General features: G+C 44.1%; 16 protein-coding genes and 1 long non-coding RNA gene across 23 annotated transcripts in view; 10 read left to right on the forward strand and 7 right to left on the reverse strand.

The window, feature by feature from the left end:
- The first annotated feature begins 3,447 nt into the window (after window positions 1–3,447).
- On the forward strand, window positions 3,448–14,791 carry LOC136767756 (uncharacterized). Its single transcript, XM_066721739.1, has 9 exons — window positions 3,448–3,674; window positions 5,488–5,539; window positions 5,850–5,917; window positions 8,766–8,841; window positions 8,993–9,275; window positions 9,398–9,560; window positions 9,830–10,036; window positions 10,160–10,307; window positions 11,902–14,791. The coding sequence occupies exons 1-9, from the start codon at window positions 3,546–3,548 to the stop codon at window positions 13,002–13,004; spliced, it is 2,229 nt and encodes a 742-aa protein (XP_066577836.1). The 5' UTR covers window positions 3,448–3,545; the 3' UTR covers window positions 13,005–14,791.
- A 2,067-nt stretch (window positions 14,792–16,858) lies between these two features.
- Window positions 16,859–23,745, reverse strand: LOC136767861 (uncharacterized). Its single transcript, XM_066721907.1, has 8 exons — window positions 22,353–23,745; window positions 21,778–22,138; window positions 21,359–21,497; window positions 19,352–19,491; window positions 19,029–19,081; window positions 18,581–18,705; window positions 17,912–18,229; window positions 16,859–17,808 (listed from the first exon to the last, which is right to left on the reverse strand). Exons 2-8 carry the CDS (start codon window positions 21,990–21,992, stop codon window positions 17,497–17,499), a joined length of 1,302 nt encoding a protein of 433 aa, XP_066578004.1. The 5' UTR covers window positions 21,993–22,138; window positions 22,353–23,745; the 3' UTR covers window positions 16,859–17,496.
- Window positions 23,746–24,056: 311 nt separating this feature from the next.
- Window positions 24,057–38,794, forward strand: LOC136767757 (uncharacterized). 2 transcript variants are annotated; one of them, XM_066721740.1, is made up of 9 exons: window positions 24,057–24,508; window positions 28,376–28,443; window positions 28,597–28,662; window positions 30,610–30,688; window positions 30,894–31,248; window positions 31,379–31,541; window positions 31,875–32,081; window positions 32,205–32,352; window positions 36,015–38,794. In XM_066721740.1, exons 1-9 carry the CDS (start codon window positions 24,208–24,210, stop codon window positions 36,731–36,733), a joined length of 2,106 nt encoding a protein of 701 aa, XP_066577837.1. In that variant the 5' UTR covers window positions 24,057–24,207; the 3' UTR covers window positions 36,734–38,794. The 2 variants fall into 2 exon arrangements, with proteins under 2 accessions (XP_066577837.1, XP_066577838.1); XM_066721741.1 differs by lacking the exon at window positions 28,597–28,662.
- A 6,729-nt stretch (window positions 38,795–45,523) lies between these two features.
- Window positions 45,524–107,976, forward strand: LOC136767749 (zinc finger protein 271). Of its 3 annotated transcripts, XM_066721718.1 has the most exons (9): window positions 45,524–45,963; window positions 46,993–47,060; window positions 48,066–48,144; window positions 48,282–48,600; window positions 48,711–48,867; window positions 49,183–49,389; window positions 49,536–49,683; window positions 92,041–94,372; window positions 106,655–107,976. In XM_066721718.1, the coding sequence occupies exons 1-9, from the start codon at window positions 45,657–45,659 to the stop codon at window positions 107,649–107,651; spliced, it is 4,614 nt and encodes a 1,537-aa protein (XP_066577815.1). In that variant the 5' UTR covers window positions 45,524–45,656; the 3' UTR covers window positions 107,652–107,976. The 3 variants fall into 3 exon arrangements, with proteins under 3 accessions (XP_066577815.1, XP_066577812.1, XP_066577814.1); XM_066721715.1 differs by lacking the exons at window positions 45,524–45,963; window positions 46,993–47,060; window positions 48,066–48,144; ... (3 more) ...; window positions 49,536–49,683; window positions 106,655–107,976 and adding an exon at window positions 81,287–81,760 and having other exon boundaries at window positions 92,041–97,198; XM_066721717.1 differs by lacking the exons at window positions 45,524–45,963; window positions 46,993–47,060; window positions 48,066–48,144; ... (3 more) ...; window positions 49,536–49,683; window positions 106,655–107,976 and adding an exon at window positions 90,772–91,213 and having other exon boundaries at window positions 92,041–97,198.
- On the forward strand, window positions 60,657–74,645 carry LOC136767798 (zinc finger protein 782). Its single transcript, XM_066721806.1, has 2 exons — window positions 60,657–61,077; window positions 73,215–74,645. The coding sequence occupies exons 1-2, from the start codon at window positions 60,771–60,773 to the stop codon at window positions 74,477–74,479; spliced, it is 1,572 nt and encodes a 523-aa protein (XP_066577903.1). The 5' UTR covers window positions 60,657–60,770; the 3' UTR covers window positions 74,480–74,645.
- Window positions 107,977–108,207: 231 nt separating the features above from the next.
- LOC136767768 (tectonic-3) lies at window positions 108,208–115,616 on the forward strand. Of its 3 annotated transcripts, none has more exons than XM_066721759.1 (16): window positions 108,208–108,310; window positions 108,724–108,921; window positions 109,214–109,610; window positions 110,407–110,527; window positions 111,246–111,346; window positions 111,438–111,547; window positions 111,843–111,951; window positions 112,144–112,256; window positions 112,375–112,413; window positions 112,518–112,592; window positions 112,885–113,004; window positions 113,484–113,579; window positions 113,801–113,898; window positions 113,988–114,147; window positions 114,974–115,111; window positions 115,239–115,616. In XM_066721759.1, the coding sequence occupies exons 3-16, from the start codon at window positions 109,214–109,216 to the stop codon at window positions 115,377–115,379; spliced, it is 1,818 nt and encodes a 605-aa protein (XP_066577856.1). In that variant the 5' UTR covers window positions 108,208–108,310; window positions 108,724–108,921; the 3' UTR covers window positions 115,380–115,616. The 3 variants fall into 3 exon arrangements, with proteins under 3 accessions (XP_066577856.1, XP_066577857.1, XP_066577855.1); XM_066721760.1 differs by having other exon boundaries at window positions 108,209–108,310; window positions 109,211–109,610; window positions 113,487–113,579; XM_066721758.1 differs by having other exon boundaries at window positions 108,210–108,310; window positions 109,211–109,610.
- On the reverse strand, window positions 115,551–122,678 carry mto1 (mitochondrial tRNA translation optimization 1). The gene is made up of 13 exons (XM_066721745.1): window positions 122,566–122,678; window positions 120,653–120,860; window positions 120,359–120,558; window positions 119,656–119,773; window positions 119,207–119,496; window positions 118,691–118,803; window positions 118,394–118,584; window positions 117,764–117,894; window positions 117,465–117,669; window positions 117,129–117,300; window positions 116,936–117,045; window positions 116,676–116,833; window positions 115,551–116,111 (listed from the first exon to the last, which is right to left on the reverse strand). Exons 2-13 carry the CDS (start codon window positions 120,849–120,851, stop codon window positions 115,995–115,997), a joined length of 2,004 nt encoding a protein of 667 aa, XP_066577842.1. The 5' UTR covers window positions 120,852–120,860; window positions 122,566–122,678; the 3' UTR covers window positions 115,551–115,994.
- A 1,932-nt stretch (window positions 122,679–124,610) lies between these two features.
- Window positions 124,611–134,362, forward strand: sh2b1 (SH2B adaptor protein 1). Its single transcript, XM_066721714.1, has 10 exons — window positions 124,611–125,849; window positions 127,235–129,389; window positions 129,548–129,649; window positions 129,836–129,927; window positions 130,088–130,194; window positions 130,302–130,457; window positions 131,836–132,038; window positions 132,183–132,354; window positions 133,422–133,512; window positions 134,232–134,362. Exons 2-10 carry the CDS (start codon window positions 127,638–127,640, stop codon window positions 134,251–134,253), a joined length of 2,697 nt encoding a protein of 898 aa, XP_066577811.1. The 5' UTR covers window positions 124,611–125,849; window positions 127,235–127,637; the 3' UTR covers window positions 134,254–134,362.
- A 2,279-nt stretch (window positions 134,363–136,641) lies between these two features.
- Window positions 136,642–149,719, forward strand: atxn2l (ataxin 2-like). Of its 2 annotated transcripts, none has more exons than XM_066721680.1 (23): window positions 136,642–137,235; window positions 138,904–138,943; window positions 139,081–139,137; window positions 139,494–139,565; window positions 139,692–139,842; window positions 139,975–140,096; window positions 140,999–141,090; window positions 141,289–141,522; window positions 141,648–142,294; window positions 142,485–142,568; window positions 142,847–142,969; window positions 143,056–143,139; window positions 143,293–143,339; window positions 143,464–143,759; window positions 143,985–144,054; window positions 144,165–144,314; window positions 144,466–144,529; window positions 144,626–144,807; window positions 145,960–146,086; window positions 146,527–146,636; window positions 146,870–147,046; window positions 147,537–147,720; window positions 148,862–149,719. In XM_066721680.1, exons 1-23 carry the CDS (start codon window positions 137,114–137,116, stop codon window positions 148,915–148,917), a joined length of 3,291 nt encoding a protein of 1,096 aa, XP_066577777.1. In that variant the 5' UTR covers window positions 136,642–137,113; the 3' UTR covers window positions 148,918–149,719. The 2 variants fall into 2 exon arrangements, with proteins under 2 accessions (XP_066577777.1, XP_066577778.1); XM_066721681.1 differs by having other exon boundaries at window positions 144,475–144,529.
- Window positions 149,720–153,312: 3,593 nt separating this feature from the next.
- On the reverse strand, window positions 153,313–166,295 carry LOC136767946 (linker for activation of T-cells family member 1). Its single transcript, XM_066722038.1, has 13 exons — window positions 166,231–166,295; window positions 156,601–156,724; window positions 156,377–156,413; window positions 156,224–156,255; window positions 156,036–156,108; window positions 155,851–155,906; window positions 155,397–155,432; window positions 155,037–155,088; window positions 154,860–154,936; window positions 154,646–154,690; window positions 154,380–154,445; window positions 154,137–154,208; window positions 153,313–153,707 (listed from the first exon to the last, which is right to left on the reverse strand). Exons 2-13 carry the CDS (start codon window positions 156,704–156,706, stop codon window positions 153,700–153,702), a joined length of 660 nt encoding a protein of 219 aa, XP_066578135.1. The 5' UTR covers window positions 156,707–156,724; window positions 166,231–166,295; the 3' UTR covers window positions 153,313–153,699.
- Window positions 166,296–168,170: 1,875 nt separating this feature from the next.
- On the reverse strand, window positions 168,171–174,955 carry spns1 (SPNS lysolipid transporter 1, lysophospholipid). Its single transcript, XM_066721817.1, has 13 exons — window positions 174,611–174,955; window positions 173,537–173,745; window positions 173,094–173,159; window positions 172,795–172,931; window positions 172,521–172,672; window positions 172,337–172,403; window positions 172,090–172,232; window positions 171,800–171,952; window positions 171,327–171,516; window positions 170,869–170,934; window positions 170,586–170,684; window positions 170,309–170,483; window positions 168,171–169,676 (listed from the first exon to the last, which is right to left on the reverse strand). Exons 2-13 carry the CDS (start codon window positions 173,736–173,738, stop codon window positions 169,606–169,608), a joined length of 1,521 nt encoding a protein of 506 aa, XP_066577914.1. The 5' UTR covers window positions 173,739–173,745; window positions 174,611–174,955; the 3' UTR covers window positions 168,171–169,605.
- Window positions 174,956–176,715: 1,760 nt separating this feature from the next.
- On the reverse strand, window positions 176,716–182,263 carry nfatc2ip (nuclear factor of activated T cells 2 interacting protein). The gene is made up of 9 exons (XM_066721952.1): window positions 182,195–182,263; window positions 180,805–180,921; window positions 180,074–180,128; window positions 179,478–179,604; window positions 179,180–179,260; window positions 178,089–178,290; window positions 177,827–177,971; window positions 177,394–177,515; window positions 176,716–177,313 (listed from the first exon to the last, which is right to left on the reverse strand). Exons 1-9 carry the CDS (start codon window positions 182,237–182,239, stop codon window positions 177,152–177,154), a joined length of 1,056 nt encoding a protein of 351 aa, XP_066578049.1. The 5' UTR covers window positions 182,240–182,263; the 3' UTR covers window positions 176,716–177,151.
- A 16,706-nt stretch (window positions 182,264–198,969) lies between these two features.
- Window positions 198,970–202,315, forward strand: LOC136767319 (uncharacterized). The gene is made up of 3 exons (XM_066721089.1): window positions 198,970–199,063; window positions 200,175–200,245; window positions 201,024–202,315. Exons 2-3 carry the CDS (start codon window positions 200,236–200,238, stop codon window positions 202,313–202,315), a joined length of 1,302 nt encoding a protein of 433 aa, XP_066577186.1. The 5' UTR covers window positions 198,970–199,063; window positions 200,175–200,235.
- A 35,187-nt stretch (window positions 202,316–237,502) lies between these two features.
- Window positions 237,503–250,247, forward strand: LOC136767777 (perforin-1). The gene is made up of 3 exons (XM_066721772.1): window positions 237,503–237,598; window positions 246,611–247,168; window positions 248,613–250,247. Exons 2-3 carry the CDS (start codon window positions 246,639–246,641, stop codon window positions 249,805–249,807), a joined length of 1,725 nt encoding a protein of 574 aa, XP_066577869.1. The 5' UTR covers window positions 237,503–237,598; window positions 246,611–246,638; the 3' UTR covers window positions 249,808–250,247.
- Window positions 250,248–250,850: 603 nt separating this feature from the next.
- Window positions 250,851–255,677, reverse strand: LOC136767958 (uncharacterized). Its single transcript, XR_010821905.1, has 3 exons — window positions 255,385–255,677; window positions 252,175–255,151; window positions 250,851–251,589 (listed from the first exon to the last, which is right to left on the reverse strand). It is a non-coding gene; the product is annotated as an uncharacterized LOC136767958 (long non-coding RNA).
- A 2,973-nt stretch (window positions 255,678–258,650) lies between these two features.
- On the forward strand, window positions 258,651–269,591 carry LOC136767780 (perforin-1-like). Its single transcript, XM_066721778.1, has 3 exons — window positions 258,651–258,736; window positions 264,378–264,935; window positions 266,929–269,591. The coding sequence occupies exons 2-3, from the start codon at window positions 264,406–264,408 to the stop codon at window positions 268,115–268,117; spliced, it is 1,719 nt and encodes a 572-aa protein (XP_066577875.1). The 5' UTR covers window positions 258,651–258,736; window positions 264,378–264,405; the 3' UTR covers window positions 268,118–269,591.
- An 11,969-nt stretch (window positions 269,592–281,560) lies between these two features.
- Window positions 281,561–286,435, reverse strand: part of LOC136767870 (scavenger receptor cysteine-rich domain-containing group B protein) — a 6,153-nt gene continuing 1,278 nt past the window's right edge. The window contains exons 3-6 of the mRNA XM_066721921.1: window positions 284,724–285,038; window positions 283,951–284,265; window positions 283,637–283,760; window positions 281,561–282,647 (exon numbers count right to left, since the gene is read on the reverse strand). Coding sequence (XP_066578018.1) covers window positions 282,260–282,647; window positions 283,637–283,760; window positions 283,951–284,265; window positions 284,724–285,038 — 1,142 coding nt within the window. The 3' untranslated portion in view covers window positions 281,561–282,259. The remainder of the gene's footprint in view (window positions 282,648–283,636; window positions 283,761–283,950; window positions 284,266–284,723; window positions 285,039–286,435) is intronic.

The following is a 286,435-nucleotide window of genomic DNA, read 5'->3' on the forward strand; positions in this document are numbered from 1 at the left end:
AGGGGGACCGGGTATCGTGGATCGGGTACCGGCAGGACAGGGCAATCAAGGCAAGGTAAGGATGTGGTCATGGTCACAGTTAAGGGTCAGGTGATCAGGCAAATAGAGTAACGAGGGAAGTCCAAAGTCGTGGTCGGGAGGTCAGGCAAGGAATCTAGGCAACAAGACACGGGGAGAAATGCTCAGAGATGTAGTGATTAAACTGACAAAACCTTGACGAACCTTGTGTTCGTGAAGGGTTTATATCAGGAGCAGGAAACCGGGTTGGGAGGTGCAGAACGAAGGAGAGCAGGGGCTTATAACAGGAATGCTGATTGACAGAAGGGAGCCATCTTTTTGGCTCTGTATGCCACCACAATGGATTTGAAAGGAAACAATCAAGATGTGCTTTGAGACTTTCATCTTTAATTTGAGGGTAGTTACATCCAAATTGGGTGAACGGTGTAGGAATTACACCCCTTCTTATATGTGGACCCCCCAATTTTAGGGGCTTAAAAGTATTTGGACAAACTAACATAATCTTGAATCATGAAGTTGTGAGTTTCAATACTTGGTTGCAAATCCTTTGCAATCATTGACTGCCTGAAGTCTGGAGCCCATAGACATCACCAGATGCTGGGTTTCTTCCCTGGTGCTGCTCTGCCAGGCCTGCACTGCAGCTGTCTTTAGTTCCTGCTTGTTCTTGGGGCGTTTTGCCTTCAATTTTGCCTTAGAAATTAAAACAAACCAATCAGAGAGATAGCGAAAACATCAGGTGTGGCCAAATCAACTAATTGGTACATTCCTAAAAAGAAACAATGCACTGGTGAGCTCAGGAATCCCAAAAGGCCCAGAAGACCATGGAAAACAACTGACAGAAGAATTCTTTCCCTGGTGAAGAAAAACCCCTTCACAACAGTTGGCCAGATCAAGAACACCCTCCAGGAGGTAGACGTATCTGTGTCACAGTCAATAATCAAGAGAAGACTTCACCATAGTAAATACAGAGGGTTTACCACAAGATGTAAATCATTGGTAAGCCCCAACAACAGGAAGACCAGATTAGAGTTTGCCAAAAAACATCTAAAGAACCCTGTACAGGGCATGTATGGCTGCCAAGGGAACTGGTTCCCTTGTATTTATTGCTGACAAAAGCAGCAGGATGAATTCTGAAGTGTTTAGGGCTATATTATCTGCTCAGATTCAGCCAAATGGTTCTGAACTCATTGGACGGTTCTTCACAGTGCAGATGAACAATGACCCGAAGCACACTGCGAAAGCAACCCAAGACTTTTTTAAGGTGAAGAAGTGGAATGTTCTGCAATGGCCAAGTCAATCACCTGACCTGAATCCAATTGAGCAGCATTTCACTTACTGAAGGCAAATCCATTGTGGTGGTGTACAGAGCCAAAATGATGACAATTGTGTCACTGTCCAAATGTTTATGGACCTAAATGTATGTCCCTTCCCCTGAGCTTTTAACTATGCCTTCACATCTTATCTGCAATTAGTAGCACACTAATCTATGATGTAGGACATGTATTAACTGTATATTTTATTATGCACTTATGTAATTTTGAACTTGAAATTTGTACTCATAAATGTACCTTTATCTTTTAATTTATCTTTTAATTTTTAACACAAACTTCTTACAGCACCAGACAGGATGCACTTGAGGTTAACACTTGAAATGTAGGCTACATACAGTAATTCCCAACCTCTACCTTGATTCTTTCCCCATTTATAGGTTTTTGTTTAGAAACAACAGCATGTTGACATTTGTCCCCTTCAGTCTGTTTCTTCTTTGGCTCACTAACTCTCCTGCGTTTGAAAAAAAAATATTTCTGAGGGTACAGATGAAGCCATGAATCTCAGGTATTTTGCTGCAAGTCTGCTTAGGGATGGGAATGTTTGCTCATGCTCTTGCCAGCAATGTAATGGGTCCTGGTCCCGGGGAAATTAACTTTTCCTCTAAGTAACAGCGCATTTCAATGAGTGCATCAGTGCTTGTTGAGCAGTGTTGTTGGGCAAACAGAACTTGAATGGACAGGAGGTACTCCAGGACTGTTTTGAAAACCACTGCTCTAAACTAATGTTGTCAGATGTATGTTGTCCATAGAAACTACAGGTTTCTTAAACAAACTCCTGCATTTGCCAGTTATCAATGAAATAATAGGACACAGTCAAATATGCATCTGTGGACCTTGAAGTCCAGATGTCTGTTGTGAGAACCTTACTTTGTCTTGACAGTCTTTATACATGTCGGCAATTGTACCTTCCATCAAGTGTTTGAGGCTTGGGATTTTAAGGGTCTTGACAAATGCATTAAAACCCTCTATCCTTAACAATTGAGATTGGCTGGAGGTCCCTCACAATCATCTCTCACAGGCTTCTTGTAACCTCTGCAGCATTCTGGGAGTCATCTATGAAAAATAAAAATACTTATGCCCTACAAGCTACACTACATGCAGTTAAACAGTATGGGCAGTAAATGGGAGTAACTCTCATTCACTCTAAAATAGTTAGACTAAGTAGCTACAGGCAATTACTTAACATTTAAAATGTGTAATTTAATTAATGTATGAAGAGTTTCATTCCAAAATGCATTATCCACCATTTGATAAGTGACACCTTTGAGTTATTATTTGAGATATTCACCAGATAATTCCTGAAGGTATTAGCAACCTGAGATCTTTACAGAGATTTTAAAAGATATAATCTGTTTTGAAATACATATACATTTTTTTCTACAAAATATTTTGGAATAGTGTAAGGAAACTGCTATAATATATATTAAACGAATGCTTACAGAGTGAAATAGAACACCGTTTGTTTCCTTTCAATGTTTCTTTTCAATGTTCAATGTTACAGCGGCTCACGGATGATGTGTTTAATTAATAAGTAATTTATATTAAGATGAATAAAGAGAATACTCTGTCCAAATACTGTAAAACGCTGTACTATTCCATGCAGTGTGGAATTTCTATAAAATACAGCCATTACAAAAATCGATCATATATTTATTTGGACATTATTGTTTTTTAAAAAAAGGTTGCATAATCCATCCATCCATCCATCCATCTTCGGAACCGCTTATCCTGGTGAGGGTCATGGGAGCCGATCCCGGGAGGCATAGGGCGCAAGGCAGGAATACACCCAGGACAGGACACCAGTCCATCACTGGCTGTTGCATAATATACATAACTAATACCCTGCAGAATCAGAATGTATAGAAATGAGGCCCAATGTAAAACAACTTTTAATCTATTAAATTAACATTATAGTGATACATTTAATTTAATTTGGATTATTTTAATTAAATGTATTCAAACCATTAGTTACAACATACAATAATGTGTTCGATGTCATTGCATGTATTACTGTACTTCATTAATCAAAAAGGGAGTTTAAAAATACGCATGCTCAGCATTGCGTAGAAATCTAAGAGACGTAACCGGAGAGGCAGCCGGGAACTGTTGTATCCTACAGCGGTGTCGGAGTCCCGGGTGGAAATAACCCGCAGACAGAGAGAAAACGAGGCGCTGAGGCGGAGGCTGCAGGAGCTCATGGTGGCGGGGGAGGCGGCTGTGTGTCACTGGAGCTCCGGAGCGGACGGGCCGCCTGTGCAGAGCCGAGGAGCCGGGAGGAGAGAGTGGAGCTGCGGCCGGACGGAGGGGGAGGCCCGGGGAGCTTTCGTTGGTCATTTTTCGTTTATTTATGAATGTATTGTTTTGTTTCTGATGTAATTATAAGTTGTCCTAATGCGACGTATTGGTTTCGATGCTACTGCCCCCAGCACCGCGTTTTAAACACAGCCACTGCGCCACAATTGAGGTCGCGTTCTTGCTGTAGCGCAGTTTTGCACAGATCTGCGCAGATCTGCGCGACAACAATGCGGGCTAGTTAGTACATTTCGAGAATTCAAACTTCATTCAGCATTTCATTAATTTGCAGTTTGTCCACTTAGAAGTAAACTCATCGCTCAGGATATGCAGTAGGGCAATTGGGGGCATTAGTGACCAGCTACTGTCCTAACACTTGAAACATATATTTCCTGGTCAGCCATGTGCAACAAGCCAGTCACAGTGGAGCTTGTTGCACTGCCGGGGAATGATTAGCCAATAGACAGCCACGTTGTTGGCGAGGCTGGGGACATTGGCTGTATTTGAAGCCGCATACTACCCTACTACATACTGAGTAAGTACACACTGCATGCTACATAGTGATTCTCGGACTAGTAAGTAGTACAGTACGCAGTATGAAGATTAATGATTCGGTGTACTTTATATGTCATGTGACAGACATGTTGTTCGGTAAAATCTAAAATTAAACCTTTGGTAAAGTTAAAAATAACCTGGTTTAAATGAAATGTTGATGTCAGCATTTGTTGAATTTGTTGCAAAGACGTGGTTGAGTGCGGACATGATTTGGTTTCAGCTGACACCGAACAGCAAAACGTAATTTAAGGTCAGTTGTATCCTATTATGTTTGCTTTATGAACAGTATAAAATGGCCATTAAAACAATTATATGGCAATAAGTCTAAATATATGTAGTCATACCGTCAAAAATGTGTAATGTCGCCCAGCCCTACTGTGTATGTCTTTATTTATTAGCAGACGCCCTTGTCCAGCGAGACAAAATATAAGTGCATTACAAAATGTAATAATACAGTGCAATTCAAGGCATAATGCATTTTACAAATTCACAATTTACACAAGTCTATATGAGAGATACAGTAAGCAATATATAAGGTCTTACATCCTAGATTGTAAAAGCTGATGAGTGCAGACAAGATGTTAAGTCTAAGTTAAGAGCTAAGGGAAAGGGAGCGTAGGGGACATCAAAATAAACCATACAAGTGCAAGTGATGCAAAGGCAAGAGTATGACAAAACATTGTATAAGTGACCTCACATGACAGACACATGAAGCATGATGGGATGCAGCATTCCTTGTAGTGAGCTTGGGTTGTATACTGCATATTTTGGAAAGGAAAGTTTATATGATGTTCAAACGATGAATTCATGAAATGCACTGACTTCAAATATAAAGGACCTCTTATCACACACATTAACAGGGTTTTTGAACAAGGGATGGTGGCTTGAGACTGTTCATCACATCTGGAAGCACAGAGCACAGAAAAGTAGAGAACCCACATCACTAAGATGTTGCACGTATGTTAAATGGTGCAGGCTCATGTGAAAGATAGAGGTAAACATAGTGCACATCCTCACCAGGTCTAGTTCCCTGGCAAACCAGGGCTGGCGTGGGCATTGTGGGTAGAAGCTCAAAATATTTACAAAAAGGCACTCACGCACAGCAGGTGAGGATTGAAGAAACCCAACACACATTTAACACACAGACACCCGGGCCTGAGCTGTGGCTTTCCTACCAGTACCCGGACCCAGACCAGAGCTAGAGACGGATGGAGCTGTGCACCAGATCCAGTTGTGCTGTTGTAACGACCCCCCATTCTTCTGCTATTCTCTTTCCCTCCTGCACAGACAGGCGAACACACAACTTGACAGCATGAACACACGGAGCAGGACTGTGAGCACAGGTGAGTTGGGGATCAGTGAGTGTGTTGTGTGTATGTGTGGGGGGTCATTGTGTAGCGTGTGACTGCCTGCCCCTCTGTCTGCAGTGTCAGTCAGTCCCCCAGAGCAGGTGGAGAAGAAGATACCGCTGTACTGTACTGTACTGCGTCATAGGAGGCTGAAACGGGGGTGACCGCAATAAAGCTAGACTAATCTCAGAGAGAGCTGTGAAGTCTGAGCACAGCCAACCCTGCTGTGAAGTGTTTGGTAAATTAAATTAAATTAATTAATTCTCTCTTTCTGTGTCCCTCTCTCCCTGTCCATCTGTCTCAGTGTCCAACAGGGAGAAACTGCAAAAGAGGAAGCCTGTGGTGACCAGGCGGCCAGACAGCCATTACAGGGTGAGTAACACTGCTGCGAGGACGGGGAGGTGGTCTCCCTGTGTCTGGACCCCAGTGGCGCGTCCAGAATTTCATACATGGGGGGCAAGAGCAAAATAAGGGGTGGCATGACCAGCCGGTTGTGTATAGGATTAAATAATTTGAATAATGTGATTTAGGCAACATCTCAGTGTATGTATGAACTCAAATTACTCTGGAACAATACATCTAAACAATATGATTCAGCTAGATACAGCCTTGCTTACAGCCCTCTTATTTGAGATTGAGAGAAATGCATGAAATTGTATTTATCCAAGACACAAATTTTATTGAAAATTTATTGAAACATGAATTTATATTAAAAAGGTTCAAATGGCATAGCCTGCTCTAAAATCAGATCACTTGAGAATGACAAACCAATGGAAAAATGTTAAAGAAACATGTCGGACAGGTAACAGGTAGCAAGCTAGCAAACTAAAGCCTACAATTAGGCTAAACCAACTAAAATACAATTAGGCCTATGCTGATGAAGTTGTAGTGTTTGTCATAGTTAATTCATTTTGCAACTTTGTTTCTGTTGTTTGAAGGAAAACAAACTTTTTTCATAATGAAACTTAATGTATACTCTTCATCTTGTGATACTGTCACATTTATTTAGCATGTAAAGCCAAATAAATTGATCTTAAATGTATTGAAATATTATATACAATAAAACAACACCACCACATAGTGGAAACTGATCTGTGATTATTACAGCATTTCGGACTCATCACAAACAGAAGTCCTCGTTTCCACTGGCTTAAGTGTCTGTACCGTCTCGGACGCGTTCCAGAGCTTTTTGTGAATCCAGGCCATTGTAGCAAGTCACTCCCCTGTTGTGGGAGGAGCAGAGCGATTTGTGGGACAGTGTTGTGTTTCGGTTTAAAAACAAAGACAGAAAACAACGCTACGAGAGAGAGAGCCTGACGTGGAAAGGACTGTTGTCTGATTTATTCTTTCTGCTTTACATGATTGGAGACAGTGTAATAAATACACATTTCTGTTAAGAGATATTAGCAAGAGCTAAACATGTAGAGACATTATGTTCAGAAATAAAATGTTATTTATCCATGTGCAACAATAACAATACATATTCACTATTTAGTAGCCTTTTATTATTATTGTTATCATCATCAATGTATGTGATGACTTTTAAACGGCACAACTTGACTCCCTTTACTTATTACTCTTACTACAGATTTGTAACTGCAAACAACACTTTTTGACATTTTATTTTTAATTTACTTAGCAGGCGTCTTTAGCAGGGCAAGTTACAGTTGAAACAAAGTATACACGTTTTGCGATGAATCGTACAGTAACAGCAGCTACAATATAGCAGGTTATTATTTAACTAAACTGCACGTTTCAGTCATGACGTTTACCCAGTGAACACACAACATTGCCACAACATAAATTACGTTGCTACAATGTTGGGGCGTTTATTTATTCATTAATTTAACGTGCAGATTGGCACACATTAACTCATGTTAACCGTAGTACTAATGGTATCTGTGCGGCTGCTATACAACCGGCCTTGCACACCTTTCTCAACACCATCCAGTTGTTAATAAAATCAGCTGCTATCGCTCCGATTTATCATCCTTCAGTTTATTTTTAACTAGTCATGGCAATGGTTCTGTGAAATCCGTGTTCGGCAAGTTTTGAATACACTCGGATATTGATTGTAAGCAGTAAATGTTTCTGTAGATGGACTTCACTCCATGCTGCTAATAAAACTAATTTCTTTGTAATCCCACATGGCACTTCATAATGTAGCTGATGTAGATTCTGATGCGTTTCTCTTCACTGTCTGTCTACAAGTCAATCGCACATCGGACACGTCCGCCAGTGGGAACAGGGCATTACATGAGCAATAGCATCCTTATTGTCATTTTTATGTCATGTTAATGATGTTGCTTTTGCATCATACCGATTATAGCCTTATTTAGTTAAATGAGTGAATACAGCAATTACTAAATGTTAACCTCAATCAGTAGGCTGACGAAAGGGCCGTTCAAATGTTCTCAATAAAGCTGGCTAGTTGAATATCCTGCAAGTTAACTGTCTGGCTTAGGAAATTTTAAGTTGTGAATGCAGTAAAATTAACCGTTTCCAGATGGCTCATTCTAATTTCTTTAGAATTCGTACGAGGACAAAATTTGCTGATTGCACTGTGACAAGTATGCTTATTTATTTCAAATTGCCATAAAATCCTTAGTCAGACTTCAGACAAAGAAAAATCTGATGTAAACTTCTGAATCTACAGTGATTCTCATTTAGAGCTGCGCCACTGATACACTATTGACTGCACTGAGCGCTGTGGTGAAAAATAAATGCCATTGACAAACGAGGCTTATAAATCAATGCAAATGTTTTATTAAAACCCTCCGATAGGAAATCCTTTTGCAAGCTGTGCTGCATTTGAGTATCCATGGTTTTGGTTAGTGTTTATGCTCGTCATGAAGATCACCATATATGCCATGGCATTGAAGCGCATTTTTACTGAAAAGTAAATAAAATTGCTTTAAAAAAAATCACAATAGTAACTAAAATAGATAAATGTTGATGTTGATTGAGCAAGTGTGTGAGCGGATCGTGATTTCAGAATCAAATTGCTTGCCAGGATGTTTTGCGTGGATTTAAGATTAACCTGAAAACACAGAGGTCTGTCTGTCTTTCTCTCTCTATCTCATGCTGTCCATTGTCGGGGGTGTTGATCTTGCTGGTGTTCTCAGGTGGTTAGTGATTGTCATTATTGTGTGAAAAGCATTTGCTGTTATGTGGGTGTTATTGTGTAACGATGGTTTGACATTTTGTTGTCGTCGTGCAGGAGTTCAGTGAGCAGCACAAGACTGGAAAAGAGCTGAAGATCAGCGCTGTGTTCTCTGTGGGAGGTCACACAGCTGGTGAGAAGGGGTGTATGTGGAAGGACGGGGGGGGGTGTATGTGGAAGGACAAGGACATTGTCTCTACCTCCCCATTCTCTTCTCTCTCTACCTCTCATCTGTCTCTCTCACTCTCTTTTATTCCTTTCTTTTGTGTCCGGAACGGCACCAGGGGGGAACAGGACATTGGGGGTGACTGTCCGGCCCAGGCTTCTGACGGTGCCTGCCGACCCCCAGGCCACTCCGCCCTCCTCGCTGCCCCCCCGCCCCGCTACCTCGGCCCCCCCAGCCAGCCGGCTGATGTGCTCCGCCTGTAAGGTGCTGCTGCAGAAAGGCCAGATGGCCTACCAGCGCAAGGACTCCACACAGCTGTTCTGCTCCACGCGGTGTCTGACTGGCAACACGGTGCCCGCCGTGCCCACCGTGCTGAGGAAGACCTGCCACTTCTGCCTCAAGTGAGCTGGGGGGCTGGCAGAGTTGGGGGGGAGTGCATCTTGTCTGTCTGTGCATCCTGTGTATCTGACGACACTCTCCTCCCTCTCTGCTATACTCTCTCGTTTGCCTCTTTTTCTCTCAGGGAGATTGGTATCCCCAAGGATGTGATCTCGGCCCCTGTGGACACTGTGGGGACGGTGAAGGATTTCTGCAGCACGCCCTGTCTGTCTGCATTCAACAGTGAGCGCAAGACCACGGCGTCCACTGAGGGCGAAAAGTGCAGCATGTGCCGGAGGACAGCCATAGTGAGACATGCACCCTCACACACACATACCCCCCCCCCGGTTCCTGACAGTCGGCCTGCTTCCCCCCGCTCTTGCTCAACAGTCTGCATCGGGGCCCCAAATATTGTAGCACCTGTACTGTGTGCGCAAACCCCCCCCCCCTCGTGGTTGCACACTCGCACATGCATACACTGATGTCACGTGTACAGACACTCGCACTCTGAATAAAATGTATTAATGCATATTTATCTCATTTTAATTAAAGTGTGTTTCTTTCACCCCCGACACAGATAAGTCATGAGGTGACCCGCCAGGGTGCGCTTTACAAGCTGTGCAGCGACTCCTGCTTCTCCCACTTCCGCTCTGTCAAAAACCTCGCTATGAACTGCTGTGAGAACTGCAGGCGCCACAGCGGGGGGCGGCAGTGCCACGTGCTGCAGATCGAGGGCACCACAAAGAAGTTCTGCAGTCCCGCCTGCATCACCGCGTACAAGCTGGTAAACTCCTCGCTGGGTCTGTCTGTAGGCTGTAGTCTGTCTCTCTTCTCCATGCCGACCCCAATCTCTATAACTGCAGTGCGTATGCGTGTGTGTTGCATAACATACGTGTGTGTGTTTCAGAGTGGGAAGGTGATGCCCTGCACAGTGTGTCAGTCGCTGCGCTCCTCTGCCAAGATGTTGGAGAACACCAGTCCCGAGGGCGTCACCGAGCTCTTCTGCTCCATCAGCTGCCAGTCTGCCTACAGGTTGCAGGACTTCACTACATCAGGTACCACATGTGCTCTCTGTACTACGCACTCTGTACTGCACACGCATAGTACTACACATTAGCTACAATTTAAAAAAAGGGATGGTGGCTCAAGTCTGTTCATCACATCTGGAAGCACAGGACACAGTAAGAACATAAGAAAGTGTACAAACGAGAGGAGGCCATTCACCCCATCATGCTCATTTGTGTCCATTAATATCTAAGTGATCCAAGGATCCTATCCTTTTTGAATTTTCACAAATTGTTGCTTCAACCACATCGCTGGGTAGTTTATTCCAGATTGTGACGCCTCTCTGTGTAAAGAAGTGTCTCCTGTTTTCCGTTTTGAATGCCTTGAAGCCGAATTTCCATTTGTGTCCCGGGTGCGTGTGTCCCTGCTGATCTGGAAAGGCTCCTCTGGTTTTATGTGGTCGATGCCTTTCATGATTTTGAAGACTTGAATCAAGTCCCCACGTAGTCTCCTCTGTTCCAGGGTGAAAAGGTTCAGTTCCTCAGTCTCTCAGTAGGACATTCCCTTCAGACCTGGAATAAGTCTGGTTGCTCTCCTCTGAACTGCCTCTAGAGCAGCGATATCTTTCTTGAAGTGTGGAGCCCAGAACTCCACGCAGTATCCAGATGAGCTCTAACTAGTGCATTGTGCAGTCTGAACATCACTGCCCTTGTTCTCAATTCTACACTTTTGACAATATACCCTAGCTTTCTGTTTGCCTTTTTTATTGCTTCCCCACGTTGTTTGGATGGAGAAAGTGAGGAGTCCACATAGACTCCTAGGTCTTTCTCATGCGTTACTTCATCTAGTTCTATTCCTCCCATAGTGTAATTATAGTGGACATTTTTGTTACCTGCATGTATTACCTTGCACTTGTTATCTGCCAGGTGTCGGCCCACAACTGAATATTCTCTAAGTCCCTTTGAACAGCCTGTGCTGCCGAGATTGTATCTGCTGAGCCACCTATTTTAGTATCATCTGCATCAAGTTTGCCAATTTGAGGATCAGTCTTTGATGTGGAACTTTATCAATAGCTTTCTGAAAATCTAAGTATATCATATCATATGATTTCACATGATCTGCAGTTGCATGTTCAAGAAACTCCAATAAATTAGTAAGACATGATCTGCCTCGTCTAAACCCATGTTGACTATCTCCAAGAATATGGTTTTCATTAAGATGCTCCTATATTTTCTGTCTAATAATTTTTTCCCAACATTTTACAGGTGATGCAGGTGAGACTGATTGGTCTGTAATTTCCTGGCTCAGTTTTGTCCCCTTTCTTGTGGATTGGTCTGACATTTGCCGTCTTCCAGTCAGTTGGCACATCCCCTGTTCCAAGTGTCATTTGGCTTATAAATCATTTCCCTCTTTTCTTTAAGTACTGTTGGAAATATACCATCTGGCCCAGGTGATTTGTTTGTTTTTAATTCTGCTAGTCCCTTTAGTACCTCCTCCTCATTTATCCTGATCTCTCTTAGGGTTTGACTGGACTGATGTTAACCTGTGGCATGTTATTAATTTTTCTTTTGTAAAAACCTCAAATTTTTTAATTAACTGTGTGAGGTTTCAGAGCTGCTGTTCTCCTGTGTCGTCTCTCTTCAGGAGCTGTAGAGGCCAACGCTGTCCCTGACTCTGGGGAAAGTGCTCCCATTGAGCAGCAGCACTGGGAGCAGGAGTGGAGCTCCAGTCTGAGGCAGGACACAGAGCCCACAGCTACTGAAGACAACCAGGGCCTGACTGAGCAGCACAGGAGCAGACTGAGTGAGGAGGAGCTCAAGGGACTGGAGCCACACACTGAGGGGTCAACACAGGGACTCGGGGCACTGGGGTCTGACACAGCAGAGTCAAAGTTCACACCAAAGTTAATAAAGAGCGACCCTGACCTGGATTCCACCCACACTGCTGATCTCTCCAGGATCCAGCCTCTGGGGTCTGAGTGTGGACCCAGTGCAGCTGGTGCTGAGCCGGGCTCTCCCAGAACACAGAGTGGGCCCAGTCTGGTGTCTGATCACATCAAAACGGAGGACGATACACTGGAGTCTGTTTACACAGTAGAGCAGAGAACGCTGACCCTCTTCAGCGATGCACTCAGTAATATCAAAATTGAGAATATTACAGACAGTGCCTGGGACCTGTGGCCTGAGCTCCCTGTAGGGGGACAGTGTGACTCGGGGCCTGAGCTCCCTGTAGGGGGACAGTGTGACTCGGGGCCTGAGCTCCCTGTAGGGGGACAGTGTGACTCGGGGCCTGAGCTCCCTGTAGGGGGACAGTGTGACTCGGGGCCTGAGCTCCCTGTAGGGGGACAGTGTGACCCAGAGTCTGCTGCCCTGAGGATGGGGCTCAGTTGGCGGAGTAAAAGTACAGTGAGAAGGGAGAGCCCATCTTTACAATGCAGACAGCTGCGTCCGAGACCACCAAGACCACATAGCTCATCCAAACCCCCCTCCTCACCACCCCCACTGCTGCATAGAAAACTGCGTCGCCAATGCCAGCCCAAGGGCAGGAAGAGCTATACTGTCACTGGAGTCTTAAGTAGACATCCACGCACTCGCACAAAAGGGAGACAATATCAGTGCACCGAGTGTTGGAAGAGATTCCTTTGGATACAACATCTCAAACTCCACCAGCTCACACACACAGGAGAGAGACCATTCTGCACCCAGTGTGGGAAGAAATTTCATTATGAATACCAAGAACTGTTTTGAGTTTGGTTCTTTCATGTTTCATTTTCAATAGAAGTTATTTTGAAACTGCGTTTTCAAATGTTTAAACCTGGTGAATGTTTTAAGATGCTGATTCTGGTTTGCCTTTGAGTTTTCAGTTTACTTTTTATGTAAAGATGGGTGACACATTAAAGGAGAAACAAACATAAAGTGTCTCAGTGAGGTGTTGGGGCACCATGAGCCCCCAGAACAGCTTCAATGCTCTTGGCACAGATTCTACGAGTCTCTGGACTCTACTGGAGGGATGAACACCATTCTTCCAAAAGATATTCCCTCATTTGGTGTTTTGATGATGGTGGTAGAGAGCGCTGTCTAACACATTGGTCCACAATCTCCCATAGGTGTGCAATTGGGTTGACACCATTCAGTGAGCCCTCGTGCCCTGTGGATGGGGCATTGTCATCCTGGAAGGGACCACTCCCATCAGGATGGAAATGTTTCAATATTGGATAAAGGTGATCACTCAGAGTTACTTTGTAATAATTTGCAGTGACCCTTCCCTTTAAGGGGACAAGTGGACCCAAACCATCCCAGCACAATGCCCCCTCCGGACCCCCTCTCTGTAGGGGTCAAGCAGTCAGGCCTGTACCGTTCTCTAGGTTTACGCCACACATGCACTTGCCCGCCCACACAAGAATATGGTGAAGGATGATATCTGACCATATCACTTATTTTCTACATTTCTGTAGACCAGAAATTATTGGTGCCCCATAATGACCTCTCTTTCAAAGTCACTTAGATCCTTTTCTCTTGCCATCTTGAGCCACAGAGCATGATAGGATGTTAATTGCTTAATTGTATCATGCAGTACACCTGTTTGGAGGCATCTGAATTCATTATGTTTCTCCACTCATTTATTCAGGTTTTTCCTTTGTCACCTGTCTGTTGCTATCGTCATTGCTAGGAATGGCAGTCCACTGATGTAATATAACTCGTGTTCGTATAATAGGGCAGATTTCCGCAGTTCGGCACCGATCTGTGCCGCTCCAATGGGATCGGAACTGCAAAAATCTGTGCTAAGGAATGCATCCATACTCTGCGCATCTGCTCCGACTTCTGCAAATACCTGGCTAAACAGCCAACAACTCGTAATTGCCGTTGAGAGTATGATTTAATTGTCAACATAAGTGAAGGTCTCTTTGACATAGAAAATTATAAGTTATATTGGTTTTCACTCCAGCAATAACTGCTGCTACAGTAGTGTGAAGTGACAGGAGAGGCAGCAATGCAGCGATTTGAATCACAGATTTCAAAGGGCCTACTATATCGTACTTTGTATGCTATACCATTTCACATACTGAACATTTATATGGTAAATTACTACATTATCATATTTACTGCACTACGCAAGGTAGTAAAACCTGTTAAAGTACTTTTACCATCTCCAATGACAACGCAGTACCTTTGTAAACTTGCTTTATTGTAGTATTCGCAATATTCACAATATTTGCTTAGCAAGTCCCGATACTACAGTACCACGTGGACTATAATCTAAGTCCATGCGTGCACACGCCCTTCATAATGCAGTACAATCATACATTTTCAATCCTGCCTGAATCACTTCATTGAATATTGATTGTTGCCTAGACTGTCCAGTAGATGGTAGTAGTGCAACTGTTGAGCTGGGATTCTGCCTTTTCATCACAAACATTTTATCACCAGTGACGTTCATCACCAATTCTCATGTGTCTCTTTTTTTAATTTAGATTTAATATTCCTTAATGTCCTACGATTCCAAAACAGACTTATTAAATCTCTAATTTCACCCACCTCTTAGTTGTAATGTTTTTCAATGCTTTAATTTCACCCCTTTTATTGATGTAATGCATCACTGTTTTTACACAGGGTGCATTCACGTCTCACAGACTTTCTGCAGTAAGTGAGAAGGAAACTGTTTACATGATCTAATAATCCAGTAATACATATTGGGAAGAATACTTACGTATGAACCAGCATGTATACATAATATGCAGTACACCAGGTAAATGTTTGTTGTGGGCGGTCACTCAATGTAAGTATTTGCTAGGTCTCCCACTCACTCATAGCCAGTCTGCCTCCAGAGGTCCCTGTCTCCCAAATTCTAGTCTTTTCTCCTGGCATTGGTTAATTACTGCTCAATTAGTTAAATAATCCTCATTTCCCCTTTTTTGTGCATACCTGTTCCTTAGTTCTCATTGTAGAGTATTTATATCCCTTTGTTCCTGAGGGGTGTACTGCAAAGTGAGGTAACTGGCTTATCCAGGTAACTTCAGGAGTAACTTTGTGATGTCAGGTGCAACTTCCCGATGAACCCGTACTACGAAAGGTGGATACGTTTTACCCGAGGTCTGCTGTCAAGGCAATTTACGCTGCATCTCTACACTGCTCCAGCAGGGTATCTTCATGCTTAACTTCATGTTACCCTATATAAGCACCGCCCCCCCGCCCACAATCTTGTCTGGAAAAATACTGGCACATTTGGAAGACCCAATCGACATTGGCGCACGGGTTGTGAGAGGCTCTCTGCGCAGGGCAAGGGTGTGTAGAGACCAGGCAGCTCCTCTATCTCACCCCGATGATGCTCTCTATAAAAGATAGCGATTCTCATCTGAGGGAATTCAGTGTCTTTGCCGCTTCTAGGGCCAGACGTCTCAATGGCACTCGCCGCAGTGATGCCCTCACTGCTGAACAGACAGGGTGTCTTGCTGTGCGGTATTTTGCCAGCGGACACTTCATGTGTCCCATCGGTGATGCTGCACCTCTGAGCAGGAATAGTCTGCCGTGCAGCTCGCAATGTGGCACTTGCTCTCACTAAACTAAAAACATTTGTTGTGTCCCTGGGCATTTAAGCCTTCTAAAGATCAAAGAGGCTTTTTATGAGATCGCAGGTAATTCGCAATATAAAAATACTTGGTCTATTTTTAATATGCATAGGCTGGGCCTATATACGGAACACCTTTTTCCATAGGAATCCCGAGGGTGATTGGTATGATTGACTGTACGCGTATCCCCATTAGGGGGATTATGTGAATAGGAAGTCATTTCACAGCGTCAATGTTCAGGTATTTGATCATATCATATTTGATCTGACATGTAGGCTAGCCTACATTATTTTGTCCTTTAAACTTCTACTTATATTCAAGACAATTAAAGACACATTAGGTGGTGAGCCACGACCAAGAGTGGATTCCCGAAATATGCGTGAATCATGCCCTTCTCCAGTTTTTACTCTCTGCCTTTTTCTGTTTGCTGTGAACACATGAATAGGCTATTATAAATGTAGGCTACACACCACATCTGTGCTGTGTATTAATGATGAGCATTATTAATACACACCACCTGATAGAATATTTGTATATTTAATCCGGACTTGTTGCAGGTGCTCTTTCCACTGGGGCTGCAGCTCAAATGATTGTTAGAATGAAGTTATTCTGAACACAATAGCATTCAGTTCATACAGGCAGCCCTACAGCCTGGGTGCTTTAGTAGATCTTAATTCATTAACAGTGAATAACGGGTCAATTTCAGAGATGTAGCCCATGTGTAGGCTATAATTGAATTATCCTAATTGTTGTCACATATTTAGATAGACTATTTTACGTGTCCTCAGTCATATTACAAATAAAAAAAAGTGTAAGACAAAATAGAGAACATATGACAAGAACAGTGTTCTTACGCACTACGGGCTCTAGTGTACTGTATTACACTGCACTGCACTATGGGCACTAGGACAGTATACTGAGTCACACGTTCAGCTACAGCAACATTATACTGAACTGCTGTAGGGGGAAATAAGATTAGACAACAGTCAGCAAAACCAGAAATTCAGTAAAACCAAAAATGTTCTCATCTGGGCCTTTGGGATTATCCACAGCTTTTTATAGATCCAAAAAATGACATATATCAAGAACAACAATAAGGAGTACAGATGACTGCAAAGAATACAGTGTTTTGTGCCTCGTGAGACCAATTATATGATAATGTTGCACTCCTTATCCAGTACATGCCATACCTTCACTCCTGTGAGGAGCTCTCACCTGGCAGTTTGGTTAACCCGTCATGAATTCCTCCTGCGAGAAAATGCATAAACATTTCCTGTAGGAGCTAAATAGCAAAAACTCTTTTTTCAAACTCATGCAAACCTGACAAGTGTTCATTTGAAATAAAAGTCAATATCATCCCTTCACCCCGACCGTGTCACAATTTTCACCCTGCCCTCTGAGTAGGTACCTGGAAAATGTATGATTTTACGGATGTCATGAATTCGACTGATTCCTCGGAATTGAGAATTTTTATTTTGGTTGTAATATTTTGCTTCATTAACTAACTGACATCAAAATGTGTTATCAGTCTTATTTAGATTTAAATTAAATGTTACCGTGACACAGTGCGAAATTATTTAGTTTTTCTCCGTGACCATCTGCGAATTTCAATGGAAAATGCTGTGAATTTCCCAGGATCTAGACTACGGTCCCCAGTACAATATAACAGGCCGTCATTCCACGAGCTCCCACTGGGTGTCACTGACGAGGCGGTACTGTCTCTCCCTGTAGCGCCGGGGGTCCTGACGCCGCTGCTGCCCCACCTCCTCGTACAGGCTCTGTGTGACAGGGGGCAGGGCGGGGAAGCCCCCCTTCTGGGCCAACTCTCGGGCGTAGTCCCACTGCGCACTGCTCAGCCGGAACAGGTGTCTCTCCGCCACCCCTGCCGCCAGCTGCCCGTCCCGCTCCTGTGCCACCTCCTCCTCCATCTGGGCACGGGAGAGCAGCGTCACGGTGCCCTCTAGCACCGCCAGGGCAAACTGCACCTGAGAGAGAGTGAGAAACTCTGATCTGACTGACTGTCTCCAGTACAGTACAGTGATAAACACAATGGCAGTAAGAGTGACAGACGGTTATCCCGGCTCTGACCTGGCAGTGGAAGTGGGGGAAGGGGCAGATGACGCGGCACATCCCGATGAAGAAGAGGGAGGGGAAGGCAGGGGGCAGCAGGTACTTGTACAGGGGGGAGATCAGGTGGTCCTGCACCCTGAGCCCCAGCTCCGGCTCCCCCAGGAAAGGGAAGGTGAACCTGTAGCCGGTGCACAGCATGAACACCTCGGGCCGGACCTGCTCCCCGCCCTGGAACTGCAGCGCCCCGTCCTCCAGCACTCTCTCCACCGGGGGCACCTGGGACACCCCGGCAGGCAGAGGGCAGCACAGGGGGGTCTGCCCGTGGCTCAGGGTCACCTGGGTGTGGTTGAAGGAGACACAGGGCACTTGTATTCATTATCCATTTGAATAGGTCATCCTCCGTTTGGCATTAATCACACAGTTGTCTAAGAAGTCGCCTGCCTGTTGCGCTCTCATTGGCTGAAGAGGATGACGATCATCAGCTAATCACACGCTTGCTTTATGTGGAAACCCAGACGCAATGAGTGGTGAAACATATTGATGGATTTTCTGCACCGATTCAAGTACATTAACACCAGTGGAAGTGGACCCCAGCTTACAAACTGCTTTTGTTTATACTTGGTTTGCTTATTTATCTGTTCAAGTGTTCAGCTGTATTTTGACTTAGTTGACCTTAGCTGGAAATACCTGGGCATTGACAGTGGACAGCTCCATTGCGATGTCCACCCCGGAGGCCCCGGCTCCCAGTATCACCACTGACTGACCAGTGTAGGGCTCTGGGCTGCGGTATGAGTGACTATGCAGCACTGTGCCTGAGAGAGAGGAGGAGCAGGGGAAGGGGAAGGGGAGGAGAAGAGAGAGGGAGAGAGAGAGAAGGAAGGGAGAGCGAGAAGGGGAAGGGAGAGAAATGGAGCCAAAGGAAGAAATGCCAATTGTGATGTACTTATCCACCAAACTGAATAGAAAGTTAAGAGACAGAGAGAGACACACTGTATCTTTGAAAAAGAGAGAGCACTAAAAGACTGCAACATTTTACAAGAGAGAGAAATTAACCTTTAAATGATCTTCCCAATGGAACAGACAGACGGACAGACACATACAGATGGTGGGCGGGACAGACAGGCCGACAGCTCACCTTTGAAGTTCTCCAGCCCGGGGACGGGGGGTATAAAGGGCTCTGAGTAATGTCTACAGGAGAGGGCGCAGACAGGGGGTTAGTGTCACCTAAGCATCAGTACACTCCCTCCTCCTCTCTCTCTCTCGCTCCTGTCCATCTCACTACCTCCATCTCTCCCACCCCACCCCCTTTCTCACTCTCTCTCCCCCATCCCTTACTCCCTGCTTACTCTTGCTCTCTCCTTCTCCCCTCCCCCTTTTGTACCCAGTTCTCACGCTCACCTCTCTCCCTCCCTTCACCCTTTCCTTTTTCTCTATCCCCTCCATTTTCCTCCCTCTCACCCATTGCAGACGAACACAGAGTCAAATGTCTCGGTGTGGCGTCCTCTCTCTGCGTCACAGGAAGTGAGCTCCCAGATGACGCCCCCCCACCCTTCTGTATCGGAGGCAATGGGCTTCACTTCCACCACCTGGGTGCGGAACTGTCAGTTGACCAGGAGAGAGCTCGTTAGCAGGAATTAGCGAACACATTGTTTTGTTATTGCATTCATTTTAGTCGTCACATCGTTACAGCGAAAGAATGAATGCTAAAAGGTTAAAAGGTTTTATCCTTTTACCTTTAACCTTTGAATTTATACGGCTGTATTTTCTAGTCCGGTTCCTGGGGAGTCCCTGGTTTAATTTCTCCTCTCTTCTCTTTCCCCTCCTCTCCTCATCTTACCTCCTGCCCGTTCCTCTCCTCTCCTCTCCTCAAGGTCAACTATGAATAAATACTCAATTTCTTCATTTAAATTCAGCAGAGTGCATATACAATATCGCTGTTAATATACACTGTGTATTAGTGTGTCTACAGTGTGTGTACTGTCATATCAGGAGGGTTACAGTGTGTATATACACTCAGCTAAAGGATTATTAGGAACACCATACTAATACTGTGTTTGACCCCCTTTCGCCTTCAGAACTGCCTTAATTCTACGTGGCATTGATTCAACAAGGTGCTGAAAGCATTCTTTAGAAATGTTGGCCCATATTGATAGGATAGCATCTTGCAGTTGATGGAGATTTGTGGGATGCACATCCAGGGCACGAAGCTCCCGTTCCACCACATCCCAAAGATGCTCTATTGGGTTGAGATCTGGTGACTGTGGGGGCCAGTTTAGTACAGTGAACTCATTGTCATGTTCAAGAAACCAATTTGAAATGATTCGACCTTTGTGACATGGTGCATTATCCTGCTGGAAGTAGCCATCGGAGGATGGGTACATGGTGGTCATAAAGGGATGGACATGGTCAGAAACAATGCTCAGGTCGGCCGTGGCATTTAAACGATGCCCAATTGGCACTAAGGGGCCTAAAGTGTGCCAAGAAAACATCCCCCACACCATTACACCACCACCACCAGCCTGCACAGTGGTAACAAGGCATGATGGATCCATGTTCTCATTCTGTTTACGACAAATTCTGACTCTACCATCTGAATGTCTCAACAGAAATCGAGACTCATCAGACCAGGCAACATTTTTCCAGTCTTCAACTGTCCAATTTTGGTGAGCTTGTGCATATTGTAGCCTCTTTTTCCTATTTGTAGTGGAGATGAGTGGTACCCGGTGGGGTCTTCTGCTGTTGTAGCCCATCCGCCTCAAGGTTGTACGTGTTGTGGCTTCACAAATGCTTTGCTGCATACCTCGGTTGTAACGAGTGCTTATTTCAGTCAAAGTTGCTCTTCTATCAGCTTGAATCAGTCGGCCCATTCTCCTCTGACCTCTAGCATCAACAAGGCATTTTCGCCCACAGGACTGCCGCATACTGGATGTTTTTCCCTTTTCACACCATTCTTTGTAAACCCTAGAAATGGTTGTGCGTGAAAATCCCAGTAACTGAGCAGATTGTGAAATACTCAGACCGGCCCGTCTGGCACCAACAACCATGCCACGCTCAAAATTGCTTAAATCACCTTTCTTTCCCATTCAGACATTCAGTTTGGAGTTCAGGAGATTGTCTTGACCAGGACCACACCCCTAAATGCATTGAAGCAACTGCCATGTGATTGGTTGATTAGATAATTGCATTAATGAGAAATTGAACAGGTGTTCCTAATAATCCTTTAGGTGAGTGTATATACAGACGGGTGACAAATTAAAAGAAAAACAAACATAAAGTGTCTCAGTGAGGTGATGGGCACCACGAGCTGCCGGCACAGCTTCAATAAAACAGACTATATATATATATATATATATAGTGTCTGTTTTATTATGTACACTAATACAGTGTCTATATACCGTGCCAGTTGCCAGTGCTATAATATCAGTATGGTGACAGTGTGACAGCGTGTGTATAAAGTGGCAGTACCCTGATATGTGGGTTGATGCAGTAGTTGATGCAGTATCTCTCCAGGTAGCTCAGCACCTCCTCATGGGGCAGGAAGGAGGGCAGCTCGGGGTCAAAGGGGAAGTCCGGGAACATCATCACCTCCTTCGGTAAGTTGGTCCTGCGGAGACAGAGGACAGGTGAGTGAGTACCTGCATACAGTCAGGGTTAATCCATCAGGTCAGTGTTATCGGATCATAAAGATCTCTGTACAGGTGAGTGGGATATATTGGTGTACATGGCATCTCTGTACAGGTCAGTGTACCTGTGCACAGGTGAGAGTTGTAACAGTGTGCCTGGATATGGTCTTACCTGAGGTGTCTGCACAGGTGAGTGTAGCACCTGTATACAGTGTTACCTGAGGTGTCTGCACAGGTGAGTGTAGCTGTCTGTAGGGTTACCTGAGGTCTCTGTACATGCTGCCGAGCACTGGCCTGCCGTCATCGTAGCTGCCCACACGATCCTCGTACACCCAGGTGCCGCCCACGCGCTCCGTCAGCTCAAACACGGCAGGGGGGGCGAAGGTATCGGCGCGCGCCAGCAGGTGTCGGGCAGCACACAGCCCCGCTGCCCCCGCACCAATCACTGCCACCCTGAGCCTGCCCGCACTGGCCATCACGCTCACAGGAGAGGCCAGGAGAGGAGAGGGGGAGCAGTACTGTCAAACCTGAATTGCACGTGACCTCGGCATGGACTGTGATAACACTCACAATTGCCATGTACTGCCGCCGGGGGACGACTGACGAATTGCAGTCAAAAGATCTTGGAGAAAGAGAAAGAGAAAGTGAGAGGCGGGCAAAATGGGAGAGAGACCATGTGAGAGAGGGATGAGAAACAGGAGGAAGGCAGAAAGAGAGCAACAATCAGATGAGAGTAAGGGAGAGAGGCAGAAAGCAAGAGAGAGACAGTGAGAGAGATTGGGAAGGAGAGAGGGAGCGAGTCAAGGAGAGAGAAATGTTTTGGAGAGACAGCCAACCTCTCGTTCTCTCCCCTTCGCTGCGTCCGTCCGTCTATCCAAACATCCGTTTCTGTCCAGCACAGGCCACAACAACCCGGTCTACTGCGACACAACAGTTCTGCAGTCTGTTTGTGTGTTTGGCCTGGCTGTGAACTTTGCCCAGTTACAAATCAGATATCACCACCAAAGAGCTGGGAGGAGACTTTTTAATGTGTATATCAACTTTGTCAAACATGAAATCCCGTTCCTGTATTGCAATGAACAGGTCAGTTTTCTCTGGTAATAATAAATTAAAAATAAATGCCTGCCATTTTAGGTATATTTTGTGTTTAGCATCTTTATTTAACAATAGTTATTTGGCAACATGGGTAGCTGTCCTTCAAAAGCATGTTAAAGTGAGATAAAAACATTGTAGCTAGTTAAGAGTCTAACTGCTTCTGCCAGGCCGACTACAAGCATTCAGTTTTTCTTTTCTAAAATTAAAAAGGCAGTCTGTTATCTAAGTTAGTGGCAAAGTCGGACATATTTTGCCGAGATTCTCTGGTCGAGTTAGAGCCCGCCGGGTGAAGTCGGCACTTGATGAAAGCAGCTCGCTGGCGCATCACGGTATTAAGAGACAAACTGGAAGCCCGACACTGTGCCAGTCCGGCACGGCGACGCGTTCACGACACGCAGACTGTGCCGAGTCTGCGCAGACTCTGCGACGAAACTGTCCAGGTTGCCCGTCTGCATGACCTCAGCCGGAAAACACGTCACAATGCGACGCATCCACCGGCTGCAAAGTCCGCACAGCCGCGCAGCTGCTCAAGAGGGACTGCGCAGGTGCAGCCGCGGCTTCAAAACAACAAAGACGAGTTTCAATCGGAGACAGAGACACTGATAACACCGAGTCATGGCATGAAGGATCTTATTAATTTCATGCTAGATATGCAAAGTACAACAGAAATAATATATTGTATAAAGATTGACAGTTCAACAATAAAAGAATATGCATGTGTAGTGGTGTACGTATACATTATAACCCCATTTCCACGTATTATGTGAATTTGTAAGTTGCACACCCGGCAAGGAAATCCATAATAATACATATTGTACATGTGTACTTATCTGAATGCACAGGTTTAATGTAGATTGGAAACCAGTGTATATATAATATTGTACACACACAAACGAAATCTGTTGTAATTAATTTGATCAGTATGTGAGTATTTAACCCTTAAATGTCACAACAATGAGTAGGAATAAAGATTTCTACTAATTACAGATTATTAAAGGAGTCCTGACACAGGCTGCGTTCACGACACGAGCGTCTGCGTGTGACGTCACGGTCTGCGCAGACGCAGTGTGGACAGCTCTGGCTCTGGAGCTGCAGACTCAGCAGAACAAACACGGAGTCGCTGCTGAGAGAAATCAGTCCTATTCACAGAAGTTCATGCAATCAAAGTTCCCTTCGTGCTGCACCAGCTTCATGCTTTACAGCGTAATCAGAAAATGGGCCATTTAATCCGTTCCTTTCAGATTAAGTATCTTTTTCGATCCGTTAATAATCTTTAATTAATAGAAATTGAGAAACTGTGCAGACTTTGCAGCCGGTGGATGCGTCGCATTGTGACGTGTTTCCGGCTGAGTTCATGCAGACGGGTAACCGGGACAGTTTCGTCGCAGAGTCTGCGTGTCGTGAACGCGGCCTCTCACCCCACTAAGATGGCGCTTCTGTGACTGCGCTGCGCTGCGCTGTAGAAAGCGCTCTATTTCTGCGCTGAGCTGCGCGGGGGGAAGGGGCGGGGTTTGTGCTGCAGTCAAACCCAGGAAAACCGAGCGCAGAGCCAGCGAGAGCAGCGCCTTACACGGCACAGCCAGCTCTCTATCCGCGATGTCCGCGGCTCTGAGCGGCCGCCTGTCCTCGGCGCTGGCCGAGCTGATGAGAGCCGCCCTGTGTGAGATCTGGAAGGCGGTGGAAGAGACGGTGTCGGAGTCCCGGGTGGAAATAACCCGCAGACAGAGAGAAAACGAGGCGCTGAGGCGGAGGCTGCAGGAGCTCATGGTGGCGGGGGAGGCGGCTGTGTGTCACTGGAGCTCCGGAGCGGACGGGCCGCCTGTGCAGAGCCGAGGAGCCGGGAGGAGAGAGTGGAGCTGCGGCCGGACGGAGGGGGAGGCCCGGGCCGCCGGCGCTGGTAACGTGTCGTGTGTTTGTTCCGTCTGTTCCGTCTCTGCTGTCGGTGTCGAGGTTTGCGTGTCGACGCGCTGGTTTCCCGGCTGTTTCTCCGGCGCCGCAGTTTAAACTCGTATAAAGTCCGTTACCGTAACACTGACCCGCCAATAGACGCGCACGACGTTGGATCATCACACGGAACCCGCCGCACCGGAGACACGCAGGTCAGCTCGTCTGCGCGCTGGGAGGTCATCGCGTACCCCAGGTTGAGAACCAATATGTGTACACAGTGCTGTGCAAACGTTTTATGCAGGTGTGAAACATTTTTGTAAAGTAACAATGCTTTCAAAAATAGACGTTAATATATTATTTACTAAATGCAAAGTGAGTGAACAGAAGAAAAAATCAAATCCATATCTGGTGTGACCACCCTTTGCCTTCAAAACGGCATCAGTTCTTCTAGCTACACTTGTACAAAGTCGGGGATTTTGTAGGCATATAGTCAGTATGATTGAACAATTATATGAAACGGATGCTAATGATCATCAATTTCATATGTAGGTTGAAACAATCATGAACTGAAACAGAAACAGCTGTGTAGGAGGAATAAAACTGGGTGAGGAACAGCCAGACTCAGCTAACAAGGTGAGGCTGCTGAAGACAGTTTACTGTCAGACACCAGGGCAAGACTGAGCACAGCAACAAGACACAAGGCAGTTATACTGCATCAGCAAGGTCTCTCCCAGGCCGACATTTCAAGGCAGACAGGGGTTTCCAGATGTGCTGTCCAAACTCTTTTGAAGAAGCACAAAGAAACGGGCAACGTTGAGGACCGTAGACGCAGTGGTCGGCCAAGGAAACTTACTGCAGCAGATGAAAGACTCATCATGCTTACTTCCCTTCACAATCAGAAGATGTCCAGCAGTGCCATCAGCTCAGAACTGGCAGAAAACAGTGGGACCCTGGTACACCCATCTACTGTCCGGAGAAGTCTGGTCAGAAGTGGCCTTCATGGAAGACTTGTGGCCAAAAAGCCATACCTCTGACATTGCAACAAGGCCAAGCGACTCAACTATGCACGAAAACACAGGAATTGGGGTGAAGAAAAATGGAAGCAGGTGCTCTGGACTGATGAGTCAAAATGTGAAATATTTAGCAGTAGCAGAAGGCAGTTTGTTGGCCGAAGGGCTGGAGAGTGGTACACGAATTAGTGTCTGCAGGCAACAGTGAAGCATGGTGGGGGTTCCTTGCAAGTTTGGGGCTGCATTTCTGCAAATGGAGTTGGGGATTTGGTCAGACTGAATGGTCTCCTCAATGCTGAGAAGTACAGGCAGATACTTATCCATCATGCAATACTATCAGGGAAGCATCTGATTGGCCCCAAATTCATTCTGCAGCATGACAACGACCCCAAACATACAGTGACAATCATTAAGAACTATCTTCAGCGTAAAGAAGAACAAAGGGTCCTGTTGTGAGCATTTCTTTACATATCGAAGAAAGTATTTATTCTCAAGATTTTTGCAGACAATGTCAATTTCTCACAGAAGGCATGATTATCCAACTGACAATGATTGCATTTAATGGGAAAATGGAACGCACAGGACATTTTCTTTCATGAAACAGTAAGTGACGATCAATGTGCTGCCTTATCATTAATATATATGTCATAAACCCCATTCACATTGAAACCATTGCCGGCAAGGTCTGTGTGAATGGGTCATAGCCGGCAACGATCTTCCTGCAAGGGTCCTAGTGCACTATTTCCGGCAATTAGACTATTTCGGGTGTCGGCCATTTTGTAGTGTGTCCGAATTCATTCCCTACATCTCGTTCCCTACATTTGTTCACTCATTCTTACCCACAATGCAATCTGATTTCGAGGGTACATAAGATGTATACTCTCCGACCCCTATTTCCCATAATCCAACACGGAGACGGCGGCAGAGTGCAAAAATAAATTGCAAATGGCAGATACAAACACTGGAAACAAACGGTTCTATTATCTTTTTATGAAAAATATAAAAACATGACAAGTTGAAATACTTTCTCTATGATTTATGTAATAATCATAGCAAATGAACAGTTCTGAAAAAAATAATTGTATTATGATTCATTTTTTTATTAATGCAAAAATAAAATTTTCATGCAAGTATGTATAGCTACAGACCTGGACACCATGGAATGTGGGAGGAGTAACTAAAAAATTTTCTGCAACCAATCACGTTGCAGGAAATGCTTGTCAATCTTTGTGGCCAATCACTGGCAGAAGACACTTCGCAAGTCATTTTTTATTCGGCCTTCTTCATTTATAACAGTAAGCAGGAGAAGGAATGAAGAGGAGGGAGCAAATGTGTCTCTGTGGTGTGTTACTATCGAATAAAATGAGTAGTTTGTGGAATGTTAATCAGAAGATGCAACTGCTTATAAAATTGCATATTTATTTTACAAACATACAGTTTCATGGAATTATGATCTTGAATGTTACACTCGGTATATTACGATTTTTTTTAAGCAATGGAAGCGAATGAACGATATAATAGTTATCTAGTTTTAATGAAGTGTTTGAATTACACACTGAAACGATTTATAGCCTATATATGTAGGGTTTCAAGCTAAGCGGCCAACCTGGCCAAACGTGTGAGGTGGAAAAACGATAATAACTAAAACTGTCCAGCTCTCGTTCACCCTGAACAAACACGATCTGCAGCACCCCGACAACAGCGATCGCACCCCCAAACCCCCGCTAATTTACATATAATTTGTATACAATTTATAAACAAATAATAGTTTGTTTGCGTTTTATGAAAGAAAAAGCAATGTAAAATAATGCTTAATGTTTTTTTTTTTTTATTAAGATGCAGTGGTACAACACAGTTTTTGTATTATAATAACAATATTTTGTATTATCACATTGTGCCAGAATTATACAATGCTTTACCTGTAAGCAGAATCTCAAATCGAAACTCAAACGTGATAGCAAAGAAATGTAGAAAGAACAGATTTGAAATGCAACAGTATAAACCCGGATGTGGTAAATCTACTTGAATCTATACTATTAATGGTGGTGGTGTTATGTGATCGTAAATCATACTGTGTTTGTGTATCATGTAACAACAACACCAGTAGTAATAATCATTCCGAGGGCTTCATGAAGTCTATTCTGCAGGCTTGAGTGTATTCCGTGCTTTTTCGTCAAAATTTAGTTTATTTTGCACATTGATTTTAAAAGAATACTAGAGGCATTTTTCTATTTTTTATGTATTAATATACTCGGGTTTTTAGTTTATGATAATATATATATGCCTATATATGGTATTTTTTTAGTTTTGCGTATTTCATGATTAAAGAGAGGCTGGTTGTTCCAATCTCTTTGGTCTCATTTTGTAGCTTGTTTTTAGAAAAACATGAAATATCAAGATATATCATGTATTGCTCAAACTTCAAAACATTTTGAGATATAATTGTTGGGTCATATCGCCCAGCCCTAGCATTAGTATTACATTTAATTGTGGCATTAAAATATTTTGATGCTATAAAGCAATTCACCGGGGATAAAACCCAAAAATAAGCTTGTATTGTTTAACAATGTATGCATTGTATTTAATTATGGCACAACAAACTCTCAACATCCTGTAAAGCCATACGCCGATCATTTTTCTATTTAAACATATGTATTGTTTTGTATTTTGGCACTAGAAAGCTTCCATACAGGACAGACCTAGTTGTTCAAATGAATTAGCTGGATAGCAAACCTACCAAAGTATATTAGCTGCATGACACACTGTACTACCCAACATGTACTACACCACTACATGCAAATCATGTCTCTATAGAGATTGTTGATTGTCTCTCTCTGTGTCCCTCTCTCCCTGTCCATCTGTCTCAGGGTCGGACAGTGAGAAGCTGCAGGAGAGGGATCCTGTGATGACCAGGCGGCCAGACAGTCCGTACAGGGTGAGTAACACTGCGCTACTGCTGCGAGGAGGGGGAGGCAGTCTCCCGGCGTCCTGACCCGTCTCCCGGTGCGCTGTGTAGCGTCTGAGTGTATCTGTCTCTCTGTTTGTCCAGGAGCCCCTGTGTTTCAGTGGCTCTTTTTGTGTTTTGCAGGAGCCGGTGTTCATGCCACTAAACAGTATACCGCCTCACCACAATGAAGATAATTTATCATCAAAGGTTAGTGATGCGGTAAGGTCTCTGCACTGTGGCATGGGAGATGCGGGTTTGAATCCCCGCTGTGGCAGCTCCGTGAGCAAGTGCTGAGAGCATAAAGTTTCATTCTTTATGACAAGTTAGATTCCTCATAGCCTTTAACACCAGAAAATACATTGGGGCATTTTTTTCTATTATAGTCATCTATTTTTTATCATTGTGGCCTATTTTTGTTTAAGTTATGCTAGAAGTTTGTGTTTGCATACATGGCTCTGAAGTCACACGAATATCACGCATTTCGAACAAACTATGCTACGCATGCCCAACACTCAACAAATATGCGTACCGCCCCAACCCGGGTCAGGCAGACTGTTGACAAATCTCACGCAGTGACATTTTGAAAACTTGAGAGCAATGTGGCTTTAGTCATTGTGCACAGAATCAGTGGAAAGTCTGAGCATGCATTGATTAAATGGTCAGTTTGCAGAATGATGAAAGTCCGCGAGACTTGAAGGCACCCCATGGAAACAAGCCGACAGAGTGATGCCGGTAGTTCTATAGTTTCTATAGGAAGTGTGGTGGAAGAATGATTTGGAGTCTGGACTTCTAGTCAGAATGTATTTCGTGCACGGGAGGAACAGCGCAACACAGAACTCAAAGGATTTTAGGCCAGCATGACACTGTTCCCCAAGAGTTTTAAGACAGAACAAAGCTTTTATACCCCCTCTGGGACATACGGCCAAGGGGCCTTAACATTTTACAAACAGTGTCTGAATGGTCATTTCTAATAACTAGCAGTGATTTCATTGGCATTCTAAACTACGCCTTCCCATCTCATTAATATTATAATCAATACTCATGAATAATAATCATTACCTCTACATTGCCAGTTGCATTGGAAGGTACTTTGCAGATAATATGTTGCAAGAAAGGAATGTGAGCTGCTGATAACCAGCATAGGAGTAACAGCACACCAAGGACAAAGACAGAATAGGATTTCTATATTTTTCCCCTCACAGAAGCCTGCTTAGTAACAACCATGTAGCCGGAGTTATTGATAAAAACTAGTGAGATTAATTAAATCCAACAGTCACCCACTCTTTAAAGGCCGTTTTACAATCATTTTAGGTCATTAAGTATTCAATCTAAATTAAAGTGATCAGGTTTTATTTATGTAGCTACTGAATTTAGTACTTACTGTATCTGTTTATTAATGGATATTTTGGGGGTTTAATTATGTAATTTGTATATGAATACGTACTGAATCTGTTATTTATGATTATAGCGGTTTGTTTTTAGCACAGCTCAAGTAGTGATTTCCAACAGAAAACTTTGACAGTCTTTTGTCGGTCACCTTATTGTTTGTCATGAAAATTGCTTAACAAATTGACGGTACCTCAGGCTCCATTTATAAATTGTTTTTAAAAGAAATAGTGAAACATTGCAACTCTGAGGTGATCATCATTAAAGCCATTCAGTCATGTTGGTATTTTTTGGCACAGAACCTCCACACACAACATCACTGAAAGCATACGTTTGTAACACTTAAAACACTGAAAACTACCCCCCCCCCCCCAAACGGTAATACCGATAACCCGGTGAATCCTTCAATGGTATATTGATCCCAAAAATCTGTCAACGGCCATAATGCCACTCAAGGTGTAAACTGGGGACAGCGGGGCCTCCTTCCCGCCCGAACTCTGCATCAAGGATGAGCCGCTATACGATGATTACGATCGAGCATTTGCCACGCCCATGTACTGGCCACGCCCTCACACACAAAGGTCTGTCTGTGTCTGTATCTGTCTGTCTTTCTCTGTGCCTCATGCTGTCCGGTGTCGGGGCTGTTGATGTTGCTGGTGTTTTCAGGTGGTTAGTGGTTGTTGTCATTATTGTGTGAAACGCATTCGCTGCTGTTATTGTGGTTGTTGTTGAGTAACGATGGTTTGACGTTTTGTCGTTGTTGTGCAGGAGTTCAATGCTGCAGAGGAGCTGAAGATCAGCGCAGTGTTCTCTTTGGTAGGACACACAGCTGAAGAGATGGAGGGAGGTATGTAAGGACAGTGAGGGAGGGAGGGAAGTGTGCCCAGTGAAAGCTGGTCTGTCTGACTGTACTCTATGCAGTGGAGAAGCACTACAGTCACATCTAACCCTGTCTCCCCCCACATTTTTTCTACCTCCCCATTCTCCTCTCTCTCCCTCCTCCTCTCTCACTCTTTATTCCTCTCTTTCTCTGCCCCCCCTCTTCTGTACAGCCCCTGCAGCTCCCCCACATTACCCCACCGTGTCCGGGTTGGGCTCCGTCTCTGTGTCCGAACCGGCGCCTGGGGTGGGGGAGACATTGGGGGTCACTGTCCAGCCCAGGCTTCTGACGGTGCCTGCCGACCCCCAGGCCCCTCCGCCCTCCTCGCTGCCTCCCAGCCATGCTCCCTCGGCCCCCCCAGCCAGCCGGCTGATGTGCTCCACTTGTAAGGTGCTGCTGCAGAAAGGCCAGATGGCCTACCAGCGCAAGGACTCCACACAGCTGTTCTGCTCCACACAGTGTCTGACCAGCTACAAGGCTCCCGCCGTGCGCACCGTGCTGAGGAAGACCTGCCACTTCTGCCTCAAGTGAGCTGGGGGGCTGGCAGAGTGGGGGGGAGTGCATCTTGTCTGTCTATGCATTTGTGTGCGTCCTCTGTATCTGACTACTCTCCTCTTGTTTGTTTCTTCCTCTATCTCCCCTCTTCCTCTCTCTCAGGGAGATTGGTATCCCCAAGTTTGTGATCTCAGCCCCTGTGGACACTTTGGGGACGGTGAAGGATTTCTGCAGCACGCCCTGTCTGTCTGCATTCAACTGTGAGCGCAAGACCACGGCGTCCACTCAGGCCGTCAAGTGCAGCATGTGCCGGAGGACAGCCATAGTGAGACATTATTATTATTATTATTTTTAATTTCTTGAGACACCCTTATCTAGGGCGACTTGCAAAATAAGCACACAGACCGACGCTCACAGACACGCACCCTCACACACGCATACCCCCCCACCCCCTCGCCCTTGCTTGACAGTCTGCATCGGGACCCCAAATATGGTAGCACCTGTACCGTGTGCGCAAACCCCCCCCCCTCGTAGTTGCACACTCGCACATGCATACACTGATGTCACGTGTACAGACACTCGCACTCTAAATAAAATGTATTAATGCATATTTATCTCATTTTAATTAAAGTGTGTGTCTCTTTCACCCCTGACACAGATAAGTCATGAGGTGACCCGCCAGGGTGCGCTTTACAAGCTGTGCAGTGACTCCTGCTTCTCCCGCTTCCGCTCCGTCAACAACCTCGCCATGAACTGCTGTGAGAACTGCGGGGGCCACAGCGGGGGGCGGCAGAGCCACGTGCTGCAGATCGAGGGCACCACAAAGAAGTTCTGCAGTCCCGCCTGCATCACCGCGTACAAGCTGGTAAACTCCTCGCTGGGTCTGTCTGTAGGCTGTAGTCTGTCTCTCTTCTCCATGCCGACCCCAATCTCTGTAACTGCAGTGCGTATGCGTGTGTGTTGCATAACATACGTGTGTGTGTTTCAGAGTGGGAAAGCGATGCCCTGCACAGTGTGTCAGTCGCTGCGCTCCTCTGCCAAGATGTTGGAGAACACCAGCCCTGAGGGCGTCACCGAGCTCTTCTGCTCCATCAGCTGCCAGTCTGCCTACAGGTTGCAGGACTTCACTACATCAGGTACCACATGTGCCCTCTGTACTACGCACTCTGTACTACGCATTCTGTACTGGACACACACAGTACTAGACACATTCGTTTTTAAACAAGGGATGGCGGCTCAAGTCCGTTCATCACATCTGGAAGCACAGAACACAGTAAGATAGAGAGGACCTGTGTCACTAAGATGTCGTGTAAAACGCCTGAACAGGTCACTGTACTGTGAGTCTGTAAGCGTGGAGTGTGAAGGGGCATCTGGAGTACAAATGTCAAGATATCACAGAAGGTAGTTTATGCCACCAAGACTCACTGTGCAGGTACACAGGAACAAAACAAGAAATTGCAAAATACAACTGAATGGAAATAACTCTCAATATATAGAGAGCTGAAACCCAAGCTAAACAAGTTTTTATTCAGTTTAGATTAAGGTTTTTAGCAGACCCTCCCACTCGCCTCCATTGCTCCTGGAAAACTAAATCCTTTTAAATAATGGGGATGCACCTCCCACCAGCTCATACCATTTGCTACCATGGATAAAAGATACAATATGTTCTTCACAGTTAAACTGTCAATAATAACAGTACTATGTACATGTCAGTCTATACCAAACTCATTATTGGCAAGGAGTAAAAGGGTAGATATGTTTCACATTTAAGGTTTACGTTTACATTATTACCGACTTCCCCTTTCCAGACGCAACGTTTCTCTTTCCAAGCCTTGAATGTAAATGACCATAATGCGTGTGTGTGCACGCTACTTTAATGTTCCCCTTTACTACGAGAGTTGCAAACCGTAATAGGATCAACACTCAGAGGTTTTAACTTCCACGCAATCTGTTGTCATTTTACAACTTTAAAATATGCCCCATCTCAGTGTGCACAGAAATATAACAAACTTGTAACAGTCTTTGCAGTATGTGGTTACTGGGGAAAAAAGTTTGTATAGTGCAAAAGTCATTTAATGGATCGGTTTTTGGTTGTTTAAAGTGAAGGAGGGGTGCCGTTTAATGGCAAGAGAAAACATTGCTGTCAGGCGATTTCAGCTCCTTCACAGAGTCTCGGGCGTGCTTCCACTAAATCCCCCTATAGGCTGAGGCTCTGAGTCTATCCCAACCTGTTGACCAATGAGGTGGGTTTATTAGGCTAGAACATGCCTCTAGCAGATACAAACTGCATAACTGCGGTAGAAGGAAAAAAAAGAAAGATGTGTATGGGTAGGAAGTCACAAGATTATGTCAGGAGTTTAATTAAACTAAAAGGTAAAGTGAATGGACAGCTCTGAAAATAATATTATATATTTGAATGGTCTAACCATTTGTCAAATATATTTTTATTTTAAGTTTTAAATACTATAGGTAACTGTTTAGTACAGGAACTTGGAACAAAACCAAGTTTGAAACCTTTTCTAACATTCAAAGTCTCTCTTTTCAGTTAGCAAAAACATCCCTTTTGTCACTTATTTTGACAGTATTTTTAAAAATTGTAATATGCAGCATGTACAAAATACAGTAATAGCTGTGCATTAGCCTTACCTATTAATCAAATTAATCTTCTCATAATTAAAATCATTACTTTGTAATTTTCCATGTGGTTAAGGTTACCACGATGTCAACATTTGTTTTTGATTGGATAATTTTTTTCCCTAAGATTACGATTGCTAAGATATCTATGATACAATATTTACATTAGTTCACAATGGCACAAACATTTAATACTATTGGAAAATGAAGCGTATTTGTTGTATAAATGTCCAGGTCTATAATGGGGCATAACGTGCATATAGTTAGTATAAAGTAATATTAAAATAGCTTTAATAAACACTGTGATGTATTCAATTACAAATATCATAGCCATCAAGTCAATGATGGACACAACATCGCATAGAAAAGCATTTATCTTTATTATATTTTAAGATGTATTTGCATCCAGACAGTTACAAATGGCAATTTTCAGTCCAGGTCTTTGTTAGTTGTGAGGATTGTGCCATAATCCAGAACATTCTTCCAGTTTTTATTGAAATGTATGCAGTGTAATGTCTCAATGTATTCTTCCTACAATGGAAATCAAATATTATTTAGAAAGTTCTTCCCAGCACTGTTGCAAAAGTTCCCACAAATGTGTTGCACTTGTAGGTTGCTTTTTCTTTCACCCTTCTGTCCAGTTCATCCCAAGTTTTGGGTCATTATCTTGCTGTATGATGAACCCCGACCAACTAGGCGTATACCAGAGGGTATTGCATGGCGCTGCAAAATGCTGTGGTAGCTGTTTTGGTTCAGGGTGCCACTCACTCTGTGCAAGTTGCCGACTCGGGATCCAGCAATAGAGCCCCAGATCATCACCTCCTCCATGTTTGACAGTTGGGTGTTATACACTGAGGAACCATCCTTTTGCCTATTTGACGGCGTACAAAAACCCTGCGTGATGAACCGAAGATTTGAAATGGTGATTAGTCTGTAAGACCTTCCAGTCAATAGTCCACTGGCGGTGCTTCATGGCCCAGGCAAGCCTCTTATTCTTATTTTGCCATCTCAGCAATGGCTTTCTTACTGCCACTCGACCTGTCAAACCTGCAGCTCGAAGTCTTCTTTTCACAGTTGAAACTGAGACTTGCTCACTTCGACCAGTGTTGAGCTGTGTTTGAAGCTGCTGTCCTGTGAGCCGCCTATCACGCAAGCTGTTGACTCTCAGAAACTTGTCCTCTGATTGTGTTGTGGCTTTGGTTCTGCCAGACCTCTTCCTGTCAGTTCCCTCCAGTTTCCAAGTGCCTTTTGATGGTGTAGTGTACCTAAAACCTGTGCTTGAATTTCAAAAATGGGGGTGTTCTAAAACTTTTGACCGGTAGTGTATATGTACACTTTCACCGTATAATGCTATTCGGTAGTATTGACGTCCTCAATGTATTGACGAAAGAGTGAAAATCAAACTGCTGGATCTTCAGCACATTATATTTTGATTTTTAGTCCTGGACCACAGAAAACTAAAAAATGAATTCCCAACAGTTAATTTAAATATATAAAAAGGCACATTTAAGTGCCTGAACTTCATCATTATTACAAATACATACTTTACACCAATGGGATCAGTGGAATTCAGCAGATCTGTGCAAAACTGCATAAATTAAGAAATTGTGCTTTTACTAATTAGAAAATATTTTCCCTTGAAATAGATGAAAAGACTAATGGTCGCTACAATAATGGCCACCATACTGACCACTGGATGTGCTGACAATCTCTTCAGCTTTGCTACAGACGAGCAGATGAGATGCAGCAGAGTGAGCTGAATGCAGGGCCAGCGACAGAGCTGTGGGCTGCTGTTGATCGACACTTCAGTGTCTGCAGATCTCTTGACAATGGCCTGATTTAGATGCATTCGAATGATATGTACTCATCTGCAATTGAAACCAAGGCAGCTGTACAGTATTTAGTGATGAAATATTTCAAGATATCTTGAAATCCATTTGAATATATATATATATATATATATATATATATATATATATACACGAGAGAGAGAGAGCAGCCAGACTGAGTTCATGCATGCTCCCAGTTTAGATGCTGACTGGACACTTTACTTTACACTTCTGAATACTGTTCTGATATAATTTCTCCTGTAGTAATTGCATGAACTGTGTGTTTTCAGAGCTGCTGTTCTCAGTGCTGTTCTCCTGTGTCGTCTCTCCCCCAGGAGCTGTAGAGGCCAGCGCTCTCCCTGACTCTGGGGAAAGGGCTCCCATTGAGCAGCAGCACTGGGAGCAGGAGTGGAGCTCCAGTCTGATGCAGGACATAGAGCCCACAGATACTGAAGACAACCAGGGCCTGACTGAGCAGCACAGGAGCAGACAGAGTGAGGAGGAGCTCTGGGGATTGGAGTCTGATCACATGGAAGAGCCGCAGACTGAGGGGTCAACACAGGGACTCAGGGCACTGGGGTCTGATACAGCAGAGACGAAGCTCATAAATAGCAACCCTGACCTTGACTCCATCCACACTGATCTCTCCTGGATCCGGCCTCTGGGGTATGAGTGGGAACCCAGTGCAGCTGGTGCTGAGCCGGGCTCTCCCAGAACACAGAGTGGACCCAGTCTGGTGTCTGATCACCTCAATACAGAGGACGATACACTGGAGTCTGTTTACACAATGGAGGCAACAACACAGACTCTTATAGGAGAGACACTTGGTAATCTCAAAACTGACGAAATTACAGACAGCGGCTGTGACCTGGGGTCTGCAGTGAGAGGGGAGAGTCACAATCACAGAATCCCTACACCACCTGTCTCCACCAGCTCCCCCTCCTCACCTCCCCCACTGTGGCGTAGAAGACGGTATCATGCCTGCAGCCAGTGTGGGAAGAAATTCACTCAGGTCGGACGTCTTAAACTCCACCAGCGCATTCACATAGTATAGACATACTGCTGCACCTAATGTGGGAGGAGAATCACTGTGTATCAACAGACCTTTATAAAATGCCAGTGGATTCACACAGGAAAGAGGCTGTGCTGCCGTGCCCAGTATCAGAAGATATTCTGGGATGTTGGAGTCTTGAGAAGACATGAGAGCAGTCACGAGTGGAGCAGATGCGAGGGTGTGGAAGTTGGGTTTTCTGCTTCCAAAATTATTATTAATTCCAAGAATGTTTTGAGTTGTTTTTTCCCATATTTATGGTTATTGAAATTAGATGCTATTTGAGAACTGCTTGTTCAAATGATTACATCTGTTGAAATGTTTTAACTGTTTCCAGTTTACTTCTAAACTTTGTTTGATCCTTTTAATGTATGTCCCTGGTTGTTACATGAACGCCATACGTGTCATGAGGATCATTGTGATGGTTGCAACAGATGCTGATTAGCCAGCACTGATGGTCATGGACCTTTGGGTTGCATTGAAAGTGCTGTGCAACTGTATTCCAATCTGGTACATTAAAAACAAACACACTGACTGTTGTGTTCATGGTTGTTAAACATGACTGAGGTTCTATGCCTTTGTCCAAAATGTAGAATAGGCCCATAACATGGATTCCAATAAAGTTTTGTTACCACTGGAATGCAGGGTTTCCCACATTGTATTGTAATGTGTTTTTGTGCCAGATTCAGTTTTCCCCCCCTTACATTTCATGATTCTGTCAGTGATCTCCGCAACGTGGATTTCATAGGGCTCCACTATGCTTTACCATAGTACTTCATAAGCTATCATTGCACATGCGGTGTATATTTGTGATACATTTATGTTGCATTACTACAGTACCATATTCACAGGGTTCGTACGTGTGCTTGAAATCCTTGAAAATGCTTGAATTTTAAGGTGGTATTTTCAAGGTTGTGAAAGTGCTGGAATTTTGTGAATATATATATTTTTTAAATGTGCTAATCAGTGTCATAATAAATCGGCAATCTGATTAAATGAATTGACTTCGGGATGTAACTCCAGTGGTTGCAGAGCCAGTTGATTGCTTTATGCCGCGGCCAATACGACTCCTGTTTGATCTGTCAGTGTGTTTCATGCGCTGCGAGTGTGAGCCGCTGAGACAGCGCACATCAGCGCCCAGTGAGGGAAATGTGCTGCAATGCTGCCATTTCAGAGAGAGGGGGCTCGATACATTGAATATACACTGTGGTTAAAGCAAGGTCCACATTGTGGACAGCATTGTAAGGTTTGCAAGAAAAATATTCAAGTTTTTACTATGGGAGTCTGCGCTGTCGAGTTATGCCAAAGGTAAAGGGCAGGGAATTTTCCATAATTTCTAGATGTGAATGGCCACTGTAGGCACGTGTTTGATGGTTTGCTGACCTTTCCTCTTTCTGTGCGAGTTCCCCTCCGCTGTCCAGAGTGAGTTTTGAATTTTTCTTAAGTTGCTTAACTTTTCTTTGTGTATTATTAAGACTTAAGACTTAAAAAATAGTGTATAGGTTTTCTACAAATATATACATTTTGTAATTATGTAAATTAGACAAACATATAAAAGTACTAGAATACGACAGAATAAGCCTTTATTTTTCAGTCGTGCACAGCAATAAGCACAACCGCAACCAGGACAGAATAATAAGAATAACTGTTGCATATGTGTATTCGGTTGATCACTGTACATGAAATAGTCAAACTGATTTAATTAGAATTAAATTAATAGAAAGATAGATGGATAGAATATGCTTTTTCAGACTAGCAAAGCAATAAGCAGAACAATGCAACAAAACGAGAAAGACGCTGATACCTTCGCAGGGGAGGAGCGTCATTCAGCACGGGCACTAGCAAAAACAAACTGTTTCTAAAATTAGGTAATCGCTTAATCCTAGCAAAAACAAAATAATTTGTCCAGTACTTGGTTGTTTTGAAGAGAATAAACGTGATGCTGTTTTGACAGTGAGCACACTGAATATACATGGATTGACTCGTAGAACTTTGTTATGCTCTATTTTACATTTGCTTGTTGAATGTACATTGAAGTTCAATAAAGAAAAGTGTTGAGATGTAGCTTTTTATGTTTTGCATGTTTAAAACAATTGTCACTAAAGCTTTAATTCAAACTGAAGTTACTGTGTACTGGCGTTCACTAAGTTTGACTGATTGCAAGATGGATTTATATTGATTTAATATCAACCTGATTTAAGCCAGGAAAAACACAATGCCAAGTGTACATGAAGGCTCTCATGAAACATTTTTGGTGTTACAGCATAATCACATCTAATAGTGTGGTGAAATGATAATTTCATGTGCTTAGTTCAGTGCAGAAAAGTGCATTTTAGATGAGAAGGTTTCGTTTACCAAGGCTGTGAGGTGCTGGAAAAGCTTTGACCGTGCACCTTGAAAGTACTTGAAAAGTGCTTGAATTTGACTTTTGAAAAGCTGTACGAACCCTGTATTTACTACACTAGACGAGGCAGTAAAACCTGTTAAATGACTTTTACCATCTCTACTGTCGACACTACCTTGCTAAGCGAATACCGTGTGTACTACAGTAAAGCAAGTCCTGATCAGGGCTGGACTGGCAATGGGGAAGTGCAGGAGAATCCCCGGTGGGCTGGTTTGGACCTGCGTGGGCTGCTAGTCTATGTTTGATTGATATATATATGTGTGTGTACATGCATATATATAGCTGTGGAAAAAATATTTCAGAAATCAATGTTAAGTGGTTTCAATTTTTTCCAGAGCTGTGTGTGTGTGTGTGTGTGTGTGTGTATATATATATATATATATATATATATATATATATACACACACACACACACACACCGATCAGCCATAACATTATGTCCACTGACAGGTGAAGTGAAAAACACTGATAATCTCGTTATCATGGCACCTGTCAGTGGGTGGGATATATTAGGCAGCAAGTGAACATTTTGTCCTCAAAGTTGATGTGTTAGAAGCAGGAAAAATGGGCAGCGTAAGGATCTGAGCGACTTTGACAAGGGCCAAATTGTGATGGCTAGACGACTGGGTCAGAGCATCTCCAAAACTGTAGCTCTTGTGGGGTGTTCCCGGTCTGCAGTGGTCAGTACCTATCAAAAGTGGTCCAAGGAAGGAAAAGCGGTGAACCGGCGACAGGGTCATGGGCGGCCAAGGCTCATTGATGCACGTGGGGAGCGAAGGCTGGCCCGTGTGGTCCGAGCCAACAGACGAGCTACTGTAGCTCAAATTGCTGAGAAAGTGATTGCTGGTTCTGATAGAAAGGTGTCAGAACACACAGTGCGTCGCAGTTTGCTGCCGAAAGCACCTACAATGGGCACGTGAGCATCAGAACTGGACCACGGAGCAATGGAAGAAGGTGGCCTGGTCTGATGAATCACGAGTTCAAGGTGTTGACTTGGCCTCCAAATTCCCCAGATCTCAATCCAATCGAGCATCTGTGGGATGTGCTGGCCAAACAACTGCGATCCATGGAGGCCCCACCTCGCAACTTACAGGACTTAAAGGATCTGCTGCTGCTGACGTCTTGGTGCCAGATACCACAGCACACCTTCAGAGGTCTAGTGGAGTCCATGCCTCGACGGGTCAGGGCTGTTTTGGGACCTACACAATATTAGGCAGGTGGTCATAATGTTAAAACCTGGTAGTAGCTATAGCCTACAATTTAGAAATAGTTTTACATCGTTAGGCAAAACATATTTATTTTTACCAATACTTCATCATGATGGTGTGATTAATCGGGTCTGTTAATCAACTAATGGATAACTTCAGGAGTAACTTTGCGAGGTCAGGTGTAACTTCCCGGTTAACCTGCACTACGAAAGGTGGATAAGTTTTACTTGAGGCCAAACAGGGAACAGTTATAAATAACATGGGTACACTACAGCTTGCCAAAGACATGTCCTCACATCTGAAACAGTGGACTCGTATGTCCGGCTGCTCCTTGTGGGCCACTGCTCCGGCCCTGCGCTGGCCTTGTTATCTGGAGGTTGATGATGATGTCAGCTGCTTCTGGACTGATTTCCTCAGTCAGTGATGATCCCATTGGCTGGGCACCAAAGATGTCCTTTTCCCAGGCTGTTATGGTGCAGACAATGGTCCTGCAGGCAGCGAGGAAGAGGATCTAGGAGAAAAGGAGAGCATCCCTCTGGTCTCCACCAGTGTCGTTTCAACACTTCACAGCGGTGTGGGCAGTCAGGAGCACCTGGTAGGGCCCTGTCCGCTTGGGCTTTTTGTACACTTAGTCACCTGGCTAAATTGGGTGACAGTCCTGCTGGGCTGGTTCAGTCTGGGCAGCTTTTACCTGTGAATGGACAGCTTCGATTGCATGTTAGTCCCAATCAAAAATAAACAACATAGGATCTTCCTTACAGACAACGGAGGAGTGACAGAGAGTCTCATAAGTCATCCCATAATAATCTCATGCAGAGAAAGAGCTTCTTTTCTTTCTTTTCTTTTTTGATTTGCTGACAGTCTCATTGTCATTAGGGCAGGACATTTGAGCCCTGTTTGCACATTTTAGCCAGTTTATTCTTTAACACCCCTTAACAGTATGTTTGCTATTGTACTGCATCAGCCTTCATACAGAGATAGGCTTCAACCCAAATTAGAAAACATTTCCATTATTACAAGTATATATTCATAACCACAACATTTAGACATTTGAACACAATCTGTTTGCATATGAACAAAAACACACCAAGGGGGAAATTTGCAGTTAGTGTGAACTGTTACTATGAAACCTGGGACATACCAATTTAAAAAGACTGCTTCACACATCCCCCAACACATCCCCCCCTTGACCGTGTGGCCAACATGCGCCAGACGGGCAAGCCAGGGAAGGAGTGTCCGTGCGGCAACCTTGCCTTATTTGATATTTGAGCTCTCTTATGGAAGGTGCAGTGGCCAGTTGCAATTTCCTGGAGCTTTTCACAGCGCATCGCAGATTGTTTTTATCCTGTCCGAGTCATAAGGGTCAGATATCAGTTTCATCTGGATATGATTCGCAATGTGCATATCAGATATATTCATAAGATCTTATTAATATCAGTAGTCATTATAGAAACTCCTTAGACAATATAGTTAATAATTATTAGGTCAGTATTTTCAGTTATTAATCAATTATTATTGTTTCAGTTTGTTTTAAAACACTCCCATAAACATACATTTGTAATTATTTTCATAGTATTAGGAACAATTCCCAATATAATTTTGAATACATTCTTTTTCCATCTAGTTTTTTCGTATTCGTCTGTATCAACATCAATGTTATTATTAATAATGCAACCATTACTCTCTCTCTCTCTCTCTCTCTCTCTCTCTCTCTCTCTCTCTCTCTCTCTCTCTCTCTCTCTCTCTCTCTCTCTCTCTCTCTCTCTCTCTCTCTCTCTCTCTCTCTCTAGCTGCTTGGCAGGCGAGCGGGGGGAGCTGAGAACCACAGACACTGTCACTGCCCCCGCCCCCCTCTCCTCGTATTCGGGGGGGTTTCTTATTTCTTTTGTCTGCTTGATACTTTCTGAACCTGATAACTGCCAAATTTTACTATGACTGTTTCATTGAATTATTTATAGAACATTGCATTAATTTACACCAAGTAAATTCCTTATTTTCTTCGTATTCTTTTTCAATTACCTTCAGAACATCTTATGCTGAAAACAGAAACGACTGCTTTTCCAGCTTCTCAAGCCTCATCAACTCTCAAAGCCTCTTAAACTTTGGTTAACATCACTCTGCATCCTATTATATTGATCAATTTGTATTATAACCATTTATACATATATTAATTTATTTATTTGTAAGACCTGTTTTTTTTAATAGCATTCTGTATAAACACTATAATTCTATTATTATTCATTATTTAAGACTCTCTTTATCTTATTCTGTATCATGCAATACAAACGTTCAAATAAACACATACTAATTTATATCCAAATTAAATTCGGATACTGGTATTGTTGGGCATGTTTTGTTGGCCTGCAGTATCTCAAACTACCCTTATTTATAATTATTTATCTATTAATTTCCCACAGTATCTTGAGGACTTTCACTAATACGGAAGACTTATTTTTAAATATGTCTTCAGGCCATGAAGTGCTAGCAACCTCTCTTCCCAATGAAATCCTAAAAATACAGACCCTGATCCCGTTCACCTTTTTGCCTGCAGTCATATGTGTCCATGTCTGGCTCCCAGCCAGTACTATAGTGAACACATCTCAATGCCCATGGAAGGACAGCTTTTCAATCTTCTGCCACTTCCACCGCCTCAGGCACAGTGGACGTGATCAGGCCCAACTACTACTTCAGGAACCACCGCTCATCAGAGAAGTGCTCTATAATTAATGTAATAATTTTGCCGCCAAAACAGCCCTGACCCGTCGAGGCATGGACTCCACTAGACCTCTGAAGGTGTGCTGTGGTATCTGGCACCAAGACGTTAGCAGCAGATCCTTAAGTCCTGTAAGTTGCTAGGTGGGGCCTCCATGGATCGGACTTGTTTGTCCAGCACATCCCACAGATGCTCGATTGGATTGAGATCTGGGGAATTTGGAGGCCAAGTCAACACCTTGAGCTCGTGATTCATCAGACCAGGCCACCTTCTTCCATTGCTCCGTGGTCCAGTTCTGATGCTCACGTGCCCATTGTAGGCGCTTTCGGCAGTGGACAGGGGTCAGCATGGGCACCCTGACTGGTCTGCGGCTACGCAGCCCCATACGCAACAAACTGCGACGCACTGTGTGTTCTGACACCTTTCTATCAGAACCAGCATTAACTTTTTCAGCAATTAGAGCTACAGTAGCTCGTCTGTTGGATCGGACCACACGGGCCAGCCTTCGCTCCCCAGTCGTCTAGCCATCACAATTTGGCCCTTGTCAAAGTCGCTCAGATCCTTACGCTGCCCATTTTTCTTGCTTCTAACACATCAACTTTGAGGACAAAATCTTCACTTGCTGTCTAATATATCCCACCCACTGACGGGTGCCATGATAACGAGATTATCAGTGTTATTCACTTCACCTGTCAGTGGTCATAATGTTATGGCTGTATTTCACTACATGAGACATGCTGACCACAAGCCTGTTGAGACTTGGCTTGAGAACTGCTTGTTAGTTCTGCACTTGAGAGATTGTGCCTCTCCACACTACATAAGGGTCAATCCTATTATGCAGCATTATATTATTCACCATTCTAGAATGATACACTAAAACTCAACATCGTTTTCCCTCTTCCCTTCAATCACAATCACATTTCACTCACTGAGGTCCAGTTTAGTGCCGTGCCCTACTGGAAGCAGCTCAGTCCAGTTGAGAACTCCAGGTTGCACGTCTGGTTAGACGGGGATCACACTTATGCCCACTGCTGATTTGCTGCCATGAGTCTCCCTCATGATGAGAGGGTAGGGCTGTAGTAGTTGTGAGGTCTACGGAGGTCTACATTGCCTTTCCTTTCGCTGTACCGACAAGGGGGATTGATGAACTGCATTTCTCTCCCTGTGTGTTTGTGTGAACAAGGTGACTGTCTTGCGGGCTTGCTGTGTTACGGTACTGTGCTATAGTGCAACCCTGATACCTAGAGGAACAAAGTCTGATAAGAACCAGTTTTCTCCAGCAATTTGGGCTTGATACATCATACGAACCCCCATTATATTTAACATTATGTATGCTTTAATTTTCCCCAGTTTAACCATATATGGGTTTTCCTAACGAGTTGTCAGGCAGAAACCAAACTTGCACTCATCACGGGACAGACATGTGGGTCCTGTTATCTCTCTCTCCTGTGTGGTCGGCATACAATTGCCTGTAGTTTGTATCTTCTCTAAGACTGTTCTTGAGATCGCCTCTTGAACCTCTTCCTTGCAGCTGCATGTATTAAAAACCTTTGATTGGAAACATATATTTCTCGCCGGATTTCTTTGACTCTTCACATGCTCTTAATGAATGCGATGACCCTCCAAAGTGCTCTGCAGGTTAAAGGAATATGAACATGATATTAAACATGTTACTGTGCACGTAGCAGGTGAATCCTGTGTTTTGTTTCAGTGCTGTATGTATGGACTCAAATGGCGGTGGGATCCAGTCATTTTCCAGCTTTTGACTGCAGGGCAGTGCAGGGCACACACAGGATGTTTCTAAGGAGTGGACCAATGGAGAGCCATGACCTACGCCTCCCTCTAAGCCCCACTCTCACGACAAAACAGTGCCAAAACTCTTAAACGGGAAACAAAACGAAAGCAAAGAAACTGGAGGCTCGCAGCATCGCAACCAAGGACAGTGACTCCAGTCCAGTGCTCTCACTTTAACATTATTTCCTTTCAATTATTTATTTTTTGCTTTTGATATAATTATTTTGGTTTAAATTCTATACATTTTGCTTTCGATTGTTTTATTTTTGATCGCAACATCAATTTTGTCTCAACTTTATTTTTGTTTGTTTACAATATTTTTTATTTTGAATGTGTTACTTATGGCGCTAATTTGAGCCCATATAGCAGCTCCACTCATTAATTTCACATTGATTCACATGTGGTTTAACCATCCGATTTGTGCAATAGCAGGTGGGAATGTACTGTTCATGATTATAGTTTCCAGTACTACCTGAAAATATACTTACAAGCTGCTGCAGCGCGTTTGTTGCAGAGGCAGGTAGCCTCGACGTGCTACTCTGACGTATGTATGTATGCATTGTGTATGTACTGTACTCAGTGCTCCTGTCTCCCTCACCCCACCAAGATGGCGTTTCTGTGGATGCGCTATGATGACGTCAGGCTGTAGAAACCGCTCTACTTCTGTGCTGAGCAGATAAGGGGCGGAGTTTGTGCTCCAGTTCAAACCGAGGGAAACAAGTAGAAGCAGCGGCTTCACTTTCTACTCAACACGGACTCACACAGTACTGACCCGCACTGAGTAACTACTCACCTCTTACACACAGCATGTCGGTGTCCGCGGCTCTGAGCGGCCGCCTGTCCTCGGCGCTGGCCGAGCTGATGAGAGCCGCCCTGTGTGAGATCTGGAAGGCGGTGGAAGAGACGGTGTCGGAGTCCCGGGTGGAAATAACCCGCAGACAGAGAGAAAACGAGGCGCTGAGGCGGAGGCTGCAGGAGCTCATGGTGGCGGGGGAGGCGGCTGTGTGTCACTGGAGCTCCGGAGCGGACGGGCCGCCTGTGCAGAGCCGAGGAGCCGGGAGGAGAGAGTGGAGCTGCGGCCGGACGGAGGGGGAGGCCCGGGCCGCCGGCGCTGGTAACGTGTCGTGTGTTTGTTCCGTCTGTTCCGTCTCTGCTGTCGGTGTCGAGGTTTGCGTGTCGACGCGCTGGTTTCCCGGCTGTTTCTCCGGCGCCGCAGTTTAAACTCGTATAAAGTCCGTTACCGTAACACTGACCCGCCAATAGACGCGCACGACGTTGGATCATCACACGGAACCCGCCATGTCCCACACGTTCATATTTATATTAACATGTATTTTGTTTGAAACCCTAACAAGATGAATGGTGCTGGGCTGTGAGCACAGGTCCCACTAGAGGACATCGGGATCTCATGTTACCCTCATGGAGTCTGTCTGACAGTTTGGTCAGAAACATGCACACCAGTAGCCGCTGGAGGTCATTTTGTAGGGCTCTGGCTTTGCTCCTCCTGTTCCTCCTCACACAAAGGAGCAGATACCGGTCCTGCTGCTGGGTTGATGCACTTCTATGGCCCTGTCCATCTCTCCTCGTGTAACGGCCCGTCTCTTGGTATCTCCTCCATGCTCTTGAGACCGTACTGGGAGACACAGCAAACCTTCTTGCAAGGGCACGTATGGATGTGCTATCCTGGAGGAGCTGGACTACCTGTGCAACCTGAATGGGCTGCAGGTACCGCCTCATGTTACTAGTAGTGACAAGGACATGCGCAAAATGCAAAATTAGAGAAGAATTAGTCAGGAAGTGTAAGGAGAGAGCAATTGTCTGTGGCCACCGCCTGCAAAACCATTCCCTTTCTTGCTGTTGCCTCTCCAGTGCACCTGTTGTCACTTTCATTTGCACCAAAACAGGTGACATTGAGTCACAATCGCTTAGGCTTCCTAGCTGGACAGATGGATATCCCTGAAGTTTATCCCTTTGTGTTATACTGTGATTACGTGTTCCCTTAATTTTTTTGAGCAGTGTATATTAGCTGCATGACACACTGTACTACCCAACATGTACTACACCACTACATGCAAATCATGTCTCTATAGAGATTGTTGATTGTCTCTCTCTGTGTCCCTCTCTCCCTGTCCATCTGTCTCAGGGTCGGACAGTGAGAAGCTGCAGGAGAGGGATCCTGTGATGACCAGGCGGCCAGACAGTCCGTACAGGGTGAGTAACACTGCGCTACTGCTGCGAGGAGGGGGAGGCAGTCTCCCGGCGTCCTGACCCGTCTCCCGGTAGCGTCTGAGTGTGTCTGTCTCTCTGTCTGAGACTTGAAGGCACCCCATGGAAACAAGCCGACGGAGTGATGCCGGTATTTCCATAGTTTCTATAGGAAGCCTGCTTAGGTACAACCATTTGCCGGAGTTATTGATAAAAAATAGTGAGATTAATTAAATCCAGCAGTCACCCACTCTTTAAAGGCTGTTTTACAATCATTGTAGGTCATTAAGTATTCAATCTAAATTTAAAATGATCAGGTTTTATTTATGTAGCTGCTGAGTTGAATACTTACTGTATCTGTTATTTATGATTATAGCGCGGTTTGTTTTTAGCACAGCTCAAGTAGTGATTTCCAAACAAAAACCTTATTGTTTGTGATTAAAAACTTGTGATGAAAATTGCATAATAAATTGACAGGTACCTCAGGCTCCATTTATAAATAGTTTTTAAAACGAATAGTGAAACATTGCAACTCTGATTATCATTAAAGCCAGACAGTCATGTTGGTATTTTTTGGCACAGAACCTCCACATACACATCACTGAAAGCACACGTTTGTAACACTTAAAACACTGAAGACTCCCTCCCCAATACGGTTATACCGATCACCCGGTGAATCCTTCAATGGTATATTGATACCAAAAATCTGTCACTGGTCATAATGCCACTCAAGGCGGATACAGGACAGCGGGGCCTCCTTCCCGCCCGAACTCCGCATCAAGGATGAGCCGCTATACACTGGCCCCACCTCACACACAAAGGTCTGTCTCTGTCTGTGTCTGTATCTGTCTGTCTTTCTCTGTGCCTCATGCTGTCCGGTGTCGGGGCTGTTGATGTTGCTGGTGTTTTCAGGTGGTTAGTGGTTGTCATTATTGTGTGAAACGCATTCGCTGCTGTTATTGTGGTTGTTGTTGAGTAACGATGGTTTGACGTTTTGTCGTTGTTGTGCAGGAGTTCAATGCTGCAGAGGAGCTGAAGATCAGCGCAGTGTTCTCTTTGGTAGGACACACAGCCGAAGAGATGGAGGGAGGTATGTAAGGACAGGGAGGGAAGTGTGCCCAGTGAAAGCTGGTCTGTCGGACTGGACTCTATGCAGTGGAGCAGTACTGCAGTCACATCTAACCCTGTCTCCCCCCCACATTTTCTCTGCCCCCACCACCTCTCCAGCCCCTGCAGTCCCCCCTCATTACCCCACCGTGTCCGGACCGGCACCAGGGGTGGGGGAGGCATTGGGGGTGCCTATCCAGCCCAGGCTTCTGACGGTGCCTGCCGACCACCAGGCCCCACTGTCCCCCGGCCCCGCTGCCTCGGCACCCCCAGCCAACCGGCTGACGTGCTCTGCCTGTAAGGTGCTGCTGAAGAAAGGCCAGATGGCTTACCAGCACAAGGACTCCATGCAGCTGTTCTGCTCCACACAGTGTCTGACCAGCTACAAGGCTCCCGCCGTGCGCACCGTGCTGAGGAAGACCTGCCACTTCTGCCTCAAGTGAGCTGGGGGGCTGGCAGAGTGGGGGGGAGTGCATCTTGTCTGTCTGTGCATTTGTGTGCGTCCTCTGTATCTGACCTCTCTCTCTCTTTCTTTTGCCTGTCTCTCAGGGAGATCGATAAGAATGTGATCTCGGCCCCTGTGGACACTGTGGGGACAGTGAAGGATTTCTGCAGCACGCCCTGTCTGTCTGCATTCAACTGTGAGCACAAGACCACGGTGTCCACTCAGGCCGTCGAGTGCAGCATGTGCCGCAGGAGAGCAATAGTGAGACATGCACACTCGCACAGACCGACGCTCACAGACACGCACCCTCACATACGCATACCCCCCCACCCCCCGCGCCTGACAATGGCCTGCACCCCTGGCCCTTGCTCAAGTCTGCATCGGGACCCCAAGTATGGTAGCACCTATACTGTGTGCACAAACCCCCCTCGTGGTTGCACACTCGCACATGCATACACTGATGTCACGTGTACAGACACTCACACTCTGAATAAAATGTATTAATACATATTTATCTGATTTTAATTCAAATATTTGTGTACATGTTGTCATCTGTCTGTCTCACCCCCAACACAGATAAGTCATGAGGTGAACTACCAGGGTGTGGTGCACAAGCTGTGCAGCGACTCCTGCTTCTCCTGCTTCCGCTCCGTCAACAACCTCGCCATTGACTGCTGTGAGAACTGCGGGGGCCACAGTGGGGGGGGGCAGTGCCACGTGCTGCAGATCGAGGGCACCACAAAGAAGTTCTGCAGTCCCGCCTGCATCACCGCGTACAAGCTGGTAAACTCGCTGGGTCTGTCTGTAGGCTGTAGTCTGTCTCTTCTCCATGCCGACCCCAATCTCTGTAACTGCAGTGCGTGTGGGTACTGTGGTCTTTTCGCATACATGTGCTTGTGTATTGTGTAACATACGTGTGTGTGTTTCAGAGTGGGAAGGTGATGCCCTGCACAGTGTGTCAGTCGCTGCGCTCCTCTGCCAAGATGTTGGAGAACACCAGTCCCGAGGGCGTCACCGAGCTCTTCTGCTCCATCAGCTGCCAGTCTGCCTACAGGTTGCAGGACTTCACTACATCAGGTACCACATGTGCCCTCTGTTCTACGCACTCTGTACTGCACACGCAGTACTACACATATTAGCGACGTTTTTAAACAAGGGATGGCAGCACAAGTACGTTCATCACATCTGGTTAGTGGTTTTGGCATAACTGCGGTAGAAGAAGAATAAAAGACATGTATGGGGAGGAAGTCACAAGATTACATCAAGAGTTTAATTAAAGTAAATGGACAGCTCTGCAAAAAATATTATATTATATATTTGAATGGTCTGTAACCATTTGTCTAATATATTTTTATTTAGTTTTAAATACATTAGGTAATTGTTTATTACAGGAACTTGGAACAAACCAAGTTTGGAACCTTTTCTAACATTTTAAAGCCTTTCTTCAGTTAGCAACAAAGGATCCCTTTTGTCACTTATTTTGACAGTATTTTTAAAAAGTTATACGCAGCATTTACAAAATACAGTAATAGTGATTAAATGTATTTTACTCTATGCAAAGCTGTGGATTAGCCTTACCTGTTAATCAAATTAATCTTCATATAAATTGCATCAAAGTCATGATTTTAATTTTTAATTCAATTTTTTCCATGTGGGTAAGGTTACCAGGATATCAGCATTTGTTTTTGATTACTGGATAAGATTATGATTCCAAAGATATCTACACTACAATATTTACATTAGTTCACAATGGCACAAACATTTAATACTATTGGAAAATGAAGCGTATTTGTTGTATAAATGTCCAGGTCTATAATGGGGCATAACGTGCATATAGTTAGTATAAAGTAATATTAAAATAGCTTTAATAAACACTGTGATGTATTCAATTACAAATATCATAGCCATCAAGTCAATGATGGACACAACATCGCATAGAAAAGCATTTATCTTTATTATATTTTAAGATGTATTTGCATCCAGACAGTTACAAATGGCAATTTTCAGTCCAGGTCTTTGTTAGTTGTGAGGATTGTGCCATAATCCAGAACATTCTTCCAGTTTTTATTGAAATGTATGCAGTGTAATGTCTCAATGTATTCTTCCTACAATGGAAATCAAATATTATTTAGAAAGTTCTTCCCAACACTGTTGCAAAAGTTCCCACAAATGTGTTGCACTTGTAGGTTGCTTTTTCTTTCACCCTTCTGTCCAGTTCATCCCAAGTTTTGGGTCATTATCTTGCTGTATGATGAACCCCGACCAACTAGGCGTATACCAGAGGGTATTGCATGGCGCTGCAAAATGCTGTGGTAGCTGTTTTGGTTCAGGGTGCCACTCACTCTGTGCAAGTTGCCGACTCGGGATCCAGCAATAGAGCCCCAGATCATCACCTCCTCCATGTTTGACAGTTGGGTGTTATACACTGAGGAACCATCCTTTTGCCTATTTGACGGCGTACAAAAACCCTGCGTGATGAACCGAAGATTTGAAATGGTGATTAGTCTGTAAGACCTTCCAGTCAATAGTCCACTGGCGGTGCTTCATGGCCCAGGCAAGCCTCTTATTCTTATTTTGCCATCTCAGCAATGGCTTTCTTACTGCCACTCGACCTGTCAAACCTGCAGCTCGAAGTCTTCTTTTCACAGTTGAAACTGAGACTTGCTCACTTCGACCAGTGTTGAGCTGTGTTTGAAGCTGCTGTCCTGTGAGCCGCCTATCACGCAAGCTGTTGACTCTCAGAAACTTGTCCTCTGATTGTGTTGTGGCTTTGGTTCTGCCAGACCTCTTCCTGTCAGTTCCCTCCAGTTTCCAAGTGCCTTTTGATGGTGTAGTGTACCTAAAACCTGTGCTTGAATTTCAAAAATGGGGGTGTTCTAAAACTTTTGACCGGTAGTGTATATGTACACTTTCACCGTATAATGCTATTCGGTAGTATTGACGTCCTCAATGTATTGACGAAAGAGTGAAAATCAAACTGCTGGATCTTCAGCACATTATATTTTGATTTTTAGTCCTGGACCACAGAAAACTAAAAAATGAATTCCCAACAGTTAATTTAAATATATAAAAAGGCACATTTAAGTGCCTGAACTTCATCATTATTACAAATACATACTTTACACCAATGGGATCAGTGGAATTCAGCAGATCTGTGCAAAACTGCATAAATTAAGAAATTGTGCTTTTACTAATTAGAAAATATTTTCCCTTGAAATAGATGAAAAGACTAATGGTCGCTACAATAATGGCCACCATACTGACCACTGGATGTGCTGACAATCTCTTCAGCTTTGCTACAGACGAGCAGATGAGATGCAGCAGAGTGAGCTGAATGCAGGGCCAGCGACAGAGCTGTGGGCTGCTGTTGATCGACACTTCAGTGTCTGCAGATCTCTTGACAATGGCCTGATTTAGATGCATTCGAATGATATGTACTCATCTGCAATTGAAACCAAGGCAGCTGTACAGTATTTAGTGATGAAATATTTCAAGATATCTTGAAATCCATTTGAATTATATATATATACACTCACCTAAAGGATTATTAGGAACGCCATACTAATACTGTGTTTGACCCCCTTTTGCCTTCAGAACTGCCTTAATTCTACGTGGCATTGATTCAACAAGGTGCTGAAAGCATTCTTTAGAAATGTTGGCCCATATTGATAGGATAGCATCTTGCAGTTGATGGAGATTTGTGGGATGCACATCCAGGGCACGAAGCTCCCGTTCCACCACATCCCAAAGATGCTCTATTGGGTTGAGATCTGGTGACTGTGGGGGCCAGTTTAGTACAGTGAACTCATTGTCATGTTCAAGAAACCAATTTGAAATGATTCGACCTTTGTGACATGGTGCATTATCCTGCTGGAAGTAGCCATCAGAGGATGGGTACATGGTGGTCATAAAGGGATGGACATGGTCAGAAACAATGCTCAGGTAGGCCGTGGCATTTAAACGATGCCCAACTGGCACTAAGGGGCCTAAAGTGTGCCAAGAAAACATCCCCCACACCATTACACCACCACCACCAGCCTGCACAGTGGTAACAAGGCATGATGGATCCATGTTCTCATTCTGTTTACGCCAAATTCTGACTCTACCATCTGAATGTCTCAACAGAAATCGAGACTCATCAGACCAGGCAACATTTTTCCAGTCTTCAACTGTCCAATTTTGGTGAGCTTGTGCAAATTGTAGCCTCTTTTTCCTATTTGTAGTGGAGATGAGTGGTACCCGGTGGGGTCTTCTGCTGTTGTAGCCCATCCGCCTCAAGGTTGTACGTGTTGTGGCTTCACAAATGCTTTGCTGCATACCTCGGTTGTAACGAGTGGTTATTTCAGTCAAAGTTGCTCTTCTATCAGCTTGAATCAGTCGGCCCATTCTCCTCTGACCTCTAGCATCAACAAGGCATTTTCGCCCACAGGACTGACGCATACTGGATGTTTTTCCCTTTTCACACCATTCTTTGTAAACCCTAGAAATGGTTGTGCATGAAAATCCCAGTAACTGAGCAGATTGTGAAATACTCAGACCGGCCCGTCTGGCACCAACAACCATGCCACGCTCAAAATTGCTTAAATCACCTTTCTTTCCCATTCAGACATTCAGTTTGGAGTTCAGGAGATTGTCTTGGCCAGGACCACACCCCTAAATGCATTGAAGCAACTGCCATGTGATTGGTTGATTAGATAATTGCATTAATGAGAAATTGAACAGGTGTTCCTAATAATCCTTTAGGTGAGTGTGTATGTGTGTATGTATATATATATATATATATATATATAAATATATAGCGGCCAGTTCATACATGCTCCCAGTTTAGATGCTGACTTGACACTTTACTAGGACTTCTGAATACTGTTCTGAATAATGTTCTCATATAATTACTCATGTTGTAATTGCATTAACTGTGTGAGTTTTCAGAGCTGCTGTTCTCAGTGCTGTTCTCCTGTGTCGTCTCTCCCCCAGGAGCTGTAGAGGCCAGCGCTCTCCCTGATTCTGTGGAAAGGGCTCCCATTGAGCAGCAGCACTGTGATCAGGAGTGGGGTGCCAGTCTAAGGCAGGACACAGAGCTCACAGCTACTGAAGACAACCAGGGCCTGACTGAGCAGCACAGGAGCAGACTGAGTGAGGAGGAGCTTAGGGGACTGGAGTCTGGACACAAGACACACACTGAGGGGTCAACACAGGGACTCGGGGCACTGGGGTCTGACACAGCAGAGTCAAAGTCCACACCAAAGTTAATAAAGAGTGACCCTGACCTGGATTCCACCCACACTGCTGATCTCTCCAGGATCCAGCCTCTGGGGTCTGAGTGTGGACCCAGTGCAGCTGGTGCTGAGCCGGGCTCTCCCAGAACACAGAGTGGACCCAGTCTGGTGTCTGATCACATCAAAACAGAGGACGATACACTGGAGTCTGTTTACACAGTGGAGCCAAAAACACAGACTCTTACAGGAGAGACACTTGGTAATCTCAAAATTGACAATATTACAGACCGTAGCTGTGACCTGGGGTCTGCAGTGAGAGGGGAGAGTCACAATCCCAGAATCCCTACACCACCTGTCTCCTCCAGCTCCCCCTCCTCACCTCCCCCACTGTGGTATGGAAAACGGCATCACCCCAGCAGCCAGTGTGGGAAGAGATTCACTCAGGCACAAAATATTAAGGTCCACCAGCGCATTCACACCGGAGAGAGACCATACTGCTGCACCCAGTGTGGGAAGAGATTCACTCAGGCACAAAATCTTAAGGTCCACCAGCGCATTCACACCGGAGAGAGACCATACTGCTGCACCCAGTGTGGGAAGAGATTCACTCTAGCACAAAATCTTAAGGTCCACCAGCGCATTCACACAGGATAGACCATATTGCTGCACCTAATGTGGGAGGAGAATCACTGTGTATCAACAGACCTTTATAAAATGCCAGTGGATTCACACAGGAAAGAGGCTGTGCTGCCGTGCCCAGTATCAGAAGATATTCTGGGATGTTGGAGTCTTGAGAAGACATGAGAGCAGTCACGAGTGGAGCAGATGCGAGGGTGTGGAAGTTGGGTTTTCTGCTTCCAAAATTATTATTAATTCCAAGAATGTTTTGAGTTGTTTTTTCCCATATTTATGGTTATTGAAATTAGATGCTATTTGAGAACTGCTTGTTCAAATGATTACATCTGTTGAAATGTTTTAACTGTTTCCAGTTTACTTCTAAACTTTGTTTGATCCTTTTAATGTATGTCCCTGGTTGTTACATGAACGCCATACGTGTCATGAGGATCATTGTGATGGTTGCAACAGATGCTGATTAGCCAGCACTGATGGTCATGGACCTTTGGGTTGCATTGAAAGTGCTGTGCAACTGTATTCCAATCTGGTACATTAAAAACAAACACACTGACTGTTGTGTTCATGGTTGTTAAACATGACTGAGGTTCTATGCCTTTGTCCTAAATGTAGAATAGGCCCATAACATGGATTCCAATAAAGTTTTGTTACTACTGGAATGCAGGGTTTCCCACATTGTATTGTAATGTGTTTTTGTGCCAGATTCAGTTTTTCCCCCCCTTACATTTCATGATTCTGTCAGTGATCTCTGCAACGTGGATTTCATAGGGCTCCACTATGCTTTACCATAGTACTTCATAAGCTATCATTGCATATGCGGTATATATTTGTGATACATTTATGTTGCATTACTACAGTACCATATTTACTACACTACACAAGGTAGTAAAACCTGTTAAATTACTTTTACCATCTCTTAACTACTGTCGACAGTACCTTGCTTTACTTTAGAACACACGGTATCGGGGGTGGACTGGCAATGGGGAAGTGAGGGAGAATCCCCGGTGGGCTGGTATGGACCAGTGTGGGCTGCTAGTCTATGTTTGATATATACACCGATCAGCCATAACATTATGACCACTGACCGGTGAAGTGAATAACACTGATAATCTCGTTATCATGGCACCTGTCAGTGGGTGGGATATATTAGGCAGCAAGTGAACATTTTGTCCTCAAAGTTGATGTGTTAGAAGCAGGAAAAATGGGCAGCGTAAGGATCTGAGCGACTTTGACAAGGGCCAAATTGTGATGGCTAGATGACTGGGTCAGAGCATCTCCAAAACTGCAGCTCTTGTGGGGTGTTCCCAGTGGTCAGTCCCTATCAAAAGTGCTCCAAGGAAGGAAAAGCGGTGAACCGGCGACAGGGTCATGGGCGGCCAAGGCTCATAAATGCACGTGGGGAGCGAAGGCTGGCCCGTGTGGTCCGATCCAACAGACGAGCTACTGTAGCTCAAATTGCTGAAAAAGTGAATGCTGGTTCTGATAGAAAGGTGTCAGAACACACAGTGCGTTGCAGTTTGTTGCGTATGGGGCTGCGTAGCCGCAGACCAGTCAGGGTGCCCATGCTGACCCCTGTCCACTGCCGAAAGCGCCTACAATGGGCACGTGAGCATCAGAGCTGGACCACGGAGCAATGGAAGAAGGTGGCCTGGTCTGATGAATCACGAGTTCAAGGTGTTGACTTGGCCTCCAAATTCCCCAGATCTCAATCCAATCGAGCATCTGTGGGATGTGCTGGACAAACAAGTCCGATCCATGGAGGCCCCACCTCGCAACTTACAGGACTTAAAGGATCTGCTGCTAACGTCTTGGTGCCAGATAGCACAGCACACCTTCAGAGGTCTAGTGGAGTCCATGCCTCGACGGGTCAGGGCTGTTTTGGCGGCAAATGTGGGACCAACACAATATTAGGCAGGTGGTCATAATGTTATGGCTGATCGGTGTATCTCTCTCTGGATTTCTTCTACTCTTCAGTTGGCGTAGTCGGCAGGATGGTGGCTTCGGTGTCCCGGACTTTGGTGCCAGTATGGAGCAGGATAAGGAGTTTCAATACCACCCTGTAAATTAGTGCTCTGCATGGGTATCAATAGTCACTAGGGGGCACCGTCCCCCGTCTATCTAGAATAGAAGGACTGGAGTAGGTCTGGAGAGATTCTTGTGTTTCCGAGTGCAGAAGGTCCCGGGTTTATAGGGCTTCATGCCCTGGCCACCAATATCCTGTGGGAATTGGTGAGGTTGTGTCTCGGCCATTTCTCCGCGGCAGTGTGTGGTTCGGGCACTGCAGTCGGGATACAGAGACTGCAGTGTGGTTGCGGGTGCCCAAGTCTGCGATCTGGAGGTATAATAATTGCGTGTTATACTGACCCGGCATATGCCACTGACATGCAAGTATTTTTTTTGTTTTCCTTGCAGTATGACTACTACAGTTGTAGCATAGTGATATGTAATATGCGTATTATTTTAACAAAGTGTTACTTGGGTAATTACGGGTCTGCGAGTTGGGTGTTATGATGGTTACAGCTGTCATTGTTAAATCATTGAGGTGTTACTCATGTAACACGGGTCTGAGGTGGATTGCAAATTTTGCAGTCGGGTGATAGAATAGTAGCAGCTGGGACACAAATACGGGAAAGATTGGGAAAAAATGTTGTAACTAGGTGTTACACATAAATAGATAGATTATAACAAGTGTTGGGAAAATGTATTAGAGCAAAAGGAAATAGTAATAATACATTTTGCGATATTAGCAGAGAGAGACAGTTACAGAAAGAGACAAAGAGGGAGAGAGAGCAAGAAGGAGAGATACAGAAAGAGGGAGAGGAAGAGAGAGAGAGACAGCTACAGGGAGAGAGCAAGAGGGAGAGAGAGACAGAAAGAGAGAGAACCAGACAGACAGACAGAGAGAGAGACAGCGACAGGGAAAGCCAGAAAGAGAGAGAAACATGACAGAAAGAGAGAAACAGGAATCTGAGGAAACAAGATAGCAACTACTCAGACCCCACCCCGTTCACACTTGAGATTTAGGCCGGCCTAAATCTTTCAACCCGGCCGAAAGGTGGCCTAAAAGTGAGTGTGCATTTTAATATAAGACCAGCTATTTACTATGCAATCTGAAATGCAGTTATATTGAGCTGAGCAGTACAATCACAAATGCCGGCGTTGGAGGAAACAACTGGGACGATGCAGAAATTAAAGCGCTGTTGGAAGCTGATGGAAGATAAAGTTAAAACAGAAACCGCAGGAAGTGTCCAGCGCTGCTGTCTGATATCACTATAGACGCGTCACAGAGGCTGCTTTCTTTGATTTCTTGTGATTTAATGCTGATGTCCTAATAAAGGTGCTTCGCTTTCGGGTGAATTGCATAACAGCACTTAGACTTGCAGAACTGAAGATAGACATTTGAAAAGGGAAATATATAAATTCCCGATTCCCCATTGAACCAGCACATTTTAAATTATTTTAGAAAGCTTTGGCTGCAAAGGGTTAAGATTACTTTCAAATACAATATAGAACCGAACAATAGCCAATCGATATTAATAAGTTGTGATTATAAATACATCGCATACACCTGTAAGCAGACGTAATGTCCTGCGTCACTGGTTTGTTTGAGCAGATTTGTTTACTTCCCGGCATGCATTTCGTTTAGGCCGCCTTTTCGCCCGCATGTGTGAACGCACTTAGGCCTCCTAAACCCGCAAATGTGAATGTGGTGTCTGAAAAAAGCCGGACTAAATTTGAGGCCTCTGTTGGGAGAGTGTGTTACAAGGACTCCCCAATCACAATCTCATAGGTGTGTGAGGCCTCTTGATTATGGCTAATATGACATATTGAATATTTGTATGGGAACTTCTCCCTTCCTTTTCTCTGCTGATGCTTCATTGTGTTTTCATTCCACTGATTATCACTTATGATTTCTCCCCAGACCTATCCAATGCTTTAGATTTACGCCCACAGGAGCAGTACACAACGGCTGCGTATTGCTTTGGAACTCCTAGCTATATGTTGTCATTTCCAGACAGCCTTTATGACGACAACAACTGACTGTTTCATGGCTTGTTCGTGTTCCACTCTCCGAGGGCAACACACCCTTTCCCGTCATCACTGCGCTTTATCCACAGGATGCCAAGGAGGCTAAACAGGTGTTTACTACACATATGGTGCTTCTGGACTTCATTGCCCGCATACAGGTTCGGCCCACTGATGTGGCCTACAAAACAAACGGTGTGTCTTCCGGTGAATGACACCCTGCTCATTGGAGACCCGGGTGCATCCTGCATGGTCTGGTGACCACACCTCAGTGGAATGGGCCATTAGCGACGAACATTGCACCTATTGCCCTGGCACATAGACTGCATGTTGACGCATTACAGACTCCTGATTCCTTGCTCAAAACTTGGGTGGAAATATAGCATGGACAATACTAGGTGCAGCTGGGATCTGCACAGGTCAAAGACCTCCAATTATTTGGAGCACTGTTTCATGTTCTTCTGCTCTTTGTCTGTTCTAGAGTTTCTGCTTTCTGTCAATGTTGTTATTTCCAATGTCTTGTTTCCTCTGCACCAAGAATCCGGACAGTTATACCAGACTTTCAAAAATACAGATATGACCACAACCTATTATAACCCTTAAACACACATTTTCCATAATTATATGATGGCTTTTAATCACCACCAATCAAGCACCTGCTTACACTTTGCCGACGATATCAGGTAACTGCGTACACATAGTCTTACTGATATACACCCTATGACTACAGGGATAGAGATGGACGATACACAGAATTGGGGGGACTATTCAGGTTTTTGCTCATTCCTTTCGCTGTACCGACAGGGGGGATTGATGAACTGCATTTCTCTCCCTGTGTGTTTGTGTGAACAAGGTGACTGTCTTGCGGGCTTGCTGTGTTACGGTACTGTGCTATAGTGCAACCCTGATACCTAGAGGAACAAAGTCTGATAAGAACCAGTTTTCTCCAGCAATTTGGGCTTGATACATCATACGAACCCCCATTATATTTAACATTATGTATGCTTTAATTTTCCCCAGTTTAACCATATATGGGTTTTCCTAACGAGTTGTCAGGCAGAAACCAAACTTGCACTCATCACGGGACAGACATGTGGGTCCTGTTATCTCTCTCTGCTGTGTGGTCGGCATACAATTGCCTGTAGTTTGTATCTTCTCTAAGACTGTTCTTGAGATCGCCTCTTGAACCTCTTCCTTGCAGCTGCATGTATTAAAAACCTTTGATTGGAAACATATATTTCTCGCCGGATTTCTTTGACTCTTCACATGCTCTTAATGAATGCGATGACCCTCCAAAGTGCTCTGCAGGTTAAAGGAATATGAACATGATATTAAACATGTTACTGTGCACGTAGCAGGTGAATCCTGTGTTTTGTTTCAGTGCTGTATGTATGGACTCAAATGGCGGTGGGATCCAGTCATTTTCCAGCTTTTGACTGCAGGGCAGTGCACACACACAGGATGTTTCTAAGGAGTGGACCAATGGAGAGCCATGACCTACGCCTCCCTCTAAGCCCCACTCTCACGACAAAACAGTGCCAAAACTCTTAAACGGGAAAAAAAACGAAAGCAAAGAAACTGGAGGCTCGCAGCATCACAACCAAGGACAGTGACTCCAGTCCAGTGCTCTCACTTTAACATTATTTCCTTTCAATTATTTATTTTTTGCTTTTGATATAATTATTTTGGTTTAAATTCTATACATTTTGCTTTCGATTGTTTTATTTTTGATCGCAACATCAATTTTGTCTCAACTTTATTTTTGTTTGTTTACAATATTTTTTATTTTGAATGTGTTACTTATGGCGCTAATTTGAGCCCATATAGCAGCTCCACTCATTAATTTCACATTGATTCACATGTGGTTTAACCATCCGATTTGTGCAATAGCAGGTGGGAATGTACTGTTCATGATTATAGTTTCCAGTACTACCTGAAAATATACTTACAAGCTGCTGCAGCGCGTTTGTTGCAGAGGCAGGTAGCCTCGACGTGCTACTCTGACGTATGTATGTATGCATTGTGTATGTACTGTACTCAGTGCTCCTGTCTCCCTCACCCCACCAAGATGGCGTTTCTGTGGATGCGCTATGATGACGTCAGGCTGTAGAAACCGCTCTACTTCTGTGCTGAGCAGATAAGGGGCGGAGTTTGTGCTCCAGTTCAAACCGAGGGAAACAAGTAGAAGCAGCAGCTGCGAGCAGCGGAGTAGCGGTTTCACTTTCTACTCAACACGGACTCACACAGTACTGACCCGCACTGAGTAACTACTCACCTCTTACACACAGCATGTCGGTGTCCGCGGCTCTGAGCGGCCGCCTGTCCTCGGCGCTGGCCGAGCTGATGAGAGCCGCCCTGTGTGAGATCTGGAAGGCGGTGGAAGAGACGGTGTCGGAGTCCCGGGTGGAAATAACCCGCAGACAGAGAGAAAACGAGGCGCTGAGGCGGAGGCTGCAGGAGCTCATGGTGGCGGGGGAGGCGGCTGTGTGTCACTGGAGCTCCGGAGCGGACGGGCCGCCTGTGCAGAGCCGAGGAGCCGGGAGGAGAGAGTGGAGCTGCGGCCGGACGGAGGGGGAGGCCCGGGCCGCCGGCGCTGGTAACGTGTCGTGTGTTTGTTCCGTCTGTTCCGTCTCTGCTGTCGGTGTCGAGGTTTGCGTGTCGACGCGCTGGTTTCCCGGCTGTTTTACACTCTGTTTCATCAGGAGTCGCGGCGCGTTGTTGTTGCCCAGGTTGGCGCGGATCTGCGCGCATCCAGCGATGGGACCGCAGGGATTTTGTCAGTTTGTCCATTGAGTAGTCAATGCATCCTCCAGAAAGCAATTGACGAAACGAAAGACTGATATTTACAGCTGTACGATCTGTAAACCACTTCCTCCAGTAAAAACAGTAGATAAACCGTCGAGATGTCGAGGCACGTGTTGGTGCTCGTATTCCCCTGTGGATACAAGTGATCCCAAACTATGTCCATTTCTGAATAAACATGCAATAAATACAGCTCGTCACCTGAAAAAGGCATATCTACCCCCAAATTGCTGATTTCTGCAAGATGCACATTGTACAGCTGCTAAATACATGTGACAGTACCTGTACTTACTGACAAGTCACAAAAAATCTATGGTTTTCCCGTTTTATTTGTTCTTCAAAGACTATCCAAAGCCCAGAACAGAAAGTAATATTAGTCGATATTTAATGTGCACTCTGAATTCTGAAACTCATTTGCAATAAATAGTTTCTAATAATGTGACTAGATTGCTCTACGATATTGCCAGTTACATGATCCAGGCATAGAGTGACATTCTTCAAGGTTTACTGCATCATTATTTCACAATTGTACACGAAAGTCTGAAATGTGTTGGTTGTGACCAATTCTTTAGATATGGAAGGTGGATAATGTGTCATGCAGGTATGCAGCTCTGCTACAGACTGAGGAGACGAGAGACGAGTGGCTGCAGAGGAGTGAGCTGAACGCAGGGCCAGTGACTGGAGCCAGAGCTGTGGTCGGCTGGGCTGCTGTTGATCGACACACTTTGGTTCATCTGCAGATCTCTTCACATCAGTGTCTTTTAAACTAGGAGCTAGGGGTGCAGGGGGCTCTGACAATTGGACAGTGTGAGTGTGGTGTGGAGAGGAAAAGTCAATCGTTTAGCCAAGTAGATTGTACATATTAGCTAGCTAGATTGCTCTTGAAAACACAAGGACGCTAATGTTCCACAACCACAGACCGTGACTCTATGAATATCTAGCCAATCCAATTAAATCCTTTTAATGGGGTGCAGAAATCCAGAGAAGGGAGTAGCAGTGAAGAGGAAGAGCAGTATGAAGAGCAATATTGTGTCACCATATAACACCCCTTCTCATGTGTAGTTTAGTGTGTTTATACAGATCCCCATTAACTGCCATATTATTGCATATGTGATTGATTAATTTGAAAACGATGCTCCCGCCTCTACAGCAAGTGTTTTAATTCAATAGAATGCAATGTTTTGATCAAAGACCTTCTGTTTTTGGTATCCAGATCCTTTTCCCTCATACACACCTGTCTAGTCTATACAGGTGTGCAATTAGCTTTTCTTATAGTGATTGATTAATTACCTGAATAATTGCCGTGTTTTAACACCTTCACCACACATTTATGCACCCTCAGTCAGTTATAGGCCTAATATAGGTATTCAAGAAGGGGGACTCAAAGATTTTTATTTTACTAATTTATTTATTTAAAGTTTGTGTGTTGTTGGTGTGCTGGAAATATTTGGAGTTCTAATCAGATTTTATTACGTGCACGGGGGAAAAAACAGCAGAACACAGCAACAGGAAGTATTAAACATAATAATAAACAAGTATAATGCTGTTTTTCCAAAGAGTTCAAGGAAGTACGCATTATTCTTTATTCTTTTATTCTCATTTTCGGACATCCTTTCAAGGGGTTTGATATTTTGCAAGCAGTGTCTGATTGGTCATCTAAATAACTATGATAGTAATTTCATTGGCATTCTAAAATAAGCCTATCCATCTCATCAATATTATTACAGTTATTACTCATGAATAATAATTATTATCCTCTGAATTGCCAGCTACATCTGGAAGGTCATTAGCCGATAACAAAGATAGGTTTGAAACAATTAAACTTTAATAAGAAACAAGTAGAGAATGTAAGTTGCTGATAAACTAAAAAGGGAGTAAATGAGAAGTGAAAAGGGAACAGGTTCTCATAATTCATGTGAGAAGAATGCAGGCAAATTAATAGTTACTTAAAAGAAACTTCCAGGGTCACAGCACACAAAGCACAGAAGCACAAAATTATTTATATTTTCCTCCACATTCCCTCCTTTTGTCACAACATGAGAACTATCCCCTATTTCCCATATTCCCACATGTATACAGGGGTCCTGTCAAGCCCTGGATCCCTGCAACCATCGATATCTGGAAATAGGTTGAGAGGAAAATCAATTACTGATAATCAACATCAGGAGCATGCAAAAGTTCCTTTAAAAAACACATCTTCATCAGGGTCAATGGGAGCATGCTTAAAAATGGCAACAGTTGTGGTACTACATAGACGCTTCAAACAATGCACAGAGTGTATAATGACACAGATAATAACCAAGCCATAAAAAAGAAAATGCACAATCCAAGCACCTTATGAACCAAAAAAAAAAGATTTCAGCCATGAGAACGGGTTCCATCCTGCTCAGTTGCCAGATGCATGTTGTTCATTTATTCTATCCTGTAAATCACGTAGGTGGCTAATGACACTAGTTATGTTGGAGTCAGCATCTGGAATGAAAGTGCAACAATGTTCACCAATAAGGGTGCAAACACCACCCTCTTTAGCTAATAGATAATCGAAAGCTGCTGGAGGGTGACTAACCTATTAGGCTTACTTGTGGGTCTGAGAGCTTCAAAACCCTTGAGAGTTGAATTTATCAATGTTTCTAATTCAAAAGCAACTTCATCAGTTAGGTGCAAGGCCTGCAACTGCACTGTACCAAGGGAAAATGCCTGCCCCAAATTTCATACCTACAGTGGATCGGTGGAATTCAATAGGAACCTCTTGGGGTTCCTGCTCCCTTTTTGTCCAAAGGACAGAATGGGTCTGGGCTGCTCGAGGGGAGTGAGGAGACTGGGTTAAAATAGTCATAGATGCATTTAAAGTCACCAGAACACAACAACCATGCCAGTTTCAGGGCAAGTATAAGCTTGGTCTCTGCACAACCAGTAATGGTCATAAAGAGTCGAAGCACCAAGGGGGCGCGGGGCCTGTGTAGTTGGTTCAGAGGTTATTTTGCAGTATCCAACAGTAATAATATAATTCATGTCAATATAGATAACATAGTGGTGATTCAACAGGCAGTGAGTAAATCCTAAATATGGACCAGTAGAGTTGGAGCAGAAACAATCATTGGGTGTATCTGTGAGTGAGGCCACAGCCACAGTGACAGGAAGCCGTCTAGAGGGAGCTGAAAATATACGGTGACACCAGGGACCACAGTCCTTAGCGTGATTGTGAATACTAAATGCTCCAGTGGACAATAAGTCGGGAAGCCAGTTTCAGGCCTGTTCCCTCTCGTTAAGAACAGCTGCTGCTATGGCGAGGACTGTGGTACATTGACAAACCCACAGGATGCTGCTGAAGCGCTAGCAAAGCACATACAAGCGAGGTCCCCTGCACGGGCTTGGGAATTGCTGCTCCGGCCCTGCACTGGCCTCGTTATCTGGAGGTTGATGATGATGTCAGCTGCTTCTGGACTGATTTTCAAAGTCAGTGATGATCCCATTGGCTGGGCAACGAAGACATCCTTTTCCCAGGCCGTTATGGGGCAGACAATGGTCCTGCAGGCAGCGAGGAAGAGGATCCGGGAGAAATGGAGAGCATCCCTCTGGTCTTCACCAGTGTCATTTCCTTTGGCACTTCACAGCTGTGCGGAGGTTGCATGGAATGGGGGGGCCGCAGTAGAAAAAATAACCACAGATGAAAACTAAAAATGTGCCCAATCATAAGAACATAAAGTTTACAAACGAGAGGAGGCCATTCGACCCATCGTGCTCGTTTGGTGTCCATTAATAACTGAGTGATGCAAGGATCCTATCCAGTCTATTTAAATATGTTCCCAAATTGTCACATCGCTGGGGAGTTTGTTCAGATTGTGACGCCTCTCTGTGTGAAGAAGTGTCTCCTGTTTTCTGTCTTGAATGCCTTGAAGCCCAATTTTCATTTGTGTCCCCGGGTGCGTGTGTCCCTGCTGATCTGGAAAAGCTCCTCTGGTTTGATGCCTTTCATGATTTTGAAGACTTGGATCAAGTCCCCACAGTCTCCTCTGTTCCAGGGTGAAAAGGTTCAGTTCCTCAGTCTCTCAGTAGGACATTCCCTTCAGACCTGGAATAAGTCTGGTTGCTCTCCTCTGAACTGCCTCTAGAGCAGCGATATCTTTCTTGAAGTGTGGAGCCCAGAACTGTCCACAGTATCCAGATGAGCTCTAACTAGCGCATTGTACAGTCTGAACATCACTGCCCTTGTTCTCAATTCTACACTTTTGACAATATACCCTAGCATTCTGTTTGCCTTTTTTATTGCTTCCCCACATTGTTTGGCTGGAGAAAGTGAGGAGTCCACATAGACTCCTAGGTCTTTCTCATGCGATACTTCATCTAGTTCTATTCCTCCCATAGTGTAATTATAGTGGACATTTTTGTTACCTGCATGTATTACCTTGCACTTGTCCACATTGAATTTCATCTGCCAGGTGTCGGCCCACAACTGAATATTATCTAAGTCCCTCTGAATAGCCTGTGCTGCCGAGATTGTATCTGCTGAGCCACCTATTTTAGTATCAAATCATTCCCATTTGAGAACATTTATTTATTTAGGAAACATTTATGAACTTTGATTTATTTCCCCTAAAATTACATGTGCAATTTGTAACAGAACATTTTCAGAAAGTGTAAAAATATAGTAAAGGTTCAGAAAAGGGATGGTTGAAGGCTGACTTTGGGGGGGGCGCACCAAACATCGTCGAGGGCCTCATTTGTCCCTCGGGCCACACTTTGGCAACCCTTGTGTTAAACATTTCTAAGGTTGCATACCTTTGTCCTAAATTTAGAATAGGCTTATACAATGGATTCAAGTAAAGATTTGTTACCACTGGAATGCAGTTTCCCACACTCGTATTCAGGCCAGACAGTAGAAACATTCTAAAATCATAAAGAAAATTACATTTATGCACGTTTGTTGGCCCCATCACCCTATTTTTCCAAAAGAACCATCAGTTTGTAGTCATAAATGTACTTTATCACCCAGAACTGTCACTCTTATTTTGCATGATTATTTTATTTGAGGGATTGCCATGTAGGGAACACCAGAGTGTGAATTGTACAAATGTTCTTCAAAGGTAGAATCCTAAAAACAGGGTGATGGGGCCATCAAACGTGCATAAAATGTAATGTGTTGTATTAATGATTTTTGTGAATTTTTAGATTTTCCCCATTCACTTCCAGCTCCAGAGTTAGCATCCCTGTGACATTATAGCCTATTTCTCGGTCTGAATACAGGTACATAGAATGAGCTGGTCAGTATTCTGTGGATTGAGTTTGTTTATTCTTATACAATAACCTTAGAAATTATGTATTTTTGGTGGAGTTCCACTTTAAACTTAGGCAGAAGGGTCTCGTTTCATGAGGTACTGTACCAACCCGGCAAAAGAACTAGTCCGAGAGGCTCATGTCAACACATGATCTCATCACATTTTGAGCTTATGGAACAGATGTGTTTGAATATGATTTGGAAGGATTAAAACTTCTAAACTTTATTATATGCATTTATTAAATTAGTCCTTTATGACACGGTTTTATCAAAAACTGTCATTGTGTCTCTAAAAATTATTCTAACATTATTCTAATTATTCTAAAGCATTTTAAATACATATACAAACTTTTTTTGCAAAAATAAAAAGTTACTGTAGTGGAAGAAAGAATCAGAATTTATTACATGCACAGGAGGACCAGCACAACACAGAACTCAACAGATTTTAGGCCAGCATGACACTGTTACCCAAAAGTTAGAACAAAGCTTTTACAGTGAGGGAAAAAAGTATTTGATCCCCTGCTGATTTTGTACGTTTGCCCACTGACAAATAAATGATCAGTCTGTTAAAATACACCTACCATTAAAATTACAGTGAGAGACAGAATAACAACAACAAAATCCAGAAAAACACATTTCCAAAAAAGTTATAAATTGATTTGCATGTTAATGAGGGAAAGTGGGAGTGGGACAAAATCCCTCCTGAGATGTGTGCAAACCTGGTGGCCAACTACAAGAAACGTCTGACCTCTGTAATTGCCAACAAGGGTTTTGCCACCAAGTACTAAGTCGAAGGGGTCAAATACTTATTTCCCTCATTAACATGCAAATCAATTTATAACTTTTTTGAAATGCGTTTTTCTGGATTTTTTTGTTGTTATTCTGTCTCTCACTGTTAAAATACTCCTACCATTAAAATGATAGACTGATCATTTCTTTGTCAGTGGGCAAACGTACAAAATCAGCAGGGGATCAAATACTTTTTTCCCTCACTGTACACCCTCAAGGGGCTTTAACATTTCATAATCAGTGTCTGAATGGTCATTTGTAATAACTATAGCAGTGCTTTCATTGGCATTCTTAATTGCCAGTCGCATTGGAAGGTAATTTGTAGATAATACGTTGCAAGAAATTAATGTGAACTGCTGATAACCAAGATAGGAGTAACAGCGCAGAAAGTACAAACGCAGTATAGGATTTCTATATGTTTCCCCCATGTTACTTTTCAGAACCGAAGCATTTTAAATTAAAATACAATTCTATATTTTTTGCAAAGATAAAGTAACAAGCCATTTAATGTTAGTTTTAACAGTATTGTATTTACAATACGGGTAATACGGCTGCTCCACTGATCTGAAGGCTGTTTTTCTGCCTCTCTGTCTCTAAAACACACGCCGACGCAGTGCATGCCGGAACTTGAGCCGGTCGCGCGTTTACACTGCCAGGATCAAATGCTACCAATGCATTTGATCCGGATCTGTACCAACTCCCTGAGAGTAACATTTGATCCGATCGCCAGGCATTTACACTGCCATTTCTGATCCTGATCAAATGCTACCGATGCATTTGATCCAGATCAGAAATGGCAGTGTAAATGTGCCTGTTATGAGCTTACCACTTCCATGTGGTATGTGGGGTTTCTGATGCGTTTTTTTTGTTTCTGTGATTCGACATCAAAGAACATTCAAAGCAGACATCCTTCCTATAGTGCCAATAGAAAACATGTATCTGTATACATAAGCAAATATACTGTAAGGTTATTTGATTGTTACTGCCTCTCGGTTCTCTATCACAAAAGTAACAAACAGAAAATAATGGTAATGTAATAGTGGCATGTTTTTATCACAAGGGTCTTGACAACAAACAGGTGTGCAAAAAGTATGTAAACAAATATTATCTTGTGTGCTTGGTTGTCTGATATGTTTTAATATATCAACAATGTCTGTGTGCATCTGTGGGTGTTCATGACAGTCTGAAGGAGTGGATATCACATTTTTAAATAGGTGAATTCTTTGGCCATGTTTAGGTATGCGTTTCATTCTCTGGCACACCCAACATACTTTGGGTTATTTTTCATTCCTTTCTGATGTTTTGCTTATGTAGACTTGCACAAAAACCGTGAACAGTGAATTTGTTAACTAAATACGGTGTTTGAGGTCTGTTAAAACATTCATGTAGCACAGATTTCCTCCACCAATGGGATCTGTGGAATTGTGCAGATCTGTGTAAAACTGCAGAAATCTGCAGTACACGAATGTGACCTCTATTGTAACAGTTTGTTTATGCAACAAAAATGAAATAAGCACACAAACAAACCAAATTCGATTTTATTCAATATGACAAGACTCATGGCCACTGAAAACCACCTTAAATTACCATTGGACGCCCTTCTAAATTTCACAACTGTCATTTTTCCACCAACAGTAAGTTATTTATGAACATGATATCAATGCTCTTATTGGATGCCGAGTGCTAGAAAATTCAGGTACCAATCAAATATGATTTTTGGGGCACTGTGCTTGCAGTAACAAATTATTTATAATTATTTCATTTTATACAATAGTAAACAATAGGTGAATAATGTCCAATCAGCAGAGGCCAGTGTCCCGGATGTGCATGTGGATTGGCTCAGCCCTCGCTTCTCTAGTTCCTCTTCCTCCTTTGGAGTGTAGGGTTACCAAGCACCGGGGGTGATGTCACAGTTTCCTACGCAAAGCTTTCTGGGATGCGCAAAGGACTGTAGGGGAGAGAGTGGTTCGACGTGTTTTGCACGTGAAAGAGAAAAGCAGCTGCAGGGGGAGAGAGACAGACAGACAGAACTATACAACAACATTTTATATATTCCATTCAAATAAATATATATACATATTCATATATATTTGAATATTTATGCAGAGCTGATATGTCATTTATTGTATTTAAGTTTGACAAGACCTCAGGTCTTTCAGTAAGGCAGAGAATAATCAAGTTATTTTAGTGATAAACAATACTCATGCATCTTTTTGTAATTATTTATTTCTTAGCAGACGCCCTTGTCCAGATAATCAAATTAACGCAAATGGTTAGGATTTCACAATTGAAACTATCCAATTTATTAATTAGTTTTGCATGGATGCTAACAAATGTATGTTATGATATGTATTCATATATTATTTTTTTGTTGGTGATCACCCTCAGTGGTAGATGTTTTGGGTAGAATTAACCAAATGTACAGCTGTTTTGAGCTAATTAATCAGGTGATGCAACTGCTTTGAAAGTAGCATGTTATTTATTTATTTATTTTAAACGTGTACTCTGTTGTTGTATTACACTGTAGTCAAGTATTTCCCAGATATCTCCAGCTCATAGAGAGTTTCTCTGTAGCACCAGTATTAATGAGCTCACAGGCTGTATTTAGATCAATTGATTCACGTTATTAAGGTTATTTGATTGGCAAATGTTTTTTTTTTCAAGATAATATTCCAAAAGGTTAACATTAATTCAAAAGTATCCAATGTTGTCAATAAACCCTGAGCCTCAGTAACTACTACTGGTGCGATCCCTTTGAGCTTTCCATTCACAGTTCTTCAGTAATTGAAGGCATACTTTGCAGCACTGTCTCAGTAGCCCATTATCTTGATTCCCACCTTGTATCCGACAGCTTCTTTAGAGTAAGAACACGACCATTCAACATCTCATTCTTCTTCCAAAATTCTACTTCTTTGAAGATTTGATGTCAGAAAGGAGTAAAGTGTTTCTAGAGCCCCGAAATAAAGCTTCGTGCAGGTGGAAGCTGAGGCTGCATCAATTCAAGTTGTGTGCTCAGCAGTGACTGTATGTCGTCTTTGCAACCTTCCTTTACTCTTGTTTGGAGGCCTGAAATGTGGGCAGACATTATGCTTATGCTCCATCATAAGCTTGCCCATGCATGAAGATAACATTTAGGCCATGTTTGTGAGTGATTGTGTTTTCAATTAAGCCATACAGTTTATCAGTAAGTTTTCACATGAGACATACACCCGAGGTCCTGACTCGGTTTATAAAAAATCCCAGGGCATTTCTCAAAAAGAGTAGGGGCATTACTCCAGTGTCCTGGACAATTTCTTACTATGGCCTGAATCTTTTAAGGCATCCTGGCAGAGCATCATCAGGGAAGAAACCCAGCATCTGGTGATGTCTATAGGTTCCAGACTTCAGGCAAACATTTACTGCAAAGGATTTGCAAGCAAGTATTGAAGCTCACAATTTAATTCATGATTGTTAGTTTTTCCAATTACTTTTGAGCCTCTAAAATGGGGGGGGCCACATATAAAAATGGGTGTAATTCCTACACCGTTCACCCAATTTGGATGTAACTACCCTCAAATTAAAGATGAAAGTCTACACTTAATGCAACATATGTCAAACACGAGGCCCACAGGCCAAACTAGGCCCACCGCACATTTCTATCTGGCCCGTGCAATGATATGAGTTTTAAATTGATTTTGGCCCGCTTCCATAGCGCCTGCGCAGCACTCGCTACAAGTCCCAGCCGCGTCATTTGTGTTTCTAATGCAGTTCTGCCAAAACCACGCCCTGTTTCTGCTAGGGGCGGGTTCTAGCCTTATGGGTCCACGTCATTGGTCAACAGTTTGAGAGCCAGCCTGAGACTCACAATCCAGTCGCTGGTTCTGGTGTTTTATACGAGTGCAATATCTTAGTGTTGCAGTTTCTCTCTATCACTGCGCTCTGTGCTTGTCACATGTGATGAATGCACTTCAGCCGCCATCCCTTGTTTAAAACGCTGTTAATATGTGTGTGTTTTGAGGACCTTCATATAAACAGTTAGTACGCTTTATCAATTTTACATCTCGTACACTTATTGCTGATGGATCTTCAGTATGTGAACATCATATAACCTGTCCTGTCCTTATGAGCTCCAGACACACACAGCCATATGTAAACATTAGACACTGTCTGATTAAAACGCAGGTGTTTGCGGCGGGCATCCGATCTGGGAGTGTTTATGTTTACAAAATGTAAATCATGTTCAGTCCTTATGGGTCAACAATGGCAACGAGCTGAAAGCAGCACTGATTGATCGCGACGCAATGGACCTGCCCAGCAAAACTCATTCAATGACTCACTGACTCAAGTCGGGGTGATTCGTTTGTCTTAAAGAAAGCAAGCTGCCTCTCAACTCGTTGTGTTATAAAACTGACTGTATGTCCCATGTTGGTTTTACATTCCTTGCTTAGTGCATAATGAGAAATAACTTTGTATATATCATATATATATGTGTGTGTGTGAGAGAGAGAGATTACATGTATTTTGTGTTTTAAAAATTACAAAATTCTAAATCTGAATTCCTATTGCAAAGCAATATTATCGGTGGCATTGTGCTTTGGCAAGATTTAACTTGTGTTGTGCGTTGTGTTGATCTGTCAATCCAATATCAAATTTGGCATACAGTGTTTTGCTGCGTGCTGAATAAAGACCACAGAATCCACAAATGGCACTCGTTCGAAACTGTATTTTGTTGTTGTAAAAAACAATGAGTTACTTAAATGCAACTAATATATATATATAAATTACATTTAGATGTGTTGGATAAATAATGTTAATGCTTCAAACTGTTATCTCTAAATACAGCTATGGAAAACATTAAGAGACCACTTAACATTGATTTCTGAACTTGGAGTGGTCTTTTAATTATTTTCCAGAGCTGTATACATTTGTCACAACTATTTAATTTAACCCAGTGAACCAAATACAGATTTTTCCTCGCTTTTGTGAGGTGCAGTTTGTGAATGCCTCGTTCTTTCCGGTTTAAATTAATCTATCTAACTATCATTGAATCAGTGAATGGAATGAACTAATTTAATCAATTAACTAAACTGAATTGAATGAAATTAATGGAGTCTAAGTGCCCGTCACTGCTGTACTGTGAGTCTAAGATACGCTCTTACTGTCTGCTCAATCTGTCCAATCAGCGGTCTCAAGCTGTTGACCAATGACGCGGAACTATTAGGAGAGAACACGCCCCCGATATAAATGGGCGTGGTTTTGGCATAAATGCATTAGAAGGAAAAAAAAAAAAGATGTGTCCCAGCAAGCATTGCCAACATGCTGCGCGCTAAACATCATGTTACCGCCACCCTCCTCTCTCCCACATGCACAAGACAGTTGTGATCCAGCACTGTCTGGCTGTCAACATCAGTAACGGTTTTAGCAGCAGCCTTGTTTCCTATCAACAAAAAGGTATTAGCTAGCTAGCAGCCAATCAGCCAGAAAATGGCAAAAAGAAGCATCACTTTTTTGTAAAAAAAAATATATATATATAAAGCCATATCTGGCCCGCGGATTGGTCTATTTTTTTTTTAATATGGCCCCTAAGTTGATTTGATTTTGACACCCCTGCTTAACGCACATCATTTCAAATCCATTGCGGTGACATACAGAGCCAAAATCATGACAATTGTGTCACTGTCCATATACAGTTAGGTCCATAAATATTTGATCATAGTCTCTGACTGTCTGAGTTCATATATGCTCCCAGTTTATATGCTGATTGGACACTTTGTTAGGACCTTGGAATAATGACCTAATATAATTACTCATGTAGGAATTGCATTAGCTGTTTGAGGTTTCAGAGCTGCTGTTCTCAGTGCTGTTCTCCTGTGTTGTTTCTCCTCCAGGAGCTGTAGAGGCCGGCGCTGTCCCTGACTCTGGGGAAAGGGCTCCCATTGAGCAGCAGCACTGGGAGCAGGAGTGGGACTCCAGTCTGAGGCAGGACACAGAGCCCACAGATACTGAAGACAACCAGGGTCTGACTGAGCAGCACAGGAGCAGACTGAGTGAGGAGGAGCTCAAGGGACTGGAGCCACACACTGAGGGGTCAACACAGGGACTCGGGGCACTGGGGTCTGACACAGCAGAGTCAAAGTTCACACCAAAGATAATAAAAACTGACCCTGACCTGGACTCCACCCACACTGCGGATCTCTCCAGGATCCAGTCTCTGGGATCTGAGTGTGGACCCAGTGCAGCTGGTGCTGAGCCGGGCTCTCCCAGAACACAGAGTGGGCCCAGTCTGGTGTCTGATCACATCAAAACGGAGGACGATACACTGGAGTCTGTTTACACAATGGAGCCAAAAACACAGACTCTTGTCAGAGACGCACTCGGTAATATTAAAGACAGTGCCTGTGACCTGTGGCCTGAGCTTCCTGTAGGTGGACAGTGTGATCTGGGGCCTGAGCTCCCTGAAGGTGGGCAGTGTGACCCAGAGTCTGCTGCCCTGAGGACGGGGCTCAGTGGTGGGAGTGACAGAGCAGTGAGAGGGGAGAGCCCATCGTCACAGCGCAGACAGCTGCGTCCGAGACCACCTAGACCACATACTTCCTCCAGCTCCCCCTCCTCACCTCCTCCACTACAGCGTAGAAAACTGCATCGCAATCGCCAGCCCCAGGATGGGAAGAGCTTAACTCACACTGGAGTCTTAAGTAGACATCCACCCACTCACACAGAGGAGAGACCATATCCCTGCACCCAGTGTGGGAAGAGATTCATTCAGGCACAACATCTTAAAGTCCACCAGCGCACTCATACAGGAGAGAGACCGTACCCCTGCACACAGTGTGGGAAGAGATTCATTCAGGCAGAACATCTTAAAGTCCATCAGCGCACTCATACAGGAGAGAAACCGTACTGCTGCACCCTGTGTGGGAAGAGATTCATTAGCTTAACAGAGCATATTAGACACCAGCGCACTCACACTGGAGAGAGACCGTACTGCTGCACCCAGTGTGGGAAGAGCTTCTCTCAGAGATATTTCCTTAAATCTCACCAGTGCACTCACACTGGAGAGAGACCATGCAGCTGTGCCCAGTGTGGGAAGAGTTTCAGGGATGTAGCAGACTTGAGAAGACACGAGAGCACTCACAGAATGGAGCAGAAATGAGGGAGTGGAATTTGGGTTTTTTCTGCTATGGAAGTTTCATTATAAATTCCAAGAATTTTTTTGAGTTTGATTCTCTCACAATTAATTTTTGATAGAAGCTATTTGGAAAAAGCATTTGCAAATGTTTAAACCTATTGAAATGTTTTAATAAACTGTTTCCAGTTCACTTCTAAATTTCTAGTTTTGTCTTTTCATGTACAGTACTGTGCAAAAGTTTATGCATGTGTTGCAAAAAGTGCTGTAAAGTAAGAAAGCTTTCAAAAATAGACATGTTAATAGATTATATTTATCAGAACAGAAGAAAAATCTACATCAAAATCAATATTTGGTGTGACTGCCCTTTGCCTTTAAAACAGCATAAATTCTTCTAGGTACAGCATTATTTCACAACTGCCTAAAACTTTTGCACAGTACTGTATAGGTCCCTGATTATCAGCATTGTACAAGGACTCCATGAACAAGCTACATATGTGTCATGGGAATAATAATGAGGGTTACAATGTATGTCAATTACCCAGTACTGATTGTGATGGAAGTAGCACTGGAATGCAGGGTTTCCCACTGGTCTGACACGTCACCACTTTCACTTTACCACTGACTGTACCCACATGGCTGAGTGGGGTGTATTTACGTGGCCTTGGAATTTAAATAAAACAAAGCAAATCGCTTTCTACATATTACATATTTGTTTATTTTATACAGCGTTTTTTCTCATCTTTATCAATGGTACCAGTAATTCTGGAGGTGTATATACACTACCAGTCAAACAGAGTGAGTGAGGTGTTTTAAAACACCCCCATTTTTCCAGGTTTTATTGAAATTTAAGCAGTTCCAAGTCCAGTGAATAACCTGAAATGGTACAAAGGTAAGCGGTAAACTGCCAGATGTTAAAAAAATAAGTTTAGGTTACCAAAAACTGAAAAATAATGTACATTTCAGAGTTATATACTGTGTTACTACAACCTCTTAAGCATTGTTTGGCTCCTGTGCATAGTAGTTACACTGTACAATGCGCACATCGTTTGAAAGCTTATTCTCTTGGCTACCAGGGCATTTCATTCTCAAACACATCCGATTTACAGTTTCCTTGTCGCCTGCTGTCATTAAGAGCCCAGCGGGTAAACGCGCAGTCTGCTCCGTGGGGGGTCTCATTCAGATGGTCACAGATCACTCCGTTTTGATCGGATTTCTTTGCAAATAGGCTTGTTTTGTTCAGAACAACCTAACAATTAATCCAGTATTAATTATTAGATGTTCTAAGAAACACAGAGAAGTTCTGATCCAATTATCTAAAATCATTGTGTATTAGTACACTTTAAACTGGATGTCCTTTTGATCAGTAGACTGTCTGGTTCCAGAATGTCATAATTGTCAATATTTTGAGATTTTGTATTCCTACTCAGACCAAGTATCCCATACCCCCAATTTCAGAATGCGGAGGGGAGGGGGGGGCGTAAATGTGAAGGGGGTATAAAAAATGTATTTTTCACATCGGAGAATGCTTCACATCATTAGAAATGTCACATGGTTTCATGGGATACCAAACACTTGGCAAAGAACACAACAGTGAAGAGTACACATGGGATTAAAGAGAAGCACGCGGATTTGGTGCTACAAGAAGGGTATGAGAGGGGTTTGTCAGCTTAAGGGTTTCAATTTTGTTAAACAAAACAATTCCATTATTATTTTTTTATCTCCAATTGTTTATTGGTTCTATGCTTTCATTTCAGAGTACATTGAGACATTAAACTGCATAAATTTCAATAAAAACTGGAAAAATTGAGGTGTTCTAAAACTTTTAACCAGTAGTGTATGTGTATGTATTTTATATACACCGATCATCCATAACACTGACCACTGACCATTATCATGGCACCTGTCAGTGGGTGGGATATATTAGGCAGCAAGTGAACATTTTGTCCTCAAAGTTGATGTGTTAGAAGCAGGAAAAATGGGCAGCGTAAGGATCTGAGCGACTTTGACAAGGGCCAAATTGTGATGGCTAGACGACTGGGTCAGAGCATCTCCAAAACTGCAGCTCTTGTGGGGTGTTCCCGGTCTGCAGTGGTCAGTCCCTATCAAAAGTGGTCCAAGGAAGGAAAAGTGGTGAACCGGCGACAGGGTCATGGGCGGCCAAGGCTCATTGATGCACGTGGGGAGCGAAGGCTGGCCCGTGTGGTCTGATCCAACAGACGAGCTACTGTAGCTCAAATTGCTGAAAAAGTTAACGCTGGTTCTGATAGAAAGGTGTCAGAACACACAGTGCATCGCAGTTTGTTGCGTATGGGGCTGCGTAGCCGCAGACCAGTCAGGGTGCCCATGCTGACCCCTGTCCACTGCCGAAAGCGCCTACAATGGGCACGTGAGCATCAGAACTGGACCACGGAGCAATGGAAGAAGGTGGCCTGGTCTGATGAATCATGAGTTCAAGGTGTTGACTTGGCCTCCAAATTCCCCAGATCTCAATCCAATCGAGCATCTGTGGGATGTGCTGGACAAACAAGTCCGATCCATGGAGGCCCCACCTCGCAACTTACAGGACTTAAAGGATCTGCTGCTAACGTCTTGGTGCCAGATACCACAGCACACCTTCAGAGGTCTAGTGGAGTCCATGCCTCGACGGGTCAGGGCTGTTTTGGGACCTACACAATATTAGGCAGGTGGTCATAATGTTATGGCTGATCGGTGTATATATATACACCGCTGTAAGGGTACCAACAAACAATATATACACTCACCTAAAGGATTATTAGGAACACCATACTAATACTGTGTTTGACCCCCTTTCGCCTTCAGAACTGCCTTAATTCTACGTGGCATTGATTCAACAAGGTGCTGAAAGCATTCTTTAGAAATGTTGGCCCATATTGATAGGATTGCATCTTGCAGTTGATGGAGATTTGTGGGATGCACATCCAGGGCACGAAGCTCCCGTTCCACCACATCCCAAAGATGCTCTATTGGGTTGAGATCTGGTGACTGTGGGGGCCAGTTTAGTACAGTGAACTCATTGTCATGTTCAAGAAACCAATTTGAAATGATTCGACCTTTGTGACATGGTGCATTATCCTGCTGGAAGTAGCCATCAGAGGATGGGTACATGGTGGTCATAAAGGGATGGACATGGTCAGAAACAATGCTCAGGTAGGCCGTGGCATTTAAACGATGCCCAATTGGCACTAAGGGGCCTAAAGTGTGCCAAGAAAACATCCCCCACACCATTACACCACCACCACCAGCCTGCACAGTGGTAACAAGGCATGATGGATCCATGTTCTCATTCTGTTTACGCCAAATTCTGACTCTACCATCTGAATGTCTCAACAGAAATCGAGACTCATCAGACCAGGCAACATTTTTCCAGTCTTCAACTGTCCAATTTTGGTGAGCTTGTGCAAATTGTAGCCTCTTTTTCCTATTTGTAGTGGAGATGAGTGGTACCCGGTGGGGTCTTCTGCTGTTGTAGCCCATCCGCCTCAAGGTTGTACGTGTTGTGGCTTCACAAATGCTTTGCTGCATACCTCGGTTGTAACGAGTGGTTATTTCAGTCAAAGTTGCTCTTCTATCAGCTTGAATCAGTGGGCCCATTCTCCTTTGACCTCTAGCATCAACAAGGCATTTCCGCCCACAGGACTGCCGCATACTGGATGTTTTTCCCTTTTCACACCATTCTTTGTAAACCCTAGAAATGGTTGTGCGTGAAAATCCCAGTAACTGAGCAGATTGTGAAATACTCAGACCGGCCCGTCTGGCACCAACAACCATGCCACGCTCAAAATTGCTTAAATCACCTTTCTTTCCCATTCAGACATTCAGTTTGGAGTTCAGCAGATTGTCTTGACCAGGACCACACCCCTAAATGCATTGAAGCAACTGCCATGTGATTGGTTGGTTAGATAATTGCATTAATGAGAAATTGAACAGGTGTTCCTAATAATCCTTTAGGTGAGTGTATATACAGACGTGCTCAGATTTGTTGGTACCCTTACAGCTCATTGAAATAATGCTTCATTCCTCCTGAAAAGTGATTAAATTAAAAGCTATTGCATCATGTATACTTGCAGGAGGACTCCACTTTTGAAAGAAAAACATAAAAAAGCCAGACTGGAATTTGTTAAAATGCATATTGACAAGCCACAATACTTCTGGGAGAATGTCCTTTGGACAGATGAGCCAAAACTGGAGCTTTTTGGTAAGTCACATCAGCTCTATGTTCACAGATGAAAAAATGAAGTATTCAAAGAAAATAACACATTACCTACAGTGAAACATGGAAGATGCTTGGTTATGTTTTGGGGCTGCTTCGCTGCGCCTGGCACAGGGTGCCTTGAATCTGTGCAGGGCACAAAGAAATCTCAAGACTGTTAAGGCATTCTGGAGTGAAACGTACAGCCCAGTGTCAGAACGCTCGGTCTCAGTCGCAGGCCATGGGTCCTCCAACAGGATAATGACCCGAAACACACAGCTAAAAGCACCCAAGAATGGATAAGAACAAAACATCGGACTGTTCTGAAGTGGCCTTCTATGAGTCCTGATCTGAATCCTATTGAATATCTATGGAAAGAGCTGAAACTTGCAGTCTACAGAAGCACACATCAAACCTGAGACAGCTGGAGCAGTTTGCTCAGGAAGAGTGGGCCAAACTACCTGTTAACAGGTGCAGAAATTTCATTGAGAGCTACAGAAAACATTTGATTGCAGTGAAGGTTGTGCAACAAAATATTAGGTTGAGGGTCCCATCATTTTTGTCCATGCCATTTTCATTTGTTTTATTATTTACAATATTATGTTGAAAAACCAAATCAAAAGCAAATTTTGATTCCTATTAAATATGCAATAAACAATGTTAGATGCCAATTACTTTTGTCAGTTTCAAGTTATTTCAGAGGAAATTGTGCATTCTTCATTGTTTTGGGGAGGGGTACCAACAAAACCATATAAAACCATACAATTAAATAAAAAATATAACAAAACAAATGGTTTTTGTTCTTACCTTTATGTTTGGGGTCGATTTCTCAATTGCGCAATCTAGATTATATATTATGTAATGTGTGTGTGTGTGTGTATATATATATATATATATATATATATATATATATATATATATATATACACATACATACATACATAAAGGTATTTTTTATATACCAGAATGGAACCAATGACTAACTTTCCAATTGTGTGAGATAATTGGTTTAAAAATCAAAATACAAAGTGGGGAATGCTGGTTGACTGGTATTAAGGTGAATCAATGAAGGTCAATCGTAATGTAGCCTGAATCCAACCCCGAATCCAATCAGAATAATGCATTTTAATTAAAATATTTGTACACCATTCAAGTTCAAGTAATATGGCCATGGTTTGTGACACCTTTGCTCATTTTCACCAAGCAACCACGGCTTAAAACGAGCACAAAATATACCAACAAGCTGCAAAGCTAAATCATAAGCGACTGCATGGTTGGACAACCACAATTCACTTTGTATTGCGCTTATATTTTGTAAGTCAAGGGCGTCTGCTAATAAATAAATAATAATAATAATAATAATAATAATAATAATAATAATAATAATAATAATAATAATAATAATAATTCCGCGGTTTATAATCGGAACTGGCAACCCCGCCTGTAAGTATGTTGGCAGACACCTATGCGTACATCTGTGTACGGCGCATGCGCATGTTCGCAGAGACGCAGTAGTATAAATCAGACTTCAATACACGGCACTGTATGCTATTATATAAGTCTATTATTCACCAGAAGATGAGCCCCGATGTGAATCAGGGCGTCCAAAAAATTAATTGAAACTCATCAATGCTCCTCTCCACGGAAGTCTTTAGTAAAATACTGTTTTATTAGAATAAGTATTTTACATTACAAATAAAAACATCCAAAACATGTAATACTCATGATTAAAATGTTGTTAAAATCCAATTCTAAAATATTTTCTAAAACTTCATTTAGAAACCAAAATAGGCCTACAACGTGAATTCAAAACAAAATACATTAAGCAATAAAAACAATTAAAATTGTTAAAGTGGCAAACTGCCAAAAGAACAACAATCAAACAAAACAGTCTAATACATTGAAATTAACGGGAAATGCATCAGATAAAACAAAGAAACCAAACATCAAATAAACGTCTGAACAAGTGGAAACATCTTTGTGATGACCAATGTTTCTGAAAGCGATCTTATTCCATATGTGTGTGTATGGATTCTGCACATTACAGTATATTAGATGTTACTGCATGGCATGCTATTGCTGCACCGATTCATCTTCCCCGAATCCTAAAAACTCGTCTGATTAATAATGTTATGTTTGCAGGTGGTAAGTGGCAGCATACACAACACACAACTCCTAAAATAAGAGGAGTTGCAGACCGCAAAATAAAATCAAAGCCTTCATCAGATAGAAATGATAAATTAATTATCAAAATTGTTATTATATTTATCAGACCTGGCTTTGAACCATTTCTCAAAAAAACATTAATTACAACTTATCTGAAAGCAACTGGTTGAGGATAGTTCAAGACCATCTGACATCAACCTATAAGGGGCTTGATAGTGGTTTGGGCAAGGGGGGCTGCTGTGGCTAAATTGCCGCCCCTGTACACAAGAGTGTTGGTTCATTTGATTGTGTACATAGACCGAAACTGTTTAACTCGGGAAATATATAATAGAGCGGTTATACTTCGAAGTGTCCCGTCTCTCAACCCCACCAACATGGCGTTTCTGTGAACGTGTTATGATGACGTCAGTCTGTAGAAATCCCTCTATTCTGTGCTGAGCAGATAAGGGGCGGGTTTGTGCTTCAGTTCAAAAGCTATTGCATCATGTATACTTGCAGGAGGACTCCACGTTTGAAAGAAAAACAACGACAAACAATCCGGAGCTGAGAGGAGCAGCGGGCGTTTATACTGCGCAGTGTCCGTGAAGCGCAACCAGGCCACGCTGTGTATATTATTCATTTCATTCGTCTGCACTGAAGGCCGATGTCGGTGTCCGCGGCTCTGAGCGGCCGCCTGTCCTCGGCGCTGGCCGAGCTGATGAGAGCCGCCCTGTGTGAGATCTGGAAGGCGGTGGAAGAGACGGTGTCGGAGTCCCGGGTGGAAATAACCCGCAGACAGAGAGAAAACGAGGCGCTGAGGCGGAGGCTGCAGGAGCTCATGGTGGCGGGGGAGGCGGCTGTGTGTCACTGGAGCTCCGGAGCGGACGGGCCGCCTGTGCAGAGCCGAGGAGCCGGGAGGAGAGAGGGGGAGGCCCGGGCCGCCGGCGCTGGTAACTGTACTTGTTTATTTCTATACGAGGTGGAGAGACTGGGCTCTTAACAAAGTCTTAAACTCGGTAGTGAAGTGACACGATACTTTCGCCAACGGGAAGCTGCGTCCGACGTCACGGTGTGTGCAGACGCGTGGCTCGTCGGGCGGAGTTGCATTGTAATGGCTGATCAGAAGCGCTTGGCAAACAGTCGTGCACACACGGCGGCTCTATGCATCGTCATGTATTGCGGTGTTTAGTGTACCGGTGTCGGCGCTGCTGCTGTTCACACCTCGGACGAGCAACACGTGGGCAGAGGACGCGCCAAATATGGAGTATTAGCATGCACTGAGATACACTCATCAACATGCAACATGAAAAGAAGATTGAGTGACACAGTATTTAGCCAATAATATGTATAAATCTAAGTTTCTGGTGCCAATGTGAGAACTGTGCAGCCCTGCGTTACTGACTGAATCAAGAGCTTCACAGCCTTATTACTGTCACCTTCAGGACTGGGAAGTTAGGGTAAATGCGATTGCGTTTTTCACATTTTAATTTGAGTCCCATGAAACGTAACGTGTACTTTTCATAGTCATGTTTTTATAGGTTAGCACTGTTCAAGAGCAGCGACTTATAAAAGTGAACCTTCTGCACGCTATTAATAATATTAAGCACACATTAAATTACTAGTTTTGTTTTAACAGCACCATAATTTAACTTGTTCGGGTAAAATGTGGTCTAGGCTTACACGTTTAGCGCTTGTTACAATGGCACTAAATGCACATACATTCATAGATGCATAAAAAACAGCATTATCCTCCAGTCCCTCTATTATTATTAATAATAATAATAATAATTATTATTATTATTTCTTGGCAGACGCCCTTATCCAGGGAGACTTACAACATAAGGACAGGGATGGTGAAGCTTTTTTGAATGGCGTGCCCAAAGTCTGGTTTGTATACTTTGCTAAGTGCCAAAGGGTGCCAATGATCAATTGGGGATATGAAAGTTTACACAGGGGTTAAACAGCAATTTGTTTAATCAATACGTATTGTTTTTTGTTGTAATTAACTTATTAAGCAAACATGCCAACAAAACAAACCACAATACAGAAAAATGTAAGAACTATGGACAGATAGAACCATCCCACCCAACCACCACCTGCATCCACTGCCAACCTCCCCCACCTTGAACCCACCCCCTCATCCCTCTGTAGTCTGGAGAGCAAGTGCAGCTGCAGTCTGCTAATGGGAGTCTGCTGAAGAGTACATATTCTTCCCATAGAAATATATAAATATGCAGGTTCCATTTTTGCTCACAGATTATTGTCAATTTACAAATAAAAAAAAGCAATAGTAATATCACTTCACTAGCTCGATTATTTTTTGAATATGTCCCTTTTTATTTTGGACAATGAGAACCTATAATCCTCATTGAAATTAAATCAATCTTAATTGTACATAGTGGAACAGCATGCCACCATGTATGTCACAACATTAAAGCATGAAGAATAAGTGCATCATACAATGAATAGATCATTTAAATGTTGCAGTATTGCTGCAGTGCAGTAAAATGCATGAATCGCATATCATCACACATTAAGTCTGAGGATTATAATGCTAAAGTACATTTAAAACTGTAGCGGTGGCACGGTACATTATTCATACATTGACAATTTCTATCAACGAGAGAGTAAAATCAATATGATTGTCACGTCAAAACCTCTGAATGTCTGGAGACAGCCCTAATTGAATATATAATTTGTTTGGTCTACGCACTGTATTATACTATATATTATTTTTTATCTAAGCGTGGGGTCTCTTCTTTCTCGCTGGTAACATCGTCAAATAAAATTGATAAAATTGTTATTTATTTTTAATTCTGTATCTCCTTCAGTGCTTATGTGGCAGGAGAACAGCGCTCAGTCCTCAGCATGGCACTCATCAGGGGGTCAGTTGAGCAGTTAGCTGGGGGTGGTCTGGAGATAGTACTGCACTAGGTAGCACAGAGATGGATAGGCAGCTCTGTAGGAACTCTGCAAGTTTTTTTTTTTTCCAATTAACTCTTCAGTACTTGTATTATTAAATTAAACGCTGCTGCATTCACAGCAGGCGGGCCGCTGTATTCTAACTGCAATGTCTCTGTGCTGGAGTCTGTGGCCGCTGGACAATTCCCTGTACACTGGGACAGTGCTGCAGAGTGGGCCCTCCTTTAGTGTGTCTGTGCCATACTGGGGTCAGATGCTTCATGAGTTTTCAGAGCTGCTGTCCTCAGAGCTGATCTCCTGTTTTTTCTCTCCTCCAGGAGCTGTAGAGGCCAGCGCTCTCCCTGACTCTGGGGAAAGGGCTCCCATTGAGCAGCAGCACTGGGAGCAGGAGTGGAGCTCCAGTCTGAGGCAGGACACACAGCCCACAGATACTGAAGACAACCAGGGTCTGACTGAGCAGCACAGGAGCAGACAGAGTGAGGAGGAGCTCAGGGGATTGGAGTCTGGACACATGGCAGAGCCACACACTGAGGGGTCAACACAGGGACTCGAGGCAGCTGGTGCTGAGCTGGGCTCTACCCAAACACAGTGTGAACCCAATGTTCTGTCAGTTTATATTAAAACGGAGGATGATACACTGGACTCCGTTTATACATTGGATCCGAGAACAGAGACTCTCTTCAGTGACACACTCTGTAGTCTGAAAACAGACAGTATTACAGACAGCACAGGGCCTGAGCTCCCTGTAGGTGGACAGTGTGATGCAGAGTCTTCTGCCTTGAGGGTGGGGCACAATGAGGGGAGTGACAGTGCAATGAGGAGGGAGAGCCCATCATCACAGCGCAGACAGCTGCGTCCCAGACTCCCCAGCTCCGCCAGCCCCCCCTCCTCACTCTCCCCACCGCAACCTGGGAAACAGCAACGTGGCCATCTCTGTCCCCAGTGTGGGAAGAGTTTTGCTCAATTGGGAGCTCTTAAAATCCATCAACGGGTTCACACAGGAGAGAAACTATACAGCTGTCCGCAGTGTGGGAAGAGTTTCACTCAGACGGGAGCTCTTAAAATCCACCAGCGTTTTCACACAGATGAGCGACCACACTGCTGCACCCAGTGTGGGAAGAGATTCCATCAGATAGGAAATTTGAAAACCCACCAGCGCATTCACACAGGAGAGAAACCGTTCAGCTGCACCCAATGTGGGAAGAGTTTCAATCAGGTGGGAAATCTGAAAATCCATCAGCGCATTCACACAGGAGAGAAACCGTTCTGCTGCCCTCAGTGTGGGAAGAGATTCGCTCTGGCAGGTGACCTTAGAAGGCACCAGCTCATTCACACGGGAGAGAAACCGTTCTCCTGCACTGAGTGTGGCAAGAGCTTCACTCAGATATCAAATCTAAAAACCCACCAGCGTACTCACACAGGAGATACATAAGCTGTTTCTCTCTAGGGAGAGAAAGAGCTTCAGCCAGCTGGGCACACTAAGAGAGACCCCAGCAGACCCACTTGTGAGAGAGGGGACTGGCAGAGCTACAGTAGGGAAAAGTGGGCAAATTAGAGTGTATTGGCTTTGACTGAATGTTCTTCTCTGTGACCATATCAGGGCTGTTCTCTGTCTGCTCGAGGCTTGTACCTCGAACACGTCTGGTTTGTCTCAGGGCTCGGACCCTTCACTGAATCCAGGGATCGTCTGTATCTCTGTCCCCTGTCTGTGTGTATTCTTTCACTACTTAATAAACATCTTGGTTCAACACCATGTCCTGTGGATTCCTTCCACCGATTGTTTCCAGCCTTTATGTGTTTTCTTTATTGCAGAGCTATGAGACTCGGTTTAGTAACAGGGAAGTTAATGTCTTTCCCTTTGAAGGAAGCTAAAAATCCTGTCATGTCTCAGTGGCCTGGGGACCACAACCTCATATGCTCACTCTAGACTTCACCCCCCACTGTGTCCTGTGTTCCTGTTTGTCATGTCAGCAGCTGAATCGAGGAGGCCTGGAGCGGCAGTGAAGGGATTCATTACAAATTGCATTATAGAACACTCGTTTATGATGTATTTTATCACATACGTGTACTGTACAGTATTTTACGTGCGCTATACACGTATAGTCAGGGGTGGACAAATCACTGCTATGTGTGGTAGTCCGATGGGCTACCAAAAAGGTAAACTGTATCAGACGTTAATGAACATTTCCAATAATGCAGAATTAGACAGATACAATTGTAAAGTGGTACAACGTATTTGAAGAGAGATGTATTTGGTATGTTTGCCCATTGTTTTTTTTGTTTCACAATTCAATACTCAATTATTTGTAAATTAAACGTGACAAGGGAAACATTTGGCCCCATGGCTAGAATAACGTAAACACATAAAACCATACTGAATTAATGTAGAACAACTTGCAGCTACATTAAGTGAAAACATTATACATGGATAGAAAGCCTGGATATAGCTTTATTGGTATAAAATCTGTGCTCTATACATACTTTTGAAAATGTATTATAGAGGTTTTATTTTTATTCTTTTATAAACATTTAAATCGATGAAAGTCCAAAAGAAAAGTTGAGAGCATTGCTATATCTGATTCAGTTGTTACATGAAGTACACAATAAATCTAATTTCTGACAACTCTAGCTCCTTATTTTTTCTAATGGGGAAAAAGTTTATTTTGTGAAATACAATTGCATGTTAACAATTCACTCACCGAGCTTGACTTAAATTACCATCACAACCTAAAACCATTGCCTATATACACACTCACCTAAAGGATTATTAGGAACACCATACTAATACTGTGTTTGACCCCCTTTCGCCTTCAGAACTGCCTTAATTCTACGTGGCATTGATTCAACAAGGTGCTGAAAGCATTCTTTAGAAATGTTGGCCCATATTGATAGGATAGCATCTTGCAGTTGATGGAGATTTGTGGGATGCACATCCAGGGCACGAAGCTCCCGTTCCACCACATCCCAAAGATGCTCTATTGGGTTGAGATCTGGTGACTGTGGGGGCAAGTTTAGTACAGTGAACTCATTGTCATGTTCAAGAAACCAATTTGAAATGATTCCACCTTTGTGACATGGTGCATTATCCTGCTGGAAGTAGCCATCAGAGGATGGGTACATGGTGGTCATAAAGGGATGGACATGGTCAGAAACAATGCTCAGGTAGGCCGTGGCATTTAAACGATGCCCAATTGGCACTAAGGGGCCTAAAGTGTGCCAAGAAAACATCCCCCACACCATTACACCACCACCACCAGCCTGCACAGTGGTAACAAGGCATGATGGATCCATGTTCTCATTCTGTTTACGCCAAATTCGGACTCTACCATCTGAATGTCTCAACAGAAATCGAGACTCATCAGACCAGGCAACATTTTTCCAGTCTTCAACTGTCCAATTTTGGTGAGCTTGTGCAAATTGTAGCCTCTTTTTCCTATTTGTAGTGGAGATGAGTGGTACCCGGTGGGGTCTTCTGCTGTTGTAGCCCATCCGCCTCAAGGTTGTACGTGTTGTGGCTTCACAAATGCTTTGCTGCATACCTCGGTTGTAACGAGTGGTTATTTCAGTCAAAGTTGCTCTTCTATCAGCTTGAATCAGTCGGCCCATTCTCCTCTGACCTCTAGCATCAACAAGGCATTTTCGCCCACAGGACTGCCGCATACTGGATGTTTTTCCCTTTTCACACCATTCTTTGTAAACCCTAGAAATGGTTGTGCGTGAAAATCCCAGTAACTGAGCAGATTGTGAAATACTCAGACCGGCCCGTCTGGCACCAACAACCATGCCACGCTCAAAATTGCTTAAATCACCTTTCTTTCCCATTCAGACATTCAGTTTGGAGTTCAGGAGATTGTCTTGACCAGGACCACACCCCTAAATGCATTGAAGCAACTGCCATGTGATTGGTTGATTAGATAATTGCATTAATGAGAAATTGAACAGGTGTTCCTATTAATCCTTTAAGTGAGTGTATATGTCTCTATTTGGTAGGCGCCAATTAATTAATTCATTGAGTTATTTCTATTGGTAAAGACTGGAGCCCCTGCTATGCTATACTGTGTTTCGTCAGGACCAGGGCTGGTGCCCCCAGCTTTACTCTAAGACACACACATCCCAGCACTGAGCCATCTTATAGTCACACAAACTATAATGAAAACTCCATCTATACTGTCAGGGGTGAACAAAACCACTATGTCCCAAAGCCCGCTGGACTACCAGCAATTCAGATATTTTTTTGGTTTGTTGTTTTCATGGCAGTTTCTAGTGCAGATTGTATACATTGTTGTAATGTGTGGGCGACATTGACACTGAACACCAAGTTCTGATTGGCAGCTTATTATCGTTGTTCTCTAAGCGGAAAGCCAAACTGTGATGTCTGAGCTGGCCAAAAACTGGAAAATTACAGATAAAATTAAATCATCAAATATAGGCAAGATTATTCACCTAAAGGATTATTAGGAACACCTGTTCAATTTCTCATTAATGCAATTATCTAATCAACCAATCACATGGCAGTTGCTTCAATGCATTTAGGGGTGTGGTCCTGGTCAAGACAATCTCCTGAACTCCAAACTGAATGTCTGAATGGGAAAGAAAGGTGATTTAAGCAATTTTGAGCGTGGCATGGTTGTTGGTGCCAGACGGGCCGGTCTGAGTATTTCACAATCTGCTCAGTTACTGGGATTTTCACGCACAACCATTTCTAGGGTTTACAAAGAATGGTGTGAAAAGGGAAAAACATCCAGTATGCGGCAGTCCTGTGGGCGAAAATGCCTTGTTGATGCTAGAGGTCAGAGGAGAATGGGCCGACTGATTCAAGCTGATAGGAGAGCAACTTTGACTGAAATAACCACTCGTTACAACCGAGGTATGCAGCAAAGCATTTGTGAAGCCACAACACGTACAACCTTGAGGCGGATGGGCTACAACAGCAGAAGACCCCACCGGGTACCACTCATCTCCACTACAAATAGGAAAAAGAGGCTACAATTTGCACAAGCTCACCAAAATTGGACAGTTGAAGACTGGAAAAATGTTGCCTGGTCTGATGAGTCTCGATTTCTGTTGAGACATTCAGATGGTAGAGTCCGAATTTGGCGTAAACAGAATGAGAACATGGATCCATCATGCCTTGTTACCACTGTGCAGGCTGGTGGTGGTGGTGTAATGGTGTGGGAGATGTTTTCTTGGCACACTTTAGGCCCCTTAGTGCCAATTGGGCATCGTTTAAATGCCACGGCCTACCTGAGCATTGTTTCTGACCATGTCCATCCCTTTATGACCACCATGTACCCATCCTCTGATGGCTACTTCCAGCAGGATAATGCACCATGTCACAAAGGTGGAATCATTTCAAATTGGTTTCTTGAACATGACAATGAGTTCACTGTACTAAACTGGCCCCCACAGTCACCAGATCTCAACCCAATAGAGCATCTTTGGGATGTGGTGGAACGGGAGCTTCGTGCCCTGGATGTGCATCCCACAAATCTCCATCAACTGCAAGATGCTATCCTATCAATATGGGCCAACATTTCTAAAGAATGCTTTCAGCACCTTGTTGAATCAATGCCACGTAGAATTAAGGCAGTTCTGAAGGCGAAAGGGGGTCAAACACAGTATTAGTATGGTGTTCCTAATAATCCTTTAGGTGAGTGTACAATAGCCTATATGTATGTATTTGAAACCTCCCCAAGAGGTTTCCCCTCATCACAATCCACAGTGTCTCTTATCCAGGTCCTGCCAGCACAGCTTCAGACCTCATCTCCCCTTCTCCTCTGTGCTCTTTTTGTTTTTTCCATCTCTTTGGAGCCATCCTGTAGCTTCTTTAATTCTCCTCTGACCTGTGCTTCTTGCAGTGTGCTTCTTCTGGCCCGTCGACATTTTCACAACATCTTATGTCACATACTTTTGTTTGTTCTCTGATCCATTATTTGTTTTCTGACCCTTCTTGTTATTCCAAATATATATCTTTCCACACTTTGAATATATATGTATATGTGTACATACAGATGGGTGACAAATTAAAGGAAAAACCTGAATAAGTGAGTGGAGGAACATAAAGAATGCAGATGCCTCCAAAGAGGTGTACTGCATGATACAATTAAGAAATTAACATCTTATGTTCAGGCCTGACTGCTTGACCCCATACAGTGAGGGGGTTCGGAGGCTCTGTTATGCTGTGGGGGCATTTTCCTGCCATATTTTGGGTCCATTTGTACCCTTTAGAGGGAAGGGTCTCTGCAAATAATTACAAAGATATTCTGAGTGATCACCTTTATGCTATGGTGACACATTTCTCTCCTGATGGGAGTGGTCTCTTCCAGGATGACAATGCCCCATCCACAGGGCACGAGGGCTCACTGAATGGTGTGATGAGTATGAAAATGATGTGAATCGGATGCTATGGCCTTCGCAGTCACCAGATCTCAACCCAATTGAACACCTATGGGAGATTGTGGACCGATGTGTTAGACAGCGCTCTCCACCACCATCATCAAAACCCCAAATGAGGGAATATCTTTTGGAAGAATGGTGTCCATCCCTCCAGTAGAGTCCAGAGACTCGTACAATCTGTGCCAAGAGCATTGAAGCTGTGCTGGCAGCTCGTGGTGCCCAACACCTCACTGAGACACTTTATGTTGGTTTTTCCTTTAATTTGTCACCCGTCTGTATATGTATGTAATGAATACAATGAAATATAAATACATTATAAACAAAATATTTGATTGCTGCAAAAAATTGTCTAATAGTGAGTATAGCATTGTTCCCCTTGCACTTACAATACACACTAGCTGTTGAACACCTTCATAGAATGATTTTGAGTGGACAAAGCTCAATACATAACCAATGCTGTACATTCAATTGTAATCTCTATCTGTAATTGTGAGATTTGCTAAACACTTTTAAAAGTACAACTTTAGCACTACTTCTACTACTACTACTACTACTACTACTACTACTACTACTACTACTACTACTACGAAGAAGAAGAAGAAGAAGAAGAAGAAGAAGATGTGTTTGTGTGTTTTGTTTTTTGGATAATACCTATGTACAAAGTCACTTGCATTCAACAAACACATGGAAAAAGAGTAAAGCAGTTACATTACGTGGAGCAGCAATATGTCCTGTTTCTGTCCCCCTACAAAGATAGCGCTTCTCTCTACGATGACGACACTTCCAAGGAAACCCTCTATCTCTGTGTTGAGCAGTGCCCGGATTAGGGGCGGGGATTGTGCTTCACTTCATACAGAAGGGAAGAAAAACAAGTACTCCACCAGCTGAAAGGGGTGTCAAGCTTATTTTTTCCTCCCTTGGTAGACATGTATATGTAATGGTCTCTTATTAAAAGACGAACCGAGACTGTTTCGGAAAACCCAGTGGAAATAAGCCGAAGAGAGAGCGACGCGGAGCCGGTGAGACGCAGGCTGTGGGAGCGGCTGGGAAGCAGACAGAGAGGGAGACCGGGCGAGAAGCTGCCGGTTAGTGAACCAGCTTTAATTCATTGTTTGGTAATGTCGGGGGAGTTGTGGCTTAGGGTTAAATCGTGCCCTGTCCATCAAGGTGGAAACACTGTAGATAAAAACTACCTGGCGCCTACCAAGATACAAATAATAAGGTGTAGGTATTCTGTGTGAAGTAACTGGATTTTATTCGCCGTTTTGCAGGACGACCTACGCGGTTTGACAGTCGCTGCGCTTTCGTTTGTCTGTTTCCCCTTTGCCTGCTACATTGTAGATCACAGACACAATACAAGCATTCGATTGCCTATGACGTCAGGACTGCGACAGCTCAGGCCGCCATGTTGGGTGATAATGACTGTGCGTCTGAAAGCCTGTCTCCGGCGCCACGCCCGCTTTTGCGTTTTAGTTCATTTTAGCTGTAATATACTTATTAAGATTCGCCAATTTACTAATATGCTACTCTTTATCCACCGGCGTCTAGCTATTTGATGTGTAGCTGCAAATCTAATTTCTCATGTACGCTTTTTGTTTGTTTGTGTTTCAATTAGTCATTTAATTGCTACAACTTCAGTATTACCACGTTCAATAGCCTAACCGTGTGTGTGGGCATGTATTTTGAATGATAATATTTTTGTATTCAAATCGCTGTGGGGAAATGTTAACCTGTATAAATCCACTACAGTGTATGGAAGACTATCCATGCCAAAATTAAAAATAAATACAAATAGAAAAGAATAAATAAATCAATAAATAAATGGTGAAGTAAATCAATGAATGAATGAATAAATGTTTAAATAAATAAGCTGCTGTTCTCAGTGCTGTTCTCCTGTGTCGTCTCTCTTCAGGAGCTGTAGAGGCCAGCGCTGTCCCTGACTCTGGGGAAAGGGCTCCCATTGAGCAGCAGCACTGGGAGCAGGAGTGGAGCTCCAGTCTGATTCAGGACACAGAGCCCACAGCTACTGAAGACAAACAGGGGAGTGAGGAGGAGCTCAGGGGAATGGAGTCTGGCCACATGGCAGAGCCACAGACTGAGGGGTCAACACAGGGACTCGGGGCACTGGGGTCTGACACGGCAGAGTCCAAGTTCACACCAAAGTTCATAAAGAGTGATCCTGACCTGGACTACACCCACACTGCGGATCTCTCCAAGATCCAGCCCCTGGGATCTGAGTATGGACCCAGTGCAGCTGGTGCTGAGCCGGGCTCTACCAGAACACAGAGTGGGCCCAGTCTGGTGTCTGATCAAATTAAAACAGAGGACGATACACTGGAGTTTGTTTACACAGGGGAGCCAAAAACACAGACTCTCTTCAATGACACACTCAGTAACCTCAAAACTGATGATGTTACAGACCTGGGGCCTGAGCTGTCTGTAGATGGACATTGTGACCCAGAGTCTGCTGCTCTGAGGATGGGGCTCAGTGGGAGGAGTGACAGTGAAGTGAGAGTGGAGAGCCCATCATCACAGCGCAGACAGCTGCGTCCCAGACCACCTAACTCTGGCAGCCCCCCTTGCTCAACCCCCTCAGCACGGTCTGGAAAACCTCAGCGCCGCCATCATTGCACCCATTGTGGAAAGAGTTTCGCCCAGGCAGCAAACCTCCATAGTCACCTACGCACTCACACAGGAGAGGGACCCTACAGTTGCCCCCAGTGTGGGAAGAGCTTCATTCGTGTTGAACACCTTGAAAACCACCAACGTACCCACTCAGGAGAGAGACCATACTGCTGCACCCAGTGTGGAAGGAGCTTCGCTGTGGCTGGAAGCCTTAAAGTCCATCAGCGCATTCACACAGGTGAGAAGCCGTACTGTTGCAACAAGTGTGGCAAGTGCTTCACTCAGGCTGCAAGCCTAAATAATCACCAGCGCACTCACACAGGAGAGAAACCACACAGCTGTACCCAGTGTGGAAAGACCTTTGGTACATCAGGAGAACTTAAAATCCATCAGCGCACTCACACAGGAGAGAGACCGTACTCCTGCAACGAGTGTGGGAAGAGTTTCAGTCAGTCGGCAAACCTTCGGAGTCACCAGCGCACTCACACAGGTGAGAGACCACACTGCTGCTCCCAGTGCTGGAAAAGCTTTGGTACATCAAGAGAACTTAAAATCCATCATTGCACTCACACAGGAGAGAAACCATACTGCTGCACACAGTGTGGGAAGAGCTTCAGTCAGTCGGGAGAACTTACTAATCATCAGCAAGTTCACACAGGAGAGAGACCGTACAGTTGCCCCCAGTGTGGGAAGAGCTTCATTCGTGTTGAACACCTTGAAAACCACCAACGTACCCACTCAGGAGAGAGACCATACTGCTGCACCCAGTGTGGAAGGAGCTTCGCTGTGGCTGGAAGCCTTAAAGTCCATCAGCGCATTCACACAGGTGAGAAGCCGTACTGTTGCAACAAGTGTGGCAAGTGCTTCACTCAGGCTGCAAGCCTAAATAATCACCAGCGCACTCACACAGGAGAGAAACCACACAGCTGTACCCAGTGTGGAAAGACCTTTGGTACATCAGGAGAACTTAAAATCCATCAGCGCACTCACACAGGAGAGAGACCGTACTCCTGCCCCGAGTGTGGGAAGAGTTTCAGTCAGTCGGCAAACCTTCGGAGTCACCAGCGCACTCACACGGGTGAGAGACCACACTGCTGCTCCCAGTGCTGGAAAAGCTTTGGTACATCAGGAGAACTTAAAATCCATCAGCGCACTCACACAGGAGAGAAACCATACTGCTGCACACAGTGTGGGAAGAGCTTTAGTCAATCGGGAGAACTTACTAATCATCAGCGAGTTCACACAGGAGAGAGACCCTACTCCTGCGACCAGTGTGGGAAGAGCTTCACTCAGGGCGGAGCCCTTAAAATCCACCAACGCACTCACACAGGAGAGAGACCATATGGCTGCCCCCAGTGTGAGATGACGTTCGTTCTGGCAGGACACCTGAGGAGCCACCTGCGAGTTCACACGGGAGAGAAACCGTACCTCTGTGCTCAGTGCGGTAAGAGCTTTGCTCAGGCTGGAGAACTTAAAGTCCACCAGCGCTTTCATGCAGGAGAGAAACCGTACAGCTGTGCCCAGTGTGGGAAGAGCTACACATTGGGAGGAGACCTCAAGAGACACCAGCGCACTCACACAGGAGAGAGACCTTACTGCTGTGAGAAGTGTGGGAGGACGTTCACAGATTTAAGGATATTGAGAAGACACGAATGGACTCACTCAAGTTGCAAAACTGAATAAGAATGATAATGAAAGCTGGACATGACAATCGCAATTCCACGCCTCCATGCCCATGCCCAAGAAATTATGAACATCCTGGTAGCAAGAGTGTGCACACCTCCCTAGCACCCTCCTCCTCCTCCTCCTCCATGGAGGCAACAATGCATGACTTCACTGTGTGATGGTCTGGAAGCACAAGGGTTATTTCCTGGTTGTTCACTACTCATGCTGGTGCTGTAGGGACGATTTAAAAAGCCACAACCTGAATCCAGCAGAAGAAAGCTTTTTATTACCAAGGTCCCGGGATGAAGAACCAGATTATGAGAGCAGTTATCACAATACCAATATCTTCTCTTAAGTTTACATTGACACTCACACACTATATATGTAGTGGGTACCCCTGACTCAGCAAACTGCTAAATATAACCATTTATTTACAAAGGAAGTAATAAAGATAATCAGGTCTCAAATTGTTTTATCCTGCCCCAGGTGAGAAGGGTCAACCTCCAGTTACTATCTACACAAGACATACTTTTGTGTTGTTTACCACAGAATACAAGAGTCAGCCTTTAGCTATGACTTTCCTGTTGTTTCCTATAGAATACAAGAGTCTGCTTTAGGTAGCATCCTCCTGCTCAGTAATACATTCAGTTCACATATTATATATAATATATACTATATAATAGTTCTACTTTGCCAAGGGGTGGCAAGATTAAGCGGGAATGGACCCTTCAGTTCAGGTCCGTGCCTCAGAGATATACTGTGTGTGGGAGGAGGAGAGGGTCACTTATCATGTATTAATTGAATATATTTTTTAACTGGCCTAATCCATCTGGGAAAAGGAGGATTGAGCAGAATGTGGTGTTTCAGGATGAGCATGACTGCCCACACATTGAGCTGGGCTGGGCTGCTTAGTTAAAACCACTGCACAACCCTTCACAGAGATTGTCTTCACAGCAGGGTGGTAATGACTCAAGTCACATTTTTCAGTGACTCGACTGGTCACTGTTATCAACATCTTCGACTCTACCGCGGTCCTTGTAGGAAAATACATGACTCGGCTCCCCTGCACAAACATTTTCTCCTGACTCGTGGTCTTTATAATAAAATGAATTGCAAGTGTTTAATTTTCATCACACCCACCCTCTCTGTCACTGATGTGGACGTGAGGTTTGTCTTTGGGTAAATGGGGCATGTTGGTGAGCAAAGCAGCCGCTACATCACAGACTGTTTTCCTCATAATCTTCCTCCTTCCGATTTCTGCATCTTTTGGAAATGAAGATAAGGAGTTGCAGTAAGAGACCATGTGGGCAACAACTCGGCTACTACAGAGCGCACGGGAAGAGAAATGAGCTACTGCCCCCTGCCAGCACTGTAATTCTATACCCAGGCAACATCTCTGAGCGTTGTCCATCTACTGCCCTTTGATGAATAATAACGGTTGTAATGTTGACATCAATTGCTGGGTAAAGTAACACGAACAATCTGTATGAAATATGTGTCGTCTATTTTCCAAATTGGAAGAAGTCTCACTGCATCAAGCGATAGTCTCCTTTCCTGACGAGAGGAGTAAGTCTATTGGGTTTAGCTCTGAACTGTGGTTATGCTCGTCTTGTGTACAGACGAGTTGTTTGACAGAAAACTGCATAATTAACTAAATACATATACTTAAATAAATAAATGGCACATTTAATAGCACATGGTGTTGAAGGTGAGATTCAAATATTCCCCACGAAGCCCCAAGGAGGAGTGGTCAGTCACCTGTCAATTGAGCCAAGATGCAGCAAACTATATAGTTTTATTGACTGCACAGGCAGAGCAGTACAGAAAAAAAAAACCACACCAATTTCAGTGGTTATAGCAACACTTTATATACTCTCTTTTCCTGTATCTTAACTGTCCTCTCATTCTAGGCAGGATGCCAAGTTTCTACTCTGTGGCACGATTGACCAGAGAAAGTTCTACATAACAAAATATCCTAACTCATCTTTTTAACCCATCCACCTACACGGCTTTACTTAATAAAAAAGCACATCTGTAAATCTCGCAAAGAACAAGGGTTAGACTTATCAAGAAAACAAACATAGTTCTAAATATTTTGCAAAGTAGACAAAAACAGACATTCTTTCTTATGGCACTTATTATTGCAAAGGTCTAATAATACAGCTGTTGCTGTGCGGAACAAGTATTGCTTCTTCTGCAGTAACTTTCCACTCCCTTCAGTGTTGATATAGAATTAATCTTCAGCTCACAAAGTGTGTTCGCTCCTGCTCTTGAATGACCTCCTGAGCCTGTCTGTTATTTTCTGATAGTTGATGTCCAAAAGAGACTGTGAGAGCAACTCGTTATTATTGGGATGATTTTAACACAACTGAAAACCAGGCACTGGCTGGTGTTGTATTTGTATTTGTGGAAAATAAAGGCAAAGTGTGTATCTGACAGACTTGAACCAGATTACAATCCTATACATTCATATATAAAAATGTATGTATCATAACTGCAGTATGTTAATGGATATTTATACTGTATGCAAATTATCAAAATAATCTAATAAATGTTTATACACTTAACCCAGTGGGCTTATAAGCAGAAGTAATTCTCTAAATACTGTGTAATATGTTTAATTTACTTTGCACCATTTGACTCCTGGATTTTTAAAACTGACTAGCCTGGTATTTCTATTATACATTAAGTACAATCAGCATCAGAAATGAGACTGAAACTTAAAGAAGCTATAGCTGGCTGTAACCTGTGAATACAATACATTTCTCATTTTGCCCACATGACTTGGACTGTTATTTATTTGTTAAGAACTATAAGCAATATCTCCATATCAAGTAACATAGAATAGTCAGAGGCATAAACCACAAGTGTAATAACACTATGTAACACAATTTTTGTTCCTGGGTAGTAAGTGTTATTTCCTAATTGTAATACAAAAATACTACAAAATGTACAGTATAATCATAAATCTCGAAAAACGACTCGCTTCTAAATCTTTTGTAGTCATGTGTGTATTACTTTAGTATAAATACATTCATTTGGATTCATATGTTGTTTTTTTTCTGACTTCATGTGGATGAAAAGACAAAAAATCGACCGTTTCCTCATTGGAAATAGGTACATTTCAAAATATCACTGTCCTGGTCACAAAAGCAAAGTTTGTGGGGAGTAATAGCCATTTTCTATACTTTTGAGGCATAAGCAATTAGGAAATAACACTTACTACCCAGGAACAATACTATATAGCAATGCACTGAACTCTACTGCACTAGGCTGTACTGTATTGTACTATCCACTATTGTTTGGTAGTGAACAATACAGTATTGTGCTGGACTGCAATGTACTCATCGCATTGCTCTCCTCACAAGCCAGCCACCGGAAAGAACCGAAATTGTCCGGAATCTGCCGAACAACCGTCAGGTGGCGGCGTTGGTCTGCGAGAAGCTGAGACAGAGACCGAGAGAAGCGCAGCGGCTCTTGCTACACGATTTGAGACACCGACTGTGTCCTTTTCTCGCCCTTATTTTTTTCTTGCATGCTTTGGCATTTCGGTCACACGAACGGCCGGTTAAGTTCATGCACAATCGCCGGCGGCCGAGAGAGGCTCCGGAGCGGACGGGCCGCCTGTGAAGAGCCGAGGAGCCGGGAGGAGAGAGCGGAGCTGCGGCCGGACAGAGGGGCAGAGACCGGAAGAGCGGGTCCCGGTAAAATAAGCAGCCGCTCATGCGGTTTTGTTTAATTCATGCTTTATTTGCAGACGCACCGACACGCCACCAGGCTGACTTACAGCCCCAGAGCCTCTCAGGCTGCAGGGCATCCGCACACACCGCAGTGCTGCCCGCTGCCCGCTGCCCCGGTGCCAGACACAAACAGGGCACAGCAAGACCCGTGTCCGCCAACGTGGGCGCAGGATTGCTTTTTGCGTGGCTTTTCATATTAGATGCGGGGCTGCGGTGTGTAACTCGGGACTAGTGCTAATTTGCGCCTTTGACAACAGCCCATAAAGTCAGTTGCTGCTCTATAGTGTGTTATAGGATTGATTTAATAGCAAATAAACCAGGGCTGCTTAATACTTTTATAAGTGTTCTGTTGCACTGTGCTGTGCTGTAGTGTTACACTGTGCTGAGCTCTACTGTGCTGTTACACTGTGCTGTAGTGTTACACTGTGCTGTTACACTGTGCTATAGTGTTACACTGTGCTGTTACACTGTGCTTAGCTTTACTGTGCTGTTACACTGTGCTGTTACACTGTGCTGAGCTCTACTGTGCTGTTACACTGTGCTGTAGTGTTACACTGTGCTGTTACACTGTGCTATAGTGTTACACTGTGCTGTTACACTGTGCTGTAGTGTTACACTGTGCTGTTACACTGTGCTATAGTGTTACACTGTGCTGTTACACTGTGCTATAGTGTTACACTGTGCTGTTACACTGTGCTTAGCTTTACTGTGCTGTTACACTGTGCTGTTACACTGTGCTGAGCTCTACTGTGCTGTTACACTGTGCTGTTACACTGTGCTGTGCTCTACTGTGCTGTTACACTGTGCTGTTACACTGTGCTGTGCTGTTACACTGTGCTGTTACACTTTGCTGTTACACTGTGCTGAGCTCTACTGTGCTGTTACACTGTGCTGTTACACTGTGCTGTTACACTGTGCTGAGCTCTACTGTGCTGTTACACTGTGCTGTTACACTGTGCTGTTACACTGTGCTGTGCTCTACTGTGCTGTTACACTGTGCTGTTACACTGTGCTTAGCTTTACTGTGCTGTTACACTGTGCTGTTACACTGTGCTGAGCTCTACTGTGCTGTTACACTGTGCTGTTACACTGTGCTGTGCTCTACTGTGCTGTTACACTGTGCTGTTACACTGTGCTGTGCTGTTACACTGTGCTGTTACACTTTGCTGTTACACTGTGCTGAGCTCTACTGTGCTGTTACACTGTGCTGTTACACTGTGCTGTTACACTGTGCTGAGCTCTACTGTGCTGTTACACTGTGCTGTTACACTGTGCTGTTACACTGTGCTGTGCTCTACTGTGCTGTTACACTGTGCTGTTACACTGTGCTGTTACACTGTGCTGAGCTCTACTGTGCTGTTACACTGTGCTGAGCTTTACTGTGCTGTGCTGTTACACTGTGCTGTTACACTGTGCTGTGCTCTACTGTGCTGTTACACTGTGCTGTTACACTGTGCTGTGCTCTACTGTGCTGTTACACTGTGCTGTTACACTGTGCTGTTACATTGTGCTGTTACATTGTGCTGAGCTCTACTGTGCTGTTACACTGTGCTGTTACACTGTGCTGAGCTCTACTGTGCTGTTACACTGTGCTGTTACACTGTGCTGTTACACTGTGCTGTTACATTGTGCTGAGCTCTACTGTGCTGTTACACTGTGCTGTTACACTGTGCTGTTACACTGTGCTGAGCTCTACTGTGCTGTTACACTGTGCTGTTACACTGTGCTGAGCTCTACTGTGCTGTTACACTGTGCTGAGCTTTACTGTGCTGTTACACTGTGCTGTTACACTGTGCTGTGCTCTACTGTGCTGTTACACTGTGCTGTTACACTGTGCTGAGCTCTACTGTGCTGTTACACTGTGCTGTTACACTGTGCTGTTACACTGTGCTGTGCTCTACTGTGCTGTTACACTGTGCTGTTACACTGTGCTGTTACACTGTGCTGAGCTCTACTGTGCTGTTACACTGTGCTGAGCTTTACTGTGCTGTGCTGTTACACTGTGCTGTTACACTGTGCTGTGCTCTACTGTGCTGTTACACTGTGCTGTTACACTGTGCTGTTACACTGTGCTGTTACACTGTGCTGAGCTCTACTGTGCTGTTACACTGTGCTGAGCTCTACTGTGCTGTTACACTGTGCTGAGCTTTACTGTGCTGTTACACTGTGCTGTTACACTGTGCTGAGCTCTACTGTGCTGTTACACTGTGCTGTTACACTGTGCTGTTACACTGTGCTGAGCTCTACTGTGCTGTTACACTGTGCTGTTACACTGTGCTGTTACACTGTGCTGAGCTCTACTGTGCTGTTACACTGTGCTGTGCTGTTACACTGTGCTGTGCTCTACTGTGCTGTTACACTGTGCTGTTACACTGTGCTGTTACACTGTGCTGAGCTCTACTGTGCTGTTACACTGTGCTGTTACACTGTGCTGTTACACTGTGCTGAGCTCTACTGTGCTGTTACACTGTGCTGAGCTCTACTGTGCTGTTACACTGTGCTGTTACACTGTGCTGTTACACTGTGCTGTTACACTGTGCTGTTACACTGTGCTGAGCTCTACTGTGCTGTTACACTGTGCTGTTACACTGTGCTGTTACACTGTGCTGAGCTTTACTGTGCTGTTACACTGTGCTGTTACACTGTGCTGAGCTTTACTGTGCTGTTACACTGTGCTGTTACACTGTGCTGAGCTCTACTGTGCTGTTACACTGTGCTGTTACACTGTGCTGTTACACTGTGCTGTTACACTGTGCTGAGCTCTACTGTGCTGTTACACTGTGCTGTTACACTGTGCTGAGCTCTACTGTGCTGTTACACTGTGCTGTTACACTGTGCTGAGCTCTACTGTGCTGTTACACTGTGCTGTTACACTGTGCTGTTACACTGTGCTGAGCTCTACTGTGCTGTTACACTGTGCTGTTACACTGTGCTGTTACACTGTGCTGAGCTCTACTGTGCTGTTACACTGTGCTGTGCTGTTACACTGTGCTGTGCTCTACTGTGCTGTTACACTGTGCTGTTACACTGTGCTGTTACACTGTGCTGTTACACTGTGCTGAGCTCTACTGTGCTGTTACACTGTGCTGAGCTCTACTGTGCTGTTACACTGTGCTGTTACACTGTGCTGTTACACTGTGCTGAGCTCTACTGTGCTGTTACACTGTGCTGTTACACTGTGCTGTTACACTGTGCTGAGCTTTACTGTGCTGTTACACTGTGCTGTTACACTGTGCTTAGCTTTACTGTGCTGTTACACTGTGCTGTTACACTGTGCTGAGCTCTACTGTGCTGTTACACTGTGCTGTTACACTGTGCTGTTACACTGTGCTGTGCTGTTACACTGTGCTGTGCTCTACTGTGCTGTTACACTGTGCTGTTACACTGTGCTGTTACACTGTGCTGAGCTCTACTGTGCTGTTACACTGTGCTGAGCTCTACTGTGCTGTTACACTGTGCTGTTACACTGTGCTGAGCTCCACTGTGCTGTTACACTGTGCTGTTACACTGTGCTGTTACACTGTGCTGAGCTTTACTGTGCTGTTACACTGTGCTGAGCTCTACTGTGCTGTTACACTGTGCTGTTACACTTTGCTGTTACACTGTGCTGAGCTCTACTGTGCTGTTACACTGTGCTGTTACACTGTGCTGAGCTCTACTGTGCTGTTACACTGTGCTGTTACACTGTGCTGAGCTCTACTGTGCTGTTACACTGTGCTGAGCTTTACTGTGCTGTGCTGTTACACTGTGCTGTTACACTGTGCTGTGCTCTACTGTGCTGTTACACTGTGCTGTTACACTGTGCTGAGCTCTACTGTGCTGTTACACTGTGCTGAGCTTTACTGTGCTGTTACACTGTGCTGTTACACTGTGCTGAGCTCTACTGTGCTGTTACACTGTGCTGAGCTTTACTGTGCTGTTACACTGTGCTGTTACACTGTGCTGAGCTCTACTGTGCTGTTACACTGTGCTGTTACACTGTGCTGTTACACTGTGCTGAGCTCTACTGTGCTGTTACACTGTGCTGTTACACTGTGCTGTTACACTGTGCTGAGCTCTACTGTGCTGTTACACTGTGCTGTTACACTGTGCTGTTACACTGTGCTGAGCTCTACTGTGCTGTTACACTGTGCTGTGCTGTTACACTGTGCTGTGCTCTACTGTGCTGTTACACTGTGCTGTTACACTGTGCTGAGCTCTACTGTGCTGTTACACTGTGCTGTTACACTGTGCTGAGCTCTACTGTGCTGTTACACTGTGCTGAGCTCTACTGTGCTGTTACACTGTGCTGTTACACTGTGCTGTTACACTGTGCTGTGCTCTACTGTGCTGTTACACTGTGCTGTTACACTGTGCTGTTACACTGTGCTGAGCTCTACTGTGCTGTTACACTGTGCTGTTACACTGTGCTGTTACACTGTGCTGAGCTTTACTGTGCTGTTACACTGTGCTGTTACACTGTGCTTAGCTTTACTGTGCTGTTACACTGTGCTGTTACACTGTGCTGAGCTCTACTGTGCTGTTACACTGTGCTGTTACACTGTGCTGTTACACTGTGCTGTGCTGTTACACTGTGCTGTGCTCTACTGTGCTGTTACACTGTGCTGTTACACTGTGCTGTTACACTGTGCTGAGCTCTACTGTGCTGTTACACTGTGCTGTTACACTGTGCTGAGCTCCACTGTGCTGTTACACTGTGCTGTTACACTGTGCTGTTACACTGTGCTGAGCTTTACTGTGCTGTTACACTGTGCTGAGCTCTACTGTGCTGTTACACTGTGCTGTTACACTTTGCTGTTACACTGTGCTGAGCTCTACTGTGCTGTTACACTGTGCTGTTACACTGTGCTGAGCTCTACTGTGCTGTTACACTGTGCTGAGCTTTACTGTGCTGTTACACTGTGCTGTTACACTGTGCTGAGCTCTACTGTGCTGTTACACTGTGCTGTTACACTGTGCTGTTACACTGTGCTGTTACACTGTGCTGAGCTCTACTGTGCTGTTACACTGTGCTGTTACACTGTGCTGTTACACTGTGCTGTTACACTGTGCTGAGCTTTACTGTGCTGTTACACTGTGCTGTTACACTGTGCTGAGCTCTACTGTGCTGTTACACTGTGCTGTTACACTGTGCTGTTACACTGTGCTGAGCTCTACTGTGCTGTTACACTGTGCTGTTACACTGTGCTGAGCTCTACTGTGCTGTTACACTGTGCTGTTACACTGTGCTGTTACACTGTGCTGTGCTGTTACACTGTGCTGTTACACTGTGCTGAGCTCTACTGTGCTGTTACACTGTGCTGTTACACTGTGCTGTTACACTGTGCTGAGCTCTACTGTGCTGTTACACTGTGCTGTTACACTGTGCTGAGCTCTACTGTGCTGTTACACTGTGCTGTTACACTGTGCTGAGCTCCACTGTGCTGTTACACTGTGCTGTTACACTGTGCTGTTACACTGTGCTGAGCTCCACTGTGCTGTTACACTGTGCTGTTACACTGTGCTGAGCTCCACTGTGCTGTTACACTGTGCTGTTACACTGTGCTGAGCTCTACTGTGCTGTTACACTGTGCTGTTACACTGTGCTGAGCTCTACTGTGCTGTTACACTGTGCTGTTACACTGTGCTGTTACACTGTGCTGAGCTCCACTGTGCTGTTACACTGTGCTGTTACACTGTGCTGTTACACTGTGCTGAGCTTTACTGTGCTGTTACACTGTGCTGTTACACTGTGCTGAGCTCTACTGTGCTGTTACACTGTGCTGTTACACTGTGCTGTTACACTGTGCTGTGCTCTACTGTGCTGTTACACTGTGCTGTTACACTGTGCTGTTACATTGTGCTGAGCTCTACTGTGCTGTTACACTGTGCTGTTACACTGTGCTGTTACACTGTGCTGAGCTCTACTGTGCTGTTACACTGTGCTGTTACACTGTGCTGTTACACTGTGCTGTTACATTGTGCTGAGCTCTACTGTGCTGTTACACTGTGCTGTTACACTGTGCTGAGCTCTACTGTGCTGTTACACTGTGCTGTGCTGTTACACTGTGCTGTTACACTGTGCTGTTACACTGTGCTGAGCTCTACTGTGCTGTTACACTGTGCTGTTACACTGTGCTGAGCTTTACTGTGCTGTTACACTGTGCTGAGCTTTACTGTGCTGTGCTGTTACACTGTGCTGAGCTCTACTGTGCTGTTACACTGTGCTGTTACACTGTGCTGTTACACTGTGCTGTTACACCGTGCTGAGCTCTACTGTGCTGTTACACTGTGCTGTTACACTGTGCTGTTACACTGTGCTGAGCTCTACTGTGCTGTTACACTGTGCTGTTACACTTTGCTGTTACACTGTGCTGAGCTCTACTGTGCTGTTACACTGTGCTGTTACACTGTGCTGAGCTCTACTGTGCTGTTACACTGTGCTGTTACACTGTGCTGTTACACTGTGCTGAGCTCCACTGTGCTGTTACACTGTGCTGTTACACTGTGCTGAGCTTTACTGTGCTGTTACACTGTGCTGTTACACTGTGCTGTTACACTGTGCTGAGCTTTACTGTGCTGTTACACTGTGCTGTTACACTGTGCTGAGCTCTACTGTGCTGTTACACTGTGCTGTTACACTGTGCTGAGCTCTACTGTGCTGTTACACTGTGCTGTTACACTGTGCTGTTACACTGTGCTGTTACACTGTGCTGAGCTCTACTGTACTGTTACACTGTGCTGTTACACTGTGCTGTTACACTGTGCTGAGCTCTACTGTGCTGTTACACTGTGCTGTTACACTGTGCTGAGCTCCACTGTGCTGTTACACTGTGCTGTTACACTGTGCTGAGCTCTACTGTGCTGTTACACTGTGCTGTTACACTGTGCTGAGCTCTACTGTGCTGTTACACTGTGCTGTTACACTGTGCTGAGCTCTACTGTGCTGTTACACTGTGCTGTTACACTGTGCTGTTACACTGTGCTGAGCTCTACTGTACTGTTACACTGTGCTGTTACACTGTGCTGTTACACTGTGCTGAGCTCTACTGTGCTGTTACACTGTGCTGTTACACTGTGCTGTTACACTGTGCTGAGCTCTACTGTGCTGTTACACTGTGCTGTTACACTGTGCTGTTACACTGTGCTGTTACACTGTGCTGAGCTCTACTGTGCTGTTACACTGTGCTGTTACACTGTGCTGAGCTCTACTGTGCTGTTACACTGTGCTGAGCTCTACTGTGCCGTTACACTGTGCTGTTACACTGTGCTGTTACACTGTGCTGTTACACTGTGCTGTTACACTGTGCTGAGCTCTACTGTGCTGTTACACTGTGCTGTTACACTGTGCTGAGCTTTACTGTGCTGTTACACTGTGCTGTTACACTGTGCTGAGCTTTACTGTGCTATGCTGTGATCTACTGTGCTTGGCTATGCTGTGCAGCAGTGTGACACTAGAGCGATTGTCCTGAGCCTCTTCCTCAGTCATGTTTCAATGCGCTGGTAATGGAAAGTCTTCACACTCTTCACCTGAGTCCTCAGAGCTCACTGTGGGAAACACCCCTGGCTGTGCACTGGGGTGCTGTTGTGATGATGTCCTTAAGAACATTGTCTTTCAGCTATGCTCAATTTACAGCACATTAGCAAATATTATTTTGTGTGCGTGTGGGTCGGGGGGAGAAATACAAAGTGATTGTGAATTTGGTGTCATGTTTGACAGCACATTTAAATACTAACTAAACCAAACTTCACATCTGCTCTATCACTGGGACGTCTCTGTCTCCCTGTAGATCCAATTTTAAACTGTGTTTTAAAGTCTTGTGGCCTGTATTTCTGTTTAACGTAATAAACAAACAAATACAGATTTTGGATATACTTTTCCCCACAGCTACTGAAGACAACCAGGAGCAGACTGAGTGAGGAGGAGCTCTGGGGACTGGAGTCTGGCCACATGGCAGAGCCACACACTGAGGGGTCATCACCAGGACTCAGGGCACTGGGGTCTGATGCAAAGCTTCTGCCTCCCTATGAGAAAAAGAGCGACCCAGAGCTGGACTCCCCTCACACGGCGGATCTCTCCAGGGTACAGTCTCTCCGCTCTGCAGAGCTGGCCCTCGCCCCCAGTGTGGGCTCCGATCGAACTCAAGCAGTGAGCAGCGGACAGGGCCGCCTGGAGCCAGAACAGCATGTCCAGCCACTGCTCCTCTGTACCGCAGAGCCGGGTGATGGTGAACCGCACCCCACAGTCACGGGGGTTCTCGAATGCATCAAACAGGAGGAGGAGGAGCCGGAGTTCGCTGAATGGGAGCAGCAGACTGACCTCCCCTGGCCCCACAGCAACGCCCCGCCCGGGTCTGCCCTGGGGCCTGAGCTCATCAAAGAGGAAACAGATGGACTTCACATAGTGCAGGTTGACGCCGACTGGTTTGACCCTGAGGCCTCTGGCTGCCCTGTACCCCCCGCAACACCTCCTGCCACCTTACAGGGTGGTCACCTGTGTGCCCAGTGCGGCCAGAGCTTCAGCACGCCCTACAACCTGAGGCGGCACCAGCGCGTCCACACTGGGGAGCGGCCCTACAGCTGCGCCCAGTGTGGCAAGAGCTACGGCACTGTGGGCAACCTCCGGGCCCATCAGCGCGGGCACACAGGCGAGCGGCCGTACCACTGCGCTCAGTGTGGCAGGAGCTTCGCCCGGCCCGAGAAGCTGAAGGCCCATCAGCTGGTCCACACGGGGGAGCGACCCTACTGCTGCGCCCAGTGCGGCAAACGCTTCAGCCAGTCGGGCAATCTGCGCAAGCACCAGCAGACGCATGCCGTGGAGCGGCCCTACCGTTGCGCCCAGTGCGGAAAGAGCTTCAGCCAGTCAGAGAAGCTGGGGGCGCACCGGCTCGCCCACCTGGGAGGGAAGCCATACCCCTGCGCCCAGTGTGGTAAGAGCTTCACCACAGCTGAGAGCCTGAAGACGCACGTGCGCACCCACACCGGGGAGCGGCCCTACTGCTGCGCCCAGTGCGGCAAGAGCTTCACGCAGTCTGGGGACCTCAAAACGCACCGGCGCGTACACACCGGGGAGCGGCCCTACCCCTGCGTCCAGTGCGGGAAGAACTTCAGCCAGTCCGCCAGCCTCAAGATCCACCAGCGCACCCACACCGGGGAGCGGCCGTACCGCTGCGCCCAGTGCGGCAAGAGCTTCGGCCGGGAGCACGTCTTCCGCAGCCACCAGCGTGTGCACACGGGCGAGCGGCCGTACCGCTGCGCCCAGTGCGGCAAGAGCTTCTGCCGGGAGTACGTCCTGCGCACCCACCAGCGCACCCACACCGGCGAGAGACCCTACAGCTGCACCCAGTGCGGCAAGAGCTTCGCCCGGGTGTACGTGCTCCGCAAACACCAGCGCACGCACACAGGCGAGCGGCCCTACTCCTGCGCCCAGTGCGGCAAGGGCTTCTGCCAGTCGGGGGACCTGCGGAGGCACCAGCGCACCCACACGGGAGGCAGAGTGGAGGGAGCAGCCTAGGACTGGGGTGGCCAGTGGCACAGACAGGAGGCAAGGACAGGATTGAGGGGGGAGTGAACGACAGTGTCAGAGAGAGAGAGAGAGATTCTCTTGTGTCACTTTACCAGTTAATGTGAGCCCAGCTCCCCAGTCTGAGCACAGTAAGCCAGTGGGGGACTGCACAGTGCGGCGACTGACAGGCTCAGAAAGTGCAGTGTGACGGCTGTAATGCCACTGACTTACTAGAGTTGACAAGTACTATAATGATATTTAGTGCTTATCAGTCATCTTTGTGTGAAATCAGTATTATTGTCATATTGTCTTGTGTTATAATTAAATGTATATATATATAATCTCTTTCTATATATCTGTCAGTTGTCTGTTTTGTTTTTGCCTATTGCACATGCTCGCATTTCCAAAGCAGTTACTTACGGCAACCCTGTCCATTCAGTGAGTTATTAGTCTCTCACCACAAGGGGGCGACGATGTTATCATCACTGTTTTGGAAACCTGAACGGTTGTTCTCCTGTTAATCCTTATCCAGGGCGACTTACAATATAAGTGCAATACAAAGTGCAAGAATACAGTTAAGTACAAGGCATCAAACTTTGCAAATTCAAATTTATATTAAACAGAGCATTTCAAAATATAATACATTTTACAACTTCCAATTTACACAGGTAAGTACAGTAAGTGAGGTCATACATAAGAAATAAGAATAATAGCTCGTTTCACAGACCTGGACTGGCATTTATTTTGGACTACTTTTACCTATAATTGTATTGGATACTAATAAAACTAGAATTTAGTGTGAAACGAGACCTTCGTAACATTAATTAAAATAACTTATTTCTCAGTGGTACCAGTTGATCGAGTGAAGACAGCAGGACGAGTGTGTGAAATATTATATTTTATATCTTAAATCGGATGCTTTGGTTAAAAAAAAAAAGCGTTTCTAAATTAACTATATTTGATTTATTTATGTAATTTAGTTTGGTAGTGTCTGCTTGTAAATAATATGCTATAGACTCTTATTAAAATAACTTATACATTTCTGAGAAGAAGAAAAAAGCCGATTGTTCACTTTTTTCAGAAATCGCGCTTGTTAGATGTTTTACGGTAAGGGTCCCTCTTTGATGACGTCACACGCGCCAGTTTTATTGACGCTTCGGCGTCTGTGGTGACGACATCTGGAGAGCGACTTGACAACAGCCCCGCAGCCGTAACTAAGGACATGATCCGTAAACTGGGCGCTGCTGTCCCGGCGCTGTGAAGACAACGTGCGGACGAGGTAGGATTGTATTTGTATTACGTTTATATTAAAAATGCAATACTGTAGATTGCAGTCAGTGTGGCTGTATTAACCTGCCCCCCCACCCCTCTCTGTACTGCCGTGTCTAGTCTGCAGTGACTGTACTGTCTGCAGTGGGGGGTCTCTTGCTCTGTGGGCAGGATGTCTGTACTGTATTAACACCCTCTTATCTGTCAGTAGTGTCAGTGTCTCTGTGTGTAGTACTGCAGGGTCTAGTCACTCAGTGTGTATGTGCTGTATTGACCTTCTCTCTCTCTCTCTGTGGCAGTAGATGGCAGAGTGCCGGCGTGCCCCTGTGGTGCGCTGCTGTTGGGGTCTGTCAGTGTGGTGTGTGGGGGCGCTTCTCCTGGCCTTGGCTGCTTCCCAAGCTGTGATGCCCAGATCGGTGCAGCTGTCAGAGCAAACCACCGCCTCGGCCACCGACCCCATCAGCGCGGCAACGGACGCCGTGGTCACCAGCCCCTTGGCAACGGACCCAGTGACAGCTGGACCGGCCGCGACTGACGTGGGCGCCACGCACACTGCGACCACAGGACCCGCGGACCCTGTCTCCACGGCAACGGACACCACGCACACTGGGACCACAGGACCCACGGACTCAGTCACCACGGCAACAGACTCCACAGTGCCCAGAGCTGGAGAAACCAACCCGACCTCCTCTACTGCTGGTATCAATAATAAGAATAGTATTACTAGTTATTGAGAGATGCAGTCCTCCTCCTTCTCTCCTGCAGAGAGTGAGGGGACGCTAAGTCTGGTGCACTGTAGTGTCAGTAAAAGTCTCTCAGCGTCTTCACTGTACTAACCATCTCTCTGCCAGTCAGTGTGTGTGTACTGTATTGTACCCCTCTCTCTCTCTCAGAAAGCTGAGGGGACACTGGAGTGAAATATGTTGCTTCTACTATCAGGGGACACCATTCTATATTTTGTAGAGAATGCATAGGATGTGTATGAGGATTCTGTTTGGAAAGAATAAGCTATTTGAGTGCAGCATGTGCTCTCCTAGGACATACAACAGGTTTTCACAAATACAGAGACAGAATCTTGTGCTGCTGCACTTTGAAATGAATGTTCTGAGGCCAGTCCCAGCTTCACGATGGGGGTAAAATGGCACAGTTAATGAATACATCAAAAATACAGTCAGTCCAACATAATAATTAAAATATCCCAAATAAATATGTTATTAGTAACATAATAACTGTCAAACAAATTCCACAACAATTCACCTAGTTGCATTATAATTGAGAAATTGTAATATGTATTGACTGGCCTCTATTAATAAATACAAATACTTATATACACCCTGAAAATCATTGATAACGAGAGACTCCCTGACAGTGTCCAACACCAGTTTCACTGTAGAGAAATGTAGAGTTCACATCATTTCAACAACTAGCATTTTTCTAGCAATATATAAGACTGGTGTCCCTTCCTCAGCTTATTAACCCACTCTTTCTCTCTCAGCCTCAGTGTGTTCCTGTGATGTCACTCCTGGCTTGTGTGACATCGGCTGCTGCTGTGATCTCACGGACTGTGGCCTCACAGACCCGCGGAGCGTCTTCACCACGTGTGCAGAGGAAGTGAGGTCAGTGAGAGAGAGGGGGGAGTGAACGACAGCTCAGTGACAGAGTCTCAGTCAGTGTGTCTGTGTGTGTTATGACTGGAGGCCTCACTTTGATGTACAGAGCTCAACACATGCCGCGTCTCAAATCACATATTTGTTTACTACATAGGCGGTTTTTGAACACCAGACAGAGTAGTGCGTTTAGACTGAGAGATATGAAGAGACTAACGATACCCGGATGGTATCCTAAATTCGGCAAAAATGTTTGGAATGATGGACACGTTTTGCACTCGATATGTCCTGTCATGCACCAGGAAGAGGAAGAGGCGGAGCCTAGATTGGAAATGGAATTAATTCCTACTGAGTTACATAAGAAAGAAGTAATCACAAGACAGTTGAAAAGTCACAATGTCTTTTAATAATTAAGTGGTGGCAGTACTGCATTGTTATATTTTCTATACAGGAAATTGCGTTACTTTTTTAATATAGTTATATATACAGTATACTATGATAATTAGTATACAATCCACACTTCAGTGCATCGTGCGTAGTATATGATTTGAGACCCAGCTAACAGTCTTTGAAAAGCACTGAATATGTATTTGACTTCAAGTCTGGTGCAGTGTATGTGTGTGTAATACAGGTCAGTGCTGTGTGTGTGACAGTGTGTGTGTATTACAGGTCAGTGCACTGTGTGTGTGTGACAGTGTGTGTGTGTGACAGTGTCTGTGTATTACAGGTCAGCGCAGTGTGTGGAGAGCTGGCTGATGTTCCGGGGGAATGTGCCATCTGGAGTGGAGTGGCGGACAGACGGCCTGTTCTGTGTGGAGACGGACAACTGTAAGAGAGACTCTCAGCTCTCTCAGTGCGGTGTCAGTGTATTGCAGTTTATGTACTGTATTAACCCCCCACTCTCTCTCTCGGTCTCCAGCTCAGCTGAATTACCAGAGCCCCCCGTCTCTCTCTCTGAAGTCTGGGGATCCTTCTTTCTCTCTGCAGGGTTCCCCCAAAATGGCCACTGTCCCTCGAGCCTTCTACAGGGTGAGAGACGGTGTCTGTCTATCTGTCTCTAGGCGTAGGTCTAGGGGGGAACAGGGAGGAAGCATCCTCTCCAATGTTGAGAGAAGGTTAAATTGTCCCACCATCGTTTATGTCCGGCTTAAAGTCCATAGGCGTAGGTTGATAGGGAGGACAGTTGGGACTCGTTCCCCGCAATAGCGAGAGAGCTAAGTTTCTGAATTGAAACGTGTGCTGCTGGAAGTATACTGGTGTATGTCTGTATGTGTGTCTCTCTGTAAATACTGTAATAACCCCCTCCTCTCTCTGTCTGTCTCAGGCTGATGATGTCCTCCTGACCTACTACACCTCCACCTCCATCGTGGGTGTGCTCAGACAACCGTCACCAGGGGCGGCCAGCACTACCTGCCTGGATAGGAACCCAGCTGGTAGGCGTAGACGGCCCCTCCAGCTCTCTGGCAAACTCAGAAACGAGTTCAAAATGGATTTTCCTGGCCAATTTATTGACGTGTTCCCAGAATCCACTTGCTCCTTTCGCCCTCTCTCTTCTTTCCTCCTTTATGCTTCTCTCTCCCTGTGTATTAAAGTTTGCACTCAAACAGTGTCCATCTCTCTCTCAGTGTTCCTGCGCAGTGTGTCCGTGCCGTGCTCTCGCAGGGTGACCCCCCAGTCCTGCCAGACGGACCCTTCCCTCAGCGCTGCCTCCTACCACGCTGACCTCTCCCTGCTCACGGTGAGCCACATACAGCAGACACTCTCCAACTGTGTCTGTTGCTCACCCCCTTAAATCAATCTCCAGTATATCAAATATTGTGCTAACAATGATTATGATCTGATGTCCATTTTCACAGATCCCAGTTCCTGAGAATGCGTCCCAACCTGGAAATACAGTGAGAGAACTTCTTTACTTCTTTTACTGTAATACAAATTCAGCGTCTCGGACAAGTCAGAGTGTCTGTACTGTATTAACTCTCTCTCTCTCTCTCTCTCTCAGATCCCAGTTGTCCCAGTATCAGAGTGGTCCGCCCCAGCTCTGCAAGGAAACAACTGTATCAGTGTTGTGTCAAAGGTCAGAGGGCAACATGCCTGGACGTGACAGCTTGCACTTTTCTGTTATCTGCTTTTTCATTCTCACCTTCTCCTTCATTTCATCCCCCTCCTCTCTTAGTTCAGTTAAAAAAGCTTTATTGGCAGGACTAAGTGACATCAGTGCTGCCCAAGCATTGATAGATGAGTCCAGTGCTCAGGAACAGGGCGGTGGGAACAATAAATACAGCGATAGCGCAGCTCTGAATTGAACAGATATTAACAGACATGCTTACATGAATCTGATATTAACAGCCATCTGTCTCTCTCTGCAGGTGTCCTATGTGGTTTGGTACTCAGGCAGTGGGCGGCTCCTGAATGTCACCCTGAATGTGACCCTGAGTGACTTTACGACCCCTGGTGACCTCCTGCAACAGCACACTGTCACCTACCAGGTATACTGTATACAATACATGCACACACTCTGTATGTACTGTATACACGCACAGTATACACATTCTACACACATTCACTTTTTCAGCAATTTGAACTACAGTAGCTCGTCTGTTGGATCGGACCACTTTTCCTTCCTTGGACCACTTTTGATAGGTACTGACCACTGCAGACCGGGAACACCCCACAAGAGCTGCAGTTTTGGAGATGCTCTGACCCAGTCGTCTAGCCATCACAATGTGGCCCTTGTCAAATTCGCTCAGATCCTTACGCTGCCCATTTTTCCTGCTTCTAACACATCAACTTTGAGGACAAAATGTCCACTTGCTGCCTAATATATCCCACCCACTGACAGGTGCCATGATAACGAGATTATCAGTGTTATTCACTTCACCTGTCAGTGCTCATAATGTTATGGCTGATCGGTGTATGTATATAACACATTTCATTAACATTAATATGCTCGCTCTCTCTCTCTCAGAAGAGTGGCTCTCCTGCCCCCGCTGCCACCTCCACAGGGGCGGGGCTTGTGCCAGGGGCTCCTGTGATTGGAATCTTCAATGGAATGATCCAACCTGTATCCTCCAATTCATTATTAATAATCATATTGGTAATAATAATCATCTGTCTTTGTACTTTCCCATTGTGTATTGCTTTACTGCTCCCCTCAGTCTGTGTGTCAGTCTCCCTCAGTGTGCCGTTCTTCAGTCAGCATGTCCCTCTGGATCAGGGTGTCCCTGTATCGTTCCCCAGTGTGTACGTTCACTAGTGTGTTGTTCCTCAATGGGAGGGTGTCAGCTGACAGTGCTGGGTGTCTCAGGGGGGGGGCTTTGCTCCAGGGACGTTCGCACCCCCGTCCTCTTCAGAGAGAACTACATCAGCGGCTGTTCCTTCAGGTACCACCCTTCCCTCCTCTGTCGGTGCAGTGTGCTGCCTTGTCGAGTCCGTCATATTATCTATACTGCATCCATCTCTCTCTCTCCAGCTCTTCCTCTCTCAATTGCTCTGCGCTTCGAGTAGAGGCCTACCGGATTCTCCAAGGGAACGCGGCCCCCCACCTGTTGGCGATGACCCGGGGTGCCCAGCCTGACAGAGAGGCTGATTGGACGAGAGTGATCACGGAGAACTGTACCATCCCTCCCCTGGTAGCCAATCACATCGCTCGCTTACTATCTTACTGTGAAGCACCTTTTATAACAGTCAATCAGATTACAGGTGCACCCCACTGTGCACAAACGGGTTTATGAAATTAATTCATTTTAAAATCAAATTTAAAAAAATCATTCAAATTTCAAATGTTGGAAAAACTGAAACGTAACACTCGCCCAGCTGTTTAAAAAACTGTTCAGTTATGTCCAGTAATTTAAAAACAAAACAAACAAACAAGCTCCCTGCAGTCAGAATACCCCCCCACCCCCGCATAGTGTTGACAATGGTGGATCCGTGTAGCTTCATTATGCTAGTTCTATTAAAAAAAAAAAAAAAAAGGAACCAGCAATAATAAATGGGCCCAAAACGATACGGAAGTGAAAGTTCTGAGGGAGAATCTAAAATAGAGTGAAAGAGCATCAGTCAGGAGACCGGGAATTCAGATTTAAATTCCAATAAATATGTTGGGTTTGATTAACAATCATACAAACTTTCTGATTAGCAGCACAGGGATATCTGTATTTAACTCATTTTCACGTTTGTTTTCACCTTATTGAAACCCATGCATCCCTGCTGCTTTGGTTTGGTTGTAGTTCCCCTTTTCTGCCTGAATAGAGTGAGGGGGCGCTATACAACAATTAGCATATTGTGTGGTATGTTCTCAATTTTCAGTGAGCAACTATACTATTCAAAACCATCTCTCGGTCTCAGTGCAGTGTCAGTGTCCAGTCAGTCAGTGTATACCAGTCTGTACTGTATTAACCCCCCCACCCCTCTCTCTCTCTCTCTCTCTCTCTCTCTCTCTCTCTCTCTCTCTCTCAGGAGCAGACTTGTGAGACTGGGTGTGTGCTCCCCCTCTCTCTCTCCATCCAAATCCTCTGGGCTCAACGGGGGCAGCTCTCTCTGCCCCAGGGGCAACTCTTGGGGACAAAACTGTCCTTCAGTTGCCAGACAGTCAAGGTAACTAGCCCCTCTGGCTGCCTCTGCTGTGTGTGCGGAGAGAGGGTGTGTAATTGTGTGAGTCGTTGTTTTGAAGTCAAAGTCAGCGTGTCTATGCTGTGTTAACACCCCCCCCCCCCTCTTTCAGTGCCTCCAGTCCCGCCCCGTCTCTCTGATGACTGAAGTCTCGTTTGCGGACACCACGGTTTACCCAGAACCTCCCAGGGGGCAGCCGCAGCCACACTGGAAGCTCCCCCTGGACTTCTTCCAGCGCTGGGGGGGGTGGTGAGGGCTGTGTGACATCACTGATATAATGCAGCCTGATCCATTTCTGCTGTATTCACAAACGACATAACGGATTGTGGTATTTTGAAATGTACCTCTCCCTATTTTTCCATAGGTTAATGATAAAACCTATTCTATGTAAATAGGGCATGGAAAGGAATATACAACATGTACATAGATTTTATTTTATTTTATTTATGCACTTTTATACAATAAACAGGCAGGAGTGCGTTACCCCTAACCCAGGCCTCCCTGTGCGTCTGTGAGTCTCGGGACAAACAGATTCGTATTCCACTGACTCAGCTTCTTACCGGTCTCCTGTGTGCATCTTTGTTCCTCTGGGTCTGCACACAGTGGGCTCTGTCTGTCTGTCTGTCTCTCCCTGCTCATCTGCCCCTTTCTGTCTGTCTCTCCGCATGTGTCTCTGTATTTTTTTGTGTCTATCCCTGTGCCTATATTTGTGTCTAAATTGGTGTCTCTCTCTCTAACTCTTGAGTGTCTTCTCTTTTTGTCATCTTGTCTCCATTTCTCTGGGTGTCTTCTTATAGCTGTCCATCTGTCAGTCTCGGTCTCATCCGTGACTATATGTCTCTCTCTGTCTTTCACTCTCCCTCTCTCTTTACAACACCCCACTCTCTACTTCCTTCCCTCTCTCCTTCTCCATCTTGTGAACATAGCGTAGGAGGTGAACGACGGCGGCGGGGGTCATCCCTGGCAAACGGGTGGCAGCACCCAGCTGAAGGATAGAACGAGAGAGGGAGAGAGAGGGTTAAAACGTCTTGAAGGGAGCGGTCAGCGGAGGCCGCCAGCCCCCCAAATCAGCATTGAGAGACCAGCTCCCCCAAGTTATCCCTCATCGTGTCATCCCTAGCTTTATTCGTTCAAGGCGGGCTTCTATCTACTTCTATCCACCAATCTACTTTCAGACCACGCACTGTCTAGAAAAGCGTTCATTAGCAAGGGCACTTAACGAGAATAAACATGAATGATGAAATGATAGCTGTTACAACAGACAACGGTTTTGGATGGGATAAACCACGCCAAGGGTGGAATCGGCAATATAGTTCACGTCTTTCGAATTCCATCCGGCAGAATGTGTTTTTTCTCCACCCGTATCAATGATAATGGTGATTCGTATACAGACATGTTTTCGAGGAACACCCAGCCCCCTCCCCCGCGTTACGCCAGCACTCCCTGTCCGGACCTTAATACCAGATTCCCGATTTGGCGGCCGTAAGGATTCTGAATTTGACCTTGAGGATAATAAGGAGTAGGAGAGGGGGTTAAGGGGTGTACTGACCGTGGGCGGCTGGGCACGGTGCAGCAGCTCTCTGACCTCCAGTGACAGGGAGGCAGGCAGGGACAGGTAGTCGAGCCCGGGAGGCAGCGCCAGCCCCTCCTCCCGCCGCACTCGCCGTATCTCCTGCTCCTGGAGCTCCGAGTGAGGGAGGTACACCGCTGAGAGGGAGGGGAGGGAAGGATTAATATACAGACAGATTGAGAGAGAGAGAGACTGCTGGGAGGGGTCATTTGCAAGAGGTGGTCTGTAGGGAAGCTCACCCTCAATCTTCAGGCGCTCGGAGAACTCCAGGAATGGAGCGAAGGATTCTGGGAAGGTGGCGGACAGCATCTCTAGAGTGACACTCTGGTACTGCAGCAACTCCAGAGCACTGATGGGGAGGGAGAGAGTGAAGGGGGTTAACACAGTACAGTCAGTCAGTGTGTCTGTCAGTCAATTAGTGTGTCAGTGTACCTGAGGTGTGCAGTCTTGCTGTGGCTCAGTGCGCAGTGTGTCAGCATGTTTCTCCACTGCGCGGCGGGGAGCGAGAGGGAGCGCAGGGCCTCTATGCCGGCCGTCAGTCCGTCCCGCACCCTGACCGCCTCCTGGTACCGCTGGACGGACACACAGCCCACCTCCTCGAACCCTGACACAGAGAGAGAGAGAGAGTTAATACAGTACAGACACACTGACACTGCACTGAGAGTATGCAGCTGCACAGACAATGTGTGAATACAGGGTAATAATGCAGTGTGTGTAGCTACAGAAGGCAGATTGTGTATTTGTGTGTACAGTGTGTGCGCGCTGTACCCCGGTGTGTGAGCCGCAGGTCCGCGTTGTCGGGGCGCAATACGGTTCTGAACTCGGCCCGGCTGGTGAACATGCGGTACGGCTCGCTCACCCCCTGCGTCACCAGGTCGTCCAGCAGGACCCCTATGTAGCTCTCAGTGCGAGACAGAGAGAGCAGCGGCAGAGAGCGGGCACTGCGGCCGGCGTTCACCCCCGCCCACAGCCCCTGACACACAGACGGAGGGAGAGAGAGATATCAGAACAGCACTGTCCCGCTAACTGACTGACACACTGATACTGCAGTTCTGCCCCCTGTGTACCTGGGCGGCCGCCTCCTCGTAGCCGGTGGTGCCGTTGATCTGCCCAGCCAGGAAGAGCCCTTGGACTGAGCGGCACTGCAGAGAGTGAAAGAGCTGGGTGGGCTCCACGTAGTCATACTGCACACCATAGCCTGAGAGAGAGGGCAGAGTTAACAGTATAGAGACACTGACACTACACTGAGAGAGGTAGAGGGCGTAGTTAATACAGTATAGACACACTGACACTACACTGAGAGAGGTAGAGGGCGTAGTTAATACAGTATAGACACACTGACACTACACTGAGAGAGGTAGAGGGCGTAGTTAATACAGTATAGACACTGACACTACACTGAGAGAGGTAGAGGGTGTAGTTAATACAGTATAGACACACTGACACTACACTGAGAGAGGTAGAGGGCGTAGTTAATACAGTATAGACACTGACACTACACTGAGAGAGGTAGAGGGCGTAGTTAATACAGTATAGACACACTGACACTACACTGAGAGAGGTAGAGGGCGTAGTTAATACAGTATAGACACACTGACACTACACTGAGAGAGGTAGAAGGCGTAGTTAATACAGTATAGACACACTGACACTACACTGAGAGAGGGAGAGGGCGGAGTCAATACAGTAATTCAGACCTGGCGCAGCGATCTCCGCTCTCTCCAGCCCGGGGATAAGCCGCACCACCTTCTCCTGAACTTCAGGGGGAAGCGTCATGGACAGGCCCTGTGGGTACACCAGGTCCGAGGACAGCCCTTCTGGCTCCAGCCACACCTGGTGCTGGCGGCCCGGAAACCGCAGAACCTTGGACTCCAGAGACGGACAGTATCTGCCAGAGGGAGGGAAGAGAGAAAGAGTCCAGTTCAGTACAGCAGACACACATTAGAGCACGGCCCCGGTCTCCTCTCTTTCCCCCTCCATCTCTCCCTCAGTACCGGGGGCCCTTGGCGTCCTGTGCAATGTGGGCGCTGAGGTGCACGTTGTCCTTGACCAGCTGCTCTACCGCCGGGGTGGTGTGGGTCAGGTAGCAAGGCAACTGCTCCTCAGGCTGAGAGAGAGAGAGAAAGAGAGAGAGAGAGGGTAAAGGGTTAAGACTGACTGAGTTACTAGACCCCACAAGTACATTAACAGCAAACACACACAGTATACTGCAGACTGAACACACAGTACAGTCCAGACCCACATCCCCTCTTCCTTTCCATAATTCCTCTCTGCCTCCTCTCCCTCCCTCGTTTACCTCTCCCCTCTTCCCCCTCTCCCTTGCTCCCTCCCTCCATCCTTCCCCCTCTCCCTCCCTCCATTCTTCCCCCTCTCCCTCTTATCCCTCCTTCCTTCCCCCTCTCCCTTGCTCTTTCCCCACTCACTCCCTCCTTCATTCCTTCCCCCTCCCTTGCTCCCTCCCTCCTCCCTCTTCTCCTTCCTTCGTTCCCCCTCTCCCCCCGTCTCCGCACCTGTATGTCCACCTCTGCAGTGAGGTAGCTGAAGGGCATGGGCCGCTGGTCTCCCGCATGTCTGTCCGTTTGGCCGAACTCCACCGAGTCCCTGTGCAGGCGGGGGGGCGTCCCTGTGCGCAGCCGCCCCGTGCGCAGCCCCGCGTCCCGCAGCCAGTGGGACAGTCCGAGCGAGGGAGGGTCGCCCAGCCTCCCCCCAGGCCGCGTGGTCTGGCCCAGGAACAGAGAGCCAGACAGGAAGGTGCCCGTGGTGAGAACGACCGCCTGACACTGGAGAGTCACCCCGTCGCCTGAGAGAAAGAGACAGAGAGAGAGAGAGAGAGAGAGGGAGAGAGGGGTTAATACAGTACAGACACACTGACTGACATGACACTAGAGACGCAATGACACACAGACAAACACACACACTCAAGAGACAAGGAGACAAACACACACACACACAGACTGACCTAATGTGACCCCAGTGACCCTGCTGTCCCCAGGCTGGCTGGGGTCGGGCTGTGTGACAGTCAGGGCCTCCACTGAGCTCTCCAGCACTGACAGCCTGGGAGTGGAGAACAGCTCCCTCTAAGAGAGACAGAGAGAGAGAGGGATATCTTTCCTCATCCAAACAATGTGGGGAAGTAAAAAAGGCAAACAAAATAGTAAACGCTGTACAATGCACTAGTTAGAGCTCATCTGGATACTGTGGACAGTTCTGGGCTCCACACTTCAAGAAAGATATCGCTGCTCTAGAGGCAGTTCAGAGGAGAGCAACCAGACTTATTCCAGGTCTGAAGGGAATGTCCTACTGAGAGACTGAGGACCTGAACCTTTTCACCCTGGAACAGAGGAGACTACGTGGGGACTTGATCCAAGTCTTCAAAATCATGAAAGGCATCAAACCGGAGGAGCTTTTCCAGATCAGCAGGGACACACGCACCCGGGGACACAAATGAAAATTGGGCTTCAAGGCATTCAAGACAGAAAACAGGAGACACTTCTTCACACAGAGAGGCATCACAATCTGGAACAAACTCCCCAGCGATGTGGCTGAAGCTGAAACTTTGGGAACATTCAAAAATATGAACCCCCCATCACCCCTCAGACTCCTGTTAATCAGTCGGTGTGTCTACACTGTATTAACCCCCATCTCTCTCTATGTCTCTGTACCTGGATGGTGTCTCTGTACCGCTCCCTGTCCAGCTGGGCTCTCAGGCCCCACACCGCCGGGCCCTTCCTGCGGTTCAGCACCTTGAAGTGTATGCCACTGCAGTCAGCCGCCCGGCCGCACAGCCCGTCCAGTGCGTCCACCTCCCGCACCAGGTGAGCCTTCCCAATCCCCCCGAGAGAGGGGTTACAGGACAGAACGCCTAGGGGGGAGAGAGAGAGAGAGGATGGGGGGGTCAATAAAGTACAGCCACACTGACCGACTGGACACTGGCACTGCAGGTATCTCGTCCTCACCGATGCTGCCGATTCGCTGGGTGATGAGCAGAGTCTCCGCCCCGACCCTGGCCGCCGCCGCCGCCGCCTCTGTGCCCGCATGGCCGCCGCCCACCACGATGACATCATACTTCCCCCGGCTGACATCACTTCCTGCCCGCAGGGGAGGAGGCGGCATGAAGTCCCGCCCCAGCCACCGAAAACACCTCCGTGGGAACATGACGGACACCTGTCAATCACATGACAGCCCAAATTAGAAAGACATACATGAAACACCAATTCATAAATATACCAGCATATATATATTTATTCATTCATTCATTCATTCATTCATTCATTCATTCATTCATTCATATTCTCTCTCTCTCTCTCTCTCTCTCTCTCTCTCTCCTATATACACTCACCTAAAGGATTATTAGGAACACCTGTTCAATTTCTCATTAATGCAATTATCTAACCAACCAATCACATGGCAGTTGCTTCAATGCATTTAGGGGTGTGGTCCTGGTCAAGACAATCTCCTGAACTCCAAACTGAATGTCTGAATGGCAAAGAAAGGTGATTTAAGCAATTTTGAGCGTGGCATGGTTGTTGGTGCCAGACGGGCCGGTCTGAGTATTTCACAATCTGCTCAGTTACTGGGATTTTCACGCACAACCATTTCTAGGGTTTACAAAGAATGGTGTGAAAAGGGAAAAACATCCAGTATGCGGCAGTCCTGTGGGCGAAAATGCCTTGTTGATGCTAGAGGTCAGAGGAGAATGGGCCGACTGATTCAAGCTGATAGAAGAGCAACTTTGACTGAAATAACCACTCGTTACAACCGAGGTATGCAGCAAAGCATTTGTGAAGCCACAACACGTACAACCTTGAGGCGGATGGGCTACAACAGCAGAAGACCCCACCGGGTACCACTCATCTCCACTACAAATAGGAAAAAGAGGCTACAATTTGCACAAGCTCACCAAAATTGGACAGTTGAAGACTGGAAAAATGTTGCCTGGTCTGATGAGTCTCGATTTCTGTTGAGACATTCAGATGGTAGAGTCAGAATTTGGCGTAAACAGAATGAGAACATGGATCCATCATGCCTTGTTACCACTGTGCAGGCTGGTGGTGGTGGTGTAATGGTGTGGGGGATGTTTTCTTGGCACACTTTAGGCCCCTTAGTGCCAATTGGGCATCGTTTAAATGCCACGGCCTACCTGAGCATTGTTTCTGACCATGTCCATCCCTTTATGACCACCATGTACCCATCCTCTGATGGCTACTTCCAGCAGGATAATGCACCATGTCACAAAGGTCGAATCATTTCAAATTGGTTGCTTGAACATGACAATGAGTTCACTGTACTAAACTGGCCCCCACAGTCACCAGATCTCAACCCAATAGAGCATCTTTGGGATGTGGTGGAACGGGAGCTTCGTGCCCTGGATGTGCATCCCACAAATCTCCATCAACTGCAAGATGCTATCCTATCAATATGGGCCAACATTTCTAAAGAATGCTTTCAGCACCTTGTTGAATCAATGCCACGTAGAATTAAGGCAGTTCTGAAGGCGAAAGGGGGTCAAACACAGTATTAGTATGGCGTTCCTAATAATCCTTTAGGTGAGTGTATATACTCTATACATAATTGGAAATGTAGCTAATAACATACAGTATAACTGACTGGACACTATTAGGACATGTATGCAATATTATATATACGCTGGACAATGTGCTCTACTGTACTATTTCGATTTTGTCAGAGTAAAAGTAAAAATCCTCGTAAACTGTATTAAAGTGTCATAAGTTATATAATGTTAATGACTACCGGCTTCCTAGTTGGTGTCTCTTCACCAGCTACACTTAGTGTGTGTGTTTACTGTAAGAAACTAGTACAAGCATAAACACAACAATAATAATATAATTAATATTAATGATAATGTTACCCTTCAGATATGACTCCAGGTATGTGCCCTCTCTGTCTCTCGCCTCACTCCTACGATGCATGTCTTGTGCCCGTGGACGCCGCCATTGTTGTTGAGTCTACCGTAATGTCTAGTATACCAGCGCAAATAGATCAGTATAATGTGCTGCATCTTGATAGACTGGACTGTCGACCTAAAAGAAAAAATATTTCGTCAATTTACAATCTGGGGTGTAGTACAATATAAACAATTGCCCTGTTACAGTTGAACAAGAAGGTTAACCACTTAAGCAGTTACTATATATACTTATAACTACGGTAAGGCTCCCCTGCTGGTGCTGAAATGAGATGAGAGATACAGTTTCTTCAATGCTGTTCCCTAGCGGAAAGCGGCGTTATTGCCTGTTTGGTTAATTAATATCAGATCAATCTCCCAGTACAGTACAACATAGTAGTGCATTTCAAAGACTAATCAAGCAGCACCAAGCAGCGTCCAAAAAAAAAACTCTGGGACAAAGTTGTTGAAAGGCACAGATCAGGTTATTGGTGTAAAAATATATAAAAGGCTCCCTTGAAACACTGTAAAGATGATTATTAACAAGTGGGTATGACAACACCAAGACACTGCCTAGATCAAGTCCTCCCCCCGGATGAGGAATAAGGAAACTGATCAGAGGCTACCAAGAGGCCAATGGCAACTTTGCAAGATCAGGCTTTTATGGCCAAGGCTGATCAAAGTGCACGTGACAACAATATCCCCAGCACTCCACACATCTGTCCTGTATGGGACACTGGCAAGGAGGACCCATTACTCAAGAAAGCCCACCTGAAACACTCAGGAGATTTTATAGCCATGTGGCATTAAGGTTTTGTGGTCTGCCGAAACTAAAATGCAACCTTTGGTCCTAAATGCAAAGTGTTCTGTTTGGCATAAACCCAATGCTTACTGAAGCATGGTGGTGGCAGCATCATGTTATGGGGATGTTTCTCATTGACAGGGATTGGGACTGACTGGCATTTGTCAGGATAGAAAGGAAAAGTACAAGAAAATCCTTGAGGAGGAAAGTAGACGGAAGTTCTCATTTTATCATGAAAAGATTCCAGTCAACAAAAAGGTAAATGTCCTTGAGTGGCTCAGTCAGAGCCCTGACCTAAATCCAACTGGAAATGTGTGGCATGACTTGAAATAAATTGTCCATCAAGGCTCCCAAAGCAACTTGACAGAGCCAGAACAGTTTTGTGAAGAAGAATGGTCCAATATTGCCAGATTTAGGATTGCCAAGTTGGTAGAGATCTCAATGGACTCACAGTTGTAACTGCTGCCAAAGATGCTTCCACCAACTATGAACTCAGGAGGGTGAAGACATGCAAATATGACATTTCAGATTGTATATTCAATATCATAATGTTTTTCACAAAAAAATAACAGTGTGAGGTATAGTGTGTAGATACATGGAAACAAATCGTTATTTAAATGCATGAAACTCTGAGGCAATGACACAACTAAATGTTGGTGCAGACTTTCTATAAGCACTGTATGCAACACAGTGCAAAATAGTACTGTACAGCACTGCCGTACCGTTGTATAGGTGGACACCCTAGATAGCAAATGCCTTTGTCAGTGTTGATGCTCGTCCACACCCGCACTACGAACACAAGACTTTATCACAACAAGGTGCTTACCACCAAGGAATTCATGATTTGTGAAAATGTCTCCAGGTCTACTACCAAAATCTACTTATAAAGCAGGAGACACCAAAGTGGCTCTCTGCTTCAGGTCATGAACAGTTCACTCAAGGTGAAATCACTAGGCATCCCATACAAATACAGCTTTATTCATATCAGTGTTTGTATATATATATATATATATATATATGGCAGTACACACAGTCTAAGGCTAATTCTGCTGCCCCCCCTCACTCTCTAAATAAACTATAGATCCATTCAATTCCAATGCAGGGTGCTTAACGGGAGTATGTAAACATAACTGCACACACAGCTCTCTCTCAATAAAGTTTTTCCCATTCAAATCCCCCTCTCCTCCTCTCCTCTCCTCTCCTCCTCCTCCCCTCTTCGCTCCCCCTCTCCCATTATCGCGAGACATCGGGATTGAAACACTGCCAATCAAAATATACATATTTTAAAAATAATAATAATAATAACCATAAAGCGACTCGTAAAAACAGGCCTATTCACACCGCTGTTGACAAACACGACGTGCGGAGGCGGCCGGGGAGCGCCGGGAGGACCGAAGGCTGCCTACGGAAGGAGAGAGGGAGAGAAACAGAGAGACAGGGGGAAAACAGGGAAAGAGAGGAAAAAAAAAAGCAGGGAGATAGACAGGGAGTCCAATCAGCGAATCTGAAAAGTATTGTTTTTATAGTGTTGTTACCGTCATTTTTTTTTATTATCAAGACGGGAGGGAGAGAGGGAAGGGGGGATAGAGAGAGACGGGGCGAGTTTGTTTTTATTTCAACAATATTGAACCGTTTTCCTCTCTCCCTCTGTCGTTTTGGGTAAGGAAAAAAAACCACACACACCAGACCTCCGCATCAGCGACACGACCAAGGCCCATCTCGCTTTTTCCCCCTCTGTCTCTCCCTCCCTCTTTCTCTCTCTCTCTGTCTGTCTGCCCCCCCACCTCCTATCCCCAAACACACACCCCCTCCCGCCTCCCCCGAACGCCCCGGACTCGAGTTTGGGAGCCAGCCGGGTCTGTCAGTGGATTTCGGGGGAAGGTTCCGCGTCAGGACTCGGTCGGACACTGGGGATCCAGTACCGGTTGAATGTGATTGTTGTGTCGCTCTTGCTAAAACCATTATTATCCGGGGTGTGTGGCGTGTGTGTGGAAACGCGTGTTCGCAGAGGAGTACGTTTGTGTAACTCGATACAACACTAACGGCTAATACAACTACTACTGCTACTACTACTGCAAATAACACCATATTGATGATAATAATGATCGACTAACCGTAGTAATAATTCCACCGCGGACTGGGGCTCTCATTCGGAATTGGAACGCATAGGCGCAACAACGTTCTTTGGTAGAACACTATTATTATAATTCTGTTCTAAATGTGTTTCGTGTCTGTTTTACACTGCTAAGACTGGACTGACGAACTTACACAACAATACTACATGTAAGACATTTTTTTTTTCCGGCTACGTACCACGAACATTTCTCCGTGTATATTTGTATATGTTCGTCATCTGTTGACTGAATTGTATTTTTCCTCGTCGTGGACGTGGAAAAGGATTTGCTTATTGATGTATTGGGGACACGCAATGGAGCTGCCTTGTATTAAGGTAAGATGCACTGTTTTACACGTAAATGTGTAATATTTGTAGTTGTGGTGGTGGTTGTTGTTGTTAAGGTATAGAACGATTTTTTACTCAGTATTGTGTGTGTGATATATAAACCTGGAGTACAGACACTGACTGAGCCCTGTACTGTATTTATGCACCTGGAGTACAGACACTGACTGAGCCCTGTACTGTACTGTATATATACACCTGGAGTACAGACACTGACTGAGACCTGTACTGTACTGTATATATACACCTGGAGTACAGACACTGACTGAGCCCTGTACTGTATATATACACCTGGAGTACAGACACTGACTGAGCCCTGTACTGTATATATACACCTGGAGTACAGACACTGACTGAGCCCTGTACTGTACTGTATATATACACCTGGAGTACAGACACTGACTGAGCCCTGTACTGTATATATACACCTGGAGTACAGACACTGACTGAGCCCTGTACTGTACTGTATATATACACCTGGAGTACAGACACTGACTGAGCCCTGTACTGTACTGTATATATACACCTGGAGTACAGACACTGACTGAGCCCTGTACTGTACTGTATATATACACCTGGAGTACAGACACTGACTGAGCCCTGTACTGTATATATACACCTGGAGTACAGACACTGACTGAGCCCTGTACTGTATATATACACCTGGAGTACAGACACTGACTGAGCCCTGTACTGTACTGTATATATACACCTGGAGTACAGACACTGACTGAGCCCTGTACTGTATATATACACCTGGAGTACAGACACTGACTGAGCCCTGTACTGTACTGTACTGTATATATACACCTGGAGTACAGACACTGACTGAGCCCTGTACTGTACTGTATATATACACCTGGAGTACAGTCACTGACTGAGCCCTGTACTGTATATATACACCTGGAGTACAGACACTGACTGAGCCCTGTACTGTACTGTATATACACCTGGAGTACAGACACTGACTGAGCCCTGTACTGTATATATACACCTGGAGTACAGTCACTGACTGAGCCCTGTACTGTATATATACACCTGGAGTACAGACACTGACTGAGCCCTGTACTGTACTGTATATATACACCTGGAGTACAGACACTGACTGAGCCCTGTACTGTATATATACACCTGGAGTACAGACACTGACTGAGCCCTGTACTGTATATATACACCTGGAGTACAGACACTGACTGAGCCCTGTACTGTATATATACACCTGGAGTACAGACACTGACTGAGCCCTGTACTGTATATATACACCTGGAGTACAGACACTGACTGAGCCCTGTACTGTACTGTATATATACACCTGGAGTACAGACACTGACTGAGCCCTGTACTGTACTCTATATATTTTTCTCTTTCTGTTTCAGAATTTCATTTTTTTCGTTTGGAGACTCACGTTGCCTTAAATAGGAGAGAAAGGACACAAACTTTTCTCTCCTTCCCTCTCTTCGTCCCATACCCACTGTCCCTGGCTCCAAGAGAAGTACAATATAGAAGAAACAGGATATTGTGCCCGATTGACCAGCAAATTAAAACAAAGACGGAAACCCTCAACTTTTTCAGTAAGGGACTTTGGCTGACCAATCAGGGTGCAGCTCTCCCGAAAGCCACAACCAACCCGCTCCCATGACGGGCCGTGGGCTGTGACCCCTCCTGCAGTCTCCAATTGGTCCGTGTCGACCTGGCGAATCCGGCCTAATCCTGAACCCGACACCCCGCCCCCTTCCCCGCCTGGTCCTCCCCAGCCTCCTCCCCCCCGCTCCTCCGGCCATGAACGGCTCCCTCCTGACGCCCACCCCTCCCAGCCCGGACCCCCACCCCCGCCCCGCCACCTCCCTGCCCCCCTCCCCCTCGCCCTCGCCCTCCCCCTCCCCGCCCTCACCCTCCCTGCTGCCCCTCTCCCCACGTCCACCCCCACTCCCACCACCGCCGCCCTGCTCCCTCTCCGACACCCCCTCCCCATCCCCCAGCTGGACGGACTTCTGCGAGCTGCATGCGCGGGCAGCGGCGGGAGACTTCGCACGCCACTTCCGGGCCTTCCTCCTGGACAACCCGCACTACTCGCCCGCGTCTGGGCCTGCCTTTTGCCGCCGTTTCACCGAGAGGTTCGCCCGGCACTTTGAGAGAGAGCTGGGGGGCGTGGGTGGGGCTTACACGGACACCACCTCCCTAGAGGACGATGACGCCTCCCAGCCCCAGATGACCCCGGCCTCTCAGACCCCCCCTTCCTGTCCGTCCGCCCACCTGCGTGCCTGCCGGTCGGGAATCGAGCGGCCGGGCGAACGGTTCCCCCTGCTGCAGGACTCTTACGCCATGGCCTCTGCTGCTGTCACCCCTTCGGCTGCCCCCCCCCACACCCTGCCTCCCTCCTCCTCCTCCTCCTGCTCCTCCTCTGTGGGAGGGGGAGGGGGCGGGAGACGGGAGGAGCTGGGTGCCGCCTCGAGGAGGTTCCCCGGCCAGCAGGAAAACAGGGAGGAAGAAGAGGAGGAGGAGGAAGAGGAAGAAGAGGAGGAGGAAGAAGTGGTGGAGATGGGGGAGCTGGGGGAAGGGGAGTGGAAGGATGGAGGGGGAGCCATGGAGGCAGACGGCTGCATCCTGCCCGCTTATCCCCACGTCCCTGGCGGCGGCAGCAACGGCAGCCGTGGCAATAGCGAGGCCCTGGCTAAGGGGAACGGACAGCCGGTGGGCGGCCCAGCGGCGGGACACCCCAAGAGCAAGCTGAAGAAGCGCTTCTCGCTGCGCAACGTGGGGCGGACGGTGCGGGGCAGCGTGAGGGGCATCCTGCACTGGCGCAGCTCCTCCAGTGACTCCTCAGCCCCCGCCTCCAGCCCCGGCGCGGCCCCTGCCCCCTCCCTCACCCCCAGCTACAGCTACACCATGGGCGTCCCCTCCCACGACAGCCGCCGCAGCCCTCAGCCCCCGCCGTCCTCCTCCTCCTCCTCCCAGGCCGCCCTGCCCCTGTCCCTCTCCCTGCCTCTCTCCCTGCCCCACTCCTCCTCCTCCTCCCTGCCTCCTTCCTCCTCCTCCAGTGCCGCCTCCCTCTCCCAGGCCTCCGAAGCGAGGGACCGGCGCCGGAGCAGCGGGGAAGGGCAGAAGGAGAAGTGGAGCCACCGGCTGGAGAAGCTGCGGCTCACTCGCTCCCCCCCTCCGCCGCCTCCGTCCTCCTCCTCTGCTTCTACGGCCCCCGGGCGCAAGAGGGGCGAGCGCCTGCTGAGGGAGGGGGCAGTGATCGTCAGCTGCTCTGCCTCCGAGGACACGCACGGCCCCCCCCACACCCCCAGCTCAGCCCCCGCCCCGGCTTTCCCCGGGTTCTCTGCCTCCTTCGCTCACCACCTGCCTGGTGAACAGCCCCCTCCACAGCAACACGGTCCGGGCGCCGGGCAGCCTCCTGCCACCGGGGGCAGCGGCGGTGGGGGAGGTGCCACGGTGGGCTGGCGGGGCGGGCGCTGGCAGAAGTGTCGCCTGGCCCTGCGTGAGAGAGAGGGAGAGGAGTATCTGCTGGAGTTCTACATCCCGCCTAAGGTGAGTGTAAGAGGGAGAGAGAGGGATGGCAGATTAAGAAGGAGGGGGGGAAGAGGTTGGAGTGAGGGAGATGGAGAGGAGAAGAGATGGAGGGTGGGGGAGGGGAAGTCAGTGTGTCTGTACTATATTAATCCCTCTCTCTGCCTCTCTCTTTCCAGTCCTCCAAGCCCCGGCTGGCTATCCCATGCTCCTCTATCCAGGAGGCCCGGTGCACCACAGCACTGGAAGTCCCGGACAAGGAGAACACCTTCCTGCTGCAGGTGAGGCCTCCTGCCACAGCGCCCCCCAGGCGGCCACGGGAACTGCGGCCCTGATACTGACGCACTGTTAGGTTACAGCTATAGAGATTTTCTCCCTCCCTCCTTCTCCCCCTCTCTCAGTGCAGTGTCAGTGTCTGGTCAGTCAGTCTGTGTGTATTAACACCTCTCTCTTTCTCGCTCTCTCAGGTTGATGGGGCAATGCAGTACATAGTGGAGACGAGTGACTCTGGGCAGATGAGATCCTGGCTCTCTGACATCAGCAACTGCATCACTCTGAGGTGAGAGAGAGAGCAAGGGAGAGTGCAGAGAGAGAGAGAGAGAGAGAGAATCACAGCCGTGTGGACACGAGTACACTCATCACTGGTTCTCTCTACCCTCTCCACCTCTCTCCTGTCTCTCCCCCTTTCCCTCTATATGTTCTTCATCCCTTGCTCTTAGTGAGCCCGATGACCCAGGTGACCTGTCTTGTGGGGGTCACTCAGAGGTCACTCTCTCGGGCAGCCTGACCCCCGTCTCCTCCGACTTCAACGACCGTCTGTCTCAAGGTCAGTTCAGGGTCAAAGGTCACAGTCTCTCGGTGACTGTTAGTGTCAAGCTTTGTGGTCTGTGGTGTACTGTGTTGATATTCAGTGTGTTGTGTTGTGTATCGCAGTGTGTTATGGGGGTCTTGGAGGCTCCTCATCCCTGACGGAGCTCCGCCCCCCTGAACTGCCCCCCCGTGCCCCAGTGGACGAATCGGATGGCAGGCTGCTAGGAGGGGGCGGGACCGGCCTGGGAACGCCCTTTGCCGAGACTCCCGATGGTACAGGTACACATGGGACAGCGGAATGCGCACACTGCAGCACTCTGCACTACACTTCACAGCATTCACACTGCGTACTACACACTGTGCCCTAAACTCTACGTTGTATACATGCACTGTAATACATTCTATACAAACAGCGTAATACATTGTTTACATACTCTGTACACTGTATACAGACAATGCAATACACTGTAACACACAGTATAATACTCACTGCACACTGTAGTGCACATACTGTAACACACTCACACTATAATACTTACTGCACACTAGTACACATACTGTAACACACTGTATAATACTCACTGCACACTAGTACACATACTGTGACACACTGTATAATACTCACTGCACACTGTAGTACACATACTGTGACACTGTATAATACTCACTGCACACTGTAGTGCACATACTGTAACACACTCACACTATAATACTTACTGCACACTAGTACACATACTGTAACACACTGTATAATACTCACTGCACACTAGTACACATACTGACACACTGTATAATACTCACTGCACACTAGTACACATACTGTGACACTGTATAATACTCACTGCACACTGTAGTGCACATACTGTAACACACTCACACTATAATACTTACTGCACACTAGTACACATACTGTAACACACTGTATAATACTCACTGCACACTAGTACACATACTGACACACTGTATAATACTCACTGCACACTAGTACACATACTGTGACACACTGTATAATACTCACTGCACACTGTAGTACACATACTGTGACACTGTATAATACTCACTGCACACTGTAGTGCACATACTGTAACACACTTACACTATAATACTTACTGCTCACTAGTACACATACTGTGACACACTGTATAATACTCACTGCACACTAGTACACATACTGACACACTGTATAATACTCACTGCACACTAGTACACATACTGTGACACACTCACACTATAATACTCACTGCACACTGTAGTAGACATACTGTGACACTGTATAATACTCACTGCACACTGTAGTACACATACTGTAACACTCACACTGTATAATACTCATTGCACACTGTAGTAGACACTGTGACACACTCACTATAATACTCACTGCACACTGTAGTGCACATATTGTAACACACTGTATAATACTCACTGCACACTAGTACACATACTGACACACTGTATAATACTCACTGCACACTAGTACACATACTGTAACACACTGTATAATACTCACTGCACACTGTAGTACACATACTGTAACACACTGTATAATACTCACTGCACACTGTAGTACACATACTGGACACAGTGTCACACTGCCCTGTAAACACACACATACACACACTGTGCTGTACTGTACTCTGAAAGGCCACTGTGCCCGCAGGCTCCTTTGTGTTCGGCGAGGTGGCGGTGCTGGAGCACCCGCTGTGGGAGTGCCCCTGGTTCCACGGCACCCTGTCTCGGCTCAAGGCGGCGCAGCTGGTGCTGGCGGGGGGGCCGGGCAGCCACGGCGTGTTCCTGGTGCGGCAGAGTGAGACACGCCGGGGGGAGTACGTCCTGACGTTCAACTTCCAGGGCAAGGCCAAGGTGAGAGGGAGGGCGGCCGAGCAGGAGGAAGGAGGGATGGGTTGGGTGTGAATGGAGGGGGGAGCATGCTATCGGCTTGAAGGACTGTCGTGAGTTAAATTCCCTCTTTCTCTACCCACTCATCCCTCCCTCCATCCCTCTCAGCACCTGCGCCTATCTCTCAACGAGGACGGGCAGTGCCGAGTGCAGCACCTGTGGTTCCAGTCCATCTTCGACATGCTGGAGCACTTCCGGGTGCACCCCATCCCGCTGGAGTCGGGCGGGGCCAGCGACGTCACCCTCGTCAGCTTCGTCGTGTCCAATCACAGGCAGCCAGGTGAGGGTGGGGGGCCTGGGGGCGGCCGGGGTGGTCTTAGGCATGGGCTCAAGTGTGTAGACATTGACTGACTGACACTTCGAGACAATAACACTGCAATGAGAGAGAGAGGGAAGGGTGGTGGGGTAATACAGTATAGGTGCAATGACTGACTGACTGGACACTGCAGTGCAGAGGGAGAGGGAAGAAAGGGAGGAAAAAAGAGAGAGAGACACCACTAGTCTCACCACACAGTATTTCATGACGGTCTGCCTGTGTGTCTGTCCGTGTGTTTGCCATTGTCTAATGTGGTGACTGTGGCTTCAGTTCACGTCGATGCCATTCTGTGTGGGTTCCCATGTATAACATGGCCACCGCTTTCCTTCAGTTTGTGTTGCATTGTCATTGCCACAACCCACTCTGTGTATGTGTCTCCTGTATTGACCTGGCCACTGTAGGGTTGCAGGTGTACACAATCCCCCTAACCAATATGGGTTCCAAAGCTCTTTGGTTGGTGTTGAATTCACTGAATCAAGGATCTTTGCCTTTGCATCAATCCAACATGGCGACTTCCTCTTCACAGGGCATCAATTCCATAGTCTCTGAAACCAGAAATAAATGTTTTTCCTGCTGTTTCTATTAACATAATTTCTGCCACAAAACACACAGCCGCCATACTGGTTTATCTTCTCGTCTTGCCTGATGTTTCTCTCTGGCTCTGCTCTGAACATGGCAGGCTTCATTACCCATTAACCCCAGTGCATACAGCTTCCGTCCCACAGTTTCCAATGTTTTCCTACATGACCCCTGTAGGAAGGTGTAGCTTCACTGCCCCTTAGAATGCCACTCAAGCCATCTCCCATCGTGGCCACCATCTTGACTCTACCTCTACATATTACTGTCTTACTATAGAATTGGCATCACCTCGTTCATGTGGCCATTTTTCCCCTACCTTCCCATCCTCTCTCACGGTCAGCCCCCAGTAAACATGGCTGCCAGGTGGCTCTGGCTTCCCCTTCCCTCCCCCATGCATTTCCGGGCTCTGATTGGCTGTCTTGTTGTTGTTTGTCGTTGGGTCATCTCCGCAGGCCGGGACAGGTCAGGCAGCCGGCCCGCAGTGTGTGATGTCATCACCCCGCGCCACCCCGACTCTCCATCAACCCCCATCTCTGACTGTGTGTAAGTGAGACGAACAACAGAGAGAGAGAGAGAGAGAGAGAGAGAGAGAGAGAGCGCGAGACAGGGAGGGAGGGGGATGGAGAGAGGGGAGAGGAGGAACAAGGGAGAAAGTGTGTGTGAATTGCCCATGGTCTATAGCATTGATGGGAGGGAGAGAGAGAGAGACTCTGAGGGACACTGTGGGAAGTGCTGGAAAATCTATGGCACTGTGAGGGATGGATAGAGAGCGAGAGACTGAGAGAAGGAGTGCACCCCCGAGTGTATTTCAAATAGAGAAATGGTCATCACAGACTAGTGTCACATTATCCACAGAGTGCTATTCACCCTAAAGCACATTTCATATTCATTACCCATTGATCATCGGGTGTGTGTGTGTTAGAGTGATTAGTCATTGACCATAGAGTCTGTTCATTAGCTAGAGTAACCACTGACCATAGAGAGTAAGTATCCTGGCAACTTTCTCTCCTTCCCTTCATTATTTCTGTCTCAACTGCTCCTTCCCTCTCTCCTCCCTCCACCTTCACCCTTTCCTTCCCCTCCTCCTCCTCCTTTCTCACCACCCTTCACACATCTCCCTTTATCTCTCTACTTAACTCTCTCCTCTTCCGACCTCTGACTGTCTTCCTCCCCTCCCTCTCTTCCCATCCCTTCTCCTCTCTTCAATTGTAATAATTCCCTTCCTCTCTCCTTCTCCCTCTATCCCTCTCTCTCTCCCGCAGACTTGACCAGTCGACCCCGTAGCCCAGCGCCCCCCCCCCTGCCACCTGGCCGCCCGCCCCCCCCCAGCCCCCCCCAGGAACGAGGGAGTGAGCCAGAGGGGGGAGGAGGAGGAGGAGCAGGAGCAGCAGCAGGAGGAGGAGGAGGAGGGGGAGGAGGGGTAGAGGAGTGTGAGGAGAGAGAGCGAGAGAGGGAGAGAGAGCTGCCCCTCCTTCAGCTGGAAACGGTGGAGAGTGAGGAGAGAGAGAGGGAGGGAGGGAGAGCCAGAGCCATTGACAACCAGTATTCCTTCTTCTGAGAGAGAGAGAGCGAGAGAGAGGGCGAGGGAGAGGGAGAGTTTGAGGGTTAATGATGCCTAAGAGAGATGGAGGGAGGGAGGAGAACAGACTTACACTACAGAGGGAGGGAGGGAGGGACGGACGAATAACACTAACTCACAAGCTTTACCCTTATCTTCAGGGAGAGAGAGAGATGGAGAGAGGGAGAGATGAACTCCTGTCTCACAAGCTGAGAGAGACCGACAGAGTAACACTATTGACACTATGTCACCAAAGAGAGGGGTGGGGGGTTAATACGGTACAGACACACTGACTGACTGGACGCTGCTGGACACTGACACTAAGAGGGGGGGAAGTTGAAGGAAGATTTATATCTCTCTCTCTGAGTTAGTTCGCATATAGAGGGAGGGAAGGAGGGAAAGAGAGGTAGAGGAACGAAGGGGTATGGAGGGGTAACCCCAGAGATGGATGGAGTGACCTTTGAAACTAATATAAATAATAATAATGTACCAATAATAATAATACGATTACAAATGTTCTTGATATTAATAATGCTATAGTGACAATGCCATTCTTCTGAAAATGCCTTTAATGTCTCTTTCACTTTCTCCTGATCTGTTTTTACCTCTCTATCTCTCTCTCTCTCTGACTTTTCTTGCAAGCTGATTTTTTGCCTTTTCTTCAGATGAATATGCCTTTCTATTCCTCCCTCCTATCTCTGTCTCTCTCTATCTCTCTCTGTCTGTTGTGTTGGGACTCAAACCAATGTATTGCTGAGCAGACCGTGTTGCCTGTCCAGTTTGTATGAATAGAGTTTCAGGTACTTCATTGACTGATAATATAATAATATAATTATAATAATATACTGCCCTGTCTGCGTCTCTTCTTCACTAACTTTGTGCGGTGTGAAACTGAATCACTGACCAGCTGATACAGGCGTGGGTTCAATCGCAGCTGGGGGACACTGCAGTTGTATCCTTGAGCAAGGTACCTATAGTAAAAACCCAGCTGTAAAACTGGGTAATTATATATATCAATAAAATGCACATACAATACAGTACAAAACCATGCAGTACATTACGTTCGCTGCCCGGCCTTTCAATAACCACTTCCTCAGGGTGAGCTGGAACCTAATTGGACAGGCATAGGGCTGGGCACACCCGAGAAGCCATGCCATTCCAGGGCGTCATACAACCTCGCACTCCCTCACAACTAGAGTACCCGCTCAGCCTAAGCAGCCTGTGTTTGGGATGTGGGAGGAAGACAGAGCCCCTTGGAGGAAACCCAACGCAGGCACGGGGAAAACCGTTCACTGGCTGACACCCAAGGCCGGAAATCGAACCCAGGTCCTGGAAGCTGTGTCGCATGAAGTGTTGCTATAAAGTACAATCCACTAGTGAAGAGGGAAGCTTCTGTGTTTCATACTGAGGTGTGTGTGTGTGTTGCGGGGGTTGTTAAGCACACTATACTTAGTCACTTTCTGAATGTTGAACTGCATTGTGTCTTACGGTGGTGTAACTGAATATTGTTTAGTCTGTTTGTTAATGCACTCTGTACTGTGCAACTGTTATATTAATACAGCACTGGACTTTGTATGAATGGGAATCGCTGCATAACAGACGTCAAGCCTATAATAATTATATACGTATACGGAGGGGCCGGACGTTTGACGTGGAAAGCAAATGCGTCCATTTATTATTCTTTTATTTATATATATATATATATATATATATATATATATATATATATATATATATATATATATATATATACAGCTCTGGGAAAAAATTAAGAGACCACTGCATTTTGTTCTTAAATCAGCATCTCTACATGTATGGCAGCCATTCGATTCCATTCATATTTGTATTTGGAATTTGCCAGTAGTTTATAGAATAAAACAATGTTCATTTTACACAAACATACCTATACATAGTAAAACCAGAGAAACGGGTCATTTTGCAGTGGTCACTTTTTTTTTCCAGAGCTGTATGTATATATATATATATATATATATAAATAAAAGAATAATAAATGGACGCATTTGCTTTCCACGTCAAACGCCCGGCCCCTCCGCCAGCAGGGCGAGCTCTCGCGAGGTGCCCGCCGGCCACCCGCACGCACGCGCGCGCCCCTCCCTCCCCTGCGTTCTGTCTGCGAGTCGCGCGCGGACCGGAGAGAAAATCTCGAGACGTGTTGGCGGCGAATCTTCCGTCCGTGAAGAACCGACAGCAGCTACTGTCAGCGACCAGCGCAGCCACCGACAGGCCGCTTTTATCAGCACCCGGCAAACACGGACGAACACCCGGGAGAGGCAGCGAGCGAGCGAGCGAGAGAGAGAGCGAGAGGAAGGAGCAGACGCTCATAATAACGGCAGCACCGTGTTTAGCAAACCGTAGAGCTGAGCGGCGGTGTGTCGGGCTTTTATCGTGGTGGGGACTGAGAGGGCTCGTGTTTCGGGAGCAGTGAGGTGTGTTTTTTATCGATATCTTGCCGTTTTATCTCCCCGCCTGTATCGTTTATTTTACGCGGTGTTTTTAATTGAATCGCCCGGATTCGGAGTGGACTGAGTGGACCGTTTCCACCGTGCGAGGAGGATATTTCTGCCCATGTTGAAACCGCAGCAGACAGGAGCAGGCGGCCGCAAAGCCGCGAATGGGACCGCCTCGGCCGCGGGCTTGCCCTCGTCGTCTTCCTCCGGGAGCAGCACCAACAGAGTGGCCGCTGGAAGGTGAGTGGGGGGCCGGCGGGGGAGTGGGCAGGAAAGTCCGGGGACTCGTCTTCCAGCGAGGCCTACCGGTCAAAGCCGGGGGTATAAGTGGGCGTGGCGTCACGGAAGATGTGGAGGGCGGGCTCTGGGGCGGGAGGGTGGCCAATGGGAGCTCGTTTTGGGGGGTGATTGACAGGGGAGGCTGAGCTAATCCGTAGTAAAGAGTCGGGATTGGCGTGGGTTTCAGCCAATCAGTGGGGCTTGTGATGGTGGCGACTGCGAGATTGACTGATTCATCGTGCGTCCAATGAGAGGCGACTGAAGTCTCGGATTGTCCAGTCAGCGTCTCCGCTGGGCGGGGCGTGTTTGTTGTTTTCCTCCGTTGTTTAGATCTGTGAAATGGTGTTTTGTTCCAGCGAAACCGAGAGTCAATATCTCCCGATGCTGACGTAATAACTACATGACTGCCAATTAAGCCGCTGTAAAGTCCTACAAGCCCACATACACAACACCGCGTCAAACGTGGAGTTGTGCACTCGACGCCTTTATTGAAACGTGTCATTAGTGAATTATGATCGGCACAAGAAGTCGGTGTTGTCATTGTATTTGTCTGATGTCTTTGTCCAAAACCACTCGCGTCGAGGAGCTGGGAGCAGCTGCAGATACACATGCACACAAAACACAGGCTTCAGAATTAGTCTACCTTGTTGTAACACATGCAATCAAAACATGGTTCAGAGTTGCACAGTGTAAATTGTTGTAACACCAGAGTTTCAGTATACATTGTTGTAGCACATATAATCAAAACATGGTTCATTGTAACACACATGGAATCAAAACGTGGTTCAGAGTTGAACACTGTAAATTGTAACACATGCACACAACACAGGGCTCAGAGGTACATAGTGTACAGTGAAACACACAGTACAGGGGTTAGAGAGTTGCACAGAGTAGGTTGCTTTAACAACACAACATCCCAAGAGCTAGACACAGAAACCACCCCACAGTATCAGATATAGGAATCGAAGCCAGCTCCTAAACCCCCTTACACATGTTCTGACCCCAGTATTAACACAGCAGCTGTGTTGCACAATGTTGTGCTATACTGTTTTGTCTTGTGTGCTCTCATCCTGTGCCATAGGCAGGGGGAGCAGTACAGAGCTGTACTGTACTAGACTGTGCTGTACTGTGGAGAGGAGTAAATGAGTGAACGATGACTCCCATCAGCACCTCTCCATTGGATGTCTGCTGGAGTCTGTGTGCGCGCCTCTGTGTTTTTGTGTGTACTGTAGCTTTCCAGGTCTGTACTGTACTGTATCTTTCCAGGGTGGAGTTAGGTTGCCAGTCGCTGTCCCAGCTCTGCCACCACCATGCGCTATCAGAATGCGTGTCATTAAAATGTGACGTTTTCACCTGGTACTGGTGTGTCTATTCCCTGTTTTTTTGCTGTGATTCTCATGGGAGTCGGTGCTGTTCAAAGTACGGCAGAAGTCCATACTCTGAACAGTACGACAAGCCCAGCAAGATAAGAAAAGCCAGGACTGGTCTGTGTGACAGTGTTATAATGCAGCCTGACCCATTTCAGCTGGTCACTGAACACAACGTTCTGCAGCATGTTTAGTCCTGCGTGGAATGGGTTTAAGGATACAAATCTGATCTCTCTCCCTTTCTCTCCCTTGTTTTTCTCAGGAGTCGAAACTCGGTGAAGCCGCCGTCCCAGTCTTCACCAGTAAGTATCTGCAGCTACCCGGGTTCAGATCTGTGAACTTGTACAATTGCATCTCTCTCCGTCTCTGTGCAGTGTCGGTGTCCAGTCAGTTAGTGTGTCTATGCTGTATTAACTCTCTCTCTCTCTCTCTCTCGCAGGTGTTTGAGGGTGTCTATAACAATGCACGAATGCTGCACTTTCTCACAGCTGTAGTGGTGAGTAACACTGTCGGCACTGGCCATCCTTCCAGGTCCCTCGGGCTGCATCGCCCTGTTCGGTGACATGGAAGCCCTCCTGCCTCCGCACTGATCCAATAGCTGCTGTAGTCCAGAATCGGAGAGCTGGGCTGTAATTATAAAATCCAAGACGGTTCAGTCTACGGTGTTTCCGTCAATGGCAGTCAGTGTAATTTCAGACAGTAGCTAATCCGGATCACTGTTCTGTTAGTTCAGTCTGTTAAAGCTTTTTAAATGTTAGCAATGATTAATCAAAACCACACTTTCTTATCTGTTACTCCTCCTCTCCTCATATTTTTTTATTCCTACACTCTTTCTCTCTCTCTCCTCTTCAGGGCTCTACCTGTGATATCCGAGTGAAGAACGGCAGCGTCTATGAGGGCATCTTCAAAACGCTCAGCTCACGGGTAACTCTCCCTCCCATCTCTCTCCGTCTCCCTCGGTGCGGTGTCAGTGTGTGCGCGCTGTTTTAATCTCTCGCTCTCTCAGTGCACAGTGTGTGTTGTACTAACCCCTCTCCCTCCCCGTCTCAGTGTGAGCTGGCGGTAGACGCAGTCCACAAGCAGTGTGCGGAGGGCGGTGCAGCCCCACGGAGGGAGGAGATCGTGGACACCATGATCTTCAGCCCCACGGACCTGGTCACCATGACCTGCAGAGATGTGGATCTCAACTACGCCACACGAGGTACTGAGAGGCAGAGAGCGGGTGTTGTGTGTGTTAGTGTATGGGGTACTGGGTGGACAGTGAGTATGAAGGGTATTGAGTGTATGGGGTATTGGGTGTACAGGGTGTGTTGACTGTGCTGTTGTGTTGCAGACACGTTCACAGACTCTGCGATCAGTGCGGTGCGGGTGAACGGGGAGCACAGGGAGAAGGTGCTGCAGCGCTGGGAGGGAGGAGAAGGCAATGGGGAGAACTTCGACCTGGACAACGATGCTGTGAGTAGACGCACATGTTTTACATTACGTTTTAAAATAATCACAGATCAACATAACTTTACCTAACTTGTATTGATTGTAGGATACAGATATCACATGTATAGTAACAATTGCATTAGACAGTAAAGGAACTGCCAGCATTGACGGTAGTACAGATAAGCTTGTTTACTTGAACCTACTGGGAGAACTTGTGAGCACAGCGCAGAGTCAGAGAGGATAGGAAGGTCTTCATCATTAATATGTGACTCCAATTATGCATGAAGTTGAATACTGTTTATACTATTGGATTTGATATTATTTCCTCTCCTAGGTGCAGCCCTTTTGGGTGGTACTTTAATCATGAGGAACCAGTTCATTGTTGTATAGAACACTGGAATGCCATGACCTAGTTAGTGATTTCTATAGACACTCCTGCTCCATTGTCCTTATCTCTTAGACCAGTTCACACCTGAAGTCCAGGAGCAGGGTTAGATTGGCCTTGTTTGCATTTCACTGTATGGAGTTGCGACTGAATACAGTGATCATGCTGATCACTCAAAAGTAGAGCCGATCTCCTTAGAACAGTGATCATTCATATCCTCTCTGCTCGTACCTGAACATTTCCAGCTTAAATGAACAAGGTTAACTTATTTCCATATAACTGTTTGACATAATACCTTAAATGAGAAGAAAATGTAACTTTTCCTTACACACACACTACTGCGCACACTATTACAGAAACAGACACACTGCAGATGCACAAACTTCACTACAGATGCAAAGACTATGCACACACTGTGACACATTAAAGTACACTTCATCTTTATATACACACACACACAGACACACACAAATACAGCTGTTCACTGTATTAACCTCTCTCTCTCTCTCTCTCTCTCTCTCTCTCTCTCTTTCTCTCTCAGTCCAATGGCTGGGATGCCAATGAGATGTTCCGCTTCAATGAGGAGAACTATGGCATCAAGTCCACCTACGACTCCAGTCTGTCCATGTACACGTGAGTGTCTCTGCCTGCTGTCCTCCCTCTGCCATATCCAGTCAGGCAGTCTGTACTGTACGGGTTTATTGGGATTAATGGATGAGGGAGGGGAAAGTGAGGACGTGCAGAATAGCTATATGTAGTTCTGTTATTAGTCAATAAAGGTGGGTAAATGTGAAGTCTGTAATTCTCTTTCTCTCTCTGCCCCTCTCCCAGTGTCGCTCTGGAGCGCTGCAGTTCCGAGGGCTTCAGACAGAGGGAGGCCCGCGCGGCCCGGCTGGCCAGCGAGATCGAGTCCAGCCCGCAGTACCGGCACCGGCTGGCCCTGGAGAACGACGAGGGCCGCAGTGAGGAGGACCGCTACAGCGCCGTGAGCCGGGAGAGGGAGCGAGAGAGGGAGCGGGAGAGAGAGAGGGGCAGGGAGAGCCCTAGCCTCGCACACGGTGGCCGGTGAGTGTGCGCGCCAGTGAGGGGGTGTCGGGTCTGTCATTCCTTCCCTCTGTTGTCTCTCTCTGTGAAGTTACTGTACTGAAATCAACTGTATTAACATCAGTCTCTCTCTCTCTCTCTCTCAGGGAGGGTAAATATATACCTCTGCCCCAGCGAGCGCGGGACCTGGCCGTGTCGGGTGTGGGGAGCAGTGGGGGCAGGACGGGGGGAGGAGGAGGAGGGGGGGGGGGTGGAGGAGTAGGAGGAGGAGGTGTTGGTGTAGGGGGGGGTCCAGGAGCCCCTCTCCCCGCCAGGATGGGGGGGTCTGGCAGCCCCCGCAATGCCTCCCCCCGCTCCGGCCCCCCCAGCTCTCCCTCCCCCTCCCCCACCGCCGCCGCCGCCCCTCCCCCGGACAGGAGCAGCCCACTGGCCTCCAGGGGGGGCTACGTTCAGCACGGCCCCCCAGCCGGAACCGCCCCCTACCCCCCACCCAGCTTCGGAGTGGCCCACAGCCCTCGACCTGGAGACCCGCCCCCGGCCACAGCCGCCCCCCCGCCCTCCTCCTCCACCTCCTCCTCTGCCATCTCCTCTTCCTCCTCCTCTTCCTCCTGCTCCTCCTCTCCCTCTGTCCCCCCAGCAGTGTCCAGCTCGGCAGCGCCCCCCCCCACCGGCTCTGCCAGCTCTCACCCCCACCCCAACGCCAACTCACACCCCCATCCCCACCCCCACTCTCACCCACACCCCCACTCTCACCCCCATCCCCACTCAGACGGCCCCCGGACTCTCAATGGAGGTGAGTCAGATGGCAGGGACTTGCAGGTTACGGCATTATACTGTACTGTAGTTTACTGTACTCTTGCATTATACTGTACTGTAGTATCGTGCAGTTTACTATACTGATACTGTGCTCCCTTTGGTCTATCCTGTACTGTTGAGTACTGTGCTGTAAAGTTGTCTCACAGATGTCTGTGTGCATCTCTCAGTGTCGTCCAGAACGTCCCCCAAGTCCCAGAGACCCATCCAGCACAGGAGCATCCGGCCTTCCCCCACGCACAGCAGCCCGGCAGGTACATCACTGACTCACTGGCCCTCTGACACTCTTCTTACACTGAGACATGGACACTGACAAACTGGAGCTCGGACACTGACGCGTTGACACTCACAGCAGCCCTGTGGCTACAGCACTTCAGTCACTAACCCACCGACAGGCCCTATAGCACTGATAGTCACTGGCACCCTGACTCTGTGACTGGCACACCCCCCCCACCTCTCCCTGTAGTCAGTCACTGTGTCTGTACTGTATTAACCCAAACACCCCTCTCCCCCATTTTGTTTCGGATCTCAGTCTCTCGCTCCCCAAAATCTGGAGGCTCCTCCCAGGAATCACCTCTGACCCCACCCTATCTGGACTCTACCCCTGTACCTGGAACACAGAAATCTGGCCCTGCGCCCCTCTTCACTGTGGATGGTAAGAAATCCTCTCTCTCTCTCTCTCTGTGCAGTGTCTAGTCAGTGTCTATACCGTACTTACGCTTCTCTCTCTCTCTCTCTCAGTCAATGAGATCCTTAGCGCCACAGCGAAAGACAGGACTGTGGAGACTCCAGTCAGCACCCAGGAGACCAAGAACCTCTCTAAAGGTCTGTACTGCGTTTTACTGTAGTGCACTGCGTCTGTATGGTCTGTGTTGTGCCGTGTGTGTGTCAGTGTCTCAGAGTATTTCTCAACAGATTAATTGGGTTTAATTAATTTGCAGTGAAGTAATTATGCCCTCCCTGTCTCTGTTCCCTTAGTTAAGCAGTGCTACGATGAGCTACGGAAGTTTGGCCAGGAATTCAGGGTAAGAGTTTGACTCGGAGAGAGCCAGCCCAGATCCCCTAGAATTTAATTTGGTTCTGTTCTAAGGAGCCATTAAGATATGACAAGTGTTACCAAACGAAATGTCTCCCTCTCTCCCTCCACAGCTACAACCCACCGGTGTAAGCAGTGTATCAGCGGACAGTGACCCTGCTGCCCCGCCCGATGCCTCCCCGGCCCCCCTGCTCCCCCCGGCGGCGGACCCCACCCCCGCTGAGGCCAGGCAGGATCCCGCTGAGCTCCGCGAGAGAGTCCCCCCGAAGGACAGGGAGGCGGTCATCGGCGCCCCCTCCCAGAACCCCCAGAATCCTCCGCCAGCCGACAGGCAGTCTCCAGGGACGCCCCACGCCCTCAGGACCCCCAGTGACATCGACGGCGCGGAGAGGCCCGAGGGAGTGACGGAGTGAGTGTCGGGGAGGGGAGGGAAGGATATGGAAACGGAGGAAGGAGTAGAGAGGACCGGGTGGGGTACAGAGCATACAGCAGGGGTCTACAGGCTGGGAAAATGAGCACAGGGAGGTTCGGGGGGAATGTGAGATTAAGAGAATGAAAGAGAAGGGTGGAGGGAAGTGAATATGCTCTCTGTGCCTCAGTGTGGACTGACTGTGTCCGTGTGTCCATCTCTCAGTCAGGTGAAGAAGTCGACGCTGAACCCCAACGCCAAAGAGTTCAACCCCAACAAACCCCCCCTCACACTGGTGAGTCTCCCGCACTGACACACTGTACTGTGTAACACTGCACTACATTTTCACTGTATAACACGCTGCACCGACACACTCTCGACGCTCTCCCTCTTCTCTCTCCTTAGGTGAAGCCCACCTCAGCCCCTACGCCCCCCCGGCCTGCCCCCCCCAGCCCCTCGGTCACTGTGCTGCCCCCCCCCAACCAGGGGGCACTCTACAACCCCTCCTACCTCTCCTACGTCTCGCAGATCCAGATCCCGGGCCACTCGGTACAGGTGAGTGTGTCCGTCTCGTGTCGGGTTGTGTAGTTCGGTCTGTCAGTGTAAGGTAAACCCATGTATATAGCTCACAATTTCACCTACTTTTCTTTCCCCATTTCCTCCCTCCCTCCCACTCCCCCCCCCCCCCCCCCTCTCTTTCTTTCAGGCTCCTCAGATGTACCAGTACACCATGTCTACAGTCAGCCAGGGGAAATACCCCAGGGCGAAAGGTAATGACCCTCCCTCCTTCTCCTTCTGCTTTTATTCATTTAAGTCTTTCTGCAGGTAGCACTAGTGCTGTGTTATTAACTCTCCGTTTCTCTCAGGCTCAGTGGTGGGCCCCCGCTCGGACCACAACAACTCGGCCCCGCCCATGCTGCAGGCAGCGTCTGCGGCTGGGCCCCCCCTGGTAGCATCTCCCTATGCCCAGTCCTACCTGCAGTACAGCCCCCAGCAGTACAGCCCACAGCAGGCCGTCATACAGGCCATGGCTCACTACCCTGGACAGGTAAGTGTGCGTGCTCTGTGCAGTGGCGGTGTCTGAACCCTCAAAGCACTGAGCTCACACTGCCGCTCTACGTGTCAGGACTACATAAATATGACGATCCTATGAAACCTGTATATCACAAGAAACATAAGACACTGAAGTTTTTCATTCTTTCTAGAATTCGTTTATTTTTGGAATGAATACAGAAATGTGCATTAGCAAAGAAACGAAACCTAAGTTATAGAGACGCCATTTTCGTTTTCAAAACAATGTTTTCAAACACTGAAAAATCCGCAGAGTATTATTTTAATAATACAAAGAAACACAGTAGTTTACAAATAATTACTCGAGATATCAGTTTTGCAAGGAGCGCACCTGTCTAGAAGCTCGTCAGAATGACACGGCAAAATCACAAAAACAAAACTAAGTAAATACAAAAGCATCTTCCGATATACGTGTTGTGTTTATTACTTCCAGTAATCATAATACTAAATGTACATTGCTTACTTTGCATTGATTGTAAACGTGTGTGTTCGGCTCAGTGCAGATGTTTTCTCCTGTGTTGACAAATCGTCCAGTCGGGTTGCCGTGTTGAAATGCATCTCGGACTATTACTACTGTGTATTTCTTAATCGTAGCGGCTTTCTTTGGAGTCAGTTCTGTAATTTGGGTTGAAAAGGTGGTTCTGACCATTTAAGTTGACCAGCTGAAATAAACTAGAAACATCTTAATCTATTCTTTAACACCCTCGTATGTACATCCTTGTCATGAACTTCTGCCCCCCCCTTCCTCCTCTCCCAAATCGCTGAACTGTCTACAATACTAATCAGTGTGTCCAGTTAAAGTCTACAATACGAAGAATTTTTTTAATTTAGTTTTATTGGTCTTGGAAGCCGTAAAATGTTCAAAACCGCCAACGCTTGACTCCTTTAAAAGTGCTCTCATGTAGTGAGCACTTTCATACCGCCATTTTCCACAGAGATGTTTAAGACTAGTTTTTAACCAATTAAAAAATAACAAACCTCTCTCTGCTGTTGGTTAAGACAGTTCGTTGCTACGTAGAATTGTCCAAAAAAAACCTTTTAAGGCTAAAGTGTGAGCGGATGTTTGTGCTGGAAATCGGCCCTGTAGTCCTCTGAGGATTAACCCCCTCTCTCTCTCCCCTCCCCCTAGCCGATGTACTCTATGCTCCAGGGCAGTGCTCGGATGTTGGGGGCAGGTGGAGGACACCCCCAGACCCTCGGCCCCCAGTTCCCTGGACAGAGTGAAGGACCCCCGGGGCCACAGCAGGGCCTCTATGGTAAGAGGCTGGGATGCACACTTGATATATCTGCAGGTTGCACAGAGCGTTCCGGGACCGTTTCCCGTCTTATTTCTGCGGTTTGTTCCTGTGGCAGGCTGGAGCCATTTCTTGCATCTGGCTCCCACACCGGAGAAACTGTTCATGGCAACTTATTTAGTTTTCTCAGATTTTTTTTTTAGGCAGCTACTAATCCATTTTAATCTCCGTGGTCTGGGGCGCAGAGTCGCGTCTGATCCCGATGGCGAGGGTTTGACAGTTACCAGTGTCTGTCTGTGATGTGTGAACCCATACATAAATATTAAGATGGATAATAGAGTAGAAAGATCTTAAAATGATGACTATATGTCAAGTATAGAAGCACAAGGACGGCAGCTTGGCTTTCAGGACCACTGCTGTAGACTGAGGCCACTCACCTCTCCTCTCTCTCTCTCTCCCAGCACCACAGTCGTTCTCTCATCACTCGGGCTCTCTGCACCCTCCCCAGCCCTCCAGCACCCCCACAGCCAGCCAGCCGCCCCCCCAGCACGCTGCCCCCAGCCCGGGCCAGGTGAGTCTGTCATCTAGTGTGAGTACACCGCTAGCTATAGGACTGTGTGCGACTGAAGTGTGTGACTGATTTGACAGTGTGTGTGTCTTCTAGTCAGTCTGTTGCTGCAGTCATTTGAGCATTTTAATGATTTTCTTTTCTCCCTCACTCCCTTTTCCGGTCTTCCTCACCCTCCCTTTCCCCTATTCCTCTTCCATCTCTTTTTCTGTTTCTTTGTCTCTCTCTCTCTTCAGTCGGGTCAGTCAGGCCCTCAGCCCCAGCCTCTGTACCACTCGGCCACCCTGTCTGCCCCCACCCCTCCCAGCATGCCCCCCGGCCACAACACTTCCTCCCCCCAGGGTAGCTATGCCCTGCCCGGGTACAGCCTGCCGCTGTCCCACACCTACCCCTCGCTGGGGCAACTGGCCCAGGTAAGTACCCCAACCCTTCTGCCATACTTCTATGGATACTCCCCGTGCTGGAGCCCGAGTCCAAGAACTTTTATTCTTTTACTGATTATTGATTGTTCTTGAATGATTTAAAAAAATATTTTAGAAATTAATTTTAACATTTTAAACACGAGTATTAAAATTGTTTTAATTGCAATGTAAAATACATATTCTTAATAATTCTTAGTAATTCTACATTATGAAAATATAAATGCAACATGCAACCAAAGATTTGATTGAGTTACAGTTCACATAAGGAAGTCAGTCAATTGAAATGAAATCATTAGGCCTTAATCTCTGGGTTTTGAGGGAGTGTGTGATTATTAGGGAAATTAACTTTTTAAGCGAATGGGAATTTCATAGATCTTTCATTTCAGCTCATGAACATAATTTTCCAGTTAAAAGTGCAGAAACACAGAAACTGATATTGAATCTCTCCCTCTCCCCTTCTCTCTCCTTTTCTCCCACTCAGGCCCATGTCCAGAGCGCTCTGTCAGGGCCGCACCACTCTGGCTCCCATGGCCCCCCCCAGGTGATGCTGCTGCACGCCCCTCCCCAGCAGGGCCCCAACGCGGGCCCCTCCCACCCCTCCCACGGCCCCCCTGGCCCTCAGCAGAGCGCCCCCCAGCACTACGCCTACATCGGCCACCCCCAGGGTTTGTACACACTCACTATACTGTATAGACAGTCACTTTATTGTAATAGTTATATATTGTTATACTGTGTAGACGTGCTGTAATAAAGTGTAGAGGACGACGAACCCAGACATCTGCAGAATCTTCTTAAAAAAAAAAAAAAAAAAACCCCGTTTTTAAATCGCAGAATTTTTTAGATTTAGATCAGAAAAAAAAATGGTGTAATGAACAATTAAAGGGAATAAGCTGAGACTTATGGCTGCTAGCACTTTCTCAAATGAATATGCAACACTGATTGCCAGTTTGAATGACAATGCTAACATGAATATGAAAACATAGAATAAACTCTGATTTTAAAATGCATACAATTACATGAACAATCAATGCATAAACATACTTTACTTTTAGATGGCATTAGTATAAATGAACTAGTGAATGTTGGGTAGCTGTGTGTGCGTGCGTGTGCGCACTCGGGGCACGTTATCTACCTTAAGCCACAGTTTATGTATAGTAGTTGTCAAGGCTCTCAGGCATTTTAAAATGAGTTCAGGCTGGAGGAGCCAGCGCTGCAGGACGTCCGCTTTGTGTGCCGATTTGATTTGAGATGATCATCAAGTGTTGAATTACTTGTGTGGCCGGACTGTGTTACAGACAGTACAATAAAAATTGCTGTCGTCCTCATGAAGATCTGTGCACTCCCTGTTTAGCTGATATATTTCCAACTTTACAGTTTGATCTAACACTATTTGGTCTAAAAATATCAGTCTTTTAAACCTGCTTCAATGGGTGACTGATCGTGTTGGCAATTTAGTTTTGTCCATCCTATGACAGTAATTAAACAATACAAAAATACACAATGGGGATCATTGACAAAAGGTTATACAATGAAATGCAAAACGCCACTTTATGTAACGTTAGTGGTTAGATATGGTACCACCTTTTAGTTTTTTACATTTTTCCATCTATCATTCAAAAAGTGGCTTATGCATGAGGAAGAGAATTCTGTCTACGATCGTGGATTTGTGGACGGACTAATATCCCGTTAAAAGTACTGTGTGCAGTGTATATATGTGTTTATGTATTTATTTCTATAAACACAGACTAGACTTGAGGCAGTGACCTCTCTCTCTCTCTCTCTCTCTCTCTCTCTCTCTCTCTCCAGCTGTGCAGGTGCAGGCCCATGCCCAGCAGCTCTCCTTCCACCCGCCCGGGAACTGAGGAGCCATCAGCCGCCACCCGGAGGAGGCAAACGCACACAGACCAGACGAGCGGTCCTCTCCCATCCCCCACCTCCCCTCTCTCTCTCTCTCTCTCTCTCTCTCTCTCTCTCTCTCTCTCTAACTGAAACACACGTCCAGAGTCCCTGTGCTGACTGAGAGAATACTACCCCCCACCCGCTCACTCTCTTGCACGTGCTCTCCCCCCCTCCCTCCCTCTCTCTCTCTATCAGTCCGTGTGCTGAGAGAGAGGCTGTCTGACTGATACACAAACGGGTCACTGCCTCTTAGGTGTGCTCTGTATTTCCTGACCAGAGAAAGAGAGGGATGGATGGATAGTCTTAGAGATTGAGAGAGCAGCAGTCTGGATAGAGACCTGTCCCCTCTCTCTCCTTCCCTCTCTCTGTAAAATCCTTTCATCTTAATTGGGGGAGAGGGTATGGAGGGAGGAGTTTGTCTGTTCAACCCAGATGCTTTTAAATGGAGAGAAAGGAGGAAAACTGACTAACCATGTTTAATTGTGTCGAGAGAGAGAGAGGCTGAGGTGGGAACAGTATATTTTAACTTGTGGACAGAAGGAGAGGGAGGGTGGGATTGCCGTGCAGGGTGTGGGGGGGAGGAGCGAGAGGCTGATCCCTTGGGTTGGCCGTTTTTTTTTTTTTTTTTTTCCTCCCTCCCTCGCTCACTTTAGAGGAGGAATTAAACAGAATAAAAATGTGTTAAAAAAAGAAGAAAAAAGAAAAAAAAAGTACAAAAACAAAAAATGACCAAAAAAATAAAGTTTTAAACTTACCAAACTACAACCCAGACTGTGTGTCTTAGTGTGTGTGTGACTGAGATACAGTACAGATTTAAATATGTGACACCGTTCTTTTTGACACATTTTATTTAAATGGTAACAGTTCTACTTTTCTTACAACAAACTACAATATAACCTAATAATCCAGTCCTATAGATACACATGAAAATCTCAGAGTTGATCAACAGCACACGGGTTCTTCTCAGAGTGGGGGCGACTCGCTCCCATTGCAAGGGTTGTGTTTTCATTGCTGGCGTTTCTTAAAATACTGCTGTGGGTTTTTAAGGCCAAAGCTTTTTGTGCGGACTTTAAAGTGCACACCCCCCCCACGTCATAGTGGGAGAAACGCCAGAATCGGACGTGAAAGTGTTTAGGATGGCGGAAGAGATGCAGATATTCATACCTTCGACCACTCCGTTTTGTAGCTCAGTCTTTACAGCCGCTTGGGTCAGTCCAGTAACCACCTCTTTAACAGGTGGAAAAATCTCCATGTCACAATAATAATGAATTGATTGACTAAGGCTTTAAGTGTATTGTTTGCTAGTGAACTTCAACACTACTGTCTTGTGGGACCTGGGCTTTGCTATTAACTTAAATTATTGATTATTCAGTCAATTTCAAATGCAGTATTCTGTTACATTCAGCTGAGGCATAAACGGATAAAAAGGGCCAGGGGATAATGTCGTTATCTGTTTGCTCTACACTATATCATGTGTCAGAAAAACCTCGTCTGCTGAATTGATGTTGCTGCTTTATTAACATGCAGGCCCAGAAAATACAAAAGTCCAGTGTTACCAAAAAGGCAAATGAATATTTGTATTACTATTTTTCATATTAATTTACTGTTTGTGGTTATCTATATTTTTACAATTGTGATTTATCTTTAATAAATGTACTTCCAATAGATGAATACAATAGATGAATCTGTTCAAACAGCAGGAAATGGCTGATTACTAATTTGATAATTAAGTGCAAACTGGGACAATGTAAATGGCCATTTTAAAATCTGGATAGATTAAATTAAAAATATTTATAAATATACAGCGAGCACCAGCTGTTAAGTGAAATAGGAGGTGAAGTCCCCGGCAGCGAGAGCACGTGCAAAATATGCTCATATATGAAAAACAGCGTCAGTTCAATCTCAGTACTGGCGATATCTTCTGGGTGCCAGGAAATGTCCAACCATTTGCTAGCTGGTGTTTATGTTGTGTATTTTATTATTACACTGCTATTGACAGAACTGAATCGGTCTGTACTGGACTGGATCAGTCTGACTGAAGTGTTAATTGTAATTAACATTTTAAAAACATTTGTTGTCACAATTGACTCAATACTAAAAGGAAACTTGACGAACAAATCTAAACTTTCAAGACAAAACCAACAGGGTGTTGTATTGAAGCTGAAATGCACAAGAATGAAGACAGTGAGGGAACATTCTCAGGATATGTCAATAGTCAACAGTCACAGAGCACAGCTGTGGCTATGGTGTGGATACGTAAATACACACACATATACATCTATATACACACTGATCAGCCATAACATTATGACCACCTGCCTAATATTGTTTAGGTCCCCCTTTTGCCGCCAAAACAGCCCTGACCTGTCGAGGCATGGACTCCACTAGACCTCTGAAGGTGTGCTGTGGTATCTCCATGGTCCAGTACCGATGCTCACGTGCCCATTGTAGGCGCTTTCGGCAGTGGACAGGGGTCAGCATGGGCACCCTGACTGGTCTGCGGCTACGCAGCCCCATACGCAACAAACTGCGACGCACTGTGTGTTCTGACACCTTTCTATCAGAACCAGCATTAACTTTTTCAGCAATTTGAGCTACAGTAGCTCGTCTGTTGGATCGGACCACACGGGCCAGCCTTCGCTCCCCACGTGCATCAATGAGCCTTGGCCACCCATGACCCTGTCGCCGGTTCACCGCTTTTCCTTCCTTGGACCACTTTTGATAGGGACTGACCACTGCAGACCGGGAACACCCCACAAGAGCTGCAGTTTTGGAGATGCTCTGACCCAGTCGTCTAGCCATCACAATGTGGCCCTTGTCAAAGTCGCTCAGATCCTTACGCTGCCCATTTTTCCTGCTTCTAACACATCAACTTTGAGGACAAAATGTTCACTTGCTGCCTAATATATCCCACCCACTGACAGGTGCCATGATAACGAGATTATCAGTGTTATTCATTCACCTGTCAGTGCTCATAATGTTATGGCTGATCTGTGTATATACACACATACACATACACACATATATACTGTGTATATATATACACTCACCTAAAGGATTATTAGGAACACCTGTTCAATTTCTCATTAATGCAATTATCTAACCAACCAATCACATGGCAGTTGCTTCAATGCATTTAGGGGTGTGGTCCTGGTCAAGACCATCTCCTGAACTCCAAACTGAATGTCTGAATGGGAAAGAAAGGTGATTTAAGCAATTTTGAGCGTGGCATGGTTGTTGGTGCCAGACGGGCCGGTCTGAGTATTTCACAATCTGCTCAGTTACTGGGATTTTCACGCACAACCATTTCTAGGGTTTACAAAGAATGGTGTGAAAAGGGAAAAACATCCAGTATGCGGCAGTCCTGTGGGCGAAAATGCCTTGTTGATGCTAGAGGTCAGAGGAGAATGGGCCGACTGATTCAAGCTGATAGAAGAGCAACTTTGACTGAAATAACCACTCGTTACAACCGAGGTATGCAGCAAAGCATTTGTGAAGCCACAACACGTACAACCTTGAGGCGGATGGGCTACAACAGCAGAAGACCCCACCGGGTACCACTCATCTCCACTACAAATAGGAAAAAGAGGCTACAATTTGCACAAGCTCACCAAAATTGGACAGTTGAAGACTGGAAAAATGTTGCCTGGTCTGATGAGTCTCGATTTCTGTTGAGACATTCAGATGGTAGAGTCAGAATTTGGCGTAAACAGAATGAGAACATGGATCCATCATGCCTTGTTACCACTGTGCAGGCTGGTGGTGGTGGTGTAATGGTGTGGGGGATGTTTTCTTGGCACACTTTAGGCCCCTTAGTGCCAATTGGGCATCGTTTAAATGCCACGGCCTACCTGAGCATTGTTTCTGACCATGTCCATCCCTTTATGACCACCATGTACCCATCCTCTGATGGCTACTTCCAGCAGGATAATGCACCATGTCACAAAGGTCGAATCATTTCAAATTGGTTTCTTGAACATGACAATGAGTTCACTGTACTAAACTGGCCCCCACAGTCACCAGATCTCAACCCAATAGAGCATCTTTGGGATGTGGTGGAACGGGAGCTTCGTGCCCTGGATGTGCATCCCACAAATCTCCATCAACTGCAAGATTCTATCCTATCAATATGGGCCAACATTTCTAAAGAATGCTTTCAGCACCTTGTTGAATCAATGCCACGTAGAATTAAGGCAGTTCTGAAGGCAAAAGGGGGTCAAACACAGTATTAGTATGGTGTTCCTAATAATCCTTTAGGTGAGTATATATATATATATATATATATATATATATATATACACAGTAAAAAAAAAAAAAAAAAGACCCTTCATTTAATTTGAACTACGTATTTGTCTGATTAGTCTAAAGTTATTGATCAATAAACTATATGAATTTGTATACACACACACACATGATGATATATATATATATATATATATATATATATATATCATCTAAATGTATTATACATTTATGTTATGTATAGAGAGAGATGGAGCTACTGTATAGGACAGCAGGGGTCTCTAGCCACAGACCTTCAGAGCCCCAATCCAGTTTTATAAGAATCTATAATAAGCCTTCACTCTAATAACCATACCCCCTTCCCTAACTTCTGGTAAACTCCTGCACTATATGTTTAACACAGTCCCTCCCTCCCCTTTGTTTCAGATTACATTGGTCTCTCCCTAGTCACTTGGCGATGTCATCATTGGCCAATCAGATGCAGGAGACAGCAACTGCTCATATTAATGGGCTGGAAGAGAGAAAGGAAAAAGGAGACAACATTAGATACAAGGCGATGGAAGGAAGAGAGAGAGAAAGAGAAGTTTAACTGTTCTGACCTAGACAAAGTGGTCTTTGGCTAGAGAGTAACACTAATAGCCTGTGTGAGGGGGAGATAGATGGTGAAAGAGTGAAAGCAAGAGAAAGGGAAAGTCTAGTATGACTAATATTACTACAAATAATAACAAATGCAATAATAATAATAATAATAAAACAGTAAAAGTAACAGTAATAATGGGACAAATAGTAATAGTAATAATGGTATTAGTATTAGTGATATTTGTATTTATAATAGTAATAATAATAGTAATAGCAGTAATAGTGGTAGTTATAACAGTCATAAGAGTAATGGTCATGACAGGGACAGTGATAGCTGTAAGGATGGTGTTGTTACTCTTACCTATGTGGGGGGCATTGACGTAGTCTGAACTCTCATCGTCCTCGCTGTCATGCACATTGTCAAAAGACAGTCCTGCAGAGATCATCATCACATGTGTTAGTGTCACACACACACACACACACACACTATTATACTGTGACAGTCATTGCTACAGTGTGTCAGTCATTGTGACAGTGTATCATTCATTGCAACAGTGTCAGTCATTGCTAGTGTGACAGTCATTGCTACAGTTTGACAGCTCACCATTGTTCAGGGTAAATGCTTTGCAGTTTTCTTCATCCAGATTGACGTAGTTCCCACTATTAGAGTCTGTCAACACACAACACACACTGTCAATACACAAAACATGCATACATGGGCAGGGGCAGTTCTGAGGGGGGGCCAGTGCTATCACCACATACAAAACACCGTCAGCACCCCCCCGACCCCCGCTGGCATAACGGACAAAACACCCCCCTACTCCAGCACCGTGGAGAAATTGATGGCCAGGCAGACAGAGAGAGACCTACCAAAATTTTCACTGGTGTCATCCACGTTGACATAGTTTTCATTGACTGAAAAGAGAAACAATCATGAAACCAATAATAACATCCCTTCTTCCTCTGTTTCCCTCTCAGCCCAAACTACCCTCTCCCTCCCTCCTCTCTCTACCTCTCCCTATCTCTCCCCCTCCCTCTTTCCCTCTTTCCCTCTCATTCTCCTCCCCTCTCTCTCTCTCAATACCTGAGCTGGGTGTGGACAGCAGGCTTTGCTGGGACACACTGCCCACCACTGGGGCAGGGGGGTCAGGCAGCACCTCACTGACAAACAGAGAGAGAGAGAGAGAGAGAGAGAGGGGTGATATATTCAGTCAGTCAGTCAGTCGGTGTGTCAGTCAGTCAGTCAGTGAGTGTGACTCACATGTATCCCTCTCCAGGTTTCTCTTCCTCCTCATTGACGTAGTCCCCACTCTCTGGAGAAAGACAGACAGACAAGACCACTGTCACCAATGGAGAAATATACAGAGACAGAACCACACCAAACAGTATTGTATTGTGCTGTACTACACTGCACTACACTGTACTGTACTGGACTGGACTATAATGTACTGTACTGCACTGGATTACACTGCATTGTCTAGCACCTTACTGCACTGTACTGCACTGTACTGCACTATACTGGACTTGATTGATGTACTGTGTGAGCTGTGTGTGAGTGGATTATGTAAGGTCATGGGTCAGTAGGGTCAGGGCTCAGTGAGGTCAGGGGTCAGGACCGTACCTGCATGCTCCTCGTTCTCGTAGCTGGGCACGCTCTCTGAAACACAAACACACACACACTGTCACTGAACACAGCCTCGGGGCATCTCTGTCTGTCTGTCTTTCTGTCTCTGTCTCTGAATCTCACTCACTGTGTGTCTGTGTGTTGTGTGTTCGTGTCTGACTGGCTGTGTGTGTGTTTCAGTGTCTATGTGTCTGATTCTCTGACTGACTTTGTGTCTGTCTGTCAGTGTCTGTGTGTCTATCAGTGTCTGTGTGTCTGTCAGTGTCTGTGTGTTCCTCTGAGTCTTTGTCATTTCTTTAAATTTGTTCTTCTCTCTATTCCTTCACTCCATCTGTCTGTCCTTTTCTGTATTTCTATTCTTTTTTATTTTTTATTTTCCAGTTTCCCTTCATCCCCTGTCCTGCAGTACAGCAGGGAGACAGTCTGAGACAGAGACAGAGGGAGAGCTTACCATTGTCTTCAGTTGGAGCGAAAGAAGTGCGCCGACTCTCCACTATGTGAGGAGACCTGAGAGGGAGAGAGAGAGAGAGAGATATGAATGTGTCTGTATGGTGTGTATTGTATGTGTGCATGTATGGTGTATGTGTTTGCATGTGTGTATACTGTGTGTGTTGTGGGTCACAGGTAGGTACTCACATCACTGGGAGCAGGAATGAGGTGGAGGGTGGGGGGGCTGGGCCCGGCTTGTGATTCATCTGCATTGTAACAGCTACAACAAAAATAATAATAATACTTATAATAATAATATATGAATAATAATCACCATCATTATAAATATATATATTAAAACTACTATTGCTACAAATAATCATAATAATACTTACATGTTGAAGGTCGCACAACTCTGAAAGGGAGCCTGAGAGAGAGAGAGGGAGAAAAAGAGAGAGAAAGGTTAATATACACTGATAAACTGGACATTGGCACACAAACACACACACACAGCTATACTATTAAAGTAATATCTGAATGTTTCTTACTCATCCTCATAGTCAGCGATGTTCTGCGGTATCCGAGCTGAGAGAGACACAGAGAGTTAATGTTGTATATATATATTAATGATGGACATATAGTACATATACAGTACACAAACAAACACAGTAGAGTACAGTACAGGTACACACAATAAAGACACACAGTACAGTACAGGTACATGGTGCAGTACGGACACACAGTACAGTACAGTACAGCCCCTCTGTCTCACCATTGTTTTTCTGTCTCCAGCAGCCCATACAGAGAGCAGTGACAAGGACAGCAGGCACAAGGTAGACGGCCCCCAGCAGGTAGGACCCCAGCGCAGCCGACTCCATCACAGTGCGACAACCAACCTGGCAACACACACGACATCGTCACCCTCACGTTTGATGGAAATGTTTCATTATTGAAATTATTTTTGTTTGATGATTGTAATGTTTGTTTTCAAACATCATTCTGTAAGTCTATAGAGGCCCTAGTATAGAAACAATGCAGAAGACTTTCAAATGAGCAGAGGCGTAGCGTAAGGATAGGCAAGGCCGGCAACTGCCTGGGGCCCCCAAGACTCAAGGGCCCCCACAGAACCCCCTCAGCATCCCCCTGGTAGCGTGAACGTAACACTGTCAGCACCCGCCCCCCCCCCTTAACTAAAACTAAAATAGCCATGTGCCCCCACTCAGCCACCCCATTGACAATGTTCTGAAAACGCAACTGGTGTGGGGGCCCCAGATCTAATCCTGCTTAGAGCGCCCAAAAGGCTAAAAACAGCCCTGCAAATAAGTCTAAAGCAAAAGTAGCCTCTTAATTATTTTGCCATAACCTATGTATCGGATGCATAGACCACACACAAATTAGATATGTTTTTATTTATTTTTTTAAATGTTGCAATAAAGTCTCAATACCCATCTATAATATTGTCTTGTGTTGTCTCTTGTGTTAAAAGGAAGTTCACAGTGTTGGTGTCTGCTGTAACACGTTACATTTGACTCCGTATAAAACAAGCTATTTTTGTATTTGTATCATGGTCTGAGTCCCCCATGAGGTTAACATAGGATCATACGTTTGGTTTTGTGACATAAAAGTGGTATCCCTTTTGTGTGTTCAAATTGAACAGTTGAAAGTTGGGTTGAAAGTAAACAAGTTGTCATAAATTGATCATATACACTCACCTTAAGGATTATTAGGAACACCTGTTCAATTTCTCATTAATGCAATTATCTAACCAACCAATCACATGGCAGTTGCTTCAATGCATTTAGGGGTGTGGTCCTGGTCAAGACAATCTCCTGAACTCCAAACTGAATGTCTGAATGGGAAAGAAAGGTGATTTAAGCAATTTTGAGCATGGCATGGTTGTTGGTGCCAGACGTGCCGGTCTGAGTATTTCACAATCTGCTCAGTTACTGGGATTTTCACGCACAACCATTTCTAGGGTTTACAAAGAATGGTGTGAAAAGGGAAAAACATCCAGTATGCGGCAGTCCTGTGGGCGAAAATGCCTTGTTGATGCTAGAGGTCAGAGGAGAATGGGCCGACTGATTCAAGCTGATAGAAGAGCAACTTTGACTGAAATAACCACTCGTTACAACCGAGGTATGCAGCAAAGCATTTGTGAAGCCACAACACGTACAACCTTGAGGCGGATGGGCTACAACAGCAGAAGACCCCACCGGGTACCACTCATCTCCACTACAAATAGGAAAAAGAGGCTACAATTTGCACAAGCTCACCAAAATTGGACAGTTGAAGACTGGAAAAATGTTGCCTGGTCTGATGAGTCTCGATTTCTGTTGAGACATTCAGATGGTAGAGTCAGAATTTGGAGTAAACAGAATGAGAACATGGATCCATCATGCCTTGTTACCACTGTGCAGGCTGGTGGTGGTGGTGTAATGGTGTGGGGGATGTTTTCTTGGCACACTTTAGGCCCCTTAGTGCCAATTGGGCATCGTTTAAATGCCACGGCCTACCTGAGCATTGTTTCTGACCATGTCCATCCCTTTATGACCACCATGTACCCATCCTCTGATGGCTACTTCCAGCAGGATAATGCACCATGTCACAAAGGTCGAATCATTTCAAATTGGTTTCTTGAACATGACAATGAGTTCACTGTACTAAACTGGCCCCCACAGTCACCAGATCTCAACCCAATAGAGCATCTTTGGGATGTGGTGGAACGGGAGCTTCGTGCCCTGGATGTGCATCCCACAAATCTCCATCAACTGCAAGATGCTATCCTATCAATATGGGCCAACATTTCTAAAGAATGCTTTCAGCACCTTGTTGAATCAATGCCACGTAGAATGAAGGCAGTTCTGAAGGCGAAAGGGGGTCAAACACAGTATAAGTATGGTGTTCCTAATAATCCTTTAGGTGAGTGTATATGTGTGTGTATATCCTTCAAATATATTGCATATTGTTCTCAACACATGCAGCTTATAAGTAGATCTGCTTTCTGCTTTACTTGTACAAAGTGCTGCATGACACTGCAAATATGCAGCCTAAGTCATATAAGAAAGCATATAAATAGAAAACAAATTTCTTGCTGATGGGGAAAAGGTTATTATCTGAGTAAAACAAGGTATCAATTAAGATTAAAATTCCTGTGTTAATACACAGTGTTACTATTGTTTTGTGAATCTTCACAACTTGTAACATTTGACCCTGACTGCTCTTACAACGGACACGGGTCATGGGGTCAGTCTGGACTCCTTGGCCGTTAAGCAATATCGGTGGTCTGCACGTTAGCTCTAAAAACATAAAAACGGTGTGAAGATGTTGTTTGTATTTAAAAAAGATTAATCCAGCTTAGACGTTCTCGGAGAAATGGAGCAAAAAAAAAATTAAAAAAAGAGAGAGAAAGTGCACCTGCTTTACGTTATCCAAACCGGACAAAAAAATACAAACATAGATGGAGATTTCTTAAGTGTGTTTTATTTTTAAGTGATGTATTTTTCAACTGGCAGTTGTGGGTGACATTAATGACCCTGATCAATCTGCAGCAAGTCGTAATTTAAACCATGCTTTCGGTAATTGGTTATTTAATGAATCATTACATGTGCTTCCTGCCAGTAACCACATAGGGGAAGATTAAAAAAAAAACAAAAAAAAACGCTACTACGAAAAAACTATATTTGAATAAAATACTGTTCTAATAATAATACAAAAAAACTACTGCTAAGAAATTACCAGGTCCCTGTAACATAAACCAAGTAACAATAAGTAGCCTTCCACTAAAGCAAAGTGAAATTAATCAATCTACATTTCAAAGAGGTGGTGAAAATTTAAAAGATTCATACATTTCTGAAACTCATCAGTGTCTTCGCTGTTCTTATAGTATCTCTATGTACAGATCTTTCTGACTCTATTATCATAATTCTCACTCAAAATCGGAGGTTGCGCCCTAATTATATAATAAGTATGGTTTCCTGTACGTCATTTCTGGCATCCATTTTTACTTCCGGCAGATGTTTTGGAACATGCACACCTCTTTTTTAATTTCACCACCTTTCTTATGTTACCACCTTTTCTAATTGAGCCATATCTTTTTGTATTTCACTTTGCCCTTAAGGACCACCATAATAATCAGATTCAATTAATAGCATTTCAATTTAGAGCGCCTTTCCCAGGGTCATAACCTGCTGTAAGTGCGAGGACTGCCTGCACGTAAAGAGACAGACTTTTAGTATTGTAATTTGTGATACAATATACCTTCCCAAAACATGGCATTGGACTCTTGTTTAATTGCTGTTTTATGGATGTATTATGTCCATCATCTTTTTAATCTACAATCTTGATAATTAATGCAATTCTTCTGTTTATATAAGTATGCTTTGCAACTCTGACTAATCTATGAGTAATTTTTCAAGATATAACACAAGGATAATGGAAGATCTGTAAAGATTCGTGTTTTAAATATATATTCGGGTAATTAATAAAAACACACGATGCTTCCCTCTGTTGCATGTGGCGGTCAGCACAAATAACGTTCACCCCGCTGTCAGATCCTGAGAACCAGTTTATGATATTGAAAAATAAGCCGAAACTGATGACAAAATCCACTAACAATTTTTTAGCTGCAAATAAAGCATACACTGCAATGTTGGTATCTCTCAACTAAATGCTGGCTGAGGTTACATATCAGCATAAAATAAAATGTCTATGCCTCTCCGTGAGCATTGAAACGAAACCTCAGATTATAAACCATATAGCCTACATGTGTCTGTGTGTTTCAAATGAACGCACACATTATAAGAGCAGTAAAATACTGCACAGTTGGAACTGGGCCGAATTCGACAAGACAGAGGTGGCAGATACAAATATTGGAGTGGAGATCATTTTGTATAAGTAAAACAGAAGTGAAAACTGTGAACAAAAGGATTGCCTAAAATCATTGATGAGAATATAAACTAAGTAAAACATAAAGCTTATATTTCAGAATGACCTTTTCTATCTTACATTTGTTTCCAAGTAAAACCATACTCAAAGACATCATCACTTCCTGATCCTTATCTACAGGAAAGCACCTGGAACTCAAAATGTAATACTGGGCTGAAGTTAAAGACAAGGTAAGCGAAAACGTCTCTGCCTCTCAGTGAGTTCTGAAATGAAATCTCCGATCATGAGGAACGCAAAACGTGAAACGGTCCATGTTCTTATACCACCAGTTATGAGCTGGAATTGTGCCCAATTAAACGAGAGATGAGCGAAACCAAAGATGAGATCACTTTTGTACAATTCAAATATAAGTAAAATGGACAAGAAGATGGGACACAAGTGGGTGAAATGTAGTAGGCGAGAGAATAAACCAACCAAAATCATATAGCTTATATTTCAGAATGATCGGGTCTTATTTGTTAAAAAAATGAAAAATGACACTGTCCAACAACTATAATATCTAACTGGATAATAATAATAATAATTATTATTATTATGTTTACCCACTCTCATTCAGCACCCCCACCTCTCTCTCTCTCTCTCTCTCTCTCTCTCTCTCTCTCTCTCTCTCTCTCTGTGGTTCAGATCGTTTTTTTAATTGGCAGGAAGCGGATATCCTGTATATCGCACAGAAGCTGAATACCCCCCCATCTCTCTCTCTCTCTCTCTCCCCCTCCCCAACATATACACACTATTGCAGTGCTGTTCCAATAGGGGGCTGTAGTAACAGTGCAGTAGAATAGTGCTGTTCCAATAGGGGGCTGTAGTAACAGTGCAGTAGAATAGTGCTGTTCCAATAGGGGGCTGTAGTAACGGTGCAGTAGAATAGTGCTGTTCCAATAGGGGGCTGTAGTAACGGTGCAGTAGAATAGTGCTGTTCCAATAGGGGGCTGTAGTAACGGTGCAGTAGAATAGCGCTGTTCCAATAGGGGGCTGTAGTAACAGTGCAGTAGAATAGTGCTGTTCCAATAGGGGGCTGTAGTAACGGTGCAGTAGAATAGTGCTGTTCCAATAGGGGGCTGTAGTAACGGTGCAGTAGAATAGTGCTGTTCCAATAGGGGGCTGTAGTAACAGTGCAGTAGAATAGTGCTGTTCCAATAGGGGGCTGTAGTAACAGTGCAGTAGAATAGTGCTGTTCCAATAGGGGGCTGTAGTAACAGTGCAGTAGAATAGCGCTGTTCCAATAGGGGGCTGTAGTAACGGTGCAGTAGAATAGCGCTGTTCCAATAGGGGGCTGTAGTAACAGTGCAGTAGAATAGTGCTGTTCCAATAGGGGGCTGCAGTAACGGTGCAGTAGAATAGTGCTGTTCCAATAGGGGGCTGTAGTAACGGTGCAGTAGAATAGTGCTGTTCCAATAGGGGGCTGCAGTAACGGTGCAGTAGAATAGTGCTGTTCCAATAGGGGGCTGTAGTAACGGTGCAGTAGAATAGTGCTGTTCCAATAGGGGTCTGTAGTAACTGTGCAGTAGAATAGTGCTGTTCCAATAGGGGTCTATAGTAACGGTGCAGTAGAATAGTGCTGTTCCAATAGGGGTCTGTAGTAACGGTGCAGTAGAATAGTGCTGTTCCAATAGGGGGCTGTAGTAACGGTGCAGTAGAATAGTGCTGTTCCAATAGGGGGCTGTAGTAACGGTGCAGTAGAATAGTGCTGTTCCAATAGGGGGCTGTAGTAACAGTGCAGTAGAATAGTGCTGTTCCAATAGGGGTCTGTAGTAACGGTGCAGTAGAATAGTGCTGTTCCAATAGGGGGCTGTAGTAACGGTGCAGTAGAATAGTGCTGTTCCAATAGGGGTCTGTAGTAACGGTGCAGTAGAATAGTGCTGTTCCAATAGGGGGCTGTAGTAACAGTGCAGTAGAATAGCGCTGTTCCAATAGGGGGCTGTAGTAACGGTGCAGTAGAATAGTGCTGTTACAGGAACTTTTATACTCCCATTTCTGATCTGGATCAAATGCATTGGTGCATTGGATCAGGATCAGTTGTGTTGCGTCTACACTGCCATTTGATCAGGATCAAATGTCAGCAGCTCCAGGGTGCTTCGCATGCACACTAGCATGTAAGTCCAAACTTAAGAGAGGCGTCACAATCTGAACAAACTCCCCAGCGATGTGGTTGAAGCGACAATTTGGGATCATTCAAAAATAGACTGGATAGGATCTTTGGATCACTCAGTTAATGGACACCAAACGAGCACGATGGGTCGAATGGCCTCCTCTCGTTTGTAAACGTTCTTATGTTCTTCATTAAAATTGTACTTTTATCTCTCCAAATTATTCGAACACGTAAAGCCAACACACTTGCACTGAGGCATTTTAAATTAAAATGCAATATATTTTTTTGGCAACATAAAATAACAGGCCATTTACTTTTAGTTTTAACAGTACTGTATTTATAATACGGGCAGTAGGGACGTGTTCTCCTGTCTGCTCCACTGATCTGAAGGCTGTTTGTCTGCCTCTCTGTCTCTAAAACACACAGCGCCGCAGTGCATGCTGGAACTTGAGCCGGTCGAGCGTTTACACTGCCAGGATCAAATGTGACCGATGCACTTGATCTGGATAAGAAATGGCAGTGTAAACGTGCCTGTAACAGTAAGCGTACAGTAGAATATTCGGTGAGACAGTGAAAGATATAGAAAGGTGTGAAACCGTGTTTGTTCTACTGTGGTCTGGATGAAGTAATCTCTGACCATTACTGATCGCCACAGAAAGAGAAAGAGAGAGAGAGAGGGAAAGAGAGGGGGAGAGAGGGGGGGGTTGTGGGACAGGGAACGAGACAGAGACAGACGGGTTGAAGTGAAGAGAAGGAAAGGGAGAGGACAGAGATGGAGGGAGCAGGGTGGAGAAAAAGAAAGAGAAAGAGTGAGGGGAGAGGGGGAGGAAGAGTAGGTGTTGAGCAGAGATGTGGTGAGTCTTTCTCAGCCTCGTTTGCCCTCATCAGATTCCAAACCGCGTGTAAGTGTCGCTCGCTCTCATTGCCAGGCACACACTGACTCACTCAGACAAACTGACACTTCACACCTCTCCATCTCGCTCTCTTGCCCTTTCTCTCTCTGTCAAATGCAAAATCAAAATCAAAACTAGCTCTAGCGGCCCTACAGGATTACACAGGTAGTGCCAAAGCATTTACAGATGCAGTAAAGAGGGAAAATACATACTATATATATATATATATATATATATATATATATATATATGTTGAAAAGGAACCAAAGTTCAGTCGCTCCAGAGCCATTCTCTCTGGCTTGCAGACTCTGACTCACTGTGCACACACTGACACCTCCCTCCCCCGCTCCTACTCTCTACTCGTATCTCTTGCACGTCTCAGTGATGTGTGTCTGCACAGGGCCCAAGCTGCAGCCTGGGGTCTATAGTATAATTCAGTAGCATAGTGCTGTTCCAATAGGGGTCTGTAGTAATGGTGCAGTAGAATAGTGCTGTTCCAATAGGGGGCTGTAGTAACGGTGCAGTAGAATAGCGCTGTTCCAATAGGGGTCTGTAGTAACAGTGCAGTAGAATAGCGCTGTTCCAATAGGGGGCTGTAGTAACAGTGCAGTAGAATAGTGCTGTTCCAATAGGGGGCTGTAGTAACAGTGTAGTAGAATAGTGCTGTTCCAATAGGGCGCTGTAGTAATAGTGCAGTAGAATACTGCTGTTCCAATAGGGGGCTGTAGTAACAGTGTAGTAGAATAGTGCTGTTCCAATAGGGGGCTGTAGTAACGGTGCAGTAGAATAGTGCTGATCAAATAGGGGGCTGTAGTAACAGTGTAGTAGAATAGTGCTGTTCCAATAGGGCGCTGTAGTAATAGTGCAGTAGAATAGTGCTGTTCCAATAGGGGGCTGTAGTAACAGTGCAGTAGAATAGGACTGTTCCAATAGGGGGCTGTAGTAACAGTGCAGTAGAATAGTGCTGTTCCAATAGGGGTCTGTAGTAACGGTGCAGTAGAATAGTGCTGTTCCAATAGGGGTCTGTAGTAACAGTGTAGTAGAATAGTGCTGTTCCAATAGGGGGCTGTAGTAACAGTGCAGTACAATAGTGCTGTTCCAATAGGGGGCTGTAGTAACAGTGCAGTAGAATAGTGCTGTTCCAATAGGGGTCTGTAGTAACGGTGCAGTAGAATAGTGCTGTTCCAATAGGGGGCTGTAGTAACAGTGCAGTAGAATAGGACTGTTCCAATAGGGGGCTGTAGTAACAGTGCAGTAGAATAGTGCTGTTCCAATAGGGGTCTGTAGTAACGGTGCAGTAGAATAGTGCTGTTCCAATAGGGGGCTGCAGTAACAGTGCAGTAGAATAGTGCTGTTCCAATAGGGGGCTGTAGTAACAGAGCAGTAGAATAGTGCTGTTCCAATAGGGGGCTGTAGTAACAGTGCAGTACAACAGTGCTGTTCCAATAGGGGGCTGTAGTAACGGTGCAGTACAATAGTGCTGTTCCAATAGGGGGCTGCAGTAACGGTGCAGTAGAATAGTGCTGTTCCAATAGGGGGCTGTAGTAACGGTGCAGTACAATAGTGCTGTTCCAATAGGGGGCTGTAGGCCAGGTCTCTCTCAGCTCATTGCTAGCTTCTAGTCCCCTGCAAGTTACCCGGACGCCTGCAGTTTGCAGTTTTGTCCGGGGGGGAGAAGCTCCTCTTCTCCAATCGGCGCTGATCCTCCCATGCGACTGTATAGTGTGTGTAAAATGACGGGCGGCTCAAGGAGTAACTGTACAGTAGAATAGTGTTGTTAGAGTATAATGGCACAGGTCTACAATATAGTGACCGGAGCTCTTTAGTATAGTGACCAGAGGGGTGCCGTATATAGTGACCACAGCTCTCCACTAAAGTGACCGGAGGGGTACAGTATATAGTGACCAGAGGCTACTGTATAGTGACCGTATGGAGAACTCTCCACTGTAGTAGACTGCGCTACAGTACAGTACAATGTACAACAATACACTGCTGTACACTATTGTACGATACACAACACTGAACTGTTCAGCACAATTAATTACAGAGAACTACACTACACTGATGCACTGTATGTAGCACACTGATGTACACCACACTATAGCTCACTGCACCGCCATTTTAAACTCACAGTCACCACCTCTCTCTTCCTCTTTCCCCCGAACCCCTCTCAGGCTTTCCATTTTATCTTTCTGTCGTTCTCCATCTTTCCTCCGGTAGTTTATTTTGTTTGTTCTTTTATTTAACCCTCCCCTCTCCTTCTCCCTCTCCCTCTCTCTCACACACACTGTCCCAACCCAACACCACTTTCTGTCGTGCTCTTTTCTTTTTGCTTCACTCCCTTCTTTTTTCTCTCACTCTTTCTAGTCCTGGTCTTTCTTTCCAAATGTCAATCGTTCTCTCGATCTCTCTCTCTGTCCTCTTCCTCCTGGCCAGCACAACTCTCCACCGCACCCCACTCGGTCTCTCCCCTTACCTTTCTTTGCCTCGTTGGCGCACTCCTCCCTGCCTCCCTCGCTCGCTCCTCTTCCCTTCGTTCTGTGCTTTATTCGTGTTCTTCCTTTTCTTTTCTTTTTCTCTCTCACTCCGTCTTCTCTCGTTCACTTCACCTCCCTCCCCCTCACCTTCTATCTCTCCCCCTTCACCTTGCCCTCCTCCCTCCCTCCCTCGATCTCTTAACACCCCTCCCTCCCTCTCTCTCTCTCTCGCTCTCTCTCGCTCAGTCTTCCCTCCTTTTCTCTCTGGTTCTTATTCTTCTGTTCATCTATTTCTCTCTCTCTCTTTCTGCCTCTTTTGATCATCTCTCTTTTCGACCCATCTGCTGTTTCCCTTCTCTCTCTTGCCTGCGCCTATGTGGGACAATGTTGCCACAAAGATCAGACGTTCAGACATGGTTAATAGGAAGTCCCCACAAACAAAGCGAGTCGAATATGTGTGTCAATGCAGTGTGTGAGACTCAGTAGATTGGCAGTGTAGTGTGTTGTGTGTGTTTGTGTACATATATGTGCATGTCAGTGCGGTGATTGTGTATATATGTGTGTGTGTGTGCGTATCAGTGTATTGCCCTGTGTGTCATTACATCGTCAGTGTAGTGTGTCAGCACGGTGTACCTTAAAGCATGTTGAAACAAAACAGTCTTCAGATTGTGGTGCAGTGTGTGTGCATGTGGATGGGTGTAAGGGGTATCTGGCATTTGGTGAAAAATAGTAAACTATTTTTGACTGTTTAGTACTTCTTCTTTTGTTGTTTTTTTGTTTTGGTAAGATTCTATAAGGAAACGTCCATATGCTCACTATATAAGGAATGTATCTGAACGACATGCCTGTAAGATATGGCCTATATAAGCGGACTGATTCTACCGGTGAGCAGAGACGTCTGTGACTGCGGAGGGAAACTCAGACTGTTGTCGGTTCTCTCCCTCCAATTATTTGAATAAACTACTTTGACAGATTCAGCAAACCAGCCTCGGAGTGACTTGTTTTCTTCCTCTGTCATTAGGACACCTGGATCAACGTTGACTAATGAAGGGCAATAAACTGGCTCGTTTAAGCAGCGAAACGAAGGGGGAGAAAACCAACTGAAGGCCTCAGGGTGGTGGAATCCATTCATGTCACAGGCGAACGGAGGAGACTCGGCAGGGTTTGAACATTCGCGTGCAAACACATTTCATTGCTTCTGCGTTTCCATCTAATTTTTCTTTTCTCTCTCTCAGTTCAGATGCACAAATTTAAGGGAACTGTACTGATTGTGTAGAGTTTTTGCAGTTTCAGTGTACCGCAATGTCCAGTCAGTCAATCAGTGTGACTACATTAGCCTGACTCTCTCTCTCTCTCTCACATTATCTCTCTCACAGGAAACCCAACGAACGGAAGGAAGCGATCGTTTTTTTGTTCAAAAGAAATGAACGAAGCAACAACAAAAAGTGAATCTGCAGTAAACAGCAACTTTTTAAAGTGAAGGAGGGGTGAGAGAGAGAGAGAGAGAGAGAGGAGGCTAGAAAGCGGATGGGTAGAGAATGAAAGAGGTGGTAGATTGAGAAACCGGGAGGTAGAGAGAGAGAGGGGATGGAGAGAGGGAGAAGGGTAGAGAGAAAGGTTCAAAAAAGAGAGGGAAGTACAGTGTGAGAGGGGTAGAGAGAAATGCAGAGGGCGAGGGAGAAAGGTAGTTCAAGGGAGGGAGGCTGGGTGAAGGAAAATAACAGTATAAATGCTTTAGATATGTACACTAGAGTTATGCATTACTGAAGCCCATGTATTAAGTTATCACAGTGGCTAAATATAGTATAAGAGCAGTTGTGTCTGTGTCAGGGCCTATGGTAGACTTGCAGCCCTGCGGTGTTGGAGACAGCTCTGTTTTGTGCCCGGTGTTGTGTGTCACTTGTCAAAAGTGAGAGGTCACGGATCACAGGACATTCCATTTGTTTCTTCATTATAATTTAATCGTTAAAATGTTACATCGTCATCAACAGAAGCAGTGTGAGGTTAATGGGACTGAGCCGTGGATAACGAGCCTCTCGTTAACGCCAGCTCTAGAGCAATCACATTCGTTAGAACACCGCTGGAAAGCTGATCACGGGGCTCGGTCAGTTCGAGTTAGAAAACAAAGACACGCACATACATACACGCACACACAGAATCATAGAGACACTCTCACTGTCTCTCTCTCCCAGTCTGCCCTTCACTCTCTCATTCCATCTTGCACTTCCTCCCTCCTAGAGGAGTGTTCATCCAAACCACAGACACAAATTCTATTTAACCAACAGCTCAGTACAGTAACTCAAAACTGCACTCTACTGCACTGTACCACACCGTACTGCACGGCATTATAATTGCAGCACGCCATACTGCACTGTACGGCATGGCACCACTGTATTGCATTACACTAAATTGCACTTTAGTGAAATGTGATGTACTACATAGCACTGTGCTGTACTACACTGTGCAGTGCTGTACTTTACTATACTGCATAGCACTGTACAGTAGTGTATTGTAACTGCACTACACAGCATTGTATAATAGTGTACTGTAACTGCACTACACAGACACTCAGTGTGAGCAGTGACAGACAGTTCTGTGCTTTACATGATAGCCGCCTCCCGCCCCACCCCCCTCCCCCCCTCCAGTACAATAGCAGCGTGACGGCCAGGACAGATTGACAATGGATAGGGGGAGGAGTAGTTTTAAAATGACATGAGGATAAAATGAATTATTATATCGAGAGCCACACAAGTGCAAGTATATCAGTGCACAGGTGCAAAATGGTCCCCATCGACTGCATCTACATGCTTTTCTGTCCGCCAGTCTCTCTGGGTCTGCTGCCGGGGGGAGGATATCCACATTGCTCACCACACCCTGGTACTCTGTCAGTGGGGTCTGTCCACAGTGCGTAGAAACACGGACTCAGGCCCAGAGAGAGAGTGGGAGAAGTAGAGACAGAGACACAGAGACAGACAGACAGACAGACAGACAGGTTATTCATCGATCTGCTGGAAAAGAACCACGTTGTACCTTTTGATTCCAACCCTTCCGATTCCAAAATTACTTGAAAAATGGACACATAAAAAATAAAATCATAAAAACAAATTAAATAATTACCGAATAAAAATGCCAACAACAATAAAAGCAATAAATAAAATTAAAATCCCTAATTTAAACTGTCCAATCTAAGGTTTCAGTGAGAGGACAGACCCCACCCCTCCGCAACAGATTTGACTGCAGTGCTACGATTGGCTCAGAGTTCTGCTGGCTCCCACGGTGACAGCCAATCAGAGCACAGCCTCTGCCGATAAGAGTGGGTGGGCGTGGGAAGGCGAGGGTAGGGCGTGTCCTTGTCTCGCTCACACTCGCTCTCGTCAAATCAGAACACTCGATACTGGAACTTTCGTGGACCGGCCCCTCTTGGGAACTACGATTGGCTCGTCATCTGAAACACAAGAAACGAGGGAGTTAATTGAAAAAACTAAGGAGGAGAGATATTAACAGAATAGAACAGAGAGAGGATAGATAAAGACAGAGGAGAGAGACAGACGGTGAGATGAACAGACAGCAGCGATGGCAAACAACACTTCAGGTCCATGACACTGCATACTGTGTATATGACAATACAAAATGTCTGTAAACGTTAAATTCATAATTTCTGTATTTATTGTTCCCATTACCCTTGAGCAGAATTGAGAGGGGGGGAGAGAGAGGTTGAGGGGGGATAACAGTGTGGTCATGGCTTTGACACCAGATCAGATTACAGAGACACTGTGGGTTGGATGAAGTCAACTCTGACCACAACTGACCCTCAGAGAGAGACAGAGACACAGAGGGAGAGAGAGAGCACAGATTTCTCTCTCCCTGTTCTCCGCTCTTCTCCCTTGCCTCCATCTCCTGCTCTCTGTCCTCCTCCTTCCCTCTCTTCCCTACCTCCCCTGGCCCCTAACAACTTGCATGAAACAATATACACTTCAGACAGTTCTGAACCACAGATCACCCACAAAGCATGACATCACTGCCTCGCACTGCAGGCCCCCTGCTGAATAATGCAAAGGGGCAGTTGGCAGTTCTGACCTGTGGGGGCGTGACTCTGGGCCAGGAGGCGGTCCTTTTCGATGAAGAGGGCGGTGGCCAGGAAGAAGGCCCCGCCCAGCACGGCCACAAAGGTGCAGAGGAGCAGAGAGAACTGCAGGGAGCGGAACTGCCAGAGGAACGAGTCCGGAGAGCGAGAGCGCACTGCGTCTGACACCTGGAGAGGGAGAAATCAGTGAGTCAGTCAGTGTGTCAGTGAGTCAGTCAGTGGGTCAGTGAGTCAGTCAGTGGGTCAGTGAGTCAGTCAGCGAGTTCTCACCACTCCTATGAGGTAGGGGCTGCCTGCGTCTCCCAGCAGGTGTGACAACACGATCTGGAAAGCCTCTGCTGTGGAGCGACGTGTGGGCACTACTACATACTGAGAGGCAGAGACAGAGAGAGAGGGACATTTTTATCGAGATTTATTCAGTACTGACTAATGGCTCTACAGCACACTGATTAAAAAAACATCCTATATGAAATACTTATTTCCAACACTACAGATGCACACTGGCACACAAACTCAAACTGGCACAAAGACAGACAGATTGAGAGGTCCTTACCAGCAGGATATCTGCCACAATGGCCCAGTTCATAGACAGGAAAGTCTCTCCCAGGAAGATGAACACCTGACCAGAGAGAGAGAGAGAGGGGGGTTAATATAGGCTAAAGACAAAGACTGAGAGAGAGACAAAGATGCACACAGACAAAGACAGACAGGAGACACACAGAGACAGAGACACTTATAAACAGACAGACACATTCAGACAGAGACACAGGTAGAGCGAAAGAGAAAGACAGAGAAAGAGACATACACACAGAGTCAAACAGACAGAGCAAAAGAGAGGAAAAGAGAAAGAATGAGCAAGAGAGACAGCAAAAGAGTGAGAGAACAAGACAGACGGACCAAAAAAGGCAAAGAGAAAGAGGCAGAGACAGAAAGAGGGAAAGAGAGCAAAAGAGGCAAAAAGAGAGTGAAAGAGAGAAAGAGAGAGTGAAAGAGAGAGACAGACAGACTCACGTAGGTGGCAATGGTGCTGGCCTGAGCGCAGATGATGGAGAGATAGAGGAAGGGTGCACAGATGAGTAGTCCAGCGGCACAGACCAGGGGGTCCGCCCGGGGGGTCACTGACCGCAGCCGCCTGCTGATCTCCACTCCACTGCCCACACCCAGGAACCCCGTCACACACGTGATCACCCCGAAAATCAGACTGACAGACAGAGAGAGAGAGAGAGAAAGAGACTGTAAATAGATGTTGAAGTCTAAAATGTATCATTGCCCTGTTCTTGAGCACTGGGCCTGTCTGTCAATGCTTTGGCAACAACAATGTCAATTAGTCCTGCCAATAAAGCTTTTCTGAATTTAACTTAGTTAATATAGTATAGAGACGCTGACTGGACACTGACACTGCTGTAGGCACTGCTCTATGGTGACTGAGCCCTCTCCCTCCCACCTCTCGACCTCCGCCCGCCCTGTGCCCTTTGACCCCTGACCTGTCTGAGCTCTCGCAGGGCTCGGCGATGCAGGGGCCGCTCTCGCCGTTGAAGACGCGCGCCCGGAACAGGAAGGCGGGGGCCCAGAGCGCCAGGGAGCCGGTCACAAACGCCACCGCTGTGAAGCCCAGCGAGGACAACACGAAACTGGGGCTGAGAGAGAGAATTTTTCAGAGACTGACATATTGTAAAGGTAAACAGTACAGCACAACACAGACACACAATACAATACAGTACAGTAGACACATACAGCACAGTACAGATACACAGTAGAGAGAGTATTCTCATACTTCTTGCTGAGCGCACGGATGTCAGTGAGCCAGCTGGTGTGCACCAGGGTGCGCTGGGGCCGCGCCTCGATAGCGCCCCTCCGTGGCTCTCGCACCACCAGCAGCAACAGCAGCACAGCCAGCAGCCCCAGCCCTGGAGTCACCTGAGAGAGAGAGAGAGAGAGAGAGAGGTTTAATACACGAATACACCAACTGATACACTGACTGATTCACTGACAAAAGCCCTGTTGATTGGCTGATGCCTTACCCGGAGTGACCAATGCCAGTCCTTTGCTGCATCGTTGACCTTTGACCCCACAATGTAGCCCAGTCCACTAAACAAAAAGTGAGAGAAAGAAAATTAATAACTAAATTTGAAGACTGATATTGACTCCCCCTTCACCTTCAATCACCTTCACCTCCGCAATCCTCCCTCCCTCCCTCCCTCTCACCTGCCCACAGGTATGGCGAAGTAGAAGACGGACAGCATGCGAGAGCGGCGGTCAGCCACGAAGAGGTCGGCGATGAGGGTGGGGGCAATGGTGGAGTAGCTGGCCTCCCCAACCCCCACCAGCCCACGTGTCAACAGCAGCAACCAGAACATCTGACAGAGAGAGGAACAGTGACTGAACAGTGTAGTGTGTCTGGTGTACAGGGTGGTGTGTTGGTGAACAGTGTTGTTTAGCGTGGTGTATAGTGCTATGTCGTGTAGTGTGGGTGGCTGACCTTTTTGGGGATGAAGGAGCTGGCCAACGTGACCACAGACCAGAAGGAGATGCCCACACACATGATCAACTTCCTGTTGAAGCGGTCACCCAGGTATCCGAAGACAGGAGCCAGTATCATATAACTGCAGATAAACACTGGCAGAGAGAGAGAGAGGGAGAAGAGACAGACAGAGAGGAGAGATGTGAAGACTCCAAAGTTAAAATATATAAAATGGTTATGCTTTTTTCCCCCCCGTCTTTTCTCACAGCTGTTTCAGACGCCCCCTGCCCGGACCCCGTGTCTCTGAGTTTCAATACCTGTCTGCAGGAGTCCTGAGTTGCTGTCACCTATGTCAAAGAACTTCTCTATATCAGGAAGAACACCTGAGGGAGAGGAATGGGGTGGCGAGAAAGATAAGGTTAATACAGATAGAGAGACAATGTATCAGTCAGTATAGGACTTCAGTGAGAGAGTGGCTGGCTCAGTGTGTCAGTGGGTCAGTGAGAGAGGGGCTCAGTGTGTCAGTGGGTCAGTGAGAGAGTGGCTGGCTCAGTGGTTCAGTGTGTCAGTGGGTCAGTGAGAGAATGGCTCAGTGTGTCAGTGGGTCAGTGAGAGAGTGGCTGAGTGGCTCAGTGATAGAGTGGCTGGCTCAGTGTGTCAGTGAGAGAGTGGCTGGCTCAGTGGCTCAGTGTGTCAGTGGGTCAGTGAGGGAGTGGCTGGCTCAGTGGGTCAGTGTGTCAGTGTGTGATTTGCGCAGTACCGGCGACGGTGAATCTGTCCATGTAGTTGAGAAGGTTGACATAGAAGAGCACCACCACTGTCAGTAGGGCCCTGCGATTGGACACCCCGCTGGCCGGCTCCTCCTCCTGCTCCTCCCCCCTCTGCGCTGGGCCCTCCTCCTCGGTGTCACCCGGCAGGGACAGGAAGGGGGCAGTGTCTGACATGGGATCCGAGAGTGACATCACTGCACTGAACGACAGACGAAGGAAGAGAGAAACGAAAGAGAATGAGAGAGGGAGGGTTGATACAGGCTGTATTTGAAATCGCATACTACCCTGCTGCATAAGTACATAGTAGTCACAAAATCAGTATGTAGCATGCAGTGAGTAGTGCAGTACGCAGTATGAAGATGCATGATTCAGTGTAATACATGGAATTGAACGTCAGCTGAAAGTGAATCGTGACAATGTCCTTTGTAGTGAGCTCTGGTTGTATAGTGCATATTTTGGCGAATGCAGCAAAGTCTTCTGGGTACTTTTACTACAAATTATACAGCCACAGAGTGCACTGTTACTGGACTTCAAGCAGTCAATATATGAATCTGCTTGAACTGGATGAACTTCAAGCCCTGACCTTAACCATAACCCCCCTCTCTCTCTCTCTGCCCTAACAGTCACAGCCCAGGAGAGGCCAGCCCTCAGATAGCACCGCTGCCTGCATCGGGTCCCCACAGCCCTGGTCAGTCTCAACCGGTCAGTGCACCAGTATCTCCCCCAGCCCGTTAGGCAGTCAGTGTATCAATCAGCCAGTTAGTTTCTAGTGCATATTTTTGCAATTAAACGGAGACTAACAGACGGGACAATATTGCACTGTATTGTCATTGTATTACAGTGCACTTGACATGAGTACAGTATAGCATAGAACTGTGCTGGCTTGCAGTGACGTCACAATTGTTTGCACTTGACTGCACAATACTGAGCAGATTTATTAGGATTATGAGTGATTCCCTCTGAACCAAGATTAAAATCAGACTAACTCACTTTAACTTATCCGTATTAATGTTATTAGTAGCAGTAGTAGTAGTAAAACCATGGTTCTGGTGCTCACTGTTTACCTTGTGGGTGAGGCGTGTGCAGTTTTGCGGGAAGCAGCTGCAATCTGTCGCTAACCCCCTGTGCCTCCCAGTCGCCGATCCGGCCAACTTTGTCAACAAAAAATCCCTCTCTCTCTCTTTCATTCGTGGCGCAGTAGCTCTTTGTCTCTTTCGCTCTGTCAGCTTTTCTCCGTGTCGCCACCGGGCTCGGTCGCGGCTCTGACAATATCCAGATCAGCTGCGCTGCCCTGACACTGTCTCTCTTCGTCTTTTATAAAATTAATCAGTCTGTTGCTCTACCTCTCTGTCGGCGCCATGTTGGTAGTCTAGTTCCTCTGCGCTCACATGACCCCTCGGCGCACAAACACACTGCGGTCATGTGAGCTGGGGAAGACACCGCTACCGTATATTGTGGTAAAGAAGCGCACTTAGTACACAAACTTTACCCATCGTGCTCGTTTGGTGTCCATTAATAACTAAGTGATCCAAGGATCCTATCCAGTCTGTTTTTAAATGTTCCCAAATTTTCAGCTTCAGCCACATCGCTGGGGAGTTTGTTCAGATTGTGACGACTCTCTGTGTGAAGAAGTGTCTCCTGTTTTCGGTCTTGAATGCCTTGAAGCCCAATTTCCATTTGTGTCCCCGGGTGCGTGTGTCCCTGCTGATCTGGAAAAGCTGCTCTGGTTTGATGTGGTCGATGCCTTTCATGATTTTGAAGACTTGAATCAAGTCCCCACGTAGTCTCCTCTGTTCCAGGGTGAAAAGGTTCAGTTCCTCAGTCTCTCAGTAGGACATTCCCTTCAGACCTGGAATAAGTCTGGTTGCTCTCCTCTGAGAGCTCCACTGAAAAGACTCTCTCTGCCCCAAGAAAGCTGGAGCAGAATCCATTCTCACAGCATTAGGTATAATACATTATAGTACAATTAAGTGCAGTGTAGGATATGGAAATCAAAAACACTTGGGGGAAAAAAAACAGATTTATTATGAACTTCAGGACACTGCAATCCTGTTAATCTATTTACAATCTCTCTTACACAGTAGCTGAGGCAAAGTGGCTTTCAAGACGGACATTTCCCACTCTAATTTCTCCTCTTGTAAAGCATACATCCGCATTCTCATCTCGTGCTCCCAGCGGACCAGCTCCCCGGGTGGATCCCCTGCAACCTTAACAAGCACAGAGAGCACACACTCCAAACTCCATGAAACCCCCTATTTTTCTGGCCAATATTGACTGCCCAGAGAAAGAAAATACTGGTGTGGTTCTAGTATAGTCACACACCCCACTTTCACAGCAACATCGGTGCCAAATACAAACGTGAGTCACAATCTCACCTGGTTCCACATGTGGCCTTTCAAGCACGTGTGGTTTCAGGAGAGGGCTAGCCAATGTTAAAAACAGCATTTGACTGAAAATCAACCAAAATATATAATATTTCTTTGTATATGCCCTCGTCCAGGGTAAAAACAGTTACAATAGATCACCTTACATTTTTACATGCAATCACCCTATCTATACAGCTGGGCTTTTACTGGAGCAATCTAGGTACAGTTCCTTCTTCAAGGGTACAACAGCAGTGTCCCCCACCTGGGATTGAACCCATGACCCTCCACTCCACAGTCCAGAGGCCTAAAAGCACTATTTTTCCTCATTCCTCATCTACACAACAAGCGACTGTATTTACCCCGGACGATTCTTCCTGGTTGTATTCTGCATCGGCGTCTTGCAGACCAGATACGGGTGTAAACTGCAGGGGCAAGGAGTCAAAACACATTTGTGAAATATCGTCAGTGTGTGCAGGCAGGAGGGCGGACAACGCCAGGCCCACACAGGACACACTGCTCTCTGGCAGCTCACTTGTTTGTACAGTGGTTTCATGTTGAGTTGATTTACACCACTGGGGGAATGAGTTTCAGGCGCTATCTGCTGCCAGATTGATTAGTTTGCAAGAGTGCTACATTGTTTTGAATGTGTCAAAACTTAAATTGGACCAAAGATTGTTTTTTCATGAACGGAAATCTCTCTCCGTTGGGCTGTGTGTCAGTCTGTCTCTCTATCTCTCTCCCTGTCTTGGTGGCTCCACAGAGCAGCACTATACCTCCTAGTGTCAGAGAGAGGAGCCCTGAAGCTCTGTACAAAAACAATTTATTAATCAAGGTGCTTGAACACAAAAACACAAATGTATTGACACAGGGGGAGAGGGAGATAGGGCAGGGACGGAGAGAGGGAGGGGGCAGAGAGCTTTTTTCCCTGATGAGAAGACTAAATAATACTTAGAGTAACAAACAAGTGAGGAACAGAGCACCCCCTCACTCTGTACAGGACAGCAGGGGAAGTGCAGACACTAATAATACTATGAATATGAATAATGATAATAAAAATCATAATAACAATCCAGTGAGGAGAAGAAGAGAAAAGGAAAGAATGAGAGAATGGGTGCGAACAGGCACCCTCCCACCCTCTCTCCCTCTCTATTAGTGCTATAAAGTCAGGATGCAGTGATTGTGAAGATGTCACCCCCACCCGCCATCCCTTCGCCATCCCATCCTGCAGCGATGCCTTTGTCAGGCCCACACCTCGATGACATCACCGTCTTCCATCTCCAGCTGGGAGGGGGTGTGGCTCTCGTTGACCTTCGACCCGTCAAACAGGAAGCGCACCGACTGCCTCTGCCCCAGGGCCAGTCGAGAGACATACTGTTTGAGGACTAGACCCAGAGGCGCATCCTGAGACAGACAGAGAGAGAGAGTTAATACAGTACACTGACCCCGTGCACAGTGACGTGACCGGACGGACAGACGCGGACCTTGTGCAAGGTGAAGTCCTCCCCCGAGCCTCTCTCCTGGCCCTGCAGTCGGATAGTGATGGTGTCGGCATCAGCGCCCGCGTCTGTCTGTCTGTCCTCCTCCTCCGTGATCACTACACAGTCTGTGGACAGACGGACAGACACGTTGTGATGAAGGAGACAGGCTCACGGACACACTCAGACTGACAGACAGACTTGCAGACACACATGCTGAAGAACTGACAGCAGGGCAGAGAAAGAAACAAACCCACTCACACACACACTCACAGTGACAGACACACACAAAGACAATGAAGAAACACAAAGACAACCAGCCAGTGTTCTACAGACAAACAAGACTGACACACAAATTCACTGACAACACACAGACAGACAGACAAAAACGCAGGGTCACACAGAGAGAAATGACTCGTGCTGTGATTGGTCAGCTCACCGATGATGTCAGTTATGCCCAGCCCCAGCTTGGTCGCTGTGGCGTCGACAGGAAGTTCCACCTCCTTCCGCAGCAGCAGGATGCGGGAGGGCGGGACCTGGAGTTTGAGTGACAGCTGCTCCACGGCCTCACTCAGGGGAGATGTCTGCCAATTAAAACAGGCAATTGACAGTTTAACTCAATGAATGAAACGCAGAGACACTGACCGCTAGTGTGGGCGTCTATACCTTATTAACCCCTCTCCCCCAACTCTCCATCTTACTGATTGAATGGGGATCTTGAACAGGTCGGTGCGGCTACGGAACTTCAGTACGATCTCCCTCGGCGAATCAGAGTCCAGGGCCTCCGTCCTGGGGGAGGAGACAATGATGATATCATCGTCGTCATCAGAGATGGCGGCCCTCCTCACTTCCTGCTGTGGAGACAGCAGAGAGCCGATCGCATTCAACCTCCTGTTGATCTCCCTGAGAGAGAGAGAGAGAACGTCTTCAAGCACAGGTATCACAGTAAGAGTGCATCTGTAAACTAGAATGTTAAAGTTCCTGGAGAAACTTTGTCTGCATGTGAAAGTGTGTTTGAGTATAGTAAGCAGTATGTTTCACTGTACATGTAGTAGTGTAGTAAGATACTACAGGATATTATAAAGGTGTAATATGGTATAAAACAGTGTATTATAGTATTTTTGTACTTTAGTAATATTGATAAAACATCACAAAGTAATTCAGTATACAAAACTGAACCATAGTATGTGTTGTAGAACTGTAGTATATTACAAGGTACTACAGTATTCAATAGTGTACTATAGTATGTCACAGTATACTACAGTATAAGAGTGTACTATAGTATATCACAAGCTACTATAGTATACTGTAGTATAATAGTGTATTATGGTATAATAAAGTATAATACAGTATGAGTTGTACTGCTTTAGTAATTAGTATATACTATAGTATAAGACACTACCATAGTATTTGTTGACATTACAAGGTACTACAGTATACTATCAGTCATATCTTTAGTCACAATGAAAAAATGATATTGTGAAATGTTATGGGGCACTATATGAAGTTGTATGATATTATTATTAAGTTGGCCTTTGTCAGTATTACATATTTTTCAATGTTTTTGTCATACTATGAAGGTTAATGATTGTAACCACACAGCAGAAGTATAATGATGTGGAATAGGAGCAACATTCATATTTCTGTAAAAGTATGCATTTTAGTAATTGTATATGGCAGGTACGTTCATATTTTTAGTCATAGTAATAATAATAACAATTTTTAATAATAATATTAAAGCTTTTGTAAGAGAAGGCTAATTAGTCAGACACTAACAAGCTCGTAAGCTCACCTCATCTTGCGGTTGGAACGCCGGGTCCTCGCAGGGAGGCGCTGAGGTGGGGAGGGTGGAGAGGGGGAGCGAATACAGCTTCTGAGAAAGAGATAGAGTTGAGGTTTATACCATAATCAATTCTGTTTACTTATATAATCAACTCATGTTAATATGTTGGTATGGCAAAATGAGTCTCGGCCTGCATGTAAGGAAGTGGGGAGTGTCTACATCTCTCATTGGTGAAGCGCTGTTAAGTTCAATAAGTTCAATAAGCATTCTTGGTCTGTTATTGGCCACCACAGAGCTATCCACTCACTGCTCTTTGGCTGACTCCTCCTCCTTCTCCTCCTCCTCCTCCGACGAGAGGCAGATTGTCTCGCCCTTCTTGTCTCTCTTGCTTTTCGGGGTCTGAGGCCAGAGGTTATGCTCCTCCTCTGCCTCTTCTGGAGAACAAAAATAGCTTCAGTCACCATCACCATGACAAGAACAACACCAGTGATGAGGTCAGCAGAGTCGCAGAAAGAGGGAGAGGGGAACCAAAGTTGAAACAAAATGACAGACAGACAACACTGAGACAGAAAGACTGACAGAGACACAGAGAGGAACAGACACAACCACAAAGAGAGACAGACACACCCAAAGACATGGAAAGACAGAGACAGGCAGAAAGACTGATAGAGACAGAGTGAGACAGACAAACCCAGAGAGACAGACAGACAAGACACACTCAAAGAGATGGAAAGAGAGAGACGGGCAGAAAGACTGACAAAGACACACTCACAGACAGAAAGTTAGACAGTCAGAGACTAACAGAGAGAGACAGACATACATTTGGACACAGACAGCGGGAGAGCCACAGAGAGACAGACAGACTTTCAGTGGGACAAACACACAGACAGAGACAGTCAGTACCTGGGCTCTCTGTGTGTGTGAAGACGAGTGGCTCTAACTTGAGACTGCTGCTCACCTGAAACACATGGTGTAATATACAATCAACACACTGTACAATACACAAAATGTACAATACACACAGTGTGAAATAGACTGTACAACAGACAATGTACAACACGTGGTATATACTGTAAAATACACAATAAACTAGACCACACTGTACAACGTATAGACAGTTCAATAAGGTACTGTACTACAAGATAAACAGCACATGGTACAATATACAGACTTATATATACACTATATAAAGCGCACACACAATATAACAATGTAGCCCAGGGGTGTCCAACCCTGGTCCTGGAGAGCCCCTATCCAGAAGGTTTTAGAGGTCACCCTTCTATTGCCAATGTATAAACACCTAGAAGTATTTCAGTCTGAAATTTGGTACATTCAGTAATTTAGAAACCATTTAAGCAATTATCAGAATACCTGCAGCCTCTCTGAGCAAGAGCTCCCTTGGTTGATTTGCTTAATTGAAGAATAACTCACATGTGTTCCTAGTATTTAGAAATTGGTGATTTAGGCTGACCTATAAGATAAACTGGATTGGGGCTGTCCAGGACCAGGGTTGGAGACCCCTGATGTAGTCTATAACTCACACAATGTACAGTGCACCGGAAACAGAACAACACACTGCCCAACATACTCACAGCATAACACCGAATAACACACACACACTGCGACACCCTCACCTTGTTGGAATACACAGGGACGGACACAATGGCAGCGGGGTCGATGATTCGCCGTCGCTTTGCGGGGGGGGCAACGGGGACGATGACCTCGACGTCACTGTCACTGCTGTCCGAGTCCTGAGACAGAGGGAGAGAAAGCAGTGAGCTCGACCACTAAACCACAGATATCACTACACACGTCACATCATCAAATTGCTGTAGATATCACCACAGAAATCCATAGACATGACAGAAATCACAACTATCTCAGTAGATATCACAGCTGAGGATATCACTGCAGACATCAGAGAAATCACTGCTCAGGAATCAATTGAAAGCAAATCAGACATCAGTGTAAGGAACAACTATAATTCAATATGACATGTATTTTGTGTTTGAAATGGTAAGCAATTGTCTGCATATTTTATTTTGGTCTACAAGGGGGCGACCCTGAGCACCCACTGAAAAATCGCCACTTTAGAACGTGCCTTGAGGGCGGGAAAAAATAGTTCCCGCCAAAACGAAAACCTATAAGCCACTGTAATGCAGTTACTACACGCTGCTAAAAGCTAACAGGACTGTCCTCATGTCCCGTTTTGTATTTCGTTCCTTAAATCTAAACCTCCTGCTTCATTATTTTTTATGATCGTTTCTACCCAACTTAGTCACCCATACATTGCATAAAATAGGGGCCATTCTGTGGTCAACCAATGCAATGCAATTACACCTCCCCCTGCTGTACAACAAGCGCAGTGCAAACTACAGCTCACCGAGAAAGTGAAACGAACAAGCCGCAGACACTTTATTTATGTTGTATTGTTTAACGAGAAAGGAAACGGGGCAGGCCGGGAGTTCACTGCGGGAGAAGCTGCGAAACACCTACCACACCGCTGTGCCATAACGGACCACTGTCAAACAGTGGCAGGTGTTTTTTAGCAGGGTGCTCAAGGTTTGCATTACATCCCAGTCTCTCCATCACAAAGCGGCACACATTGTGTATTAACTTAGCGATCGAGACGTATACATTACACATAAATGCAGCTGCAAAACAGTAGAAAACACTCGCACGTATTTTCCAGCACATCACAACCACTGTGTCCCCTGAGCAAAGTGATATATCCTGATGATTTTAGCAGATGAACTACATGCACGTTGCATATACGCACTTTACGTTGCTGTGATGTCACAATCAGCACATACACAGCTATATGACTCAATAAGAAATTACAAAACACAATAAAACGTATATATTCTAACTTTTTTTTTGTAATTAAACTACCTGTCAAACGCCACTTCGTGACACAACTGGATACACTTGATGTCTTGCCGCTAAAACAGCACTGCATAGGTGTGTACACGGCAACTTTTACACACAGTGACATTTGACAGCAGCAGACAAAACCTAACTCACCTTTTCCGCCATGACTGTTTCAGAGTGAAACGGGACGCGCCGCATCCGCTCTGCCCCGCCTTCCCTGTGTCTCTATTGGCCACAGAGCCGTCCATCAAAAATAGTTCACCTTTTCTGAATCACTATTGGTCCACGGTATGTCAATCATAGGAAAGCACGTCAGCCATTGGGTTATCATTATATGGATTACGCTATTGGCTTACAAGAGTGGGCCGTTAAATATATCCGGAAAGGGGGATTCTGGGTATTGTAGTATTTGAGGTCTAAAAAGGCTTTGGTTTTTATTATCTTCTAAAAACAAACTTGTATTTCTTTATTTATTTATACCTTATGTGGCACCAATACGCTTCCACACATTAAAGCTCTCTACAGACAATATAAATAAAAATGAAATCCATTATAATACAATGGAAGCTTAATGCAGGAATCAGAATTATTAGCAATTTAAATAATATAGACAACAGCATGCAGGCAGACAGTCAACACAAACACTTGTAATACACTAAAGCATTAACCAGCTTTAATATTACAAACAATTGTCAAACCAAAGCTTTGATCCGAAGGTACAATAAAGAGGTTAGCTGAATTGTCATGCAGGCAATACACTTACAAGCAACTTCTGATTCTGACCTGCAACATTCATTGTGCATTGAAAAACAATAGGGGGAGTATGTTGAAGTAGGATCAAAATGTGTTAAAATTATCTGTTAATGATGGTCCTTTGTAAATGGCCATAGACTGCTTTGCAGACACATTATTATAATGTAAATATATGCATGTTTCACTTGTGTTTCAGAGAGGAGTTTGAAGATATAAGGATTGGCTTGATGCAGATTCTTACAAGAAATTACAGCACAAGAAAAAAGACAGATGGACAGAGGCACAGAGAGAGAGAGAGAGAGAAAGAGAGAGAGTGTGTGTGTGTGTGTGTGGGGGGGGTAAAGCTATGTTCTGCAGAATGAGGATTTCAGGATAATTAGTTAAATAACAGTAAAGGCATTTGACTGGCTTTTAAATTAATTAAACACACTCTGACACACTCTTTTTGTAACAGTTACACTGTTTGTTTTGCATTGCCTTGCATTAATAATAATACAAATAAAATGAAAATGATCTGATAGTGTGCATTTAATAGTTTGTGCTTGGACCAGGAGTGAAGCGTGAATGGAGATTGTCTTCCCGAACTTTAGTTTAAAATTCAATACATCGATAATAAGTAATAGGCAAGAGTTCTTATTACTTGTTTTTCATCGATCGATAAAATAGCAAGCATTTTTGCAATAGCAAATAGCAAACGCCCCAAGAACAAGCAGGAACTAAAGACAGCTGCAGTGCAGGCCTGGCAGAGCATCACCAGGGAAGAAACCCAGCATCTGGTGATGTCTATGGGCTCCAGACTTCAGCCAGTCATTGACTGCAGAGGATTTGCAACCAAGTATTGAAACTCACAATTTAATTCATGATTATGTTAGTTTGTCCAAATACTTTTGAGCCCCTAAAATTGGGGGGACCACATATACAAATGGGTGTAATTCCTACACTGTTCACCCAATTTGGATGTAACTACCCTCAAATTAAAGATTAAAGTCTACACATAAAGCTTGTCTATTTCCTCCAGGAGGGACATCTGATCATGTGGATGGTGGTCATAAAAGTTGCACCTCCATGAGGAAAATAATTCCTCTATGGGGTTGAGGAATGGAGAGAAAGGTGGGGTAGATCTTCAGCTAAAATGGGAATCAGCTGTGGTTATTCAGTTTTTAAAAAATATATTTTTTAGATTATGAATACAATTCATTATGGTAGTACTGTAGATGTAGCAAATTGCAATATTTTTGTGATATGTTTTGAACTAAAATTTAACAGTTTTGAAAAGAGTATGTAAACATGTACAAAATACAGAGGTGTAAAAAGTAACCATAGTAGTAAAAAGTATACTTGAGTAAAAGTAAAAATATTGTATCAAAAACTTACTCCAGTAATAGTAAAAAGTCTCCCATTCAAACAGTACTTGAGAAAAGTAAAAAAGTAGCTACTTTCAAGAGTACTCAAGTACCAAAATTAAAAGTAAATTGTGATTTTAGTAATAAAGTGAATGTGCATGTGTTTGTGTGTGAGCCCTATGAAGAGGCACGCAAGAGATTCATTTCATGTTTTAATCCAACATTATATTTTCCATAAATTATCAAGGGATTTTATTTTTATGGTTCCTCAATTTTATCTTGAAGAAAACCACGTCCAAAAAAAATAAATGTTATTTAGGCACATAGCTGGAAATTACTTTAATTTGTATTCAATATAAACAAAGGATAAAATTGGGGGATTTACATAATAGCCTGTTTTGTGTTTTCTTAGCAAACTCACTGTTCACACACACACATCCCAAAAACTAAATAAACAATATAAAATATGTACCCCTGTAGTGATCAAATTTGTTGTAATTGTAATCTATTGCACTTTGGAGAAGGAGACTGGATTTGAATCTCAAAACTCCCCAGGATGTTACTAAATATATATATATATATATATATATATATATATATATATACACTCACCTAAAGGATTATTAGGAACACCTGTTCAATTTCTCATTAATGCAATTATCTAACCAACCAATCACATGGCAGTTGCTTCAATGCATTTAGGGGTGTGGTCCTGGTCAAGACAATCTCCTGAACTCCAAACTGAATGTCTGAATGGGAAAGAAAGGCGATTTTAGCAATTTTGAGCGTGGCATGGTTGTTGGTGCCAGACGGGCCAGTCTGAGTATTTCACAATCTGCTCAGTTACTGGGATTTTCACGCACAACCATTTCTAGGGTTTACAAAGAATGGTGTGAAAAGGGAAAAACATCCAGTATGCGGCAGTCCTGTGGGCGAAAATGCCTTGTTGATGCTAGAGGTCAGAGGAGAATGGGCCAACTGATTCAAGCTGATAGAAGAGCAACTTTGACTGAAATAACCACTCGTTACAACCGAGGTATGCAGCAAAGCATTTGTGAAGCCACAACACGTACAACCTTGAGGCGGATGGGCTACAACAGCAGAAGACCCCACCGGGTACCACTCATCTCCACTACAAATAGGAAAAAGAGGCTACAATTTGCACAAGCTCACCAAAATTGGACAGTTGAAGACTGGAAAAATGTTGCCTGGTCTGATGAGTCTCGATTTCTGTTGAGACATTCAGATGGTAGAGTCAGAATTTGGCGTAAACAGAATGAGAACATGGATCCATCATGCCTTGTTACCACTGTGCAGGCTGGTGGTGGTGGTGTAATGGTGTGGGGGATGTTTTCTTGGCACACTTTAGGCCCCTTAGTGCCAATTGGGCATCGTTTAAATGCCACGGCCTACCTGAGCATTGTTTCTGACCATGTCCATCCCTTTATGACCACCATGTACCCATCCTCTGATGGCTACTTCCAGCAGGATAATGCACCATGTCACAAAGGTCGAATCATTTCAAATTGGTTTCTTGAACATGACAATGAGTTCACTGTACTAAACTGGCCCCCACAGTCACCAGATCTCAACCCAATAGAGCATCTTTGGGATGTGGTGGAACGGGAGCTTCGTGCCCTGGATGTGCATCCCACAAATCTCCATCAACTGCAAGATGCTATCCTATCAATATGGGCCAACATTTCTAAAGAATGCTTTCAGCACCTTGTTGAATCAATGCCACGTAGAATTAAGGCAGTTCTGAAGGCGAAAGGGGGTCAAACACAGTATTAGTATGGTGTTCCTAATAATCCTTTAGGTGAGTGTATATACACACACCGATCAGCCATAACACTATGACCACCTGCCTAATATTGTGTAGGTCCCCCTTTTGCCGCCAAAACAGCCCTGACCCGTCGAGGCATGGACTCCTCCAGACCTCTGAAGGTGTGCTGTGGTATCTGGCACCAAGACGTTAGCAGCAGATCCTTTAAGTCCTGTGAGTTGCGAGGTGGGGCCTCGATGGATCGGACTTGTTTGTCCAGCACATCCCACAGATGCTCGATTGGATTGAGATCTTGGGAATTTGGAGGCCAAGTCAACACCTTGAACTTGTGATTCATCAGACCAGGCCACCTTCTTCCATTGCTCCGTGGTCCAGTTCTGATGCTCACGTGCCCATTGTAGGCGCTTTCGGCAGTGGACAGGGGTCAGCATGGGCACCCTGACTGGTCTGCGGCTACGCAGCCCCATACGCAACAAACTGCGACGCACTGTGTGTTCTGACACCTTTCTATCAGAACCAGCATTCACTTTTTCAGCAATTTGAGATACAGTAGCTCGTCTGTTGGATCGGACCACACGGGCCAGCCTTCGCTCCCCACGTGCATCAATGAGCCTTGGCCGCCCATGACCCTGTCGCCGGTTCACCGCTTTTCCTTCCTTGGACCACTTTTGATAGGTACTGACCACTGCAGACCGGGAACACCCCACAAGAGCTGCAGTTTTGGAGATGCTCTGACCCAGTCGTCTAGCCATCACAATCTGGCCCTTGTCAAAGTCGCTCAGATCCTTACGCTGCCCATTTTTCCTGCTTCTAACACATCAACTGTGATGACAAAATGTTCACTTGCTGGCTAATATATCCCACCCACTGACAGGTGCCATGATAACAGATTATCAGTGTTATTCACTTCACCTGTCAGTGGACATAATGTTAAGGCTGATTGGTGTAAATTATTGTATAGTTTTGAATGAAGTGTTTCATTTTTCAAAAGATCTGAGGTGTTCTGCTACTTGTGTGTGTGGTTGCGTGAATTGTGTGTAGTGTTTTGACAAAGTGAGCCCTGTTTTCAAACTCGTGCTTAAGCAATCATAAAAAAAACCTGTAAGAGCAATGCAAGTTACTTATCATTTTGAGCAGTTGTATCAATTGATAGTTATTCTTCAATTGATTATTAATCTCAGATGTAATGTGTGAATTGCATTTTGAAATGGTAATACTTTGATGTTAAGTTGTGTCAATTTGAACAGGTGATTTTAGTTGAATAAATGATAGGTTCATGTGTACTGTATCCAAGCAATTGGAAAAAGTGTTAGAGTTTTGAAAAATTACATCAAGGTTCTGAAATTCATGCCAAAGTGATTGTAAAAAACTAATAAAATATGCAATATTTCATTTCTGACGAATTACAGAAAAGGAAATAGATAATATCCAATTCCTCTCTTTTTCTCTAGCCTTGTGAAATTAGTTTCTGTCAGTGTGTCTGTATCTGTGTGTGTGTATATCTATGTGTAATTGTGAGAGTCTCTGTGTGACAGTATTTGTGAGAGTATGTGTCTGTGTATGTATGTGTGTCTGTGCTAGACAGTGTATGTGACTGTGTGTGTGTGTAACAGTGTATGAGACTCTGTGTGATGGTATCCGTGTGATTGTGTATGCATGTGTGTTTCTGTGTGTGTCTATATGTGTGTATGCATGTCTGAATTTGTGTCTGTGTATGATTGTGTGTCTGTGTGAGACAGAGTATGTGACTGTGTGTTTGTGTCTTGATAACTTACTTATTTTTACTTTTTAAATTGCTTAAAATAATTAATACGAGAATCTGGTCTTCTGAAGGGACCAATAAATTAACCTCAGTCTGATCTCTATATCATATGTAACATTTTTATGCCTCCCCTCCTGGATGGGAGCAGATATATTGCTGCACAAAAGTACGGTCAGAAAATTGAGACGCAATTGAGAAACTGTAATATAAGCATCTCTTCCTCTGAGTATGTAGTTAAGCAGTTTGGTATTGTAGTCAAACAGTCTTGAAAGAGTCACAGTTTGACAGAAACTGGGCAGTGTGTCCAGAATATCGTAAGAAATCTAATGTGTAAGGAATCCACGGAACCACAGTGAATCACTAAGATGTGTAAAGAAGTCAGGGTACAGTTAATAGATTGGAGGTATTTTCCGGCACAACATCTCCATCCGCTGGATGCTTGGAAGAAGACCGCTCCTGATTGACTGTGCTACCACACCTGCTGTGTTCAAAAGGCAAAGCTCACTTCTCATCTTACAGTGTAGTGTAAAGTACCTCAGGGGAAAAGCAGGGAAGGTGTTTTAGGACTGCCAGCCTTCCAGTGTGTTACAGATGTTTATTATATAATGGTAACAAAATAATATAGAGGAACAGGTGACTGAGATACGGAGGATCTGAGCCCTGAGCAAATAAAGGTGTGATAATTTACTTCAAAAGTGAACAAAGTCCATATAGGGCATAATTTGAATAATCAATGAATGTGCATTAAATTAGGCACCTTGGATCCATAGACTGAGGACTCTTGCCCCTCTCGGTCTAAACGTCAAGTTCAATTTGAAGTGTTTCTTTTGAAAGGAATATATCTTATTATTATACTGTTGCTTTGTAAATTGTCTGTATCTCTTGTATTTACTGTACTATTAAGGTAGTGTCTTGTTTTTGCTATTTTTATTGATTAGTCATAATGTAAATGATAATTAACTTTTTTATTAAATGAAAATGCATGTCAAATGTCTTGTGATGTAGATCATGTAATTGGACAAATTAGTCCCTGCAAAAGATGCTGATTGCCCACACCTTTATGTGATTACCTGTCACGCTTTAGAAAGCAGTTTTTTAGCATCTCCTCAAAACCCTGACGAAGGCAGCTATTACAGTTTCTCGATTGCTTAAACACATTTCTTGAAATTATGCCTCCTTTTCTCGAAACACCAATCCATAACTTCTCACCCAATTCCCCAAACTTCCTATTTTCAGGTCAAAATGAAGCTCTCCACTCAAAACCATTCAGTCTTGCTGAAAAAACAAACTTTGCCCTCAGACATGACACACAAGCCCTCAAAAACACACACACTACAACATAGTCTTACACACCGGTGAGATAAATTCAAAACAATACTACAAAAAACAGTAATAAATTATGTTGCTTGTCCCCCTCAAAAACCTTTTAACCTGATGAACACAACAAAAGACACAAATGTATACATTTGCACATTTTTATTCCTTAATGTACTGTACAGTACAATACACCAAACAACAACAAAAAAATTAGTCTGCCCCAGCATCCCGTCTTTGGTCTGGGACAGGCCAGAGAATCTCGTCAACATCACAGGCTATATTGGCCCTAGCCAGGCAGCGGGGGTCAAATCCTCTTGCATGCCTGATCCACCCCTGGCAGGCATCAACTGAAATGTCTAGGCAGGCTTCTTCCATGGGCTGGAGGAGGTGAACACGCATGTGAGGTTCTCGGTCCACCGCCATGCCGGAAAAAAACTCCTCTATCGGGTTTAGAAAGGGAGAGTATGCAGGCAGAAATATGTTGTAAAACCTCGGGTTATTGGTAAACCAGTCACGAACCAGAGCAGCGCGATGGAAGCTGATGTTATCCCAAACAACAACAACGTAGCGAGGCTGCTCTGGTTGTGCTGGCTCCCTCTCGTCAAACTGGAACACACGCTCTCTTAGACCATCAAGGAAACCAAGGAGGAGAACAGTGTTATAGGGTCCAAGAATGGCATGGCGGTGAAGTACCCCTCGTTGGCTGATGGCCGTGCACATAGTGACATTCCCTCCTCGCTGGCCAGGGACATTCACAACAGCCCGATGACCAATTATGTTGCCCCCTTCTCCTTCTTTTGGCCAAGTTAAATCCAGCCTCATCAACAAAGATAATCTCATGGGGAACAGGCCGGCCTTCAATCTCAAACATTCTCTGCAAAACACATGAAACACAGTAGAGTAAATGACTGCCCTGAAACACAGTTCAAGAGAGCACAAATGGCAGACCACCATATGTACTTTGTGCTACAGTATAAACTGCTGTACTGCTATACTGTGACGGTACACAGTACTTCATACAGTATAAAAACTCATACTTGAACATATTCCAGATGTTGGTCGGAGGATGCGATCAATTGCGGAGAGGCTGATGGCATTTATCCCTCGAAATTGGTGATTGTCTTCAATCACTCTCCTTTGAAACTCTCGCAGGCGGATTACATTGTTGGCAATGACCATATTTACCTCTCTTGCTCCTCCGACAAAAGCCTTAGCCTGCCTCCACCAGGTGGTCGTCTCTGTGTCCTACAAAAATAGAAGTACTGATTACTGTAACTGTAACACAACCTTTTTACAGAATGGAAGCATAGAGAAACTCTATCTGTATGTGAGGCAATTTGATGCATTTCTTTTTATTAGTATAGTGCAACAGCTACAGTACATGTATGTGTTGTTACAGCACAGAGTACAGCACTCAAAAGTTACAGTAGAGAGCAGTCTGAAGTACACCTTCCTGTTTCCCTCCCTGAAGGTTCTTATGATCGAGGCGACAGTGAAGCGACTCAAGTTTGGCTGTACTTGTTGCCCAGCCTCCCTCATAGTCATACCATGGACAAGGACATGGTCAACTAGAGTGGCATGGATTTCATCAGAGACTGCTTGTCTCCTTGTGCTTCCCCTTCCTCTTCCTTGTCATCATCCTCCTCCTCCACCTCCTCCCCCTCCTCCTCTTCCTCTTCTCCCTCCTCCTCCTCTTCCTCCACCTCCACCTCCACCTACTCTTCCACCTCCTCCTCTCCCTACTCCTCCTCCACCTCCTACTCTTCCTCTTCCTTCACCTCGTCCTCCATTCCCTACTGCTCTTCCTCTTCTTCCTACTGCTCTTCCTCCTCCTCTTTCTTCACATCTCTCTGGATCCATTGTAATCAACTATATAACCGATAACTAAATACGTCAAACCCTCTGGTACATTACCACCGTACCACTTCTGTGACCTTATGGACGACTCTCAGAAACAACAGGAAGGTTTGTTATCAATATAGCCAGTCCCAGCGGCAGGATGAACTTGGTGGGGGGGCATCAGAAATGACTAGGGGGGCACAAGGGTTACATTAAGGGTTACATTAAAATTAGGATCTGCTCTCCAATCTATATTCTTCTGTCTGATTTCTATATCATGTGTAACATTTTTATGCTTCCCCCCTGGATGGGAGCAGATATATCGCTGCACAAAAGTACAGTCCAGAAAGACTAGGAGACTAGAGGTTTCGCAACTGGTGAGGTGTCAAATTCATTGTACTAGAATTGGCACAGAGAATTTTGCAAAATAGTAAACAACACCTCTGAAAAAGGGATGCTGTGGTTAAACCAGAGAAGTGAGGTATCGTACAAAAAAGTGAGTTGAGAGATCATTTGTTAGGCAGGTGTCAGATTACAGGTTGATACCAGACAAGTGTTGAACTGTGCCAATGAAGCGTCTCCATGAGTCACACTGGTTGCAGAGCGTCGTGTCTCTCTATGTCGACAAAGCAAACTGAAGTCTTAACCTGAATCAGACTCTGCCTGGCCATTGACCACTGCAGGTGGTAACAGGACAATTACACACACTGTATCACATTGCTGTACATGGGTATGTTAGGTATTCTTTACAGGAAAATACAGAGTAATGTTTTTACAGTAAATTGTCAGGATTTCTTTCCTTAGACTGGTCTTAATTAGTCAATCATGCAATGCATTCTGGGAATTTTAAGACTCTTGAAGAAAAAAAAAAAGATGGAGGACGCTTCTCTAAAACAAAGACGAATGCAGTTCACAGTACCTGGAAATCTGTGCTTGTTCTTAGAATATAATGCAGAAAAATATATAATTTGGGGGACATTTTCTGAAAATTGCACTGATGCGCTCAACACAAGGTGTGGGAAAAAATTACAAAAAAGTGAACTGCGTCAGCCGCTTTGTGCACGGTCTGGAAAAGATGTGCAGAAACTATAAAGGAAAATGCTAAAATTAATATTTCAGACAGAGACGTTTCTAGGCATAAGCAACATATGCGGCCACTTAGGGCCCCCAGATGCTAGTGGGGCCCGTTGCAAACAACTATAATAAATGCACTGAATATGTTTTCAATTATTTTCTGTAATTGATTTTCATAAATTATCACATAAATTATTTTTTAATGAACGAGTCATGTCCAGGGGTATAATGGAATCAAACATCATAATTTATGAGCTAGAACCCTGACATCGATCTGCGGCTGCATAGCGTATGTGTTGCAGCCGGAATGTCTTGAATTTGTAATGTTTTATGCCTTGTACTGGACTGTATTTTTGCACTTTGTACTGCGCTTATATTTTGTAAGTCGCCCTGGATAAGGGCATCTGCTAATAAATAAATAAATAAATAAATAAATAAATAAATAATAATAATAATAAAAATAATAATGTCGTAAACTTATGCTACACAGCCAGAATGTCGGAAACAAGACCAAAAACATACCAATCTGGATCTGGAAATTCAGGTCTATTTAGATTAACAAACTGGTAGATAATTACTGTAATGTAAGAAGTACAGATAGACGTAGTATGCAAGCAATTGTGTATAATACATCATAGGAGAAAAACATTTCACAACATGCTGTGTCCATAAAGTTCTAATGCATGTATAACCTCCTCAGGAGCTCTATTGAGGTATGTTGGTGGAGTATCCTGAGATCAACCCAGACCACCTACCTCTTCTGGTGTTCCAGACTTTTGTTAATAAAATATGATGTTGCTGCTAACAGGTCCGGCATTAGTTTTTACATGTATATTTGTACATTGTATGTTTGTTCGTACATATGTGTGCTTATACAAATGTTTACAAGATGGTAGGTTTAAGTCTATGTTAGTTTGATGTTGTGCCAAGTAGGCTACAGTGAGGGGGCACCAAATCAAATCCTGCTTAGGGCCCCCAAAAGGCTAGAAACAGCCCTGATTTCAGAGGAAACATTCGCATACTGGAGGAGTACCTCCCTAAAAAGTCAAACGGACCACAGGATTGGCTATTGAAGTCTGTTTTTGAGATTGCTGGTAGGTGGGAGAGCAGAGTGTGTGTGTGTGTGTTTTGTTATTTTCCGGGCATCCTAAGTAAAACATGAGGGAACATGAGATGAGGGAATCCAATTATTCCCAGGGTTTTAGATTAGTTTTTTTGTTTTATTTTAAATTGAGTCATTGTATGTTTTTTGTTTAAAATGCTTTTTGTTATAATTAAATCTTCAATGCATGTGCAGCACTACATGAAGTTTCTTTTTCCTTTCTATTGCAAGTAAACTTTGTCTGGTGTCTGTTGCAATGGAAAGACAGGCTTAAATTCTAAGTCAGCCTGGTGGTGTGGAAGTCTTAGTCATTCCTAATTTTTATGCAGCTGTCTAATTTGCATTAGAGTTGTCTAACTTTCAAATTAAGACTAATATAGTGTTATGAAACCGGCACCTTGTCCTTTGGCGTTGTGGGCTTATCACTATACTGGGTGTAGCATCTGTTCGATTCCCGAGTGGGGAGCTCCGACCCTCATCGGGTACACTGGGATATTACAGTAATCACTTTGTGAGTTATGAAGCCATCTTTCACAACCTGGAGCATTTCAAAACAGGACAGGGCAGTTAATTCACAACATTATGAGTGTTGTTCATTGTTAAATACATGTTGGTACCTTCCCTGGTGCCACAGGTGGTACAGTGGCTCAGTGGGTGTGACACTAATTTCTACTGTGGAAGATTGTAGGGCTGAATCCTGGCCTGCCCACGTTGTGCCAACACTGAATGTGCCAGTGAAATGGGTTGCAATGAGGTATAAAAGTGACACCCAGAGCTGAACTAGGGCATAGGCCTGAAGAGGAGTCCGAGATGTGAGTTTGACGGAGAAACCATCCCAGCTGCTCTGTGTATCTGTACTGCACTGAGAGTTCATTAACTCTTCCTAGATTTGACAGCAGTGCATCAGTTACTGCAGATACTGTACTGTACACTCACCCCATGTAGAGGAGTTAATGTGAGCACACAACCTAATGACTTTCTGCTAATCTTTGCTGTGGTTAATGTTCAGCAGTAATCACTCGTGTCACTCAGTACAGGTTGCTATGTACCTGGCTAACACTAGCGCTGTGCACTAGGGCTGCACTTCTGTGGGAATATTTCATTAATCACTGGGCTGATTCATGGGTGGAGGGATCAGTGGATTATGGAGAAAACTGGACACCAATAGTGGATATAGACAACACAGCTGATGGGCCTGTACTCACCATTGACACTGAGTTCATATGACTGAGGCTACTGTAAATACTGCTACTTCCAGTGGCAGCTCAAGTATTCTGAAAGTGGGGAGGCGAAGGGGTAGGCGAGAGGTTGGCTGGGGGTGGCAAAGTTTGTTTTTGGAAGAAATTCAAAAAGGCTCATTGTGTATTTCTTTTTACGATTAGCTTTTTTTCGTAAAAAAAAAAATGTTTTCTTGCTCTTTCAGCTCGTCTTCCTCTCCCTTGCTGTCTCTCCCTCAACTCTCTCTGCCTCTTTTCAAATGTTTCTTCCTTTCTCTCCCCACCTCTAAACTCTACTCTGTAAAAGAAAATAAGCAAACATAAGCACCACCAAAGACAATAGAATTTCCACAGATATGACAGACTGAACAATCATACAAATTCAATCCATCTCAAAGTTAATACTGCTAATATTTAATGTTATCTGTGGAAGAAAATACAAAGTTCTCAAATCTAAGCTTATTAATAATGGTTCTTTAACCCCCCCCCATCCCCACCCACAAGTTCAACAATCTCTTAATATTTGCAAGGTAGTGAAGGGGTAGATAATTTAAACTGCATATGTTTCTTTTGATCTTTTCCCTATTTTATTTAAGATAGATATAAATGACTCATGCGCACTGTTCAAGCCTACTCCATACTCCTGTTGGAATTTGCCATTGAATCAATTGTGTATTGATTACTTATGATAATAGTAAAGTAGAAAAAGCAACTACTAGTCAAATGCTGTTTTGTTGTTTGTTTTGTTGTGTAAACACCTGCCTATCAAGTGATCTCTCACGTGGCTCATTTGTCCAACATCTCACTTCTCTGCATGCTGCTGGTTTAACCCCAACATCCCCTTTTCAGAGGTGTTGTTTACTAGTCTGCAAAATTCTCTGTGGCAATTCTAGCGCACTGAATTTGACACCTCACCTGTTACGAAACTTTCTGGACTGTACTTCTGTGCAGCGATATATCTGCTCCCATCCAGGGAGGAAGCATAAAAATGTTACACATTATATAGAAATCAGACTGAGGAATATAGATTGGTCCCCTCAGTGAGGAGAGCAGGTCTTCATTTTAATGCAACCCTTAATATTGTGAAAATGTCAAGTTTTGATCAACAAGTATATTGAACTTATCCAAATAAATGTATTTCAGCTCATACAGGGCCTGTGTGTTTCTGCCTTTCTTTCAGTGTCTTTAGAAGTAGTAGCAGACAGAGACACTCAGTTCTCAAGACATTTGTTTTCCCTTGCATTCAGGGAATGAGCTAGTTATATTGATAACAAACCTTCCTGTTGTTTCTTAGAGTCATCCCCAAGGTCACACAAGTGCTGAGGTGGAAATGTACATTAATTGATTATTCAAATTATTCCTTATATGGACTTTCTTTACTTTTGAAGTCTTGATCTATAAATGGTCACACATATACACTCACCTAAAGGATTATTAGGAACACCTGTTCAATTTCTCATGAATGCAATTATCTAACCAACCAATCACATGGCAGTTGCTTCAATGCATTTAGGGGTGTGGTCCTGGTCAAGACAATCTCCTGAACTCCAAACTGAATGTCTGAATGGCAAAGAAAGGTGATTTAAGCAATTTTGAGCGTGGCATGGTTGTTGGTGCCAGACGGGCCGGTCTGAGTATTTCACAATCTGCTCAGTTACTGGGATTTTCACACACAACCATTTCTAGGGTTTACAAAGAATGGTGTGAAAAGGGAAAAACATCCAGTATGCGGCAGTCCTGTGGGCGAAAATGCCTTGTTGATGCTAGAGGTCAGAGGAGAATGGGCCGACTGATTCAAGCTGATAGGAGAGCAACTTTGATTGAAATAACCACTCGTTACAACCGAGGTATGCAGCAAAGCATTTGTGAAGCCACAACACGTACAGCCTGGAGGCGGATGGGCTACAACAGCAGAAGACCCCACTGGGTACCACTCATCTCCACTACAAATAGGAAAAAGAGGCTACAATTTGCACAAGCTCACCAAAATTGGACAGTTGAAGACTGGAAAAATGTTGCCTGGTCTGATGAGTCTCGATTTCTGTTGAGACATTCAGATGGTAGAGTCAGAATTTGACGTAAACAGAATGAGAACATGGATCCATCATGCCTTGTTACCACTGTGCAGGCTGGTGGTGGTGGTGTAATGGTGTGGGGGATGTTTTCTTGGCACACTTTAGGCCCCTTAGTGCCAATTGGGCATCGTTTAAATGCCACGGCCTACCTGAGCATTGTTTCTGACCATGTCCATCCCTTTATGACCACCATGTACCCATCCTCTGATGGCTACTTCCAGCAGGATAATGCACCATGTCACAAAGGTCGAATCATTTCAAATTGGTTTCTTGAACATGACAATGAGTTCACTGTACTAAACTGGCCCCCACAGTCACCAGATCTCAACCCAATAGAGCATCTTTGGGATGTGGTGGAACGGGAGCTTCGTGCCCTGGATGTGCATCCCACAAATCTCCATCAACTGCAAGATGCTATCCTATCAATATGGGCCAACATTTCTAAAGAATGCTTTCAGCACCTTGTTGAATCAATGCCACGTAGAATTAAGGCAGTTCTGAAGGCGAAAGGGGGTCAAACACAGTATTAGTATGGTGTTCCTAATAATCCTTTAGGTGAGTGTATTTTCTCAGGGCTCAGGTCCATTACCTGTTTCTTTATATTATATTTCCATTATATAATAAACATCTGTAACACACTGGAAGGCTGGGATTGGGGAAAAAAAGTCTGTGACAGTATCTCCGTTGTCATACAGTCCAGGGTCAAAATCCTAAATCAGATTCTCCAAACAATCAGGGGTCACAAATCAATCAAAAACAGCGGTTGGCTCCACTAAAACACCCTGCCTGCTTTTCCCCTGAGGTACCTCACACTACGCTGTAAGGTGAGGAGTGAGCTTTGCCTTTTGAAGCCAGCAGGTGTGACTTCATGTGCATTCATGGCAATCAGGTGCGGTCTTCCTCCAAGCATCCAGCAGATGGAGGTGTTGTGCCAGAAAATACCTCCCATCTATGACCTGTACCCTGACTTTTTTACTTTTTCTTCTTTTCTTTTTTCTTTTTTCCCACCACCTTTTTCCACAAAACTGGAATAACAGTCTCTTTATCCTTCCCTACCCTACAATAACCCCTCTAACCCCACCCCACCCCACACCACACTCTTCCACCCACCCTCCCCTACTACCCTTCCCTACTCATCCAAGACCATCTGTGGCCAGGAGACAGACAGACAGAAAAACAACCAACAGAGTAAACAATTAAATCAACAGGTGGACAATTAGACAGACAGACAGACGGACCGATGACACATCAACAAATTAAGATATAAACATAAAATTGTGCGTATATAGAAGACCAGTTGGGATGTATCACTCATGTCTGTGTCCAAGCATAATAAAGAAATGGGGGGAAAGAGGGAACACAAACACACAAAAATAAATAAATAAATTAATAATATTAATACTAATAATAATAAATAAAAAAGTTATTAACAGACTGTTTGGGGTTGTGTGTGTGTGTGTGTGCGCATGAAGCATTAGTTAAAATGGAAATTAGAAAAATTGAGAAATTGTGCCCAAGTTTCATTAAATCTATTTTCCTGGTTATTGCTGGTGGTGATGTTTTTTTCCTGTGTAATATAATCTGTTAACAGGTTTAGCCATTGTATGATACTAAGTTTGTGTCTGCTTTTCCAGTGCAGGAGTATAGTCTTCTTGGCAATAGTTAACGCTATGAGCACTTGAGTTGGGTTTTGTTCAGGGAGGTTGAGTGTGGTCAGGTCTCCGAGTAGACATGATGTTTTGTTTATCACTTCTTGCCAAAAGTGTTGAGTCGGTGGACAGAGCCAAAAGGCATGAAAGTAATTGTCGGGGGTTTTCAGAGTACAGTGTGAACAAGTATCAGACTCTATGAAACCCATTCTCAACATTTTGTGCTGGGTAATGTAATTTGTCGATTTTGTTTCCATAAAATGTGGGGGTTGTAGATTGATTTTGATTATATTATTTTTTGATTTGATAGCATTTTTTTATTGTAGATATTGGAGGTACCCTTTACACATCTTATTGATTCACCGTAGTTTTGTGGATTCCTTACACATTAAATCAGTGGGAGGAAGACCTTCAACATGGGCTTGGAACCTTTCTTGCACCTGGACACTGTGGTGCAACCTTACATTGTCCCAGATGATGATGTAGTTGGACTGAGTCCCCTCACCTGTAGCATCTCCTGCTTCCCTCAGCTTTTGGACCAGCCCATCAAGCCCATGTCCATGATTCTCTGCGGAGATAGTGGAGCATTACAGTACAGCACATAATGCACAGTAGAATACTTTGTCATAGTCTACGTAGGGTAGATATATTGTATTAAATGCAAGGCTTTTGTTCAATATTACAGTACTTTACTCAGTACAATGACTGTAGGTATGTCAATAATCTTTTGCTTGATCTTCCCGAAGGCAAATTACAATGTCCAAAATTGCAGTTTCTTGTTCTAGTTTTATGTAGTAAAAACAATATTACAAATATTGTAAAATACATTTTATTAATATTAATAAAACATTAAAACAATAATAATAATTCTGCGCAGTTTGAGCCACAGTCAGGTGACCAGCAACTGTGGGTGGGGGGGGGGGGGGTTGTCTTCTAATTGCAAAATTGAAACCAGTTCCTTTTTTTCCCCTATAAATGGCGCTGTACTCTCCTGAGTCCACAGTGGTCAGTATTGGTGCTGACAGCTCCAGGGCCCTGTAACTGCGATCTCATCTGGGTGTCCGATTCTGTTTTATCATCAAGAAGCATCACAAGCCTTCATCAGGTAAGTCCATCCAATCTGCTGCTTTGGGCTCCGGCCGTCTCAGCTCTATACTTCTCTGTACAGTGGCCCGGCAGAAACACACGGGCCGGTCCAGCGGGCCACTAGCAGAGTGTCTTGCACAGTAAGGCGCTCTTCCAGATTACAGGTTAGAAGACAAAAAATGAATTGAGCTGAGGCATTTAATTCAGGCCTGGCATCCCCTCCAGGGACCCTGCCCTGTGATGCATATTGCTTGTATATTTTGAAATATATATTGTAGAAATTAATTAATTATCAATTAGATATTAATTATGTGACCCTCATATTTTTCATATGCCAAAATGGAACCCTTTCTCCACAGAACAAATATATATTTCTACCACCAATGAGAAACATCAGTGTGTTTTGTCTGGGGGCTTCCAGTGGGTGCAGAGCAGCATTGAAACTAAAGCCTTGTGTTTTATTTGCTTGGTGCTCTAATGTTGTGCTGTTGCTCAGCACATCTCAGCTCTGGTATTGGGGCGCCTCACTGTCCTGCCAATTCTTGATCAAACAAGCTGTAAATTACCTAATTAAACATTGAACATGCCAAATTTAATTATTCTAAAACTTAGTGTATTAGTAAAGCAGCTGTGTTTGTTCTGTGCAGATCTATATTTTAGTAACTGTTAATACTTCCAAGTGTAACCGTCACCACAGTCATGGCTGCTGTGAATACCCCACAGGACAGCGCTGTGTGGTTTCAGGGTGTGACGTTCCCACAGTAACTGGGGAGCAACAGAGGGGTACAAGAGTTTTCCCTGTCGGGCAATAATGAATTATAAACTGTGGTTATAAATGGATTATAAACTGGATGAGGGCGTTTACCAAGAAATAAAAAAAAAAAAAAAAAAAAAAAAAACTCCCTCTAATCTTGTTGATTTTGCCTGATCTACCCTCTGCACACATTAGGGATGAAACTGTGTCTTTTGGTCTGTTTGTAGGTTGCATTAACCAGGACTGACTCTCTATTTTGCTATATATTGTGTCTTGCATTGACTGTATTTCACTGTATCATGTAAGGCTTTTGAGGAGTATGTTTGCCAGTCACTATGGATAAGGATGCAGTGTCCTGTCTGTGTCCCGTGTCTAGGTGCCTGTGTCTGGACCTCAGAGACTCCAGTGACCTGTCTGCCCCCCCACACTGGCCCAGCATGGCTGCCCGTGAGTACAACTGCAAGGTCTCCCTCCTACTGCTGATCCCACACTGGCCCAACGCTGGATGGGAGTTCAGTGCAGATGTTGGGTGTGCTTGTGTCAGTCAGGGTATCCTTGGTTTGATGACAACAGTGCCACCTTGTGTCTGTGTAGAAACATGGGACTGTGTATGTGGGTGAGTGGGTGTGTGTGTTTTGTGTGTTTGTGACTGTGTGTGTGTGAGTGTATGTATGTTTGTGTGACAGTGTGAGAGTGTACGTGTGTGTTTGTGAGATGGTGTGTGTGTGTGTCTGGGTGTGAATGACTGTGTGAGCGTGTATGTCTTTATATGAGTTTGTGCAAATGTGTGTCTGAGAGTGGGTGGGTGTGTGTGTTCCTATGGTTGTGTCTTTGTGTGCGTGCTTCTGCTTGAGTGGAACCAGGTTTTAATTGAGAAATCAGTCAGTAAATCAATCAACAAAAATACCCATTGTTGTTGTTGTTATTATTATTATTATTATTATTATTATTATTATTATTATTATTATTTTAATTATTATCATCATTCAGTAATAAGTATGAAATGTGTTGGGTTTGAACAATGTTAACGTGCTGTGTCCAGGATGCTCTGTATAGGACAGGTGACACAACACACACAGAGGACAGATGACTGTACAACTGACTGACCGACTGACTGCACACAAGTACACTGGCACTGCAGAGGGAGAGGGAGTCATAGAGAGGTGCTGTCATGCTACATATTATTAGTATCAGTGTTGATGTTGGTGTCCCTGTGTGCTCCTAGGCTGTTCTTCGGTGCTCCTGCGCTGTGTGCTGCTCCCCGCGCTCCTCCTGGCTCTGTCTGGGGCCCAGGAAGACATCCACACCCTGACCAGGATGGAAGACCTGCACAACCTCCATTCTGGACGGTACTTCCCCCGGCACGGCCTGCCCCTGCTCTGGTGGTTCTGTCAGGTCCTGCGCATAGACCACAGAAACCACATGCGGCTGAACTTTGATATCCGGCTTGAGTCCTACGGGTTCCAACCCTTCCAGAACAACTTTGACGAGAACCAGAGGCGCCACCTGTTCCCGGTCATTCGGGGTCAGTCCAGCTCCTACTACTCGCTGGGTGACCTAGCTTACCCCGGCGCCACTGCCCTGCCCAGCTCCATCCTCCGCTATTATTTCAACCCAGGAGTTCCAAACGTGCCCTGGATGTTGGGCGGCCACGATGCCAACCGCGATCGGCTGGTCGTTCTCTTCCACCCCAGCTCCTTCCGCATCCTCCGCCTGTACCTGACTGACCACTACAGCCCTGAAGCCACCTACAGGATCGCGCCCCGGCTGGTCAGGCGGATCAAGAAGCTGTCCTCAGTGAAGTTCCAGGCCGCGGTGGGGTACGTGTCTTACATCACCTACTGCTCCCATCACTTAGACACCAACTCATCAACCCAGTACAGCTGCAACCCTGTCTTCTCCCAGAAAACCCACCTGGAGGTGAAGACCACCAATGGCTATGCCACCCTCCACTGGAACAGGGTGCCCTATAGCAACTTGGATGCCTGGGTGGGCCTGTACGCAGACGGCAGCAAAGCAGACGGGTCCTACCTGTCCTTTCACTACATTAGTGGGAAGACGTCTGGGACATTTGTGAGCAGCACGTTGGTGACCCCGGGGTTGCAGGTGCGTCTGTTCAAGCACAAGACCGCCAAACACTCTGCGTTCAGGGGCAACCAGCTGGACGAGGCGTGTGGCGTCCTGCCTGTGAGGCTCCCAAGTCATAAGGTGTACATGCAACTCTATGCCAAGGGGGGCCACGCCTGCGCCAGGCTGTTCATGCACAATAGCTTGAACATCTCCAACTCAGCGTTTTCCAGTGCCTGGGTGGGCTTCTTCTCCTCTGATAATGCACCAAACACCAATTACCGCAACTACCGCTACGTGAAACATTTCACCAAGGAGAAGGACCTGCCTGGCTACCAAGTCTGGGTGGACGGCTGCGTTGGAAACCTCCTCTCCGTGGGGGTGCAGGCCCGGTTCTTCCCCAATAACGGTTATGGCCACATTTCCCGCACCAAGCCCTGGGCCTGCTGAGGGGGGAGGGGCAGCACCTGAAGCAGGGGCAGAGAGCTTCTTGCACTATTTATCGGGGTGGGGGGGCAGGTGGGGTTGCTTCTTGTGATTTAATTAGTTATTGGATGGTGAATTGTTTTGGGAGGGGAAAATTACCTTTTGAGCTTGTCTGCCTGGGGGCCTGCATGCTGTCATTTATATTCTATTTGCTAATAAATCTGATTCCTGCATTAAGCATCCATTCTATTGTATCGGGTTTTCTTTATATTGTAGTACTTGTACGAAACTTTGAGAAATGCTGGTGTGAAACATGTTTTATAAATTATGAATTGGAAAGTTATACAAGTGCTGTTACACTCCATATAGTACAACACATTTACAGAGAAACTATGGGCTCAAATTAGCACCATAAGTAACTAATTCTAAATAAAATATAGTAAACGAGAAAAATAAAGTTGAGAATGAAACAGTTACTGAAAAAAATTATGTTGAGATCAAAAATAAAAATAAAATGCAAAATGTATAGAAGTGTAAACAAAAAATGATATCGAAAGCAATTTTTTTTAAAGCAAAACTCGAATTTAATTAATTTTTTTAATTGCATTGTTGTTAATTACCCTAAAATGCAGTTGTGTTCAATATAATTTATCCCAGAATTATGCAGATATTACATAGAGCTCTGTGCTGGGCAACACTATAGACATATATTAATCATTTAGCCGCCTCAATTATTTCTAGGCTGTTGGAACACGTGCTGTTTGATCTTGCTTACAGGCTATTTGAATTACAGTTGGTTAAAGATTGGGATGGTGGAGAAGGAAAATTAATTGTTGGATAAGAAGCTGGCTGTGAGTGTGAACTTGGATATTTAGTTACCATGTCTACACTTCAACATCAAGGTTTCAAGCGTTAAACTGGATCTGATTTCTCAATACAGCTCATACCTGTATCGTTGGCTTTTATTTGGAGAACTTTGTGTGCACTGTTTTGAAAAGCACTTAGAGAACTGCAGTCAGCAAACAATATTGGGGCTTCTTCTCTAACAATAGAGATGCAGGTACACACCAAATTATTGGATTTTCAGTTTTAAATGAGCAGCACAGCCCATTGTTGGTAGTTTAATATTATATATACTGGAAGAAAAAAAAATAGACCACTTAACATTGATTTCTGAACTCTTCCAGAGCTGTATAAAATCTAATTAGCCTTTACATTTAGTAATGCATGCACATTTAGTTTATAATATATTTTATATTTTATAAAATATTTTTTGATCTCTATAGTATTGTACATTACACTATTATAAATCATAAAAGCACATGTTTGATTCTGGTATAATAAATAAATGCAACAAGTAAAACCATTTTTGATGCTGGTAGCCTTTTAAAAAAACAATATATACATGCAACAAGTAAAACAATGTTTGTGTACTGAAGCAGCGTGGACAAGAGGAACCCAGGTGCGGAGTAATGGAGTCCAGGGACCAGTGGCCATTCTAGAGTCTGTAGGGGCCCTAGGCAAAATATTTAATGACAGTGTTTTCTCCGTTGAGAGCGGGGGGTGCTGACGGTGTTTTCTACGGTAAGAGCGGGTGGGGTGCTGATGGTGTTTTCTCTTTGGGGGGCCCCTTCCAGCTCGGTGCCCTAGGCAATTGCCTGGGTTGCCTAACCACTTGCGACGCCCCTGTCAGGCGAGGGTCAATACCGTCAAACAACAACGTCAAGGAGGATCCGAAAGCGAGGTCAATGAGACAAGCAGGGGTGAAAGGCGAACAGGCTGGTAGGGATAATCCAGGAATTGGTGGTCAGGGGTACACGTAGAGATCGTAAACAGGCAACCAATAACAATGGGATATACTTAGAACTGCAACTCGAAGAAGACAAGACACAGCGATTATTAGAAGTGACCAGAAGGTTTATATACAGGGCAGAGCCTGTGCTGTGTGAATGAGAGCGGAGGGAGATGAGAGAGAGTGCACTGGGGTTAGAGGAATGTGGATTGACATGATTAAAACTCTGGTGATGATTACCTCTGGTGGCGAGTTGGAGAAGTGTGGGAGCAAACCGTGATGGTAGCCTTTAAAAAGCAATACATTTAAAATACCACAAGTGTAACAAACATTTAATAAATTAAATACAGAAAAAATAGAATTTAAATATATACTAGACAGTTAACATACTACACTAGGTGGAGATTTCTGAACTTTTTGAATGCCGAATGCATTTCTCAAGGAATATGAGGGTATTTTTTATGCTTTATGGATATTTTATATTGTAAACAAAATATGAGACAAAAAGAAGACTGAACCTCAGCAAGCAAATGTTATCCATCCATTATGAGATACATTTCTGCATCCAGCTGGAAGGGATTTCCACATATTGTAATGACTGGTGTCACAGCTATAGGATCCTTCAATAAAACTAAATTACTTGCTCTGTAACAAAATTAATCTGTGTGGACATTTAGCTTTTAAAAGGTAATATTTATTTTCATATTCACAAAAGCTTTTACCTACAGTTACAAGTTCAGTGCAGTTTGCAGTCACTCCAGCTTGTATCGCTTTTGGGTATGCTGTTGCAACAAGGCAGATTAAATTAAAAACAATTAAAAACGGGATGTTGAACTAATCAGAATGACTTGTTTGCTGCATCATCAGTCAGCAACCGAATACATTTAGCAAAGGTGTAGGGATAATCAACACGTTTATTTATTTATTTCAATTTAGCAGCTCATTTTAAATCCCGTTCCGTCTCAATGTCCCAGGATTGCGGGTCAGGTGGCAGCCCTACAGAGCAGCGTATCGCTTCGTCTCCCAGCTCGGGATTTTACAAAATACTCTGCTAACACACAATGTTGCCAGTTCGGTAGCTAGTCTCTCTTTTCTTCACTGTAAGTGTAAGGTTCTTAGGACCTTAATAATGCATAGCGGCTGTAGTTACGTACCTGGATGCAACCATATATTATACACCGATTTACCATGGGATCTCCATGACAATAAAAAGTCTGACCCATAAAAGAAGTCCATTAGTATGTGCTGCAATAAATCTTAACATCTAATAACATTCAGGTTTATACTCAAAAGAGGACTTGAGTGATCTGTGACTTGTATTTTTATCTTCCCAAAACAGCAGCAAGATCATTAGACTTTTCATTAAGTTTCTTTTTGAAAGAAAGACCTCACTGATTCCTCTCTAATGAAAAGAACACAATTAAGAAATTCAAATCATTTTGGTAATATGAAAAATATAAAATGTTAGTTGTGTCTTCTGAATCATTAAGATTCACTAGTGTAGCGGTGGGTGGCTGTCCGACCATGCAAAGCATAATCCAATGTTGGCTATAGGTCACCCCCCTCATGTTGAAGTTGGCCCAGCGTCGTGTGCTTTCTGGGAAGTTTCAACAATTATATTTATTAATACAAATGCTAAGACAGGGCACAGGGTAAGACTGTACTTAATCACGGCAACAAAATGCACTGGGAAATTGGGGGAATAATATATATTAAACCTATGCTAAAACTCAGTTTAATAAGGGGCAATACAATGGCAAAATCCCTACTCAAAGACAAAGGAACCAAGCTAAATATACATTTTTAAAACCCAATATCCCCATCATAAAAACTGGAGTGCTGGTCTGTAGCCGTGCTCCCTCTTTTGGAACCAAGTGGATTTAGAATTTCTAACTCATCAACATAGAAATGGAGTCTTTATAGCTTTCCATCACAGTGTTGCTCAAAGAGTCACTCACTTGTAAAGCTGTTAATAGACTCTTCAAATACATAATGCTGTATTGCTGTATCAGCTCCTGTTCCAAATGAAACAAAATGGTTTGTTGAAATGTGTTGTCCAGACATCAAATAATAAGCAGACATGATCCACTACTGTGCTGTGAGCACTTGCAGGCAGCATATGTTTCTCTCTTCATTTTAACATGAACGGGTGTAAATACCTTTTAAGATTGCATACTAAACTTTCTGTAGTGTGATTCATGAAAGTTACTGGCAATCTACTGCTATCTCCACAGGCTTCCTCCATGGTCTGGAGAAGTGTTACCCTGTCATGTGGGTTATGGTCAAACACCTTCCATCTCCAGGAAGAAAATAACTCTTCAACTGGGTTTAGAAATGGAGGGTATGGTGGAAAGAACACCATCACAGTGCTGAATGGTAGAATATAACATTGTCCCAAACCACCACAAACTGTAACCATTCTGGTTGTTCCAGGCCTTGTTCTTCCTGGGGAATGAGGGTGTCATTGAGAGAATTATAAAAACTGAGGAGTCTTGCTGTATTGTATGAACCTCCCCAATCATTGAGATTGCAGCACAGATGGTAATGTTGCCTCCATGTTGACCAGGGACATTGACCGTGGCACGCTGACCATTTGACGACATGGTCAATTAGAGTTGCTCTCATAAGAACATAAGAACATAAGTAAGTTTACAAACGAGAGGAGGCCATTCGACCCATCATGCTCGTTTGGTGTCCATTAATAACTGAGTGATCCAAGGATCCTATCCAGTCTATTTTTAAATGTTCCCAAACTTTCAGCTTCAGCCACATCGCTGGGGAGTTTGTTCAGATTGTGATGACTCGCTGTGTAAAGAAGTGTCTCCTGTTTTCCGTTTTGAATGCCTTGAAGCCCAATTCCCATTTGTGTCCCCGGGTGCGTGTGTCCCTGCTGATCTGGAAAAGCTCCTCTGGTTTGATGTGGTCGATGCCTTTCATGATTTTGAAGACTTGGATCAAGTCCCCACGTAGTCTCCTCTGTTCCAGGGTGAAAAGGTTTAGTTCTTCAGTCTCTCAGTAGGACGTTCCCTTCAGACCAGAAATAAGTCTGGTTGCTCTCCTCTGAACTGCCTCTAGAGCAGCGATATCCTTCTTGAAGTGTGGAGCCCAGAACTGCACACAATACATGATCTGCCTCGTCTAAACCCATGTTGACTATCTCCAAGAATATGGTTGGAACATTTTATTGTACTTTTTCAGAAAATTATGGATGTTTTTACATCTGTGGAACTGTATTAGGGGAGTGGCAGTTTTAATGGCCCCATTTTGGCCCTGGTATATAAAAGAGCTGATTATGCAAACAAAGAGAGAGCTACCTGGAAGAGTTTAAAACTGGGAACATGGTTGGTGAAAGGCATGTGTGGTAAGACACCTCTATGAATTATAAAGTATAGAGCTATTGTGCTGGTGAAATTGATTGATAGGTCTAAGTGATTAGGAAGTGAATTGTTTGGCCTGCTCTATTTTAGAGTGGTTTGTTGCAAGTAACCCCAATGTTCCCAGTCAATTAGGTTCTTGTATATTAGGGGAGAGCGATTTTAAAGACATGTGTTTTAAATACAGGACCTGACTTTTAATCTATTGATTTTTTCTGGGACTCTGGATTCTCCCAACAACCTGTAGGGGGACCTGGAGTAGACCTTTGCAAAGATTTAACATTTTTGTTTTTTCTTCCAACAGAGGCAGTGTGGAGGCGTTCCTGATCTGGAAGTGTTACAGATCCAGCTGCAGTTCTGGTGCAAGGGTGGCCCAGCTGCAGACAAACCACCTAAGGGGAGCAGCCGAGGACTGATACCTGCCTGGACCAGTGGGACTGAAGAGCGTGGAGGACCTTGATCGGCGACCAGGCTTCAGGGAGGCAGTGCATCCCGGGAGTCCAAGACCAGGCCTCAGTGGGAGGAGCGCAGCCCACTGGAGCAGTGACACTGGTCAGACCTCTTTGCTGACACCAGCCCACTGGAACCTCCACCACCAGCAGGAGATCCAGGCAAGGACCAGGCCTTGGTGTGCAAACTAGGCCGGACGGGCCTAGCAACCCCAACCAACGGAGTAGGCCATTTTTCCATCATCTGGATCAGGCCAGGAGCAGCCCCACCTGCCTCTAGGGAAGGATAGGGGGCCGGGGAGGTGCTCCTAACAAGACTCTCCTCGGGGAACAAGTTTTTTGTTCCTTTATGTTTTTCTCTGCTTTAATCTTGACTCTCCTATCCAAGATCTGCAGGGAGAGACCAGAAGCAGAGGAGGCCAACCAGTCCTGTGAAACTACTCCATCTGTACTTCACCCGCCCCCCTGGAGACAGCTACTGTAAGTGGGGATGGAGTTCCAAATCTGTCCATGCGGTCCGGGAGACCAGCGGATGTCAAGACTGCAGTTCACTAGAGAATAACTGCAGAAAGGTATGGGCTTTGCTCCTGAAGACCTAAACTGTCTGGTGAAGCTGCCGCACAGAGAAAAAGACATCTTCGAGGTTAGCTTTGCTAATCACGATCTGTTGGAGGAGTGCTACAGCTTCTATAGCAAAAGAGAAAATTGGAGCACAGGTGGATTTCTTAATGATAATCTTGTCAGACATCCACTACAGAATTGTAACAGTGCAGTTATTCTGTGAGACAGTCTCTGGCAAGAACGTTGAGATCTGGCTAGCAAGGTTCAGCGAGCTTTTGACCAGGATAGCTAAGGTGCTGGTGGGATGCCAAAACTCTGCAGGTTTTTTACAGATAAACAGTATTGATTTTATTTATTGTGATAATGTACAATATTGGCTTTTTGACTATCTTGAATATAGACTAGCATTGTAATACTTCTATACATTTGTGATTGGATTGTTTGGAGGTATTGACAAGTTTAATCATTTTGGTGTGTGTTGTAGTGTTTATTTTTGTTTTCTACTTTTATTAAATAAGTTTGATCTTTTTACTCCCTTTGGTATGGTATTTTATCTTCTTATGGAGTGATTTGATTGATTAAGGTATTTAGTAGGTGTGGAATTTCCATGAAAGTTTTTATTGATAGTCTTAACTCTTTATAACAGAACAAGTTTGCTAGTCTGGATAAAGTGTTTGAATCTATATTGGTACATTTGTTTTAAAACTTTTAACCTTGACCATGGTTTAATAAATCTATTACTGCATTTTCCTAATTGGTGTTCTCACTCAACATACTTCTTCACACTTGATTACAAAATAACCTGTTTGCTAATTTATGGCCTTGTATAAATTGATTGATGAAAACTCTAGGGGCGAAACTCCTCTAGTGGCGTGAGGGGGGTGCAACTGAATTAAAGTGCTCTGCAGGTTAAATTAATATGAACATGATATTAAACATTTTACTGTGCATGTAGCAGGTGAATCCTGTGTTTTATTTCAGTGCTGTATGGTGGGGGAGGATATTTTGAAGAAGGCGGTGGGATCCAGTGTGGGGATTTTCCAGCTTTTGACTGCGTTTCTATGAACACACACAGGATGTTTAAAGAGTTGCTGAATCGATGTGTGACGATGACAAAGGGGGGAACAATTGCCACCGTCACGTGACCACGCCACCCCAATTTTATTCCAGTGAAGAGGGGGTCTCACTATTCCCCCCCTCTGCCCCCTTTAGCAAGATCCCAATGTACACACCACAGAGTCAATATTTGGAATTACAATACAACAAGTTTATTACGATGGTTGCCAGGCGGGGCACGAAGTCCGCTGACCTAGAGGCCCTTTTAGCTACAATTAGAAATACTAAAACCGCCTTTAATAACAGGCGATCGCGCTAGCAATCCATAAAAAAAACTGAAAATGTTAAAAAGACTAATAATAAAATACTAAAACTAATCAGAAGAAAAGTAAAGCCTGTCTTGGCCCCCCAAAGTCAAAGTCCCGGAACTAAGGTGCAAATATGCTGCAAGGAGTCTTCGTCACCAATGTCCATTCTTTGCAGGTGGATTCCTAGGAGGCTTGGCAGTACGGCGCCCCCCTCCTACTGTGTCAGACCCTGGACCAGGCTCTGCAGTGCCACCAATCCTAGGCAGGGAGAGAGGAACAAGGAAAGGACATTCAGAAGGGACGCGTCATTGAGGCCGGGTAAGTGAAACCACACACACTACAGTGGTTGTTTTCCCCATTCACGTCCCTCCGCTATCCTATTCCCCAGCGTGTCTCTCCACAGGTGCACTGCTTCCCGTCTCAGGCCCGGCTGACCACCGGGGGTCTTTTGTTGATAATTGAAAAACTTGATCTAGAAATCAAAATGTTGAAGTTAAAAATGGCAAGATTCGAGTTAAAAGGGGAAGGAGAAAAGTATTTTAGCAAACAGGGGTCTCTTTTATATCTTTTTAATGATGCACTGCAGACAACTGTTCAGAGCAATGTCGGGAGTTTATTGCCCTTTGTAACACAGAACTCGTGATCCCTATTGGCTGGGACCTACGCCAAAATAACACAAATACCCCTCTCTATCTCACTGCGCTCTCTAACACTCTCTCACTCTCACACAGGAGTCGCTCACTCTCGCTTATCCGCGCCAACTCCACGCCATTCCTCAGTCCCGATCCCCTCCTCTCAATTTGTCGCCAGACAGGCCCCCCGCACACACTCCCCAATCGCTAGCTCACACAATCTACCTGTCAACCTAGCCTGACCAAGCACAACCTCGCCCAGGTTAAAAGAACTAATTGGTAACTATATACAATCTCCCGCCCCCCCCCCCAGGCGTAGGCCCGCCTTACAATACACATAAACATGAACAGAACACAATTGTAATTATTGAGAGTTGTTGGTTGTTATTACAGTTGTTATTCTATAGAATAGATACTAGATACGTTTGAATATGTATTGTAATAGTTCACCTACATGTATGTTTTTATTAATTTAATGAAACATCAATAAGTGTCAAATTATTTGCAGCTATTATTAGTCAATTCCTTGCGATTTCAACTTCCATTCCTTTGTATGTAGTTAAGTATTGAATAATTTTTTTTAGAGCTTTTCATTTCTCCGGTTGTTAATTCTGAATTATTTATATGAGAAGGGTTTTGCCTGTCCTTAAATATCCTCATTAGTATGCACACTGTGTACAAGGGCTGCTGGACATTAAAGTGCTCAGTATGGGATGTTTGGGATTTGGGGATGTTTAAGTTATGAGGTTGTGTGACTTGGATGTTTGGATTGTTTGCATTGGCACCATCCTCTGATGTAAACTATACAGCACTATCGAGGGGGTGGTAGGGGTGGGGGAAATTTTATTTGATTTGTGAAGAGGTGTTACATGTATGCTGGCATAGTAACTGGAAGTCATCCCTTGGGGAAAACAATTGCCTTCCGCTTACAGGAACACTTGATGTTAGCAGTAGTGTATGGGAAAGTAAATAAAATCACTGAGGTGCTATATTTGCATACAAAATTATGGATTTTAGTTTACTTTAAAACTGGGAGATGACGTGAATCAGAAGCTGAAGCTGAAGCAGAAGCAAAAGGAGAAGAAGAAACTAACCACAGTTTCAATAGGCAGTTGGTCGGTGAGTGAGAACAGATTTAACTATACCACTCTGTGTTTACGGGGTTAAGCGCTTTACAACTGTAGTGATTTGAGCAAAGCGCTTCCCTTTAGATGTAACATTTAGCATTTAGGTTTAGCTTTAGACGTAACATTTCAATTTTGGATCTTTATAGCATATATTTAATATAAACATTTACTTATGTGAGTCGAGATTTAAGATTTAATTAAAAAAAAATTCAGAACCCAGATACCATTTTTTTTAAATATGTTGTCAAACTGCAAATACTTATTTTTATTAGAATAATATTAGAAACAACATGAAAAGATAATTTCATTTTCATAAATATTTATTCAAATATTTCAAATAACAATGGTTGTTTTGGGGGAAGGTTATTTAAGAATACACAGGGAAATGTATATTTTCAATACAAATAACAAATAGTATCTTTATTTGATGCAGGTCTGCGCAAAATATGGGTACCTACAATCTAATGATTATACTTATGACTGTTGCTCACCTCCAGGGCCCTGTTCCTCATAGCTGGCTAAATGAGCCAGATAACATATTATGGAGTGCCGATTCATCCCTCAATTTGGTAGTTAATTTGGAAATTCATCAATTTGGCAATTTTATGAGTACTAAATTCATCCAGGAATCTGTCAAGTAATATATTAATTTGTCTGATTTGTGTGTCAATGAATCCATAAATACATACATAAGAACATAAGAAAGTTTACAAATGAGAGGAGGCTGTTCGCCCCCATCCTGCTCATTTGGTGTCCATTAATAACTAAGTGATCCAAGGATCCTATCCAGTCTGTAATTTCCTGGCTCAGTTTTGTCCCCTTTCTTGTGGATTGGTTTGACATTTGCCATCTTCCAGTCAGTTGGCACATCCCCTGTTCTAAGTGTCATTTGGAATATTTGGGTTAGCGGCCTATAAATACTTTCCCTAATTTCTTTAAGTACTGTTGGAAATATCCCATCTGGCCCAGGTGATTTGTTTGTTTTTAATTCTGCTAGTCCCTTTAGTACCTCCTCCTCATTTATCCTGATCTCTCTTAGGGTTTGACTGGACTGATTGTCAACCCGTGGCATGTCATCTGTTTTTTCTTTTGTAAAAACCTCTGTGAAATACTCATTTAGATAATTTGCCACATCTTGTCGTTTTACAAGATTGTGTTTTTATTGTGGGACCCTGCTCACACATCTTGTATTTGTGATCATCATTGCCCATTAGCAGGGCTGGCCCTTACCAATTTGGTGCCCTAGGTAAGATTTTAGCTGGTGCCCCTTGTATCGCAGCCAATTCCAGCACCGATCATTGTGTTCATACACTCACACAGAAACTGCATAGCTTTATGTATTTGAGATTTTCTTTATTTTAGAAAAAAAAAACACAAGATAAAAACAGTATTAAAGAAACAAGTGACATAAAACAAACTATAAATACAATATAAATAAGAGTATTGCACGAAAAAACTATATTACAGACACCTTAGTGCAATATGCATAATGGAGCATTGTTCTACAGCCTTACTCACCTTGCCTTTCTTGCAGCAAACAAGTGACATAAAACTAATTATAACTATGTGGATGGTTCGTGCAGCAAACTTGAAAGAAAAAGTGTATTTCTCAAAATTGTTATATGTAATGGGTGTTGATGAAAGAGTTAAATAGCTGATCGTTCAAAAGGCGTGATCGTTGTGGGGCTTCGGTAAGAATGCGCAATTCTCATTCATTCCAGAGTCCCTTTATTGCATCACTAGCACTGTATCCACAACGGTGTCTTCTGTCATTGTAATATTAAGTTTGATGAATATGTATGTGTGGCTTTACAAAGAAATAACAATAACATAAATCAGTCGTATAATAATCAATATAACCAATAATCATGCAGAGAATAATAATACAGACATACACAGTTCTGACAACAGAGCTAATATACTCAAATGACTTTACATGCAGCATAAATGCAAACCTATGGATCTATGCTATCTTACTTATAAATCTTATAAACTTATAACCGCTATATATATCGATAATACACTGTCTTCAATTCAATAAACATGTAAACAATAGATAACGGTAATAAACAATATAAATCAACACAGTTCGCATTACGACCGCATGGTGGCGCAGTAGATAATTACTCGGCTGGTTAACAGATTAGCATCGCTATTCTCAATATGTAACGGCCATAACTTATACCAACATAAACTTCTACTTACATTTCCCTGCACGCACACAATCATATAAATAATAAGCAATTACTCTGTTTTGTAGACCTAAACTATACCTTTTCCAGCACCAACCTACACATAAAACGCCAGGGTAACTTATTTCAAAGCTCAGGACGTGTATTATCTCCAGCCGCGGCAGCTCGGCATCCGATTGGCTGATTGTTAAGGGCCGGCAATGGAGCAAAAACGTTTAAAAACGTAAAGTTAAGCGAGTCACTACAAAAGCAATTTCCACTGCCCTTCAAAACATTACAGGTAGGTTATTCTCCAAACATCTGAATAGTCTTTCCAACATCCCTGATGAATTTAAGGTAAAAGTGACTGACATTGACTCTAGCGAGCTCTTTAAATGAGCCAACGTTACTAGTATCGTCCACATTAAGCTGGTTAGTAGTAACTCTGCTCCAATGTAACTACAATTAGATCCACTATTCACTCATCACATCACATCACCTCTGTCCTCATCCTGTTTGTCCTCCTCTTCTCTTCTTCTTTCTCTTCCCTGCGCACCAGAGGGATCTGGTCTTTTTGACATGGTTTGAAGTGGCTGCTGATGCTAATGGATCATGTTTGTGTTCAGTGTCACTGAGATAACTTCAGATAACTGAACTCGTCCCCCCACAATCAGGTCAGACTGACTCTGAGAGCGGAGTGGGGGGATTGATGCTGCTGGCAACAGGGAAAATATGGCCTAATAAGCTATGTAGTTATGTTGTTTGGGGGCTTTCGCTTTTTGGTAATATTTTCGATTTAAAACATTATTAGTGAAAAATAGTAAAAGAAAAAAAAAAAGTCTTCACTCATTTGGGCGCCCCTATGGATGGACGGCACCCCTAACATTTGCATATTCCGCCTATGCTACGGGTCAGCCCTGCCCATTAAGGTATCAATACTTTACCCTGTCAGGATGTGTTTTGCTTTTAATGACAAAGTGCAAGAAAAACACAGGAAATACCTTTACTCGGTTTGCATCTTCAGAGTCTGTGCAAGTGGCCTATATTTCATTATTACATTCCCCGGTTTTGAGTTCACTATACCATCCACACATTGATTTCAGACTTTGAACATTATACAAGTCATTTAATTAAAAAAAACAGACAACACACAAGAATTTGTATCTTCTTAATTCTCTTTTGTTGACTTTAAGTTTAAGACTTTGATGTTGACTTTATTTACTGAATGAGAGCATTGCATAAAACATTTTGTGTTACAATGCAATCAAATAATGATTGTTTAATAGTACCTCCAAGTCTCCAATAGCGTATGCATTTAGCCCCCCAAATGCTGTAACTTTGATTCAAATGGTTAAAGTTTTAATTCTAACATTTTGTTTAACTCAATATATTGGGTTTTCTATGATCCTCAGTTGTCGCAGTTGCAAGAGAAGTGTGGCACGACGAGACCAGGCAGCGCTTCTTTCAGTCTTAAAATAACGTTCTTGTATGGTGACTGTGAGGTATTTAGCTGTTGAAAATCTTTTTTTTTTCTTCTGGGGGAGCATGCCCCTGGACCCCCCTACTTGGGTTGGGGCTCAGGGCTAAGCCCCCAATGTCATCAGTTCCTACTGACTCCTCTGGTTTAAACACTACCTATGTGAGTCAATAGAACCTAGTCAAGATGTTTTATGCAAATGTAAACTGCCCACCAGAGTTAGTGCCAGCATTGACTGATATTATTAAGAAATCCTATGATTCCTCTTAATCTTAACTAATGAATTGAGTGCCCAGCGGAGTGCCCAAAGTCTGGTTTGTATACCTTGCCAAGTGCCAAAGGGTGCCAATAATAAATTAGGGATATAAAAGTTTATACAGGGGCTAAACGGCATTTTTTTTTAACCAATATTTATATATATTTTTTTGGTGTAATTAAGTTATTCAACAAACATGCTAACAAAACAAACCACAATACAGAAACATATAAACACTATGGACAGAGAGGACAATCCCACCCACCCGCTACCTGCATCCACTGCCAACCTCCCCACACCTTGTGCAGCTCCAGTATGCTAATGGAGTCTGCTGCAGAATATGAAGCGAGGCACATATTCTTCCCAAAAAAGATTATAAATATGCAGGTTCCATTTTTCACATACTATTGTCAATTTACAATTATATAAAGCCAAAGTTATAGCACTTCACTAGCTTGATCATTTTTGCAATATGTCCCTTTTTATTTTGCACAATAACCTCATTTAAATAAAATCAATCAATCTTAATTGTATAAAGTGGAACACCATGCTAAAGCATGTCACAACATTAAAGAATAAAGAATAAGTGCATCATACAATGAATACATCATTTAAATGTTGCAGTTGTCACGGGTACCACGGGGAGCATGGGAACAGGGGACCCAAGTGCAGTGTGTGGTCGAACAGGCGCGGGTCGGGTGCTGGTTGATCAGGACAATACAGGGCTGGGCGAAGACGTGGTCGTGGAAACAGGCGATGGTCAGGCGATCGGGTGAACAGAGCAAGCAAGGAAGAGACAGAAGCGTGGTCGGGAAGTCAGGCTAGGGGTCAAGGAAACACAGAGAGTACCAGGCATGGGGAAACAAGGCTACGGGAGAGGCCACAAGGAGAAGGCTCAGGATTGCAGGGTGAACTGACAAAACTTCGCCACGACTGAGGGAAGTGGAAATAAGGGAACAGGAAACCAGGTTTGGGAGGTGCAGGGCGAATGGAAACAGAGGGTGGAAGCAATAGTGCACAAGGGTGTCCGGAATGTTAATAGGATGAGTGACAGATGAGAGCAGGGAAGGAAAAGGCAGGGAAAAGGCAGGGAAACAGTGGCCTCTAGCGGAGATGGAGGGTGAGTGCGTGGGGACCATGACAGCAGTATTGCTGCAGTGCAGTAAAATGCATGGATCACATTTAATCCTACATTAAGTTTGAGGATTATAATGCTAAAGTACATTTAAAAACCCCATTAAAATCACAATCTACCCCCAAAGCAAAGTCCCACAGATTCCCTCATTGCCCTGCCGTTACATACAAGAAGAAGAGGTTTGTTCATTTGGCTGCATTAGTAATCCGTCCATATTGTTTTGTGTTTTGTTTGCACTTGCACTCAATCATTGCCAATGTGCCTTTTTCAGCTTATATTTACTTAATAGCTACTGCTTTTACATTTTGTAAAATAACTAAAACCGGTAGATTAATATACATTGTGTGGCACATGTTTTAAGAAAAAAATATGGCAGTGTTATCAATCTACCGCGAGTATGAGTTTGCACAAATGTACTCTACAAATCAAAGGCATCATTTATTTATTTTTGAGAATTTACAGTTTTCTTTTGCCAACTTTATGAAGTTTTTAAATTGTCGGAGTGTTAAATGGCTTGCGGCCATTTCTCCATTTGATACAGGAGAGATTTCCACCAGCGTGTTCAATAAACCCGTCCATTGCTGACACAATTCATCACAACAGCACAGACTCACAGTTTGTCCTCTTCCTCCTGGTCCCACATCTCGTCTGTGAAGTGCAGATTTCCGCAGTTCTGCGCTGCTCCACCAATGGGGGCAGAGGATTCTGCAGTTCTGCGCAGAACTGCGAAAATCTGCGCACAAGAACCCGACCTAAAATATTAATATGCAGACAAGAACTGACAATAATTAACTTTGGGGAGGTGCCGTCACTGCCAAATATACTGACTGTTTTTCCGAAGTGTCAATCAGTTTAGACAAAACAAAACTAAAAAACACACGTGCGTGTCAACCTATACAGCTCTGCGTGCCACAGGTTCGTCATCCCTGATCCAGGGGACTGATGGTTACACCTGAGTTGTAGCCACAAGGCGGCAGCAACGTGTTGTGCAGAATACCAGTTGGTTGTCTCAGTGAGTGTGAGTGTGAGTGTGGGGCTCACCGGGGTCTGGGGCTCATTCCCCTCTGCTCTTGTAAACCCCTTTTCCACTGGCATATTCAACCTGACCAAGACCAGGCTTGCACGGTGTGGCACATTACCCACTGGCAATTTAGTTGAGCCGAAAAACAATAAAGCTTTGAGCGCCCTTCCTCAACTGTAGGTTAGGTCTTTAACCTTTAACATCTGATTACTTTTTTTTCACTAATTCTCTCACCTCTCACTGTGTTTATTTATTTTCACAAAGCTATATATATGTCAATATCTTTATATATTGTTATATAATTTGACTGTTTCAGTGCATGCTGGAATACTTCATATTATCAGGGTTCAATGATTACCTATACAATGCTATCACGATACTGTTAAGGACCATGTTGAATTTGTGAGAATTTGTTTAAATTTATATCTTTGCAGGTTCATTATTATAGTTTGGTAGCCAGCCCAGTTGGTTTTCACTTCCATTTAGTTTACATATATATATATATATATATATATATATACACACTGATCAGCCATACCGTTAAGACCACTGACAGGTGAAGTGAATAACACTGATAATCTCGTTATCATGGCACCTGTCAGTGGGTGGGATATATTAGGCAGCAAGTGAACATTTTGTCCTCAAAGTTGATGTGTTTGAATCAGGAAAAATGGGGAAGCTGTGGTATCTGGTACCTTTAAGTCCTGTAAGTTGCGAGGTGGGGCCTCCATGGATTGGACTTGTTTGTCCAGAACATCCCACAGATGCTCGATTGGATTGAGATCTGGGGAATTTGGAGGCAACACCTTGAACTCGTGATTCATCAGACCAGGCCACCTTTTTCCATTGCTGTGTGGTTGGATCGGACCACACGAGCCAGCCTTGGGTTGCAGTACAGCAAAATGCATTCTCATTACTAAAAGCTGAGCTTGTGTCGACACCCATTTTAGCATTTTTTGATCCTAACAAGGATATCAAAGTTGCAGCTGATGCCTCATCCTTCGGCCTAGGGGGCGTTCTCCTGCAAAACAACAATGCACAGTGGAAACCGATAGCATATGCCTCAAGAGCACTGACGCCCACAGAACAACGCTATGCTCAAATAGAGAAGGAAACCCTAGTGCTTGTTTGGGCATGTGAACGATTTAGTTGTTAGCTTATAGGAGCACATTTCCTGCTTGAGACAGATCACAAGCCACTGGTGAGTTTGCTGAGTACCAAAAGCCTTGATGACCTACCACCAAGGCTACAGAGATTCCGCATGCGTCTTATGAAATATTCATATGACATCACACACATACCAGGCAAAGAACTTACAACTCCAGATACATTGTCCAGGATGCCATGTCAAAATTATGTCAGCAATGCTGACTCAGCTCTCATGGAAAATACCAATATTTATCTTGCCCACATCAGTACTAATCTTCCTGCTTCACAAAGCAGACTGAATCAAATCCGTGAGAATCTGCTTGATGACCCTATCTGCAAGCAAGTCATGACATTCTGTGAGAATGGATGGCCTCCAAATATTAAAGGACAGATGAACTGAGACTTTTTTGGCTTGAGAGACACACACTATCTGTCCTAGATGGCCTTCTTCTGAAAGGAAACAGACTGGTGATACCTCCTTCTCTTCGATCAACGATTCTCGACCAACTCCATCACGGACATCAAGGCATTGTCAAGTGCAGGCAAAGGGCCAATCAAACAGTGTGGTGGCCTGGCCTCAGCACCCAGTTGGGTACTTTGGTGGAACGGTGTGACATTTGCAGAAAACTCAGAAGACCCCCAGTTGAACCTCTACGAGTCTCAGAGTTTCCTGACTATCCATGGCAAAAAGTTGCCACAGATCTTTTAGAACTGAAAGGACATAAATACCTCCTTACAGTTGATTACTACTCCTGTTATGTGGAGATTGACAAGCTGTCTTCTACATCTTCAGCAGCCATTGTGGAACATCTCAAAGCACTGTTTGCACGACATGGAATTCCAGAGACAGTTGTGTCAGACAATGGACCCCAGTACTGCTGTTCTACCTTCAGTTCCTTCGCAAAAGTGTACGGATTTCTGACCAAAGAATGCCTTCTAAAGTCATCAGACAACACGCTCCAAGATCGTATGTGATGAGGACCCCACAAGGTGAGATACGGCAAAACAGGCGACAGATTGTGCATCTCACTAATCCTACAGAAGAGGAGAGTGATGTGGAAGTGCCTTACTTACCTAATGGAGAGCCAACAATCCTGGCACAACCAAATGCACCTGCTGATCCTCAGCCACATATGCCAATGCAACCTCATGTTGAGAGGCGAGGAACTTTTACAAAATCTGGACGGTTATCAGTTCCTCCCAAAAGACTGAATCTGTAGTTCCCTATAGTTAAAAATATGGCAAGTGAATTAAGAGGCAGAATAAACCTCTCACTTAGCCTGGAGAGCTCAGGCAGTCTACCCTGGCCTCCATAATTAGAACTGTTAAAAAAAAAAGTGTTTGAGTTAAAAAAAAAAAATGTTTAAACAAAAATGTATTTCTTTTACCAGAAGGGGAGATGTAGTGGTAGGATGTACTACAGCCGTAGCCACACCCCCAGTGAGTGACCTCACATGTCATGTTCGCTCTAACAAGAATCAATAAAGTTAGTTCAAGTTCCTGAGAGCTTAAGTGAGTACAGACTCTCTTTCTCCCAAACAAAACAACACAACAATGTGAAGACATGGTAATAGTACAAAAAACTATATTAAAAAGGTTGATCACCATAATTTGTTTTGGTGTCATAATTGCATTATTATTATTATTATTACTAATTATACAACATGTTTCACACCAGCATTGCTCAAGGCTCTCTACAGGCAATACAATATAAATATATATTTTTTAAATACATTACAATACAAAGTGGGTTTAATGCAGAAATCAGATGTATTGTCATATATATATATATATATATATATATATATATATATATATATATATATATGACAACATGCATGCAGTTTATTGATTGATTATTTTATTTATTTTATTGATTATTCTCCCAATTTAAACCTGTTTCCTGTCTATCACACACACACACACAAACACGGACATACTCATAGGCAGTGGCGATTCTAGATTGTGTGGGGGCCCTAGGCAAAATAATTCCTGACGGTGTTTTCGCCAATGAGAGCGGGGGGCGGGGGGGGTGATGACGATGTTTTCACCGGTGAGAGTGGCAGTGGTGCTGACAGAGTTTTCCCTTTGGGGGCCCCCGCCCCAACTCAGGGCCCCAGGCAATTGCCTGGGATGCCTTCCCCCTTGCAACGCCTCTGCTCATCGGTATACAGTTTCACACATTAATAGACACACACACACATTCACTGACACAAGCAGACTCTCACACACACAGAGACTCATGAAGACCTCCAAAATGCTGTTTGTCTCTCTGTCTGTCTGTCTGTCTGTTAGTCCATCCGCTAGTCTCTACACAAACACAGGGTGGCGCTGCTGCCAATAAACTGAGGATATCGTGGCTGACAGAAGCCCCCATCTGCACCAGCGTTGGGCCAGCAGTAGGAGGGTGACCTTGCTCAGCGGCAGTTATACTCAAAAGCAGCCATGGTGGGTGAGTGTGGGCGGGCAGACAGGACACTATCACCTAGACACTGGACACAGACAAACACTGAGTGAGTGTGTGTGTATGTCCTTGTGTTTGTGTGTCTGCGTGTGTGTCTGTGTGTGTGTCTGAATCCTGGGGCAGATCCACTGAGAGGAACACCTTATACACAGTGCAAAATACCACAGCAAGAGAGAGAGATAAGTGGAGAGGGTGAGATGGGTAGAAAACAGCAGAGAAAGAGAAATATATTCTCAATATCTGGTACTGAGCAAAAAAATTATAAATGACACTTAATAGTTAAAGATCTCTGACATTTGATTAATTCACCATTAATGATGTATTCTTTTTTTATTTGTTTTCTTGATTAAATGTCTCATGAGAATGAATCCTCACAGTTTTGCTGTTCATTGAATCTTGATTTAAGTCACTTTAAGTAACTGAGGTTGTACGCTGGAGGCTTCCCTTGTGCACACTGAGTAAAGAGCTCATCCCTGTTCAGACTTTTTGATTGCTGAGTCTGATTTTAAATAGCCCACATCATATATCAACTAACTTTATTACTTGTTACATAATTTCTAGGAAACTGTAGCACTATAAGAAATCAAATACAAATTTGAACAGTCCTCATATGAAATAAAATCTAAATGTAATATCACTTTTACTTTTACAAGCTTTTGTTATTATTATTAGGATCATTATTATTATGACGGTTAGAAGGGATTCCCTCCCCCAACAAATCTGGCTCCTTTGTTCCTCAAATACCGCACTGCGCTTCATGGTGTGACGATATATATCATGAGGGTTTGTGGAAATATCTTGGGGAGCCATTCACAGCCTTGTGGGGGGGCAGGGGCTCAAGCAAAAAAAGGGGCACGAAGTGCAGTCCGGGGGGGCGGGGGTGGGCTGGAGAAGTGCAGTCCGCGGCACTTAACTTCACTCCAGTTAGAAGCAACTCCTCTAATTGACACCCTCTGTTTCCTATTGTAGCAGGATAAGCGGGCGGGATATAGATGATTACTATGTGCCTGCTCGGTTTCTCTCCTTTCTGGCCAACAGGACCACGGACAGCAGCATGAGTCTGGCTGCACTTCCAGGATCAGAACTACAGACGGGTGTGGAAATTTCCAGAGTGCAGCAGAGCTGACACACCCCATGGCTGATGCAATCAACACAGGTGAAGCCTATCAGACCTGGGCTATATAAGCAGGACACTTTTCCACTCCTGTGTCTCAGTAGGTGGTTGGTGAGGAGCGTGAGGAGCGTGAGGAGCGTGAGGAGCGTGAGGAGCGTGAGGAGCGTGAGGAGCGTGAGGAGCGTGAGGAGCGTGAGGAGCGTGAGGAGCGTGAGGAGCGTGAGGAGCGTGAGGAGCGTGAGGAGCGTGAGGAGCGTGAGGAGCGTGAGGAGCGTGAGGAGCGTGCAAACAAAACCAAAGGCTGCTTTTATGGATAAGGACATTTCTTCTGGATGACAACCACCCTCTGGCATTTGACCCTGGCCTGTGACCCTGACGATGGATTTAGGAAGAGAGAACTGTTTGTATGCCTTTTGAACCTCATTCTCCTGGTCAAGCAGGAGCCTCAGTCAATTAAAAATAAATTGACTTACTCCTGTCTTCAACCACATCTGGCCTGATCTTGTGTGTGATCTTACCCCCCCCCTACCATGCACCATACACTATACATCAAGCAGTTCATAATCCATCTACTTACATTACCCTGAATGCCTATATCTTCCAATTTGAGGATCAGTCTTTGGTGTGGAACCTTATCAAAAGCTTTTTGAAAATCTAAGTATATCATATCTAGCTGCACTAGTAGGTGATGTGGAAGGAAAGTTAGAAATTCTTTCTCTCATACCTGTTTTACTCTCTTGTATACTTAAGAAAGATAAGGTCAAGCCAGAAGGACAGGCCAGAAGGTAGTTTGATTTCTGTTTGTTATTTACGATGAGAATCTTGGAGACAATGTCAAACAGTATGATTGAAGTGCCTGCTCCCTAATCCATGTGTTGCCCTATGAACTCTGTCCTATAATGATATATATTCTGCTTAGCTAACTCCCTAAGATAATATAGTAATGACTTTCTGCTTGTAACCAGATCTTTGTTCTTCCACAGTGACAACTGCTCCCGTGTTACACGGAGGGTGCAGTATCTGCTTCCTGCACCCTGCGATGTATATTGTTATTTATGACAGTAGACCGGGCTGCTCTGTACTGTTCAGTTCAGTGAAATTGCTCCTGTGCTGTGTGGAGGCGGCATGAATGTTTCCTGATGCCCACGCTGTATTTACTGTTGTGTTCAGTTGTGGCTACTCCAGTGTCTGACTAGCCAGCTGTGTATTATGTTGAATTACCGTGGGTCTGTGGCTCCACTTCTGTCACAATGAGGGTACAAGAGTTGCTCTGATTGCCCTGCACTGTGTATTGGGCAAGTAGATCTACGACCTCGCTCCTAGCTGCACTAGTAGAACAGCTGGCCTTGCTTTTGTAAGCGGTGGACATAAGATTTGACCTTTGTAGCCCTGCATTGTACATGCTGGTTGTAGACAGTTCCCAGTAAGAGTGTGACTGCAGTCTGCAGGGGCACATTTGTTTGGTAACAAACGTTTAACTATTCTTTGACTACACCTTTAGAGAGATGAGGTCCTTAAAATTATTAAATCTCTAACAGATTCGGAAATCCCGATAAAACAACATAGCAGAATAGATTTGGGAATTTTTACAAGCACTTTTATTAAACAAATCTAGACGGAAAGCAGTGGATTCGAGAGGAGCAAATGGGGATGTCATCCCAAGACTAAGAAAAATACCCCACTCCCCGCCAAAAAAAAAAGTATTTAAACACAACCAGCAATAATAATATTTATTAAACAAATTATCCAGTGATCGAGAAAGTTACTTACTTGTGTTGGTTGAAGTTCCCCTCACCGCCTACGGGGTGTTTAGGGATGACACGCTTCGCGACCACGCAACCTCCTTTATTAGATGAGAGAGGACCTCGTTCACCCGTCAATTCTGTCCCTGGGCAGGCTCATCTGGATGCGAGTACACTACCACACAGAAGGCAAGTTTTCAGAAAGTAACAATTTTTACTCAGATTCGCACGTGAGAAACACAAACCACAAATATATACTTTCTGACAATACATTACAAACATTAACTGTGACAAGAAGTAATTGTGAAAAAAGGATACAAACTAAGTCTAGTCACTTGTAACACTATGACAATTCTTTTGGATTGTGCTTTGGACTGTTTGTTTCTTGTCTGTCTGGTTTTGATTAGCTGCATGCTTAGAGAGGGATCTGCTTTCACAGTGTATTAAGGCTCAACAAGGAGCTTAGGTTATTTTTATACATAAACCTGCACTTATTTCACCATATAGTCCCTGTTCCTTCCTGTTAATTATGTTTTGAATTAGAGTGGATTGTGGTTGTGGGTTGATTGCTGCCTATGTAGCACCAGACCATAACGTTATGGTTTATGATGGTACTACTATGTGTGGTTTAATTTTAATTGAATTCCCATATTATCAGTGGAAAACAAAACAATAAATTCCTAGCTAGATTTAACCATTATAAGGTGACAATAAACCTTTATAATGGCAAATCAAAAAAACACGGCATTACAACTAAGCTGCAAATTGTCAATACAAAATGTAGTTTCTTCAAATATAGCTGAAAAACAAATGTGCAGCTTTGTAAGAAGTAGTCATGCAACTTTGGATTAAAATATGTATTTTCTAATAATAAATAAATAAATAAATGTTAAGGTACAAACACTTCACGGAGAAGTGAACCCTTCGAGTTCTAGACTAGGCTAACCCAGAGCCGTCAGTGCAGGATGGTGGATCCTCCGCAGGATATGAGCTCGGGAAAAAAACTCACAGACACAAAAACCAGTTCGTTTCACTTCCATTAATTCCTGCTACAGCACACATTTGTATACACTCCAAGATCATATTTTGCAAGAGTTCAGGGCAGTCCTTGAGTTTCAACAACATTCTTATAATAGAATCCTAAAGTTCTGTTTGGATAGGGGGATGAATGTGGTTGCGGGGGAGAGAACATCTAGACTTGCACAAACCTCTACACAGATTTGCACAAATATGTCATTTCCGCGGATGTTACAGGTTTAGGTTCCTCTCGAACCCAGGGCCTGTCACGGCAACAGTTTAACAGTTCAGTGTAAGTGACTAATGCTGGTTGTGTAATAACAATCAAGTTCCTCCTTAGTCCGAGGCATGCTAATAAAGCAGTATCATCGACAGACATTCAGCATTATACAGACAAAATAGTGATATAGTATTGTAGCATAAGTTACACTTATGAAGAAGTGAATTTATAGTATCACCTTATCACGAATCCTGGAATCTTGTAGAACACCAATTCCAAAGATATACATTGTCAAATTTATTAAAAACAAAGACTAACTGTAGCACTACACTAATTATACAAAAGGGAAAAACGAATTAAAATTCAACTCTAGATCAACAAATCAAAGACAAATCACTTCCGTGACCAAATCAAAGACCATGGGATCGCATATGATAACACAAATCGTTAAACAAAAAAGGTTATAAACACATTGACTACAATACCGGTTAGTAAGACGAAGGAAGGTGAGTCTCTCGTTAGTATTGTTAGTCAGACATCAAATAACTACGCAGGTTAGTATTTATGTCAGGTAACTTCTCGTTTTATATATATATATATATATATATATATATCAGTCTCATTTATGTTTAGGTGCCGAGAAAGATCCTATCATTACTTGTTACCACAATTTCCCTTAACTGATTATTATTCAATGATTAAGGATAGGCAGGGCCACCTATAATCTGGTGTCTATTAACTTCTGTCAATTTCAGACTAAACAGTTAAACAGGAATGAGAAGATATTTCTCGGCGTTGACGGATTTTATTTCTAAAATTGTCAACAAAACAGTTTAATGCAACACACATTTATATTTAAGCAAAACTAAATGATATTACACATTCTAGAGTTATGAATCACAGATTAACATTTCTAATTGATTTCTCAAATGTCATGAATCATGAACTCCAAACTGTTAAACTTATCTGAACTTCGTCGCAGAGAGGCCTCTCTGGCTTCGGGCTCAGATAACAGCACACGGCACGAGGTCCGTGTGGTTGGAACAAAGGCAGTCCGGTTCAGCTTTGTCCAAGAACTTCCACTTCAGTCGATGCTCCTGGAAGTTGGGGTTTCGAGAAAACAGAGTCTTTTCCAAACAGATTTTCCACTGGTTTGAAGGCTCCAATTTGTGAGATTGGATTTCGGTTTCAGCCCCCAGTGTCCTATTGGAGGGGGGCTTGATTTATGACTGATGTCAATCCATGCCATCTTTTGGAAATGCCGGTTGGCCCGGGTTCGTAGCTCTGTGTCTGGATTTCGGCTCTCGCCCACTTCAAAGGGTTATTATTACCTACAGGCCCTATTCCCCAGACATCTCACAGCAGGGATTCCAAACTATTTAACCTATTCTCGGTGCCATCCTCCCAAGACTGTCACTTTGATGTAAACCAGTTCACACGCTGATGAGTTAAGGAAATCTGATAACTTCGGGGGGAGAGGTCTTCTTTAGATCAGTGCTTCAGCTCAGAGCTAAAATGCTCTTATCAGAAAACATCCCCCATACGTAACGGTACAGTATAGCAGAGTATTATACAGTGGGTATATACAATACATAGGGAGCAATTTTACCCCAAAAATAAATAAATAAATAAATAAATCATAATGACATAATAAGAATGCAGATAATACATCAATACATAAATGACTGATATTTACAATATGACGTTGTAAAGCAAATAACTAAAAAGCAATCAGTCTGTCATTACAACCTGGTTAAACCCTCTAACAAGCAACCCAGCAGAAATATATTATCCATTGACTATAAAAAAGGAGGAGTCAATCAATAATAATAATAACCTTGAGTGTTACCACAGTTTTCTTCTGTATCTTCAGTGAAAGTAGCATCAACATCTATTTTTCTTCTTTGACTTCCATCACAAACAAACTAAACTGACACTTAGAAAAAAATTGTCTCACTATTTCTGCACCCATGTCAAACAAATCCAGGGTTAAAGTTCACCTGGTCTGTCCAGTCAGTTAATGTGATGGATTTAAGCCTATCTGTACACAATAAAGCAGTATCAGTGGCATTCAATTCTGAATAAAACAGTAGACAATGCTATGAAAAGGCAGCTCCTGAATATGTCAGTCCCGGCCCTGAGATAAACATTCCAGGGCCCGAATATAACCCTTACATGAAGTAATAATTTCCTTAGATTGACTTGAATTGCTAGAGTTAGAACATGTTGGAGAATTCAAATGCCTGATTTCAATTTCATTTTGATGTTGAAATCTTCAACTGTTTCAATCATTCAAACGCTCCAATTAGGCCAACATTCATATGAGGATCTGCTCTCCTCGCTGAAGGAATCGAATATTCCCTTCAGTCTGATCTTAATATAATTACATTACCTGTTTATTCTTCCCCTCCTGGATGGGAACAGATATATCACTGAACAAAAGTACGGTCCAGGCAGACTAGAGGTTTCCCAACATGAAGCTGCCCAGTTCAGGGTGGGCAGACTAGTAAACAACACCTCTGAAAAGAGGAAGTTGAGATTAAACCAGCAGCATGCAGAGAAGTGAGGTGTTGGACAAACATGCATCTTGAGAGATCGTTTGATAGGCAGGTGTCAGATTATCGGGTGATGCTAGGAAAAAACGCAGTTTTCTTCTGTATCTTCAGTGGAAGTAGTTGCGCTTCAACATTTATTTTTCTTCTTTGACTTCCATCACAAACAAACTAAATTGCTTTTGTCACTAAGAAAAAATGTGTCTCACTGTTTCTGCTCCCTATGTCAAACAAATGTGGGGTTAAAGTTAACCTGGCCTTTCCTGTCAGTTAATGTGATGGATGTAAGTCTATCTGTACACAAGAAACTGTTTTGGTGGTGTTTTAAATATTTAAATTTGAATAAAACAGTAGGAAATGCTGTGAAAAGGCAGCTCCTGAATATGTTCGTAGCTTCATGTTGTGGAAACTCTAGTATGCCTGGACCGTACTCTCCTTCCTCCAGAGCCGCTCCTTTTCATCCCTGGCCCCTAATTGGTGGAACGACCTGCCCACAGAGGTCAGGATAGCAGAGTCCCAGACCACCTTCCAGCATTTATGCAAGACTCACCTATTAAGACTGTACTTATAATTTAGTTGTTTATTCCTCTGTGTGGCTCAGCTCTCCTATTAAATTGCAATTATATAACGTATCATCATACTGCTTGCTTTTACATTCCTAGTACTCATGTTGTTTATTAGATCTCCCCTATGCCCCCTTCCCCTGAGCGCTTAAGTATGACAGCACATCTTGTCTGTACTTATCAGCTATTGCACTCTAGGATGTAGGACATTTTGTATTAACTGTCTATTTTCCTATCCACTTGTGTAATTTTGAATTTGTAATTGTATTATGTTTTGATGTGTATTATATTATTTCACCTTTGCAATGTTCTTATATTTTGTAAGTCACCCTGGATAAGAAAATAAATTAAAATATATAATAATAACAATACAAATAATAATGGGTTACAATTCATGATGACACTTTGTGAATCAGATCGAGTCAGCTTTCACATTTAAAAAATTGGTCTCCAGAACTCTCTACTTCCCACAATGGAGTTTACCATCTCGATCTTATAGTATATCTGACTTCACTTTGGCAGGTTGAAGTTTGTGTCACAAATAAAAGCATTTCTGCTGGCCATTGTATTCACAAAAATCCTTCATGCGCTTGCTATGCTGGTAATGGCTCCAGGGTTTCATTACAACCAAACCCAGCTTTTGTGCCAAAGGTAAACTCCCCCTTCCATGTTAACCAGCTGGTGGAGTTGATGGATTTCCTTCCTCTCTCCTGTTCAGGCCCTGCAGTGCTACATGGATCGTACCTGGGGCGCTTGTCACAAAGACCAGTTGTTTGCATGCTATGAAGTGAGGTCTTTTGGACAGGCCTGGTCTCGGCAACGCTCATCCCACTGGATTGTGGATACAATCGCTATGGCCTATGTGTCTGTGGGCCTCCAGGTACCAGAGAGTCTGGTGGCACATTCTACTTTAGTCTAATTTAAACAAAAAATGTGTATATGAAGGGAAACATCTTCCAAAAGGTGGAACAAGCAGGTTTCTGAAAACTATGAAACATCAATCAACATCGTCATTGTTCTCACTGTGACAGGCAAGAAAACAGCCTACGTCTTGTTTCTTTCTTTAAAATAGTGTAACAACTCGAGGGTTCCGGTCACAACGAGGACTCAAATGCAGCGATCTTACTGCATCACTGAAAGGCCCAGGCCTCCTAGCAAGGCTTGAGATCACCACACTAGCATAATATAAGTATTATTTTTGCAGGAAGGGGAGTTCAATCTTCATGAAGCGAGACGTTGGCACATTTGGCTAAAAACAAATAAGATCTCTCTTTCCTTTTAACTCTGAAAGTGCTGATTCCATTGAACCTACTATTATTTGGATGTTTCTACCTAATTTTACCTAATTTTCAGTGGTGTAAAAAGTAGTCGGTAAAAAAAAAATACATACTCTAGTAAAAGTAAAAAGTTTCCCATTCAAACAGTACGTAAATTAAAGTAAATAAAAATCATATATTTTCAATTGTACTCAAGTACCAAAAACAAAAGTAAATATTGTGATTTTAGTAATAAAGTGAATGTGCATGCTTGTATGTGAGCCTTATGAAGGGGGCACACAAGAGATTAATTAGTTTTAATCCAACATTTTATTTATACAATCAAGGTATTTCAAACCAGAGGAGCTTTTCCAGATCAGCAGGGACACACGCACCCAGGGACACAAATGGAAATTGGGTTTCAAGGCATTCAAGACAGAAAACAGGAGACACTTCTTCACACAGAGAGTGATGTGGTTGAAGCTGAAAATTTGGGAACATTTGGGAACATTTAAAAATGGACTGGATAGGATCCTTGGATCACTTAGTTATTAATGGACACCAAACGAGCACGATGGGTCAAATGGCCTCCTCTCCATTGTAAACTTTCTTATGTTCTTAGGGTTCCTTGTAGAAAACCATGTCCAACAAAAATAAATGTAACTGAGATCTCAAAATGTCTTTCATTTGTATTTAGTATTAACAAAGGGTAACATCAGACTATTAACATAGACATAGAGGCAATTTAATTAATGAGTCATTTATTTTATATTTTCAGTTTTCTAACTCCAACTCATTGTTCAAGCTATCAAGTACAAAATGTGGCAGCTTTTTGGTGACATCTTCAGGCTGTCCTTGGGCAAAAATATTTCAGTTACTCTAATGCCACAACAAACTATTAATCTAGTTAGTGCAAGCTTGAAATATTAATTTCTGAAGTGGGACAAGTGTTTAGAAGCACTTTGGTTGCTTCTCTGGGAAAGACAGCAGTTCATCTTCAATTGACATTGTGGCCAGTGAATTACATTACATTATTTGTCATTTAGCAGATGCTCTTATCCAGGGTGACTTACATTTGTACCCATTTATACAGCTGGGTATTTTACTGGAGCAATCTAAGTGAAGTATCTTGCTCAAGGGTACAGCACTCTGACTCGTGGTGCTCCTCAGGTATATCTTGATGCATTTCAAGAAAGAAAAGCTCTGTTCCACACTGACTGTTGTTGCTGGTATTGAGGCAGCTAAATAGCAACACCTCACACAGTCCATTTTCATTGATCAAATACAGAATATCACCAACTGAATGGTTCTGAAACTGATATTTTTTCATTTTTCAGATGATCTTTCTGGCTTTCCCAGTCTATGTTTGGGAAATTGAAATCCTGCATTATAACAGCCACATCCTTGCTACATGCAGTCCTGATCACACTGTACAATGCAACATCTTTCTGAATATCTGAGCTGGGTGGTCTGTAACACACTCCTACCACTGATCTCTTGTTCAAAAGTTTCACCCACAAAGATTCTGTTCCGTTACTGGGATCTAATTTGAGTTCTTCTGCCTCAATGTCATATAATGCTACCCCACCACCTCTTCAATTTTGCCTGTCCCTCCTAAACTGTGTGTATCGGACTTGAGGACTTGAAGAAGTCCCAGCTCACCAGTCATCGCTTCAGCACCATCATAAGACTGAGACATGAGTTCAGTTTTGTAGTGGTATTTGCTCAACTCCGAGTCCTGTTTCCGAACTCCAAACTGTTTCAGAGCAACTGCAGTTTTATCCACACTGATGTCTTTGAAACCCATGACCCTTTCCTGTTTGCAACCCTTTTTTGTCTGTGTAGCATAACTCTTTGATCTTGTGGTCAATGTATGAAGTTATTTCTTCAGCCACAAACACTCTAACAATTCATGTTGTATCAGCTTAGACAGGCCAGAGAAAACACATATTTTTTTCCAATGGGCTTTCAACTCTGAGAAATGTCGAAAAAAGTAATCAAAAAGCTACCAGAAATTACTCTGGTTGTTGGAATCCTTGGTCTCATGGTGGCCACGGAATGCAAGCTCTTGGTGAGATAGTACAGCAGAGATATCCACAATTCTCTTCAGAATCTCCCTATTCTTCCTCACGTTCTCGTTGTGCTCAATGACAGCAAGACGCCTTTGCTCGCTGAGCAGCACATCTATAGAAGTACTTCTCACTCCAAGCAATTCTGGAAAACCTGATTCCTTATGTGCTCCTGCAATGAGCTATGCAAAGTGACACTTTGTGACACATTTTTCCACCATCACTCATCCAAACTGATTTTTTGTTTGACAGAAGCAAACATGACAAGCAGTATAATTTGTTAGTCATGGTGCTACCAGTCAGCCATTTATGTACCCCATACCAGGACACTTGAAACTGCCTGGTTATTTTCCCCATCTTTCTTTAAAACATCCAGCACAGATTTCATTCTGACCTCCTTCACAATCACACATCTCTCTTCCTCGGACCTCAGTGAAAACCTGTGTGTGTTTTAGCTCACTTACAATGTCCTTCTGTACAGAATTAATTTTTAAAATGTAAAAGAAATACAGCAAAGCCAATGATAATATTTACACATCTGCCACGGTCCAGTTCAACTACCCTTCCTCTTCAACTGTACAGAGAGTGATGGGACACAGACCCACAGACTGCTGGAAGTGCGGCTTGGTGAGGCTTACAGCCTCATGTCCTGTTTCTAGCCTCATGTAAAATCAAGTCCCGTTCTGCTCTCTGGCGTTGCATTTCCGGGTCACTTTTCAATATTGTCACTACAGCGCTTATAGGGAAATTACACAAATAATATGTTCAATTTCATATCATTTTTTTGTATCTTATTTCAATGGATATATTTGTATTTTTTTTTTTTACAGTTTGGAATTCTACCATGAATTCTTAGTGAAGATGTGCCTCAGTTGCCTAATCAGACGAGCCGCCTCTTGTTGAGTAATGCATTCTATTATCAAAAACTCACTCTACTGCGTCCAACAGAAAATAAAGAACCTACTACTCAAATGCGGCTATGGGTTCATGTCCATCTTTGAGCAAAGAGATAGAAAGAACAATGAAAGTGCTTAGTAGAAAAGAGAAGGACAGGATTCTTGCTACATATAGGCTAAACTGATTGGCTCACTACAATGCTGGTGATTATGCTACAGTGTGATTTGACACAATTATGTCTAGCTAACCTGAAACATGTTCATTCCACATAGGTCTATGTAATTCCTCTCACCAATTATAATAACAATAACGGGGTCTGTAGGAAATAGAGTGACATAAAAAGTAAATTATTTTATTTATAATTGTATGAGGTAGAAGCAAAGTAGCCACTTATAATATACACTTAAGTAGAGTACACATACAGTGCATCCGGAAAGTACTCACAGTGCTTCACTTTTTCCACAATTTGTTATGTTACAGCCTTATTCCAAAATGGATTCAATTCAATATTTTCCTCAAAATTCGACAAACAATACCGCATAATGACAATGTGAGAGACGTTTGTTTGAAATCTTTCCAAATTTTTAAAAATAAAAAACAAAAAAAGCTCATGTACATAAGTATTCACAGCCTTTGCTCAATACTTTGTTGAAGCACCTTTGGCACCAATTACAGCCTCAAGTCTTTTTGAGTATGATGCTACAAGCTTGGCACACCTATTTATGGGCAGTTTCTCCCATTCGTCTTTGTTGGACCTCTCAAGCTCATCAGGTTGGATGGGGAGCATCAGCCATTTTCAGATCTCTCCAGAGATGTTCAATCGGGTTCAAGTCTGGACTCTGGCTGGGCCCATCAATGACATTCACAGAGTTGTCCTGTAGCCACTCCTTTGTTATCTTGGCTGTGTGCTTAGGGTCATTGTCCTGTTGTCGCCCCACTCTGAGGTCCAGAGCGCTCTGGAACAAGTTTTCATCAAGGATGTTTCTGTACATTGCTGCATTCATCTTTCCCTCGATCCTGACTAGTCTCCCAGTTCCTGCCGCTGAAGAACATCCCCACAGCATGATGCTGCCACCACCATGCTTCACTGTAGGGATGGTATTGGCCAGGTGATGAGCGGTGCCTGGTTTCCTCCAGACATGAGTTCAATCTTTGTTTCATCAGACCAGAGAATTGTGTTTCTCATGGTCTGAGAGTCCTTCAGGTGCCTTTTGGCAAACTCCAGGCGGGCTGTCATGTGCCTTTTACTGAGGAGTGGCTTCCGACTGGCAACTCTACCATACAGGCCTGATTGGTGGAGTGCTGCAGAGATGGTTGTTCTTCTGGAAGGTTCTCCTCTCTCCACAGAGACACGCTGGAGCTCTGTCAGAGTGACTATCGGGTTCTTGGTCACCTCCCTGACTAAGGCCCTTCTCCGTTTGGCCGGGCGGCCAGCTCTAGGAAGAGTTCTGGTGGTTCCAAACTTCTTCCATTTACGGATGATGGAGGCCACTGTGCTCATTGGGACCTTCAATGCTGCAGAAATCTTTCTGTACCCTTCCCCAGATCTGTGCCTCGATACAATCCCGTCTCGGAGGTCTACAGACAATTCCTTGGACTTCATGGCTTGGTTTGTGCTCTGACATGCACTGTTAACTGTGGGACCTTATATAGACAGGTGTATGTCTTTCCAAATCATGTCCAATCAACTGAATTTACCACAGGTGGACTCCAATCAAGTTGTAGAAACATCTCAAGGATGATCAGTGGAAACAGGATGCACCTGAGCTCAATTTTGAGTGTCATGGCAAAGGCTGTGAATACTTATGTACATGTGCTTTTTTGTTTTTTATTTTTAATAAATTTGCAAAGATTTCAAACAAACTTCTTTCACGTTGTCATTATGGGGTATTGTTTGTAGAATTTTGAGGAAAACAATTAATTTAATCCATTTTGGAATAAGGTTGTAACATAAAATGTGGACAAAGTGAAGCGCTGTGAATACTTTCCAGATGCACTGTACTTGAAAAACTAAAAGAGTACTACTTTAACATACTTTACACCCCTGCTAATTTTACTGTGAAAGTGGCTGCCTATAGCAAGTACATGTGTTATGCTAGATAAGGATTTCTATGCTGTGCAATGTTGAAGATGTAACATGGCCTATTTTAATGACTGAATAACCATACATGAAGGTCAACTAAATTAATGTATGATTTATTACTACTACTCAACTCAGCTACTCGTCCAGTCACTGGTCCTCTCCCGCCTGGACTACTGCAACTCCCTACTGGTCGGCCTGCCTGCATCCACTACCCGCCGCTCCAGCTCATCCAGAACTCTGCGGCTCGTCTGGTGTCTCTCTGCCCCGATTCGCACACGCTACTCCACTGCTCCGCTCCCTCCACTGGCTTCCGATAGCGGCACGCATTCAGTTCAAGACTTTGACCCTCACCTACCGCTGTCTTGACCACACTGCACCAAGATACCTTCAGACACTCGTCTCTCCATACATCCCCACCAGACCACAGCGCTCCTCCAGTGCCAGAAGACTAATTTGCCTCCTCTCCACTCTCCTTCCTCCAGAGCCGCTCCTTCTCATCCCTGGCCCCTAAATGGTGGAACGACCTGCCCACCGAAGTCAAAACAGCAGAGTCCTTGACCTCATTCCGACAGCACTTGTAATATTAGTCCTCTTTCCCTGCTAGATAGCACTTCAGCTTTATTATGCTCCTCGCGTTCTTGATTGTTTTCCTCCTTGCTCCCTTTCCCGTAGCCCTCATCTGTAACCCTACATCTTGACAGCACTTCACCATCCAGGATGTAGGAAGTCTCTTACTGTACTTGTGTAAATTGTAAATTGGAATTTGTAAAATGTATTCTTTTGAATTGCTATGTTTTAGCTAAGTTGAATTTGTAATGATTGATGCCTTGTACTTCTCTGTATTTTTGCACTTTGTTTGCACTTATGTTGTAAGTCGCCCTGGATAAGGGCATCTGCCAAGAAATAAAAATAATAATAATAATAAAAATAATAATTATGAATTATAATACCTCAGTAAATCTGTAACAAATATTGACACTGTTATTATTATTATTAATATTGGATCAAATTGTTCAATAAAGTCATGAGTATGTAAATTGTGTTGGTGTTAATCAGATTCTCAATATCTATTAGGATTTAGCTGAAGATCAGATCACATTTTAGGTCAAATTAATGCAGGAATACAGATAATTCTAAAGGGGTCACAAACGTTGTCTCACAACTCTGTATGGATTACATATATAGTGCCAGAATGATTGCCTCCTTAGAGCAAAAAAGGCTAGGAAAAATGTCATTGTTGTTTATGTTGTTGATCTTACACTGGAAGTATGACAGAAATCTAACCTTTAATTGGTAAAATTGTTCAACGAAAAACAAAATCAGATTTTCCCCTGTCTAGTGAATGTGAAAGTTGCTGCTTGACTCCATCTAAACACTCTCATGGTAAAACAGCACGACTCGAACTGATTCACAAAATGTCATCACGAATCGTAACCCATGTACTGTAGCCAGTGTGTGTGCCTCACAGAGATGCTTCATGGGCGTGATCCCACACTTGCCTGGCATCACCCTGTAATCTGACACCTGCCTATCAATCGATCTCTCAAGCTGCTCGTTGATCCAACTTTCCCTTTTCAGAGGTGTTGTTTACGAGTTGTAATTCCAGTGCCTTGAATTTGACACCTTGTCGGTTGCAAAACTTCTAGTCTGCAAGTCTGCAAGTCTGCCTGGACCACACTTTTGTGCAGCGATATATCTGCTCCCATCCAGGAGGGGAAGCATAAAAAGGTTACACATTATATAGAGGTCAGACTGAAGGGAATATACTGGTTCCTTCAGTGAGAAGAGCAGATCCTCATATTAATGTAATTCTCAGTATTGACTGTCTTCAGGGGAGGAGGCTGCTGGGTTGTGCTTGGTTGTCCAATAAGGACTGTGGCAGGTGATCACTTCTTTCCTTTAAAGCCTTCTTAACTGCAGATATTAAGCAGGTACAATACAGAGCCCCAAAACACTGCCCAACTGCGGCTTCTGTCTCTCTCAAGACAATCTGACTGCAACACCACAATCCTTAACTACATATCCAGAGGAAGAGACATGTAAATGAAATTACTCTGCACTGTTTCAGTTTGTTGGCTAACAAGCTAACATTTATATGATTTATATCATTACAAAACATTGTTCATGTGTGCATGTATTTTTAAAAGGATAATAAAACTGAGCTGACAGTAATACCAATGGCAGTGCTACAGTGGCTGGTGTATCAATGCTCCTGTGTTGGTAGGAGTGTGTTCAGTATCTGTGTAATGTATCTGTGATCTTCCTGCTCACGGTGACCATTGTTGTGACCTTTAAACCTTACAAGTGAGACCCTGGCCTCCAGCAGGGCTGTTGTGCATCCCACCAGAGGAGAGCTCTTCTGTGTGTCAGGATGTGCCGCCTCATCGCTCACCACTGTGCCAACCAGATACAGACACATGAGCACGGGGTCTGTTTTCCTTGGGGCAGCACAGCTCAGGGATAGTTAGGGTGCTTTAGCATTAACACCTTACTCTGTTAAAGATAATAACAACCCAGCACTGTGTGGACAGGATGGAGAGTTCAGACATGTTGTAGCCTCACCCTAATCTCTTCTCAGCACAGGGCAGGAGAGAAGGGGGAGAGGAGGGGGACTGGGGAGGTGAGGAGATGTTTATCTTTCCTGCTAATGGCACAATTGAAACCAGTTCCTCTTTCCCCCTATAAAAGGCACTGTACTGTCCTGAGTCCACAGTGGTCAGTATTGGTGCTGACAGCTCCAGGGCCCTGTAACTGCGATCTCATCTGGGTGTCCGATTCTGTTTTTACCATCAAGAAGCTGACGCATCACAAGCCTTCATCAGGTCAGTCCATCCAATCTGCTGCTTCTGACTCCGGCCGTCTCAGCTCTGTGCTTCTCTGGACAGTGACCAGGCAGAAACACACGGGCCAGTCCAGCGGGCCACCAGCAGAGTGCATTTCTGCAACTAGTTTTTTTCAGATGTAACTGCTAATGTCCCTGCAGACTCCTAATTTATATAAATTATTATAACAATTAAAGAATCTACACTTTGCACTTTGATTCATTAGAAGAATAAAAACTAATTAGGATTAGTATAAATAACTGAATAAATTAATGAGAAACATCGAGACCTAAACATTGTGTCACCGTTGCAGTTTCACTGAGCTAAAATTGTTTACACCCATGGGTGACATTTATTTTACACAATTTATTATTTATCTTCAGACCACACTTGAAAATCAACAACAGACTGTCCTTTATTACCAGAAATTAATATAGGACACAAAAAACTACTTCTTCAAATAAAAACATAAAACCCTGAAAATATATTATTTTAGTTTTAAGGCAATTTATTGTGCTACTATTCATCTGGAAAAAGGTATGTACATTTCTGAATTAAAAAAATACATATGGGATTAATTCCCGAAATGGGAATATCTACCACAAATGCTGGTGCTGATTCATAAAATAATAAAATTGTAAAACTGGTGAATATGTTGGACAGTATACCCATAGTTACTGACAAATCACAGATGCAAAAGATCAGTATGTTTTGCACATTCAGTTTTTTCTCCAAACACTTGAAAACCCGAGAACTGAAAGTAATATTAGTTGATACAGTTAATCTGCACTCTGTGAATTACTCAGCAGTAGCATGACATTGTGACAGGTGTAAATGCATACACTTGAATAATATGATTGGACTTGTTTCTGATAATCCCAGTTACAGTATCAAGGTTTTGCAGAACAAAACCAATCTCTGACAGAAGGCAAAATTAACCAACTGCTTTAGTTCAATAGCAAAATGTAATGCACAAGATAACTTCTTTAATGAAACTGAAAGTGACAATTCATGTGCTGCTTGTGAACAACCTAACATTTATATTTGTATCATATATGTTACAGCATTTATACATTCAGTATTTTATATAAATTGTTCTGGCAATCAGTGCTGTTTGCTTGTTCATAAATTATGTGATCCTATTAGTAAATTAAAACAATTATTTTTTTATTAACAGATATTAACACATAATATTCAATAATGTCTATTAGTATTAAAGGGATGTATGCCCCTTTAAATACATGTCTGTAGCAGCTGACAATGAATTAACATGTCAGTGCACCTTAATAAGGTGAGGTTCACATTGTTTGTGGGTATTTCTTTTTTCTTTTTTTTTCCATATGATATTGCAGAAGAGAACTGTGTTACTTAACAATCAGTAGTGAATTCCCAGTGGATAAATAAATGGTAACACTTTATAATAAGGTGCTGCTTACATTGTCGAACAGGTGGCTAAAAAGTAAAAAAATAATGATCCAAAACTGAAAAAATATTTATTAGGAAAGTGTTAAAGCAGTAGTGAATAGGGACACTTTTTAGCTACCTGTTAAAAATTGTGACCATTCCATGGAGTGCTATAACTGTAGTATAACTAGTTTATAGTGAATTATTCATGCTTTATAAATAATCTATTAATCATTTAATAATACTTCATAAATCATTAATAACACATTAATAAGCAACACCTTAATCTAAAGTGTAACCAAATAGATATATACATGTTTTAATGGGGAGCAGAAATGTGAGTGACACGGACCGGCCCTCTGGTGCATCTCTCCCTCTGTGCAGTGGCTGCAGCCCTTTCCCCCACCCCTTCCCTCTCTCACACACACTGACAGTGATGTGGCCATGGGAAATTGATGTAGCAGCTATAGAGGGAAGTCCACTTCATTTTTGAAAAATATAGTGGAAAAGCAACACATAAAAAAAATATGGGGCTGAAAAAAAAGTCCCTTGAGTCAGATGCAGCCAAATGTAGGAAGTTAACAGATGTATTCAGTAGTATTGCTGCTATTAGAGCCCATAACGTGCATGTAGTTCTGTAGTCCATGCTGAGGATGCCGCTCAGTAGCAGAAGAAGGAGGCAATGACTGCAGAGCCGACATGGTTGTGAGTCCAGCAGCAAGGTCTGTGTCGCAGCTGCAGGCAAAGCAGGCAATGGGGAGCCAGAGCAGGGAGGCAGACCTCGATATGATAATTCAGTGTGTGTTCTTTAGAACTCGTGTACAGTTTACAGAGTGTGTGATGTGCAGCACTCCGAGTTTGAACATAGTGCTGGAATTAAGCTGAGGGAACACTGTTCCACATGTTGCTATCAAAATGTAGAAAGTGCGTTTTTATTGTTGTAGAAATGATGAGGATTAAAAATGTTCAAGCACCTTTGTTGCTGCAACATTATCAAATGGGTTTTTGTAGACGCAAACTTACGTATTAGAATTTATATCCAATCAAAGTTGTGAGAAAAGTCATGTCACTACCTGCTTCGCCACAAGAAAATATTAATAAAAATGGGTGAAACCGGTGTGGTACTCCTTATCAATTTATTCAGGTATTTGTGTATTTGTACTAGTCAACAGTGTAAATTGAGGTAAGGACGGTAGGGACCTACCAATATTAAGGAAACATTGAATTGTCCCTACCAATAATTGTGATAGATCAGTGTGGATCAGGCATCCTAGATCATCGGTACTATCAGTCATCATTCTCATCAAACATGGCCCTCAGCAGGGCGAGAGTCTGCATAAATACTTATGGGAATGAGAAAGTGAATTCTCCTGACTTTGGTGTCAATGAAAATGCTATTTTAGGCGAACTGCACAATCTAGGTTTTCGTCTGTCAGAGGAGGGGTGACACAACCATAGATTGAGAGACATTCAAAGACAAACATTGCACCTTTTACCTTCTTGCTCTATGAATTGAATGATTTGTTCTTAGTGAGCTACTTATACCCTTCAAGGTAATGTTCCACTACTTCAGTAACTTAAGATTACTCTAAGTTTGATCTGTTCTCTGGTTGTCAGATAGTGAAACTTTTCAGCTGCTTTCAGCAGCCCTTCGAAATTTTTCCCATAAAAACAAGAACGTTTCTAGTTATTATTGTTGTTTTAATTGGACTTTCCCAACAATATAAACCACTTCAAAGTTGAAGTTGGAGTCTGTCCTTATGACAGAAATACAGTCAGAATTTAGAATTTTATTTTCTTGGATGACAAGTAGTATATTCAGAGCATGACTAGCTTAGAAGTGTCCCCCTCTGAAATGTCACAAGAAACAAACATTTAAAGGGTGTTTAAAAAAAAAAAAAAAACTCTTGGGGTGGGGGGGCATGCCCACAGATCCCCTAGCAACCATGACTCCACCCCCCAAAATATTGTGTCCCCACCAATGTTCAAGCCAAACCTACGCCCTTGGTACTAGTAGAGGATAGTAGGGCTGAACGATTTATCGAAATCGAACCGCAATTGTGATTTGAAACGTTAGCTAATTGCAAAGCCTGCGATGTGGATGCGACATGAAAAATATGCAGCGAGTCTGTCCCAGAGCAAAAGCATGACTGCCCTCTTTGTGTGGCATCTTACTAAGCAATAGAGTGAGCGCACCTCCGTCCTGCCCAATCAGCGCTGCCCAGCCCACTGCATACACGGCCCCATCACAAACACACAGCAGAGCGCGGTGCAGTGGGGTTATGGCGTCTGCAGAGTCAGAGCGATCATTAGGCGAATTAATACCAAAGACAAACAGTAATATGTGATTATTTCGGCTTCAAAGTGACAGACACCGAACAGAAAAGCTCATTTGCAAGAGCTGTGTGGATCTGTTTCCACAACCCGCGGGATGCAGCGCCGCGGCGGCTGTTGGAGGAGCGCATGCTCACAGTCGACTGAAGTCCCACCACTGACACTCAGTCCAGCAGCGAGCAACAGCGAAGTACAATTTCAGAGTCGTTTGCGGCTGTTACACCATCTGAAAAGACCCCACGAAGGCACCAGGAGATCACTAACGCCATAACCCACTACCTCGATAGTGCCTTTAATGCAGTGACCAAAGAGGGGTTTATTATTATTATTATTATTATTATTATTATTATTATTATTATTATTATTTCTTGGCAGACTCCCTTATCCAGGGCGACTTACAACATAAGTGCAAACAAAGTGCAAAAATACAGAGAAGTACAAGGCATCAATCATTACAAATTCAACTTAGCTAAAACATAGCAATTCAAAATAATACATTTTACAGATTCCAATTTACAATTTACACAAGTACAGTAAGTGACTTCCTACATCCTGGACGGTGAAAGCTAAGTGCTGTCAAGATGTAGGGTTACAGAGGAGGGCTACGGGAAAGGGAGCAAGGAGGAAAACAATCAAGAACGCGAGGAGCATAATAAAGCTGAAGTGCTATCTAGCAGGGGTAGAGGACTAATATTACAAGTGCTGTGGGAAGAGATGTGTCTTGAGTAAGCGCCGGAATGAGGTCAAGGACTCGGCTGTTTTGACTTCGGTGGGCAGGTCGTTCCACCATTTAGGGTCCAGGGATGAGAAGGAGCGGCTCTGGAGGAAGGAGAGTGGAGAGGAGGCAGAGTTAGCCTTCTGGCACTGGAGGAGCACAGTGGTCTGGAGGGGATGTATGGAGAGACGAGTGTCTGAAGGTAGCTTGGTGCAGTTTGGTGTAGAGAGAGAACAGGAAGGGGCCTAGGACGGAGCCTTGTGGAACGCCTGTGAGGAGAGGTTGGGGGTGGATGAGGAGCCTCGCCATGTCACTTGGTAGGACCGGTCCCTGAGGTAGAAGGTGTAGCGTAAGGTACACTTATAAATTTCAATTAAAGAAGTGAATTTATAGTATCACCTTATCACAAATCCTGGAATCTTGTAGAACTCAATTTCTGTAATAATTGGACGCAGACACCTATTCCAAAGATATAAATTGTCAAATTTATTCAAAACAAAGACTAAATGTAGCACTACACTAATTATACAAAAGGGAAAAACGAATTAAAATTCAACTCTATATCAACAAATCAAAGACAAATCACTTCCGTGACCAAATCAAAGACCATGGGATCGCATATGATAACACACAAATCGTTAAACAAAAAAGGTTATAAACACATTGACTACAATACCGGTTAGTAAGACGAAGGTGAGTCTCTCATTAGTATTGTTAGTCAGACATTAAATAACTACGCAGGTTAGTATTTATGTCAGGTAACTTCTCGTTATATATATCAGTCTCATTTACGTTTAAGTGCCGAGAAAGATCCTATCATTACTTGTTACCACAATTTCCCTTAACTGATTATTATTCAATGATTAAGGATAGGCAGGGCCACCAATAATCTAATGTCTATTAACTTGTGTCAATTTCAGACTAAACAGTTAAACAGGAATGAGAAGATATTTCTCGGCGTTGACAGGTTTTATTTCTAAAATTATCAACAAAACAGTTTAATGCAACACACATTTATATTTAAGAAAACTAAATGATATTACACATTCTAGAGTTATGAATCACAGATTGACATTTCTAATTGATTTCTCAAATGTCATGAATCATGAACTCCAAACTGTTAAACTTATCTGAACTTCGTCGCAGAGAGGCCTCTCTGCCTTCGGGCTCAGATAACAGCACACGGCACGAGGTTCGTGTGGTTTGGAACAAAGGCAGTCCGGTTCGGCTTTGTCCAAGAACTTCCACTCAGTCGATGCACCTGGAAGTTGGGGTTTTGCGAATGTAGAGTCTTTTCCAAACAGATTTTCCACTGGTTTGAAGGCTCCAAGGTTGTGCACAAAATCTTCTTTGTAAGCAGGGGTTCCACTGTAGTTACTTGAAGACAAAGTATTTGAGGAAAGCAGGGCCCTGTTCGGTTCCAAGGGTCAAGTTTCTTAAGACTCAAACAGCTATTTAAATGACTGAACACTTCTGTATTGCAGTCGACTTAGTCAATTGTCCAGCTGTAAAACTCCACTGATCAGGTGGGCACAGGCGGGCAGCGCAGTCTGTAAAGTTCTTTATTTAATAAAGTCCTTTAAAAGAATTCTTCATACGGCTCAATCTCCTTCTCCCAGTTTAACTCTTCTGTTGCCGGCAAAGACTTAGTTGGTTTCTGGTTCTTTCATATTTCATAGCAAGAGTCCAACCTATTTGGCCTCTTCTCGGTGCCATCCTCCCCAAAACTGTCACTTTGATGCAAACCAGTTCCAAGCTGATGAGCTAAGGAAATCTGATAACTTTGGGGGGGGAGAGGTCTTCTTTAGATCAGTGCTTCAGCTCAGAGCCCAAATGCTCTTATCAAAATACACCCAACATAACGCTACAAAGGAGAACCAGGTGAGAGCAGTCCCAGAGATCCCAAGGTCAGCGAGGCAGGAGAGGAGGATGGAGTGATCAACGGTGTCAAATGCAGCAGAGAGGTCAAGGAGGATGAGGACTGAGGAGAGGGAGGCGCCCGAGCACGGCTGAGGGAGTCAGTGACAGCCAGGAGAGCCGTCTCAGTGGAGTGAGCTGTGTGGAAGCCGGATTGCAGAGGATCAAGGAGTGAGTGTTGGGACAGAAAGTCCGAGAGCTGACGGTGGACCGCCCACTCGAGAGTCTTGGAGAGGAAGGGAAGTAGGGAGACAGGGCGGTAGTTCTGAGGAGAGGTGGCATCAGGGGTTGGTTTCTTGAGCAGTGGGATGACAGCAGCTTGTTTAAATGCAGAGGGGAAACAGCTAGAGAGGAGTGAGGAGTTGAGGAGGGAGGAGATGAAGGGGAAGCTCATCCAAGCGCTGGACAAGAGATGTACAATCCCTCTCGCACATATTAGCCAAGTTGCAATCCCGCAGATCTGTGCATTGAATGCAGGAATAAAGTTGGGACTTGTGATCCAGCAGGACGAGCGACGTATCTGATCTCACTGCGCACTTTATCAATGAGGACCCACTGTCTGCAAACGGCAACTTCCCTGTAGACCACACGGGACACAATATTGCCCGTGGACTAAGGGAGAGTTTATGCTTGTTTATTATCTTTAAGTGTTGCTTTTGTCTTGTAGATGTTATTGTTTGAATATAATCACGTGAGAAAAATTGTTTGTATAACTTAATTACCTGCTTTATGATTTATATTGCACTTATTGTTAATTGCATTGCTTTCTGTGAAGCACTCTGCTCTTTATAAAAATATATACAAGTTATTAATTATTATTGTTGTTAATTATCTTAAGTCTGGAAAATGCAAAACTCCCCCCATACAACATGGAAAATCAATTTATAACTTTTTTGAAATGCGTTTTTCTGGATTTTTTTGTTGTTATTCTGTCTCTCACTGTTAAAATACACCTACCATTAAAATTATAGACTGATCATTTCTTTGTCAGTGGGCAAACGTACAAAATCAGCAGGGGACCAAATACTTTTTTCCCTCACTGTATATATTTTCCCCAAATCGCCCAGTCCTGGAGGATAGTCAATAAGTATTTATATGTCTCATGATTTAACTGTGACAAGGTTAATTGTTGCAGAATTAATTTAACCCAATTCAATATTGTCACTAATCATGTATTTTGGGATATTTTAATTATGTAGAATTGACACTGATGTCTATGTAGTATTAACTGTGCCGATTTACTACCAATGATTTTAAACAGTAACAGCACAAGAAACAACCTGCATTTTCTGTTGCATTTTATATCTATGGAAACTAAACTAGTTTACTCATACTATAAAACATATTTCAATTTTCTATGTTGCACTGTTCATTGTGTCTCTGTATTTTTTATTAAAGATTGTTATATATTCTAGGACAGAAGTTCCCAATCCTGGTCCTGGGGGAGACACTACCCTGCTGTTTTTTTGTTCCAAACGAGCTCTCCATTACTTAATTGATTAGATTTAAATTTTTAAGTTAATAAAACAGTTGGTTCCCCTACTGTTTAAAATAATGAAAAGGCTCTGATGTAGGAAAATATGAGGTTAAATTAAGTATTTGAGAGCTCAGTTGGAACAGAAGCTTGCAGAGTAGCGGGTCCTTCAGGACCGGGTTGAGAACCTCTGTCCTAGTAGAACACTGGTGTTCTAGCTGAGGTGCCCAACAACAACTTATTCATTGCATTGTTTAATGAGAGTACTGCAGAAAACATTGAATACAAACATTTAAACGTCTTCCTACTTACAGTTTGGTTCAATAAATCATTTATTTGCCCAAAAATATTATTTATAATAATATAGACTAAGAATAAATTATAGAAAATACTGATGATACTGATGTTAAACAATAAATGTTCATATAATTGGCTACCCATAAAAATTCTAGACTTGTTTCCCATATTCCATATTCTAGCAAAATGTAGATTTTTTTATTTTAATGACAAATGTAGAGTCTTCAGAGTTTGTGCAAGTGGCCTACATTTAATATATTTTAACATCGATCTTAGACATTTAATACAAGTCATTTAATTTAAAAAAGCAGACTATACACGAGTCTCTGATTTTTTTTTTCTTCTTAATTCTCTTACTCTTATTGAATGAGAACATTTCATAAAACATTTTGTGTTTCAACGGAATAAAATAAGAATGTTTTAATAGTCTCCAAAAACATACACATTTAACCCCAAAAAGGCTTTCAAATGTTTAAAGTTTTTATTAATTTGTTTTGTTTATCTCAATATATTGTGTTGTGTATGTTCTCTGTCAAACCAAAACTTAAGTTTATCCACGACAAAAAGATTTCTATGATCCTCAGTTGTTGCAGTCGCAAGAGAAGTGTGGCAACACGAGACCAGACAGCGCTTCTTTTACTTTTAAAATAACTGTTGAAAATATTTTTTAACAGCTGTATTTAGCGGTTGAAAAATATTTTTCTTGTGAGTCCAAGATATTTAATGCAAATGCCAACTGTCCACCAGAGTTCAGTGCCAGCATCTGGCATGAAACTTGACTGATATTAATACAAAATCCTACGACCCCTGTTATTCTTAAAAGCCTAAACTAATTAATCCTTCTCACTCTGTCTCTCTCTCTCATCCACAGGGCCCCATCATAATACAGTGATCCTGTCATGGGCTCTCTCTGTCCTCTCCTCCTGCTGCCCTGGGCTTTGCTCTCACTGTGCCAGCCTGGCATCATCCTGGGCTGTCACAATGGGTCCAAAGTAGAGTGCCAGAGCGCCAGCTTCGTGCCCGGGTACAACCTGGTGGGCGAAGGGTTCGATATCGTCAGCATGAAGCGGAAGGGTGCCTACGTGATTAATGTGGACAAATGGGCGATGGCAGATGGGAGATGTCGGCTGTGCAAGAACACCCAGCTGGGCGGTAATTTGCAGAAGGTGCCCGACTCGGTGCTGGACTGGCGCCCTCGGGTCAACTGTCGCCACAGCGTCACCAGCAAGATGTACGAGTCCAGCGAGTCAGTGCTGAAGGACAGCACTGAGACCACCAGTGCCAGCTGGAAACTGGGTCTGGATCTGAAGAGGATGGGCAACAAACAGGTGGGCGGCACCTACACGGACATTACCAAGTTTGCCACGGAAAGGTCCAAGTCTGACAAGTACAGCTTCTCCAGCCACGAAATCAACTGCAAGATTTACAGGTGAGAGAGAGCAGGGGATGAGAGCAATACAGTGCAGAAACACTGACTGAGAGGACACTGAAGTTCATTAACATTGAACCGCGTCTGAGGGGGGGTAGGCAGGCAGGACAGTACAGGCACAATGAGTGACTGCAAAAATAGAGGGTGCCGAGTGAGTGAGTGGACATTGTTGTAAACTAACACTGCACTGAGAGAAAGAGTGACAAGTAGGGCTGTCCCGAAGGGTACATTTTTACCTTCGAAGGTTCGGAAACACATTACCGAAGGAAGATTCGAAGCTTTGTTGGTGTTAATTTGCATAATTTATCGATGATGTCACATTAGCTACTAGTGTATAGATTTGAATGAAAATCCTACTTTGTTTTTTACATAAACAAAATAAATCACCCTCTTGTAGTTTAAAATAAGTTATCTTGAACAGGAATCACGTTTTTATATTTTTTTTTGTAAGGACACAGTTTATATTGATTTTACTTGAATGAAACATATTAACATATTATCTTGGTGTTCAATCACATTAAAAAAGACAACTATACTGAAAGTAGTAAATACTCCAAAATACAGTAACCTTAACATTTGGGTTAATAATAAAAAGACTCCCTTCTACAGATCAGAGTTTGTCAACATTAGATATTTTTCGGTAGGCCTTTATTATAATGTTTTTATTCTTAATATATAATAATAATAATAATAATAATAATAATAATAATAATAATAATAATAAAGGGTCAATTTCAATGAACTTTCAGAGTTAGTACGGAGCTGCGTAAACACAGGATCATATACAGTACACTGCAGTACACTGCTTTCAGCACTGCTTTCCTAAAGCCTAATAAGTAATGCATCATAATTTAAACTTATGTTGGTGAAATGATCCCGAAAATGCGTGTTCCTCTGTTTTCAGTTGCAAATTTGCATTTAGGGGGTCTTCTGTGGATTTAGCAAACAATTCTGAACTGCAACATTTTTTCTAAACATTTGTTTTACATTTCCATTAAATTACACAACACTTTGCTGTAAATATCGCAGATAAATAAACAATAAAGCAGAATAACACAGAGTGGTCCACAGGCATTTTTATTAGTGTAATCGTATATTTTCAAATTACATTGTTAAATGTAATCTGGTCCAATGCCTGATGACACGACAGTGGCAATTGAGGGGCTTTTGATGTCGTTCTCGAACTTCGTTATATCCAAGTTAAGTACCTTTGAACTTTCAAACCTTCAAAGACAGCCCTAGTGAAAAGTGGTGCAAATATGGTGTGCAAGACTCAACAGTTGATTGACACTACAGTGTGTTAACATTGAACGGAGACTCAGACAGACAGAGAGAACAGAATCCAATTGGAATACAATGACAGATAGACTGGACAGGCAGAGTATTTAATCAGTCTGCATGTAACTCTCTCTCTCTCTCTCTCTCTCTCTGTGTCTCTCCCCAGTTTCCGTCTGAAAGACCAACCTCCCCTGAACTCTGAGTTCCTCAAGACACTGCGCTCTCTTCCCAAAGAGTACACCTGCAAAACAGCCACTAAGTTCCAGAACTTCATCAGCACCTACGGCACCCACTACATCCGCCAGGTGGAGCTGGGGGGGCGAGTGCACAGCATTACGGCCCTGCGCACCTGTGAGTCGGCAATGAAGGGGGTCAGAGTCAATGAGATCAATGACTGTCTGAGAAACGAGGCCTTGGATGTCGTCACCGGTCAGCCAAACAAAAAGTTGTCAGAGTACTGCAGAGGGGTCAGCAGGAAGCTGAACAGAGACCAGACCTTCCACAGAGCCTTTTCGGACCGCAAGACAGAGGTGATCGGGGGTCTCCCAGGGATCCACGACATATTATTCTCTGCAGGGGGGTCTGCCGAGTACACAAAGTGGTTGAATTCCTTGAAGACCCACCCAGATATTGTCTCCTATGACCTGAGGCCTCTGCACATGCTGGTGCAGGAAAATATTGCTCAGGTGAACCTGAAGAGAGCCTTAAGTCAATACATCATGAATAAATCCCTCTCACTGACCTGCTCCAGCCCGTGCAAAATCGGGAGTCACCGTGATCCAGCCAACCCCTGCCTGTGCAAGTGCCACGGGCAAACCAGCATTGATGCAGACTGCTGTCCCAGCAAACCAGGCCTGGCTACACTGGTGGTTACTGTGGTGAGAGCAGTAGGGCTCTATGGTGACTACTTCTCCAAGACCGACGCCTACGTGAAGGTGTTCTATGGCAGTCAAAGGGAACAGACTCAAGTAATCATTAACAATGACTTCCCTCGGTGGAACAAGAAGTTCAACTTTGGCCTAGTGGATCTCTTCAAGTCCAGGGCTGTCCAGTTTGAGGTGTGGGATGAGGACAACCAATATGATGAACTCCTGGGGAAGTGCCAGTTTGAACTATCCAGGGGGGAGGTGACAGAGAAGAGGTGTGACCTCAATCATGGCTCCCTGTACGTCTCCCTCAGTGTGGAGTGTGCGCCCAACCTGGGGGGAGACCACTGCCAAAGCTACCTCCCATCGCCAATGTCTAAAGACCAGGCTGCCCGCTTTGTGGGACGCAACCTGATGCACATCCCTGAGCCCTTCCTGAGTGCCCTGCAGAACCAGGGGCAGCAGCGTCCAGCCAAATATATCTTCGGCCTTTAGGGCCTCAGCCTGGAAGGGGAATCACGCACGCTTTTTCCACAGTCACCCTGAGGAAAGATCCCCAACACAGCTGCAGTAGAATTGGCCATCAGCATATAGGAAACAGCTTTAGAAACACCCTGTCCTCTCTCTGGGGTCTCTGTCTTACTGGGTGTCATCACTGAGGGATCGTCCATTGTATTCACTGACTGTTCCCCTGCAAATGCTTTCCAAAAATACACAACCCAATATTCAGGGGGGTAAATGATTCTGTAATTGTGATTTTCCAAATAAGTAAAGTGAGTGTGAGAGGGGGTGGGGGTAGGTGGTGGTGCAGGGGGTTGGCTTGCTTTAAGCTCTCAATATAGAACAGAATCTCACACAGTGCTACACCAGGCATTCTGTGTTGTGAACAGCTTGGCTACAATAAAGATACAATAAAGAAGCATTTTCAAAAGTCAGTCGTGTCTCGTGTCTATTTCTCACAGGCTGACAGCACCCGAGCCGCGGGTCCATTAGTGTTACAGAGCTGAGGAGTGAGAGTGATGTGGGCCTGGGGACTGATGTTGTGAAGCTGCCCTGCAGCCACAAGGGGGCAGCAAAGTATTGTGCAAGAATACATGCTGGGCGTCTCAGGGAGTGTGAGGCTCATTCCTCCCTGCTCTTGTAAACCCCTTTTCCACTGACATACCCAGCCTGACCCAGAATCAGGCTGGCACAGTGCGGCACATTACACACTGGCAACCTGAACCAGGCTGTGAATTTTCAGCCCTGTTCCTTACCTAGTGCTGATTGGGAACCGAGCAGTACCAAGGGAAGGAGTTAACTGAGCTCATCGCGTAGTGCGAGTCTACCTTATAGAGCTCCTGCAGTCTGACCTCAAAGCACCACAGACCAAAACAGCGCCATCGTGGCAGGCAACTCCGCTTGTTGTGATATGGGGTTTGACAAACACCAGCAATATTTAGATAAGTTGGCCACCCAATTACACAGCTCACGTTGATAGAGGTCTAAGCTACAAAGACTCGACATTACTGATCCATATAATGAGCCCGACATTTTTAAAAATGTGCCTTTAATAATTCAAGCAATAACATACTAAAACCAGTACAAAGCTAAAGACTACAAAAATAACTATGCTAAAATCATAAAGCCATACACAGCAGTGGCACAAAAATATATAAGCAACAAGACATAAAAGAATAGATAGTCCCAACACGCAGTTCACTTGGACATACGGAAGGTCCTGAATCGGCCCAGAACGGGGCTCCCGTCCCGGGCTGGGGGATGAAGATCCCTCCTGACGGCACTCCTGCCCATGCAGACCTGCTCTTCCACGCAGCCAGCTCCGACCAAACAAAGAGGGAGAGGGAAGGAAGGAACATGCTCACAGGTAGTGCTGCAATCACACACAACCACGGATGGTATTGGATGCATCCCTCTCTCACCCTCTACTGCGCTTCTCTCCCTCTGTGCTGCTTAATCCGGAGCCCGAGGTGCTGTCTACCGCCATGGGACTTGAAATCACCAATCCTGCAAGGGAAGTCCACTAGTGCATTCCAGGTACACTGCTAGTTCAATTGTCTTTTATCAGTGATAATTCCATTTGTGTCTCTTTGCTGTAGCCCTGCGGTCATTGTTGTTGCTGCTGCCGCTGGTGATCAAAGCTGCCTCTCCACTGCTCTCTCTTCCTCTGGTCAGGGCAGCTTTTATCATGCTGAGTGCTAACAGGTGATGTGGCTGTGAGGGAAGGGTGGGGTGTTGTTTAGTCAAAACAGGTGCACCGAGCTGTCAGTGTCCTTCCTGTGTGTCCAAACATAAGTGAAAATAAGTGAAAACAAACAATCAATGAGTGACAATGAAGTAATTCGTGAAGAATGGAAATACATCAAAAACAATAAAGAATAATATAAGTGCACATGAAAACAAAAACCCTCTGTGACAATAACATTTTTCTACCCATTTGGATTATTTATAATTTCTTTCAGGTATATTGCTGCTGTAGACTTGCACAAAAAGGTGTTGCAGTGAAACAGTTAACAGTTAAATGTGATGGATTTAAGCCTGTACACAAAAAAGCAGTATTGGTGGCATTTTATTTTTAATAAAACAGTAGACAATGCTATGAAAAGGCGACTCCTGAATATGTCAGTCCCGAATATAAATCTTAACTAAAGTAATAATTTCCTTAGATTGACTTGAAATGCTAGGGTTAGAGCATGTTGGAGAATTCAAATGCCTGATTTCAAATTCATTTTGATCATGAAATCTTCATCTGTTTCAATCATTCAAATGCTCCAATTAGGCCAACATTCATATGAGGATCTGCTCTCCTCGCTGAAGGAACCGAATATTCCCTTCAGTCTGATCTTGATATCATAACATTACCTGTTTATTCTTCCCCTCCTGGATGGCAGCAGATATATCGCTGAATAAAAGTACGGTCCAGACAGACTAGAGTTTCCACAACATGAAGCTGCCCAGTTCAGGGCATGCAGACTAGTAAACAGGGGAAAAGAGGAAGTTGAGATTAAACCAGCAGCATGCAGAGAAGTGAGGTGTTGGACAAACATGCATCTTGAGAGATCGTTTGATAGGCAGGTGTCAGATTATCGGGTGATGCTAGGAAAAAACGCAGTTTTCTTCTGTATCTTCAGTGGAAGTAGTTGCGCTTCAACATTTATTTTTCTTCTTTGACTTCCATCACAAACAAACTAAATGGCATTTGGCACTCAGAGAAAATGTGTCTCACTGTTTCTGCTCCCTACGTCAAACAAATCCAGGGTTAAAGTTAACCTGGCCTTTCCTTTCAGTTAATGTGATGGATGTAAGTCTATCTGTACACAAAATAACAGTTTTGCTGGTGTTCTAAATATTTAAATTTGAATAAAACAGTAGGCAATGCTATGAAAAGGCAGCTCCTGAATATGTCAGTCCCGGCCCTGAGGTAAACATTCCAGAATAAAAGTACGGTCCAGGCAACTCAGCTGCTCTTCCAGTCCCTAGTCCTCTCCCGCCTGGACTACTGCAATTCCCTCCTGGCCGGCCTGCCTGCATCCACTACCCGCCGCTCCAGCTCATCCAGAACTCTGCGGCTCGTCTGGTATTCTCTCTGCCCCGATTCGCACACGCTACTCCACTGCTCCGCTCCCTCCACTGGCTCCCGATACCGGCACACATTCAGTTCAACACACTGACCCTCACCTACCGCTGTCTCGACCACACTGCACTAAGCTACTTTCAGTCACTCATCTCTCCATACATCCCCTCCAGACCACTGCGCTCCTCCAGTGCCAGAAGACTAACTCTGCCTCCTCTCCACTCTCCTTCCTAATTTAGTTGTTTATTCCCCTGTGTGGCTCAGCTCTCCTATTAAATTGCAATTATATAACGTATCATCATACTGCTTGCTTTTACATTCCTAGTACTCATGTTGTTTATTAGATCTCCCCTATGCCCCCTTCCCCTGAGTGTATGACAGCACATCTTGTCTGCACCAGCTATTACACTCTAGGATGTAGGACTTGAATTTTGTATTAACTGTCTACTTTCCTATCCACTTGTGTAATTTGTAATTTTATTATGTTTTGATCTGTACTATATTATTGCAGCTTTGCAATGGTCTTATATTTTGTAAGTCACCCTTGAGGAGGGCTTCTGCTAAGAAAATCAATAAAAATATATAATAATAATAATAATAATAATAATAATAATAATAATAATAACAACAACAATAATAATAATGGATTACGAGTCATGATGACACTGTGAATCAGATCGATTCATGTTGTTTTAATGTGAGAGCGTTTAGTCTGGGGCGTTTCTAGGCATAGGCGCCTAGGGCGCCATCTGCAGAGGGGGCGCCGATTGAGCACTCCCCCATGTTTTATGGACATTTTTAAAAGCATCTGTCTGTTCTGGTTTTAGCTACTTGAAATGTAGCGCGCTAAAGTCACACAACATGATTTCTACAATCCGCCCTGATTTTGTGAACAGTGCGCAGCTCACACTTTTTGCACCGAATTTGTCATCGTTTCAGTACAGGGACACACACTGCAACACTGATCTGGGCTGCGTCCCAAATCGCACACTTCGACAAGTGTACACTTTGCGTGAAGTTGTGCTGGCGTCACAGAGTGTGCACTGGAGTGAGGGAGGGTGTAGGCGAATCTAAAAGCGCCTAATGGGACACACTTCAGCGTCAGCATTCAGTGCCTTTGCCTTTGACCGAAAAAGTACCTACACAGTCTTTTCTTGTCATCTGTCTCTGTATTGAACTATAGTAATAATAATAATAATTTTGAAATACACTTAGTTAATATCACCTCCTAGTTTTATAGGATACTACTTCAGTAATTAATTAAATGATAGTTTCCAAAACATGTTTTGGTTTATCTTCCTAATCGTATATTTAAATCATGATTATATAATTATTGTATCTATGTATTATTTCCTTGATACCTAATTTAACAATTTCTACAACTGTCTAGCTGTAGCGTGTTACTTGTTAAATCAATATACATTTTAAATTTAATATAAAATGACTACGCCACCCTCAGACAGGTGAGGGACCTCCAATGATATCCCACACAGATCTCAACTGAGGGGAAAATGGCAACAGCAGGGGTTAGTATGCAAGACAATGAGACCAGAATTAAAATAATGCATTTATTACACACAGGGTTAAAATATTGTCCTTCAAGTATTCCAATAAAACCTTTTATCTTGAAATAACAAAAGAGTCGGAGATGGCAAATTCAGACCAGCAAACAGGGAATAAGTGAACAATTTAAATAGAGTACCATAAATCTATAAAAATACACATCTAATATCAGGTGATTAACTTTAAAACCAATACATAAACCGAACAATCTGCACACACCTTAATACAGTATAAACCAGTGAATAATGAAACAAAATAACACAAGTAAACATAAAAACAAAACAAAAAAACCTTAAGGCACGATAATTGCGGATGTTACTCTCCGACTAAGAATAGATCAAGACAAGATAAAAAGCCAACTCGCACAAGAACAGCTATTTAAAATACAAAACAGGGATAGCCCATTACAAGTAGAATATAACGTTCCAGAATTCTAAAAACAATATAAAAGACAAACTGCACGTGCACGTGTGGTAAAACAATACAATTCAGAATAAATCACTAAAACCAAAGAGCGCCTGAGGTGGGAGAGGTGTAAACCTAATGATCTCCAGGGAAGGGTGCTTAATCACCTAACTCACCAACCCGACCAACCAGTCTCATGTAATAGACCAACACGTTCTGCCAGCTCAGCTGCTGCTATCCAGTCCCCCCGCCCGGTTTTAAAAGACACCGCGCTGCCCTTCCTCCTGCAGATGCGGTCTGGAGGTACCAATGGACAAAAAGTGCGTCAGATCTCAAGGGCAACAAATCATCCACAATCTTATATGCAAAACAAGACCTGAGGCCCATTATGCAGCCAGAGAAATCAATCACAGAACAAGAGGCAGTCAGGGAAAATTAATTATAAACACTAGACACTACCCTTGTTACACAGCTAACATGACATTTAAATACCCCCGCCGCTGCCATATTTTCCCAGTCTCCGTCTTTACCGCACAGTTTGGGATTCAGCGCTGAAACGCTTCCGCGTCCGTGCGCTCTTCCGGTCACTCCGCCGAAGGGAGCCGCGAAGGACAAACAGCGCGATCGGGCTCCTGCACTCGCTCTGAGGGACACAGCGCTGATGGACACCGCCGCCCCGCCAGGGAAGAGGAGGAGGGGAAGAGTGTGCGGTTTGGGACGCAGCCCTGACATCCTTGTCGTGGATCTGCGTCACAGCCTCCACACTCCCACATCCCGCAGAAACACCGTGATCCGCACAGAGAGCAGGGCAGCACACACGGCCGCTGCTGCTGTTTGTGTTGGTCTGTGCGGACAAACACAAAAAAGCGTCTAGTATTTTAAAATAACCTGCCCCGAAACAACCATTGCTATTTGAAGTATTTTAATAAAAACGCATGGAAATTCTTCAGTCAGCTCGGCTCTCATTGGCTGCTGATGACGTCACTCTCCACGATCAGTGCCGATCTGTCGTGAGGACCAAATCGGGCTAAAATCGGGTTTAAAATAGTGTACTGTGGCCCCGGCTAGCAAACTAGCTAAACCTGAACTGGAGCAGCTGTAAATACATAGCATGTGCCAGGCAGTGGGCAAAGGGTGGAAGTGGAACCTTAAAAATCGCTACAAGTGATCCTGTTACAGTAGCTTCTGCAGAGAGGAGCTGCTCCCAATTATGCCGGGGTCACACTACACGATTTTGAGCCCGATGTGGCCCTCACGACACATCGGCACTGATCATCACGACAAGCAGCCTGGTCGGGGCTGTAGTGAGAGACGGGCTGCAATGCCATGGGGTGCATTAGTAAATATTGTTTTTATGTTGTCTTTATTTTTTTATTTTTTTTATTATTTTATAGCTGCACACAATATTTTGACTTTTTTTTTTTTAATGTTGCACTTGTAATTCTTAAGTGTTTATATTATTAAAATGAAAAAGTGTTATTTCCCCTTAAGCTGGTATTTGTTTTGGGTGATTTTTAGAGATCTCACCTAGGGTGTGAGATTGGCCAGAAATACCACTGCGTTTAGTCAAGCTGCAACTTTCACATTTTAAAAATCGGTCTCCAGAACTCTCTACTTCCCACAATGGAAGAAATGGCTGAGTTTACCATCTCAGTCTTATAGTATTTCTAACTTCACTTCAGCAGGTAGAAGTTTGTGTCACAAAAAAAGCATATCTGATGGCCATTGTGTTCACAAAAATCCTTCATGTACTCGTTATGCTGGTAATGGCTCCAGGGTTTCATTACAACCAAACCCTGCTTTTGTGCCAAATCTCCCCCTTCCATGTTAATCAGCTAGTGGAGTTGATGGACTTCCTTCCGCCTCAGATTTCTGCGGATGAGGAGAGCCGGTTTCCCTTCCTCTCTCCTGTTCAGGCCCTGCAGTGCTACATGGATCAAACCAGGGGCGTTCGTCACAAAGACCAGTTGTTTGCATGCAATGAAGCGAGGTCTTTTGGACAGGCCTGGTCTCGGCAACGCTCATCCCACTGGATTGTGGATACGATCGCTATGGCCTATGTGTCTGTGGGCCTCCAGGAGGCACATTCTACTTTAGTTCCATTTTTTTTTTTAATGTGTAGATGAAGGAAACTTGCTAAAGGTGGAACAAACAGGGTTCTGAAAACTATGAAACATCAATCAACATTGTCATTGTTCTCACTCTGAGAGGAAGTTGGAAGTTGATATTCACACATTCTGCTACTGGATGTGTTGCACTAGCTCTTGTATCTTATCAAATACACTAAGCTAGCTCCAGAAGTGGGTCTGACTGGTGCTACTGAATCTATTCCATGGACATCAGGCATTTCTGAACTGCACCAAAGGCTTCCTATCTTAGTAAGCTGCTTTGAAGAAAATGGAAACCCAGCCAATGCATCCACTCAGTTTGCAATCTATTTGGAAATAGTAAAGTCCTCTTGTGAGAAAGGTGTGGACATTCCTGATTGCCTTACAATGTGGTTCCAGCAAAGAAAACAACTCTACCAGTTGGTGACATTAATTCAAAGTACACCGGCATAAAATACCCCATTCAAACTATTTTAGTTAGTGTAAATAATAATGAGCAAATTTAAGTGAACAAATTCTTCATGTCCTTTTCAGAAATCGCTTGGTCATTTGAAGAGCTGATTATTCTAGAGGTTCACATACTTTTCCCAAAAAAAGACAATGAGTATTGGATCAAATTGTTCAATAAAGACATGAGTATGTAAATTGTGTTGGTGTTAATCAGATTCTCAATATCTATTAGGACTTAGATGAAGATAAGATCACATTTTAGGTCAAATTAATGTAGGAATACAGATAATTCTAAAGGGGTCACAAACATTACCTCACAATTCTGTATGGATTACATATTATTATTATTATTATTATTATTATTATTATTATTATTATTATTATTATTATTTCTTGGCAGATGCCCTTATCCTAAAACAGTTGGTTCCTTAATATTTACCTTATACAATTTTATATTACATTACATTATTTTTCATTTAGCAGATGCTCTTATCCAGGGTGACTTATATTTGTACCCATTTATATAGCTGGGCATTTTACTAGAGCAATCTAAATGAAGTACCTTGCTCAAGGGTACAACAGCACCAACCTACCCAGGATTTGAACCCACAACCTTAAAAGTTATGAGTGTAGAGCTCTAACCACTACTCCACAGTGCTGCCCTCCAGAATGATTAATTCATTCATTAAGATGAGCAAAAAAAGGCTAGGAAAATTGTCATTGTTGTTTATCAGCTTGATCTTACACTGGAAGTATGACAGAAATCTAACCGTTATCAGATTTTCCCCCCGTCTAGTGAATGTGAAAGTTGCTGCTTGACTCCATGGTAAAAGAGCACGACTTGATCTGAACAAAGTAACAGCCATTTTGTGTGACTCAGAGATGCTTCATGGGCGTGATCCCACACTTGCCTGGCATCACCCTGTAATCTGACACCTACCTATCAATCAATCTCTCAAACTGACCATTGATCCAACACCTCCCTTCAGCATTCTGCGGGTTTAACCTCAACTATCCCTTTTCAGAGGTGTTGTTTACGAGTTGCAATTCCAGTGCCTTGCTGGTTACAAAACCTCTAGTCTGCAAGTCTGCCTGTACCACACTTTTGTGCAGCAATAAGAGATGAGGAGATGTTTATCTTTCGTGCTAATGGCACAATTGAAACCAGTTCCTCTTTCCCCCTATAAATGGCGCTGTACTGTCCTGAGTCCACAGTGGTCAGTATTGGTGCTGACAGCTCCAGGGCCCTGTAACTGCGATCTCATCTGGGTGTCCGATTCTGTTTTTATCAACAAGAAGTCGACGCATCACAAGCCTTCATCAGGTCAGTCCATCCAATCTGCTGCTTCTCTGGACAGCGTCTTGGAAGAAACACACGCAGAGTACATTTTCAAGTACAACTAGGGCATTTTCTGCAACTTCTTCTGCAAGATATAATTCAACTGCTAATGTCCCTGTAGTCTCCTAATTTATAGTAATTGAATTAACAATTAAAAAAGCATCAACCAATTGCACTACAAATAATTGCAATACAAACTAATTACAATTAGTATAATTAACTGAATAAATTGATGAGAAACACAGAGACCTAAACATCGAGTCATCATTGCATTGAAAAGACATTTAATTGTGTTGACTTGGCCTCCAAATTCCCCAGATCTCAATCCAATCGAGCATCTGTGGGATGTGCTGGACAAACAAGTCCGATCCATGGAGGCCCCACCTCGCAACTTACAGGACTTAAAGGATCTGCTGCTAACGTCTTGGTGCCAGATACCACAGCACACCTTCAGAGGTCTGGAGGAGTCCATGCCTCGACGGGTCAGGGCTGTTTTGGCGGCAAAAGGGGGACCCACACAATATTAGGCAGGTGGTCATAATGTTATGGCTGATCGGTGTACTTCTTCAAGGAGAACCATAAGGGAAAGAAAGTTGTGAACCCTGAAAAGATATTACTTTAGATTTGACTATGGCAATTGATTGTGCTAATATTCCTGTGGAAAAAGTTATGTACATTTCTGAACAAACATATTACATATGGGAGTAATTCCTGAGATGGAAATATCTACCCCAAATCCTGGTGATTTATAAAATAATTACATTTTACAAGTGATAAATATGTCTGACAGTGTACCTATAGCTACTGACAAGTTACAGATGCAAAAGATTGGCATGTTTTGCACATTTAGTTTTTTCTCCCAAAACTCTTGAAATGCATTTGAATTTAATTTGAATAATAATGCCAGTAACATTTTCAAAGCGAAATTCTGTTAAATTCTTCATGCTTTTACTGCCAAATCAAAATGCTGTAGCATTAAAGAACCCCTTAAAAGTGCTTGTTTGTGTAGCACCTGTACTCTGGATTAGAATAGATAGACAAACATCAAGGACATAGGTTCTGAGCAGTTAGAGAAGATCAACTCACTACTTAGTCCTGGTGTTGAAAAATACATCAAATCAACAACTGGTTGATTTATTATGCAATTTACCAAGACTATGAACTATTCACAACTGTACAGGTTTTACAGCCTTGTATTCCCAAAACAAATAAAATAAGAATTCATATCAATACAGAAGAGCTCTTTGATTATATTGAAGATACCTCAAAATAGCATATAAGTAATGTGTACACAGATATGTGTGTGTGTAATTCAGTATTGTTCAGTTCCTTATCTACCCGGGTTGTTTAAAACAACAAACCAACCAAAAAGTGTTAGAGATCTCTTATCTGAGTTCAGTACCCAGCTAACACAACGTTGCAGGAACATTGTGTATTAGCAGGGTAGGTGCAAACCCTGAAGATCAGTTCACTCCTAACAGAAGGAATCCGAAAGCGCTGGCCACACGACTCCCAAACGCCATCTTTGCTCGTCCAACGTTGAATAAAAGCATCACAAGAAACACAAACAAAAACCAATCTGCGATGGCAGGGGACAGATGTGTTCAACTCTGTCAAATATTCAGATTTAATAAACATCTATTGTCTGTGCTTATTAACCATCTCCATGAATTACTTGCACAGAAATAAAATAAACCTTAAACAGTGCAACACGCATTGGCGTTTAGACTATTTGACTAATCAATGCGGTTTAGCTTCATCAAACAAACCTTACAGTTCGGTTTTTAAACTGAAACCGAAAGCATCATCCTTTTAATGATTAATCGCAGCACTGTCCACTCATTTTACTATTAATGAAGGGTTGCTTTACCATGTAAAAACGCTTTCATATTCAAGTAGTGTATTGAGCCCTTATTACAAAGCCAATTCACACGCGTGCAGATGTGTCACGGAAATCGGAGCGGCATACAAACTCGTCAAGTACAGACACTTTCAGCTCAGTAGAGCAGTTTAAAGATCCCGAGATCCAAGATGCAAGAGTATAACTTTAATCTCAGTGTCTTTATCAGAGCAATGTCTGCTGGAACCTACAGATTTGTGTTTTCTACTAAACCCGTGTCCCGGGACAGGGGTAAGTGTCATATCTTGAACTGCATTATATGCATAAGCATTGACTTTACTACAGAGCCAAAGAGGGCAAATGTGGAGAGAGTCGGGATCTGTGAGTGGACGTGCCTGTTCAGAGCCGCAGTCTGTTCCACAAAATCCCAGTGATGATGATGAAGATGAAGATGCTTTTACAATGTTGCCATAGAAAGTGGTCGGCAGTAGTAGTAGTTTCTAGATTGTGTTTTGTTTGTTTGTATTCGGGAAAATGAACAGAGACGCATCTACTCGCTCACTCGGTATCTATAGATAAAGGGAGGTGTTAAATGCAGTGTATTGCATTCATTTTAGGCTTTATATAATGTATTGCGGAACACATACAGATAGGCTATATTGTAACGACTCGGGGGTCTGAACCCCCTTCTTCCGTCACAATGCAGATTCACCGCAGCGCCTTCAGCGAGGCTCCAGAGCGCTTCATGATGGAGTGGTTAAGGCGCACGACTGGGAGTCTGGTGTTTTTTGGGTCCGAATTATGATGTATGGGTGATGTTTTTCAGGTATATATATTTTTTTACAAATATATTTAATTTCATGGACTTACATGGTTTCAGAGTATGGAAGAGTATCCAAACTGAAATTTAAAATAAATACACAGAGAAAAAAAGCTTATATGTGTAAAAAGGGTGCTTAATTTACATCTGGGGGTTGGGGGTTGGGGGTTGGGGGTTGGGAGGAGGTCAGTGGTGTTTCTTTATATTGCTTTATTGTGTGGTTCTTATTGTTTTGTGTATTTATTGGTTGCCTTATGAGTGAGTGGTTTGGTTTATTTAGATTAATGTTCAGTTATTTTGAAGTGTGGGGTGGTTTTCTTATGAATTGGTGTGTATTGACTTGTATTGAGTGAGGGTTAGAGACTGCCTGACCTCGCTGTTTTCCCCATAACCCAAGTATCCCTTTCTATTTTTATACGGTGTACAAATAAATGTCAATTTTTATAAACTGTTCTCTGGAATTCTGTACTTGGTCTCCATCTGTCTTGGTTGAATCCTATATTCCGCACCTTACCTGGTATAAAAAGGTGCGTCAGTGAACCCAATAGTTAACACACCCACTAGGTGGGGTGTTACAGTATATTCCAATAAAACAAACATTATTTCAGTGCTTCGTTTTAAAAGACAGAAATAACATTACATGTATGAAATACACACAACATAATTCTCACAATGCACTATATATGCTCTGATTGGTTTTAGAAATAATACATTACATTTCTTTGAGTTTTGTACTAAAATAAACTTGCTCATGTTAGTTAGCCAGATGCTAAGCTAAACATAAAGAAGATAAAAGTGATATAAGTGACAAACCAGGGCTTCTTCAAAACAATAATCGGGTACACTATCCAATTTTCCGGGATTAATAGATTAATGCGAAATTATTTTTCATTGATTTTCTGAGTAGATTGTCTTAACGGAAGCGTTCACAATAGAGAGCAAAAATAAACAACTAAAACACGGAAATGACAAATTACTTCCAGCATCTCCATAGATTAAGCGCTTCTTTAGTAACTAAAGTGTTTGAGAGCTACAATTGCAAAGTTTAAAATGAATGTGCATTGAAGCTGAATAATTTCCCAATTTAACATGAAGCTAAAATGTATGTCACTTGTTACCAAGTATATAGATTGTAAACGGATTGTTTCTATTCTCATGGACAAGCTTTTATACAATATCAGTCTGACAGAAGACAAGGTTAACCAACTGATTCAATTTAATAACAATGTAATGCATGAGATTTTTTTTAATGAAACTAAGTGACAATTATGTGCTGCTTGCAATCAACCTATTTTTATTATTATTCTCCTTTGTTACAGCATTTATACATTCAGTATTCCAGGAATCAGTGCTGTTTGATAAATAACGTGCTCCTATTGGTAAATGAAAACATTGAATTATTAGTTAACAGATTCTAACATAATATTCATTGTTATGTACTATTAGTACAGAAGGGATGCATGCCCCTTTAAATGTCTGTATCGGCAGCCAATTAATGAACGCGTCAATGCGCGTTATACATAACAAAATTAAGAGGCCACTTAAATTGATTTCTGAACTTGGAGTGGTCTCATTTTTTCCCAGACCTGTAGATAAGCAGGAATCTCTAGCCTACAGTTGTTGTCAAAGCCAGGAATTGCATTAAGCTCGGGGAAATCCAGCAGCAGCAGCTGTATTTGTGCGGTCAGAAATACGCACAGCTTTTAGGAACTGTGATGCAGGTTGTTGAAACCTTTCAGACATTTTTCTGTATTGCTTGGCTCTTCGACGTATACATACTTGGAAAGCCCAGATAATCTCGGAGATATTGAATGTAATAGTCAGTTTAACAATGCATTGCAATATGTAACGTATAACACTAACTACATTGGATTTTATAATAGGGTAAAACATTTTTTTTTAACACTTCACAGAGGAGACCATATTTCACGGTCGTTAATTTGGTAGGGCCCTATGACCTCAACACATTGAAGTCAATTGACATCAATCAAGGGAATAGCTGGTTTAGTTTAAAGACTACTAAAGTGAGTCAATAGCACCTAGTCAAGATGTTTTATGTAAATGCCAGCTGTCCACCAGAGTGTTTAGTGCCAGCATTTGGCATGAAACTTGACTGTTATTCATACCAAATCCTATGACTCCTGTTAATCTTAAACAGAAGACGAGTTAGGCGGATCTGCCCAAGATGGGGGAGTCAATTACAATGTATTAATTATCTGAGAAATGATTTGAGAACTCCTCTGCCTTAGAATGCTCAGCTGGAGAGATCAGCTGATAAAGGGTGTTGGGTTACAAACACTGAGGGGGGAGGGATCCAGTTTGGGCTCCCACTCTGCCCAGATTTACCCCTGCCAGCCCCTCGGGGGTGCAAATGGACAAAACAGACTCGCTGTCCACTGGATCACAGGCAGAACAATCGCACACCTTTGCCAATTGCCCATCTGAACACTGCAAACCTTCAATGGCATGCCAGGTGCCCCTCTGCAGCTTCCTGGAGAGGCCCAGCTTTGCTCAGACCTGAATAGCTCAGGGAAAATAGAATAATAATGTTCACCTCGGACAGTTTGCAAAAAAGGGGCATTATTTCAGTGTTATTTATATAGTTTATTGAAAAACAATGCATATTTGAATACCTGAGGCATTGAAGAGCATTTTCTAAGTGTCAAAACTGTTCACTATTACTGTGTGGGGTGTGAAATCAATAACAAAATAAATTCTATTTATTTAACTTTATTGCACATTTACCACTCAAATACTGTCTTAAAAGTACATTATACATGAAAAATTAATTGAGCAGAGGTTGTTCTGAAACGATAGATATATATCACATTGTAGTTCATAAGCAAATTAATATTGTTTATCACCTAGAATTTAAAAGTAGAAAAAAGGGGAAACATTTTCTCAGTCGTCAGCATTAAGACTAAACTAATTCACTAATTCTCTCTCTCTGTCTCTCTCATCCACAGGGCCCCATCATAATACAGTGTTCCTGTCATGGGCTCTCTCTGTCCTCTCCTCCTGCTGCCCTGGGCTTTGCTCTCACTATGCCAGCCTGGCATCATCCTGGGCTGCCACACTGGGTCCAAAGTAGAGTGCCAGAAAGCCAGCTTTGTGCCTGGGTACAACCTGGTGGGCAAAGGGTTTGACATTGTCAGCATGAAGTGGAAGGGTGCCTATGTGATTGATGTTGAGACATGGGCGATGGCAGATGGGATATGTCAGCTGTGCAAGAACACCCAGCTGGGCGGTAATTTGCAGAAGGTGCCCGACTCGGTGCTGGACTGGCGCCCTCGGGTCAACTGTCTCCACAGCGTCACCAGCAAGTTGTACCAGTCCCATGAGTCAGTGCTGAAGGACAGCACGGAGACAACCAATGACAGCTGGAAACTGGGTCTAGATTTGGAGCAAATGGACAACAAACAGGTGGGCGGCACCTACACGGAAATTACCAAGTTTGCCACGGAAAGGTCCAAGTCTGACAAGTACAGCTTCTCCAGCAACGAAGTCAACTGCAAGATTTACAGGTGAGAGAGAGAGCAGGGGATGAGAGCAATACAGTGCAGAAACACTGGACTAACTGACTGAGAGGACACTGAAGTTCATTAACATTGAACTGGGTCTGAGAGGGGGGTAGGCAGGCAGTACAGTACAGGTACAATGAGTGACCACATGCAGAGAGAGGGGAGGTGTAATACAAATGCTGAGTGGACATTGCTGTACACTAGAACTGCAGAGAGAAAGAAGGGGTGCAACTATAATAGACATGACAGTTGATTGGACACTACAGTGAGTTAACATTGAACTGAGACTGACAGACAGATACTTCAATTGGAATACAATACTAGATACAGTGGGGGAAAAAAGTATTTGATCCCCTGCTGATTTTGTATGTTTGCCCACTGACAAAGAAATGATCAGTCTATAATTTTAATGGTAGGTGTATTTTAACAGTGAGAGACAGAATAACAACAAATAAAACCAGAAAAATGCATTTCAAAAAATGTATACATTGATTTGCATGTTAATGAGGGAAATAAGTATTTGACCCCTTCGACTTAGTACTTGGTGGCAAAACCCTTGTTGGCAATCACAGAGGTCAGACGTTTCTTGTAGTTGGCCACCAGGTTTGCACACATCTCAGGAGGGATTTTGTCCCACTCCTCTTTGCAGATCCTCTCCACGTCATTAAGGTTTCGAGGCTGACGTTTGGCAACTCGAACCTTCAGCTCCCTCCACAGATTTTCTATGGGATTAAGGTCTGGAGACTGGCTATTCCACTCCAGGACCTTAATGTGCTTCTTCTTGAGCCACTCCTTTGTTGCCTTGGCTGTGTGTTTTGGGTCATTGTCATGCTGGAATACCATCCGCGACCCATTTTCAGTGCCCTGGCTGAGGGAAGGAGGTTCTCACCCAAGATTTGATGGTACATGGCCCTGTCCATCGTCCCTTTGATGCGGTGCAGTTGTCCTGTCCCCTTAGCAGAAAAACACCCCCAAAGCATAATGTTTCCACCTCCATGTTTGACGGTGGGGTTGGTGTTCTTGGGGTCATTCCTCCTCCTCCAAACACGGTGAGTTGAGTTGATGCCAAAGAGCTTGATTTTGGTCTCATCTGACCACAACACTTTCACCAAGTTCTCCTCTGAATCATTCAGATGTTGGCAAACTTCAGACGGGCCTGTACATGTGCGTTCTTGAGCAGGGGGACCTTGCGGGCGCTGCAGGATTTCAGTGCTTCATGGCATAGTGTGTAACCAATTGTTTTCTTGGCGACTATGGTCCCAGCTGCCTTGAGATCATTAACAAGATCCTCCCGTGTAGTTCTGGGCTGATTCCTCACCGTTCTCATGATCATTGAAACTCCATGAGGTGAGATCTTGCATGGAGCCCCAGACCGAGGGAGACTGACAGTTATTTTGTGTTTCTTCCATTTGCGAATAATCGCACCAACTGTTGTCACCTTCTCACCAAGCTTCTTGGCGATGGTCTTGTAGCCCATTCCAGCCTTGTGTAGGTCTACAATCTTGTCCCTGACATCCTTGGACAGCTCTTTGGTCTTGGCCATGGTGGAGAGTTTGGAATCTGATTGTTTGATTCCTTCTGTGGACAGGTGTCTTTTATACAGGTAACAAGCTGCGATTAGGAGAGTCCCTTTAAGAGAGTGCTCCTAATTTCAGCTCGTTACCTGTATAAAAGACACTTGGGAGCCAGAAATCTAGCTGATTGATAGGGGATCAAATACTTATTTTCCTCATTAACATGCAAATCAATGTAAAACTTTTTTGAAATGCGTTTTTCTGGATTGTTTTGTTGTTATTCTGTCTCTCACTGTTAAAATACACCTACCATTAAAATGATAGACTGATCATTTCTTTGTCAGTGGGCAAACGTACAAAATCAGCAGGGGATCAATTACTTTTTTCCCTCACTGTAAACTAGACAGGCAGAGTATTTAAGCACACCAGTCTGCATGTAACTCTCCCTCCCTCTCTCTACCTCTCTCTGTGTCTCTCCCCAGTTTCCACCTGAAAGACCAACCTCCCCTGAACTCTGAGTTCCTCAATACGCTGCACTCCCTTCCCAAAGAGTACACCAGCAAAACAGCCACTAATTTCCAGAACTTCATCAGCACCTACGGCACCCACTACATCCGCCAGGTGGAGCTGGGGGGGCGAGTGCACAGCATTACGGCCCTGCGCACCTGTGAGTCGGCAATGAAGGGGGTCAGAGTCAATGAGATCAATGACTGTCTGAGAAACGAGGCCTTGGATGTCGTCACCGGTCAGCCAAACAAAAAGTTGTCAGAGTACTGCAGAGGGGTCAGCAGGAAGCTGAACAGAGACCAGACCTTCCACAGTGTCTTTTCGGACCGCAAGACAGAGGTGATCGGGGGTCTCCCAGGGGTCCATGACATATTCTCAGAGGGAGGCTCTGCCGAGTACACAAAGTGGATGAATTCACTGAAGACCCACCCAGGTATCGTATCCTATGACCTGAGGCCTCTGCACATGCTGGTGCAGGAAAACATCACTCAGGTGAACCTGAAGAAAGCCGTGCGTCAGTACATCCTGAACAAAGCCCTCTCACTGATCTGCTCCAGCCCGTGCAAAGTCGGGAGTCACCGTGATCCAGCCAACCCCTGCCTGTGCAAGTGCCACGGGCAAACCAGCATTGATGCAGACTGCTGCCCCAGTAAACCAGGCCTGGCTACACTGGTGGTTACTGTGGTGAGAGCAGTAGGGCTCTACGGTGACCAAATCACCAACACTGATGCCTACGTGAAGGTGTTCTATGGCAGTCAAAGGGAACAGACTCAAGTTATCACTGACAACTTCCCTCAGTGGAACAAGAAGTTCAGCTTTGGCCTAGTGGATCTCTCCAAGTCCAGGGCTGTCCAGTTTGAGGTGTGGGATCAGGACAGCTATTATGATGATCTTCTGGGGAAGTGCCAGTTTGAACTATCCAGGGGGGAGGTGACAGAGAAGAGGTGTGACCTCAATCATGGCTCCCTGTATGTCTCCCTCAGTGTGGAGTGTGCACCCAACCTGGGGGGAGACCACTGCCAAAGCTACCTCCCATCACCAATGTCTAAGGAACAGGCTGCCCACTACATGGGCTGCAACCTGATGCCCACCCTTGAGCCCTTCCTGAGTGCCCTGCAGAACCAGGGGTGGCAGCGCCCAGCCAACTACACCTTCGGCCACTAGGGCCTCAGCCTGGAGGAGGAAGCATGTGTGCCATCGCCACATAATCACCCTGAGGAAAGAACTTCAGGACAGCTGCAGCAGAATTGGCCATCAGCATATAGGAAACAGCTTTAGAAACACCCTGTCCTCTCTAAAGTTAACCTTTACTTTACATCTCAAATAAAGAATATAACTTATTTTCTCTAACCGATACTGTAACTTTTCTCATTAACCCCTTTTGATCACTATCATTACTGCAGGGAAAACCCCACAACAGATTATCTAAAGCAGTGTTTCCTACAGGATTGTGTGTTTGCAGTGGGGGCACATATTGTTCTAGGGGGGTCCGGGGGCATGCCCCTCCTGGGAGATTTTTGTAGAACAGCTGTCAGAAGGTCACCTCTTCTTGATGCATAGGACAGTAAGTTTAGCTTTATTTTTTCTTTAATGTGACAACAAATCATGAGTAGAATGTTTAGTTTGTGTGCAATGATGCATTTGTATTCTAGCTTATCCACTTGGTCTAAATGTTGAAGGAAAGAGAAATCTAGGTGACAAATAGGTTGTAAGACATGTTTATTATAATAAATGTGCTATAGATATGAATACAAAAAACAATAACTAGAAAAATAACTCCTTCTCACTATCCAAAATAGGGTTGAGAAGCCTGTACTGCTGATAGGTCTGTATGTAGCTGTAATGAAGATTGAGGGGATGATGGGATTTGTTATTTCTTGTCTATGATTGGCTAGCAATGGTTGCATGCAGTTCTGCGCAGATCTGCAGGGCTCCACCAATGGGATCTGTAGAATTCTACAGATCTGTGCATATCTACAGATATCTGCGCTACAAGAATGTGTCCGATGGCTTCCTCACAAAGTAAATTTAAAATCATTAAGTGTATAATATGTGAAGTGCAATTAATCTACCACAAATCTACAGATGGTATTTTAACCCACCTAATAGCCAAACACTGTTCTCCAACACTAGCAATGACAGAAAAGGAAAGAGGACCAACAAACAAATTAATATTATTAAGCTGCACACACAAACTCAAACGCACAGGTATGTTTCTGAATGTAGACCAGCAGTCTGTGTTGAGTGTGGTTTGGAAACATGAAAAAGTAAATAGTTTAGTTAAGTAGATCGCATACATTAGATCTAATACATTCTGTATTTCGCTGTTATGAGCCTTAAGGACACTAATGTGAAGGCATTTTTGTTGCAGCTCACATTGCTAAACTATTATTGAATGAATTAAAAAAAATAAAATAAAAAAAAAACATTTGTTTGTCAGTTACAGCTGTAATTGCAAAATATTCCTTCATAAATACTCACAACCTTTATAGTTGATTTGAAATTGTAACAATGTGCTTATTGCTGCTGTTATGCTATTTCCGTATGTCTTCTAATAGGAAGGTATTTTTACAGAGCCTAATGTTTATTTAACAAAGTTGTTGTGTGTCTACATACAACTGTAATACAGGAGTAAAGCAGCCGGAGTCACTCTTGTTGGTCCGTAGTAGTAGCTCGTGCTCTAGCCTAGTAGTAGGCGGGCAGGGTGGCTTCCCTGCTAACACACAATGTTACCACAACATTGTAGCAACGTAATGTAACAATTTATGTTGCTACACATTTGTTGCAACATTGTGTGTTTGCAGGGTTGTGAGCCCTGCACATTGAAACTGGATTGTCTAGCAATCCCACATGTTTGTAAATGAAATGCTGACGATAACACAGAGTTAAACTCAGACTGCACGCTCGCTACAAAATCTAAGACTTGATATGGTTCCACACCAAACACTGATCCTCAAATTGGAAGCTATACGCATTCAGGGTAATGTAAGTAGATGGATGAATTATGAACTGGTTGATGTCTAGGAAACAGAGGGTGTCGATTAGAGGGGTCGCTTCTAACTGGAGTGAGGTTGTTAGTGGAGTTCCACAGGGGTCAGTACTAGGGCCTTTGCTTTTTCTAATCTATATTAATGATCTGGACTCTGGGAAAATTAGCAAACTTGTCAAATTTGCAGATGATACTAAAATAGGTGGCTCAGCAGATACAATCTCGGCAGCACAGGCTATTCAAAGGGACTTAGATAATATTCAGTTGTGGGCTGACGCCTGGCAGATGAAATTCAATGTGGACAAGTGCAAGGTAATACATGCAGGTAACAAAAATGTCCACTATAATTACATTATGGGAGGAATAAAACTAGAAGAAGTAACGCATGAGAAAGACCTAGGAGTTTACATGGGATCCTCACTCTCATCATCCAAACAATGTGGGGAAACAATAAAAAATGCAAACAAAATGATAAGGTATATTGTCAAAAGTGTAGAATTGAGAACAAGGGCAGTGATGTTCAGACTGTACAATGCACTAGTTAGAGCTCATCTGGATACTGTGTGCAGTTCTGGGCTCCACACTTCAAGAAAGATATCGCTGCTCTAGAGGCAGTTCAGAGGAGAGCAACCAGACTTATTCCAGGTCTGAAGGGAACGTCCTACTGAGAGACTGAGGAACTGAACCTTTTCACCCTGGAACAGAGGAGACTACGTGGGGACTTGATCCAAGTCTTCAAAATCATGAAAGGCATCGACCACATCAAACCAGAGGAGCTTTTCCAGATCAGCAGGGACACACGGACCCGGGACATAAATGGAAATTGGGCTTCAAGGCATTCAAAATGGAAAACTGGAGACACTTCTTCACACGGAGAGTCGTCACAATCTGAACAAACTCCCCAGCGATGTGTTTGAGAAATAGACTGGATAGGATCCTTGGATCACTTTGTTATGAACGGACACCAAACGAGCACGATGGGGCGATGTCCTCCTCTCTTTTGTAAACTTTGTTCTTATTCCTGTGCTGACTTCTCGATTGTGGAGTCTGATTTTCATATATCAACTAACTACTACAGTGAGGGAAAAAAGTATTTGATCCCCTGCTGATTTTGTACGTTTGCCCACTGACAAAGAAATGATCAGTCTATAATTTTAATGGTAGGTGTATTTTAACAGTGAGAGACAGAATAACAAAAAAATACAGAAAAATGCATTTCAAAAAAGTTATAAATTAAATTAATTTGCATGTTAATGAGTGAAATATGGTTTGTTGGTTGGTTTGATCAGGGGAGGTACTTGGTTAAAAAAAGTTTGAGAACCACTGCATGAGGGTATTTTTGTCCTACTATAGTCATCTATTTTTTATCACTGTGGTATATTCTTGTTTTATTTCAGTAGTTAGTATTGTTATGCTAGAAGTGTGTGTTTGCGTATATAGTCACTCGCATATTAAAGCATTTCGAACAAACTATGCTATGCTCGAGCCCACCCCCGCCCCATGCGCTCCATAAATATGTGCAACCCCCCCACCCCACCCTGGTCCCCCCTAAACCTACACCTATGCAGGCCAGCACTACACCTCCCAGAAGCCCTGGAAGGATGAATCAAGCTATGGAAGCACTTGACCCACTGAACGCCCCTGATTGCCTGGCTTCCTACATAAAGGCAGGAAACTGAAACCCTTTGTTGTGGAGACTAGTAGTTGGGTGAAGAAGCTGGAAGGTGGGGGAGAGAACAAACATTGCGAGAGAATGAACCTGGTAACAAACTTTTTGCTTATGGACTTTGACAACTCTTTTGGATTGTGTTTTGGACTGTGTGCTGTTTATCTTGGGTCTGTCTGGTTTTGATAAGCTGCACGGTATTGGATTCAAGGCCGGGACTCAAAAGGCGAAGGCCGAGTTCAAGGCCGGAAGCCTTTTAGGTCAAGCCCCATCAAGGTCAGTGACAAGCATTTTAAAATACCATACCACAGCTATGCAGCTTATTAATAGGGTTAGATGTAGACAGTTTTTATCAAATTTGTACATCAGTAAACTGTACAGGAGCTATTTTCCAAAATGTACAGTAAACACTCCATCAGAGTAGAAAACACAGCAAACGAAATGTTGACAAGAAAGACCACACTACTCACAATAAAAACTTGCATTTTACATATTTGACTAGTTGCACTTTAAACATTCCTCTCTGAGAGAAGTTAGTCTCCCATTCTTGCTCTGGATGCTGGCATTTAAGCAATAGTTAGAATCAGTCATGAACGGTGACCTCAGAGACATGTAGGGCATGAGGAGATTCATGTAAATCAGTGGCGGTTCTAGTTTGTATGGCTCCCTGGGCGATCCCCCCTTAATTCATTTTTATTCAGACATTTGGAACAACACAAATAAATAATCATAACATTTAAAACTATATAAATATGTATATAATACATAAAAATAAGACTCGTAAATATCAGAAAGAAGTAACAAAGACAATATAGACAAAGTGTAGTATATAAATACAAATAAAAGAGAATCAAATTATTACACATAGGCTAACAGACATTATACTAGCCCAGTGGTTTTCAAACCGGTCCTAGAGTACCCCCTGCCCTGCTGGTTTAAGTTCCAACCAAGGTCTTAATTGCTTAATTGATTCCTTAATTGAACTAAGAAAGCAATATACAGTTAAATTAAGTAATTAAGACCTCGATTGGAACAAAAACCAGCAGGGCAGGGGGTACTCTAGGACCGGTTTGAAAACCACTGTACTACTAGCCTATTTCATTACATGCATAATATTATACTTATAAAGAGATGACACATCTGCATAACTTTATCTTTTGCGCGTTTCTCTTCTTTTTTCCTCTTTTTCCTAAATTGTGCACCTGATGACTTAGACCTTTTCTTATCCGTTTGTGTTGATTTGGCACTCAAGCATCAATACATTACCCATCCCCCAACACTTCAACCAAGAGTCAAGACTAAACCAATTCCCCTTGGTGGTGTGCAAATATGCAACAATATTTCTGTGAGACTATATATTCACAGTATTATGAATGAATTGTGGTTTACTTGGTAGCATTTCATAGTGTGAATGATCTTAATAATTGCATAAAGTTACAAAGTTAGAGGTGCACTATTTGATAGATTCCCCCACTTCCCCTACCTCAGGCTTCCAGTGGGGAGACCTGAGGTCAACCTACCCCCGCCCCCCTCCCCATCTTGTACTTGGGAGACCTTCCCAGGCAGTAGCCTGCCTAGCTCACAAACTAGAATCAGGGCACCCACTCTGACAAGGTTAAATTGACCCACATTCCCCACACGGTGACATGATATAATTGATGTGAAGTGCAAATGAGCAACAGAAAACCGATCACGCAAATGTCACCATTCTGATTTTTTACTGTGCTGGCGCCTCATGCCGCTCAGGGCCGCTGCCCATGTCGCCTATACAGTACCTAAATCCGCCGCTGTTATAAATGCTACTATAACCATGTACACATATTAGCAGTACCATATCTTATTAATATTTGTCTTAATTTTTTTGTTTACAAATATAATTTACCAGAATGTTTATTTGCTGTTGTTGAAAATCGACCGTTAATATTAGTATAGAATTTTATGGATTACTAAAATACAATAATTTCACAGCCATGAAACGGTAAAAAAAAAAAAGTTTGTAAAGTTTGATAAAATGTGTCACATTAATACTTTGTGAACATCTCCACTGAAAGTACCGCGTATATATTGCAGCGATCCTGGCGGGTGTCTGTGTGTATGTGCCACAGAGGTTAAAGCCTAAAGGTTGTCGGGGGGGTGTAAATGTGTAAAAGTGTGTATGCAGGGTGGTTGGGTCAGTTCGGGGACTGTCTGTCTGTATGTGTGCATGAGTATGAATGTGTGTTACAAATGGGGAATTATTGTGTTGGATTAGGGAGGGATGTCGTGGGTATATGTGTCTGTGTGGCTTCCCCCATCTCAGGGTGGTACAGCCGGAAAGCAGTGATTAGACGTGAGGGAGTCACCAGATAGGGGATGTATATAAGGGCATGGTGACACGCCGGGAGTCTGAGTTGAGTGGGAGTTTAATGAAGGGACAGTTCTGAATCTGAATGAAAGAGGGGGAAAGAAGAAGTACCCCTCTGAACAGATCAATAAATAACAGTTTTTGTTTTGAAAAACTCTGCCTTGAGCGCTTTTATTTCATTAATAACCTTTAGAAGGAAAGGTTGCTACATTTGGTGTCAGAATAAAGGATACGAACTACACGTGCCGAAGAGAAGGAGAATGGCCGTGCCTCCGACAAAGGGAGAACAACTACTGGGAGCCACACCAAGGAGGCATCCAGAAGGAGAGAGTACAAGGAGAATATTAGAAGAAATCCAGCGAGAGGTGGGGAGGAAGAGAGAGGTGCAATGTGGTTCAACACTGGAGGGATGGAGATCAGCCAGGAGGCGCAGGATGGGACCAGGCCGACCATGTTGCCGTTAGCGGGGGGGGTAGATAAGCATCGACATAGTCACTGCTCCGATAGCAGTGGGGAAATAGGGCATGAGACTGTCAGGGCCCCGATTACACAAGGTGCGGCCCAGGCCTTGGAACCGTGGCCTACACTGCAGACCTCATCCCCAGGCTGCCCTGTGCCGATGGCCGGCTGGAAGGAGCTGAAGGCGGGGCGTTCTGATGGAAAGGACTCCTGGGAGTCCTACAAGATGGTGGCTTGGGCCAATTCCTGGACTGCTGAACAAAAAGCCACGCAGCTCTCGGCTGCATTAGAAGCGGAGGCATTGCAGATATTGTTGGACATTGGTGATGACGAACAAGCTCTAACCTACCGCTTTTGGGATGCCGAGCCCACCCTTCTCCTGTCTGCCCATTTATGACACTCCATGGAGCATTTAGTCCAATATGCCGTGGATATTCGTCAACTAACCCGCCTGGGATACAATGAGTTCCCCCCAGCAGTACAAGAGGGCCTAGCTGTAGACGCCTTCCTCTGCGGCCTCACTCCCAATTCGGTCCGCCACCAGGTCCGCCTTGCCACCCCTCCTAACACTCGATGCTGCACTGAACCAGGCCAAGCTGGTAGAAGTTATCCTGGGGGAACAGTCAACGCAGCCCCGTGCTGTTCTGTCGCCGCCCCGCTTAAATGCCCGTCGCATCCAGGTCCCCGCAACCCGGCAACCCACACCGCTGCTAGAGGACACCCCACCGGCACCGAAGAAAATTGACACCCGCATTTGTTGGCAATGTGGGCAAATAGGGCACATCCTGGTCGCTTTTCACTATTTCACCAAATGGCCTGAAGCTTACACCCTTTCGGACCCCCACACAGCTACACTCGGCTCAGGGGAGGAATTTCGAGTCTAGGGTGTTCCAGGAGATGTGCGACTGCCTGGACATCCAGAAGACCAGGACCACCCCCCTGCACCCCCAGAGTGATGGCCTCGTCGAGAGGTTTTACCGCACCCTCGGTACTCAACTGGCCCTGGTGGTAGCAGCAGATCAAAAAGACTGGGACCTTCACCTGCCCCTGGTCCTCCTGGCCTGCAGGAACGCTGTTCAAGAATCCACTGCCTGCACCCCTGCACTCCTCATGTTCGGACAGCCCCCGGACACGCCGACTACAGAAGCCAGACAGAACACCCGGAAACTCCAGGACTGACTGGAGACGGCCCATTAGTTCGCCCCAGCACCAGATAGAAGCCGCAGGAGTTTGGCAGAAGAGGGGGTACGACCTCCATTGCAAGGGTTACAGGGTTTGCCTCCCCCACCAGGCAAGGTGGTGGTTCTGCACCATTGCGGTCGGGCCCACCCCAGCTTCCTGGACCCTCCACCTGCTGACCCTCAGCCCACACCCGTTCCCCTCCACCCCGTTGCCCTTGACCTCTCCACAGTGGCCCCGTGAACTTCCCTTCTCTGCCCCTGCTCCCTTTGCCCACAGCAGGCAGCCTGACTCTGCCCTCGGTGGTTCTTCCCCCCACCCCCCTTCCTGTTCGTCCAGCCCGGAACCAGAGGCTGCCAGGACGATTGGCTTTGTTTGTGTGTTCCTCTGGGGCAAGGGACTGTGTATGTGTGTATGTGCCAGTAGGTCAGAACAGAGGTTTGGGGGGGATGTAAATGTGTATGCAGGGTGGGTGGTTCAGTTCGGGGACCCTCATTGCTTTTCATAATTTACATAATACATGCCAATAACCAAATTCAACAATATTGAATGTCAATGATCAATGTCAATGTCAATAATCAATTATTTGTCCAATATGGTAATATTTTACACACCTATTAAAACAAATATTGTGATGGTTGTAATTAAAATACTTAACTGTCCCTTCTGATTTATATCTGGGTGCCAGGTATATTCTAGTATACCGGGAGAATAAATATTTGTAATTCTTAATTCTTTCCAAACTTATAACAAGGACATGGGAGTGAGGCTTACCCCCTGCCCTAACTTGGAGGTGCTATGGCTGTCAAAACGGTGCCTCCTCTCCAAGAAATAGACAACAAAATAAAACACTAACGTTCTTCTAAACAGATCTAGAGACATAATTAGCCACACTTATACAAGCTTTATGTAGTCATAAGTCCTGTATAGATCTTTTTAGAAGCTTAGGTCTTAGCTTTGATGCCCAATTCCTTAATTACTCACACTTTAAGAAAAACAAAGCACAAAGAAATCTGATGTATACCATCACCCATATCAACATCCAAAGAACATAGTTAACAGCAACTGCAAACAAGATCCCAGTTTCCCACAGGGAACCAAAGACAGCTGCAGTGCAGGCCTGGCAGAGCATCACCAGGGAAGAAACCCAGCATCTGGTGATGTCTATGGGTTCCAGACTTCAGGCAGTCATTGACTGCAAAGGATTTGCAACCAAGTATTGAAACTCACAATTTAATTCATGATTGTTAGTTTGTCCATATACTTTTGAGCCCATAAAATTGGGGGGACCACATATATAAATGGGTGTAATTCCTACACCATTCACCCAATTTGGATGTAACTACCCTCAAAAGTCTAACCTTAAACATCTTGATTATTTCCTTTCAAATCCATTGTGGTGGTGTACAGAGCCAAAATGATGACAATTGTGTCACTGTCCAAATATGTATGGACCTAATTGTACAAAGGGTTCAACACAATCTGCATTTTCATTATATATATATATATATATATACACACGCATACATATACACACACCGATCAGCCATAACATTATGACCACCTGCCTAATATTGTGTAGGTCGCCCTTTCACCACCAAAACAGCCCTGACCCGTCGAGGCATGGACTCCACTAGACCTCTGAAAGTGTGCTGTGGTATCTGGCACCAAGATGTTAGCAGCATATCCTTTAAGTCCTACAAGTTGCGAGGTGGGGCCTCCATGGATCGGACTTGTTTGTCCAGCACATCCCACAGATGCTCGATTGGATTGAGATCTGGGGAATTTGGAGGCCAAGTAAACACCTTGAACTCATGATTCATCAGACCAGGCCACCTTCTTCCATTGCTCCATGGTCCAGTTCTGATACTCACCTGCCCATTGTAGGCGCTTTCGGCAGTGGACAGGGGTCAGCATGGGCACCCTGACTGGTCTGCGGCTACGCAGCCCCATGCACAACAAACTGCGATGCACTGTGTGTTCTGACACCTTTCTATCAGAACCAGCATTAACTTTTTCAGCAATTTGAGATACAGTAGCTTGTCTGTTGGATCGGACCACACGGGCCAGCCTTCGCTCCCCACGTGCATCAGTGAGCCTTGGCCGCCCATGACCCTGTCGCCGGTTCACCCCTTTTCCTTCCTTGGACCACTTTTGATAGGGACTGACCACTGCAGACCGGGAACACCCCACAAGAGCTGCAGTTTTGGAGATGCTCTGACCCAGTCGTCTAGCCATCACAATCTGGCCCTTGTCAAAGTCACTCAGATCCTTATGCTGCCCATTTTTCCTGCTTCTAACACATCAACTTTGAGGACAAAATGTTCACTTGCTGCCTAATATATCCCACCCACTGACAGGTGCCATGATAACAAGATTATCATTGTTATTCACTTCACCTGTCACTGGTCATAATGACATGTAATGGAATGTCTGGATGGTCTGTAATGGAATGTAATTTCAAGACATGTGAATGAAAATTTCCATTACAAGACATGTCTTCAAGACGCAGGTCATCGTGTCTTGACACATAACTTAGAAAAGATCTTGAAGACACTCCCATATCCAATATATAATAAATAATTAAATGTATATATTATATATGTATTTTAAATATATATTTATATTTTCATAAAAAAAATAATAATTCAATTTTAATCTCTTAAAAGCAAGTTTAGCACTATTTTATTTAATTAAATCATGTCTCGAAACTTAATGAACTTTTCTTTCCAAGACATCTTATGACATTGACACAGTGTAAGGACCTCCAAAACTGGTCCAAGGCAACAGCCCTGAGCTTCCACCCAATGCAGGAATCACACAGGCTGAGCAGAGTGCTGTTCAGTAGCCTACATTACAGCAGTACATCAAAGACATGCTTGATGGCGCTCAGCAAAACTGATTTAGGATTTTGGAATTGTAGCTTTATGGAGATGTTTTATAGTATTATTATACACAAACCCTAACTGAATCAAAACTTTGAATCGCAAATTAGACCCATGTACCATATAGTATTTTTGCATTGCAATTTTTATATGCACTAGAAAGTACATTTTCTCTTTACACACATTTCAGTGTCTAGTCTGTCATGATGGAATGTGGGTCTATGTCTTTCAATCACGGGCATTTCATCAAGCACATTTCATCACCTGCGTCAGTTCATCACCAATTTGGATATTCATCAGCACTTTGCATATTCAGTTACAAACTACACATGCCCACTGTCGCTTTTGATTTACATCGAATATTCTTTAATTACCTACAATTCCAACACAGACTTTTACCATATTCTACAGTGACGGCAGTTGTATTCCGTTTTCCAAGTATTTAATTTCACCCACCCCTTAGTTCTAATGGTTTTCATCACTTTATTCTCTTCCCTTAATATTGATTAATACATCACTCTGCATGTTTACACGGGTGTGTTCAAGTGGCTCAGACTTTCTGCAGAAAATGTGTGAAGGAAGCCGTTTACATGATCTAATGTTCCAGTAATACATATTGGGAGGAATACTTACATAGGAACCAGCATTGTGTAAACTGTGAATTTGTAAAATGTGTTATGCCTTGAATTTAACTGTATATTATTGCACTTTGTATTGTGCCTGGACAAGGGCGTCTGCTAATAAATAATAATAATAAAGTGCAGTACACCAGGTGATGATTGATTGTGGTTACTTAAGAGAAGGGGTTGTAGCATTTTGTGGTCCAGGCCTCAGCACAGAGTTTGTTTTTGTGTTTTTTTTTTCTTGGACACAATTAAATTCATTATTTTCCTCAAAATTCTACATACAATACCCCATAATGACAACATGAAAGAAGTTTGTTTGAAATCTCTGCAAATTTAAATTTAAACTTTTTCCACTTACGGATGATGGAGGCCACTGTGCTCATTGGGACCTTCAATGCTGCAGAAATGTTTCTGTACCCTTCCCCAGATCTGTGCCTCAATACAATCCTGTCTCGGAGACCTACATACAACCCTGGACTTCATGGCTTGGTTTGTGCTCTAACATGCACTGTCAACTGTGGGACCTTATATAGACAGGTGTATGTCTTTCCAAATCATGTCCAATCAACTGAATTTACCACAGGTGGACTCCAATCAAGTTGTAGAAACATCTCAAGGATGATCAGTGGAAACAGGATGCACCTGAGCTCAATTTTGAGTGTCATGGCAAAGGCTGTGAATACTTATGTACATGTGCTTTTTTGGTTTTTATTTTTAATACATTTGCAAAGATTTAAAACAAACTTCTTTCACGTTGTTATTATGGGCTATTGTTTGTAGAATTTTGAGGAAAATAATTAATTGAATCCACTTTGGAATAAGGCTGTAACTTAACAAAATGTGGAAAAAGTGAAGCGGATGCACTGTATATAATTATTATCATTACTGTTTTCATCATAATGCTTATTACAAATATTTTTGTTTCTATAATAAGCGTTAATGTTTCAAATTAATAAGTTATGTATTATTGTAGCTGATGGATGTGTGTGATTGGTTATACGTGCATGTGCGCGTCCTTGCGTACATTTGTAGAGGGAGTTCTCGCGATACGCTTCATTCATGATAAAGCATCGCTTGAACGTGTATTAATTTAATATCACCCTTAACAGGTATAAAATGTACAAAATGCACACCATCATTGATCTAATCGCTTTATAAGAAAGGCTGTTTTCTATATTGATTGTTTTACGAGATGTGTATGAGTGTTATGTCTGTAAACTCTGTTTAATGTTAATGATCGGTGCTGAACACATGGTTGGCAAGTGTGCCGCGATTAGCGTGCATGCTGCTGAATGAGATGACTGAATTACAGAAAGTATATATGTGGTGTTATTGTATGTGTTTCATGTTTTCCTTCATTAATTCTGTGTTGTGGGTTTATTTCGTGCTGATTCACTGATAGTATGAGTGTATAAGACGTCATGAGTAGGCTATGTAGTCGAGTGAACTTATTTACATACATGACATGAATGAAATTGTGAAAGTGTTTACATTAACAGCATGTAATTCAAAGTTGTGTTGAGACTATGCACATGTGTTAATGTACATCATTTGTATTAATTTATGTTGAGATTAATTCATGATAAAGCATCGGTGAAGAAGCATCGCTTGAACGTGTATTAATTTAATATCATCCTTAACAGGAGTACTACAATGGCACTTGAAAATAATTCAGATAACAAGATTTAAGAAAAAAAAGTGATAGAGAAGTGTCCATTGTATAGAAGATAGAACTGGAGGATGAACAATAAAGTGTTCAGAAATAGAGGATGTAATACATAAGGAATTTGGAATTATACTATTTTATTTAAAGTAGTCAAATACTGCCAGCTACAGGATTGTATACTCTAGTGTCCTCCAAGGGAGCAGGAAATCAAAGACAGGAGATTAAACAAGTGGAGAAGGAGGGATGAGCTCAGAAAAAGAACAGCAGAGGCACAGACAGGAGAGGAGTCAGATCAGGGAGGCCACTGTGCAGCAGTGAACCGACGATGGCCAATTAGGTTCAGGCTACACCAACTCAAGCACACATAAGGCATCACAATTTTCATAATCATTCCTGTTGTGCCCATGAGGCTATCTGGGCAGTTTCTGGGTCTGCTTTTGGGAACAACAGACATGAACAGAACTTGAAAGTCATTCAGTTTTCATGGCAATCACAGTCTGCATTCACATTGGCCTTACACTACAAACTAATTTTGCTGTTTTCACTCCTTGGCAATGTGAATGCACTGACTAGAACTCTTAGGTAAAAACCCTCCAAGACAATCTAAGACCAAACTAACTGAGAAGAAAGAGCCACTCATTCAAAACACAACAGGTTTACGAGATCAACAATCAACTAATACAACTAATAAAATAGAATGATCTGTTTGTTGGGGTTATGTAACCCTATTGATATATGCAGAAACCACACAAGTCTGCAGTAGCTCTAGTAAAGGAAATCACAATCAAGGAGACACTGTTTAGTGAGAGATTTATTTATAAAGACAGCCATTTTAAACATATTTACAAGTAAAATACATTTGGAACATTTGTAAATACAATATTTATGCTTCTGTGTGTTTTTGTATTATGATTTCATTATACATTACATTAAATGTACATTTAAAAAAAACAACAACTGACAATTGCATTTTCTATGGTTCATATTAAAATAGTTGGCAGAGCTTCAATCATTCAATATTATTCATTATTATTATTATTCATTTATTGGCAGATGCCCTTATCCCAGGCAACCTACAGGTTACAAGATCAATACAAAAGTGCAATAATACTGTACAAATTACAAATCAATCATAATTCAATTACAGTTTAAGGTTTAAAGAAATGCATAGGTAAAATATTTAATATATATCATATAAATCATACACCTAGTTCTAATATGTAAAAAAATATGGACATGATGAGGTGAAGTCCTAGGTAAGAGCTAAAGGGAAGAGGGCATAGGGGAAAACAATGGCAGTATTTGGAATTTGGGATTTGGAACAAGTAGTGTTTGGAATATATAAGGATGGAATTCAGAATTATCTATTTGTATTTATTTAAAACTGAGTGTGAAAGTATTCTGATATATTTGGGCTCTAGTGACCAAGTAACTCCTATTTTCAAAGATAGTTAGTTTGTTGCCATTTCATGGCACACTAGGACCCCAAGACTCATGGGAGGCTGTTGTTCTCAGTTTCATTCTTTACAGTGAAATTAACAGAACGCTGTAACCCTTCCTCAAAGTACTTAGTGAAGCCAGACAGAACTCTGTCCCACTGGACACCAATGGAAGTGATTCCAACAGAGTTGAACCTACCTTGGATATACCTGAGTTCCGCACCACGGTAAATAGGGGAGAAGTCGAAAGACTGACCAGAAGGCTGGCCCATTCTGAATGTGCGGCCCATATTGGTGACAAAGCTTAACTGATTGATATAAGAGCTGTATTTTCCAGACACTTGGATGATGAACTCATTGAGATACAGGTTGAATGTCTGGAATTGGCCTGAAGACACACCATAAATTGGAGTCCAGCGTTTGCCGTATTTTATTTGGAATCTAAAATGGAGAAAAAAAATTGGAAGAAAATAAGACATTTGGAAACAAATAGAATGAGCTCACACCTCCCCAGGAACAAACAAAAGAGGTCTTCATTGTGGATCAGATCACGTGAGTGGAATTGAGAAGCATAAGCTTGCTCCTAATTTGCTGACAAGCTCTGTACCAGGGGTAAGGGGTTTTACTTGTCTTGATTGTCCTAGTCCTGTTCCAGTGGGGCTACAGTGCCTTCAGTGTCCAACCATGGTCTTCACTACCTAATGCAACCTTACTGCAAATTATGTTTTATCAATTACAACATGATTCTCAAAAAAGTTAGTTGTTTGTTAGTTGTTTGAAGTTGATTCAAAGTCATTTTTGAAGCCTTATTTGAATGACTTGAGCTCCTTACACAGGGTTTAGATCAAGTGAAATGTGTATTCACTTTCTGCCCCTTTACAAATATAAATTAAATTATTTTGATACATTAATCAAGATTTTAAAATATCATAATTCTTCCCCTAATTATTGGCAAATATAAGTCATGCTGTTTATTTAGTTTCAGTTATACCATGCAAAGTATTTCTATTTTCTATTGAATCAATGATATTTGGGGATCCATTTACACTAATAACTCATGTTCTTTAAAGTCTACTTTGTTTTATGCGCCTGTTATTACAGAGCCTATCCATGCTTCCTCCTCCTGAAAGTACCAAAAGTGTCATAGAATGTGACTGTGAAGTGCAGATGCTTCCATTCAAATTTTATACAGACCCTTTATCATGATTTCTTATTATTATCATTGGTGTTTAGACATATTTCTGAATGTTTAAAACTTCAGAATTATCAGGAAATTATCAAATGACACTAATCACGTATGGGAATTAAGGACAAGTCAGCAACGATATTTAAAATTATTTCCTTAGCATACATTATGGGTATTGTATTAGCTTATAGTTGATCCACAACATTCAAGGAAACAGATAAGAAGTGTGGGTTCAGGGACTTACCCAGTGATGTAGCTACTGCTGAGCTCCCAGACTATCAGGGAGGTAACATGGCCATAAACATGTGGTCCAGAGGAAGAGTACAGACTGCCTGTCCGACTGCCAACTTCCCGAGATAAGGACGAGACTGTAGACAGAGTGTAAGAAAGCAGTGTGGTTTGACAAGAGCAAGGGCAAATGCACATAATTAGAGAAGACAATTTCCCAGATACATTGAATCCTAAACAGCAGGACATGACCTACATGTTCTATCACTGAACTTACACCTAAGAGTTCCACTGGCAGTTCAACAGAATAGAGAAAAATACAATTCCTACCATCACAAACTACGCTGGCATCCTCTCCATGATTGCAGTTATGAACTCCAAAGCCGCCAGATGGACAGGCTATCAGAGAGGACTGACTGGCAGGGCACAGTACATCGTCCATCCAGATGGGACCCGTGCCTTGGCCGAAATGAGCAAATCCTGGGGCTGCCAGAGGGGCCCCACAGCCCAACTCCCTGCAAACAACCCCGGCATCCATCATGTCCCAGCCGTCATCGCACACTGTGCCCCACTGTTTATTGTGCAGAACCTCCACTCTCCCAGAGCAGATGTCCTTGCCACCTTCAAGTCTGACACGACCACTCCCTTAGAATGAGGACAAGAGACACACTTTCTATAACAAATGGTCTACCCATTTAATACTAATTACCACCCATAGAGGAGCTACAACAGTCCAGACACCTAATAAACTCAGTCTTTTGGTATCTACTGAAGTGGCCAATGCAAGCTCATCCAATCTCTATAGTTTTTGGCCAGTTGTGCACCACCCTGCAGGAATCCCTGCTCAGTTCCTGTCAGGTCAGTTCTGTTTGGACTATAAGGCCCACAGTGGAGTCAGTACTGTCTAGAATATAGGGCCAGGATTGTAGACAGTGCTTTTATGAATTATAGAGCTCTATCTGTACCTGGTTGAACCATTTTAGAAGCTCTGAGACTGCCTCCTTGATCTCACTTTCCTCTACACAGCAGCAGACAATTTGTGATGTTACAATAAAGTTCACATACACATCTGTTAATCACGGTCACATACATATGTTTCCTACCTGCACAGATGACACCTGCATCCTCCAGATGGCCACAGTTGTGCACTCCTGGTTCATGTGAGGAACAGGACATCAAGGACACCTCGTCCCCGGAGCACACCACGTCATCCAGCCAGATCTGACCTGTGCCTTGCCCAAAATAAGCCGTGCCCACTGCTAAGATCGGAGCTCCACAGTCCAGCTCTCTACAGACCACCTCGGCATCTCTTATATCCCACTGGTCATCACACACTGTCCCCCACTGACTGTTGTGCAGGACCTCAATTCTCCCATTGCACGCATCACTGCCATTGACAAGTCTGACATGGCCGACCCCTGCAAAATTCAACACACAATTCCTTCAAAATGATTGCTGTTACCAATTGCTGCCAACAGAATGAATTCTCTACCTCTTACAAAACTGCCAATCCGAGCATACATCAGTAGAAAAAGCAAACACATTGGTTGACTGAACTCATCATATTTTAAACAAATGTTAGTGATTTAGGTTGGGTGCCCTGTCCAGTTAGCCAAACTGATTGAGCATCACTGAATTGTCTTAATAGTGGGTGTTTTCAGTTCACATTTCAATCGGTTTCTTTGGTAGCTATGTGCTACAGAGCTGCTGGCCTGTACAGGGGGCCATGCTCTTTCAAAGTGTGTCCTCCGGCTTTAGAACTTAAAAGTGCCCAGTGCAGCACAGTAGTGTTAAGTGTAACAGTAACACTTATTATAATTAATTATGATTATTTGAACCCTGACTTCTCATCAAGGATGCCCATTTGTCTGCATAGTCACCAGGACACTTACATGGATTCCATTTGGAATTTAAAATTGTTTATACTTGATACTCTGCCTATTGTTATATTGTACAGCTATTGTTTTTAAATTATTCGTTTCTGACAAGTAATTGTTTCAGAAGTTACAGTGAAAAACACATTGAAAACTATGAAATCATGTTGGTACAATAGTAAATGTAATATGAAATTTACATTATTACTATAATCAATACATAATAATACAATCATATTTTTTAAAAGAAGGCTAATAGTTTAAAAGCTCTTTGGTTCAACTGACCGGTTTAGCATTACATTTACAATACAAATTCATTGTGCAGTAACTTATAAGTTTGTTAGTGCCATCTGAAGATATAAATACATCTATTCATTGTAAGATATAAATATGCAACAGTATTGAAAGCTTAAATTGTTTTCCTTAGGCACAGCAAAATAATGTGATGAACATTTATTGTGTATCAGTTTTGTAAATGTATAATTATGACAATTATGATGATTATTATGCCTATTATAATTGCTTTACTATCTTATTAGTAATGAAATTAATAAAAAGAAGTACAGCTAAATACATTTGAGGCATACTTACGCATACTGTATGTACACATTGGTTTCTGCTAAATATTTTGTATAGAATGATGGTCTTGTCCTGTTTGTTTGTTCCGGATTTAATCGCTGATAGCAAAGTACAAACCTGTACATCATAACACTTTTCTGTTTGGAACAAAGTAAAATCTGACCAAAAATGAAGCTGTCACAGAGTACATGTTTGTAGGTTTCTACTACCGGGTGGGTCAAAGTTGGTTTTAAGCCCAGCCTGTATCTACCTTTGAGACATGAAATTAAAAGTTTGTGCTGCAAAGCGGAGTGTTGGGCTGATCACTATTGACTGCACAATTGGCTTTAAATGTATTTGTGAAATGGTTTTAATATTTAAAA

Source organism: Amia ocellicauda, chromosome 14, assembly GCF_036373705.1.
Source record: "Amia ocellicauda isolate fAmiCal2 chromosome 14, fAmiCal2.hap1, whole genome shotgun sequence".
NCBI lineage: Eukaryota > Metazoa > Chordata > Actinopteri > Amiiformes > Amiidae > Amia > Amia ocellicauda.

Coding starts and splice junctions, on each gene's coding strand:
- LOC136767757 (XM_066721740.1), top strand. CDS start 24,208: ATGTCCGCGGCTCTGAGCGGCCGCCTGTCCTCGGCGCTGGCCGAGCTG. Junction 28,663..30,609: donor AAGATAATTTATCATCAAAG/GTTAGTGATGCG, acceptor GTTGTTGTGCAG/GAGTTCAATGCTGCAGAGGA. Junction 31,542..31,874: donor TGTGCCGGAGGACAGCCATA/GTGAGACATTAT, acceptor CCCCTGACACAG/ATAAGTCATGAGGTGACCCG.
- LOC136767768 (XM_066721759.1), top strand. CDS start 109,214: ATGGCAGAGTGCCGGCGTGCCCCTGTGGTGCGCTGCTGTTGGGGTCTG. Junction 111,952..112,143: donor CCTGGATAGGAACCCAGCTG/GTAGGCGTAGAC, acceptor TCTCTCTCTCAG/TGTTCCTGCGCAGTGTGTCC. Junction 114,148..114,973: donor ACTGTACCATCCCTCCCCTG/GTAGCCAATCAC, acceptor TCTCTCTCTCAG/GAGCAGACTTGTGAGACTGG.
- nfatc2ip (XM_066721952.1), bottom strand. CDS start 182,239: ATGCGGCGCGTCCCGTTTCACTCTGAAACAGTCATGGCGGAAAAG. Junction 180,922..182,194: donor AAACAGTCATGGCGGAAAAG/GTGAGTTAGGTT, acceptor CCTCTGTCTCAG/GACTCGGACAGCAGTGACAG. Junction 179,261..179,477: donor GAGGAGTCAGCCAAAGAGCA/GTGAGTGGATAG, acceptor TCTCTTTCTCAG/AAGCTGTATTCGCTCCCCCT.
- sh2b1 (XM_066721714.1), top strand. CDS start 127,638: ATGAACGGCTCCCTCCTGACGCCCACCCCTCCCAGCCCGGACCCCCAC. Junction 129,390..129,547: donor AGTTCTACATCCCGCCTAAG/GTGAGTGTAAGA, acceptor CTCTCTTTCCAG/TCCTCCAAGCCCCGGCTGGC. Junction 132,355..133,421: donor GTCCAATCACAGGCAGCCAG/GTGAGGGTGGGG, acceptor TCATCTCCGCAG/GCCGGGACAGGTCAGGCAGC.
- LOC136767756 (XM_066721739.1), top strand. CDS start 3,546: ATGGTGGCGGGGGAGGCGGCTGTGTGTCACTGGAGCTCCGGAGCGGAC. Junction 3,675..5,487: donor GGGAGGCCCGGGGAGCTTTC/GTTGGTCATTTT, acceptor CTGCACAGACAG/GCGAACACACAACTTGACAG. Junction 5,540..5,849: donor GAGCAGGACTGTGAGCACAG/GTGAGTTGGGGA, acceptor CATCTGTCTCAG/TGTCCAACAGGGAGAAACTG.
- LOC136767861 (XM_066721907.1), bottom strand. CDS start 21,992: ATGGCCAGTGCGGGCAGGCTCAGGGTGGCAGTGATTGGTGCGGGGGCA. Junction 19,082..19,351: donor TCTGTGTTCGTCTGCAATGG/GTGAGAGGGAGG, acceptor CCTCTCCTGTAG/ACATTACTCAGAGCCCTTTA. Junction 18,230..18,580: donor TGTCCACTGTCAATGCCCAG/GTATTTCCAGCT, acceptor AACCACACCCAG/GTGACCCTGAGCCACGGGCA.
- LOC136767946 (XM_066722038.1), bottom strand. CDS start 156,706: ATGGAGTCGGCTGCGCTGGGGTCCTACCTGCTGGGGGCCGTCTACCTT. Junction 155,907..156,035: donor TCATTCCTGCTCCCAGTGAT/GTGAGTACCTAC, acceptor TCTCCCTCTCAG/GTCTCCTCACATAGTGGAGA. Junction 155,089..155,396: donor CGAGAACGAGGAGCATGCAG/GTACGGTCCTGA, acceptor GTCTTTCTCCAG/AGAGTGGGGACTACGTCAAT.
- LOC136767798 (XM_066721806.1), top strand. CDS start 60,771: ATGTCGGTGTCCGCGGCTCTGAGCGGCCGCCTGTCCTCGGCGCTGGCC. Junction 61,078..73,214: donor GGCCCGGGCCGCCGGCGCTG/GTAACGTGTCGT, acceptor TTTCTCCTCCAG/GAGCTGTAGAGGCCGGCGCT.
- atxn2l (XM_066721680.1), top strand. CDS start 137,114: ATGTTGAAACCGCAGCAGACAGGAGCAGGCGGCCGCAAAGCCGCGAAT. Junction 141,523..141,647: donor AGCCTCGCACACGGTGGCCG/GTGAGTGTGCGC, acceptor TCTCTCTCTCAG/GGAGGGTAAATATATACCTC. Junction 146,087..146,526: donor GCCACAGCAGGGCCTCTATG/GTAAGAGGCTGG, acceptor TCTCTCTCCCAG/CACCACAGTCGTTCTCTCAT.
- spns1 (XM_066721817.1), bottom strand. CDS start 173,738: ATGTCACTCTCGGATCCCATGTCAGACACTGCCCCCTTCCTGTCCCTG. Junction 172,673..172,794: donor GCTCCTTCATCCCCAAAAAG/GTCAGCCACCCA, acceptor TCTCTCTGTCAG/ATGTTCTGGTTGCTGCTGTT. Junction 171,953..172,089: donor ATCCGTGCGCTCAGCAAGAA/GTATGAGAATAC, acceptor TCTCTCTCTCAG/CCCCAGTTTCGTGTTGTCCT.
- LOC136767780 (XM_066721778.1), top strand. CDS start 264,406: ATGGGCTCTCTCTGTCCTCTCCTCCTGCTGCCCTGGGCTTTGCTCTCA. Junction 264,936..266,928: donor GTCAACTGCAAGATTTACAG/GTGAGAGAGAGA, acceptor GTCTCTCCCCAG/TTTCCACCTGAAAGACCAAC.
- mto1 (XM_066721745.1), bottom strand. CDS start 120,851: ATGTTCCCACGGAGGTGTTTTCGGTGGCTGGGGCGGGACTTCATGCCG. Junction 118,804..119,206: donor CTGCAGAGGTGGACATACAG/GTGCGGAGACGG, acceptor TCTCTCTCTCAG/CCTGAGGAGCAGTTGCCTTG. Junction 117,895..118,393: donor AGCGGAGATCGCTGCGCCAG/GTCTGAATTACT, acceptor CCTCTCTCTCAG/GCTATGGTGTGCAGTATGAC.
- LOC136767749 (XM_066721718.1), top strand. CDS start 45,657: ATGTCGGTGTCCGCGGCTCTGAGCGGCCGCCTGTCCTCGGCGCTGGCC. Junction 45,964..46,992: donor GGCCCGGGCCGCCGGCGCTG/GTAACGTGTCGT, acceptor CATCTGTCTCAG/GGTCGGACAGTGAGAAGCTG. Junction 94,373..106,654: donor TGTGAGAAGTGTGGGAGGAC/GTTCACAGATTT, acceptor GTGCGGCCAGAG/CTTCAGCACGCCCTACAACC.
- LOC136767777 (XM_066721772.1), top strand. CDS start 246,639: ATGGGCTCTCTCTGTCCTCTCCTCCTGCTGCCCTGGGCTTTGCTCTCA. Junction 247,169..248,612: donor ATCAACTGCAAGATTTACAG/GTGAGAGAGAGC, acceptor GTCTCTCCCCAG/TTTCCGTCTGAAAGACCAAC.